General features: G+C 40.8%; 2 protein-coding genes and 2 long non-coding RNA genes across 4 annotated transcripts; 2 read left to right on the plus strand and 2 right to left on the minus strand.

The window, feature by feature from the left end:
- Positions 1–21913: 21913 nt before the first annotated feature.
- On the plus strand, positions 21914–23954 carry LOC137166862 (uncharacterized). Its single transcript, XR_010923848.1, has 3 exons — positions 21914–21981; positions 22434–22508; positions 23865–23954. It is a non-coding gene; the product is annotated as an uncharacterized lncRNA (long non-coding RNA).
- A 47115-nt stretch (positions 23955–71069) lies between these two features.
- LOC137166699 (uncharacterized) lies at positions 71070–179439 on the minus strand. The gene is made up of 3 exons (XR_010923766.1): positions 179331–179439; positions 73697–73842; positions 71070–71293 (listed from the first exon to the last, which is right to left on the minus strand). It is a non-coding gene; the product is annotated as an uncharacterized lncRNA (long non-coding RNA).
- An 8220-nt stretch (positions 179440–187659) lies between these two features.
- Positions 187660–207447, minus strand: LOC137166812 (V-type proton ATPase subunit S1-like protein). Its single transcript, XM_067568672.1, has 7 exons — positions 207342–207447; positions 199836–199876; positions 198892–198953; positions 196777–197018; positions 192379–192429; positions 189828–190071; positions 187660–188485 (listed from the first exon to the last, which is right to left on the minus strand). The coding sequence occupies exons 1-7, from the start codon at positions 207434–207436 to the stop codon at positions 188183–188185; spliced, it is 1038 nt and encodes a 345-aa protein (XP_067424773.1). The 5' UTR covers positions 207437–207447; the 3' UTR covers positions 187660–188182.
- A 7878-nt stretch (positions 207448–215325) lies between these two features.
- LOC137166878 (small ribosomal subunit protein uS12) lies at positions 215326–218654 on the plus strand. Its single transcript, XM_067568769.1, has 4 exons — positions 215326–215481; positions 215920–216079; positions 218018–218138; positions 218461–218654. Exons 1-4 carry the CDS (start codon positions 215478–215480, stop codon positions 218605–218607), a joined length of 432 nt encoding a protein of 143 aa, XP_067424870.1. The 5' UTR covers positions 215326–215477; the 3' UTR covers positions 218608–218654.
- Positions 218655–227950: the final 9296 nt, after the last annotated feature.

The raw sequence follows: 227950 nt of genomic DNA on the forward strand, positions 1-227950 counted from the left end.
GTCCCAAAAGTTAAAACGTTCTGCTGCTTTTGGTTTTTTGGAACAGATTCACTTCCTCACCAACCTTGACATGAAACTGAGCTGGAAACTTTATAAAATATTTAAGCCTTCGCTGCTTGGCAAGTTCCTTTGCTCTTCTAAAGGCTGATCTCTATTCAACCACAGCTTTTGCACAATCTTGAAAAATCATCATCTTATTTTGTGGCATCCTGAAAACACTTCCTTTTTTCCATGAGCTAGTTGCATTATATTTTCTTTTACAGTAAATCTTAGAAATCTGACCATCAGTATACAAGGTTTGGCATTTGAGGCTGGCTTAGCAGCCAGGGACCTATGTGTTCTCTCTAAATCAATTTTAAAATTATCCAACATGCTAAGCACTTCTGAAGGGGTTGGAGGGGAAATTCTAGGCGGTTGCACTTCTTTGCTCCTGCAGGTACTCCTATAATTCTCAAAATCATTGACCTCGAGGTCTGCTCTGTTCGATTTAAGCACATTTAGTCTGTGAGGCTTCTCTGCATCTGAATAGACAGCCCTTGTACCTGATCTTCCACCGATGACGTTCTCTCTTCTGCTTCATTCAGCCATCCTGTCAGTGCTTGCAGAGAGGAATGGATCCGAGGTAACAGTCTGGTATTGTGGCCATTGTGGCCTTGATATCTACTGCGTCTGCAGCAGCTTTTTCCAGCAAGGGCCATCATACCCGCAGTGCCCTCAGCAGATGCCATCTTGTTCAGGTGGTGGAGGGCCTCTGTTCTCCTTGTTTTTCAGCTACTCATTAAGCTCCCAGTAAACAAATATTTGCCTGCTGACATTCCAGAGTTTGGGGATACCTGTTCCTTTATTGGGGAGAAGGGTTGGTCAGGGGCCCTGGACTCTAGATAGAAAAGGATATTAGCTGATGCTTCTGGAGCTCAAGGGACCTGCTCCTCCAGTCCCTGGGACACAGTGCCCCCTGGAGTCTTTGTCTAACTTGACCTTTTAAACTGCTACCCTTTTGCCAAACTAGCTCACTTAATAGGTGAGATTCTCACCTCCACTGCAGCCTCTTGATGCCAGGGAGCTGGAGCAGCATAAGGGTCATAAGCCAGAATAGCATTAAATCCTGGTTCTGGCTGGGGGAGAATTGCTCCAGTGCAAGAATTGTGGAAGACAGTCATAAGTCTTCCTTCTGAGGACCCCTCACATGCGCTAGCATAGGCAGTATGCTGGGAGACACCTAGATAGACTGAATGTAAATTATGCTTTATTCACTGACCATTGAGAACTATATTTAACTCTCTGCCTGCTTGTGCATGATGTAAGTGGAAGACACTTGACATGGTCTTACTCCCACTTGGTATCTGGCTCCACCGACAACAATAATCATCCATAGCCACAATATCTGCATTCAGAACGGTATGACTGAGTGTTGAGGCTTACATCGTCTGCATAAACAAACTTGCGAGACCTGGTATGTGGTAGGCCATTCGAATATAAGTTGAATAACATTGGAGCTGATACTGATCCCTGTGGGAGGCCATTCTTCTGGTGTCTCCAAGCACTTGTTCTATCACCAATATGCACATGGAAATGACAATGTCTCAAAAGATAGAGCCATCACATATACTAACCAACTTGACATAGTTCTAGACAATTTCACCAAAAGGCCCATGTGCCAAACCGCATCATATACTGCAGTCAGGTCTAGGAAAACTGAACCTGTCTTCAGCTTATGTTGGAATCCATTTTTGATGAAAGATGTAAATGCCAAGACTTGATCACATGTCCTATGATTGTGACAAAAACCAGCTTGCTCTGGTGCCAGCATGTCTTCTACAGATGGTGAAATTCTTTGCAAAATCAGACACTCAAGCGCCTTAAAGTAGATGCTTAGAAGTGAAATTGGTCTGTAGCTCGAAGACAAGTGTGGATCTTTCCCAGGTTTCAACAAGGCAATGATCTTTGCTAGGCAATCTGGATTCCCACAGAACTCTGTTGAAAAACCCAACAAGCCATTCCTGAGCACGTGGATCCAGATGTTTTATGAATTCAGGTGCAATTCTATAATATCTGGGAGCTGTACCCATTTTTAAATCCTTCAGCACTTTATCCAGTTCCAAACTAGTGAATGATTCCAAGTTACTATTGGCTGGATTACTGCTTAGAAAACACCGCCACTCATCATGTACCAGTCATTTGACAACTCTGTCAACAGGAGCTTTGGTGACCTTCAACAGATGACTGGCAATCTGATTTGGGGTAACTGCCAGCCTGCTTTGTTCACATCAACATGGAGCCGCATCAATGATGTCATTGATATAAGGAGGAGCTTAATGCTGCAAAAAGTCCGATTACAGAAAGTGTTAATATGAAGTGAATGAAAAAAAGGATTTGAAAAACTTCAATAAAAGGGTTTTTTTCAACCTTGCAATTCTAAAACTTTTTAAATGTTACAAAACAGATATGTGAACAACTATAAAATATGCATCAAATCATATTTTGCAAACAATATGACATTTGTTCTTTCACCTGCTCTTAACTGTCTTTCATAGAAATTAGTGAGGATGAAATCTACCAAAAAAAGAGTGTATGTGGATAGGCAGAATATAGTGCAGGTGTTTAAATTAACATCTTGAAAAATACAAAAGCTTCTTTTCAGCTTGGTCAATTGTTCTTGGTGCAGTGGTCACACTTACTAGTATCTCACATCTGGATAGCTTTATTCTGATGACAGCTGTAATTAACTCTGCCATCTCATTTCCATGTAGGTAGTAGATTCAGTCCGTTTCCTCTGAAACTAATTGGTTCTGAAGATGTGGGAAGCTGTTTGAAGAGAAATAAATAAACCAATAGACACTTACATTTACCAAACCTTGAACTTTTTATGCCTGTGGACATGCCCCTGGAACCGGGGAGCAGCGTCCGGGGTTTCCCCTCTCTGGGTCCTCCTCAGAGGGGGACCACCCCTCCTGGCTACCTCCCACCGGGAGCAGTCTTGTGCCCTTTTCAGGGCAAGCAGTCTACGGCCAGACCCTCAGGCAGGGCTGGCCAGACAAACAGTTTATGGCCAGGCCCTCAAGCAGGGCTGGCAGGTGAGCAAGCCGCTCTCGGGAACGGCATGGCGGGGAAGGCTTCCTCACGGAGGATAGGGAAGGGGGGAGGGGGACGCAGGCCCGCCCGTCTCCACTGCATCCCAGCCCAGGGCCCTGGCAGTGGCAACAGCGTTTGCCACTGGGTCGGCGGGGCTCCGGCCGCAACACGCCGCCCGGGTTGCCCCTGACTCAGCCACTAACGTGTGGCGATCCCTGGGCTTCTTCCTCCCCGAAACCCCCGGTACCTGCCTCCTCTGGGTTGCTGAGGTTCAGTAGACCTGCTAGGCCCTCCTCGTCCATGGGTGGCAGCTCCGGGAGCTCCATGGGCTCATCCTCGAAGGATAGCTCCTCCAGGTCCTGTGGTCCCCAGGCCTCGGGCAGGGCTGGTAGGTCCTCGGGGTCCCAGGCTCGGCACTGTTCTGGCAGATCCGCCTCCGGCTCCCAGGCCCCGGGTGTTTCCGGGGGGTTCTCCTCAGGCTCGTAGTCCTTGGGGAGCCCTGACGGGCCTTCTTCATGCTCCCAGGCCGTGGGGGTCTCTGGTGGTCCCTCCAACTCCCCGGCCGTAGGGTACCTGGGGGAAGCCTCGGTCGATCCCCAGGCTGGGTTTAAGGCTGGCCACTCCCTCTCAGCCCGGCTCCCCAGCCCGGCCTTGGCTAGGAGCTCCAGAGGAGACGCGTCCTTCCCCTTCGGCCGCCTCTCCCCAACTGAGCTCGCCAGCCTGATTCTTAAAGGCCTAGCTCCGCCCCCCTGCTTCCGGTCAGGTGGGGCCACTGGGGCCTTTAAAGGCCTAGTCCCACCCCCTGTCTTCCGGTCAGGTGTTTCCCTGGGGCAGGCTTCTGTCATCCAGGGTGGGTCTGGCTCCCTCTCTGGGTCCTCCACAGAGGGGGACCACCCCTCCTGGCTACAATGCCATATGTCCACATCTAAAAGTCCTGTATTCTAGCTGTGAGAAATGACACGAAGATGAAGCTTACACCCAAATTTTCTCCCTCAGCAGAACTATACAGGCTTAAAAATAAGACAATAGAAAAATGTATAGACTCCTAAGATGACGATTGTATGAGCCTGGAAGGCTCCTCCAGTGAGGGTATTTCTGAAATAGGAGCTGAAAGGTGTAGGAAGTCCATTCTAAGAACAATAAACTCCATTCAAGAATCCTTCTCCAACAGTAAATGAGGTCTGCACCTATCTAATTGTGTGCAGCTAATACAGTGCATTGGCACACAGCACGCTCTGCCTCTGCCTGAGAGCACAATTAGAATCATAGACGATTAAGGTTGGAAGGAACATCAAGAGGTCATCTGGTCCAACCCCCTGATCAAAGCAGGACCAACCGCAACTAAATCATCCCAGCCAGGGCTTTGTCAAGCCACACCTTAAAAATCTCAAGGATGGAGATTCCACCACCTCCCTAGATAACTCATTCCAGTGCTTCACCACAATTGAGAGAAAGTAATGAATTTTTGGCACTTTACAGATCTCAGCAGAAATTCTGTGGGGCTCCTGCACTACTCCCGGAAGAAAGACAGGGCAATCTTGGGCTGCTTCATGGGATGTGTTCATATTTCATAAAAAGTCCTGTTGCTGAGGGCCTTCCACCCCATCCCTGACTTTGGTTGGAGAGTTTCTGAACCAGTTGCCAAAGCATATTGATTGTGAGGTCTAGAGTTTCTAGGCAACAACTGTTCCTCGCCATGGGTAAATCCTGGCCACATTGAAGTCAATGGGTGTTTTGCCCAGTGTGTTTGTATGGTTTGTAGCACAGTCTTGGTTGAGAGCTCTAAAAACCTACTGTAATACAAATAATAAGTTCAATTTTCGAAAGCAGCTAAGTGACTTAGAAGCCTACATTCTGTTTTCAAAATTAAAAGCCTAAATCCGGGTGGAATTCACAAAGTTATTTAGATACCTAACTCCCAATGGGTCGCCATTAGGCATCTAAAAACCTTTGTGAATCCCACCCTTAGGCACTTCGGAACCCCACTCACTTTTTAAATGGTCCTAAATTGCTTAGGCAATTATGAATGTTTTACCAAGTAGAACTAATTGAACAATTTCAACAGAATTTCTTCTTGAAATCTTTGTAATGTCTATTTCCAAATAGTCTTTTCAAACAGCAAAGGTTAGTTTTAAACTAATATTTTAGAAGTTGCACATCAAGCAAATATACTGTAGTGAATAAGAGGTGCTGATACAATTTACACGTGTAATGATGATAATACTGCACTTCTATAGTGCTTTTCATCCAAAGATCTCAAACCAGCAATGAGTTAAACTTCAGGATTGTATTACTACCTTCCAACACGCTGTGAAAAATGTATTATTTTCATTATCATTTTGCAGACAGAGACACTAAAGCACAGAGAGGTTGAGTGACTTGTACAAAATCACATAAGGAGCCTGTGAAGGAGCTGGGAATGATGAATTAAATACAGCTGACGTATGACTTGAGATTTAAGGTCTCTTATTCGCTACAGGTCCAAGTTGTACCAAAAATTTCTTATGGCACTCATGTGACCATACAGCTGGTCATGGTATCCAATGGCACACCTTGTTCCATACTTGTAATACTGGGGTCACAAAAATGAAATGAAGCAAAGTTGTGTGATTTTGTACAGTTTCATAGTTTTCTACATTTTGTAATTGTTTGCAAAGATTTATGTTTGTAGCAAGCATTTATCAACAAAAATTCAACTGGTATTTTTCTTAGATCTAGAGCTTAAGTCTACAGTGTGCCATTTTTAATAAAGGCACCCAAGGCCTGATGAAAAACCCACTGAAGTCAAGGGAAGGAATCTCAATTATTTCAGTGGTCTTTAGATTAGACCCTCAACCAGTGGCAGGTTGTATAAAAAAATCTATAGGTGCATTTTCATGTAATTTTTTCCTATTAGTTACTTATTGTTTAAAACAATTGGCAAAATAACTCAAGAACAATTTCAAAAGGAATATTTAATGAAAACGCAAAACATTATTAAATCCTAGATTAGCTGTCAACCTCATGTGCAGTGCTTAAGATCATTTATTTATACAACCATGTATTGTTTCTAGAGACAAGAGTCTGTATTCAAACTTAGGAACAGCACCAAGAATATTATTTGGTTTTACTAAGTGGAAAAGTTCATGAAATATAACACATTTAATGATAACAAGTTATTCACTACAAATATTATTCAAAGAGCATCTTTTTAATTAAAAGGATTAAATACATCTACTGTGCATTCAACATGAGGACCCCAAACCTGCTTTCATTGAAGTTAGTGTCAAATTCCCCACTGACTTCTGGGAGGAGAATCAGTCCCAAAAGGAGGATCTTGTTGGCTCAGGAAAGTCTAATGAAACCTGCTTCTATAAGACTTTTGATGAGTTCTATGGCAAAACAAACAGCAACCAGACTCTGAATAACAAAGACGATAGGTGTCCTCAGTTTTAAATTGCACGTTAGTGTTATGTGATGAGAGATGTTTCTTCACACAGACTAATTGTACGCAACCTGAGAAATGATATCAGGAAATTGTAAACTATGTACATATAACATTACCAAGAGGTTTGTACTACACAACCATTCACCCATTTATGGATTTATTGCCATATTGTACCTTTTTCTAATACAATGACAATATTGGTTAAATATTTTAAATATGTGAAAAGTTTAATTTAGTGAAACCTTTAGATTCAATTATATTATGTGACCATTTCTAGGTTTAGACAATGAATCTAAAGAGTAAGTCAACAAACATGATTTTAAATACATTGGGCCAAATTCATTTCTTGTATAATTACATTGATTCCAATGTTGTCAGTGGATTTAGACCAAGGTTGAATTTGACTCACGCTGTAGAATACAATAACACACATACCAAAGTGTGTTAACCATTTTCTACTTTTCTAATAATCTATGTAGAACACACCACGGTACATTTGTATAATAAATAGAAAAATTATGCCACAAAACAGTGCCTTACTTTTTTTTAAGTTCCGTTTCTGGTATGTCAGCTATTTGCTCATGGCAAATTGAAATATAAATAAATATACAAGGTACATTTGTGTATTTGTATACATATAAATGTATAATATACAATAAAAACAACATATAATTCCTTGCTCATTCAATGTAAGTCTGGGCTTGTAGGCTGTTTTGGTATTACACAGAGGCATTTCTATAATGCAGGTAAATTAGTCTTCAGTAAGCACATGCTTGAATCTCATTGATCCATGGGACTTAAACACATGCTTAAGTACTATGTTGGATTTGAACCATTAATAGGCATAGATCCTTTTAAAACAATTGAGTGAATGTAGGCTCATCACAATGAATTAAGGAATAATTGTGGCATCCTGGCACACTGCAAGCTTCACCACATCTGCCAGTACACACTGATCCTGACCTCAATAACCTTTCTAGCCCTGTGCTGGTATGTTTAAGAAATGACTTGAAATGACTGAAATGTATGGTGTTTTTGAGGTGGATTAGAATATGAATCAGGACAATAAAACCAAACTCATTTTCAGGCTAACCTTTGGACCCTGTCAAGTCTGCCCCTTTAGGTCCCCCATTGCTATGACCCTCTAATATCAAAAATTAATTCCCATTCAGAAACCCTTTTAATGTAAACCAGAATCATTCATCCACAGATTCAAATCATTCTGTGCAGTTTTATATGATACTAATAAGAGTGTCATCTTTACTGAATGAAACAAAACACAAAACAAAATGTGTGCTGTCTTATAAACAAATACAATCATTCAGATGAGTTATGTTTATTTACATTTTGGGGAACTACCACAAGTGTACCATAAAAACCACAAGGCAGCTGGCTGACAAGGCTCTTCTTTCTACTGTTCCCTTCAACCATGTAACAGAGTGAAAAAAGAAACGTATCCCTCTCATTTTAATTCATTTTATTCCCAAATCATGGATGTGTGGCACACTAAGACTTGGCAGATGTCATTCATCAGTGCTGAAAGGATATTGCATTGATGTATTTGGGGCCTAAGCCAAAGTCAGTGGGAGCCTTTACATTGACTCTAAAGGATTTGGATCATGACATGAATTCATTATGTGCTGTTACCTCCTCACTTCCATTTTCAGGGAGTGTGGGGGAGGTTCTGCAGCCCTGAGAGCTGTCATGTCTTAGAAGAAGGAGGAAGGGCTTGACCCTCTCCCCAACCATAAGTCATCAAAGGAGACCACACCTCCATGCAGGAGTCTTGGGGGAGGAACTACATCCTCCCATCACTCTCCAGATGCTCACTGCCAAAATAGTAGTGTGATAGCAGAATCACAAACACTATCTATGAGGGCCAGGGTGGGAAGCCATGAAATGGCTCTACAGCTATTGATAAGGGAGATCACTCCAGTTTGGATTTGACTAGGGCTGCTCAGGTGCAAATACAGTTGAGCCACATAGCTGTAGGCAGATTCTAGACCTGCTCACCCTCCAGCTCAGGACATTACCCTATAAGACTACCATGTGATTTTCAAAGGGCTCCGTGTTGGCCTAACTGAGCTCCCATTGAAGTCAATAGTAAAGCTCTCAGTGACTTCAATGAGAGCAGAGTCAGCTAAGTGCTGAGTTCTTTTGAAAATTCCACCCACTCTGCCTATTCAGACTGGGCCAAATCCCAAGGCGCTTACTGAATTTTTACTCAAGCTTTAGGCAAACTCCGATTGGTTTTAGGACCCCAGAATCTGGTCGTCAGAACAAAAACATAGAAATCACCATTCAAGAATAGACAAACGTAAGGGTAGCAAATGACAATTGTGGCTGAAGAAGGCATCTGCCCTTAAAAGGCACCTCAAGCCATTTTGTCCTCATCAGCAACAACAAGGGAAGGGGCCAGGAATTATCAACGTGGTATGATTAAGAACAATGAAAGGAAATTATGTAAAGGAAAATGCAAGGTATTTATCAAGGAAAATGCTCAATTACTAGGCTATACTGATCGAAGATCATATTGATCTTACTTCAGGGATAAATTTGGCCTCAAATGTTGTGAACTGTGGAAGGAACACCTAAGAGAAAGGCAGGAGCACCATCCCTTCTGTTCTCTGAAACTGGACCGGGAAAAGCACTGGGAGGTACATCGTGAAGAACAATTCTGCGTTAGACAGAGAGACAAAATGACAAGATCTCTTCTGTCTCTAATGCTTGTGGCTTTCTTTGCATGCACATAAAATGTTTTTGCAATATATTTCATTTACAAGCTTACTGTTGCCAAGATTATTTGGGCTAGGGGCAGTGTTATGTGTGTGATTTGTTGTTTGGTTTGACTCCGGTGGGATAAATGGAACCAGGGGAAAGCACAATGAGATTTGAAGGAGGAGCTAGAATACTACACTTATCCATTAAATCTACCACTCTGTGCCTGATATGTGATCTCCAGTTTCGCAGCTAATTTATTCATGTCAGTATTGCATCTATTTCAATGGCTCTGTGCCATCAGTCCAGCCTGTTTTACCCTGACCAGCCCAGGGTCTCTGAATAACTTCACAATCATTAAATCACTACAGAAGAGAAAGTAATCAAATCATGCAGTCAAGAATGACAAAGTGATCTGTTAGTACAATTACAGTTCTGTAGTATTAAAATATTACTTACAATTTTTTACTGTGGTGGAAACTAATGTAGGGCTCAGTTCTTCATGTCTACTCTGTATAAGAACTTGCACTACATAAGAGCTAGGTATTATTAATTATGATGATGATGATGATGATGATTACTTATGATGAGTGTTGATTCTGGACACTTTGTGATCAGTGTGGATACCAGTGAGGCATGGTACGCCCAATTTGCAGATCAATAAGGTTTAATGTGCAAGGTTTTTTATAAATATACTAGTTAGATACAAAGCCTAAAATTAACTACAATATATCATACTCACTAAGCCTGGAGAGCTAAGCAGTCACTCAAAAGGCTGTATACAGGAACGGCTTTCTTCAGGGGCCCCACCAGGGAGTCAGTGGATCCTCTGGTCCTACCGGCAGCACCTCCTGCTGATTCAGGTGTTGATGGAGCACCCCCCTTTGTCTAAGTGGTGTCTACTTATACCCTTCCATAAACAACCTTCACCTAATTATCTCTCTCATTATCATATATGCTAATTACCTACATTGGGTTTCCACCCTTAACTACATTCCATTCTCACCATAATAATTGGGGTCGTCAAAACAACATCTGGTGATAGGAGGGGTGGAGTAAAATTATGCCCCTTGGCAATAAAACAGCATACCCCCAGATGTTCAAGGATAACTTGTTGTTCCCATCATTGTTATCTATGTGCAGCTGCAAGCATACAGTATCTGTGTTTTGTCTTATTATGTGCCATGGTGTGCAGAAACTGAGACATCTATAAGGTTATTCAGTATCTGCCAACTGGAAGATGTCATGCTACAGAGGTCAGAATAGCCAAAGCAAGCAACTGAAGCTATGCTAAGCCTGTAGGACAGTGGTCAAACAACTTGAATTGTACTGGGCCTCCAACAGTGAGCAGTGCTTACTTGCCCAAGTGGTGCCAAGGAGCTTTATGGGACTACTCTGCATGAGTCAGGGTTGCAGAATCTGGCTTTTATCAGTAAAGAATTCATTAGACTTACTCGAGCAGCCACTTTGGAAAACAAAATGTCTATATTTATTGCTCATTAATGTAGGGACTTGGCATTTACATGGGCGCACGGAGCTGGGTGGGAAATGGTTTACCAATCCCATCGATATTTTTGAGAGATTTGACATTTTATCCCATTTCAAATCAGGATGAAATGTTAAAAGTTTGAAAATATTTACAATCCAAAAAACCTATTTTTTTTTCATGTCAGGTCGCTGTAGACATTCCATTTTGATAACGTAAAGCTCTGTCATTTCTATTTCAACCCTTTTTGACCATTTTTCATTCTAATTGGCTTAAATAGCCAAACTAAAAGTCATTTTGCACTGGAAAACCAGAATTTTTTATTTTGAAAATATCGAAGTGAAATATTCTGACAATATTAAAACTTTTTTCTCAACATATTTGGAATCAGGAAGTTCATCAAGCCTGACCCTGTTCTGTGAAGCTTTGCTTTTGACGAGTTGGCATTTTTCAACCAAAAAACAATTCAGCGAGACATTTTAGAATAGCTCTTGTTCCCTGCGGTGAGGATGGCCCAAGGGGCAATCTGTTGCACTGGCACATGTAAGAGTCAGGCACAATTTCAGCACCTGACCTCAGGGGAGCACAGAGCCTGCTTTCTGCATGACCTCCAGGGATGCACACCACCTCAAAGAGTTCAGGATACTTAGCAAGTAAGTAGGGCCAGAGCCCAACCTCATCATCTACTGGCCAACAGAGTGGGTCTAGTAGCAGGGGGACTGTGCTGTTCCTTATAAAAAGGTATCAAGTGGACATGATCCCCCTCTATTCCTGGGAACCCTGGCAAAATAATGGGATTGCAAAGCATGCCTGTGGGTGATCCCTCAGGGGTACTAGGGCTTTGTACTGTCCCCAGAAACACAAGGAAGTACCTCAAAGGCGCAAATAAGCCTTATTTATTGTTAGTTTTTTGTTGGTTGCACAACCAATTATCACTTATGCTTTTGTTTTAATACCCTCCAATGAAAACATTATGAAGTATTTCTCATTAAGTGGCCTAATTCCTATCAAGAACTTTTGACGCATTTGAGGTTTTCTCACTTTCTAATTACATTTCTAGTGAAATCTTATATCAAACATAATTTATTTTGCTCCTCATTAGAAAAAAATCTAGTCAAGGTTAGCCTGCCCTCTAGTGCTTTCTGAAGTCTCAGATTTAGCTTATGAATGAAACACTTAGAGGAAGTCTTAGAGTGCCAGCAGCTATGTTACGATAGCAGTGATTTTCTAAGGTAGTATGAATGGCACTCTGCCATACACCATAATCGGCTATTAAAGACATACTTTTTATTAAGCACTAAATGCTTCTGCAGTGTTAGTGTATTGTTTGAAATTGAGATAAGGTAGAAAATGTTTGTCAGATGCCATTAAGAGCACTGTATGTGTATTCAGCTGAATTGCACAGTAAGGGCCAGATTTTCATTGTAAGGCACACACATATTTGTGCATGTCTTGATTATGTATACAAATACCAGATGTGTTCCCAACCAGTTGAGTACATGTGCAAATACTTAATTTGTTCCCTGTGATGTGGTATATACCCCATTCAGGCTTTAAAAGGGTTAATGTGGACTTCAGCAGCCAATTAACCCATTTGGCTGCACCTGCAGGGTGTACTAGACCCAATTAAAGATGAGTCCCAACTGGGAGACCAGCTGGGTGCTTGCTGTAGGGAGAAAGTGTACAGGCACTCTGGGATTAGAGAGACAAGGAGGGTCAGGATGAAGGGGATCCTCTCCTGAGGATTTTCTATGAGAAGGGATAAGGATGAACTCACAAATACCGTGGTGTTGGGTGATCTTGAAAATCCAGAGAGACGAAATGCACATATTACCCTATGTTTTACTTTAGAATTATGTAGCTTTGGTCCCAAAAGAACTGGCCTTTTTTCAAAAATGGTTTAATTGCATTTTTTGGGAGAGTTTTGCAAAAAACTCTCGCCATTGTTGCAATGGAGGTGGAAGACTCCTGTTCAAATCTTTCTCCCCATCAGGCAGAGGCGGGAATTGAATCTGGGTTTCCCACATCCCAGGTGAGTGCACTTAACCACTGGGCTAAAAGTTATACAGTGGCAGCACCGCCACCACCTCTTCCAGCCAGATTTAGAATGGCACAGGCTCCAGTAGGCAGCCTCTGAGCATGCCTACCAAACTGGGTCCTACATGGTCAAATAGGCAAGTGAATGCTGATCTTCCCTGGTTTATGGATCCCTCTGGGGCTTAGGCAGGCAATAACTGTCTGGATGCCTGGAATAAGGCAGAAGTGCACATGCTCAGAGGCAGAAATTTAGGTGCCTAGGAAACTTTTACCCTGAGACCTTAGGTGCCAAATGAGTTTCGGTGTCTACAGGACTCACTGAGAGTTTTTGGATCACAATGGCGCCTACTTCCCAGACTTAGGGTAGGAGTCACAAAGGCGCTTGGATGCCTAAATCCCAGACTAAGTTTAGAGCATGCCTACGTAGCTTTATGAATCCCACTCTATGTAGGTAACTCTATATTTAGAGTGTTTTCCTATTAGACTGTAGTTGTCACACATTTATTAAAGAAAATTAGTAATCTATGACAGTGAGTCAAGTAGAGGAGGCTTTAGTGGAAAAAAATTAATGTTTCTGAGCACTTAAGTAGTGGTAGCTCATGAAAAGGAAACATACAAGTGCCTCATTCATTTAAAGTACATTTCAATTTACAGTAGCTGAGACATAATAGCCCATTGAATGTGGTTCCCATTGTGTTCAAACAGCTACAGCATAACACTTTCTTCTTTCCTTTAGACATTTTCTCCTCTACGTAAGCAGCACAAGCAGAACTCAGACTCTCACTCAGCCGGGGGTTATTTGTACATTGTGATATACTTAAGTAGCCCTTGCTCTGTGTGCATGCACACCCATTGATCACGTCATCAGTAATCAGTCCCTTGTGGAGGAGCACAAAGTCACAAGCAGTTAATAACAGAGCTGTGCAAAATGTTACAGACAGCTGGCAACTCTGAACACAACCCCATTCTTTTACCTGTAAATTCCCCTCTCTTGGAACTGACATCTGGGGTTCCACAGAACCTTACTATTTCTTCAGAATTTTACATGCTTCTCCAGTCATGAAGTGTTGTGTATTTTTTCCCCCAGGAAATTGCTAGCTCTCTAAAATAGACATATGTATCACTAATTACTTCCAAAGACTGGGAACGTTAAAATACTGACCGGATGGCAGTGATGAAAATATGAAGGGCCAGGTTCTCAGCTGACTTCAGTGGAGTTTACCCCAGCAGAAAATCTGTTCCTAACTATTTGACTTCCACTGAATCAATGATATGCTGGAAGGGCCTCTTGTTGTGTCCTTGTAGCCCCATGTTAAAATCTGGGCACGATTTTCAAGGGAAATATGATTTACCTGCCTCTGATGGAATTCCCCATTACCTGCTAAATTATGAGTTCTGGGGGCTCATAAAAGAATTTGAGGAGCAAATTTGTTCTTGCTGTTGGATGGGTTAGATTGTTCCTTGGAAAATTGGTGAATTGGTCTGAATTCAACAAGATGAAATTCAATAAAGTACTTCTTAACTACAAAATGGGGAATAACTTGCTAGGTGGTACTACTTCTGAAAAGGATCTGGGGCTTATAGTGGATCACAAATTGAATATGAGTAAAAATATGATGCAATTGTGAAAAAGGCTAATATCATTCTGGAGCATATTAAGAGGAGTGTTTGGTATAAGACAAGGAAGGTAATTGTCTTGCACTGCTCGATACTGGCAAGGCTACAGAATTAAGGGGACCCAGCTGTTCAACAATCCAGCTTGTACTATGGGTAATGTCACAGTGGCACAGCGCGTCGCAGGATATATGCACAGCTTGTTGTTCTGAATGAAGTTTGCACTTTGAGCACTGGTGTAGTGATTTTAAGTGAGGCTTAAATGTGGTGGCTGGAAACAATCAAGGAAAAGTTACAGTTTTGTTGTTTTCTGTTTGCTTATTTCGGGAAAGGGAAACAGGAACAGTAAAGCATAAAACGAGCAACAATGAAACAAAATTAGAGTTGATCAGATTGAAGGCAGAAAAATAAAAAAGAGAAAGATCGCCAGCATCACTTTAAAAAAAAACAGATGAAACTGAAAATAAAGGAGTTGGAGCTGAAAAGGAAAGAGATGGCTACTCAACTGGAGTCAGAAGTTCCTGAGAGAGAAGAAGCAACCCATAGAAGAACCATGGAGCTGAAAGACAAAGAGACTAGGAGAAGGAAAAGGAGCAAAAATATAATCTGGAACTGTTAGAAAAACAGTCCCCAGGGTCACCAACAATACCCTGCACTCCACAAATCCATAACTGGGACCAGCTAGGCCCTGCATACAAAGAGACAGACTGCATCGAGGAGTACTTCACTACTTTTGAAAAGCTGTGTGAAGTTCATGAAATTCCTGAGGACAAGAGAATTCCCACCCTGACTGCAAAATTGTCTGGTAAAGCTCAAAACGTATTTAATGAAATGCTAACTCAGTAAGCTTTGGTATCTTCTCGGTTTAAATGAACTGTTTTGAAAAGGTTCCAAATTACTCCTGAAGTGGATAGAGCAAAATTTAGGGGTCTTAAAAAGAGTGCTGGCGTGAGTAATAGTGAATATGTTTACAAGATGAATGACCTGAATAAGAAATGGGTAAAGTGAAAGAGTATTGAAAATTTTGTACGATTGCGGTCCTTTTATTGAAGTATGGTAATGATAAAAAAATGATACATTACTACTAAACTTCCTGTATGTCTCTTTCAAATCATATCATCTTTTACTTTTCAAGACCTTTTTGTTTACCTTATTCCTATTCACTACTTTCATCTTAGTGCTATCCTCAGATAACAAACAGAGCTGAAGTCAATTTAAAAGAAAGACGACCAAACTAAAATATCAATATCCATCTCAGATATTGCATTGCAAGCATTTATGGGCCAAAAGGAATTTTGTAAATGTGTTTATAAAAAAGCTAAATGACAAAAGAGACAAGAGAGAAAGAGAGAGTTTAAACTGTGCACTTTTATGGATTTTTGGCTGTAATCAGTTAAGTCTGTGGAGATATAATTAGTAATGTGTATCTTTAATTTAAGATAAATGAATTAATGATTCAGCAAGTAAGAATACACGTTGATATCTTCATTTGTGTAAAATATAGCAATAGATTAACATTACCCACTTAGTTTCTTATTTGAAAGTGAGAAGTATTTGTAAGTAATACAGTGATTGTGGTTTCTCATTCTATAGGAGTGTTTGAAAATGCTCATGTAATTACTTCTGTGCCATGCTGGGATAATACTAAATATATTAAGGGTCCTGATTCAATAAAATATGAAGTAAATAGACATTATGTTGACAAAATGTCATGTTTGTTCATTTATATCAATGTAGAGAAATACTAAGAAGGCATAGGCTCATTCATAGGCTCCAGGCACCCTTGATATTACATAAAAATATGTCCTAAGTGCAGCAATTCAGGATACTCCACTGCAAATTCCTTTACCTCTTGAACAATTCTCCATCCCTACAATTCCAATTTCACACAATCCCACCCAAACCCATTTTGAAATGCATAGGAAAAAAAGATGAGCCTTGCAACGAGAATGTATACTTTTGTATACCCTTTTTTCTATTTAAAAATCTTTACTTAGGATGCATTGACCTTTATTCTGGTTTGCTAGTATGTTGAACCCCTAGTAGGATTATATTTTGACATCTATATTCCAGTACCTTGGGCCAAATAGCTTTGAGGATCTAGGCCTTAGTTTCCGGTACATGTCTAACACAAAAGGATTAATAAACTAAAGAATGCATGCACGTAGGCTAGTCTGGAGTCCTTATGGGTATGTCTACACTGCAATTAGACCCCCACGGCTGGCCTGTGCCAGCTGACTTGTGCTTGCAGGGCTCAGGCTCAGACCGCAGCCCAAGATCTGGGACCCTATCACCTCACTTGGTCCTAGAGCCCCGGTGCCAGCCCAACACCGCTTATCCCAAGTTCCAGCCGCTGGTTTTCAATTGCAGTGTAGATATACCCTACGAGTTTCTGTCTGTCATATGATAGTATAAGTTAACATTGTTTCAACTAAAGTTCTTGTTTGCATCTCTGTTTAACTAACCCAGAGATTCATTATATATAGAAAAGATTTTGCTAGTGACAAAAGTGTTGACTTCTAAGTTAGTTATAAATGTTATATTGATCTCCTCGCTCCTGGGAATCTTCTTTCTGTGATTACAAATAAAAGGGAAACATTTATTAAGAAAATTCAAAAGGCTGTTTTGTGATTCTTCAGCATACAAAACTTTACATTACAACTAGATAGTAACTATTCATATATCGGGTTGTGTTCTATTCCATTGTGTTTGGCTGATGGTAAAGGCAAAGGGATTTTTGTTTGTTTTTCTGGCTAAATCAGTTGAGACAGGAGAGAATGCAAAGTTAGAAAGTTCAAACTCAAAGTTTTAAAGAACAGAAAGATCTTGTTTAATTTAATTCTCTCATGCTTTTAAAGTTGACAGCATCATTAGAAAAGTGTTGGATGCAAAAAAGCACGATCTATTAAAGAAAACTAAGGAAATGTTTGTGCCAATATGATATGCTAAAATTAAAGATCTGTGTTCCATCAAACCACAAACATGGAATCTAAAGGTCATGGAAACTCATTGAAATATAGAGATCCAAATCCTCTTGTGCTGCAATAAGTATAGCCCATTGATTTAATCCACTCTGCTTCACAATGATAAGGCTTCATTTATTTAATGGAGAATTGATTATTAACAGTAAGAAAGAGGATAGAAAAGGGAAGGCAACTGCATGAACTAATGCATACTACAGAACTTTTAATGCATGCCATGAGGGTCTGCATGGGACAGTTAGTGCACAACACCCCCATGGGCAGTAGAATTTACACCCCTCTTGTGTGAACTAAAACACAGTGTAGACATGCCCTAAGTGACTTAGGAACACAAGTCCCATTGTATGTTTACGGCATAGGCATTTTTGAAAATCCCACCTTAAATATGTTTTAATCTTTTATTATTATTATCATTAGCCAAACTTAACCAGTGAGTGTTTTACATATTGTGAGAGAAAGCATGACCATCACCTGGGGGTAAGGGATATTTAAAGTATTTCTTCCAGCAATTAAAAGCTTGTTATGAGGGACAACTGAAGATACTAGAGTTATTTATCTTAGGGGCAATGAAACACTGCATGCCCCTAGAACTGGATCAAAACATAACACGCTGAATAAAATCTTTGAGTGATTGAGTTCATTACCATGTACCCAAAACTGAGTCATTTTTCCTCCTTCATCATAAAAGCTATTTAAAAATTTCCCTTTATCGTAACTTTACTAATAATATTACATTATTTTAATATTTTAATGGCTGGTTTTCACAGGAGCTGCTAGCACCACAAATTAAGAATCTTGTGGAAGAGAATATAGTATCACAACAGGTAGTGTTAGTGAAAACAGACTACACAGTTGCTGTACATCGGAAATTCTGAACAAAGCATAGCATGCACAGTTCACAGTTAACAAAATGGGGACCACATGTGTATCTGCTTAAAATATCAGCAAACAGTTCAGATTCAGATGATGAACTTCCTCTTTAAAATCCTTTCAAGCAAGCTTAAAACCTCAACGATGCACCTAGCTGTCTTGTTCAGAAAGGAAGTATATCTTTATACTGAGAATAACGCAGGATGAAATTCACCCAGTACAGAGAAACTCCACTATTCCACTGCATCACTTCCAATGCTTGTTATGCAGGAATGGTCAGTTTGTTTTAAAGAAACTCAGTGTTATTCAGTGGGATTCACCCTACAGCACAGGTAAAATTTTAAAAGTCTTGGACTCTAGACCTCACTTAAGTACTATATTAAGGACCTGAAACAAATGACAATTTTCCCTGTTGATTTTATGGGAACAGGAACAGGCCCGAAAGGTAAGTAAGAGATGAACAGGGCCGTATATGTACCATTTGCAAAGAGGTCAATTTCAGCCTTTGTGAGTTAGGCAACCTGTGCAAAAGAAGATGTAATAAACTCTTTCTCATAGTAAATGCAACCTTCCAGTACCCCATCTGGCATTGCTGATCCAAATAGCAATCCATAGTAGCCAACCAAAATATTTTCACTTCCGTGTGAAATAAAACTGCATACAGCCATATATCGTGTGAATTGTATTAGCGTTTAATCCAAAGGCAATGTAAAAACAAGACACTGAGTAGCACATAAAGCTGCTGAGTGAGTCCCATTTCAAACAGTTTCCATCCAGCCACTGAGCAAAAGCTTATTAAATAATTGTTTTACATGACTCCAAGCTCTAGAGAGATGTGGCTCTCTCAGATAGGCTCTCCTTCCTCAACAGATGAGTAACTGTTATTTACAACATGACACTGAATTTAAGGATGGGAGCACTCTAATGTGAATAATTTCATAAAACGGACGTAAGGGGAGGGAGCTTTTTAATTCCATCATTTTGAGAAACTCAGAGTTTGGAAAAGATACATCCTGATCATTCTTCATCTTTGCAATGATGTCACCAGCCAAATTAGAGTGTTCATATACTCCCTGTTAAATCTCCTGCCTCTGCCAATAGAAGTGAGCCCTATTGAATAGCCTTGCTCTGAATCACATTAACTGTACACAGGATACTTTTCTCCTGTCTAACCAAAAGGAGCTAACCAAATCAGCCAGCAAGATCCCAGCTCTGCAGAAGAACACATGGAGGCTCCTTGAATGTGTATACTGGGGTTTCCTTAACATTCTGTCTTGCTAAATGCCATATAAGGAAACAGAAGCAGCAACCAGATTTGCATTGGTGGATGGGCAATTCAGAAAGCCTGATGTAGTATTTTGCAGCAACCAAACATTTAGAGGTTGGCATCATGAGCTGTATTCAGGCAGAGCAAATATAGAGCCATCAGGCCACAGAACTTCCACTGCATTGGTGAGTGACATAATTACATATTCTAATGATGTCATTTCACATAATAACAGTATTTATAGAAATAAAATGATCAGCTAAAATTTATTAAAAGGAAATAAATGCTCATACCAAGCATCATTACTGTATCATTCAGTGCATGATCTGAGACAAAGCCATACAAGCATAAAAATTCACTTATAATCGTGAAAGCACATCACAAATTCCTAGAATACCATCTGGCTCTTCTTTATTAATATTGCATTGTTTGGTGGCTCAAATTTAATTTTTAATTGTGAATTTCCTTGTCCTCTCAATTTGTCTCAGACACTTGTTTTTATTTAATGCTAATTGAACTAATTTGGCCTGTTCTCCAAGGCACTTACTTATTGGCTTGAACACCAATGGCTTGAGAAAAATCCAACCATTCTGTAAAGTCTTGGATTTACAATCTAGTTTCACTAAAAACATAACAGCCAACCTAACAAAAAAAACACATGTAAAATGGAGCAAATCAAAGAGCCAGCAGCAAGTGCAAATGTGCCCTCTAATAGAAAGGAGATTTTGAAGACTCCAAAAAAAACCCAGCCTGTTGTTTGTCCGAAGTGTATATATCGTAATAAATTGGCTGACTGATATTTCCAGAGTCTTATGAGATGGTGTTCAGCATCATAGTTTGTAAGTTTCTGGTGTAGCCATTTGGTGACAGCTTTAGTGCCCAGCCTTCTCTACCTAGGTATTTTGTGACTATCTCTGAAAGACTGGCCAATTTAAATATAAATAGGTTGTAGAGTACAAACTATTAAGCCCAGATTCATTATCTTAAGGATAAAGATGTCTTTGTGTATGTCTGGGCAAAGTAGAGTCTAGGCTTTGGGTAATCCTGGATTCTATTCTGGACATATTTGAGTTATTTGCTTCATTTGGTGTGACAACAGATAGGAGTCATTGATGTCTGGGTGACAATGGGGCGGTGCAGAATGACTCTTGAGTTAGTAAAAAAGTGTTTGAATCGTTGAGATGTTGTACAGGGTCTGTAGCAGTCCAGAGAAAGGTATTCAGTGTTAAACCTAAGACAGGTCTTTAGTATTCTAGCTACTGACATTTGGATGGTCTGCTATTTTGGAGTCGGTAAGTGACATTGGAATGACCTAGATTCTGATGTGAGTTTAGTTTCATATTTTAGATTACTTGGGGTTCACAGATTTGGTGACCTAATTCTATTCCCCTCACCATGTCAGTCTGAAGCTAGCACAGCTATATGAAGCTGTAAATTCCTACTGGAGGAGTTCATGCAGTTTCTTTTGTTTCTATTTGCCCTTGGTTCACATCTTCCAATATTTGCTTCAAGTTTTGGGTTCAGAAAAAATGTAAATGTCAGCCTGCAACTCAGTTGAAACCACTGACTTTTTCACTTGTTTTACAAGAAAGCCATGCGTAAACTAAGACTTTCTCATTATTTTGATACAGAAACATAAGTCAACTCAGGGTTTTTCAGAATTGGTCTCAGGTTTGCTCCAAGTTTCATGTACCTTAGTAAATGTTTTGATTAAGCTGGTCTGAGGTTTGAGCTTGTAACAAAACCCAAAACTAGACTAGTTTGTGCAATTTCAGATCCCATTGCAAACATTTCAGGCAACTCTTTATTTTCAGTGTTATTTCCCTTCACTTTTGTGGGAAACAATTTATGTCATGTTCTAAAATGATCATTAAAAATGAGTTGATTTGTGCAAATGTATGAGCAGATGCATGCACAAACATTTGATTTACATGTCCACAGCAGGCATTTGCATGCATATATGTATGCATGCAATCTTTGTCTAACTTTGAAAATCTGGCCAGTCTCTTCTTTGTCATTTCCTTTCTCATTACTTTTCTTTCCTCTTGTGACTCCATCTTATTTTTTTTCCAGAAACTTAACACAAAGGGTAGAAAATTTAGGAAAAGATGTGTTCTTTTGTTTCTGTGGTTGGTACAAGAGGGGCTTGGAGCATTCTACTGTGATAGTGTTAGACACAAATTTATTTGATCATATTTTATTTATGTTTGATGTTTATATGATGTTGCACTGCAGGAGAATGTATTTATCACACAGTATTTATTAGAGAGGAGAAAACTCAACAAATAGCAATGGTTTGCAGGCACAGGCTTTCACAGAATAGCAGTAAATTATAACTGGAGTTGATTAAGAGGTAATTTGCTAAACCTGTTTACCTTAACCTTTGCTGCTACAGTTGTTTTGAATAGAAGCAGATAGTCATTAGATTGTGCCTGAGACACAAATTATGGAGTACAGGCCACTTCTCACTGTCCACTTTTCATCTATTATTCAAGAAAAAGCTAGAAAGGTCAGGATCAAACTGCTATTGTATAATTCTCCTGAGATGGGAGCAGAGCTTTTTTTTGACGAAGACAAAATAAGCCATAAAGTACAGTAGTTTATTTTTCAGTAAGATGGTGGGGGAGTCAAAAGAACACATGTCCACAACCCTGGAAGGGTTTTTGCAATAATTCTACTGCCTACCAATAGATCTGAGGTTCATTTGGATTCATCAGGCATTTCAGGGAGATGGGAAGACTAATCACTGCATGTTGATGAAATAGAGGAATTTGCATTGGAAGCAGAGCTGGGCAAATACCGGTAATATGTGGGGGCGGGGAGGAAGCAAACCACAACAACCCTCTAAAAGGCCAATTTAAAATTTTTGTTTGCCATTGTATAGTTGGCCATTGTAGATATTTTTGTTAAAATAAGTGTTCAAAATCAGGTTTTAATGCTGGGTTTGTTGATAACATTCAGCCAAATCATAATTGCAGTTGAGACCTGGTTTCTGTTTCTCGTGTGAGGCAGCTTCAATTTTCTAATGGAAGACAGGTAAGTGGGTGCGCAGGTAAATATGGTTTGTTGAAGGATAAGAGATAAGCCAGCATTACAGTTTATGGCTAGATGTGTGGAGATTTATGTATTTATTTATTTTTGATTGATAGAAATGCTAAACAAAAAGTGCCCATCCACATACTCTAGGTACCCTTTGCATAAGCTAAAATACAAGTGCAGCAATGGAAGATAACCCGGCACAGATTCCCCCACCCCTCAGAACAATTCCACATCTCCCCACTCACACTTTCTCCTCACCACCTCTTGTGTATGCCTGGGGGGGGGAAAGGTGAGCTTTGCAACATGCCCTAAAGGTCATCAGATTTGGGCTCTGTCTGAACAAGGAGGAGATCAAATTTCATCACAATGGGGCCCTCACAGAGAAGGCCTCCCCAGCAGCCCCGCATTGTTTATGCCAACAGGCTCAAGCTCCAGGACCTTTGGTCATCTCAGGATTGGCAATGTGGCACAGGGAGAGAAGCACTCTCTCAGTCAGGTAGCCAATTAGGTAATCAAAGGATGTTTGTACAATATGCAGGAGGGTACAGACACAAACTATAGCCTATGTGGGTTCAATAATAGTGTCAGCAGCCTTATCCTCCCTGAAAGCTAGATGTTACTTATTCATCCCTGACTGACTTTTCCAGTTTGGCATGAAATAGGATTCATATGATGCAGCAGGACCCAAATTCAAGGGACTGTCAATCCATTTAACCGTGTGAGAGTTGATGTGGAACCTGTTCTAGTTTGCTCTCAGTGTGGTAGCCTGAAATATATGATTAACATCAAGAAGAAAACTCCTTGAAATACAGTAGCATTTTCTAAAATGAAGCTTTGGCTTATTAGTCCATGAAAGAGCCATGTTATCCCAAAGCTGAATGGATTGGAGAGAAACAGCAAGATTCCTCGTGTCTTAAGGGTTGTGCAGTTAGTGATTATCCCTAAGAACTAAATAGGCAAAGGCTTCTATCAACTGATGATACGTGCAGCCCAGTTTATGTTTCCACTGGACTATCATGTTAACTGGCTAAAGCTGACCTTCAGCATAAATATAGAAACGTAAAATACATCAGCCTAAAGCAAGAGGTTTATAGGCTAACAAAATGGCCTATTAATAGTATATTGATTCTCCTGACTAAAATATTCAGAAGTTGCTGTTTGCCCAGGTATTTTCTATAGATTCTCAGGTTCTGGAATGGCAACATAAGCAAAAGGCTTTCTATATTTTACTGTAATGCACACACACATACACACACACTGTAAATTGGAGTAGTGCAATGGATGCCTTATCTGTTCTGATCTTGGATTTCTTTGCCATTAGAATTAATCATATTCATTCTTTCTCAAATCCAGATAACTCTGTCTTCAAACACTGGGGCTGCTGTCCAGTGGTGGTGAGGTACTTTCTGACTTTTTAATTGGCAAGCTGGTGTTGTAAATCAGAATAAGAATAAAAATGTATGATATATCTTCTGCATAGACAGTACCTTGATTTCCTTTCCAGTCTGGACATGGTCAAACTGAAAATTAGATTGACTGGATGTTAGTGTTTGGAATTATTAGAAGGTCCCTGGGCACACATGGGCATTTTCATTCTCATTTATTTTTCTCCCTTGCACTATTTTGCTAGGAATTTCTTAACACATTACATCCAACCCTTTTCCCTTCCTCCCACACCCCCACCGGTTTAATTTTCCGTGGAATTTCTTATTCCCAGCCTTCAAAATAAGCCAGAATTGCATGTAGTGTTGTTCCACTAGGTGCAAGTAGGGTTCTGGGGAGGTGAAGTACCAGAGTGTAGTGTGTTGGTAGCACAACGTTCAGTGAAGGAAAATGTTCCTAACATGTCAACAAAAAATTGTAATAAGATGTGTTTTGGGTAATAATAGATGAGGTTTGCATTTGAAACAGTAAGGCATTTCACACTGCTGTCAATTTACACAACTCTTTAGTCTGTTTTTTGTCTTACAGGATTTTAGTGGTTTTGGTTGGTCCCATGTTAGGGCAACATTCACACAGGATGTATAAGTGTCTCAGCTGTTGTACACTTCCTTAGTATTTGTGTCCTTACATACTGAGGTTGTACGTAGTTCACATTTTCCTTTGCATCAGCTATTTTGGTTACAAAATCCCTTGAATCTTCTCATTAGATTTTGTTTTTATTTGTAACTCAGTCTCAGATCTTTCAGATAAGATTAGTCAGAGGATTCATGTGGTGCCACTGGTTTCAGTTACTGGATCCTGCGTCTGTCTGGTGCCAGATTTTACTTTCTCTTTTGTTTGCACTGGCCGGTTCTCTTCCACATGAGAATAGGTTGGTCCTGATTCTTCTTTCTCTTGCAGATACATGATGCATGTATCTCAACAAAAGTGGGCCTTAATTTAGAATTGTGTCAACTCAGAATATTAAGCAGAGTGATACCTGTTTGGCCATTGTTTGTGGTAAATCTTGAACAAATTCACTCTCATGTCAGAGATGAGTCAGGTGGCGTATTTGCAGTATTTGTCCCAATCATGTCTATCAAGACAGATGTCTTCTGCATCTGCAGCATTGGGATTTAAAGAAATAACAACACAACTTTCACAATGGAGCAAACTTGGAACAAAAGCATTTATGCTTGAGCTCGCTTCAAATGGATTTTGTCAAAATATGACCCTATTTAAAATAATATTTTGCACAAAATATGTCAACACTGCCAAATTTTGTTTTTTACAAAACACATTATGATGCTTAAAGAAATTTTGTATCAGAAACATTCTGACAATAGCTACTGACATTTTTCATCTATAAAAATCTGGATTGTTGGTAAATGAAAATCTCCAATAGCCATTTTGATAATGTTTATAGTGTTCTGTACTAAAATGGGGGGGGGGGGGGAATAAAAAATAAAAAATGAACTCTTTAAAAACAATTTTGAAATTTTCCATTAAACTAGTTGTAGATTGTTTGAGGGAGGGAGGTTCTTTAACCAGCTCTAACTTACAACATATTAGCTTGAAAATGTTATCACTTTATTGGAAGAAGGATTTGGCCCTTGGATATTATTCTGAGGGGTCTTATATTACTTTTATTTCATTTGTTTTCTCTCCCACAGCCAGAGCTAGTCAGTGCCCCCAAATTATATATGCCCAGTTAGGAAGACAACACAAAAAAGTTACTTGTTTTACTCAGTACTTGCCTTTATATTTTGTGCATGTTTGTAGAGGGGAACATTTAATGCTGCTGCATATTTAATTAAAGATCATTGGAAAATTTCTACAACATGGAATTTTTTATGAAAATTGGAAACAAAAATTTGATTTCTTCCCTTATTTCTGACCAGCTCTACTTTTGATATTGTAAATGTTGTTGTTAAAGATGGGAAAGGTTAAGTTATTACACAGATGTTGTAATGGGTGTTGCTGGAAGTTGAGAGGAGAAGAATAGCTGACAGACAGATTCAACAGCAAATCAGAGAATGGCTAAACATGAATGACAACAGCTGAAAAAAAAATCCTGCAACAAGTGTTAGAGCTGGTTTTGCCCACTAAGTCTGACTACATCTAGGAGATTATAGAAAAGGAATCAGTGTTGAGGGGTATTTTCCTCTTCTTTGTGTCTCATTTCAGGCCTTGGTTGTCTCTTACAAATACTGGCCCATGACAGGCCTCAGCCCACTTGTACTCTTTGCAGCCTAAATTTTCAAAGTAACTAGGCAGTTTGGGCAACTCAGCTTTTGGGTGCCAACTTCAGACATCGAGGTGGGGCTAATGTTCAGAAAGTGCCTTCTGAAAAAATCTTGGTCCTTTAGGATGTCTCAAGTTAGGCATCCTAAAATCAAGGAAAACCAACATTTTCCCTTTTGAAAATTGAAGCCAGCATACTTTTGAGAGAGAGACAGTGGCTTCAGAATTTTCACATGCCCTGACCATGACAGACATTTTAATTTTCCAGTATTACTCATTGCCTTGTTTTCCTTTCAGCCTGATTCTCCAATTAACCCATAGTTTTATATTCATGGAGTCACAATGCATAACTTTGCAACTAATTGTAACATCACACAATCTGTGTCATGGGACCAGATCATCCCTTAGACACAGTAGAGAAATATCTACTGAAAGCAGCCTCCTATTTAAAGTCGGTGACAGTTGTGCCCATGTCTCCGATGGATGAATTGGTCGCTATGACTTGCACATATACTGCAGGACAAGAAGATGGACTGCAAGTGAACCAGCCCTTGTCTGAACACAAATTGTGCTTGGTAATTAGCAAGAGTGGTAAGAAAAATTCTGATTAAGCCTGTGAACTATAAACGGATTTCATTTTAGCCTGATAGTGTTGATATTTTTCATTGTGCTTAAATAATAAATCACAATAATTTGGAAAAGCTGAACCAACTCTCTGGTTTTGGCAATGGAGGTGGTTCTAATGGACTGGAAATGGAGAGCTATGGTGAGCCAGTCGCACAAGCAGGCACAGGGAGATGTAATTTATGGGTACCACAAGCAGCTGACATGCCTGTGCCCCAGGAGTGATATACCCAAAGAAATGTCAAGTGGTGGTATTCCCACCTGTCCTTATTATTATTTATTTGCATTACCATAGCACATACTCCATTGTGCTATGCACAGTACAAAGACAGAACAAACTATGGACCTACCTCAAAGCGTACATCCCCCCATCACCCATATATTCCCTTTCTGCCACTGCTGCCCACTTCCTGGGCTATATTAACTGCATTTTGGCGCCTTCCACGGCAGCAGGGAGGTCTCCGATGTTTTGTGCAGCCACAGACTTCTCCCTGGGGCACCCTGTACATCAGGATCCTGTGTCTGGGTTTCCAGGAGATATGTGCCTGTTGCCAGGAACCCAGGCGGAATCTATTCCTCCCCTGTCTCGCTGAAGCTATTTGTCCCTTTCTGATGTTGATTAATGTAGACCAGACAGTAGGTTCCCATATTATGCAGGAGTTTCTTTTGCCATATACAATATACTGCTTCAACTTAGAAAAGCTTACTCGGTGAGTAGCGAGCCCTTAAAAATAATCCCCATTTGCTATCATAGGGAGAATGTAATTAACTCAGGGATTTGTCAGATTGAAGAGTTGCTTTGGGTTTGGCTTGAAGACAGTTTCTTCACCCACTAACATTTCTAGGCTTCTTTAAACAAATACGATTTGCAGAGAATTCCACAGTCTTTCCTAGATGGAGAATTCAGGAAGAAAGATATATTTGAATTAGTCTGACCCACAAAGATTGGCTCAAGATCAAAACTTCACCACAGTTTACAGTGTTCAGATCCAGGATTTTGGTTCAGCCCCACAATGCAAATAGGGCCAGCGGTAAAGTTTAGTTCTAGATATTAAAGTCACTAAATCTCAAAGATGGTGGAGCCAGGTTCCAGCTCTAATTTAATTAAATCACTATGGAGAATTCTTCAGGGTGGGAGGGAAACAGCCATTTAAAGTACTATTTTCTTCTGTGTTTGCCAAGCTATTCCCTCTCACTCCCTGGTTTCATATTAAGATAAAACCACCAGATCTCTGAGTACGAATATTTGTCAACTTTCAGGATTCCTTGCTTTTCATGTCCAACCTAACAGGAGTGAAAGCTGAGCAGTGAATTTGCAAAATGTTTCAAATCATCTTAGAGATCACTTGTCTACATTTCCTGCAAGCAGCTCCCTGTAGCTAATGTTTCTGAAAACCAGAGCTGGCACAGTAATTCAAAAAGTTATTCCTCATTCCAAGAACAGGCAGCACAGCTCCATGACCCCCAGTTCCCTAACCCCAGTGCATATCCCTCCCAGTTCACTGCCTCTTTTTTCATTCACCTTTCAGACTATGGACACTTCACTTTTCCCCTCACTTCCAGTTCCTCCCTGCCAGTGGTGGTTTCAGTCTCATGAGAATGTTCTTTGCTGCCAACAATTTATGGAGGCATTGAGCCACCACAATGGTTCTTATGCTATCCCCTTATTCTAGCCAGGTATGCCCGAAAGAAAGCAGCATGTAATAAGTTAGAGCAACTCTGAGAATGCTTTAACTTGCATCAGAGACCCAGGGGATCATCAAGGTGATTTGAAGCACAGCTCAGCTGTACTCAGGCCTCGGGGCCACTGATTTCATACAGGCTTCTTGTGGAATAAGTTAGCAATTAATTTGACCCAGTAAAGCTACAGACTAAATCTGCAGTTTCCATTCTGCTGAAGCTATTCTGCATGTATCCAGACCAAACATGAATAACGGATTTAACTTCCTACCCATCAATTAGAAACAATCTGTCCAGCTGTAATGCACACATCCATCCCTGCGAAGGGAATGAGTTTCATGGAATGCCTGTTAAATGTATTCATTCTCTTGCTACTCTGCAGGTTTTAGAGAAAACTGCTTCCAGTCATTTAAATAAAATAAAGAGTGCATTTAGATTCTTTCTGTAACATATTAGCTCCACTAGCATAGTCAGGTTATTAAATATTTTGATTTAAACTTGGGCTGCAGCATGTTTCTTACAATAGCTATCTGTTAACAATAATTTATAGTGAATAAAAGCAGTTTTGTTCCAATAGCAACACAAACAGAACAGAACCATTTTTCTCTCAGTGAGACTCAGATCAGGAAAAACTAGTCTGGGCTCTTCTGACCCATCAAGTTTATGAAATACTTTGCCTATTTATTTCCATACACTCCAGATATACAGTAAAGGTTAAAGTATAGCAACAACCATTTTATATTATTATTTATGTTAGTGCAAAACAAATACAATACTTAAAAGCCAGACAAACTCCTTCAATTCCATCCTTCACCCTCTCCCATCCAGCTTCCTCCCTCTCCACTTAATTGAAAATGGTCTCACTAAGGTCCCCAATGAACTTTTTCAGGCCAGGGCATCTATCCTCATCCTCCTTGTTCTTTCCTTGTCCATTGACCCTATTAGCTACTCCCTATTTTCTTAAAGTCCTGTCCTTCATTGACTTCTGCGACTCTGTCCTCTCATGGTTTTCCTCTGACCTCTCCAACTGCATCTCCTGGTGGATGTCCAGCCAGCAAATTAAGCTCAACATGGCCAAAACGGAGCTTTGATTTTGCCTCTCAAACCTTCTCATTTGCCTGATTGCTTAGACGTAGTGGATAACTCCATCATGTTCCCAGTCGCCCAGACCTACGATCTAAGCATCATCTTCAATTTATTCCTCTCTCTAGATCCACATGTCCAGGTCATGTCCTAATCTTGCCACTTCTACCTTCACAACATTTCTAAGATTCATCCATTCCTGCCTCTACAGACTGCAAGATTCTTGCTCAAGCCCTCATCATCTCATGTCTTGACCAATATAATATCCCCTTCTTTGGTATCTTCATTAGCCATATTGACCTCTTTAAGTGCATGCAAAATGCTGCTGCTATGATAATCCTTCTGACTTGATACTCCAGCCACATCATCCCCTCCCTCCAGTGGCTTGCCCTCCTCTACTCCATCAAATATGAACTTCTTGTCTGCCTTTAAGACCCTTCACCATTTAGCTTCACCCTGTCTGTCCGATCTACTTGTTTATTACAATATTGCCTGACCCAAGCACTTAGAAATCATGAATAAGATCCCAAAAATATGAAATTGACTTAAAAACCATGAAATCAAAATAATAATAAATCACATCATTTTTTACCTGCATTGTGACCCTCTTACCCCAACCATGCGCAATTCAAACTGATTAACTAAACTGTATCAGGCAACTGAGCTCTCAGTTAGCTACAGTTCTAGGATACATTCAAACGAGAACTTTTATTTTTTGGGGGATAAGGGAAATCAATAATTTATTATTAGCTATAAAACAACAGCAATGAGAACATTCTATAGTAGCAGCAGGTTCTTCCAGGCTAATTAGAAATGGTACCACTCAAACATGTTTATTTTAAAGAATGAGATTTGGAGAACAGAAATGTATTCAACAATTTAAAAAAGTCTATTCAGAAAGGCTAGACAGCTGAGCTAGATTTTGAGCTACATTTGGGATAAATCCAGAGTAACTGCATTGAGATAAATGGAATTACTCTGGATTTGCACTGGATTTATTTAATCTGGTCCAATCTCTAATTTCTCACTTCTGCATAAAGCAATTTAGAACATTCAGCACACCTATTAACAGCATTTTTATGGCATAGATTTTCAACCAGCAATGAAACCAAAGGCAACAGGATGTTTCAATAGCATCTAGTTTTTATTTTAAGAGTATTAATGAGAGCTACCTCATTTGCTTAAAAAGAGCTGCCATGTCTGCTCTGAAGATTTTTAAGAAGGATATCGCTTCTGTTCTCTAAACTTAACTAAGGCATATTCTCTCTCTCTTCCCCTTTCTTACACACACACACATGCTTGCATAGTGACAAGCCATCACAGAATCTACATTGATGGTATTAGGTTGCCGTAAATTTGCAGTTTGGCTGCAAGTTTATGCTGGAACCAGATGACTCGCATCACTGTAGCTTCTCATGACATCCCAGTAATTAATGTCCTAGATCTCACTTTGCCTCCTCTCTGAGGAGAGCAGCTCTTATTTAATTGCCTCATAATGTATACTCAAAATGAATACTTGCCTAATTGTCCCTAGACAGATGCTTGGATGAGAGCCTGTGAGAAAGAGCAACACAGAGTACAGGCCACAGAGCACCATAAAAGTGAAAACTTATAACTCTTCTTTACTCGCCAAAAAACCAATCCTACCAAAACTACTAACTTGAAATTTTAACATTCACTAGAGCAAAACAATATTTTGCCATATACTATGCTTCCTTATTGCTTTGGCTGTAGAGCATAAGATCGTGAGACAGACCTCTTTTGTGCAATAACTTCAATAGTAAAGTATACATTTTCAAAGCACATTGGGGTGTTTTAGCTGTGTTACTGCTTGTGATGAAACAGCATGGCGAAACCCCTGAATTACTCTGAAAATGGAAACTTTCGAAAGCACATTGATATAAATATTAATATCCAACACCAATAGGAAATTCCTGTGCCTTTCCAGTTCTATGCAAAGCTGATTGAATAATGAAAAAAGTGATACACCACTATTCATAAATAAATGGGCTTAGTTAACTCTGTTTCAGTCATATCATGCATTATTGCTGAGTTTGCAAATGACTGTAGGGCGTACAGGGAAATGACTGTGAATCCTAAAAGCTTTGAATCTTTTAGTAAAACAGTGCATTATACATTATCTACTGGTTGAAACTTTAAACAGGTGAATGATGAATAGCAGTCATCCAACTGGGGAGCAGAAACAATACCAGGTGCCTTAGGTTACTAATCACATACCACAAATACTGAATAGCAAATAATCAATGAGAACACTTTACCAGCAACCCACAGATTGAACATTATTTAGTCCAAACACTTTGGCCAATGCCTATAAATAAGACTTGTTTGTGAACAACTCATGAACTGAGATAAAGAGTTTCAATTAGTATTAATCGAAACAAATAAATTGACCTGCTCTAGATCTAGGCATTACTTTTATCTAGTTCCAAGCTCAAAATATTCTACTGCTTTTTTCATTCTTCCCAGTCCTGCAATACTTTTAAATTTTAAACTTTATCTAGTCCATTTCAAGTGATAATCTTGATTAAGTCTCACAAGACCCTTCTGAGATACAGTGTTGTTATTATTTAATGTGTTTACTAGGGTAGTGCCTAAGAGCCAGCCAAGAATGGGGCTTCATTGTGCTAGGCACTGGACAAACTCAGAGTGGTAGATGGTCCCTGCCCGCAAAGAGCATACAGTCTACATAGAAAGTAGGCAAGAATTATATATTGCCCCATTTTGCAGATAAAATAAGATTTTTCAGCTGTCTAGGTAGCTCACTTGAAAAACTCTGCCCCTTCCTACTGAACAAGGACTTGGCCACAATGATCTATACATCTGTTACCTCCAGTCTGGATTATTGTATTTTACTGTACAGGAAGTTGAAAGTGAAAGCATTCCAAGGGCTCGAACCACTGCAACCTCCTCCACTGTTTAAGCAGCCATGAGCAGATAAGTCCTGTGCTCCACTCCTTCCAAAGGCTCCTGTCTGCTTCCCTGTTGCCCATTTAAGGATTTGATTATAGTCTTCAAAAGGATCAGGGGATCTGGCTACAGAATGAACTTCCAGAGTGTAGGAAGCCACTGTGGCCTCCCACGGAGCCAGAGCCTGGGGAAGGGCCCGAGAGCTCTGATTGGCCCAATTCCCACCCTGCCCCAGAGTCTTCCCGGCAAAAGGGGACCCAGGCCGTGATAGGGCCACCCGGCCAGGCCAATTGGCAGCCCCGGGGCGGAGCCCCAACAAGAAGGGGAAATACAAAAGCCTGGCCCCTGAGCTCAGTAGGGCCCAGACTGCCGGCAGAGGCAGACGTGCTGCCCCGCCAACAGAGGCCTAGGCCGGAGCCTAGCCGCCGCCGACGAACCCCGGCCCCACCTGGGCCCGGGGATTGGATAGGGCCCTCGAGGAGCTGGACAAGGCAACCCGGCCAGCACGACTGGGCCGAGTTACCCCGACCCCGAGCCCGGGGCCGTGCTCTGGGACCACCAGACTGGGCCGAGACCCCAGAGCAGCCCGAGTGGCGGACACCCCCGGAGGCCGGGCCAGATTTGGAGGAACTGCCGGCCGCCGAGCCCCTCCCTGCAGCGGGGCAGGACTTGGAGGAGCTGCCTGAGGCCGACCCGCTCCCCTCCTACAACGACCTGGAGGAGCTGCCCCCTGAGGAGGAGTTTCCTGCCTTACCCCCGGTCGACGAGGAAGGACTAACAACGCTACCCCAGGTGGACTACCCTTGGGACATGGACGCAGCAGGTACTAGGGTCAGGGGGAGGAAGTAGCCCAGGGACAGCCACGGCCTGTGGCTGAGTCCGCCGTATTGCCAGTCTGTTGCGGCGGGAGCCCCACCGGCACAGTGGCAGCCACTTCTGCCACTGCTAGGGCCCTGGGCTGGGACGCAGTGGAGACGGGTGGGCCTGCGTCCCCCTCCCCTTCCCCTTTGCCCTAGCCAACCCAGGAGAATTGCTCTCCTGACTCCGCCGAAAGCTGTTGCCTCCTCCGCTCACCCTGCCTAGGGGTTGGAGCGATAGACTCCTTGCTCGCTCGCCCTGCCTGAGGGCCTAAGCGATCCGCCTCTGCTCACCCTGCCTAGGGGTTGGAGCAATAGACTCCTTGCTCGCTCGCCCTGCCTGAAGGCCTGAGCGATCCACCTGCTCACCCTGCCTAGGGGTTGGAGCGATAGGCTCCTTGCTCGCTCGCCCTGCCTGAGGGCCTGAGCGATCCGCCTCTGCTCACCCTGCCTAGGGGTGGGAGCGATAGACTCCTTGCTCGCTCGCCCTGCCTGAGGGCCTAAGCGATCCGCCTCTGCTCACCCTGCCTAGGGGTTGGAGCGATAGACTCCTTGCTCGCTCGCCCTGCCTGAAGGCCTGAGCGATCCACCTGCTCACCCTGCCTAGGGGTTGGAGCGATAGGCTCCTTGCTCACTCGCCCTGTCGGAGGGCGAATTGCCTAGACTGATCTCTCGCCAAGAGCGAGTTATTCCCCTGAAGGAAGCCACTGTGGCCTCCCACGGAGCCCGAAACGCTTACACAGAGGAAAACAGATGAATCCCAAATCTTATCACATTTAGGAAATGCTGCAAGACTTTCTTATTTAATAATACTTTTCCACCATAATCAGAACGTTATTCACAATATCAACCATTCCCTCCCTCATGACATAAAAGCAAAGTACCCAGGCAGAGATTTCTGCAACCCAGAAAGGGAAAAGAGCCAAAAATGCTTTGAGGACCACTAGAGACTCTGTTATTGCCAATCTGGTTTCCATGGAAGATGGTTGGATACTATGGTGACGGGTAGCAGTACAAAACCATAGAGAGAGAGAGCAAGCCATCTAGGCACAAACCTGAAATGGCGACAGCGCACAACTGAACCATACCAGTGGATGCATCAGAATCATTCTGCCTCACAGAAGCACAGTGCCTCTCAAAGCTCCCCAATGCCCATAGGAAGCATGCACACTGCTCCACCTCTTCACTGGCCAGAGTTGGACAAGGGAGACAGAGCTAAGGCAATGGACAGCAATTCCTACATGGACTGTGCAGGGGCGGAGAAGATCCTTACTCCTTTTCCCCACCAAATACCCCCAAACTGTGCACTTTCATAAGGGCGTAGCAAAATCTAGCCCTAAATGATTTTCCCAGAGTCATATATCACATCTGTCAGTACCAGGCACACATAGAATTATAAGATGGCTCTAACTGGTCCCTCTCAGATCGCTACAAAGATGGCCTGGTTCAGCTCAGCAAATGCTGAATTAGTAGTTGTGGACAAAGATTAAACACACTGCTACATTTCTGCAATACCAGAGAACTATAGGTAACATTGAGGGCCACATTCAGCAAAAGATATAGTATGTGGCCCAGATTCAGATCTCAGCTATGTATATCCTTGTAACTGTGGAATAATTCTACTGAAGTCAATAGAGCTTACACTGATTGAGATCAGAATGTGACGTTGTCCAAGTTGCAAGCAGAACTCCAGTTTGGGTGTTTCCCTGGGTATATACATGCTTAGGCAGGGCAAAAGTCAGACACTTTTTAATTTAATTTTTTATTAAATGTCATATAATCCTCTAAAGGTTTTTGTCACTCTTTCAGTTTAAGCTGCATGAAATTCGTACAAACTCCCATATCGTATAGATAAAAGAAATCCATTAAAAACAGAGGTTTTTTAATGTAACCTTGGAAAAGTTTCAGGGAATAAAATATCTCTGAGTAATACTTAATGAGAAAACAAAACTACTTGGCAAACAACGGTCTTTTTTAAAAACAGATTAAAGCTAATAAATTAAGACTCGTCTGTAAGTGAAATGACAGATTCCAGCCAGGATAAGATTTCTGCCAAGATATATTTAGTTTGTTGTATTAGTAGTTAAAATAATAGCTTAAAGAGTATATTATATGTACTTTCATTTATTTTCTTCAAAACTCAATTACATACAGTACACAAAGCATTATGCATTTGTATAATAAATGACTTGGTGATTATAAAAGTTAAAAATGTTGCTACAATATTAAAAATACAATAAATGCAATTAACATTAAAAACCAGGTAAAATGGATTTTGGAAGGCAATATTTGAAGTGCATTTCTCTTATTTAAATATAGCGGGAGTTCAGTTTAGAACTCCTAAACCTCTCAGTTTGGAATTTAGGGGAAAAATACATATTAGTACCTCTAGTCCCTATTATTATCAGTTTTTTTTTATTTGTATTGCTATATCACCTTGAAGCACTAATCATGGACCAGGAACCCATTGTGCTAGGTGCTATACAAACACAGAACAAAAAATACAGTCCCTGTCCCAGAAAGCTTACAATCTAAGTATAAGACAAGAGACGACAGATGGATACAGAGAGGAGAGTACAAGGAAACAATGAGACAATACTGATCAGTAGGGAAGGCAGTGGTCTTGGCGAACCAGTAACCTACAATCCTGATATAGCTGAACAGATTCTTAGCAGTAGAAGGAAGAGAAGCCAGGTATTTTTATAAGTATGATAGATTCATTCAAAAGGCCAAACTCTGATTTCAGTTATACCATTGTAAGTACTGAGTGATTGCACTGACCTTAACAAGCCAATTTCTCCTCTCACTTATACCATTTTAACCCCACCTTTGAACTTTGAGGACCTGGTTCTCATTTACACTAAGGTTACTTTACACTCTAGCAGTGAACATAAATTAAGTGGGTGATAATGTAATTTAAGGCTCCTTTACACTGACAGCCAGAGTGTAAAGGGGCCAAAAAATATGAATTCCCCGTAACTGGAAAGTTTTTGTCTGAAAGCTGAAAATTTTCAGCCAAAACTCAAAATTTTTTGATTCACAAATTCTGCTGAAATGTATCATGGAAGCTGTAGTTCAGGTGATTTATGCCCACATTTTCCTCTAATGATCAGGTCCCAGGCAAAGTACATCTCACATGATGCACCACAGCTAGGGATTCCCATGGTCCACTGCAGCAGTGCAGCAAGAGGGGAGACCATGGTGTGTCATGGAAGATATAATCCAGCCAGAGAGCCCAGCCCAAAGAGGAGTATTGGGGCATGAGGCACCTGAACTACAAATCCCATGATGCTCTGCAGTGACATTTCCTAATTGAACTATTTCAGTTTTCAGCTGAATTTCTTTCTTTCTTTCTTTTGCTTTTTATGGATGAAATTTTTCAGTTTCTGACTTTTTGCAGAAAAGTCTAATTTTTCTTCAGGGAAAAATGATAATAATTTTCCAGTCAGTTCTACTAGCCCCGTCAAGTTGTAGGGCAGTTTGAATTTGAAGCTAGATACTAATTTGGCAATTTGGTCCCGTCTGTACTAACAGATATTACAATGTCACTGCATGAAAACCTTGGCTATCAAGAAAAAAATTGCTACACTGCATTATTTGAGAATAATTAGATCCTGCATTGGCATAAGCAAGTAGGAGAAAGGCAATGGCAAGCAGTGCTTACATTCTGTCTTTAATACTGTAGATAATGAGTGGGGGAAAGCTGAGGGTTTCATGTAACCAAACCTTGACTTCAACCTTTTGTCCACAGATTTGAATATGTAAAATGTAAAAGGAAATACTCTTCAACAGAAGAAATAGTTTGGGTATTTTCACCTAATAAATCAAATCTTTAAGCATTTTTCTGAGATTGTAGTAGTGTTGGCCTCGCATATTCTTCAGTTATCTGAATGGAATCCAAAATCTGTAACTGAAGCCATGGAATTGTTGTTATTCAACTTGCTAATAATTCTGCTACCCATTGGAAAAAAAACCTGATCCAGTCAACCAGGTTAGGTGGAGTAAACTAAAGTATTAAGGGCTGGATGGCAGTCTTGGTTACCTGCCCATGAAGGGGCATAAGAGTGATTCCCCAGCCTCACTTTAACCTCTGTGTGGGATCCCTGGACCTTGGGTACTAAACAGTGCTTGTTAAAACTTTCTGAGCAAGTGGATGGGGAGAAATGAAAAGTAGGCAGAACCCTTCATCTTTTTGCCACCAACAGGCTGGTTTTGGCATTAGTATGTGTCAGTAGATTAATCCCCTGGGCTGCTCTGGAATGGAGCACTTAGACACCATCCCCTAGTCAGGGCTAGAAGCAAAGGGACAATAAAACCCTCACTAAAAAGGGACCCATTCCTATTTAGAAATAGCAGCATGACTTTTAAAAACCAAGCCCCATGTTCCCCACAACCTAGAGTTCCGAAAAAATTGTTGGCACTGAAAATCTGTCCATGAAAGAGGAACTAGAAAACCTGACTCCCAACCCAGCCATTTCATTGTAAGTATTATTAGATTTTGTACAAATCATTTCTTGGGCATCATTTTTAGCTCTGATAAGCTTTAAGCTATGTGCTTTATCATGAGACCACAGATTTCAGATGCACTTGCTCTTCATGCTTTTAAAGAAACATTATCTCATCTCTAATCTTTAGTCCTTTTGAACAATAAACAAAACTTTTTGTTATAGAAACTGAATTGCAAAAGGCAAAGATAGGCTGAGACTAAAAGACTTTAACTGAATCTTGTATTCAGATCTAGTGTTGGATCTATGTTCATAACTTGAGCCTGTTTGCATCAATGACTTTGGGAAAGTTTGTATTTAGATTCTGAATCCTAGTTTCAGAAATTTTCAAATCTGGGATTGTGGAGTGTGCCCGTCATCATCCATTAGCATTTCAGAATCTCTCATGGGCAAGTAGTCATGGCTGGACAATAGCTGTTAGAAGTTATGCCAGTTCCCCAGCTGGTGTTTCCAGGTGTGGATTCCATTTCATCTGGTTTGGTTGATGTGGCCTAATTGATGGAATCATATTAAGAGAATAGCCTAAATTGCTGGATGAAACTAATACAGTACAGCTACTATTTTCATAAATATTTTTATTTGCTACAATCTATCCACTGAAAATCTGAGGGGGGAGGTGGTTACCAGCATTCTTTGCTGCAGTTACCTATAAGCTAGAAAGCCTCCAGGTACTATTATTTTAATTGAGTAGAAGTCATGTGAGCAAAGTCATTTTAAAAAGAGAGAGAGATTAAAAACTAAGGATGAAATGGGAGCTTTGCAATTGACTTCAACAGAGCCAGGGCTTCACTTTAGATCATGGAAGAATGCTAATTTATGTTTTAGCTATAGTTTCCTAAACAATAATCTTGCTTTTTGTTTGTTTTGATTTTATAAACATCTCACAACAGATACAAAACCTTCAGACATATCTCTATCGCAACAATGATCTATAGCCCCTGTTGGAGGGAGTGTTCAGATCTGATTCCAACAGCACTGCCTGGCAGTGGTACTCTGGGTTATGTTGCCTAGTGGCTAGAGTCCAGTGGCACTATCACCTAATGACGAGTGTCAATGGCTGCCTCATCTAGAAGCTAGAGTCAATGGTTGTATCTCCCAATGGTGAGAGTCAACAGTTGTATTATCCAGTGGCAAAGTCAATGGCTGCCCTGCCTACTGGTTAGAGTCCATGGCTATCGTGCCCAGTGTTAAGAGTCAGTAGTTGTTGGTCCCGGCCACTTGGTGCCTCGGTGGCTTCTCTACAGGAAGCTGAAACACCCACCTGCTCTCCTGATCTGTCTGCCTTGACGGAGCTGAGCTACTCCCTTTTGAACTCTGCCTCCACTGTGAGCATGCCCAGCAGGGGCAGTGGGTCATGGCCTTCTGTGTCCAGAGCAACTCTTTAACCCTCACTTCACCAGTGTGGGGTTTGCACACCCTCTCAAATCCCCACAACACACCTTTCAAGATCCATGGGTCTTACACCTGCTTAACACAGCATGTGGTATACCAGTGCACTAAATGGCCCAGTAACAACTATGTGGGTGAAACCACAATCATTATGCTCTCAAATGAACTCACACGTAAAAATGATAAAACACAAAAACACCGTATCACCTGTGGGCAAACACTTTTCACAAAACTTTCACTTTTCATTCCATGTCTAACCTCTCAGTCCTTGTCCTCAAAGGAAACCTGCACAACACCTTCAAAAGACAAGCCTAGAAGCTTAAATTCATAACTTTGCTAGACACTGAAAATCATTATCTTAATAAAGACACTAGAATTCTGGCTTATAATAACCATCTTTAACCCACTAACCCCACTTTTTTGTCCTTTCACAGCAGGGTGCTAAACAATCTTTTCCACCTTGTATTTAGCTGTGACACTCTGAATGCCTTTTCTGCACCTGAAGAGCTCTGTGCATCTTGAAAGCTTGTCTCTTTCACCAACAGAAGTTGAATCAGTAAAACATATTACCTCACCCACCTTGTCTCTCTGTTTTCTTAGGCTGCTGCCTGAAATGGGCAGATGGAAGATGTTCTAGAGTTAAAATAATCTCAGCGTTCTGGGTCTTCCAGCTCTTAGATAGGACAAAGATGTGTTTGAATGGGGGGACTTAATAAAACCAGGGACTTCCAAATACAAGGCTATTTTCTAGTTGTCTCCTGAAGCACATAGTGTCCATGTTGATTCTCCCTCTGCTCCTCGCAACACGAGAAATCTCTTCTTTCTTTTTGATGTATGTTATGAATTCTGATCTTAAATCTGCTAGTACAAATCAGGATCAATTCCACTGACCTTGATTGAGTTACACTAGTGTAAAAACTAGGGTAAGGGAGATGAGAACTCTTAGGGTCTATGTACAACAACAAGCACAAAAAGGGATAAATAAATAAAAAAGAATATGGCTAAAGCACAACATGATTGGAGCTCAGCAAGGGGGGGGGAGGGAGTTGAAGATATACCCTAGGTTCAAATTCTGGCAGTAGCTTCTCTGCTAAATTAAACTGGGTAGCTTAATGTTTGCAGTAGTATGCTGGAAATGCTAGAGGTTCCCAAAGCCTTCTATTAAAATAAAACTGCATAACAAATAGAGGTTGTTATTTCACAATGCACATGTTCCATTGTAATTCATATTTAATCTATCATCATTGCTTCATACTCTATCTAACATACATGGATAATTGGGTAATTCTCGTATTCATACCCTATTTTCTTCCCTACTCTCTCTCTTGTTTCCATGCATCTATGGTTCTAAAGAATCCCATGCTTTGCCAATAGCTGATATGCTCTGCCAAGAGCTAGAACTGTCTGTACCTAGTATGCAATGGGTTGATTACCTTTCATTAATCCAATTAGTATCCTGAGAGCCAGTAGCTCACCACACAAGCAAAGATGTACATTGATCCTATTGCAGTGAAGATGGGATTTCACCTCTATACAATATATAAAATAACAGTTTAAAGACTAGCTGAGACAATGTGGAAAGTTAATATCTTTTAATGTAGAATTCAGAGGCTTCTTTCTCCTGCCTTCTGGAAAACTATTATGCTACTCTGTGCACCACATGGCCCTGTGGGGTTCCTATGTATACAGAATCCAAAAATGGAGATAAAACATTATCCTTAGCTTTCTGTTTCATGTATATTTAACAAGCCACCAGATACAGATCTGGGCTGTCAGATAGCACAAGGCCAGGTCAAGGACTTATTTTAAGTTAAATAGATTTTACACTGAAAATACATTGCATTTGTCAGTAAAGGTCTTAACAAGAATAACTCCAAAGGAGAACTGCAAGGATAGGGTGACCATACGTCACATTTGGGCTGGGACAATCCCTCTTTTAAATCCTGTCCTAGCCATCCCACCTTTTCCGGCAAATGGGACAAATACACACATTTTATAAAAAAGAAGTGGGGTGCGGAGGAACATGTGGGATGGAGGGTGAGCGGTGATACCAGCCCCACAACCTAAGCTCTGTGGGAGGCAGAGCTTAGATGGGGGGAGGGCAGGCAGGGCTTGGGTGAGCAGTGACACTAGCCTCAACCTCATATGGTGAGGGAAGCAGGGTTCAAGCAAACGACGATACCAGCCCCAAGCTGCAGGAAGGCAGACATTGCTTGAGTAAGCAATAACACCAGCCCTGAGTGGGGGGGAGGCAGGGCTGAGGTGAGTGCCTTGGGCCAGTCCCACATGATGGGGAGAGGGCTTGGGCTAGCCCCATGCCATGTCCCATTTTGCCTTTGGGAAATATGGTCACCTTATGCAAGGATGCCCAAAAGGATACACCCTTCTGGGGATCCCAGCTATATATACTGCAGTATAATGTGCCAATGTATTCAGTCATAGCTGGGATCTCCGCCAATCCATCAAAACTGCAACCTGGAATGTTGCAGCTCTATCTTGGCACATCAATCAAAGGCCTAACAGAAGCAAAGCTGATAGAGCACAGATGCCACAAGGTGGAAGATTCATCTCTTTTGTATTCCGGCGACCCCAACCACTTACATGAGGTAACCCAAGGGTCGACAGCCTGTGGCACGCATGTTGATTTTGAGTGGCATGCTGTGCTGCTCCCGGCCCCAAGCAGGGCTGCGTGGCGACCGCTCTCCCCTTCCAGCCCTGCCCCTCTCCCAAGTGGGCTGGGGCCCAGCAGTGCCCTGCTGGCTGGAGCCGCACTGCTTCTGGCCCCAAGCAGGGCCGCATAGCGGCCGCTCCCCCCTTCCAGGGACCCCAGGCATACAGGGGCCAGGCAGCCTTCCCCTCTCATTCCCACTCTCCGCCACCCCTGCAGCGGGGGCCAGGGGAAGGAAGAGAGCAGGAAATAGGTGTGCAGACACCCCCCTCCCCACATCCACCACTGCCGCCGAACACCCGGAAAGTCACTGACCAGGGCGTTGAGCCCATAGCACATGGGAGAGAGGCGGGGAGAAGACTTGGCTTGCCCCTTCCCAAAGGTTGCTGACCCCTGTAGCATTACTACTGCAAGGCAAGGCCAAATTCTCCTTGATAATCTGGACACTCGTGTCTTCTCAATTACTTATTACACATCTTAAACATCAACACAGTCACCTCACTGTCATAGTAGTCTATGCCCAGACAAAGGAATCCATTGATTTAGTCAAAGATCATTTCTATGATCAACTGGAATCTCTAGTATGCACTGTCCCTCCACCTGATAATCTCATGATCCTGGATGACCTAAATGCAGTTACTGGTTCTCTGCACACTAGGCTTAAACAGGTCAATGACCATTATGGTTCAGGTATGATAACTCTTGCTGCTTGCTCACATTCTGTGCTCTCAGAGTCTTTCCATTCTCGGGTTATGGTTCAAGTGGCAACACATACACCGGATGTGATGGATCTCTCACAATGGCATCACTCAGAAAGAGTTGGACCACATCATCACATGTGACAGACGTCTCTTCACCTCCTGCAGCATATTTCATAGTGCAGAATATGCCTCGAACACAGATCACCACCTAGTGGTTGCCCACAGGGCATTGATGCTCCGATGAGCAAGTAAGCCCTCTGAGATGATGAAAAAGTTTGACATTGACGCACTTCTCCGCATGCCCGGTTTAGTCAACAAGTTTTGTATTGATGTCAACAATACATTCTCGGCTCTAGCCAATCGGCCAGATGACGTTGAGGTTGCCAGATCTCCGTTCACCTCCATCCTCCACCAATCTGCCAAACAATCAACTATAGGCACCAAGCATGCTGACCGTGGCTATCAGACAAGGCCTTCCAGACAATTAAAATGAAGGCCAAAGCCTACTATAGTGGCGATAAGCACACTTGTAATCAGCTGAACTGAAAGTTCAACACCCTGGTACTCTGTGATCGTGAGGCATATTATAACCAAGTGGTGGATGATGTTGAATTTGGCTTAGCCAGGGGAAAATTAAAGCTGGCATTCTGCACAATCCGCAACCTCAGTCATCAAGAGGTAGCCACTATAAGCAGCATCCTGAATGATAGCCAAGGCCGTCCATGTAAATCAAATGATGACATCCTCTCATGCTGGGTGGAACAGTATTGCAGCCCCCTGAACCACCCTCCAGCTGCCACTTGTTCAGAGCTGGATGATTTGGCAACCACTGTGGTTTTGGACCCAGACACTTGTAGTGATGCACCAACATTGGATAAAGTGAAGCACACCATCTGCAAACTGAAAAATGGATGTGCAGCCAGCGCTGATGGAATCCCCCCAGAGCTGCTAAAATGTGCTATTGACTCTGTAGTGAAATCACTTCTGGCCATCTTTCATCTGGTGTGGAGAACTAGAACCTTGCCAACTGCCTGGACAGACAGTATATTGATCTCACTTTATAAGGGCAAGGGACTGCACAGTGAACGTAACTGCTACAGGCCGATCACCTTGTTGTCCATGCCAGGGAGGGTGTTTGCACACGTTTGGCTGGTGCGTTTGGAGCACCTGCTATATCGGAAGCATTGCCCCAACAGTCAGGCTTTACAAGGAACTGTTCCACATTAGATGCCATTTTGGCCTTCTGCTTGTTGTCAGAGATACACTGTGAATTCAAGAAGCTTCTGCATGTAGCATATGTCATTCTTAAGGCTGCAGTTGAGTCAGTTGACCGAGTCGTACTATGGAGGTTCTTAAAGGGCGTAGGTGTCCTAACCACTGTGCTGGAGTTGATTAATGAGCTGCGTAATGGAACCATTACCCATGTACTTCTGGGGAATGGGATGTCGGCACTTTTAAATCAGTACCTGGTGCCAGGCAGGGCTGTGTCTTGGCCCCTGCACTCTTTCGTCAGGCAATGGATTTCATAATACAGCATTCCGTCAGGTCCATAGGTATTAAGATCGGTTATCCCTCGCTCTCAGACCTTGATTATACTGATGACATTAGTACAGAGCTCTGACAGGTTTCACGAGGCACTTCAGGAAATGGACAAGGAGTGAGCTAAGGTTGGCCTCCATGTTTCGTGGTCAAAGACAAAGCTGTAAAATCTAGAACCAGGCCAGCCATGACTCCAATGTCTTTGAATAATGAAACTGTCGAAGCAGTCTCCAGCTTTTGCTATTTGGGTTTTATACTCACCAGTTCCTTCTCTATACTCACCAGTTCTCACACGGAGATCTTCCACCAGATTAGCATTGCAGCATCTGCAATTGGTTGTTTACAATCAATATGGAATCAACATCATCTTGGCATTACAATCAAGTTCAGGATCTGGTCACGCTGTATCCTCTCTGTATTGTTGTACAGTTGTGAAACATGGACACTATGCCACTCAGACTGGGCAAAGCTGGAGGCTTTCCACACAAAATGCCATTATCATATATTGGGCAGAAAGTGGAATGACTTCATTTGTAATGCAGAAGTTTATGGTCACTCTGGTCTACAGACAACTGTGACCATTGTCCACAGACGGTGTTGTGTATTTTGTGTCCTGCCTAGTTGCCTAGGCTGCCGTAGCAACAGAGCTTAGCATGTTGCCATAGCAACAGAGTTAGAATATTAGGGCATAGCTCAGCCAGTTCTGGCTGGTTTCACTTGTAGTTCAATAAAGACTTTCCATGGGTTTACATTTCTCTGTGTTCCGTGCTGATTTCTCTCTGAATACATGTAATTTCCAACGATTTAACATAACAGATGGTGTCTTACACTTTTCAGACATGTCATGAGAATGCCACAAGACGTTCCGGTGAATGTTGTTCTCTGGGTGGCTTGTAATAGCCGGGATAAAATTGCACCAACTGAGGGGTGGAGGCAGCCCAGAAGTAGATCCCCTATTACATGGGTTCATCAAATCTGTTCCGATGTTGGAGTCTCAAACTATCAAGCCCTTGTGGCTGCATAGGAACAGACCAAATGGCGAATGATCACTATGGCTAACTGTTTGGCTAAGCGTTGTAGAAGAACTATAGGGTTAACAAACTTTTCATCTGGTAAGAAAGATAGGGCAAAATTAATATGATCCAAATGGGCATATTTCCTAGCATTCTCTAGCTAAGACCCTTTGATCCAGCCAAGCTGTGCTCAACATAACTCAGGGAGGGGGTGGGTGCAACTCTGATTGTTAGCCACCTTTGATGCTCCCCTGATCGTGGGATCTTCCAGATGCCTGGATTGTTTCCAGAGTGAGTCAGAGCAGCCTCTGAGACACAGTTTGGTCCCTATTTCTCCCCTGCTCTGAGATGAAAGAAAACTGTTCCACCCCTAAAACTGGAATAATTTATTTGCTCTTCAAAACTGGCTAATCTATACTGCCTAGCTCATAGGGGAGTGGAGAGCAGAGGCTTGAGTCTCTCCACTCACTGCTTGTGCTTGCTCATTCACCCCTGACCTATGCAGGAGAGAAGTGGCCTTGTGGCAGTTGCTCTCTTCCCCCAACACAATCTGGATATTCAGGTACCCCAGTCAGGTTAGCAAGGAGCACCTTTCTTTTCCTTATTTCCCTGCACACTCCTCTGAAAGTCCTTGCCCCAAGAATTAACAACTCTAGCACACACAGCACAGAAGCCCACAGTAGCCAGTCACACCCATCTCCACCTCCAAAATAAGAGGGGTGGAGCTTTTTAAAGTATTGTAATTCTGTGTCCCTACTCCTGAAGCTAAAGATTATGATTCCAAGTCAGCAAGGTATTTAAGCATAACCCTAACTTAAAGCATGTGTGTAGTCCATTGACTTCTTACTTACTCAAAAATTAGGCATATACTTAAGTACATTACTGAGTCAGGACCCATTTCATTATCATTTTCAAGGGAGATATTGCATAAGTGCAACAAGTTAAAACAAATATTTATTTAATATTATGTCCTGATGACATCATATTTAAGATTCTTTATGTAGATATTCTGTATTAAATAGAGCCAAGTGAATAATCTATAGTAGGTAATATTTTGATCAAGTTAGCTTCATTTTGTGTTAATGAATTAGAAGCTGAGAATATTTTTGAATATGTGTCATGTATCATATTTATTCACCAGATAACTTCTTCAAATATTATTGGTCTGAATGTTGTTTGCTAGCAATCTATTATTAGTATTAGAAAAATCAGTCACTGAAATTTGCACTGCATTTGTACTGGACACATACATCATCTGCTTACTTATTCTCTGATTGGATAAAATGTAACTTATAAATCAGGTTTCTGGGGACAATACAAATACTCTTTACAAATTGCAAAATTTACCTTATATGCATATTTTCTAAAACAGACTTAAAATTCACTCTTTCAATAACTACCCCTGCCTGTAAATTCATTCATTAGAATATTCACACCAAGGGGTGCAAACACACTCCAAGCATATTCAGTTTTCTGGTTGAGTAAATGTTCAGGGGAAAGTGTTGAGGCAGTCACCTAGCTGTTATTAAGCTGTCACCAAGAACTATGCAACTGTACTAAGTCTTGTAATAGTAACCTCCCATTGGGAAATGCTTCCTTTACATACTAATGAAGTCCAACAAAGAGTGTAACTTTGTCATTTGCATGTTAATGGAACTTTATGCAGGAAGATTGTTTATTCAGCATGCCAGAAATCCTAAAAGGAAGGTGTTAACAGAAACTTTTAGCCAGAGTAGGAGAGGGTTAACTAGGACACATGGAAAAGGATTTGAGTAGCAAGGGATATTAAAAGTAACTCTTTCTATTTAGCTGTACCAGGACAAAGGCAAGGATCATTCCTTAGAGCCATACAAGGGTCTTTTCTGCAGTAGGATTTGGGGACAAAAATTTCCCACTGCTGTTAACAATGGCACAGCTCCAGCAGTGGTTGCAGCAACCGGAACTTTAGTGTTGATAGGGCATCATGAAGCCATCAGCATTTTTAACATTCTAATTCTTCCCAGAAACTAAACAACACAATGTTAAAAAGCACAGGCAGACTCCTAAGTTTTGCTTCCCCTAGGGCTCACACGATTGCCAATACTGATGGAGCTCGACCTGTGTTCGCAGCAGCCGAAGAAATGTTTGGCAAAACCCTAATGTTGGCAATTCCAAATATATCAACGTAGGCCCTGATTCTGCAAATTTTACTCACATGTTTAACTTTAAACATGTAACTAGTCCCATTGACTTCAGTGGGACTAGTCAAATGCATAAAATTAAGCACATGCATGTTTGCAGAATCAGAACTCTGCATTTGGAAAGATATTAATTCTAACCAAATGCCAGCAGATGTTTGGTAATAGGAAAACAAGGAAAATGTCTGTTTTGTTTCAAAAAGAGGGGAAGTTTGCACCTAGCATTAGTGTGTATAGTACTTCGTATCACGTTTGCATTCAATCCTATAACTTGATTGGTATTTGTCGTTGTCCAAGGATAGAAAGACACACTGAGGGAGCAGCTGTTAAGCAGTAGCTTTTTTTTTAAATCTATTCTCCTATGTAACTAAAAATATCCCATTGACTTCAGTGGGGCCCGGATTTCAGCCTAAGTTTGCCACTAGATTGATGTTTTTCTAGTTTCTGTGTCAATACATTTAGATGGAGATTTACAGATATGTGTCCAACTCCCATTGAAAGTTACTGGAATTAGGGTGCCTAACCTGCCTTTTGTGCTTTTGAACATATCTTTCTTTAGTTTTAACAAAATGTTATCTTCTTTTCTCTTTATTCTGAGAAATGCCAATAAATACTGGTTTTATTTAGTCTAAGCTGAATTGGATGGGACTGTTTGATTTGAGCCTGGGGCTTTGTGTACTAGTACTTCCAGAGACAATGCATCTGTCACCACGCAGGAGGTAAAGAAAGGTGAAAGTGACAGTCTGAGAGTGGGATAATGGCATTGAGAAGCCTGCTGGCTTCCTGCAGAACGGAGCCACAAAAGGTGATGAGTGTAACAGTGTAGGAACAGGAGGATCAAAGAGCTTAAGAGCAGAACACACCATCGCAACCGGCTCTGCAGTAGTTTCCAGTGCATAAGTTGCTATATCATCTGAGCAGCCTTTTCAGAAAATTAGAAGAGTTTGCAGTGCCAAAATGAGCTGCTGTTATGAATGGATTGAGCACTCTAACTCAAGGTTCCTCACACTAAACCACTCAGTTCCATTTCTCAGTAGCACTGGTTTGTATTACTGTGTGGAATGTATTATGGGCCAGATTCTTTGGGACCACAATTATTATGGACAGATTCTGATCTCATTAGCATTGGTGTAAATCCAATAAACCCGATAGTGTGGTACATCTCACCATTGTACCCAGAGCACAGAAAATCCATGGCTACACAGTGGAAAAGAAAATCTGTCCACTGCTGAAAATTGTCTCTGTTGTAACATGAAAGAGACAGAACCAGGAATACCCTAATGGTATGAAGCTTAAATCCCATTCCCACATACACTTTACCACCTGTGCAAAAACTACATCCTGGACTGACTGGCAAATATATTAGTATCTACTACTTTTTATTTACATGACCTAACTACTTCACAAAAACCAAAAGTACCAAGCTTTTCAGAATACCTTCTGTTGTGATTTGAGTGAAAGATGTTGTCATGTGCTTCTTATGATCATGGATGCCTCAGCATATTACAGACAGCAGTACAAAGGAAGCATTTGTCCTGAGAAGGAAGCAATGCTAAACTTGCTGCTGTTCTTCCCTCGCTAAGGGCACACATTTCTTTTTTATGTAAGAACATAACACCAACAGGAGTGAACCTTGTTCAAAGCTCCTGCAAGACTGAAACATGTGATTACTTGAACATCAAGAATTATGGCAGCATTTGTGGAAAGTTCATAACTTTAGGACTATATGATTTATTGACACAAAGGTTGCTTGCCATGATACAGGCCAGTTGTGTTCATGATAGATGGAGGTCAATGGAAGGGAGTGGAATGGGGCCTGTCATATATCCTTCATCAAGTTTTCATTTGTCTGTAACTTGGGACTATGGTAACCAGTGGGGGAAAGGGTCTCATCTGAATGTTTATTTTCCCAGCCTGAAGGGTTCTATTAATTAAACATGTGCATTTGATACATGAAAAGGAGAAATTGCATGCTAGAAATTGGTGACTCAAATAATTGGCCTTTATTGCAAGTCAAGTTTCCTAATTAAAACTAAGACCCATGTAAGTTAAAAAAGACTCAAATATTAGTCAGAGACTTTTGTAACTCTTTGAATATCCACAAAAAAATTCTTTGAAAACAGAATATACATGGCAAATAGCATCCAGAGTACAGTATCTCTTTAATACTGCTTCATCCATGCAAAAAAATCCATCCTTGTTCATCCATGCAAAAACAATTATACGGAAGCGGGATCCGCATTAGTCTGAATGGGAAAGTCAGTGGAACTACTGAGGGTAGTAAGAGCCTTGCAGGTTTGGGCCCATAAACTGCATCCACACACGATAGTTACTACCTGAGATTAACTAATCTATTTGCTCCGCAATCCCACTGTAACAAATCTGCAGCCACCATGGTCACTGCCGCTAAATGACGTGAGACCAGAACTCAGGATACCCTTTTCAAAAAACACAGTTCTCGCTCACTGGCGCTAAAAGAAATTTTCTTTCGCAGTTATTTGCCTGGAATGCACTAACAAAAATCTTATCAAACATAAACCACCATCTCCCCTCTCCCTAATGAATAAGGCATTAAATTAAACAATCTTACAAAGCCAAAATTTCCCCTTCTAATGAATATTAATCATGAATGGACTGTAGGCAATTAAAACCTATGGTAAGAATCTCCATATGTTCTTAAAATTCTTAGGAGAGCCAGCCTCTTACTCTATAAGCAGCCTTTTCATGTGCTTAACCACAACAAGGGCACGAATCTATTCAGCTATTGATAGAATCGATCTTTTCTCCCAGGCACGTATAATACAATTCCTAGCTATGGATAAAGTGATTTCAGTATATTTAACTTGAAGTTGCCTAAGCCAATCTTAGAAAGACCATGAATAATGCAAACCTGCAGATGAAGAAAACCTTGCATATCCACAACTGGTTCAGCCACTGCAGTCCTGTACTTTGGAACAATCATTAGTTCCAAACAACCTTCATGTAGTTGCCAACCTCAGTTTTATATTTAACAGATTTATCGCCAGTTTTTGTAATGAACTTTCAGCACTAAAAGCACAACTCCTCCCACTTGTGCTAAAGGAGAGATTCTGTTAGCTATCAATAACTAGCAGGTTCTTATCCTAGCTGCAGCCAGAGGAAGACAAGAAGAATACAAGATCATGCGCACTCAGTCAATTACATTTGCATCAGTTATATGCATCCTTTCTGGGAACAAATATACCCTGTGAGTACGCCTAGTATTTATTGATATGGCCTTTTGTTTGATCATGTATTTTAGTCCAAAATATTGATGAGGACTCATTCAAAGAGGTACCTTCTCCCCAGCAGAACCCTCCAGTACAGAGCGGAGTTACTCACAGCCCAAATATGTTTCACAGTTCATTGAGAGGAGAACTTCTTATCTTTTTGTACTCTCAGATACCTGGGTTGAGCAATATAGCTAGTGTTTTCCTTTACGGGTTCAAATGAAACCCATACATAATAATAATCATTATTACTTCTACTGCATTTGTGTCTAAGGAACCTCTAGGTCCTGACCTAGAGATCAGAGCCCCACTGTACAAAGACAGCCCAAGCCCCAGCAAGCTCACACTCCAAAAACAAAGCTATTCAGAGTAAAAGATAATATTCCACTTACTCCACTTCACTTGTATGTAAATAGAATGTAATTCAGTTATCCTCATCAATAAAATTGAATCAATAGTAATGTGAAAAAGCACTTAACACCCATAACAATTATTACAATATTGCAAGCACTGTACAACTACACATACTGGACTCTACAGCAGCTTAATGGAAAGTGCCATGAGAATTAATTCCAAAAACTGCTGAAAATCACAGCAAGTTTTGTATTTAAAAAAAACAATATTAAAACTCCATGTGTCATCCTGATGCTTTCTGAAATGCACTGGGTCTGATCCTTCTCCCACTTAAATTGGTATAAATCTAGAGTAGGTCATTGAAATCGCACTGGTATAAAATGGTGTGAGAGGAGAATTGTTCCAGCTGTATTTTAACTTCATGGTTTCACTTCACTTTTCACTGTGTAATTAGATAAACAACTGTTGCAGAATTAAAGCAGAAACTCATATGTATAAATAAGAACTTCTTAACTGTTACTGCACCACAATAGGGCCTGATCCTTATCTAACAGACATCAAGAAAAAATAAGTCACAGCTCTGACATATGCTTCCAATTTTCTCAGAACTATTAACCAGAAAATATTGCTCTATCTTTAACCATTTCATATTTACTCTATTGTATTCAGGGTTACAGTTAGGTCATGTAAGATATTTATATGGTGACTTTTGTGGAAATAAGAACCCTTTGTGCTATAATCTTGTGTTAATTATAATTCATAGAGAAACAAGAAATGCTACTTAAATGCACAGTATATTTCAGACTCAGTCTATGGGTAAACTGTGGCCCACACAATAACTAATTCTCAGCTAAGCAGTCACCAAAACCTGGTTACCTTTACTAACTTTCCTACTAAATGTGAATTACCATATTACCTTAACTAAAGGCTCATTTGTATTACATGCAATTAACTTCTAAACCATGCTGTACTAGACAGATAATTTCAGCTTTGATATGCAGTAGATTTGGAGATATGCTGGTACTGGTATATTTACAAATCCATCCTCATTTATATTATGAAAATATTGTGAAAAGTGAAAAGTTCTTCAGTCCTTCTGGAGAATCCACCCTTGTTTCTCTGTGATAGCTTTTTCTTTGTTTGAACAACTCAGAAGAGTGTGTTATCCATGTAAAATCACTAGAGTTTTGCTCAAATCACTAATGTTTAAAGGTTCATGATCCTGTTGGCCTGATTTTCAGAGAAGCTGCCTGCCAAATCTTGCACTGATTTCCATGGAAACTGGGAATGCTCATCTTCACCTCTGAAAATCAGACCATGTACAACTTCACTCTTGAAATCAAGGTTGGATAAATATCGTGGAACAAATTTGCCCTGATGTAACTCCACTGACATCCATGGACATCAGTGCCATCATTGGAACTACATCAGGGATGGATTTGGCTCTTTCTCAACCAATTTACTGGCTACAGGTCTTCCCACTTCATCTTCTGATTGCTGATTTTGAATTTTTCTAGAATATTTTTCAGTGATAGTAAAATATTTTCTAACATTTTTATTTAGTTTATTTAGCACACCTGTTTCCTCTGCCAATTCAGAGTGTCAGTATTACTACCTGAACCATGTATCTCAGAAATTTAGTGTATATAATATATTTAGCAGGCAGGAGCTTTCATATTTAAGAAACTGTTCACATTCTGCTAGCCACCAAAAGTGCAAAACCTTCTATGCGACTCCCCATTTCATTCCATACTGTGACTTGCTTCTATGTGAACTGAAAAGCATGTTATACACTAGCTCTCTGGGGATTTTCATGCCTCCTCAGTGGCATATTTCAGTCAAAATTCAACTCATAACCCTTTCACTTCACTCACTTTATATGGGAAATTGCAGCTATGTGCACGCAAACAGAGAGAAAATTTGCAGAAGTGCACACATACTTCTGTTTGCACATAGTTGAAGATTTAGCCCATGATATCTCCATGCTAAGGAATCATTTATATGCCTAATTGGTCATCTGTGCACACAAATGCCTGATTTTCATGCACAGTTCTGGTAATCACTGATGCAAATTATGAGAAAGATACTATCACACTTGCTCCCTGCAATCAATGGGATTACATGTGTAGTCAGATAATGCTCAACATGTGTAAGGGTGGCAATATCTGACTCAGTTACTCACCTTTTTGGGTACAGATTTCTGAATATCAGACCCTATTGTCTTTCATATTTATATTAAGCTGTACTGATTAAAACCTCTAGTTTTATCTACAATAGTTTAGTTTTCATGTAATGATAATCATAGGTATTATGTAGGTTTAGATTATGCTGGATAAATCTGTTTTTAGGATGTCTGCTCTGGATTGGGTCAATCAGAACAAGGCAAATAGTTGCCACAAATATGCTTGAGCAGATAACCATATCCCATAAATGTATAGGTAAAGGTTCAACGCTGATCAGGTCTGTCAGAGGTGTGACTCTTATAACCCTCTTCATACCAGATTTTCACACAGATTTGTGAAAATCAAAGGGCAGAATATAGTAAATGCTTCAGGGTCATGATGGCAGCAGTGATCTGCCAAATTTTTCAACATCAATGCCCTTATCTACAAAAAAGCAGTTTGGAGTGTAATCTGGAAATGATTTTGTCTTAGATCTGCCCTTCCATTTCTTATTTTCTTTTGAAAAGTTCCTGCAGGATTTAAGATCACTTTCACATGTTCTTGAGTGGCAAATTGATAGTGATGTAACTAAAGAGAAATCACAGCAGCAGCTGGAGATTAGGTGTAAAATTTCTATCCACTTTGCAACATAGGACCTTCTTTAGGCAGCTAGTGGCTATGTGTGGTTGCTTTCACCATCAAATATTTCACAAGGTTCTTGTTTCCTAAAGTAAGTGATCGTTGGGTCTCAATAGTTTGTTGTGACCTCATCAGATGGAAAACTAGGTGATACTTCTGGCATGCTTAGCTACCTACAGTTTAGTCCTAAAAGTTTTGCAAGAAAAGGATATTCATTTCCACTCAAAAGCTTTGTGGAATATATGCTGAGGATAGTAACAGCTGCTCTTTATTAACAAGAAGGCCTCCTACCATGTGCACTGCTAACCCACTGAGTTAAGGTCAAGCTAAGTAGCAGGTTTTTTCTTCATTGTTTAAGAGCTTTTAAATGAAACCATATTCAAAATGCAGTCAACCCTGGTAACATTGTGATTTTCACAAACAAAGGTAAAAGAGATTCATGGGTTTTAAAGCCTTTCTTTGTTTGTGATTTACCAGGTCTTTTCTTTTTTATGTTGCAACATTAGAGTCCTCTTCATTTCTGTGACTACTGTAGCCTTTTTGGACCAGTTCTTGCCACTCTTATTCACCCAGAGCTGAATCTTACTCACAAGAGTAGTCTCAGAGACTGGATTTACAGTCATTCTGAAATCTCCAGAAATTCTTATGGCTGGCTTCTTTTTTTTTATAGTTAACACAATAAAAGTTGCTCATTCAATATGCTTATATTAGATAGGTGTCATGTCATCAGTTTAAATCAGTTTAAACTTCCAGATCTGCTTCTATCACAGCACAACTTGCTGCATCAGCTATTTCAGCGGCAGCTAGTGACGTCTTCCCTGCTGCCAAAACACTACCGGGGTCCTTCTTTTCGGCGGCAGCTCGCATCTTATTTTGGTTCTGTCAAGCCCTGCCTATGACAACTTTGGTACATTTCAGGAGAAGAAAACGGATTTTGCTAGCACAGGCTACATTCAAGGCACTGTCTTTTCTTACTCTTCTCTTTTCTGTTTATAATGGGACTCTTCCTCTGTGCGATGCCCCCAAATGTCATAGTAATGAGTCCATCATAAACTACTCAAATAAAATATATACAAATAAATCAGGAGGGTATGCAAAGGTGGAAGCTGGGAGTCGACCTCGTCGCTTGGATTGCTTCCAGCCACTCTGCACTGGGTGAAATAGACAATTACACAGCCAGCCCAAGTTCTGAAGGGATGAGTCTGTTAACCTGACAGTAGCCACAAAAAGAGAGGACAAGCCCCGTAGTCAGCAGGAGTAAAGAAGAGAGACAGGCAAAATGAAGAGAGAGAGAATGAGGGTAGCGTTGTTGTCCTCTTCTCCCCTATGGTCTCTCTTCCAGAATTATTGGGGGATAAGCTTTATCTCCCCTCAGTCACCTGATCAGCACTACTCTGGCGTGTGATCATGAGTTGAAAGACCCTATAGTAAGACATCCAGGGCGGATGGGACTTACACTTGCTGTGAGAACCATATCCAAATCCAAATCCATATCCAAATCTTACACAGCTCACACAGTGCTTCTGATAAAAGTATTTTCTAGTTTGAAAAATACCATCAGCAGCTTTCTCACAGTGTACAAGATCTAATTGATTTACTGATCACTCCATGGCAGCTGGTGCTATGTATTAGTCCCAGCCAGCTAACATCTGTCTTGTGCTGAGTGGTTGTAGCATCTTGACATAATCAAAACTGAAAAAGCAATACACAACTGGAGAAGATCCTTATTACACTGCTGTGTTTTCAAATCAATTTGAGCTCCAATAACTAGTCAGGACTTTTATGCTATTAGCAGTATGTTTCTTATGTGGATCCAAGTTGTTCTAAATACAGCTCCAAATGTTTGAGTTCACCCAGCCATGACTAGGCTGGAAAATTATTGTAATAGCCTGGATACTGAACAAAGAAAATAGCATCAATGAAGTACAATAATGTGCACCACCAAAACAAATGAATTTTTAATGGAACTTAAAAAGAAAACCTGCCATGTTAGAACAAATCTTCTGAAGGGTGAACTTGAAAGAAATACAGTCAACAGAAAGAAGAGATGGCTTAAAATATCCATGATTTGGTTTGATTTTTAACCCTATGAAACAGTTTTTTTATCACAAATTAACTCTCATGCTAATGAAAAAGGGTGTAATGTCCCATGTTAATGACAGAATGTCAGTCTTTCTTTAAAATTCTCTGGTGCTGGTTGGTTAGTTGTCATCATAATAAATCTTCATACATGCGCTATGTCATTAAGTGTAACAAAAAAAAAGCACCACAGAGGTAAAAATGTACCAAAAACCTGACCTTGTTAGTACTGAAAATAACAACAGGACTCCCATTGACTCCAGGCTTCAGAGCAGGATATGATATGAAGAGGCCTCTTTCAGGACTGGTAAATGACCTCACTATATTACTTGGCCTCTCTGCAGCCTTTGACACAGTTGATCTCAAGGTGCTGTCAACCTGCTTGGTAGACCTCACCAAAATAGATGGCGCACACTACAAATGACTTCAATCATTCTCATGGCACTCAATCGACAGCAGGGGAGGAACAATTTAAACATCAAAATGTGGATGATAATTGGGAATTGTTCAAGACTGATTTATTAGATGTCCTAAAAACACAATTCCACAATCACGAGAGATGGCTTCTCCAGTTAAAAAATCATCTTGGTTAAGAGGGGAAGTGATACTAGCAACAAATATATAACAAATGGAAAAATAGGGACATTTGATAGCAATGAGTATAAATCAGCAGTTAGAAAATGCAGACCATTGATAACAGAAGCTAAAGGTATCAATGAGAAATCTATGGCCAGTAAGTTTAAGGAAGGAATTATGTTAATATATCATGAACAAACAAAATCCTAACATTGCTATAGATCTGATACTAGATAAGGATGATAAAATTGTCAACCATGAAGCTGAAAAGGCAGAATTATTCAATAAATATTAGTATTTTGTTTTTTAAATGAGCGGTGATACAGTTATAAGGAAATACTTCTGTGCCATCAGTAACTAGGAAGATATTAAACAGCAACAATTAAAGTTAAACACTTAAAAATTCTAAAGCATGTATTTAATCTCATCTCCAAAGGTAAATACATATGTATTATCTGAATCTAATTAGGTGTTAATTTAGTGTTATACAATTAATTGCATGTTATGTAGTATGTCATCATATAATGAGGAATTATGGGCTACATTCTCTCCTCCCCTGGAAAAACCCAAAGGATGGTAGAAAGTACTTGAAAGTAATAATGAATACGATATTTCTCTTCCCTCTTCCTTGAGGAGTGGGAAGCCTGCAGCTCGGGCTCCAGCCTACTGTGTTGTCACCATTTCTCTCTATTCCTCCAAATTCAGAATCTGAAATTTCTGATGATAAAAGCCAATTTATTTTTAAAATGTTCAGAGGAAATCATGGGCTAGTAAAATTCTCCATATCTACACTGGTGTAACTGATGGTGCCAGGAGTAATTTGCACCCGCCCTAACTCCCACATACACTGTCAGAGTGGTGTAAAGGGGCCTTAGTATATATGATAACCAGACCTATTAATTTTATTTTTCACTACAGTTCACCTTTAATATTTCCCAAGATCAAAATGAAAGAAAACCTCAAGGTTATTCCCCTAATACCACGAGCAGCATTTTTCACAAATAAGCTAATACAGCAAAGTGCTCTGTACTGTTCCACCTTTCCTACATTAGTTATTTTTAGCTTGACCATCATCACTACCTATCAGGAAAAAACAAACAAACGTGTAGCAGGTTGCTTCAGAAGTAATTAATAACTGCCATTTTTCATTCAGTTTTGATTGGAAGAATCATCTAGTAAATATCTTCCATCTCTTAGAGGGGCTGTTTGAAAGTAGTTTAGGCAATATCTACAACAAGCAAAACACCAAAAGAAAATGTCACAAGAAGTGGCATAAGCCACACAGTGATTTATGGGAAATTCTTGGTATCTGAATTCTTGCCTCTACCTCTCACAAATTGAAAATAGTTTCTTTAGACCTGCACATTAGAGTTGGTCAAGAAGTTTCACATTTTGAAATTTTTTGATGAAAAACAGACATTTTGGTGACAATTTTCAACAAAAATAATCCCACTTCTTGACCAACAAGATACAAATATTTCTGGCAAAAAATGCTGAGGATAGGCTTTTGCTACCAAAAGATTAAGTTTGGTTATGGGCAATCTCTAGCTAGGTTGGAGAATTACTGATGGCTGATTGCATGTTTGTAGAGGACAATTTGACAATCAAGCCTTGGATATATAAATATTGCAGTATTAATAAATATGATGCAGTGATGTCACTTGGAACCTCTTCAACATTCCTTTGACTCCACAGTCTTGTGTCCTTCCTCATATTGAATAGCACCTTATACCATGACTAGTCCTGCTGACTACAATGGGACAACTCACAGGATAAGAAATTTACCAGCATAACAGGAAGGTGGAACTCAGAGTCAGAAACAATCTCATGCTCTTACTTCATTGTGCCATGCATTGCCCTTCTCTACTCCTGCCCCAGGATAAAGAACCACATTTCATGTTCTGAAATCACAAAGGGCCACTAACAACAGAATGAAGCATCAAAATGCACTGAAGTCCAAGCTGCAAACTGCAGTCTCATTCAATAGTAAGTGTACCATCAAAGTAGTATTTAATCTGAGAGAATGGTTTGTGTTTCTCCATGTTTATAATCGCATTTCCCTTTTCCCTGGTGAGAGCACATAAATATAAAGGGTTCTTTGGAAATTATTAGTCACAAACTTGGAAGAATCAATAGAATCCTGATCAATTGAGATGCCACAAATATATATTAGTACACTGTTATTCACAAATATAATTTAGAAAGGCTTGATTTCTTTCTCATCATTCCACACACGCACAAAAATGGTCACTGTTATATTCTGGGAATATCGAAGGGTTTGTAACCATGTTAACTTATTAATATTGTTGTAGGAAGATGCAGTGGCCTTCCTCAGAGCCTGGGCCCGAGGAAGGGTCGCAACGCCCCGGCTGGGCAGACCCGGGCCCAACAGGCCAAACTGCCTGGCAACAGGAGGGTGGAGCTACCGCAGGAAGGGGAAGTACAAAAGGCTGGCATAGCAGGTCAGTAAGGGGGAAGCTGCTGCCGGAGGCAGACATGCCCTCTCGCAGGCTTTGGCCTAGGCCTGACCCCGATAGAGAAGCCTATCAGAGCAACCGCGCCTCGGAGTGGAGCCTCCAAAACTTGCCCTGCTTACCAGGCCCAGGTGACTGGATAGGGCCACCAGGCCCCAGTGACTGGACCAGGCCACCAAGCCCTAGCAGCTGGACCGAGCCACCCGAGGCTCCTGGGTGGGAAATACCCCTCAAGGCCGGCGCTGACCTGGAGGAGCTGCCTGTCGCTGAGGAGCCCTGGGAGCTGAGTGAGCACTGTGAACCGGGGGAACCACTGGAACCCTGCGAGCTGGAGGAGCTACCCTCTACTGAGGAGCTCCCAGACCTGCCACCGATTGACAAGGAGGGACTGGTAGGCCTGCCACTTTCTGAGTACCCCAGCGACCCAGAGGAAACTGCGAAGCACTCAGGTACCCAGGGACCAGGGGAAGGAAGTGGCCCAGGGACAGCCAGCTCGATAGTGGCTGAGCCCGGGGATAATCCCAATCAGTGTGTTGTGGCTGGAGCCCTGCTGATTCAATGGCAACGGCAGTGCCACTGACAGGGCCCTGGGCTGGGACGCAGTGGAGACAGGTGGGCCTGTGTCCCCCTCCCCTCTTCCCTACTCACCCCAGGAAGAAGTGCTATCCTCTGAGGTAATAGAGTGCTTACCTGCCTCACCCTGCCTGAGGGTCGGAGGCTATAGACTGCTTACTTGCCTCGCCCTGTCTGAGGACCGGAGGAAATAGACAGCTTTTATGCCCCGCCCTACCGGCAAAAAATTTCAAAAAAGGGTTCACTTAAATCAGAAGTCCCCAAACTGTGTGGCAGACCCCCCCCCCAGGGGGGCATGGAAGAATGTTCGGGGGGGCATGGCAGGGGTATGGCAACCCCCATGTAGGGCAGGGAAGGGAGCGCCAGCCTGCCCTGCTCTGCCCAAGCTCTGCTCTGGCCCCCTCCCCCAGCTGCAGCCCCTGACCAGGCCGCAGCCCCAGCCCCCAACCAGGCTCCTGGCCCCACTCCCAGCCACAGCCTTGGTTCCCGGTGCCTGACTGCTTTTCCCCCCTCATCCCCTGGCACCTGGACCCCGGCCTCTGTTCCCTGCTCAGCACCTGGTACCCCATGGCTGCTGCAGCCCAGCTACCAGCCTGACCCACACTCAGAGGTATGTACACACACACACACCCTTAAACAGGAACAAGAACACAAACACTGATTTCAGGGATTAGGAGACAAAACTGGAACAAAGAGCAGGAAGCAGGAAGGCAACACACATACCAGTCATCACAATTTCCTTCACTTCTCCCCAAAAGTTACCTGGCCAGAGGCACCAGGTAATCCCAAGGCCAAAGGTTATACCTCTGATTCAGCTCAGGGGCTGGATGGTGTTGCTGTGGAGCAACTTCCCCAACTGGCCAGATGATATCATCATACACAAAATGAGTGTCCTCTTCCCTATCTGTTCCCCTTTCAGAAGGCAGTATATCTCATTGATTAACAACACATTCTCTGTGTGGTAAATGGACTCACCACATTCCATAACTGCAGTCTCCAAGATCATGCCACAAGTATCAAAAACATTTCCAGAGCCTCACCTAACACACACTGCTTGTGCAGGGTAGCACACATGGAGTCTTGCATAGATAAACTTTTTGAAATTCATGTTTCCTAGTCACATCAGTTGGCTTCAAGGCTGGCAAAGGGATGAATGTTTTCCATCAGCATAGACAACTTGGTCCTTATAGGTTGGCTGAAGAGTCAATAAAATGGGGTTTCTTCAGTACTTTCATGAGGTGCACTCCAAATATCATATAAAGCATGGCTTAGTGCAATAGGGAAGGGTGTATCTTGACATTCCTCCAGTATGCGGATTACATGCTCCTTCAGAGTCCCATGCAGCCTCTCCACTATCCCATTTCCTTGGGTAGTGTGTTAACCAGGGTTTTCAGAACCCAAAGCAGTGGTAATTTAACTATTTCTCTCCAGGCGGTGTCAGGAATAAGTTAATGGGAACACAGCACTTCCAGCTGATAAATAATTGATACAAACGAGCGCTCTTATCTAAAACTACTATTTTTTAGATTTAAGCACACACAGGCATAGGCAATAGATTTAGAACATCCCAAATAATTACCAAATAATTATCTGACCTTTACTACCATGTTGGAAATAGTGAGGAGCTGGCAGCTTTCACTGCCATGGTCATGGAGACAGATAGGTAGTGTCGCATGACTCTGGGTGATGGAAGCAGGAGGAGCAGCTGATTGGTTAAGTGTAGATGTAAAGGTAGCAGCAGTCTGAGACATGGCACCTCTTTCAGCCGGAGTGCCCTCAGATGCCTCACTTTTAACAAGCATGACATCAAAAGTTAGCATTCTAGCATATTCAGCCAGTAATCGTTTGCCCAGGCGGTCATTGGCTATGTCAATCACAAAAATATCCCTGAGCAGAATCATAACATCCCCAGATTCACAGTCCTGGACCAACTGCTGCAAAAGACATGCAAACTTACATTTGATTTTGTTTGGTTGCTGCAGAGTTTCAAAAAGAATCTTCAGTGCTGAAATACTTATTGAGGTGCTGCACAACCACATCAAAAGAGGAGTTGGGTTCTGGGAATCCATCAGAAATATCAATGCCGTCATGGCCTAAGCAGTTCTGCAGCAAGGATAACGTAGCAGCATTGGAGAGTTGCATGATCTGCACATAGTTCGGAAAATCCCGAATAAAGTAATGCCAGTCAGCAGCCAAAGGATAACCATGCAGCATGGGTTACAGAATAGAAGCACTCTTCTCCGTAATGTTATGCTCTGATGCCCCAGAATAGCAACCCAAAAACACTGAAAAACAAAGCAAGACACACAGGTAGGTTGTCAATCAAAACATGTAATAACTATGAAGTGGTCAGGTCAGCAAGTCTGAACATAAACATAATAATCGGAAAGTAGACATATAGCAGACTCTGACTAGTTGCACACACGCAACGCTATGCATGTGCACACACACATGCGCACACACCCCGAGTTCAGGAAGCAGGAAACAAAACAAGAACAGGAAGCAGGAACAAGAACAGAAAAAAGGAAGGCAACACACACACCAGTCATTACCAGGAAATGGACATTCATCGTACTGCAATTCAGTGCATGGAGTGAATGAAGCTCCTGCCATAACTGTATAAAAAAACCCAAGACTCCAACAGCCAGTCTGGGAACACACCTGCCAAAGTCCTGTTCTACAAGGAACTCGACTGTACTCTTTCAAAGGCCCCCAGTATTGTGCCTAATGAGGTTCACAATGTGCTGCTGAATCCTGCCAGGCTTATTGTCCAACAGGACATTGTCAAAGATGGTAATGCAGCTGGGAACATCAAAGACACCCTGGAAGACCTGAAAAGCCAGGAAGAAGTTATTCTGCAGTTGTACCTGATTACAGAAACCCTTGAGGAAGATCTGGAAGATGGACCAGTTCATTAGATAATATGCCGTGCATTGTCTGTGGGTTACTGTGTGTGAGGTATAGTGCTCAAGTCATACCATTATCATGCCTCATTCCCATACAGTCCTTCTTCATCTTTTCCCCTGACAGAAAGCCTCTGCTGTTCCCAACCCCAATGGACATCCAGGAGAAAATAAATCTCTTAAACGTTAAGTTTACTCTTTTCCAAAGAACTACAACTACAAGGAGTGTGGCTTGCAATGCAGACCACATTCTGTAAAAACTTGGGGGGAAAAAACCATTGTGCCTCTTTGTCTATCCATTTCACAGCCATCTGGAGGCAGGAATGTCCTGGGGAAGTGCAGAGCAGGGATGTGAGCAGTCCAGTCTTGGGGGCAGGAGAGGAACTAATGTTGCAGTGTTTATCTCTCCATCACCTTTTCACAGCCATCAGACAGACACAGAGGCTGGACTTTCAGCGATGGTCAGGAATGATTCAAATCTCCTTTTGAATCAAAGCTTTCTATCCCCCTAGCTCAGGATTTTGTCAATTTGAATTATTTTCTCCCATCCTGGAATCTTATTCTAAGAGACCTGTCATGCAGCATGAACTCCAGATGACCCTTCAGGGTCATTGGTAGTGCAAATCTGGTAGAGCCACCATGGTAGAGCCCTCCATGCATTGATATGTTGTGACATGACCATACTGATAAAAATCTCCCTGGCATAGACTGAAGGATGCCCACTACTGCACTGCAAAGACACCTTTTTTTCCCCATTCAAGTACTTGAACTGCTATATCCTCACTTAGGCCTGGTCTTCACTGACAATGGTGGTTGACATAACGTGGCTTATGTCAACCATCTAAAGTATGCATCTCCACTGGCATGTCACTTCCACCGACCTAAATCGTGGTAAAATTCGACTTAATAAAAGCGCCTCCGTAAATGACGTAGTGCTGAAGTCGAATTCTATGGGTTGAATGAGTGTCAGTGTAGGCAAAGCACAACATAAATCGATGTCATTGGCCTCCGGGAGGTATCCCATAATGCTCTGTTGTGACTGCTCTGGACATTGGCACTTTGCTCCGCCATAGTCATGTAAACAGGAAATAGCTTCTCCCTTCATGCCCTGGGAAATTTTGAATTCCTATTTCCTGTTTGGTCAGCATGAAGAGAGCTTTGTAGCTGAACTGCTCTTGGTGACTGCACGTCCCAAACGCGCTCCAGCCTGGAGTCGACCTGAGATCTTGGATCTCATCAGCCTGTGGGGTGAAGAGTCTGTTCTGGCTCAGCTTTGAGTCAGCAAAATAAATTTAGATATCTATGAGAAGATATCGCATGGTATGGTGGAGAAGGACCACACCAGAGCTGAGGCAGGCATATCAGAAAACTAGAGAGGTGAACAGTCATTCTGGCTCGTCACTGAAGACGAGCCACTTTTATAAGGAGCTGCATGCGATTCTTGGCGGTGACCCCATCACTGTGCCACTGCACAGCATTGATACCGCCAAAGAATCCCAGTCCAGGATGAATGAGGAGGACTCTGTGGAGGAGGAGGAGAACAGGAGGCAGGAGAGTGGAGTATCCATTCGCCCAGAGAGCCAGGACCCATTTGTTACCCAAAGCAACACAGCCAGGAACATGACAGCATTACAGACTGAGTTGCCAGGAAAGGCACATCTGGTGAGTGTGTATAGCAAATCACATTTCTGTGGTTATATCCCCAGTCCAGTTTCTTATTTTTGGGGGAAAAGGAGTTTGTGTTTTTGTGGTGATGGACTTCCTGGGGGTTAGTAACCTTCAGCAGAGGGTTACCTCCTGAACAAACTATTTATGTGCACAGGGATGCTCCGAGAATCCTCTGTGGATATCTCCAGGAAACTTTCATGTAGGTACTCAGCAATACTTTGCAGAAGATTTATGGGGAGGGCAGCCTTATTTCTTCCGCCACAGTAGGACACTTTTCCCTGCCACTCTGCTATTAAATGAGCAGGCATCATATTCAGAATACAGCATAGCAGCATAAGGGCCAGGCCTATATACCGAGGCTTTCAGGAAATCTTCCTTTCCGCCTGTGTTACCCTCAGGAGACTGATATCACACATGGTCACGTAGGGAAGATGGCACAAGTTTACAATACCCGACCAATATAGTCACTGCGTGTTATTCCCCTACCATGGACAGTATCCCTGGGCCCCTACACAGACAATTCCTAGCCATGATATTGTTGGCATGGGTGTTATGGGTCCAGGAACTGGTGCCCCCTTTTTTTCCTCCAGCGACACTTCACCTACACCCTCCTCCAATCCCTTTTGAGCAACTCCTCCCAAACCAGTCTTTGGGATGGTAAAGGGGAGACCAATGATCCTTCTTCTTGATTATGTGTGGATTGGGTAAATTCGTGCTATACAGACTTCCCTGTAAAGAATGCAAGGCCCCTTACTTACCATGTCTGAATGGCACTCTGACCCGTGCGATAGCGGGTCTCGCTTTGCCTTGTGATTATGTAAGGGAGTTATTTTTACATTGTAACATTTCTTTTACTCCATGGGGTCAACTAACAATGGCAACTTTGTGCTTTGCTTGTCTTACAGTGGACACCTTGGCCTTCACCCCATCTTCCACTCCTGCAGAGCGGCTTTTCCAGATTAAGAAGCGGAAAAAAAAACTTGGGATGACATGTTCAATGAGCTAATGAATGCCTCCACAGCTGCTGACGCAGAGCTCAGTGCCTGGAGGATGTCCTTGTCAGAAATACTAAACATGGACATGGAACACAGAAAATCAGCACAGGAGCAGGAACGTGCAATGCAACAGAAGATGTTACGTATTATGAGGGATCAATCTGACATGCTCACACGTCTGGTAGAGCTCCAGGAAGAGCAGTGGCAGGACAGACTCCCTCTGCAGCCACTGAAAAATGCTTAGCCAACAAGCTGTTTCCTAGCTCCCACCCACAAGCGCTCTAGGAGGAGGTTGAGCAGGGTGCAGTATGTGTGACACTCCATGCCAGTGGAGGCAAGCAGAAAGAGATGATGACCCCTTTGAGAACTAGGAATGTGTGTGATTCGCTGTTTGCACAGTTACACTTTGCTTTGGCTTCCCAAGCAGCTTCATGAGAAAGTTAAATTATCTTCCTTCCCTCCACCCCCCGTAACTGATCACCAATAAAACTTTATTGCTTTAAAAAAAAATTCTCTTTATTCATGGAGAGCTTGGGGATTGCTGGCAGGGAAAGAAGGGGAGGGGGCCAATGGGTGAGGTTGGGGAATCAAAACGGAAGGCACAGCACTGACAGAGACATACATTACTGCGGTTCATTCCATAAACAGGTTTTCAATGCTTCCCTGAGGTACAGCACTCCATGGTTGGCTCTTAGCGTAGCACTGGAATCTGGCTGCTCAAAATTAGCGGCCAGCCTATCAGCCTCCACAACCAACCCAGAGGGAACTTTTCCCCATTTGTTTCACAAACATTATGGAGCACACAGCAGGCAGAGATAACAGTTGGGATGTTGCATTCACTGAGATCTAACCTAGTGAGCAAGCAGCGCCATCTTGCCTTTAAGCAGTCAAATGCACATTCCACCACCATTCTGCACTTACTGAGCCTATTATTGAAATGCTCCTGCTCACTGTCCAGGTGCCCAGTGAATGGCTTCATTAGCCAGGGGAGCAAGGGGTAGGCAAGATCATCCAGGATCACTACTGGCATTTCAACATCGCCAACATTTATTTTTTGGTCAGGAAAGAAAGTGCCTGCCTGCATCTTTTTTAACAGACCTGAGTTCCTAAAGATGCGATGACATGCACCTTTCCAGGCCACCGCACACTGATGTCTGTGAAACGTCCCCTGTATCCACAAGGCCTGCAACACTGTTGAGAAGTATCTCTCCGGTTTATGTACTCTGTGGCAAGGTTCTGTGATGCTAAGATAGGGATATGCATGCCATCTATCACCCCCCACAGTTTGGGAACCCCATTGCGGCAAACCCATCCACTATGTCCTGCTCGTTTCCCAAAGTCACTACCCTTCTTAGCAGAAGTCTATTAATGGCCCAGCACACTTGCATCATAGCAGTTCCCACAGTGGATTGGCTCCAGCAATCTCTGTTCTCAACAAACCCCTGCTTTCCCCTATCCCCCAAGGCTGAACAAACCATGCTGCCACTTTGTTTCCCCTTCCCCGACTGAGGAGAAGACATGTTTAAAGACAGTAAACTCTGGGTGCACTAATAATAGTTGGTACTGTTGTTGGAAAAGTGTTCTGTGGTTTGGTTTTCAATATCTATTCTCACACGTTACTGCCTCTTTTACTATTATTATTATGTAGCATTGAAATATATGTTACAGCCAGTGGGACATCAGGAATATTGTGTGTTTATGTGGTACTATGATGTCCGACTCAAGTTGTCATGGAATTATACTTTTAATTTCATGTGCTCATTCCTTTTATCATTTTTTGAACAGTGAATATAAAATGTTAATATTACTCCACTGTATGTCTCTTTTTTCCTACAGTGAATGGCACTTTCCTGTGATTTTAGATATACCAATATATTTCCTTATTATTGCCATTGCAGGAATTAAGCCCCTCCAGTAACAGACTCAGACCATTTCACCATGTTGGTATTTCCTTTTATTTTTCTTTTGCATATGGAAAATACTAGCAATCATATAGTTTTTGCTACTTCCCTGCAGCAACCCCACACCACGCATTAAATACATTCCAGCATACCTGCAAAAAGGGGTTTCTAACAGCTGTGAAGCACAGGAGGCACTTAAATAGTTAAAACACTGACACAATGTCTGCATTTTTCCCCCACAGCAAACCAACCCCACATCTTTCAGGATACCTGTTAACAGGGGGGTCCAAACAGGTGGGCACTTAAAACAATGAATAGAGATGCAGTCACACAATGGCTGCATTTGTCCCCAAGACCAGACCAGACCAGACCAGACCCCCCCCCCCCCCACTGTAAACCCATTCCAGGAAAGCTGTAAGGAAGGGTTCCGTGTAGCTGTAAATCGGAGTATTCAGTAGGGGCATTCAAACCCAATCAGTCACAACAACACGGAAACCATCCCCTGCAGCAGCCACAAACTGAACCATGAAACCATGGGGAAATCCTGCTGTGAGAGACTCCTCATACAGTTGCAAATTGGGATAAGCACATACAAACTGAAAAGAAATGCAGTGAAATAATGGCTGTAAGTGTTGCTAGAAACAGCCCAATCCCAAGACATAAATGTAATGCAACAAAGCTGTTAAGATGGGTTACCTACTACATGAACAATGAAAAGCACATACACATTGAAAAATAAATGCATCACACCACAACCGTAACTGTCCCCAATATAAACCACACCCCAAGCTGTGAACAGTTTAGAGGCAACCTGTAAGGCTGGTTTTCATAAAGGTGGGCAATGATACAAGCACAAACAAATTAAAACCTTCAGCAAGTACAAATGAGATAAAAACTAAACCCTTAAGAAGCACTTTTGCCCCATTCCAATGTTGGCATGTGCCATCAGGAAAGGGCAAAGCAGTGTCCACAGAAATGCTGTAAAGGTGGCCCCCCAGAAGCAGCTTACAGTCCATGTCACCTTCTGTCTCCTCATGTTGCCAGGATATGTGCACATATGCCATCTGTAATTTCCTGAGCCTGCCTGGACCCAGCACCAGTATGCACTGCCTGTGGAATCCAGCTGCCTGTACAGGGTTGGCAACCCAAAAGTGTCTTGAGTCCATCACATGCAGAAATATTGCCTTTAGCCTCACACGAGTTGTACAGTGCACAGCAGTCCATGATCCTACAAACAGCATTAGCCACACTGGCATCCAGATGGGTTCATAAGCATCAACTTACTAAACAGCACTTCATGACCAACCTGCAGCTACAGAGTTTGAAACTGAACTTTTTTCCAGGACCCCTGACGTCAAGGTACAGTTTCATAAGCCATGGCAGGAGTGGATATGTGGGGTCCCCCAAAATAATAGTTGGCATAGATACACCATTTATAACAATATTGTGTCTGGGGAATAAAGTCCCTGCTTCCCCCTTCAAGTACAAGCTGGTTCTCCTCAGCACGGTGGTGTCATGAAACTTTCCCATGCTTCCTACTTAAGTATTCGTGAACCTATCTCTGTGGTCCGCCATGCCTTGCATAATATGGAAATAGTATCCTTTGCAGTTCATATACTCACTTACCCCTTGTGGCAGCAAATTATGGACACAGTGCAGTTTGGGAATCTCATCCTCTGAAAACCAGCTATTTCAGATGCCAGCCACCTATGGGTAAACCACGGTGTTAATCAGCTCACAAATCTCCACTCTCTTGACCCCTAACAGTAGCCTTTGTGACTCCAAAGTGGTTTGCAATGGACCTGTAGCTGTCTGGGGTAGCCAGCTTTCACAAACAGTATTTCTGGCTTCCCTCAGTCAAATGTTCAACTTATTTCTGGCTTCTCTCAGTCAAGTGTTCTGGTGCTGGAGTATTGGTGCAAGCTCTTCACATAGCTCCATGAATGTCTGTTTCCCCATGAAGAAGTTCTGGAGCCACTGCGGGTCATCCCAAGTCTGGAAGATGATATGATCCCACCACACCATGCTATTTTTCCTGCATCAGTAAACTAAAGGGGATTCTGTAGCAATAACGGCATTCAACATATCTGTCCACTGTGTCAAAAATGAATTGTCATCATCCCTCAAGGTCTCCTGCCTTCGACTTCTGAGAAACTGCTGCCAAAATGTTATCCAACAACTTGCTGAGTGCCAACTCTACTGGATAAACATTTGTCCCATTAAAGAAGGGCAGGAGCAGGACCAATTCATCCAATGAATCCATGACTTTGACCCAATTTTGCAGGGATAGAAGTGAGGGAGACATGATCTGGCAGTGCCATCGGCGTATGTGAAAAGGTGGGACACAAATACATTCCACACATGAGTCCAGGAAAGACTGCAACATAGTATCAACAACACACCACAAACTGGTTCCTAGAGCATCTCCGGGTGATGTAAAGGAACCTGGGATATGACCCCTGAAATGGTAGTGCTAAACTCATGTACCCAGAGCAATAATGTGGATGTGGGTAGACACAAGTATACAGTGTTCTGTGCATGTCCAGCAGAGCAAATGTGGATGCTCCGGGTGGGTTTGGCTGGCTCGCACCCGCATGAACACAACCCAGTACTTGGATATGTGTACTAGTGCAGATGGAGCCAAAGAGAACACAAAGTATTGTATTTTCTTAGCCTTACAGTTGTATGACAACACATAGAACATAGTGAATAACTGTTTGCATATAAATTACTGATTTAAAATCTAAATGCTATTTTCCATTGCTCAGAACCACTTGCAGGTAGGCATCCAGTTTTGACAAAAGCTATGTCATAATGAAGCTCTTCTGGTCTGCAGCTGAATAGACCAAATGGGCCATATCAAAGCCAAGTAAGCAGTATACTTCCAAAAGGAAACCGCACTACTGATGAAAAGAGACAGATAGAAGTGGAAGGAAAATTAGAAAGTACTGCTTCACTGAAATATAGTCTGCCACCAAGAATAAATGTACTGTGAATTCTGAAATATATGATGAAGCAGTCATGGATGAGCAGCTGATCACAGTGCTTGGCTGAACATTCCAAGCCATAGCTCTGCATGCTAGGTGTCTTGTAAAAAGAAAACATGAGCATCCCATGTTGCAGCTGGGGAGGTGTTAAGCAGATGTTCACAGCCTGGAGATCATGAACAGGTGTCAGAGGATAGTGACCATTCTCCCCTTCCCCTATTAATAAATGGGAAGGGGGATCTTGGCTGGATCCTGACTAGATGGGAGAGAGGATATCGTATGGAAAATTTTGAGAACCACTGAATTAAACAACCACATTTCAATGCTTAAAAATGTATCTTCCTCATAAAATTGCTTTATAACATAATTATAGCATGGTGGGTATTTACAATGGAATTAGTGAATGATTTCTTCTCTGGAGAAATCTTAGAATATACTTGGAAATCCCCTCTCAGAACCAATTTACAATAAGGGCTAAGTCCTGAAGTCATCACTCAGTTTAACTGACTTTACTCAGGCAAAACTGCCAGTGAAATCAAATTTCAGAAAGAGAAATTAAACTGTAGGTGCATGATGCCAGAATGCATAAGAATGTAAAACCAGCTGTATGGTACCTACAGTCTTGGCCAGAAGAAGACTCCTTTTTTTGGATCCCCTGACAGAGCCAGTATCCTCAGATCCGGGGGAATCCAGTTCAAATCTTAGCTCAAATAATATTCAGAACATGCAGAGACAAGTCCATCCACCAGTGGAGGACACTGGTAACAAGCTAGATCTCTACTAACGAGTTAGGATTTAGAGTGTGGCACACTGTCCTAGCAAGTGATCAGGAGGCACTGGATCTGATTTTGTTCAGCTGCATCTCCCAGAGCTATGAGGAGAGGATGGGGAGCACAGACATTGTGCCCCTTTCTGCACCAAAGCCCCCATTCCACAAAGAGGTAGCTTCACTTTCTGGTTAGCACTAGCCCACTCTCCCTGGGTGAACCTTGTTGGGACGGGGATCAATTCAGCTCAATTCATGTGCCCACAGCTGGGCACCCAGTAACCACACCAGTGAAGGCCAGAATATCTTCAATGCAGAGCTATCGTTTATTGAAAAACAGGTATTACAGACAAATAGAAAGGCCTATACAATGCCTCTCCTTAGTAAGCCTCAATTTCCCAAGCATAAACCCTCAGTAACTCTGCTGGTATCCTAATTGGTAAGCAAAGCGGGATAGCTACCACTCCTAGGTGAAGACTGTCTCTTCATTCTTCAGGTTCCCTCAGTTCCTTCTTCAGGTTCCCTCAGGTCCTTGGTCTATTTTCTGAGTCCCTCGTAGTGGGGTTTTGGCTACCCCGAGGCCCTCTGGTCTTAATCCTTCTTCTGTCCGACAGTATCACCGGGCCTCTTGGATATATGAGATATAGATAGAAAAGTTAGCTACCATGTGATCTTCCTAATATATATACCCTCTTTCCAGAGAAGTCAAGTCTCCAAAATATGCAAAATATGCTTTGCCAGTGAATTATCTGACATATCCCAATGAATTCATAATTTGGGAGGGGGCTGCAAAGATTCACTGATATTCACTTATTGTGGACTACTCCCCTCCAGGCACCTGATGTCACATCATTCTATAGGGTCAGTAGACCCAAGTCAGCTAGCCCCAGATTCTCCATTACACGCCAGGTGAACTGGCCTTTGGCTGACCGTGACCATTGGTCTTCCACATCAGCATAGCTGCTTACACAGGATCTGGACAAACATTTGTGACACATGTTGATGCCAAGTGCAAGTGTGGCCTTTTCAGTGATTTTCTACAGTCTAGGGCTACGAGGCCCTGCTTCCAGGATCTTCTAGGACTCAGGGTCACCAAACTTGTCCATTGTGACTGATTCAGCACCGTCCCAACAAACTTCAGCCCTATGCATAAGGCCTTTGTTTACAGGTGTCCAATTTAATCTCTATTTAAGAATGGAAGTGGGTTTGTAGTGGGGAAGAGTTCTCACGCTGGTTCTCTGCACAGGGGTGAATTTACCTCCAGAGTGCAAGGATACTGATTGTGCCCGATCTATTTAGGAGCACTGGTGGGCTTGTAGGGAGAAGGTTCTTTGCAACCTCTGTCTCCCTCCACATAACTGGCACAATTGTCCTTAAAATCCCCTTTAGGGTATGACCCTCAGTTGATAGACACAACAGTACCTACCACTTCCATCAGAGAAATAAAAAGTGACACAAACACTACTTGATATGAATATTTGAGGACAGAAACACCAAAACACTCTCCACTTTCAGAACTGATAACTACATCAACCAATTTTGCAATTGTTGGTTTTCTGGAAACAGATAAGACTAAGTCTCAGTATTGTTAACCCTCTGGTTTTCCAGTCATTACTACTAATTTCCTAACACAAGGGCCCAAAGGTCATGATTAAAAGTAGGGATGGAAGAACCTTGTGAACCTCTCAAATTATTGTTTGGGTCTGCAAAATTAGTATGAGTTCATAGAACTTTATTCCTGTAACTTAAATCATTCATTTCATGCCACACAGAAATTATCCAATTTAAAACAAAGAGGTTTTTCTAGCTAAGAAGAAGCCTGTATGTATTAAGAATAGAACAACTCCTCATCCTACCAAATGGTTAGGCTCACAAAAATGTGAATCCTAACATATACCTACTTGCTTTTTGGTTTGATTTGGTTTTAATGCTTGTTTGGTTTGGTTTTTTAAATTTTTTTTATTTTCCCGCTCTGCCTGCTCTCTGATCCACTTTTTTCTTATTTGTCAGTTTGGTTTTCCCCTCAACTCTTTCTGCTTCTTTTTACTGAATCTCTTCTAAACAGAATATAAACCTAAGAAAGTTAAGAGTTCTTGTTGAACTTTCAAGCTCACTATATTCAGGTGGGTTAGCTATTAGGCAAACTGAATTCATCAGTTTCTAATTAAAAGTTTCTGAGTGCATTTCATTTTTTTTAAACTGAAGGCAGCTGTTAAAAACACTATTACAATGAAAGCCAGAAATCTAGAGGCACAACAGAAGACAGAGTTTAACCACATGAATATAGTAACCAGCAATTCTCAGTATCTGGTGGTGCAGTGTTAACACTAGCGCTTATGTGAAGAACAGAAGATACAAACTTAGAAAAGATTTTGAAAAAATATTGTTAAAAAAAGTTGGCGGTAGGGGTGGCTTAATAAAACACATGAGATATTTTAAATGTAACACAGAGACACAAAGCTATGATCAAATATAAAAAAGATTTACTTTCACCTTCCTTAAAAGTTTTAACAAAAATCAGTAGATTCCCTATTGCCAAACCATTCTTAGCTTAGTATGATACAAACAGGATGTTCCCAGAGCGTGAACTGATTGTTCTTATATGGTACACAGTAGAAGTTGGCTCCTTTAGGAAATATCTACACATAGGATTCCACTGCCAGAACACTAGCATTTCATTTACATCACAAAGGCCCACAAGTGAATTCTGATCCAACAAATAAACCTCCGTAAACCGCACGAAAACTTCAAGACAAAAGTTTCAAAAGAGCCAATGTCTGGGCAGCATTTTGTGGAAAAGCCACAGAGATTAAATGATTTCAACTCACTGAAAGAGAGTCTGTTTCCAGAGCTCATCTCCTCGGCTACATTTTCAAACACAGCATGTATGTATTATTCTTTATTTCAGGGATTCACTTATACTAAATTTAAGCAGATTAAAGCTTTATGTAAAAATCTGAAATGTGATAGAATAAGGTACATTAGGGCTCTTATCATGAAATCTGAAGAATAATGGGATTTTTTCCATACCTGATGAAGCTCACAGGATCCTTCCACTTTTTCCCTTCATTCAGCATTAAGTCCTCGACTCCATGCAAAGGGTGGTTGCTAAGGGACATGAAGCACTGTCCTCCCTGAATGCATTTTTTTTCCAAACTGGTCACAGTATCGGTGCACTGAAAAGTAAGAGACCAGGATTAGTAGCCAAACATGGCCCTTGTGCATGGCAGTGCAGAATGCTAATACTGGGTTACTAGTCCAAAACAAATTTATGACCTTTGAGTCAGCCACATTTTCAGGAATAAGTGTCATATCCCTACCTGGTGTTGGGGGCACTGGCAGAGAATCCATACAGGCAGTCCTCTGCACATAGGAGAGATGGACTCAGTGTCAGCTCCCAGTATGCCAGTGCAGATATGAGGCTTGGGGCCAGGGCAGGAGCAAGCTGAGGTAGGAGTCACTGAATCCACTCTTACCTAGATCCAGTAGGGTTACAAAGGGACCCGTCGCCTGCACCCTGGTTGGGATTCTATTTTCCCAAACCCTGCCTTATTTCTCTAGACAAAGGATGTTTACTCAGGCTTTATGTGAAGTATATAAGTGGATTTAATCAATTAATGAATATTTTGCATGTGCAAATCAGGAGAATTTCTATTCTAAACAAACAAAAGAAATAAATAATGATATCTTCTATTTTTGTTTCCTCTATGTCTTCACAAACCAAGTCCAACAGTTCTGCCATGATATTTTAATTAGGTAACCTTTTCTCCTGAAAGCTGCTACTGCTATGCCTAGATAGGAAGAAGAAAATTTAGCATGAGTAGTTATTCTCTTAGCACTCTCTAGTAAAATCCAATCACTCAGACACAGTGAACATTAGCTCTGTGTTGTAGTGATGCCATGCAATAATCCTACAATTATGATTAATCCATGCCTGGGATTCCCAGATTAGACTGGGACAAATTAGACAGATTAAAATGGATTTTTAAAGACACTGGGGTTATTGTCATACTTTTTCTCATGGTGTCACTACGGGACAGAGTTAAGGTTGTTCTGGTGCCTTGAATGTGTGTTTCCATAATTTAGCATGCTTGGGTTTCTTTTAACTTGAACCTTAGCTCTGAATTTCCTGAATTTGTAATGCTTGGTTTGAGAATAATTACAACATTACTAAAATGCTTTTCATCCTTAATAACTGATATGTACTCTCAATCTTAATTCCAGTTTAACATGGTTTTTTGCCTGGGAATAATAGCTAAAACTGGGGACTTTGGAGTCAGGAAACCTTGGCTTTTTTCCTGACTCTACCACTGACTCACTGTGCGATCCTGAGCATGTCATTCAGTAACCTCGGGATAATAACAGTAATAATAGATCAGTGGTAATTTTACTGTATCATGAGAAATTCCCTGTGATTAACTATGAAAAATGGGTATTTTTAAAAGAACTTTTTATTGAAGCTCTAAAAACTTAATGTTATAAAAAGACCACAGTTTACCCATTAGACAAAAAATACTGCAATATGAAGTTGGTTTTAGTATAATAATATACTGTTGAACATGTACTGTTCATAAATTTTATTAACAATGTATTTGCTGACTAATTTTATAGTTTATATAATTTTATAATAGAATATAACTTTATAATTTATATAGTGAAAAGCTATATTTCATGCTACGAATGATCTATGTTCCTTATGTTAACTAATGCTGGCATTCTTCAGAGCAAAGCCTGTATAAGTTAAATATACAATTTTATAAATGCTAAATTAATATACCATAATAATTCAAATTATAAGCTTACACAATTCACACAGTGGAAACTATTTTCTCAGGGCCTGATCCTGCAGTCACTGGGAACTGAGAGTGATCAGCACTTCCTATGACCAAGCTAAAGGGCCTGTGGTGATATGATTGGAATCCCTGACTAATCTCTGACTTCCTAATTTGTAGTTTATTATTAGTTTTCAACAAATGTGAGGCCAATGCATGGGGCTGCCGTGAAGTACTTACTGACCATTACAGCAAATAAACTGCCATTCAGCATGCTATTCACTCTTTATTGTAAATCTGAATACCTCCATCAGACCCATAATGAACAATGAGTTTAGTAGAATATACTAAAGTATGGCACTACCCCAGAGAGTGTGTAAATTCAAGAGCAAAGGAGTTACTGGAGTCAAGGATGGTGTTTGTGCATCACAATCTCACTCTTAAATGGGCACCTGGGGGTATTCTTGGTGTGTGTATAAGCAAATGCATGAAAAACGAGATTGATTGGGTCAGGAGATAGCAGAAAAGTGAACTGACCCCCAAACAGCACTTTTAAGTTCTTTTATATTTGAAAAAATAACGAGTAAATGGGTTTAATAAAAACGGATACTTTTTTCCCTTTAATTTAGTTTGGGACTATTATAACAGCAAAGGAAATAAAAAATATTTATCAAGATAAACCAAGAGGAGAACACTCTTAATAGCTTCTGTTCCTCTGAAATGTATTTGATATAGAAATATTAGGGACCAATCAATGAAACAAGAATTAAAATACATTTAATACTTTAATAATTGTTGGTAATCGAAAGCTCAGTGACTCAACACTCAAACATAAATAAGGAAGGGAGGGGACTGTCACAACAAAGAGAGTTGATCACCGTTGCCAATATTGAGCTCCCAGTTTCATATACTCAAAGCCCAAAAGGGTCCATTATAATCATCTAGACTGACCGCATGCATAACACAGGCCATAGATCTTCCACAAAATAATTGCTTTTTGAACTAGAACGTATCTTTTAGAAAATCTTGATTTAAAAATTGTCATTGATGGACAATCCACCATGACCCTTGGTAAATTGTTCCAGTAGTTAATTACCCTCACTTAAAAATGTACACCTCATTTCCAGTCTGAATTTCTCTAGCTTCAACTTCCAATCACTAGATCCTGTTAATTCTTGTCTGCCAGATTGAAGAGTCCACTCTCAAATATTGTTTCTCCAGATAGGTACTTATAGACTGTGATCGAGTCAACATTTAACTTTCTCTTTGTCAAGCTAAATAGATTGAGCTCCTGGAGTTTCTCATTGTAAGACATTTTCACAGGGAGGTTGGCCTTTGTGACTAGGACAGAAAAATCCTTACACTGCTACAGGCTGGGGACTGACTGGCTAGTTCTGCAGAAAAGAACCTGGAGGTTACAGTGGACAAGAAGCTGGATATGGGTCAACAGTGTGCCCTTGTTGCCAAGAAGGCTAACGGCATATTGGGCTGCATTAGTAGGAGCATTGCCAGCAGATCGAGGGAAGTGATTATTCCCTCTATTCGGTACTGGTAAGGCCACATCTGGAGTACTATGTCCAGTTTTGGACCTCCCACTACAGAAAGAATGTGGACAAATTGGAGACACTCCAGTGGAGGACAACAAAAATGATTAGGGGGCTGGGGCACATGATTTATGAGAAGAAGCTGAGGGAACTGGGTTTGCTTAGTCTGCAGAAGAGAAGAGTGCGTGGGGATTTGATAGTAGCCTTCAACTACCTGAAGGGTGGTTCCAAAGAGGATGGAGGTAGGTTGTTCTCAGTGGTAGCAGATGACAGAACAAGGAGCAATGGTCTCAAATTGCAGTGGGGGAGGTCTAGGTTGGATATTAGGAAAAACTTTTTCATTAGGAGGGTGGTGAAGCACTGGAATGGGTTACTTTTTCACTAGGGAGGTGATGGAATCTCCATCATTAGAGGTTCTTAAGGCCCGACTTGACAAACCCCTGGCTAGGATGATTTAGTTGGGGTTGGGCCTGCTTTGAGCAGGGGGTTGGACTAGATGACCTCCTGAGGTTCCTTCCAACCCTAAACTTCTATGATTCTATAATTAAAAGAGGTCCTGCTCCCCGTGCCAGAACACGAGCTTCCAGTTGATCCAATTAAGGAGTGGGGTTGCTCTGGGGCTAGAAAGGGTCAGAGGGCATTTCAATGAAGGCAGAACTGGAAGGGAAGCTACAGAGTGATGCTGAAGGGACAGAGGATCTCCTGCAGGGGTGCCTGAGGAAGGGAGTTCAAGCTGGGAAAGAAGGCCTAGCTGAAAGTTTTGTGTTTTACCTTTGAGAGAAGGAGTCTTGCATCTATACTGACTATTAAGAGAGCAGGAAGGAATTAATACCTCAGGGTCGTGTCCAGTTCAAGGCTGGGTAGAAGATATTTTATGTATATTTGGTTTTTTTAGAACTTTGTTAATTTAATAAAAAGACCCCATAAAGGGCTGTGATTGGATGAGAGACTGTGTGCAGTTTGTTTAAGGATCTCTGGTAAAAGGGAAAACAGACAAGACACTGTCCTCTCAGGAGGCATCTGATCTTGTTGTTTTCCAATCCTTTAACCATTTTGGTAGCTCTTCTCTGAACTGTCTCCAATTATCAACATCCTTCTTGGACTGTGGATTCTAAAAGTTGACATTGTATTCCAACAGCAATCAGACCAATGCCACCTATAGAGGTAATATAACTTTTCCACTACTACTTGAGATTCTCCTGTTTATGCATCCAAGGACTGCATGAGCTCTTTTGGCAACAGTGTTGAACTGGGTGGCCATGTTCAGTTGATTATCCAGCATGCATCACAAGTCTTTTTCAGGCTTCTTGTTTCCCAGGATCGAATCCTTCATACCGTAAATATTCTTTGTTCCTATATGTATACAGTATTAAAATGCATATTGTTAGCTTGGTAAGCTGTGTACAAGCAATCTAGCTTGTTCTGTATTAGTGACCAGTCTTCTTCATTATTTACCACTACTCCAGTATTTGTCATCTGAAAATTTTATCAGTTATGTTTTCCTTGTAGGTCACTGATAAAAATGTTATATAGAATAAAGCCAAGAACTGATCCCTGTTGAAAACTCAATAGAATCATATCCATTCAATGATGACTCTTCAGTTATGTTGTGAGAACTATCAGTTAGCCAGTCTGTAATCAATTTAATGTGCACCATCTTTAGTTGACACCACTAAAGCGTGCATAAGAAAAGCATGTGATGTTCCATCACTGTTACACCTATATTGGTCTCACTAAAGGACCAATGACAAATACACTTTCTGAATTGTAACCAACGCTTCTGAAAGATTATTTGCGCCCAATGGAAAGATCCACTCAGCATCTGATGTGTGAAACACTTTTAAATGTTGACATGGTTTAGACAGATACTGCAATAAAACAAATGTTAAGTCTGTCAGGCAAGAACATATATTTCTTTCTCCAGAGTAGTGACTGCAGTGAATACAAGTCTTTAGAAGATGAAGTGCTGAGCCTCCAGATGGAAGAAGTGTCACATTTCCCATCAACAACCTTAGCTTCAAGAGCAATGTTGAAAGAATGTAGGTACAAAGCTGGTAGAATGAGCAAGCGGGCATGATGGTGATTAAAAAATAATAAAGCATCACAGTTAAACATTGAACACCACAGTACATATGACATGTCTGGGATCTTCATGGGCCAAACACTGAAGCCGTTACTCAAGGAAATCTCTCACTACCCCATATTCTAGAATTGATTACACCAACCCAACCTGGAAGGGTGGTGCTGAGGTAACTGAGAATAATTTGGTCCCAAGGCAAGTTGTGATTGAGTAAGAATTTTTGCCCTTTGTATAAAAAATACATAAAACAGAAGTCAGATGATTCAAAAGAAGAGGGCACAAATAGAATTAAGTAAGTTAATTAAATCACAAGCTGAAGAACTGTCAAAACATTTTGAAATATCCAAATGTTCAGATAAAAATTGTCTCCAAAATCTAATATATTTGTTTCTCATTTTCAGCTCAGTTAGTCTGATTACATTTTTTAAAGATATTATTGCTTAAACACACATACTTTTATCCCAGTGGAGCCATTTTGGCCTCTGGTTGTCTTTTATACCAATTAAGATTTACCATGTGACTCTTAGTGTTTTCAAGAACCCAGTTATTGTCCTAATGCTCCAGAGACTGCAGCTGGCCACACCAACATAATACAACAGCTGAAACAGTTCTCTCAGACTCAATAATTAGAGATTATTTCAGGGTCTACAAACAAATTAAAGTACCATTTTCAGTGCTGTGAAAATGGATATCAGCTACAGATTTTAAATGTGGACACCCAGTTGGACACTACCAAATTACATAGGACCCATTGGGCCTAAAAAAGTTCAAAGCCCCATCTGAAAGAAATGTATAAAATACACCTGAGACCTCTCAAATGAGAACATATGATATAAAATTGCTTTTCTTTTCAAAGGGGCTTATTCCTTTGTGAGCTATTACTTTAAAAGGGGTTAATTATATCTGCAGGTAGCTTTCAAAAATGAATGCCTATGGCTGACATTCATTCTCACTGGATATTATGTGGGAGTTGTATATAATGGATTTATTCTGTGTTTGGTGTTCATTTCAAAGTGTTTCACTAAAATGGCATTGTCTGTAGAAACGGATGTGTGGTATACGTAGTCTTCTGAACTATTATGTTAAGCATTTATAATTCTTTGCCTCACTGTATGTACTAAACCTTTCTCTGGCATATGTCTTTACGACTGACCTTAAAAGTATATTTGATTCTAGTTTCAGCTAATTAAGCACAAATATCCATGCAATAAAGTTAATTTAAGAGTCAAAGCCTCTGCCAGCAAATATATGAATTACATCTCACTGAAGCAGCTTTTTTCCTTTCCCTTTAGGCTTCCAACACAGATAAGTACTGTATCTTTTAAATGAAATTCTGCTTCCCCTCACAAAATCTATTACACTTTCCCAAAAAATAATTTTCTGTAGATCTTGGACCAGATCCTTAGCTGGTGTAAAAGTGATATAAATCTATTTAAGTCAATGGAGCTAATCTGTCTTACCACAACTGGGGATCTAGTTCATCTATGCTTCTGGGATAATATCCACTATTAGCAGTTAGGCCTCCCATGTTTCACTGCCAAACAGTAATATTGAGATTAAACTTTCATTGCATAAAGCACTACATGTTGTGGAGTTTCCTGTGTTATTCTCCAAACCTGGATTCAAGCCCTGGCACTTAAATTTAGATTAGCTGTCTCACATTTTATTTATTTACTATTTCCTGAGTTATTAATATAGTCAGCCTTCTCCAGCTATATTGATCCCTTCCCCCCGCCACTGCCCAAGCACAACAAAGACCTTTTAAATGTCCCATTTCCTGTTTCTGCAACTGCACCTTCCCTGTGTGATTTCCTCAGTTCACATAAAATGATTGATTATGTATGTGCACACATCATATAAAAGGTACATGCAAGTGGCTTTTACTCTAACTCACTAATTTGTCATTTGTACTGTAGATGTAAACTACCATAAAGTAAACATATTAACATGAAGCACTAGAAGCAGGATCGCCTCAGGACCGACAAACACTTACAGTGATGCTCCTTGACTGACTAGATAGAGCATAGACAGTATTGAGGTGGTATTGTTCTCACTTTCAGTCCTAATGCAACTTTCATCCAAAATTTTCTAAGCAGTTTGCAAACATAACCGGTTAGCTCATGCTGTACTCCAGAGGTAAATTTTGTCATTCACTTTTTATAGCTGGATAATGGGAAGCCTGGTCTTCCTCTCTTCCAGAACAGCCCAGCTTTAATAGTTTCCTACCTTTAAAGAATATGACCAGTCCATTCGTATTTGACCAATAAAGACTGGTTTCTGACATCTCTGACTCAGAACATTAGTACACTCAACAAGTTTCCTTGGTAGATATCTGCTAAACACAAACCATTGTTGATGTAATGCAGTTGTTGATTTTCATAGTCTCATTAATCTAGAAGCTTTATAGCATGTACAGCGTTTACTTCTTCAGTCAGGAGGAATCAAATTTACTTCCAGGGGAAAGCTTAAAAAGTCAAATGGTCTTTGCAAAATCGATCTTAAACTGCATGTAAAGGTTGTTAAGTCTTTTAAATGTCTGCCACTTGCTTACCTCTTGAGCACCTAATTCATAAGCTGTCACAAAAGGTCCAGCAAACCTATGGCTGGCACAATGGCTGTGAACAGATGTTCAGTATGGCTTAGCTGTAAATGTAGACAAGGTCAAGCCATGTTCAATAATGGTTCAGCTAGCTGTCATTAAGCCCATTGTCAACATCATTTCATTTTGTATTCTAGACAAGATTGAACAGGCTGTAAGTGCCATTTACATTCCCTTTATTCACAGAACAACTTTATCTCTGATTTGAAAAATAGAACTTTCCTGAAATAAAGAGCTCTGTGGCCTGTGTTATGAAGGAGTTCAGGTTAGATGATCACAGTGGTCTTTTCTGGCCTAAGAATCTATGAATCTACAGTGTTTACACTTCAAAATTTGCTAGTTTTCCCTTAAACAATAGTTGTACAAATAGTGAGGTAAAATTATTTCATTATCTAAGTTTTTAAGGGTGACCCCTGTGAGTTCCAGAGAAAGGAAATCCATGTCCAGTATTGGTTATTTTAGGTTTACTGGGATATGCTATAAAACATTACGGTTAACCCAAAAATTTGCATTTCAGCTATTGGAAAATTAACTAATTTTCTAGCACAGGTGCTCCAATTTATTTTTCAACAGCTGTTGTGGAAATAAACAGTTATACTGCAATGGCTATTGAATAAAAATATTCCACCCAATTCCATCAAAACAATTCCTTCCTAATTTGTCAAATTAAAACAGGCCTAGTGTCAGTTTAACTTCAGGGATGTAAAAGAAAATCCATACAAAACATGTAGAATCCTCCTGGCTTGTCTCAAAAGTGTTTCCAGGAGCTTGCTATCCATTTCTGGTAAAATATACGTCAAACTAACTGACTTTTTGTATTGAAAAGAAATCACTTATTGCCAATATGAAAACAGGTATTCTTGTCGATTATCAGTTACTACAGAGCAAAAGATAGATCAAAACATATCTCTTTGACCCTGAATTAATAACTTATATATGTTAGATTCAGGTTACAGGAATCTGATCAAATTCTGCTTTCTGTTACACCTGCATAATCCTATGGATTCCAATGTAAGTTCAAGTGGTACTAGTGATATACTGCGCCTGACTCCCTTTTCTTTTACACCAATGTAACTCCACTGACGTTGATAAGCCGGGATCAATTTGCATGCCCATAGCTGGGGTACAATATACAGTTATCCATGCCAGTGAAAACTTAGATTAAGTTTCTCCAATGCAAAGTTATTTATTTGAAGACAGGCATCACAGACAGACAGCAAAGGTTACAGTCCCTCTCCTTAACAAGTCTCAATCCCCCAAGCATAAAACCTCAGTAACTATGCTGGCCCCCCCATAGTATCCTGGTTAGCAAACAAAGCAGGCATAACTACCTGTTCTAGGTGGAGATTGTTTCTCTTCTTCTTTTGAGTACTGCTTAATAGTCCCTCATAGCAGGGTGTTGGCTACCCCAAGACCCTCTGGTTCTTCTTCTTCTTGAGTTCTTGATCTGTGGCTACCCTGAGACCTTCTGGTTCCAAAGTCCCTCTTCAGATATTAATTGGGGCATGCGTGGCTTGTGATATTCCCCAGTACTTACACATTTTTCAAAGGAATCACGTCCCCAGAATATGCTCTGCTAGCTCTTATTTAGCATATCATGATTATTTATAACTTGTGTTTCTAATTAATTTTGGGAGGGACAACAAGGATTGGCTGACATGTACATATTGTCATATATTCACCCGAGCACCTGATGTCATGCTGTTCTACAGGGTCAATTGACCCAGCTCAGTTAGTCCCAGATTCACCATTACCCACCTCCACATGTACACACAAGGTGAACTGACCATTGGCTGTCCATGACCATTGGTCTCTCACATCAGCACAGCTACACACACAGGGCCCCTGGATAAATATTCATGGCTTATGTCAGTGCCAAATGCAAGCTGGGTTTTCTCAGTGATTTTCCATTTAATGCTATGAGACCCTGCTCCCAGAATCCTTTAGCATTCAGACTTGCCAAGCTTTATCAGACCACAAGGGCTTCAGTCAGCCACAGCGACTGAGAGTAATTCAGCACCATCCCAATAGTTGTCAGTGGAGTTTCTCTTCTTGCTGCATTATATATAGCTATTATTCTTTAAATGTATTAGCATAAAAATTCAGTATATTTATCTCATATATGCAGAATATATTCCTTAGTAAAGATGAAAGCCAAAGCCTGTCCTTTTTAACTGAGTCTTTCAATACTTCTTAACCCCTTTTCCCATTATAAGATCCTGGTTCAGTTTTACTATATCACACATCTTTCCACAGTGACTAATATTAAAAATGAAGCTTGGGTCAAATCAAGATGCTACAGTGATAAGCCCCTTACAAATGCCTGGAATAATAAAGGTAGCAATCTTCAGGATCTGTGAAATGTAAAGTCTCTGTTGATTTTAAACACTGTGAAAAGAGAATCATTTGTATATACTTCTATATCCTTTGAGATTCAGCTTAAGTTGCCTTCAGATATCTGACACAAATAATATGTATATGGTTTAATTTTTTCAAAGTAATGTACAAATGTTAACTAACCAGTCCTCACAACACTGCGGTAAGAGATGTACTATGACACCCATTTTATATGTGGAAAAACTGAGGCAGTGAGACTTATCCAAGGCTACGGAAACAAAACAGCCAGTGACAGAGTTAAGATTAAAAGTCAAGTGTTCTTGCCGCCCAGCCCTATATTTGATCCACTAGACTCTGTTGCTTTACATACAGGAGTTCAGATGTTTGAAAGATTTTGAAAAGACAAAGTTTCTGTTCTGCTTTAGAGGTCTAGGGCAAAACTTTCAAAAGCATCTTATGGATTTAGAAGCCTAAGGAGCTCTTGAGTAGAGCTGAACAAATAAATGTTTTTTTTGATTTGGAAGCCAAACCGAAAAATCTGGAGGGGTAAGGGGAAGGAGAGTTTTGAACTGAAACTGATTTTTTTTTTTCTTTTTTTCTTTTTCTCACCAAAGCACAAAAAAAATTACTTTTTTTGTTTAGGTCAAAGAACACATTTCAAAGGTCAATTCTAAAAGAAATGTCAAAATGTTTCCCTTAAAAAATGTTGAAATGAACCGTTTTGATATTTATGGGGAAAAAAAATTTGTTGGCTGAAACTATTCACCAAATTTAACCCAAATTGGTGAATAATTTCAGAACCCCCCAAAAATGCATTTTTCAGCTAATTTACTATTTGCTGGGAAAAAAAACTTGCCTAGCTTTATTTTGTAGTTTTGAAAATGGGACTCAAGTTCTTAACTCTTTTAGGCATTTTTTGAAATTTTTACATCTAATTTACATTTTAGTACAGCATTACTTTTTTACAATGCCTGATTTGATCTCCAACCTACACGACATTGCTCAGTATTATATTCAAATTGAAATTCAAGTGTGGTACCTATATTAAACATGGCCTATGGCTGATTCACTTTTCAAAGTACTCATACAAGCTTCTCCATCCACTCTTTTCTTACAGTATCCCTGTGCAAGGCTGCTCCTTCACATGTTGCCGCTGGTCAGCTGTGCTCTGTGCCAGCTGTGACTAAGCTAGCACTAAGGGGTGGTGTGGTGAATGGTCACTGAGTCCCTACTTGAGAAGCATGGAAGGCAATGAATTGTCCTTGCAACACTCATACACTACTGTATGTACAGCATTACACATATATCCAGCCAAGAACAGAGTCTAAATTACTGATAAAGTAACACATCATCCCTGTGGAAACCCCAAGTAGACAATCTTTATGCAAGGTTCTCAATGGGTGCCAGAATAAAATCTTTATCCTTAAAGCCATGAAGCATACTAGGCTCAAGCTTTAGACACCAGATCGTTATAAATGGAAATGAGTTTCTTTCTGTAGATTTTAAATTAACAATAAAAATTAAGTATAAATCTTTAATAATTGTAAGGAAATGCCTAAATGACATAGGAACCTCAGTTTCACAAGTGACTTAGTCATTATATAGTCTCAAGTTATGATCTATAAGAATTTGGGCAAATTTCACTCCAGAATAATAGACAGTAATTTTCTATGATCTATTTCAGATTTGAACTCTACAATTTATACTTCTACAGCATAAATTGATCAGTCACACACAAAGGTTTGTTACTAAAATGTATGAATTTTAAGAAGCCATTAGACCTTGGTTTGGAGTAAAATGCCTCACATTTATGACTGCATAAGCATTAGCTAATGACAGGTGCTCTATATAGAGCCTGTCATTTGATAAATTGATGTTTCCTGACACTTTAATTGATGTTTTTTTAAGTAGTACTCCTGACCTACGAAGTTCTCTGTCTAAATACTTCTGCAAATTTGACTGGTTCCAGGTCAGCAGATCTTTTTCACTGCTTCCAGTGCACTTCTGCTTCTCATCATCCTACCTTGAAACAAATGTAATTGCAAAGATTTCCAAAAGGCTGAACTGCAAAACAAAGGCATAGAGAAGTGCTTTCATTTACATTCTTTGATGCACTAGTTCTAAACAGATGAACTTTGATTTTAAGAAGCAAGTCTGTTTGAGAAGGCAATATTTTTCTCCTTTGCGCCATCAGTAAGAGCTATGGGGAGATGTACATGGGTGTCTGCGGGTAAAATTTGGGCCTAAAGTTTTATTTATTCAAAACAGCAACATCAGATTCCATAAACACATATTTTAAGGTCAGCACCAACCTGACAATACCATAAAGATCAAGAAAATGTTTCATTAGATATTTGAAGAAAGAAGCAAAGAATTTTCACTCTCTTTTAAACTTATTCTAATCTGACTCTGAAAAATTCCATGAATCAGAGGATAACTAGTGTAGAACAACAAACATTCCTGAACTTCTATAGTAAGCAAGTAGATTTCAAGTTTGCTTTCAGATAGGAAGTTAGAGCAGGGCTTTCCAGTGCAGTGGTTGGTACAGATATGAACACTTTCACCAAATTAAAAGGGACTATTTATCTGGTTCCTTATTGCATTGTTTTTACACCAAACAATTCCTGCACAGTCACCTATCTTTCTCATGAGCAGGGTGTAGCAGAATGAAGCTTTCTCCTCTTCTCAGTATGACATGAGACTTCTAGATGGTGGTATTCTTTTATCATCAACTAAAATGTTATACACAGTGAAAAGCATAACCTCACCAGACACATGTCATATTCCATTTATATGCTGCAGACATTTGGCAGAAATATTCCCTGGTTTACATCTACGTTTCTCTGGCTTGACATTTTACACTCTGTGCAGTTACTCTCATTTTAAAATCTGTCAGCCTATGGAAGCAGCTCCTCATAGACAAGCAGGATAGAGAGATCCCGCCTGTCCTGTGGTAGGGATAAAACCATTGAGAAGTGGGGAAATGGGAAACCCCTCAAGAATTTAAGAATCTGATAGGAAGTTAGGGAAGAACACTCTTCTCCTAAATTAGTGAGGGCATTTTCCTCCTCCTGTTGCTGAATGAGTCCTGTTCAGGCCACTGACACAATGAACCTGCCCTGCAATGCAGACTAGACCGCTGAGTATAGCATGAGGAGGTAGGGTGAACAGATGTCCCGATTTTATACGGACAGTCCCGATATTCAGAGCTTTTTCTTATAGAGGCGCCTATTATCCCCCACCCACTTTTCACACTTGCTATCTGGTCACCCTATGAGGAGGTGAGGAAAAAACATGCAACAAATTAGAAGGGAGGGATTTCCTCTTGTTTGCCTTTCATTGGGAAACAGTTATTTGGGACATTTGGTTCCTCTTTCTTCTAACCTCCTGTCTTTTTTCTTTTTCTTTTTGCCACCACTGCTGACCCAAATCCAGACTTGACTCCCGGAGTCTCATCCTTCTTCAGCAAGGTCAATTGCTTGATCATGTACACATCTCTCAAGCTTTTGTAAGTGGAAAAACTGGCATAAATTTACATTTTTTATATTTATCACTGAGGTGTGGATACTGAGTCTCCTTTTGCTTAGGCTAGTGTAAACAAGAGTAACTCTGCTGAAGTAAGTGAAGTTACAACAGGGTAAAATCAGTGTGAAAGAGGAAGCAAAAGAAAGTGGAAGGTAGGGTCATTTTTCTCCAAACTAAAAAGTGAATTCTCTCCATCTAAAGCTGTAAGCACTTTCCTTGGATTAGCAGTAGATCTAGTGATTCTAGAATCTGTTCCTGAGAGTCCCAACTTGGTTTCCATCTGCATGCACCCTTTTATGAAATACTTATACACATGAAATGGAAATATCTTGAAAATTAGATGAAAGAGCTTTACTATTTTGTTATCATATCTCAGGCAACACAGCAAAAATGAATTTTTCCCAATAAGGTATAGCCAATGAAACAGGGAGAACAAAGTTTTGCAGTTTTTAACTCCATGATGGGACAAAGGTTACTTGCTCTTGAAGTGGCATCATTCTTGCATATTTCTGGTAAAAAATCTGAACACAAAGGGCCACATTTTGTCCTTGGATATGCATGCAGAGCCCTCAGATTTAATCCTTTTAGCACATTTATTGACTCTCCTCTCCCAGTGGCTGCCAATGAGGGCCTCTTTAGGCATACACTGGATAGGTGACTCTGTGACATCACATTTCAGCAAGGCACAATGGCTCTGAGGGGAGTTTCACTGCAAGAAAACCCCTTCTGGCTAGAATGGAAGCTTTGCTGACATGTGGTTTACCAAAATAATTTCATCTAGAGTGCTGGTAAACCTTGAGGTTGAATATAACAGTTTTCTACCTCAGTAAATGAAATTTCTGGAAAAAAGATTATGACCATGTATAAAGAATATGTATAAAGGCAAATATTTACTGGCCTCCTCCCAGTACTACCCTATAACTCCCCTGAACATTAAATTGAAATAGTGCATGTACATGAAAGGAAGAGTAATGAGCAAAGCACAGAAGTTTCAAAGAATCTGTTTAGGTAAGAACCCCAAAGTTTGCATGTTTATCCAAACATTATCTAAGCTATTTGTATTTCAGGGTTCTACAAAAGTGGACAGGAAACCCCTCAAGAACAGTTTTTTACAAACAGTTACTAGTATTTTTCGAGTCTGGTTGGATTGGGGTTATCTATAGAATGGCTTCCTTCCAGCAGTGTTTTGCCATTTCCATTTCCATTGCTGGTAGAGGGCATGGAAATGAAAAATAAACCAAACATTTCTGACCTCTCCCCCTCCCCCCGCCCAAAAAAAAAAAAAAAAAAGGTCTGGTTTGGATTTCACAAGGTGGTTTCAATTGTCAAAGAGTTCCAACCCATACAGACATAATCATATCCTGACTGATCATCAGATTCTTCAGTCTCTTTTGCCTGTTTTAGTAAAGTCTGCCTCTTTTTATTTCCAGCAGCATTTCTGTATCCCATGCTGGCACACCAGTACATAACAATATCCTGGCCAAGATTATCTACTTTTGCGAGAAATGTCTCAACCCCTGAAGTTTCTTAAATTGTCCACAGTATGTTTTGATGATTTAGTTTTCACTTAAGGATATTCTATCTCACCGTTCTATTCCAAAGATTGACACTTGAAACAAGCGGAGTCTTTAAAGCCGGTGCTGATACATATCATTGTGTTAAATGAATATAACCTTTTAGTCACATTATACTTCCATATCACCTTGGTTATTCCACGAACAGTGACATAAGCTCACAGTAAGTACTTTGATTTTCTATATTTCTAACACTCCTTCCTTCAAGGTCTTAAAGTGATTTGCAAACTTCAGTGAAATAATCCTCACAACCCCAGTTTGAAGCAGGAACAATACAGTTTCTGACAGTAAGGGGATACTTTATTGGTCATGTCCAATTAAAATAAAATCCTCTTATTACCATTCATAAAACAAAGCTAGAAATATAACACTTTTTATAATGCAGGGAGAAAGAGAGAGAGAGAGAGAGAGAGTGTAGTCTGTTGTTGACATCTCCACTTTTTGTTGAAACCTTTACTGAGCAAGCTGCTGGGACTAGATGGTGTTCCTTCTAATACAGCACAGATGGACAGCATAACATGGAAAGACATGTATAGGAAGCAGAATTTCACCACCGCAAAGGTCACACCAGAAATAAGTTGGTCTTGCTAAATTGAAACCAAATGAAAATATGAATTATCTTGTAATCAGCTCTTTTATTTTCTCTTTTCTTTCATTCCCAATTCTATTTACACATTTGGGGTGGAATTACTGTGTGGTTACCTACCACGGCCCCTTTTATTCAGAATCTGGCAAGATCTGTTATTTGCTGTATAAAAGACGCAATTGCCACCATCACTGCCACAGTTTAACTCACTGATATCCATTAAAACCCATTTACAACTTCCTAGCTTCATTGTGCTCTGTCTTCATGGGGCCTTCTTCAAACTAAATGTAAGTACGAACAGCTAAGAAAGCATCAGATTACAACATAGGTTGTGGGGGCAGGGTTTGAGATAAAGGATTTGTTCTTGCTCCAATTGAAGTCAACAGGAGATTTGCCATTGACATCAGTTGGGGGCAGGATTGGGACCAAAGACAACAAATCAACCCCTTTCTTTTGCCTGGGACAGGGTTTAGCCATATCAAGGCCTTATGTCCTTCCTAGCTCTCTGGCAGGAACTATAGCTATTTCAGTAATGTGAGAACTAAATGTAGCCTTTATATTTAATTGACATTGTCATGAATTCAAGTCTAAATATTGAGTAACTCAAGAAAAATATTAACGTTCATACTGATTAACTTTTAATGACTGTTTAACAAAGTCTAAGTATTTATTCTTGTGACTCACTGATGCTCAAATTTTAATAAATATGACACATTGGCATCAGTCTTGTGCAGTGCAGGGCCAAGCTTGGTGGATCTGGCCAAATGTAGGGAGCATTCTAAGGGTACGTCTACACTGCCGAAAAAAAAGAGAAAACCTGTGGCAGTGACTCTCAGAGCCCAGTCACTGACTGGCTCACAAGGCTTGCACTGCAGGGCTAAAAATAGCAGTGTAGATGTTCCTGCTCGGGCTGGAGCCTGCAAGGGGTTAGGTCTCAGAGCCTGGGCTCCAGAATGAGTGGGAACAGCTACACTGCTATTTTTAGCCCTGTAGCATGAACCCTACTTGGTTGACCCAAGCTCTGAGATTCGCTGCTATGGGTTAGTTGTTTTTTTTGTTTTGGGGGGAGGGTTTGTTTGGTATTATACACATACCTAAAAAGGTGCAGGGATCCACATTACAAAACTGGTCACCTAACTTCACTTTGGGGCACCTAAATGTAACTATAAATGCCCCCCAAACAGGCATTTGTTTACCAAAACCAGGTTTTTAGGTGCCTACATTGTAACAACAGATTTAAGATTTAGAGAATAAAGATTCTCATACCAAAATAAGAAGCTAGCCAATGCATCTGAAAAGCAATCAATTTATAACTGTGTCACTCAGGGGTGGGTATTTTCCATACGCCTGACTAAGTTTGTAGTGTAGACCAGGTCTTTGAGCTGAGACACATTCAAAAAAGATATGCAAGTGTGGATGTTCTGGTTACACAAGATACGATCAGTTTTCATAAGTGGTATAAAGTCTCATGCCTCATGTATAAACAAATTACTAAGTGTTTGAGGTTAGGAAGAAACTTCCCCAATGGGCAGGTTATTACAGAATGGTCCACCATGAGGTATCTTTCATGCTTCTTTGAAGAATCTGGTATCTGCCATTGTCAGAGAGGCCCCAGTTTAGGAAGGCATTCTAGGAACACTTGTGCTTAACTTTAAGAATGTGCTTAAAAACTATTGATTATATTAAGGGCTGTCCTTAAGGGCTTTCCTGGTTAGTGTTACTTTCCTGAATGAAGGCCTAACAAGGGATACTGAATCACAAGAATCACTGGGTCTGATCTTATATGGTAATTCTATGTTCCTAAATGTTTCACTTTCAGCATCCAGCTTTAACAATTTGACCATGAGCACTTCTCAAGATGTGCTGAGCACACCTTACAGGATCAGACTCTTAATCGTCGATAAATAAAAGAAAGATAGAGAAATTCAATACAATATTATACCCCTGGTATTTTTCACCTTGCATGACCTAGGAGAGGTACAACTTCACACGTGGTTATATTTTCTGATGACACAAACACTGGAGAAAATGAGCTGCAAATACACAGAATGGAGCAGACTTTGCAAATCCAAAATGTTTTGAGTGGCTTAAGGTCCTGGGCAAGAAAGCCCCTATAATAAACAAAATGTGCTAAAGTGTACAGTTAGGACAGACAGTAAGGACCACAAATTCATTGTGATTATTATATGAAAGGAAACTGGTTTTCAGCCAATGGTGAACACAACCTGCTTGTGGTGTGCACATATGGAAAATTAGTCTGGCACGCTATAAAGCACAGGTGAAAAATAATTTGGAATATTGCATGAGATGGTAGTCACTCATTTAATATGGACATTGCAAAGTGTAAAAGGGCAACTGTAAAAATGTAGGATAGGTGTCTGTGTTGTTTGAAATCATTAGCTGGGCTTGGCTTATACATTGTTGTTAGAAAAAAATGACATTGAAAGAATATCTTAGAGGCCTATACGATCCTGGAAGGAAAGGAAGAGACTTTTGCCAGTCAAGCTGTTTGGAATATTAGCTAATTTAAAAATAGGATGCTGTGGATTGAAGTTAAGGAGGAGGAAAACAATTTGGACAGAACTGTTTAAAGAAAAGGGGTGGTTAAAATGCAGCAAAACCAGAAACAGGAGCATAATCACAATGCTGACTGTTCATAGGTTTCTCAGGTTAATGTGGTAAAATATAGCTTGATTTTGAGTTCCAAGGCCTATAAGGACTAGTCTTGATACAATTCCTTTCTTTTAAATGTTCCTATTGTCACATGTTTCTATTTCAAAAGGGCTCTCGTCAGTTTACTTTCCATGTGGAATTTCTACTTCTTTGGTAAGACATTTCAGTCACAGAAAAATACTGATTTATTCCCACACAATGAAATAATCTCTGTTTAAAAGAAAAATATATATCTACTACATTTCTGCAGTACAGTGAAATTGACTCATTGTAAGGACAGTAGTTTGCATCACATTCCTTTTTATGCTGACATGGTGCAACAATTCCCTCATTATTAAAAAGATACAAATACATTTTTTCTTCACTCTCTCTCAACTAACTCTGATCTTTCTACACCTATCTGTTTCCCTGTCTTGACTCTGCAGGCTCCTGGCTATTTTATGAATCTCCATAATCAAATGCTTTAAAGAATAAATGTCTCTACTGTGGTTATTTGCTTTATCCTATGTCCCTTGATCAGAATGTCACATCCTTCTTATATGAAACCATTACTTTAATCCAAGGAACAAATTTTTTTTGAGTCATCCTTGTTCCCGAAATGTTCTCCTCTTCCTAAATCTCTTGCATTTTCCTTATCTGTAAATTTACCTATCACCATCTCCAGACCAATGTCAGAATATGCCCTCATCTTGACCATGCCTTCATCAAAATCCAACCCACTTCAGCTTAGTCATCCAGTTACTCCAAACTGCAGTGCTTGATTTTTATCAGCCAGAGAGACAATCAGACTTTGGAAATATTGGGGGTTTTATTCGTTCTGGTCTGGGCTGGTCTTTTTGTTTGTGTAAGCAGGGTCTGATCGAGCTCTCCCCTGCCGAGCTGGCTGGGGGGAAAGGAACAGGTCAGGGCCAGACTATATATGCATGAACACACCCACCTTGCTTAGGTGTTCAGCCTCATGGGACTCCTTTGCCCAAATGATCTCTTTGGCTGGTGTTGGGTTATAGATCACTTTAGTGTTAAATTCAGGGATAATGAAATGTTGTTCCCCTTATTATATGAGCAAAGAGCAGGAGAACTGTACTTAGCCTGGTCTAATTGAAGGGTCACTATCATCTGAACAGAACTGGCTAAGCAAGGGACTCAGATGCCAGCGCCTTATGGTTGTTGATGGGAGTTGGGGACAGGTATTCCTGCTTGGAAGTGTGGGGTCTATCTAAGAGGCATAGTTGAACCTCCTTTGCCCACTGTTCAAAGATAGAACTAATTAAGATTCTATTAGGAGTCTTTCATTTTGTTAAGTGCTTGCTAAAGCTGAACTCATTTACTGTGAAACAGTGCTCCTGCCCAGCTTCAGCACTGAGGTTCACCCACTAGGAGCTGACAATCACTAAGAGCTGAGAATCAGAAAGCTGGCTGGAATCTCAAGAGACCAACCTGCAGAGGTCACAGTGGAGAAGCAGGTGGCAGCAGAAGGTGATGGTATGGGGCAATGAGCAACCAGCAGGGCAGCTTGCGGAGCGGCTGGCAGAGTAGGCAGCAAGATGACTGGAACATAGCGGCCAGACAGCAGCATAAGCAAGGTACCTTCTTTCCCTGTTCCCCAACCAGGGTCATGATGAACCACTAGACTCTGGATCTGCCCTGACTAAGGACAACAACTATGAGCGGGATGCTGTGGAGGGAGGGGTACATTAAAAGATTTTCTTTTTGCTAAACTTAAAACCCTGAGGCAAAAGGAAACTGCCCAATGTACTCTAGGGTGTGTGTTTTGCTCACGGTTTTATGCACATGAATTCTGCTTGCAGCATTTTCCCAAGTTAGTGCTGGGTTACTTTTCCCCTTTTTATTAAAAGTTTCTATTCTACACTCAGTCTTTGTACTTGTGAGAAGGGAAGTATTGCCTCTAGAGGTGCCCAACGGGTGGTGTGTAATTGTCCCAAATTACTGGGTGGGGGTTAGAGCTGGTTTTGTGTTGTATTGTTGAAAGGTGCCTGGCCCTTGTTGCTGCCAACTCCAACTGGCAGAAGGGTTACATTTGTAATCAAATTATTCTCTTTCAACCTGCTTCTAAAGTGCCAAGATGTCGACTTTGACATTCTCATGCTTAATGTGGATTACAAGCCAATAAACAGTTCAAGGCTGAATGTTCCATTTGACCTGTAAATTCCACCAGCAGTCTGCCAAAATCAGTGGAGCTACTCCAGTTTAACTGAGGGCAAAGTCTGATCCAGTGTCTTCAGCATAAATGCTGAGAATCAAGAGCTACCACCATTAAAATAGGTAGTATTACTTTGAGGCCCTCCAGCTATGCTGAAAGCAATTTGGACCTGTTTATAAAATGTCTTGTAATTTACATTTTTGTATCTTGGTTCCTGTTGGTGTGAGGTATAGCAATTACCAATAACACTTCTACATCTTGCACATCTTGCACAGATGAGAATGGCCTGGCAAATTTTTGCATTCCTGGCTGTGGTCTATTTCATATCAGATTTATGCCAAAAAGATATATTCAGTAGGTAAACAACCTTTCTCCTTGGGGACCAAATTCTTCCCTCAGATGTACGTATATGACTCCAGTAGTCTTTGATGTGAATCCCATCCAAGGCAAAATTTGGCCCTCAGTGTGTGCACTGTTTTCTACTTTTGCAAATATTTTTCTTGTAGGAACAGCAACAATAATAATAATAATGAATAATAAGTCTGAAGAATATTTTCCCAGTCTGCAGTATTGGGGTTCCAATCTTAGTTGGATCACAATACACAAACAGCTTGTATTTCAGTATATGACCACATTGTGAACATGAGTCACATGTGAGAAAAAGTTTTTTAAAATAACCTTTTTTTTTCTACTAGAGGATTTGTTGCACTGTTTTTGTGAGATATTTCTGTTGTCTTCATCCTCCTTGTAACTCTCCTGATTGCTATTTGCTCTTACACATATTCTATTCAGATATAAAAGGAGCAGAAAGATTCAGACACATCTTCATCTTCTGAGTCTCACAAATATGAGACAGTATTCTCTGAGGTAACCTGGAAGAAAAAGCTTCTGAGACAAAAGCTAGAGATTGTTCTTCAAAATGGAGCTGAGGAGAGACAAAAGACGTATGGGACTGGCTGCGGTTCCACTATTTTCATACTGGAAATTCTTTGTGAATTTGTTGGAGGCTGCCTAGGGTATGTCCACACAGCAATTGGAAGGGTGCTTCTCAGCATGGATAGACACACACTAGCACTGTTTGAGCTTGCATGCTAAAAATAGCGGTGGGAATACAGTAGTACGGGTGGCAGCTCAGGCTAGCTACCCGAGTATGTACCCAGGGTGTTGGGCTGGACCCATTTGTGTAGCTAGCCTGAGATACTGCCCATACCTCCACAGCCACACTGCTATTTTTCACACACTAGATATTGTCTGTTTATGCTCTGTGAAGAACCCTCTCTGCTGCTGTCTAGACATACACATAGATTAATTTGTCCATTTTCTTTGTAAAAGTCTATGAGACTTCTTGGGAAGGCAGAGGAACCATCTGATAGGATTTGTACAAGGAAGAGGTGACTACCAAGTGGCCATGACTGAGGGACTTACTGGTAGGCACTGAAATATATTGTGTTGGATAGTTGTGTTTTCAAAGAGACATTTCATAGATTATAAAACCAGAAGGGACCATCACGATCTAATCTGACCTCCTGCATAACATGGGCCACACAATCTTGCCCAATAAATTCTATGTTGGCAAATACAGTGTGGGTTGTAGTTGCCATGGTGATCAACAGGTTGATGATTAGTTGTGTGCCTGGAAGAGAGAGACCTTGTTTGAGCCTTACTATGCAATAATCCCAAAGTTGAGAGATTTTTGTTGCTCCTCTCCCTGGTTTATTACTAGGTTTTTAAATAATGTAGCTTATGTTATAAATGAAGTACAAGAATATGCAGTGTTTTCAGATCAGTCCCAGTCTAAAACATTGTTGAAAGATACTCCGCTTGATGAATAATTTGTTCATATTTTGTAAAATTGCCAGCCCAGTTTTAATATCTAAAAAACCAAAATCATTCGAGTTGTATGTTCAATATGTTGCATAATATATCATATATAACAGCTAATATCACCACATAGTGATATAAAACCGCAGGCTTAATTTTAAACAGAACCATGGACTATAGTTCATCCACCATTTGCATGGGTGTAGAGAAAATTGCAAATGTCAAGTGAAGATAGCTCATTCTCTTATTGATGTCTTTTGCTTCAGGCCTATAAACCAACTATGATGTCAGTTCAGTCACTAAATTACTAGGTGGGGGAAAACTTCAAAACTCAGCAAAATGCTTTTTGGACAAGGATATATAATTGTCAGATTAAAGCCTCCCCTCCCATTCTCTTAACCACAAAGAAAGCAGGAAGCTTTAACCCACTAGTCAAAATCCCTCTAAAAAAAGAAGTACACAGAGAGCAGTAAACGTATGTTAACATTAGGTAAGTGGGAGAGCTTCTGATATCTATTCCCACCTATAGTCAAAAGTAGCTTATGTTCTTATTTCCCTATGAAGGATTATTTTAATTACACTATTCTTCAGTCACAATAGAATAACATCTTTCTAGTATTAAAATAATCTAAGATTATGACTAGTCCAGCAGAAAATAATCTTCTGAGAGTATTGAAATGCAGGAAAAATGTTTAGTTCTGGTGCTGAAGCTAATGCTGGAGTGTCAACACTGCTTCTGGAACATTATCACATATGGTCTGGGAGTATGATAGAATCAGTCTTTTGGGGGAAGGAACCATCATCAGCACTACTGGATTCATTTAGTGCTGAGTTTCATTCTCCAGTATGATCCCCCTTTATACACTCCACTTATTTTTCCACTCCTGAGTAATGTGAGCTGTAATAAAAGGCTGGCTCTGAAGACCTATATTGACTGCCAAAAGGTTAACTCTTCAGAAAATGGAAAGCTCCAACTGTTCCTATGTTAATAGATCAGGCCAAAGAAATTAATGTTTTGGCAGTGTCGGGATGAAAGGGCCACATTCATGCTATAGTGTATTTCAGTGGAGTAACCAATCCATCAGGAATTAGTGTGACCCATTATCATTTCAGAAAAAAAATGAGTATGGTATGTTTAGTATGACAGTCTCATTTCACGGATATCTTCAATTGATTTTTCAATATTTCAGATACTAGGCTGTTTTAAATAAGTAAGACATCTCACATCTGATTTCGCTAAGGTATATGTCACTTCAATTGAAACTGAGTGCAATAATGTTTTCTATTTTGTAGATGCATTTTAGTTTCTATATTTATTACTAGATGTAAGCCCAAATCAAAATCCTGTATCTCATCATACTCAATCTTTGAGAAAGTTCAGATCTGAACTTCACAGCAACTTACTTCTCCAAAAGAGATTAAAATTCCATTCCTACTTGTCCCCCTCACAAAATCAGATATTACGGGAGGCAACCAGATGCTACAGTGAAGAATGTGTTATAAATGCTAAGACAGAGAGGCAGATATTTACTTCGGGAAAGTTTGGATCTGCATGCAGACTCAAACTTTTTAACTCAGGGATATCTACATTTGTGCTGAATTTTTGTTCTTTTCAAGACTTTCTAATACAGAATTAAAACTGAATAAATATGAAACAAATCAGAGCACTATGGAGATCTTAGCAGCAACATATCTGATCAGCTTGCAGAATCTTGCTGCCCATTCGAGGGTTAATCAAACATATATAATACAGTTCCCTGGCACTTTTGGAAAGCTGCTTAAGTGATGATTCCAACAATATGAAAGGTTTCATTTCTGCAAAGTTTATATTGGCCAAACTGTGCTGGATTTTATTTATCACACCCTGTGGGCCACATTCACTCAAAGTTTTTTGAAGACAGCTTAGAGCTGAAATCATAACCTTTTCTTCCTCTCATCTGTGAAAACTGAAACAAAGATTAATAGAGAATTAAGTAATAATAAAATAAATATTTTTACTGTTTATTTTAAACATTCAGATTCTAAATTTTCATTTACATTTCATTTCACACACATTTTGTGTGGAACATTATGATCACATGATTAGCTAGCCAGAAAGCACTGTTAATTCTAAGCAATAAAGTTTGTGCTGAGACAATCAGTATATAGATTGCCTTAGGAAATCCAAATAGAACATACAGCTACTGAGGTCTATAACTAAAATCATTCAGTTGCTGAAGCACAAGGGACCCAGTGGAGTAACATACAGGCACTCTGAGGTCTGGTCTGCACTAGAAAATTAAATCGACATAACTACATTGCTATGGGGTAGTCCACACCCTAAGCGGCATTGTTAAGCCAACATAAAGCCCTGTGTAGACAGCGTTAAAAATTCTTCCGTTGACCTAGTTACCACCTCCCAGGGAGGTGGATTATCTTTTCCCACAGAAGAATCCCTTCTATCAGTGTAGGTAAGAGCTGAAATGCTTCAGCAGCACAGCTGTGCCACTGTAACATGTGAAGACAAACCCTTAGAAGTAAAAGATTAAAGAAGTATGACACTCCACACTCAACCCATAATGTCTCAAGAGTCACACTCAATATATGTTAGTACAGTGGCCCAGCAGGGAAGTGCAAATTGATATCCACCTGAATGAGCCTGTGGACAATGAATGGGTGAGGTGATACATTAATACTTCAGCAAAGAGAAAAAACGGTCCTACTCTTTTCTCTACAATTAAAATAAACATCTAAACTCACCAAACTGAGGCTGTAGCCTCCTTTTTTCTAACACTTCATTGAAACTGTTGCCTCTGGAGCCATAGCAGGCACAGAGAAAAGAAAACAGGGGAATATCATATTCTGGGGAACAAAACAAACCAGGAAACTAAAGCTATGGGGCCTGATTCTCATTTACACAAAGGTCACTTTATAGTGCTCCAACAATATAAAGGACCCTTAAAGTGGAGTAAATTACATTTACACTCATGTTAAGGCCATTTTACCCTATTAAAGTAACATAAAATGCATTAGTGTAAATAAGAACAAGGACTCTTCATCTTCTTATTTCTATACTCTACACTTTCACACTTAAAGTTTTGAACTGAAGTTACAAATCCACGTATATAAATAGGAACTGGTTCCCAATCTAATCCACCACAGGGCTCTCTGATCTTCTTGGTGGGACTCCATCTATCAGTCACTACATTTATTTAAAAGAATAATTAGCTCTTTTGTAGTACTTCATGAGCTATATTTTCAAAGGTGCTAGTTATTTTGGCCCAGCCTCTTTCAAGCTATCTTTCAAGGACCTGATGTTCAGAAAACGCTATCTATTTCAGGTATTTATATGGCTCCCATCACTGTAGTGTCTGGACACCTCACAATCATCAGTGTATTTAACCTTACACACCCCTGTGAGAGGTAAGGCAGTACTATTAACCTCATTTTTAAAAATGGAGAACTGATGCAACTTTGGGCAAGTCACTTAATCTCTGTGTGCAAGTAAAGACTGATAGAAAAAAAGGAATGGAACCCCCAGTCTCTCTAATCCTAACGTAGACCCTAAACACTGGACTATCCTGTCTGTCTCAAAGCAGCTGCCTTCTCAATCAGGACCCTTTTTAATATGTTTCAACTTGGCTATCTGAAAATTGAGGCACCCAAAATCAAAAGTCATTTTAAAACATATGCCTCCACCTTCAAAGTACTCTGCACACACTAAACAGTTAATCCTAACTACACCAGTGAATTAGATAAATAAGAAAACTAAGAAATAAGAAAGATTCCCATTTTATAGACAGAAATTAGCTCAGAGATACTCAGAGATTGACTCAGGATACAGCATTCCTAGGTATTCAATTTATAAATGTATAATTTCATAGAAATCTATTAAAAACAATAAACATTTTTTGTGTGTAAAATTTAGTAACACAAAATTATTTCTTAATTTACTGAACCAGTTGATTTGGCAATTTAGTCAGTGCTTTTATTAGATTACATAAGGTGTAAAGCATAGCATGATATGAATTATTACTGTGGCGAGGTGGGTCTGTATGGCCCCGTGGGTCTGCACTCCCTACAGCTATGCCAGTGGTGTGACTGGGTGGGAGCAGGGGGGGGAGAGGGGGCTGGTCCCACCCTCTACCCCGGGCCCCAACCCAGGGACCCTGCAAGGAGTAGCCTCAAACAGCTTAGTCTAGGGGCTACCACCTTCCCTGGGTCGCTCATCTGTAGCCCCCCTGGCTTGTAGTCCTCCTTCAGTCTCTTTGGGGCCAGCATCCTCTGGTCTTGCCTGGACAGGCTCCTTCTTAACTCCCGTGGCTGGGTGCTCTCGCCACACCCACACTAGCTCCTCCACCAGCTCCACACCTTGCAGCAGTTCCACTCCACTCCACACCTTGTAGCTTAGCACTCTACTCTACTCTACTCTACTCTACTCTACTCTACTCTACTCTACTCTACTCTACTACTCTCAGCTGCCCCCATCTGCCTGACTGGGAGGCTTTTAACTGCTGGGGCAAGCTCCTTGATTGGCCTGATGGCCTAATTGGCCTAATTACCCTGGAGTAGCCCCAGATGGATTACCCAGGGAACAGGGATTTGCTAAGCCTGGGGCTGATATATATGCCTTCCAGCACCCTCCTATAGCCGTCAGGGCTGGCCCCATCACATTATATAATAATCCTTGTAAAGACCCAGATACACTCTGGTCTCTTTGTGTTGCAGTACTGGTTGATTTTAGCTGTAAAGCCAGCATAGCCAGCCACCTGAAGATCACACCAGAGTAGAAGAGTGCTAGGGTGTCATAGAGCTAGCAGAATGATTTCTTTGTCACTCTCTCCCTGATGCCAGCGTAGAGGACATGGCTGGGAAGAAGGGGGGTGTCCAGGGCTCCTCTACATTCCAGTGATGCCTAGCTATTATATTGGCAATTCAGGATTATTGGTAGCTGAAGTAACTTACAGTAGCTTCCAGGGTGCTCTAAATTATATCAGGGGACTGTCCCACCACACAGTAAAGGTCGCCTATCCTGATCTGGGTCATGCACTGACCAGGCATAGCAGAGGAACTGAGCACTGGTGTTGTTAAGCATGAAGAAAACAGTATAAATAATAGTGCTTTATGAAGAATATTCATTTATGCCCTGTTCAATGCTTTTTAAACTCTAGCCCTGCAATTCACAACAAAACATGTGGGAATAACATAGCCTGCATTAATTCCTCCTGCAGCAGATGATCCATAAAGATGTGACCCATACAACATCCTTTCAGAGCCCAATTCTGTATAATAATACCTGGCCTTTGTTATAAATGTTCTGCATTTTCTCACCCTATCCCACCTCTGCTATTTCTCCTAGCAAAAAACAAATCCCAATATAACAAAAGCACTACGCATACACTCACGGATATGGCTATTGAATTGTCTTATGATGTTTAAGGGCCGTGAGGAGAACTTCATTCCTGGATGTGCTAAGTATTCTTGAATTTTAATATAAAGCATATTTATGGTTTGACTTTTTGACCAACTGGCTGCTTTGCAGATTTTTCTCTGCAGGGATTGTGCTGTACAGATGGAATGGGCAAAGTTTTACCATGTAACTGTGTCTTTCAGGAGAGAGATTACACTGTCAAGACCCAAAGTTTGGATCCAAAAACGAGTGCAGGTTCAAATTCCTATTGTCAGCCAGATGGAGGGGAATCATTAACACCAACGACAGCAGTTTTGTACTGTGAAGGAGACCTGTGCTGTTACAGATGTCGAGAGAACAGTCTACAGGGGGTCAGAGGAGAAAGCTGTTTACTGTTCAGTTCTATCAACCTTCCCTAGCAACTGATCTCTGAATCAGCAAAGTTCCACATTCAGCTACCAAGGGAATCACACAGATACCTAAGGAGAGACAGTGGCCTCAAGCCATCAACCATATAGGAGGAGCAAGAACTAGAGAAGAAAGAAACACAAAACCAAGTATTAAGTGTAAACTAAACTGAGGTCCAATTTAATGTTATACTTCCCAGGAGGGCAACACAGAATGCCCAGCCCAGGGAAGGGGGGGCCAAAGATGACCTTAAACCAACCTATTAGTGCCTTTATAGCCACTGTCTGCCACTGTAATAGTGTACAGGGTTTGGAGCAGAGGAAAGTGGGCCACTGGACAATCAAGATGCTAAAGGAGCTCTCAAGGAAGATAAGGCTATTGCAGAGAAACTAAATGAATTATTTGCATCCATCTTCATGGCTGAGGAGATGAGGGAGATTCCCAAACCTGAGTCATTCTTTTTAGGTGGCAAATCTGAGGAACTGTCCCAGATTGAGGTGTCATTAGAGAAGGTGTTGGAACAAATTGATAAATTAAACAGTAATAAGTCACCAGAACCAGATGGTATCCACCTAAGAGTTCTGCAGGAACTCAAATGTGAAATTGCAGGACTACTAACTGTGGTATGTAATCTATAATTTAAATTAGCTTCTGTGGAAGATGACTGGAGGATAGCTAATGTGATGCCAATTTTTTTAAAAGGCTCCAGAGGCAATCTTGGCAATTACAGGCCGGTAAGCTGAACTTCAGTACCAGGCAGATTGGTTGATACTATAGTAAAAAACAGAATTATCAGACATGTAGATGAATAAGATTTGTTCCGGTAGAGTCAATGTGGGTTTTGTAAAGGGAAATCATGCCTCACCAATCTACTAGAATTCTTTGAGGGGGTCAACAAGCATGTGGACAAGGGTGATCCAGTGGACAAAGCATACTTAGATTTCAAAAAGCATTTAACAAGGTCCCTCATCGAAGACTCTTAAGCAAAGTAAGCATCATGGGATAAGAAGGAAGATCCTCTCCTGGATCAGTAACTGGTTAAAAGGTAGGAAACAAAGGGTAGAAATAAATGGTCAGTTTTCAAAATGGAGAGAGGGGTAAATAGTGGTGTCCCCCAGGGGTCTGTACTGGGACCAGTACTGTTCAACATAAATGATCTGGAAAAAGGGATAAACAGTGAGGTGGGAAAATTTGCAGATGATACAAAACTACTCAAGATAGTTAAGTCCAAAGCAGACTGCAAAGAGTTACAAAGGGATCTCACAAAACTGAATGATTGGGCAACAAAATGGCAGATGAAATTCAATGTTGATAATGCAAAGTAATGTACATTGGAAAACATAATCCCAACTATACATATAAAATGATGGGGTCTTAATTAGCTGTTACCATTCAAGAAAGAGATCTTGAAGTCATTGTGGATAGTTCTCTGCAAACATCCACTCAGTGTGCAATGGCTGTCAAAAAAGCTAAAAGAATGTTGGAAATCATTAGGAAAGGGATAGATAATAAGACAGAAAATATCGTATTGCCTCTTTAAAAATCCATGGTACGACCATATCTTGAATACTGTGTGCAGATCTGGTCATCCCATCTCAAAAAAGATATATTGGAATTGGAAAAGATACAGAAAAGGTCAACTAAAATGATTAGGGACATGGAAAAAATTCCATATGTGGGGAGATTAATAAGACTGGGATTTTTCAGCTTGGAAAAAAAACGACTAAGGAGAAACACTATAGAGGTCTATAAAATGATGACTAGTGTGCAGAAAGTAAATAAACCCTAAAAACTAGGGGTCACCAAATGAAATTAATAGGCAACAAGTTTAAAACGAACAAAAGGAAGTATTTCTTCACATAACACACAGTCAACCTGTGGAACGCCTTACCAGAGGATGTTGTGAAGGCCCAGATGTAACGGGGTTTAAAAATGAACTAGATAAATTCATGGAGGATTGGTCCATCAATGGCTATTAGCCAGGATAGGCAGGAATTGCTGTTTGCCAGAAGCTGAGAATGGGCAACGGGATAGATCACTTGATGATTACCTGTTCTATTCATTCCCTCTAAAGCACTTGGCATTGGCCACTGCCGGAAGACAGGATACTGGGCTAGATGGACCATTGGTCTGACCCACTATGGCCAGTCTTATATTCTTATGACAATAAGAAACCTCAGTTTTCTCTGACTAAAATTTCAAACCATTTATTCTTCATGCTTTGCTTTCTCCAACTCATCTCCAAACTTACTGAATGCATGGATATCCCCTTCTGTAACTGGAATCTTGGATACTGTTTACACAGTGATAGACTAGAAAAAGAAACTGTCACCACATCTATAAGCCGCGGAAGATGTTTGTAACGCGTTGGATAGAGATAGGGGCTTGACGGGTCTGGTCAGAACCGGTGTGATAAGAGGTACTGCTCAGTCCGGTAAACAGGCTGTGCAAGGCTGTGTGAATTTGTCTGTGGTGCCAAAAGAGGAGGAAAGTGAGGAAGCAAGGTCAGCTGCTGTAAATTAGCCAATGCTTGCTGTTCCCTAGAGAATGCTGTATAAAAGCTTGAAATACAAATTGCGCAATGAGACTCAGCCATGAATCCGCTTGGATTGCAAGGCAAAATCCCCCGGCAGCCTGCTTCGCAGCTCACACTAGAGTATCCCGTGGCTGTTTGGAGCATAAGCCGTGATTAAAGATAAATGCACCTAACTGGTGTGGGTGTGTTTTTATTCCTCACCTGGTATCAAGAACCTTCAGGCAGCTGTGAGCAGCAGTGCCTGGCATAACACATCTACTTACCAAACATAAATGAATGATGATGGGCCAAATTCTGTTAGTCTTATTCATGTGAGTAGTCCCACTGTAGTCACAGTGAGTGAAATTCTTTCCCATGCCAAGGGGCAGCATGAGACTAATGCAACACTCAAGTACCACTTGAAACCCATAAAGCCCTTTGGCCTTAATATCTAGGAAACAATATGTTTTTCAATTTATAAAAACAAATGGTACGTATCTCAGTCTCCAAATGCCCATCCATTAACACTGTTGCCATTGATTACATGTACAGTGTGTTCAAAGGAGAAACCATGTTTTCATCTTTTGAGATACCTGTAAAATACCTTGTGAAAAAATGTTTGTTGATTCTAAATCTAGGGGTCACCTCACTGAAGGATAAACCTGGAATACTCAAGATGTTAGTCACAGACAACTTTAATAATGAAGTTCTTCTGCTGCTTCTTTTGCAGCACTGAAAAATGCTGTTCATAAAACATCTTATTCTGCTAGTCTTCTTGCATTAGTCCTGGAATATTTTAAGGCCCCTGTAGATTCCTAAGTAGTCCATGGAGACATATGTTCTGCTTCAAAAGTGAATATAAAATTAATATAAAGATATGAATATAAAAATGAATATAAAGATAAAATAATTATTTTGCAGATTACTCATTCCAGATTTGTAAATCATTTTTGCTTAAATTTTTTTCTGCATCAGGCAGCTCAAGTTCAGTAAGGAAGAAATCACCTTCATTGCAACATAACAATCCAGGAGTGATCAAGGATAGTCAGAAGAGACTGAGGTTAATCAGTCACTCCACATCCTGGCCTTTACAACAGCTGTGATAGAAACCCAGGTGCAAAGTGACAGGCATCTGCAGATTACTTTGGAACCAGATGAAGGAGAAACTCAATCAGGAATAAGAAAACTTTTTTTATTCTGAACCTTTCCTTTTCTTGAACACACCTGTGTTCTCCCAAATGCAGACCATATTTCTCCTAAACAAGAGCCAGATGAGAATGGTGAGTGGAGCAAGAAGTTCCTCTGGAGGAGGGGGGTAAAACATCGCTGCTCTTTGCTATACTCATTACATCTGCTAAATCTGTGATTCTTATCCTGGATCTTTGAATTTATTTATTATTATCAATTATGTTGTTCAGGAAAGGTCTCTGTTTTTTTGGGCTAGATAGTGACTTTCAGCATAATCCTGAATGAGAGGTGATACATAAACTGCACCACCTTAAGAGCCACTGTCGCTTGGAGACACACTTAGGATTCACAGTGACTCCCTCTTCTTGTGAAAAGGTGTAGTAATATGCTTCTGGCCTATATCAATAGCAAATTACATCATGCCCCATTCAGCTGCACTGGCCAATGAGTGAGGGACAGGTTCTGCCCATTTCTCACCCATACCACCAACCTGCTTCAGGGATAGAGTAAGTAAATGCACATCACCCACTTAGTCCTACACACCCTGACAGGCCTGTAAACAGAGTTCTTACTTCCCCTTCCTCATTTGCACAGCATGTAATCCAAGTCACAGCTTAGTCCAGTGTATTTACTTGAGTCCTGCTTGTATTTTCCTTTGTGAGCAGTATTGCTGATTGGGGAGATCACTAGTGCTGAGGGAAAAGGAGTAAAAATAAGTCAACAGACATGATTGGTTGCTGAATTAGAAAGGTGGCTAAGTGGCTTATGGAGCAAGGAGTTAAAAGTTTTATTACAGTGAATGTTTAACAAATAAAAAAGTAACCCATAAAGTTAAAGAAACAAAGTTATAAAACATCCAGGGATAGTATGCAGGTTATCGGGGGCCACGGGGTGTGATTGGGAGTCAGGGGAGAACAACAAGGGATAAGCTGGGGTATCCTGGATGGGGGATGATGGTATGGGCGCTAAGAGATACAAGGGGATATAAGGGAATGGGGGAACATTACTAAGTATGTGGGTTACATTGGGGGTGTTTTAACAGAGTAAATAAGTCAATACAGAGTGGTGTGTCCCTCATTGAGTCCGTTGGTTTATCACTCGCCGCGTCCGTTGGTATACTACATTTTAGTAGAATCCTCAATAAGGTGTTAAATTAAATTTTACTTAGTTTCATCAGAATTAAAAATGGAAAAATAATGCAGGTTATTCTATACAATACATCTGCAAGGATTTTATCCTCTCTAGTTTTACGTTGCTCTAGTTTTAAATTATGGGGCTTCCAGCACTTCCCTTAGGAAAAGTGAAAGGCCATGGACTGGATAAAACCATGCAATATGAGGACAATATTGGATACCGTTCATCATTGATTTTGGGTGAGGGAATGTGCAGGACACTTTTTCAGAGTTAGTAGTGTTAAACAGCTTCAGAAATCACATGAAAAATTAGGTAGCCAATCACAAACAAATTTGCAAATGATTCCAAATTTGCTGTAAACACAGAGGAGACTATAGTGAAACCATAACAGGACCTGGAGATGGGATAGGATTCCTCACAAACACAAAGAGAGTGAATAGAAATGAGAGAACATCATGAGGAAAGCAACAAAATGAAAAAGGAGGAATTATTCAGTTGTCCAAGGAAAAAAACTCAATGAGGTCACCTTAGTCAAAGAGGCAGAATGACTTAACAACAGTTTAAAATCAGGAAAATGTCTTGGTTCAGATTTTAACCTTCAAAGATGCAACAGCCAGAGTCACCCAGCTTCAAAAGGAGGTGGAAAACTGTGAATGGACCGACTTCCTTTCACCCAGTCTCACTCCTTGACACTGAACAGCAAATGGTGAGGTAAAGAAAGTTCAAACCAGGTTAATTACTGGAAAGCAACCTTTGGATAAGCTAAAATGCCCTTTGAATTGTATGGACACAGCAAGGTCAGAACAGGAAATGGGGTAATTATCACAATATGTACAGTGTTGACTTGGTCCTTTGCCCCCCTAGTCTTACCCTTAATTATGCCAGTGGTAGTTGTATTCTTTCATATTCATATCATTTTTTAAAAATGTCTAGGCTTTCCTGATAAAGGGTTTTTTTAAGATACCCATCATATAATAAAAAGCCTAGCGAATGCCTCACTCTTAAATTAGACTACCATGCAGAACTGTAAACAATCAACACTACTTGGAAATTTGATATGTTTCAAATGGAATTCTCCAGCCGGCAAAATCTTTAGTGAGGCATGTCAGCTGCAGAGGATCAGAGTTACAGAACAATCTGCCTGAAGACCTCTCTCTTCAAAGGCTTTTCAAGCTAAAGCCAAATTAACTGAATGCAATACTTACTCAGTAACCATTAAACATATAATCAAACATAGTCATACAGAATAAAGTATTACCAGTCTTATAAAACAAATTGCCTTAATTCTAAGGGAGCAAGAGTGGAAGAGTTTCGAAATCACTCTATTGAAAAGGGAGCCTGTGAATTAATCATGTAAGCATACAAAAACATTAATAGTTTTGAACACTGAAGGTGAAAGAACATTTGTTCACAAAGTTCACTCTTCCAACTCAAGGGGGAATTTTAAAGAACACATGTTGGAAAATTTGCCTCAGTATTTTTGTTATTTCACCCTTGGGCATCATTTGCCTATGAAAATAGATTGCAATGTAAAGCAATTAGCCTGGTAGCCAATGTGCATGATGGTGCTGAAACCCTTCAGCAAAGAGTCAGTGTTTCTTAAAGTAACAGTACCTCAGTGCTGGATTTAGTTCTGATGAATAAGTACTTACTTTTTTTTTTTAAAGTCTGCCTCAAGCTGGGATTGGAATGAGCCAGCTCCTAATACAAAATCTACAACTCTAGTGCCAGCATTACAATGGTGTCTATAACCCTGTCCTCCCAAGAAATCTAATATGGAAGGACAGGAGATGCTAATGGGGACATTAGTTTAATGGGTGGAGACATGTGAGGGCATGTTTGTGGAGACAGGAGCACATGGGCCAGACTCTGTGAGACAAACACATCTGTGCATGTGGGGTTCTTTGAAATCAGTACTGATCTTGTGGGGATTCCTGTAAAGATGATCATGCGTGTGTGAGGGGTGGGGGCAGATGATGTCGGTGAAGGGGGGTTAAAACAGAACAAAAGTAACTGGGGAAGCAGCTGCAAAGAAGTTCAGTCATGAGCCCTTTTCTGACCACATTTATGCACTGCATTTCCTGAACTGTCAGTTTGAAGGAAAAGGTGATGTAAAGTAGCTTTTTCTTATTTAAACTATATATTTGCCTTCCTGGAATTTTTGTTGCCTCTCTTTCAGTATTTTGCCAGGTTAGTCACACAGCTGTCTACATATACCGATGCATAACATGAAGCACATTAAACCACATTATTCTGTTGTCAAAAGATACCATCTATTGTATAGAAAGGGAGTTCAACAGTTGTGTGGTACCATTTTTAACTAAAAACAATAAGAAATAGTTTCCTCTTATTTCACAGTAAGTAATTAATTTATAACTAAAGGTTTTAATTTAAATTACAGTAAGGTATAGTCTATGAAAAGTATATGTTAACAACACTAAGGTTTTCAGTGTAAATGCACAAAAAAGCCTCAATTAAAAAGTTACACTCATTAAAGTTGCCTGCATCACACACACACACTATATAATATTGTGGGCTCCATCTTCTGGGCCAATGAAGCTGCTTTGTGCCACTGCAGTGGCATAAAACAGCCTTAAAGGTGTCCTAAGTGGCCAGCTGGGGATTCTCCTTATGTAGATGAATCCCAGAGCAGCACAGAGCTGGCATAGCCAGGCCTAACCCAGCCCCCCGGTCAGCCTTCATCATAGCATGCTGGAGGTGCATCCACTGGGGAGGGTGTCTGGGGTCTGGAGCACATTGCCTTCTGGCAACACCTAACTTCTGGAACAGCTCCTTGGGAGCTGTTGCAGGTGACTGAAAGTTAGAGCAACATTAGGACTTCTCTAACTTACTTGGGACCAAACTGACCCTTAGAAACCCAATGATATAATGCAGTGCAGAGTAACAAAAGGACTAACACAGAAATGAAATCCAGTCAAGATAGTTCCACAGCTATTATTATTTATTAACTACATCACTATCAGCACACACAGTGCTGCACAGCAGCTCAACTATGCAAAACAAATAATAAGGCTTTCTTTCCCAAAGAGATAATTGTCTATATTAAGAGCATGTTATGACTAGACTGCTTCATAAAACTTGCAGATTGTTAAAGGGTAACAATGAGGATTTTCTCCTTCTGATCTTTCCTAAATCAATTTAAAAAGAAGTCTTACACTGTATCACCAGATTCATTATAAGATAGTGTGATGACTGTGATCTTTAACCTATCACGGAGTCCATGAAGCTTAGCTTAACACTTCGAAAGTGCATTTGAATGGCCAACCCTCTTTTACTAACCCACATTTTCAAAAGCAGCGAAAACAAAACCATGAAAAGACTTTTTTTTTTTAAATATATAAGGTGCAATCAGTATTGCAAAAGATAATGGGGAAAGCATAAGCAGAATAGCTGGAAATTATGTTCACAATGCTTTAGAGAGATAGAAGGAACAAAGAAGGGGAATAATGCTCCCTTTAAAAGGAAAGTGCAGAGACAATTTGATGCGTAAGACCCATTAGCCTCCTATCTCTAGCCTACAAATTGTTAACCTTGGCAGTGAGCAAGTGACTTACTGCAAATTGGATTCCAACCAAGTAAAGGAATGAGCAGGCTTTCAATCAAACCCTGCACTCTAATAATGCTGAATGAAATACTGAGAAAGATGCACAAATATAATCTATCACCATACAGGCCATTTTTTCTTGTTTCTTCTTTTTAAAGAAAATTTAGTGCTCACGAAATGTGCCAGAGTGATAGCCCAAAAGACTGAAGTATTTTGTTTTTACATAGACTAGGCAGAGGCAAAGCTTCCACATGCAACCTAGCCAATAAGTCAAATCCCAGCTCTGGCTGGAGCACCTTTGGAAGGGGTAGGAAGAGGATTCAGTGAAGAATTTCTCTGCTGGAGCTGCCAAAAAGTTAATTCATGCCAACATAGTGATGGTGTTTTTTCTAATATGATTTCGGAACTTAAGAACTGGACTGAAACCACTAATACAGTGGTCACCAAACAGTAAGTATATGGTAGAGATTTCCACACACTGTCAACTTGTGTCAGTGTTGAACCAAAGCCCCAAAGGTGTCCTAAGTTCTGTCCTCCCCACACCTTATCATTTGGTTACCTGAGCCATCCTGCTCTCCCTGTGTAGGCCACTTATTGACAACAGAAAAAGCTTGTGACCTGTTAGTGGAAAAGAACCCTCCCCCCTTCATTTACAGTTCTTCGGAGCTGAAGTACAGATATGGCCAATACATTTAGTGTCTGCCAAAACATAACTTGATCTTCACTGTATATGCAGTAAGAAGAGCTGAAACGAGAGAGACAAGCAAGATACATCACCCACACTTCTGCTTGCAAAGAGAGAACTAGAGGAGAAAGCACTGACCACCAGCTGGAAGGAACTAACTGAACCAATTCACATTACAAGATGGTCTTGTCTTCATAGCTAACATCCCGTGACCTATAAGAGTTAATACAGAAGCTCAATTCAGCCATGAAAAGGAAAAGATCACCATAGATAATAGCGTCATTGATCAAGAAAAATATGTCTCAGCTGTTCATATCTGAAAGAAACCAGATGGAAGAAATGGAGAAAAGAACTAAGCCAGGCCAGAGATCCATCAAGAAGATGAAAAACAACATAAGGAATAATGTTCAAAAAGGAGGTGCATAATCAGCCATGCTTCTGCTGATGGCATATGGCTCAGAGGCATAACTTGCCACCAAAACAAATGGAACAGGAAAATTGTCACCTGCCAGAGAAGCACGAGAGAATGAATTATGGGTATTATTGCTATGACATAATAAAATGAATCAGTAGATACAACAATAAACATAAGTAATATTCATTACTGTGAGAAAATAAATGAAACAACACCATCATGCACAGTGCAGGGTGTGCTGGAAGAAGGTTCAGTAAAATATGGGAAATAATAAAATCTATTAAACCACCATGGACACAGAGAACTCTTACTATAAAAATAATATGGAGATTTTCTTGACACAGGTGATTGTATAGAGGGTGATGATAAATTTAACACAGCGACAAAGGATTATTTAGGAAGGAAAGGAAAAGCATTGACTGAGGTATTCAAAATTATGAATCACGTGGTCAAAGAATTTCAATCATTCCTTTTACCTTATACAATGACTTGGGAGGAGGACATTTCATAAAATTACAGAGCACTAAATGTAAAACCAAAAAATATTCAGTGTATTTGCATGGTATACAGCATAGTCACCCTATAGGATATATTGGTGCAGAAGATCTTGAGACAGGTTAGATTTTTAAAGTTGCTGGATCATTTCTAAAACCTATTTGTAGCCATGCTAGGTAAGATAATTAAAAGGGTAATCAAATCTTTCTTCAGGACGAAAATTGATTTCCCTTGGGTCAGGAGAGGAATTTTTCCCTTAACGTACAGCATTACAACTATTTGGCTAGATCATGGTTTTGAATTATCATGTGCTGTCAGAGGCAGTATACATGACTAGCTAAAGCAGTGATCAAATCTAGTATGTCAAATCTACATTCCTGTTACATCTATAATTTTCCATTTTGTTCTCTGCTGTAGGCAATCATTGCATATAATGTAACAATTCACTTACTGTAGAACTTGAAAATTGCAGCAACAGAATCATTATGATATTAAAAAGAGTGTTGTATCTTCAAGAATTTGCAGTGAGCTTTCTCACAGTTCAGTAAAAATGATGCTTTATATGTTGTTAGAGAGGGAAAGCAAACCAACTCTCCTAAATCCAAATTTTTCTAATTCGGGTTTCTAAATTAGACACCTAAATCCATGCTTAGGCATCCAAATAAAAATGGCTGATTTTCAGAGATGTTACCTCCCAGAAATCCCTATTTAAATGCAAATCTCAACTGCAACTGCAACTTTTAACGCATCCATAATCCAGGCACAGCTAAGTTTTCCTCTAGGAGTTCCATGACATTCATTTATACTGGGGAAATAAGCAAGAAAACAACAATGATGTCATGGTTTCTGGATTAAGCATACTTTGGAAAGAATTCTGGTATTTTCAGTGAGTATGAAGCTGCAAGTAGTAAAGCAGAGACTCAGCCAATGTCTATTATGTGGAACAGAAGCAATTCTAGTGATGCTGCTTTAAATCCAAGTCTTTACAAGCAACAACAACAACAAAAAGATAACCATAAATACAAAAAGCATGTAGATAAATCCTCTATTATATAGAGATGAGAAATGCTTATCTGGAAAGTCACAGGATTTAGGATGCCAGTGATAAACAACTCTGATAGGACAAATTATGTGTCACCAGATTGCATCTAATGAACAAATAGTATCAGATAAATTGAAAAGCACAAATGTGGCTCTTTCTCTTCTCTAAATTCATTGATAGAATTCTCTTTGGGGCCTTTATTGAGGTTCCATTTGCTTTGCTTTTACGAAGCTTGATCATATCTTTACTTCTCTGTCAACTTGTTTATCTCAATATTGACTTCCATTGTAATGTACCTGCTGCCTCGCTACTGGGCACTGCATTAACCCCTCTCACACACACACACACACTCAGTTCATCTTCCATCAAGTAGAGAGCTCCATAATCCATAGTATAGGGCAGGGCAGTAAAATCAGAAGCCTGATCTGGAGGGAGCCAGAGACTGCAGGTGAGCAGGAGCAGCGGGCTGGAGGCAGCACCCTGACAGCTGGCTGCAGAGGCTAGGCTGGGCAGCCCACAACCAGGGAGTCAGACAGAAGGCTGAGAATTGAACATAGATGCTCGCGGTTACTGGCAGGGAGCCAGCAGTAGCTTCAGCAGGAGAGCAGAAGGCTGCAATCTGCATGCAAGAGGACACTGCAGGGGGTTACACCAGGGCTCTGTTACAGTCTGAACTGCCTCTAGGGCTGGGTTGTGAAGCATTGCGTTTATCTTTTGTTTGTTGTAACTGTCAAAGCAAGTATGCCTAAGGTATTTACACCTTCTATTTCTGGCAGCCCTAGTGTAAGAATCCTCGTATTTTTTCAAAGTGTGCAAATGTTCTGGGGAACCCATCAAGGGCTTGAGCCTAGTGCTTGGAGCACCTACAGAGCTTGCCTCCAATCTCATTGCTTACCCATCATGAGACCAAACATCCAAGGGACTGGTGTACCACAGCATTCCCAAAACAACACCTAGTGCTGGAGTTAGGCACAATAGTTACTTCCTTCATTCCACTATCTCCCTTTTTGTCTCATTCCTGATTTCTGCCCTTTGGAAGCATAACAGCTGCTATATTGCCCAGTGGGGCAATTATGACAGGGTGGCTGGCTGCATCAGGAATGCTCGGTCCTGTACATGGCCCACTCCTCACAGATGCTATTCATTCTGTGGAGGGCACTTTATTTGGATCTTCTTACTCCTTGGATCATAAATTCCCACTTGCACTCTGCTCTCAGCCCTATTGTATAGGATGCACTGATGCTGGATGTGAGTTATGATTCCTTTCACACAAGCAGTGCTTGCGCAGGAAGAATTACTACACCTCAGCTCATTGCTTGCTACTACAAATGCTCTTACACAGAAGCCTGGCCCGATACACAGTCTAGCCCTTTTACTTTATGAATCTGGCCTGTAGACGCAGTCTGGATTTCAAAACTTTAAACTGAACAGATGATTGTTGTTGATAGGCAAACAGACTGTATACGTGTGTGTCTACACTTATGCCACAATGTGGTAGTAATACTCATGTGATAAATTGCAGATTGTATGTAAATATTACATTGAATTTATCATGCACCGTTGACCACCTCATCTGCCCTCTTCTCACCAACCCAAGTCCCTACAAGATTTATTCTATCATTCCAAATCTCTGAACAGCTTCTAAGAGCTGCACATTTTTGGTCCTAACCACATCATTCACACCATAAGAGGCTCATTCACCTGCACATCTAGTAATGTTATATATGCCATCATGTGCCAGCAATCCACTCTGCCATGTACATTGGCCAAACTGGACTGTCACTACACAAAAGGATAAATGGACACAAACCAGACATAAAAATAATAACATCCATAAACCAGTCGGAGAACACTTCAATCTCCCAGGTCATTCTGTCACTGACTTGAAAGTTGCTAGTTTATTCCAAAAAGCTTGAAAAACAGACTTCAAAGAGAAACTGCTGAGCTAGAAACCATCTGCAAACTTGACACAATCAAACTGGGTCTGAATCGAGACTTAGAATGGTTATCTCATTACAAGAAATAATTGCCTCCGATCACCCATTATCACCTCCTACTCAATGGTTGTAACTAGGCCTCAAGTACCCTGCTTTCATTGACCCCACCCCACCCCCACATTGTTGTCATTTCCCTTGGATATGTATATGTTGCCTCCAGTATATCTCTATCACTTGCATGTGAGGAAGTGGGCTGGAGCCCACGAAAGCTTATGCCTGCAGAAATTAAATTCGTTAATCTTTAAAGTGCTACAGAACTCTCGACATTTTTAAACTTTACTTTGGTCTGTAGTGCAGGACAAACAGTGCCAGGTTTAAGATCATATATACAGGGATGTCAATCAGCACAATATTTGAATAGTACGGTCTCTTAATTTTGTTTTAATCACATAAAATTTTATTTCAGCTTCTGCTATGCCAAACTAAACTCTTTCAATGACCCTACGAAGTATTATTGTTCTCCTTAAGATTCTCCAGTCTATTTTCTTTCTGGTGTATTTGGAGCACATTTGTTAATTAAAATGTATTTTTGCTTTTCTTCATATACTTTTATCCTTTATTACTAAATTTTTTACCCCTGCTCCTTTCATTCTCTTCCTGTCTCTTTCTGTACTTTTTGTGATAAGTATATAATCATATCACTATAATACAGAGTTCTTTTTAAACTACATTTGATAGGGTTTCATTATTTTCTTAAAACTTTTCATCATTTGTTTCTTAGCTTTCTTTCCTATTTCTTTTTCCTTTTCTCCTTTATTATTATTTTGTGTGCAGTGAATTTCTCAATTTTTTACAATAACTTCATTTTGTTTTTAAAAAATGACTGAGTTTCTTTTCCAGTCCAGCATTCATGGTGAATGAAACTGACTCAGCCTACATTCATCTACTGGAATTAAATTTTCTTGCATGACATTTCTGAAACCAGAAAGATCAACAGATTAGATAGTGAAAGGTTAGAGCCAGAACACTTGTTAAGCTACTCCTCCTGACATCTCAATGAACCTGTTACTCAACTTCTCTTGAGGTAACAATTGGAATTTTATCTTACTTAGCCATGGACCAGAGAATGAAAAGGGCAAAGCATAATTATGGATGGTGGTTCTTTCTAAATGGCATCACGATAATGTTATCTCGTGTTAATGCTCTGATTCATTCTTGAGCCAATTGGACTGAAGAGGCACTGACCTTCCCCATGGAGGCCAATGGTAGTCAGACAGTTACACAGGAAGACATCGTTTACTTTGGAATGGAAAACTTACCTAATCATCCCTCTTAATGAAAAACAAAAACATCCAAATGACGAAGTTTTAAAACGCTGGGACTGGAATTTTCAAAGAGCCAGAGGGACTAGGTGCCCAACCCCATTGACTTTCCCTTTGAAAATTCCAGCCTGCTAAAAAACATGACTTAGTGGTCACCATTAAAATCTTTACAATCACCATTTGCAAGTAATTCATGTGACTGCAATATGCATACTATTCTGCTTCCCAGGGTAAACTCTACTATTATTGGAACAATATTAATATGAAACATAGGTGACAAAAAAAAGTACTGAACAGGACAGTGGGAAATTTGAAAGAGAAAGGAGTGAATGAATGAATGTTGGAATGAAGTTGATGCAGGACTGAAAATACCATGGTAATATAAATTAACTGGAAAACAATCATTTCAATGACAAGGTGCAAATTATTACGATTATTATTTACTATTGTATTTTGCATCATTCACATGCCTCGTGAGAAATATCTAATTATATTTTCATTTAAACAAAGGATATTCTATATTATTCAGTGCTATTCACATTGGGCCCACTTGTGCCTTTAAGCTCAGCCCTGAGTAAAGTACATAACTGCTCCAGCCCAGGAGCAGGCCAGAGAAGGAACTGAGACTCAAGGGGTCACACTTCCTCCCTTTCTCCCCTCTTGTTTTCTGGGGTAGGAGGTGAAGTAAGTTACTGAAGCCTTTGAATGTTTGCAGCTTATTTCCCTTGACCTTGTGCTACTGTGACCATTGAATAGGCGGGTTGAGGAAACAATAGAGTCAAGGCTCCATGCCCTCCCAGTCCACCTGCCGACACAAGGATTATCTGGAGAGCAGTGGCTACCCTCAGCAAGGATCGTACCCAAGATGCAGGTAGGCAGAGCAATAAGGTAGCACGCAGGCAGGGCTCTCTCTCCCTTTGCTGAGTAAGATAAGGGCAAATCTACCCAATTAATAAGCTAAAATAGTTTTGAATGTCCCTCCCGAAACATTATTGAATAGACTATTATTTAGTAATAGTAGTATTTACTTAGTAAGGTTCCCCCATTCCCATATATCCCCTTGTATCTCTTAGCACCCACACCATCACCCCCCCATCCAGGATCCCGCAGCTTATCCCTTGTTGTTCTCCCCTGACTTCCAATCACACCCCGTGCCCCCCGATAACCTGCATATTGTCTCTGGATGTTTTATAACTTTGCCCCTTTAACTTTATGGGTTACCTGTTTGTTATTTTTTTAAACATTCACTCAATAAAAAACTTTAAATCTTAAAATATTCGAGTAGGGAAATAAAACAAGGATAAAGGGAAACAACCCTGCTGGCATTCTACAGATTTGAGAGCGGAAAGCCTTAAAGACCTTAGCCACATTTGCTGCAGTTTTCTGCGGTCTATAGGAAACAAGACTTCACTATTGAGCCCTGTCTTGAGCAACAGTTTCGAAGTGTTAAAAGAGTCGTACAAATGCCACAAATCTATGGTTGATATATGCAGTTTGATTCAAGAGAATAGAGTTTTTAATAAACATTCCACCCAAAGGGTTACCATCTATATTAATGGATGATATAAGATTGGAAGTGGAGCTCTGCTTAGGATTTTTTTTTTTTGTAATTTGCCACTGATACCAGTGAAATCACTGCTGGTCATAGGGCATCATTTTTAAAATGTGATGTTAAAGACTTGCTTTTGGAATGAAGGTAGAATACCAGTAATTTTGACAATGAAATTATAGTGTTGAGAAAGTGTATGATCCAGAAGTCTTGACTATTTTGATATTGGTGATGAAGACTGATGAGGCAAATTTCAGATCTGGTGTAATGTGAGTGCAACTCCACTAACTGAAATTGGCCCTGATGAGTTTAGACTCTAGATCATTTGCTTCTTGTCCTGTAGGTTCAGGGAGGATTGATCTAATGAAAGAATCCTTTAATGTTGTTGGGATCTTGGGCAAAGTTCTTATTAGGGTTGACCTCTGCTCTGCCCCTAAAGTGGGACTTTGCCTTAAAAATTACAATATCCCTTAAATTCTACATTTGTTTAAACCCATCACAAAACATAACATTAAAAAGAAAATGTGATTTAAATGTAGCCAGTTACCAACATCAAATTCTCACTTCCTGATTTCCCATTATCAACCCTGTTCTAATTCAAATCACTCATGTACACTGCAAACCTATCATTTCATCAGAGAACACTCTTGGTTATAAATAACTTCCTACTTCAAAGACTAACAAATTACTTTGATGCATTTTGAACATCAGTGTTTTCAATTCTCTAACATTTTTGCCTTGATCGCATGATAGGAAATCATTAAATAGTAGAGAACACCTTGTTTGCATTTGCTATTGTTATCTTTATGAGAAGGCATTAACCTCTCTGCCCTATTAGATATTGGTATCAGTAATACCCAGATCAAACAAGTTCAAAGAAAAGCATCAGCCCAAACTGGGATACTGAAAATTATTTTTAGGAAGCGTTTTGATTCCCGAATGGTCCTGTCTTCTGCCCATCCAGTTGTACTGCCCACCAAATGGGTTCAAAATATTTTTATGTGTTCTTTAGTAATCAACAAAACAAAAGTGTCAAAAAGTAAAGCAACTGGCTATTAATCACATCTCTTTGATAACCCTGACCCTAATAAAGCATAACATCTGTCTTGTGTTTTTTATGGCTGAAAGCCAAAGCTGGAATCAGGAAACAACTATTTCACTGGTCAGATGTTAACGTAGCACAGCATGTTGACTTTATAACCACCCCACAAGCTCAGAGAATTTAATGGGACTGTCTTTTATTTGGCTCAGTCCCATCTACTAATATTACTGGAGTGAGTAACCCATGTGATCAGACAGGCGCTTAACAAAGACGTCTAGACAGACCCAAAAGTGCCCACTCCCTTTTCCAGAATTATGTAAAATCTGAAGATTGTGAATGGAATAGATAAAGTAGTTGCCCAAGTTCACACTAACAACATTGCCATTGATTACGGTCAATGCAGACACTTGAAACAGTAATTATACATCAGTATTACCGGAAGGACTATATTCCATGGACTGAGTATTTAAACACACCAGACATATGTATAATCTTAACATTAACCTTCGACTCCACACCTGGAAGGAAAGAGTGTCAGAGAAACAATGAAGATCTCAAAAGGAAAAGGAAAAGTACCAAGCCAACAATATATTTGGAATTAGAAGTTCAGTATCAATAGACTTTGGCATCATCTAGTAACTCAGCCCAGTACTTGGTCCAATCAAGAAGAATGGTTGGTCCATTAAGCTGGTACAATGTTACACTACCTAAACATCTGATTTTAGCGGTAAGTCTTTCCAGCGTCTTTCAGAGATATGAAGAATCTTTAGAGAATTAGAATGATAATCCCAGGTATTTTGTATAGATGTTAGCAGTGCTATATATAGATGCACTTCTCCTCAAATCCTGTTCCCAGTACCCAGCCTGAGATACTACTGGGTGGTTGATGAGTATCACTAAAGAAAGTCAATGGCCTGGCATCCGAGATCATATACAGATGCTGTTGGCTTCCTAGATCTAGTCTACATGCTCTGCGGGGAGCACTGGCCAGTGGATCCATCAGCTCCTCCCTCTTGCCCTGTCCTTGTCTCAACCCTGTCCTCAATCCCACCTCCACAACAGTAGACATGGAACCCTGCCTGGAGCATCCCCTCCACGTGCTCCTGAACTCCTCCCCTACACCCATGCTGTGGATTGGTTCTATGACCCTTTACACCGGCGGGCCCCCAATTTACCAAATTTGGAGAATTTAATCCACTTAATGTTAAAAATAACTTCACTGTAATCAGTGCTAGGTTTGGATTTAAAATTGCATTAACTCTGTGGACTCTGTTCTCTAAAATAAATTGAGTTGTATTAATTATGACCATAATGGGGCCAAATATTCCTCTTGATATAGTAAATTATTGTTTATTTTTACATAGATCATTAATGACAAACTAAATCTTCTCATTTATCATATGAGTTTGTTCTACTTCTTTTTGACAGCCCTAGCAGAATGAACTACTCATACTAATCAGAAAAAAAAAGCAAGAGAAAAATATCACTTATCAGTTCCTGGCATCACTAAATGCTTTTGCAGAATCATCAGCAGGTTTTGCATTTGGCATTGTGTAAATGTAATATGTGCAAACAATTCTACTTATTAAGCAATCAGGCATTTAGAATACATCAAAGCTATACTGCAGAGCTCTCGCTATTATAGTTTTTACTAAGTATTTGAATTACAGTTGTAACAAGAGGCTTCAGCCAAGATCAGCGTCCCATTGCGCTAGGTGCTGTACAAACATGTCATGAGAGATGGTATCTGCCCTGAAGTATTTACAATCTAAATGGATAAGACAAAGAATGGTAGAGAAAACTGAGGCATAGAAAAGTGAAATCACCAGCCCAAAATCACACAGCAGGTTAGTTGTACAGCAAGGAATAGAACCAAGGTTTCCTAACACATCATCCATTTCCTATTCACTGAATACCACTGCTTGATTAGATGAATTCTTCTACAGTGTAAGCTATGGATTTACTGTGTGAGTCTTCACTAGAGAAAGCACAAGTCTTCAGGCATGTCTTCACTAGCTTGCAGTTCAGACTACAAGGGTGAGAACAGCAATCCCACTAAACTGCTGCACTGTAACTCCCCCATGTGGATACTGTGGGCATGAACTATAGTCCTTCAGACAGAACTACAGTATATTAATGTGAACTAGAAACCATTTAGTTTGTTTCCGCAACATACCCATGGGGGAGATAGAGCGCATCACTTTGAGGCATACTGCTGTTCACAGCCACGTGGTGGGAATGGTGTAAAAAAGGTACACAAATGCACCATACAATGTGTTTTGAGCATTTCAGTTCCTAGGATCCCCCAATATCATGGGATTTAGTTGTTCATGCTCAACATAATATGCCCACTAGAGATACTGAGATGATTGATGAATATCGCCAAAGAGAGACAATGGCAATTAACTGGCCACTGAGAGAAAACAAACACATCTTGCAACTCTTCAAATACTCCCAGCTGCTTTAGTCATATAGCCTGACTAATGCACTCTGCTTTAACTCCACTGAGTGCACCTTGCTGGCAATTTACCTCCATGTGGTGTTAGATAGTTCTCAGGTCAGAATGACCATGTAAAACTATTTTGCCCCATTTTCAAAATACTCCTTTTTATAAATGGGGAGGGAAGGGAAGAAACACACTTTCTGAGCCCTGGTCTACACTTACCTGGAGATTCAGTGGCAGTCGACGGGAGTTACGCAAACTACACAGTGTAGCTTGCGTAACTCCCATCGACGGCTGTGTTTCCCTTCTGCGCACTGTCTTCACTGCACTGCGCTGATGGGAACTGTGTTCCCATTGACGCAGCGCTACACTACTTGAGGGGGTGGTTTTACTCAGTCAACTTCCTGATCGATTGAGTGGGTCTACACTGACCGCTCAATCGATCCAGAAAGATCGATCTGGAGGCGGCGACTTTGCCGCCGTCAGTATAGACATACCCTGAGATTCTTTGGTCCTGATCCAGCAAAGCACTTAAGCATGTGCTCAATTTTAAGAACATGGGACTACTGAAAGTGAAGCATTTGTATATGTCTCTTCTAGATCATAGCTTTAACGAGCCAAACAAGAAAAGGTTTCCAGCAGCTCTGCAACCTAATTATTTGAGGCCCAATCCTTCCCTCTGATATATGGGACAAATCCCACATGATGTTTGGAGAATTATTTATTTTAAAAAAAATCGTAATAAAGGCCACATCTCCTAATGGGGCTACTTTTAAATGTGGAAGTCTCTCACACTCAGGCCAAATGCATGGCAAAGCAGGCATTGGCTAATACCTCATACTCAGCAGGAAAGAAAGCAGTTGCCAGATGAAGCATCTGTATTAATAGCATCAAGTCAATGGGACTTTTGACACTGACTTTAATGAGAGCAGGACCAGTCCTTAGATTACTAATTGGTAACTTGTGATATGTATGTACTTTAACAGCATCTGTACATAAAAGACCAAGAAGGGTTATGTGAAGGCATGAGGGGATAAATATTTTACAATGTAAATAAATAGGGTAAGAGCATGTCTCTTTTTTATTCTAATTATATACAGTTCACTGTATGGTTTCTACAAAGGGAGATGTTGGCATGGCATGACTCTGAGGAAAAACACATATCAAAAGTGGATAAATTGAAACCTGAATAGTGGCCACTGGTGTAGGACTGCTATCCATGTAGTCTGCCAATATCCAGCCTAACAGCACTAACATATAATACGCAGGTGAATACCTTACCAGTCACCTCTCCAACTACTAACCCTGTCTGCTCACAGCTCTGATGTGATAGTGGAAGTAGAAAGGCAGCTGGGATAGATAATGTTTTCATTTCTAAAGGGGTTGTAATTATCCAAAAGCACATAGCTGAAATTCTTTCTGGTCTTATGGAGAAAGTATTTACCACAACTTGCTGGAGAAACTTTAATGTACCCATATTCAGTCAGAATTCGTGGTTTTCTCAAAATGGAAACACTGTGAAACTGTCAATTTTCCCAGAATTTCATTTAGGAAAAAAAAAAGTTACAAAACATTGAAATATCCTATCTTAACATTTTCAGAGCAAAAACATTTCAGTTTTCTGTTCTGAAATGACTTTTCATTTCAAATTTTTAAAATTTTGTATTCTTAGATATTAACGTACACATTTTTTTGAAAAGATTAAATTGAAACAAAACATTTTGAATGCCAACAACAATTCTTTTTTAATTTCCCTTCATGCAATATTTCAAAATTTTTGAGTTTTGCTCCAATGGGAAACAAAGCCAAATTTCTAAATCTTTGGGAAGCAGAATTTCCATCCTCCACACAGCTCTAGTAGTTGTGAGTTTTTTGGAAAGGTAAGGGAGAGTAGTGGATCTGGACTGTTAGTGTATCTGCTCATTGCAAAAAACTGGAAAGGCCTTAATGTGCTTGTAAAATCATGAAACATAAAAAATGATCTTGCATAATTAGTCCTTAGAGAAAATACATTTTGACAAGTGCAGATCTTGAACGGAAACTGTGTTTACAATGATTCTGTGAATTTTCCCTCCCCCAGTTATATGCAGTCATTGCTGAAAGTTTTCTTACTTTTTTCCCCTCACACTCCCTATCAGTAATCATTGGTAAGTATGCATGAACCAAAGCCAGAAATATTGTTTTCTTATCCTGCATTTTAGCCTGGAAAACCCTGTATAGCCCTCTTGTTTCTACGCACAATACTGGAAGAGCTACCAAAACACTGAGGAGGGGACTGATTATCTTCTCCTGCCAGTTTGACTCTTGATGTGACATCATTAATTCCAGTGGAGTTATGTCTGATTTACACCAGTATACACCAGTATAAGCAAAGGAGAATCAGGCCATAGTTATTTGAGATTCCTCTGTACGTCTCAATGTTGAAAGAAATGTGTTTTTGTGATATTCAGAATAGCCAAAGCTTCATAAATGAAGAGCTTCTTTAGCATAATATCTGTTCAGAATTATTTTGCCAGAAAATTGATGGGTCCACTTTTTAAAGCACTGCTTTAAAAATGAACTTGTGACACCTTAAGCTTGCTTTCCACAGTATGTAGTCATGTGCCTGATATTTCTCTTCAGTACACATTTTTTTAAGCTAACGGTGAACAAAATGAATAGAAAGTCTTCAAACTCCTAGATCCCTGACTCGCATCTAGTTCGCTAAACTCAGCCCCCTCAGCCATCAACAAAACATATACAAATACAGACACAGTTGAGTTTGGGGTATCTCCATATTTACATAGCTTGCCACCCACTGTTTCAGCCACACAGCTGTTTCCAGCTGATAACTGTTTGCTTCCGAGCATGGCTGTGCAGTTTTATTTCATGGGAGATATATGTAATCATAAACATAATATGACTCTCCTGTCTAGTATATTAGTCTGTATGTCTCCAGAAACCATTTGATGTTCCACATAAACTGTGTTAAAGCAATGTCTCTAGGACTGCTAGATTCCATAGCCCTTCTACAATAATTTTTAACATTATTTTCCCAGTACCAGTATCATTAAAACGAAGTGGTCATAATGCCTTGTAAGTGGAGAGACAGGGTCAACCTATAGAGGTGATAGAAGCTATGCTTTCTCTAGATGCCTGAGTATTCAGAAACACCGAAGCAAACATAGACCTGATGTTAGTGGGTGCAGCTCCACTCAAGTCAATGTGACAGATATGGCAATATCCTTGAAAACCTAATAGAATTAAGTTTAAGAATCCATTGTATTAAAAATACAAAGTTTATATATCATTGGGGGATTGTATGTAACTTTTCTAGAGGGAGGATATGGCCAGTATAAACCTTGGGAAGTGCCCTGAGCTTTAAAGACAATACTGAATGATGGGACAAAGAGAGTTAAGTGGGAATTTCTAGAGGGAGGTATATAAAAATTTATGCTCCTGTAGTTATACAAAACCCAGCCATTTGAAGTTCCGCCCTGAGGAAAGGATCTTTGTCTGCTGATCACCTGTTACAGGAAAACAAGAACAAAGGCCCAAGCTATATAAAGGAAAGAATGAACTATTCATGGTTGTTCTTGTTCTGAGCAAGAGATGTTATGAACTTGTAACCCACAGAATAACCCCTTTGCAGAATTTGAAGAACTGACACCTACCAGAGTTTTTATTGGAGTTAGTGGGGTGGGGGTGATCTCTGGTAAGCTGATTAGCATGAGTGGATGTTCTTTTATTGTTTTTATGTTTCTTCTGTGATGCTTTCTCCCTAGGAATATATGTGTTTCCTTAGAAAGAGCTATGTGATAACTTATAACTTGTGGGCAATTATGCTGTCCAGCTCTGAGGAGAAAGAAAAGAACAAACACAGGCCTACTAAGGCAGATGTTGACTTGCTGGGAAACTCACAGTGTAGACAGGGAACTGTGCAGCCTGTAAAAACCTCAGTCAGGAGGGAGAGAGACATGAGTCTCTACCCAGGAGATGTGACAGCTGAGGAGTCAGGAGCCCAGAGTGTGTGCCCTTAAAGGGCTATGGAGGGGGAATACAGGTGCAATTGCTCTGAAACTGTGACAACACCCCCTTACACCAAAGGCCAAAATAAGCAGGTATCCATAGAAGTCAATGAACTCACCCTGTATTTACATCAGTGTGAGATCAGAATCCGGACCCATATCTGAATTTCACTCAGCGACTTCAATTCCTTGACAGTGCTCAATGGCAAATTAGTTTTTTTTCCCTGCTTTAAGCAACTTGGGACAGGATGCAATTCAAATGCTTTTTATCTGAAAGCTTTTCAAGGACAAACCAATACCATTTGATTAGTATGCCACCTACCAGGAGTCCATCCTCACAAATCTTTATCTACATAGATAGTCCCACAGACTTATTGTCTGAGCATAGACTACTCACATGGATGGTAAGTGTTTTCAGGACTAAACCCTAGAATTATACTAACCCTTCCTCTCTCTTTGAGAATGGAGAGCAAAAGATGACATCCAGGATTACTTGAAATGTTACTTTGTTGAAAAAGCTCTACTTTAAAAATATTGCATGGGAATTCCTTTATGCAAGAATCCCCAATCATAGAATCACAGAAGATTAGGGATGGAAGGGATCTCAAGATGCCATCTAGTCCAACCCCCTGCTCAAAGCAGGACCAACCCCAACTAAATCATCCCAGCCAGGTCTTTGTCAAGCCGCACCTTAAAAACCTCTAAGGATGGAGATTCCATCACCTCTCTAGGTAACCCATTCCAGTGCTTCACGATCCTTCTAGTGAAAAAGATTTTCCTAATATCTAACCTAGACCTCCCTCACTGCAACATCAGACCATTGCTCCTTGTTCTGTCATCTGCCACCACTGAGAACAGCCTCGCTCCATCCTCTTTGGAATCCCTCTTCAGGAAGTTGAAGGCCACTATCAAATCCCCCCTCACTCTTCTCTTCTGCAGACTAAACAAGCCCAGTTTCCTAAGCCCCTCCTCATAAGCCATGTGCTCCAGCCCCCTAATCATTTCTGTTGTCCTCTGCTGGACTCTCTCCAATTTGTCCACATCCTTCCTATAGTGGAGGACCAAAACCGGACACAATACTCTAAATGTGACCTCATCAATGCTGAATACAGGGGAATAATCACTTCCTTCAATCTGCTGGCAATGCTCCTCTTAATGCAGCACAATATTCCATTAGCATTCTTGGCAACAAGGGTACACTGTTGACTCATATCCAACTTTTTGTCCACTGTAACCCCCAGGTCCTTTTCTGCAGAATTGCTGCCTAGCCAGTCAGTCCCCAGTCTGTAGCAGTGCATGGGATTCTTTCATCCTAAGTGCAGGACTCTGCACTTGTCCTTGTTGAACCTCATCAGATTCCTTTTGGCCCAATCTCCCAATTTGTCTAGGTCACTCTCTATCCTATCCCTACCCTACAGTATATCTACCACTCCCCACAGTGTCATCAGCAAACTTGCTGAGGTGCAATCAACCCCACCATCCAGATCATTAATGAAGATGTTGAATAAAACCAGCCCCAGGACCAACGCCTGGGGCACTCCACTTGATACTGACGGCCAACTAGACATCGAGCCGTTGATCACTACCCGTTGAGCCCGATGATCTGGCCAGCTTTCTATCCACCTTATTGTCCATTCATACAACCCACACTTCTGTAACTTGCTGGCAAGAATATAGTGGGAGAGCATATCAAAAGCTTTGCTAAAGTCAAGGTATAATACAGCAGGACATGTTGATTTGTACATTTTATCTGTTTTCTCAGACACCAGTATTTTAATTTTTTTTTAAATCTTTATTTTCTAAACCAAATTCACGATTTTCTTTCAAGTACTAGAATTTACAATGCTATGTGTCAACACAACTGAATTGTAAAAACTGTCAATCCAGTTTTATTTCCAGACCTCCATCCCATCAACAGTGTTTGACTGTAGAAATTTCAGTCTGAAAATAGTTTTTTATTGAACAAACCTTTTTGCAAACCTACAAAGAAATTAAAAAATAACGACCCTTGTTGTTCCCCTACAACTAATCCATTTTTTCTCTTACAGAGCTGAACAGTCACTGCTGAAAGCATTACCACTTTAGCAGCCAAATGAGGATGTAGACCAGAATAACCAAAAGGAGATTGCAACAAATGATTTGGTTCTGGTCCACAAAGGTTGGCAAGTTTGGGGGCATCCACACAGGGCTTCGTTCTCTCTGAGAGTATGGGTACAACTCTACAGGGACTCCCTCTGCACTGTTATACTTTACTGGAGGCAAGAGCCAGAATACACACCACTGCATAGATCCTTTGGCACAACCCCATGCAATAGGTAAATACAAGAACTTTTAGCCATCAGGTTGGAGTAGTATCCATGAGTGGTTCTCTTGTTGATCCACAATGCTACAAAGATAAAAACTAGGACTACCAAAGTTCAGAAATTAGCAGGTACAATCTGGGATGCATTGGCATCAGTGTTACAAACTTCTGCAATGGCACTTGTATATTTGGTAGCTGAATATTGAGAACCAGTATGGAGCAGATGCAGGCATACACAACTTGTTGACACCCAGCTGAATACAGTGATGCTCTGCATCACTTGAACGCTTAAGTCGACTCCAACACCAGGGCTACCTGTTCTGTCTAACATTGCTCCCCCGCCAATACGCTGAATTGCTGTGACACTCTGCAAAGTTCAGTGAATCCAGGAAAACAGATGTCTTCCTATCCACCAAGACCTCAGCAATGTCCCTCCCCAACACCTTAAGTCACACAAGCCTTTCTGGGAATATTCACTTAGCCTCATGCAATCAGGCTATGATCAGAAGGAGGTTTGGAAAGCAGATTGGACTAAACAAGACTTGAAAACTAAGCATCTCATGCCAGATTCCACGCAGAAGATTCCTGGGTTTGACCTCCCACGGACATCTTGGTCAACTCTGAACCAAATCCAAATCAACTATGGCAGATACAGACATTTAACACACAAATGGAAAATCAAGGGTTCCCCAGCATGCAAGCGTGGCTCCCCATGACAGACCATCAAACATATCACCACCTATTGCCCAGTTTATAATATGCAGTGCAATATGCAATGCATCACTGCATCAGTGCAATTCTGCCACTCCTGATGTAGCCATCTGGCTCCAACAACTTCAGATGGAATTGTAATTGCTGCTCTACACCGACCATTCCAAAGAAGAAGAAGTTGATCCACAGCCTATGGAGAAGGATACCCCATCCACTTCACTTCTCAGAGTTGGTCAGCACCCAAGCATGCAGAGTTCACACTGTCAGTATTATAGGCTTGAAAGGTTTTTCAAAACTTTTTTTTTCAAAACTGAAACAAAAAGTCTTGAAAAAATAAGTTTAAAAAACTAATAACATTGAGGAATTGGGCATCCTTTAATGACTCTGAGTACTCAGCTGCATCCAATACCCTCAGTTCCATCACACGTAAACATCAAGACTGGCTTGATTAAAACAATACTGACAAAGGGAGACTATTGAATGAGAAACATCAGCTCTATACGGCCTGTTTAGAAGGCAGCACTTTAACATCTAAGAACGCAGTCTTCAATAACATTAAGAGACTGCACAACGCAAACTTAGAGAGATGCAAAACTCATGGCTGAGTAACAAAGCAGATGAGATGAGATTGTCCTGTTCTCTGAGGACAATCTATAGGCCACAGTCATCAGGAACATCTCCAATACTCAATGCTGATGGCACCACACTGCTCACTGACAAAGAAAAGATATTGCAAAGATGGACAGAACACTTTAATAGCATCCTCAATCAACAATCATCTGTTAGTGAAGAGGCAACTGATTGACTGCCCCAGACTGATATCAACATATCTCTTGCCAATCCCCCAACACTGACTGAAACCGCAGAAGCAATTGACCTGCTGTCAAATGGTAAAGCACCTGGAGCAGATGCTATATGAGCAGAAATCAAAGCCAGAGGCTCGCATATGCCTCTGAAACTGACAGAATTTTTCCAGTCAACGTGGACTCAAGAAACTGTACTCCAGGAATACGGATGAATCCATCGCCCACTTGTACAAGCAAAAAGACAACAGACAATCCTGTCACAACTATTGGGGCATCTCTTTGTTGTCAAAAGCCAGCAAAATTCTCGCCAGAATTCTGCTGAATCGCCTTGTGCAACACATTGAACAAGGGCTTCTGCCTGAGAGTCAGTGTGGCTTCAGAACAGGATGTGGGACTATAGACATGGTGTTTGCAGCTCAACAACTCACCAGAATTGCCAAAGCAAGTGTGGCCTTTGGCAGACTGTGGAAATGTATGAGACCATAGAGGCATCAGTCAACAAACAAAACTGATTGGCTACAAAGCCATCGTGTTGCCAACTCTGACGTATGCATGCAAAACCTGGATGGTGTGCAGATGCTATGTTGTGAAGCTGAATCACTTTCACATGGGCTGCCTGAGGAAACCGATTTGGATAAGATGGCAAGACAAGGTTCCAGATACTGAGGATCTCCTATGGGCAGGTATTCCAAGCATCTATGCTCTTTTGATGAAATCACAGATGAGATGGGTAGGCCAAGTCACCAGAATGTCAGATGAGCAACTGCCAGAGAAGATCTTTTACAGCAAACTACAGGAAGGAAAGCGCTCTCAGGGAGACCAGAAGAAACATTTCAAGGACTCCCTTGAGTTATCGTTGGGGCATTTCAACACTGACCCAGAGTTTTGGGAAGATCTCGCTCATGATCGTTCCACCTGGCGAAGTCTCATCCATGCTGGAGCTACAGTCTATGAGCAGAGAAGAACTGCTGAAACAGCAGAAGTGCCAGCAGCGTAAATCTTACAACAGCAGCGTGCCCATTGTTAATTAAGCAACCCATACTGGCATCTCTCGTTCAGAGTACCACAGAGCTCAGTGATGTCATGGTCATCTTCAAACCTGAAGGACGAACAACAACATTACAGGCTCATATCAGCCTGCCATTACTTAAAAGGTGGGCCTCATCCTGTACACCGAACTTTTACCAAAAACTTTCAATAAATACTGGCCCTTTGAACACTGCTATCTGCCTGTCTAACTGCCATATTAATTCTTGGTAGGGTGGATAATTTAAAATATCTGCAGCATCTGGAGGGCTAACTCTGGCTTTCATGAAATTGTGTATATTGGCAGTTTATGTGTAAATGAAACTTATTTCTAGAGCTGGTCAAATTATTTTCAACAAAACTTTTTTTTTGTTAGAAAATAGTATTTTTCAAAAACAAATATTTTCATAATATAATATTATGTGTTCATCATATGATGATGATGAAACATCTTCCAGGCCAATAATTACTCATGAGGAATTAAACAGCAGCTACTAAAGTTAGACATTTTTAAATCAGCAAGTCTGGATAACTTCTATTCAAGGGTTTTAAAACAGCCAGTCAAGGAGCTCCTTAGACACTTCATGTTGATTTTTCAATAAGTCTTAGAACACTGGGGAAGTTCCTGAAGCCTGGAAAAAAATTAATGTTGTATCAATATTTTAAAAGGATAAATGGGACTACCAGATAATTGTAGACCTGTCAACCTGACATTGATCCTGAACAACATAATGGAGTGACTGACACAGGACTCGATTAATAAACAATTAAAGGAGGGTAATGCAATTAATGCCAATCAACATGGGTTTATAGAAAATAGATCCTGTTGCACTAACTTGATATCTTTTTTTGATAAGATTGCACATTTCATTGGTAAAGTTAGTAGGGTTGATTAATATATTTAGACTTCCGTAAATATTTGACTTGGTATGGCATAACATTTTAATTAAAAAACGTGAATGATACAAAATTAGCATAGAATGCATTAAATGGATTAAAAACTGGCAAAATGACTAGTGTCAAAATGGAATTGTAAATGGACAATCATCATCAGATGTGTTTCTAGTGGGGATCAGTTCTTGGCCCTACACGATTTAACACTGATAACAATGCCCTGGAAGAAAACATAAAACCATTACTGATAAATTTTACAGATGACACAAAGATTAGGAGAGTGGTAAATAATGAAGAGGACAGGTCACTGAAACAGAACAATCTGGGTCACTTGTTAAGCTGGGCACAAGCAAACAATACATGTTTCAATATAGCCATCTATACTGAATACCTAAGCTTGTGTATCCCCACTCCAACAATTTATTTTTTTTTTTTTTGTATTCTATAGAAAACTGAATGTCTTTTCTTTTCTTCCTCACTGGTCGTATAAGTTTTTCTGCTAAGCTGATTTATGGAAATTTAGGGACTCTGCCTATTACCTGATCTGAGCCCTAATATTTCCCCTCTTTTAGGTTGGTGATTTGGTTCCATTAAAATTCCTACAGAACATTTGCTATCAGTACAACTACAGATCAATGAATGCTGACCTTTTTCCCCAAAGTAAAAAAGGGAAAATTGATCAAACATCAGGGAAATAAAAACACATTAAACAGGAAATGTTTGTCCATTTAAAGATAATTTTTTTGGTGGGTAAAGTCATTTTGGAAAAGACTATCCATTTACATACTTGTACATACACTTTCTCCCACATCCTCTCTGTTTTCATTAAAATCAGATGCTGCTTTGGTTGCCTCTCTCAGCCCTCCTGGTGCCAGTTCTCTCTATCCCTCAAATGCAGGATCACAGACTCAAGCCTGAGTGAATTATCTGAACTGCCATTTCTCTAACTTGAAGATGAAAAGCTTGATTCACCCCTGCTGGGGACTGCTTGTTTGAAGGTCTCTCTGCCAGTGAGGACAGCTGTGTCCCTAGGGATTCCCCTGTGCTCTGGCCACACCCCCAAGGCAGCTAGTCCCACTCACTTCTGAGACTGCATTAGCCTGGATCAGGCCTCCCAGTGGAAAATAGGAGTATAGGTGGCTTTGGTTGCTACAACCCTATTTGTATGCAGACTTTCTGCTGATTATTTAGAAACTTTGGGCCAAATTCTGGCCCTTGCTCCATGACCTTTCTGTGGCTCTGGCTACCCTCAGTTGGCAGATATCTCCCAGGGACCTGTTACCTGACAGCTCAGTTAAAAGCAGCCTCCTTAAGATCAAAGCTGGGGCTGGCATAAAACCAGGATCAAGTGTCAGAACCATATCTCTGACAGTCTGCACCTTTGTTAGGCCCAACGGAGATGGGCAAGCTGGGCCCCTAATTTGCAGTGTCCCAAAATTTTATATCATTGTAATTTCCAACACCATTTCTTTTTTCTTCAACAAATACTTAAAAATTTCTAAGTTATAGATTCAGTACAGCTACGAAAACAAAATGCTGACAAGAAAAGCATTATTTCAGCACTAAAATAGATGTATAACCACAGTGAGGGATTTTCCCATGAAAACTGGAGCAGGAAATAAATCTGGACAAGGACTTGGAAGAAAATTCATATGATTCTTCTTTTCCTTTTCAGATTACAATAAATTTCCACAGTATTCAATCCAGTGAAAATGTTTCAAGACAGACTTCACAACTAGAGTAAACCCTGAAGCTTTGAAGAAACCGATGGGTTTCTTATGATTAAGCTTTGATTAGGTTTTACTTTTTAGATTCACCTTAAACAGCCAAATCAAACTCTGACACACAAAAAATTGCCGATCACTTCTGCAGCCTGAACGTAGCAATGCCCAGCTATCCCTTGCTCCTTGAACTGAGACCAGCCCTTAGATCACATCTTTTTAGTAACCTTCATTTTTTAAGAGAGAAATAAAACCCACACTTCATCTACTTGGTTAAGTAAATGTGTGCCTGATCCAGCAGAATAACAAGGGTTGCTCCTAGTTTGCTTCTGTTGCCAATTCAAAGCCTCGGTCTTGAGCTTCAAAGCCATCAGTAGATCAGGACCCATCCTGATCCCAGAGTGTGAGTGCAGCTCAAGTAGATTTACCTGAGCTAGCTTTAATTTGGCTAGCCAGTAGTGAAGCTACAGCAGTGCATCCTTCAGCACAGGCTAGCCCCACAAGGTGTTACCTAGGGTTCTAGGTAGGCTTGTACAGCCTGCTCTAAAGCATACACTGCTGTGGCTTCACTACTCGGGGACTCAAGCTAGATAGATTAAAGCTAGCTTGTGTATGTCTACTCAAGCTACAATCACACCCCAGGATTGCAGTCTACACATACCGTATTGGCCGTGACTATGAACGACTCAGCAAGATTGCTGAGCCTCTCTGGCACAATACCCTATTTGGGGGTTTAAGTGAAGCATTGGCCTTGCACTGGTCCGTGTAGAGGAGGCGGCCTGTCCCTCCCTGTCAGTCCCAGAGGGAGGCCACGCTCCCTCTCAGCTGTGCCTGTGTGAACAGGTTTTAGGCAGGGGATTAGCTCTCCACAGTCTAGTCTCAAGCCCTCAAGTGGGGTAAGGCACGTAAGCAGTCTGTCACCCCAGGCTCCTCAGGCTGGGCATGGCAGCAGAGCAGTCTAGTGCCCTCGGCCCTAGGCAGCAAGAAAATAGCCTATGCCCTGGCCCTCAGGCAAGGTGGGGTGAGCCAGCAGCCTATAGCCCAGGGAGGCATCACAGACCAGGGTGAGACCATCACCAAGGGTCCGGGTGGCAAGGGGGAAGAGGGACGCAGGCCCTTCCAACTCCGCCATGTCCCAGCCCAGGGCCCTAACAGAGGCAAAGTGTTCCACCACTGGGTCAGCAAGGCTTCCACCGAAATCCACTGACAGATTCGCAAGCTCGAGCCCAACTGGACCGAGACTGGCTACCCTGGGCTACTTCCTCCATCCCTGTGCCATGTACTTGTGGCCAGGGTCATCATCCACCTCCTCGGGGTACATTGCCAGCAGCAGACCAAGCAAGCCCTGGCCATCGGGATTATCCAACTGCTCAGGCGGTTCAGGTGAGTCCTCAAAGCAGCTGGAGTCCTCACCAACTTCGCCCTCCAGCAGCGGGCAGGAGATGTCCTTCTCCTCCAGCAGCTGGGCCCTGACTGAGCTGTAGGGCCTGTCCTTTATACTTTCTGTTTCTGTTCTGACTCTGCCCCATTACTTCTGGTGTGGTGGGTGTGGTTTCCCTGGCTCCGCCCTCCATGGGTTGAATGGCAGTCCCTCCTTGTCAGTATCAGAGGGAGGCCACATCCTCTCACTACAGCTCTTTGCATAGGAGTCATTTTACCCTAGTCCATCACCCTGACAGTGCCGGGTTATCCCCTATTGTACTTTTCCTGGTTGTCACATTCTGGGGTGCAATCCAAACAGTGAGGGGTTGTATGACTGCCTGCCCCACAAGCTTGGGTGCCTCACAATGCTTTGCTGTTGTAGCTCATAACCCGGGGCTGCTCACAACAGCCTATCAGCATTCAAGACACACTTTGAATGTCTGTGTATAGCTGTAGCCCTGGTCAAGCAGCTCTGACCCCCAGCAGCCTCTCAGCAATACTCCAGTCACACTCGGGCTTCCAGAATCCTTGGTTACTATTTGCAGGATGACCCCAGTGCATTTCCAGTCCTCAGTTTTCCCAAAAACATGTGTTCTGCACTGTTCAGCCCTTTCCTGTTAGTTCAGATATTTAAGGTCCGTTGTCCCTGTAAGGGGTAAATATTCAATTATTTGCTACTGTAACTGGCATTACCAAACAGTTCAATTTAAACACAACACTGGATTGGTTTAGATTAACATTAAAACAAGTTTCTTTAACTACAAGGAGATAGATTTTAAGTGAGCACAAGTATAAGGTATTAAAGGCAGAAATGGTTACAAGAAAAATAAAGATAGAACACTTTCTACTAGCTAAAACTTAACAAGCTAGACTTAGTTCGAGGTAAAATCCTTACCGCAGGTTCCCAGCAACATGGCTGACCAAATAGTAGGTAAGGATATCCCCCCAAAGTCCAAGGGCTGGTTCCTTTGTCTTCTTAAATGAAAGAGAGAAAGAGACATAACCTGCTGTGTTTTTGCCCCTCACTCTTATAATCCAGTCATCCTTTGAAATGCATTTTTCTGAAAGTAAACTCTAGATAAAGTTCATTCCACCAGCTGTGGAGTCTAGATGGAGTCTACATGGTGGTGAAAGAGGTTCCATGTTGTTGTTTGCTAAAATGCAGATCGATCTGTGTCTGCCCTCCTTCATTATGGCCACCTCACAGGTGGTTGTAAATCAACTTTGATGACAGGTGGATATAGGCATAAGCTTGTCCTTTGTCTTTGAGAAACTGATTTATCCCCTCCCCAGATTTGTCTGGTAAACACTGCGTAGTCATAATTTCATCTGTTGTTCGTAACTCTTAATATACATTTCATACATACATTAAACAAGAATATTGACTATCAGTGTGTTATTAGTTTTTAAATGATACCTCACAAGGCATATTTTGCATAAAGATTATTACAACAATGTGTCAGGTGTGAGTACGGGGGTACTTTTGGTCACGCTAGTATTGTGTCAAGTCTATATATCCCAAGTGACAGAGCTTTCACCACTTTCCTTGTGAGTCCAGTCCACAGCCTAATACTCAGGATTTTTTCCTGGTATTCACCTTACACTTTCACATTCTTAATGTCATCCCATTCCTCTTACATACATCCCCATGCATGATCATAAAGAACAGAACAGGACTTGAAGCTCTCTCCATTACCATGAGAGCTGAGGGAAAAGAGCAGCCAGCCACCATCAGCCTGTAGTAAGTAGACATAAGCTATTTTTGATGTCAGTTAGGTTTACTTCATCAGCAAATAACGCTCCACATAAGAAAAGATTGTCATCTTCTTTTATTAATTTCTTTTTACTGCTTTTGCATGAAATTCAATGGCAAATGAAAATGTTTAGATATGTTATTCAAGAAACCCCCTTTAATATCCCTACCCACCAAAGAAAAATATAGGGCCTCATTCAGTCTCACATCCATTTTACATCTATATGATGCTATTGACTTCAATGTCATTACTTCTAATTTACACTGGAATAAAGAGGGATAAGAACCAAAACTATAAAACCTTAAAATACAAAGGATTGAAAGAATCCAGATAATCAGGCTTTTTAGTCCTGAAATGTAATCATTTTGATCCAACTCTTCAGAAAGCAGAGCTACAGACCTCTGAAGAATATAGGCTTATTCATATATCTGATTTTCTGTAAAACTATTCCCCACGCCTGAGTCTTTGAATTTTTTTTCTACAAAAATGTTTCTTTTTGCCAAAGATAATCCTAATTGTAACTCTAACACTGACTCCTCCTGTAGCCTAAACAGCAATACTAATATTTATCTAATTCACAGGGGAGTTATGAGTATTGGAATTAGTTAATGTTTCTAATACACTTTGATTATAGAGGGTGAAATTCTGATGTCAGTTACACTGGTGTCAATCTGAAGTCAGTGAAGTTACTCTGGTTCAACTCCACTGTAATTAAGAGCAGATATTGCCCCCCAGATAGCAAAGTATGTTAAGTGTTATATTCCTGTGATTTTTTTTATTATGCCTCCAACTTTGACCTTTGCTGGGATTAACTCAGACTCACAATTTAAAAGACTGGGCCAGAAACTAAGCAATTACTAGAAGTTGTCTAACACTGCAAAAGCAGTGATTGTGGGCATTTGTTTAGATTCCAATGACTGTTTTATTTGATCATCTTCTTATTTGTGATATTTTTCACACGAATGACTGTTCTTCATACAAATACCCACAGTCACATGCAACAAAGGCATTTGTTCATAAACATAAGTATTTATGTGTTCACTATTTTCTCTTTGTTATTCATTATTCTATTGTTTGAAAAAGTGTCAGTGCCCCAAATAGGGAGCAGAAACAAAACCATGTGATTTAGGCCTGTCTGAAAAAGTAAGGTGTGCCAATTTTACTATATCATTTCAGAAACGGATGTAGTTAAATGAGTTCATCTCCCTTGTGTGAACAGTCTTAAATTATTATTTGCATTATGGTGGCACCTACAGACCAGGGTGCCATTATGGTGGGCACTGTGAAAGCATATAACAAAGGCAGACCCTGTCCCAAAGAGCCTTATGTTAATTTAGATTTCTTATTGACTTACGCTGCTTTGATATAAGGCACTCTTAAACAAACTGAAATGTGTCCATACAAGGCGGTTGCACTGGTTTAACCACTTCACCCCTAAACTCATTTAATTAAATCAGTACTACCTGTGTGTCAACAAGGCCTTAGAGGCCCAATGGTATCCAACACAGTTTTCAAACACCTCACAGGCAGAAATGCATTTGTTGCACCTATTCAGTAAAGACATACAAATAACAAACACATTCACAGAAGGGGGATCAATTCTGAACAACTCACAAATAGAAATAAGAGCAACATTTCTCAGATCATTGTTCACACGGAAGGAGTCAGTCAGCTCTACAAGCGACCAGTTTTTCTGAATGACAAAAAATCAAAGTTGCTATATCGTTTTTTATTTATTACAGATTTTGAAAAAGTTTCTGATATCAACTTCAACACAATCACTGGCTCCTTTTGGCACAGCCATGCCAATGGCTCCCATAAATCTCATGCTCTGCATTAAAACCCACCATCCTTATTTTTGTTTTTGCCTGTCTTGTATGGAAAGCCATTGCTGTTATGTACAGATTTCCCCAGGGGCTCTGCTTGTTTATTGACACATCCCCCAAACTAACGATTTCACTTTAAATTAAAAAAATCCCTGCAGCTGATTCAATTTACTTTGAATTAGTCATGTCACTTTTTTTAACAATGGCAAACCACTTCCTGAGCAAAACAATGAGATGTCAGGGAATCCACTATATTTCAAAATCATGTACTAATCCATTGGCATCCACAGAGTTGTTTCTGGGAATATTAGTAGGTCAGCACAATGCCAGGCTACAGCACCTATTTCTCTGGCTTTATTTTTCTTTATAGTTTTCCTCTTTATAAAAGAATATATTCCAGGGCTCACTTGGGTTCAATCCTGATCATTCAAGAAGACTCCCATTATCCATCAGCATGAGAGGTCAGATTAAATAAAAGAACCCCAGTAGTTCAAAACTAAGTCACTGTATCTCTTCTGTTAAGAAGTGGGGCCTGCCTGGCACAGAGAACTGATAATTGGATCCAAGGTTTGTTCCCTTCTAAATCAGCTTTTTCTAGTCCAACCCAAGGTGGCAGTGAACAAGAGTTGTTACCATTTGATGAATGCTTTGCAGTCTAAATCCAGTTTCAAGAAACAGGTCTGTATATCACAAAAGCCATGATGGCAACTGACACCAATTGGCACTTTTGTGGGCATTCTTAGCAGAGAGACCAACAAATGAATGGGCTGTGGAGACTGAACTACCTTCTCCAGCTATGGGTTGAGGCACACTGACAGTGCTGTGGTGGCCTGTGCTCTGCCTGCTCTTTGGATTTCAGTTTCATTGCCTGTGAATCCCAGCACCTCTCAAAAGCACTACATTAAAAGAGAGAAAAACAAAAGTGCAGCCCTCCTAGTGCTGGCACCTAAATTCCAGTATAGCAATGAAGTGACTTTGAGGACATAATCCCTATTCACGCCCCGGCATGCGGCACATGATTTTGCTTGACTTCTACTTTTATTAGCCTTAGTCAAAGCTGGTTTCCTCTTGTCCACCACTTACTGTAGAGCAGAAGGAATAAAATCAGACTAACATAACTACTGTAAAAATTAACTTGGGAGCTAGCTAGAAGTAGCTACGGAAAGTCTCTTTTTTAGATTTTAGAGTTCCACCTGGAGGTCCTTTTAAAGGTGTTTTCAAAGAGAAAGCCTTTTGGGGGAAGCTAATGACAAAGAAAAGGAGGGACAGGGCAGCTATGATAAAAGAAGCCACAGAACACATCCAAAGAGTTATTAATAAGCATTTGTTTTGTTTTAAAAAAAAAAACTTAAGATAAACTTAGCTTGTTGGGAAAGTGTTTAAATTTAGCCACATCCATCTTAGTGGTACTTCATTTGCCAGCCCAGATAAAAGGTAGAGACTGATGTGAACTGCCGCAAATCTTTTTGCTTAACCACACCTTTGGAAAATATGCCAGGCTTTATTTCCTGTCCGTGATTCAAAGAGGCCCATGCTTTCAAACTGTCCCATGCATTTGGAAAATGAATATATCCGTGCACATATGACAAGTTGTCAAGTACAGCACAAGGCTTTGACCTTTTTGCAATGGATATATAGAGTGGGTTAATATTGTGACTACAGACGGTTTACTGGAACCTAGACAGAAACAAATCTCAGCATAATATCTCTCCCTTTCATCTGTTTATTATGCATGTGCCTTTTGTCTTTCGCTGAGGCAATATGCAAGTATCAGTGTATAACAAGGTACTGAAGTCCTTGGACACGTGCATGTATCCCAGAGCCCTGTTTCCAGGCTCTGCCCTGAGGTTGAATCAGGTGACCAAGGGTCACATCCTGGAAGCTCAGAGATGGCACTTCAAAAGGCAGCCTGTTCAGATACAGAGGGGACCCAGGGTCAGGGGAAGGACCTGGGAGAGGGTTCTCTGCCCTTGCCAAGTGGGAGACAGGGAACAGGACAGAAAGCCGCTGATGGAAAAGAAACAATTTCAGAAATGAACTGTACGCCTGAGCTGCAAAGTTTGTATTTGAGTCCACATTGAACTGCTCTATTTTGTTAACAAACCAGACCCCAAGTAGGGAATGTTTATTTGTGTCACATCAGTTGTTCATTTATTGAGGAGACCAAGAATGGGGGAAATTGAAGCAGCAGACACAAGACAGGGCAAGGTAAACTGACCTCCTCACACAGTTGCGCCTTTAATCTCCTTTGCCTCCTAGATCTGACCCCAGACTTCTTGAGAAGAAGTCCAGCACCAGGCTAAAGGGGGAAATCAATTTGTGACTGAGTGAGAAAACAAGAGGGAAAATAAGAAAACAAGAGGGAAATCTATGTGTGTCTGAGCAAAGTCCTCTGGGACTCTGAAGATACTTAGTATTTGTGGGCCCATTTTTTTTACTTGCCCTTTTTTACTTGCCTTCATTCATCCACCTTCATTGACCATTACCCTTGAATTCAAAATGTTACATTCTGGCAGATGGGTGATGAGTGCAAGGGTGGGCAAGGGGTACTGCTACCTCTAGAAAGTTAAGAAATATAGCCTCTTAGCTGGGGGTCACTATTTTAGCAAACGCATACTTTCCCTCTTCTCCCTGCCTCCCTGAAATCCAAGAGAAAGAAGAAAAACTAACCATAATCCATCAGTAAAAGTACAGTAAATCTATCACAACCAAGGCCCAAGGTCATTGCTTTCAAAGAGAATTTCATTGCCTTTCAAATACAAGCCAAGGCTCTTATTCTTTCTAGCGATGACAAGACCTGCCCTCAGGCTGCAGGGCCATTGCAATTGCACTGGGGAAATATTGCTGGGATTCTGAAATGGTTCTTTAGTCTACTTCAGAGGATACGAAAAGCAAGAAAAGGAGCTCATGTCAAAAGTAAGGACTAGCCGGGGGGGGGTTTATTTCCCCCTCCCCTCCAAACACTTTATCCAGATCTGGGAAGAGGGTTTTAGAGGAGATCAGGGAGCAGCTCACATTGCAGTCAGTTTAGAATCCTCCATTTCTAACAGGATTCTGTAAAGTAAATGGCAATGGCCACAGTGTGAGAAGTGCCTGGCACAATCCAGTTTTGTGAAGCCTACTAGTCTTGGAAGCTTCCCAAAAATCTGAATTCAATTTCCAGGGCAATAAATGTTGCTTGCCTGATTACAATGTACCAGAAGCTCCATAAGCTTTTTGTTTTCCATTCAGAAACCAATTGAGTTAAATTTTTAATGAAAATTAAAACATCCCAGATATCTTATTATCGTTTGTTCATTGTTCATAGGCTGTTCTACATTTGCCCTGTTCAGTGAGCTATTGCTCCATTGGGGCACTACAATTCTAAGAGAGTACAAACTCGAACCACATTGTAAATAGTAGATGGCTTAATTTAAACCAGTGTGTATCCATGGGCATCAGAAAGAGCCCCAGCCTAGAATAGCAGCAGGCAACCTGCAAAAATGATCTCAATCACAGTCATTAGATATTGTCTGCTGTATTCTAGTGCCGGGTCATTGTTTTCTTTTTATATATATATTTTTAAATTGCATTCTAAATGGCTTCCCCACACTAAATTGTCACTGTTATATAGATGCTTTAAGAGTCTCCATGTGCTAGTTAAAAGCTGCCACTCATGAGTTGGCCTATTAAACTCTGATAGGAAATTTACTGATGTGTTCCTCCATTATAACCATTTTGAAACGTAGGCTGCTGACGCCCTCTGCTGATTCTTTGAAGTTTTCTCTTTCTGCAGAGAGAGAGAGAAAGAAGATGAGATACTGAGCTAGTTGGTATCATTTTCACTCCTAATAAACATGTGTGCCTTGTCCACAAGCTACTGTAAATAGCCTTCCATCAAAAAGTCTGTTACAAACATACAAAACAGCACACTGTTCATTGCAGTGTCCTCGTTTTCATTCTAGATTACAACCTCTTTCTTTTTCTATTTAAATCTTACTATGTCAATATTGATTACATTCAGATGGTGTCACTGTACAAGACAGAAGGAAATTATAAATAAAGTGACAGGCATTAAATCTTGTAATCCCACTGTACCCTAAAGAAACCTGGTTTTTGTTGGATAATTGCCTTGAATACACATAATATACATTTCATCAAGAATTTATTTGAAAATTCACTGAGGCAAATATATGGCAAAAACCTTATATATACTACCCAGCGCCTGATCCTGTTCCCATTGCCTTTAATGGGAGCAGGAGCAAGTCCAAGCTGTTCTCTTTAGGCCAGATTTTCTCTTTGTTTATTCGATCTTCTGCTGTCTATGTCACAGTACAGGTCATTCATTGGAAGAAAGTCCAGCAGAGTCGATTGTCACAGCCCAAGGCAGCTGTAACGTCTCTTTCACCAAAGGACTAGCAGACCCTGAAACATGAAGGACACTGGGCAGGAAAGGGGTATGGCCAGGGGTCCAGGGGTACCTAGCTTTATGGGATTACATTGTAGTATGTATTTTAGTAGTGCCTAACCTGGAACCACTGAAGGAGAATTTCAAGTGCTCCACCCCTGCAGTACAAATTTCCTCTTGCTAAGAGATGATAAAGTCCAGGCAGAGAAACCAGCTTAAGAATGAGTTTCAGGGGTGTTTCTATCCTAGTAGCATTCCCTCAGAAAACTTAAATCAAAGTAAAACAGATGTACCTTCCCCTAGTTTTGCACACTATTCACCACTGTTAATTCACTGGGCTCATAAGCCTTCTGAAGACAATTAGGGGGTCTCCTCTAGCTGGTCACCCCGCCCCCTCCCCAGGGGGTAGCGATAAGGAGGAAGTATGTTTGATGGACAAGGGCCATCATGGGTGAAAACAATTTGACAGCACAAAAGGTGAAAGTGGAGAGTGACCAGAGCAATTCAGACATACACCCTTTGAGTACCTATCATGATAGGTCAGACTAAAGAAACAGGCCCACCTTCTTCTGCCAACTACATTTGAACAATGAAAGATCCTTGAAGAAATGCCGCTGACAAGGACTGACATAAACAGTGCACAACCCAGCTCACAAGTGGAAAACAGGAGAGGGAGGGCAGATCAGGCACCACTTGTGGTTAAGTGCCAATGTAAGAAGGAAGCCTGCAGTTAAAGAGATATCATTTTTTTAAAGCTTTGAGATAAGCTAAGGGGTTAGACGCAGACTTAGAGGGGACTTGGCTGAGGTATTTAAGATACGAAGGACAAAGTAAAAACTCATCAACCCCTCTTTTTTTTGCCCTGGACCATCATGTAAGAAAAGGGGTATCTTAAGAGATGATGTAAAGAGCTGCACAGAGGACTCTATTTGCAGGGCACAGCAAGTGTTATTACTGGTCCTACAAAAGCTAGGAACTATGCTACATGCTCTTGACATCCATCTATTGTCACCTTGTCCATTAACTAACTACTTAGCTATATACAGACATAGAGGTCTCTTGTAACATCTCTTCCTATAAAGGCAACTGAGTCATTTCAATTCACTCTATAGTCTGAAACTATTTGGCATCTTCAGAACTCTTCCACTTCACATGTCCCACTTTGAGTCCCTTCCTTCTCTTGCTCTATGCCCTCAGAAAATTTCTGTGCAGCTAGATTTTCCGGCATCACCTCTGCCAACTCCAAAGGGTGAACCCCATAGGTGAACTCCATACACAGTCATTGCCATTTTCCCCTGCATCCTCATACATGTGGGTCAGTCACGACGTCATCTTTCCAAAAAACTGATTTCTGGATGCTTTTAGGAAATGACAGTTGTGGCAATAGAGTTAGCCTTATAATTTTACCATGTATAACCCTAATGGTACCGTTTACATACATGTTCCTGCACTCCATCTCTTGACTCTATCATTATGTGCCGCCACAGACCTACTGATGGTTGTATCTGGAGTTCAGCGGCTCTTTAGTACCTCCCTCACAGTAGTATTTGTCTTGCTCTAGCCACTGTTTAATTTGTTTATGGCACCTTCCTTCACTACTGCTGGCTTTAAAAGGCTATTTGTTGTAGACAGTGGCATCTGTGTGCAGTGTGATATAAAATTGTGTACTGGATTTCTTTTGGTGTGTTTCTTCAGTCCAGTAACACTGCCCATGAATCTTTATTATACCAGCATGCCATTTTTAATAGTTTCTTGGCAATCTTGACAGCTGCTTCTGATTTGCCATTAAATTGACTGGATGCACCAAGGCTGTAACATATCTAAGTTGTACTCATGCTGCAAACTGGGTAAATTCCTAACAGGAAAATTGAGGTTCATTATCAGTAATAACAGTCTCTTGAATACCATGTCAGGCAAACTGAGCTTTTCAGCGTTCAGTAATAAAGGCTGCTGTTGTAGGTAAGGGATCTATTTTCTCAATAATCCCAATAGTAAGCAATCATCACAAGGTATATTTGATTTCCTAATACACATAAATCCATGTCTACCTTCCTCCAGGAATGATCAGGTATTATGAGTGGCTCCTTTGTTAAAGACGCCTTGTCTGGAATTCTGCATTACATTGCATATCATTACATCACCTGCAACTTAGAGAAGCCCCATCTTTTCATCTGATTCTGTTGATTCTTGTGGCATTGCATTTACTTCAAAGTCTAATTTGTGATGCTTGCCCTTGTATGGATATGCCAGTATTCATTATCCCTAATGTGCCATTGTAGAATTTTAGCTTGGAGTTGCTTTCCAGCAATTTGGAGGATTTATCTGGTACAATTTTGCAGTGATTGTTGAAGCTCTTTATGTTGCAGGTAGAGTAACTGTCAGTTTGACATTTGAATATCTGATTTGGGTACCTTGGTGACGCTTGAAGTTTTAGCTATGAAACAATTTTTTTCTTTGTTCTTCACAGCTCCAACACAGTGCGTGGCAGTGAAAACAAATCATCTGAAGAGGTGTCATTGTCAGTCCACACTTGGTGTACATTAAAGGACTGTTTCTGTCGCTGTGTGCATACTTTTGCAAAATAGTTTCTTTTCTTGCAATAAAAATGTGTGGCAACACATGCTGGACACTTGTCTTTCTCATGTTTTCTCCCATAATACATGCATTATTTGTCCTTATTTACAGACCGCTGCTCAGTTTGTAGTGCCAACATGGCCCATCCAGCCCCAGCCCTGGGCCCCTGCAGCACCGACACAGTTCAGCCATCCCCGGGTCCCCGCAGTGCCAACACAGCCTGGCCCTGAGCTCCCACAGCATCACTCGGCCCTGCCAGCCCCAGCAGCACAGGCCTGCACCATACCCCATCCCAGCCCACCTGGCCCACCCCCACTGCCGGCAGCCTGCACTCCAGCTCCCACCTGCCCGCTTCAGCAGAGAGGGCCTCCGTTGCCAGGCCCATGTGAGCGGGATGCAGCAGGAGGGGCCGGAGCCACATATGGCTGTCAGGGATGGTTAAACCTTCCCGGACCTTACACACCCAGCACCCATGCCTCCTGTGTATCACCACCCCACATACTAAACCCAAAAACTGAAATTAGACCAAAGCATTACAGCCCACATGAGACGAGGCTATTATGTACCATGGGAAGAGAATAGGAAGGACCAAAGTGCACCAGTGCCCAAGGCCTCCGCAATGACAGGGAAATGATTAAATGAGATATACCCAGATAATCCCGGCGAGCGACCCACACCCATATGCTGCAGAGGAAGGCAAAAAACCCCAAGGGCACTGCCAATGTGACTTGGGGGAAAATTCCTTCCTAACTCCAAATATGGCAATCAGTTAGACCCTGAGCAAGTGAGCAAGAACTAGCTAGCCAAGCACCTAAGAGAAAGAATGCTCAGTGACACCTCAGAACTCTGGCCCCCTCATCCAATGTCACATCTCCAGCCATGGCCATCCCTGATGCTTCAGAGGAATGAGACTGAAAAAAACCCACTAGAATACTTTGGGAAAGCGGGGAAATCCCTACCTAACCCCTGCACATAGCTGGCTGAAAACCTGATGCATGCACTTTTAGAACATAAAACATAAACTGGAAGTGAGCCCCAGGGCTGCTGAGCCCTGCCCCTCCTACTGTCACAATCAACATTATCATACAATTGCACTCACAAATTTGTCCAGCTCTCTCTTAAACTCATTAAGTTGTTTACCCCCAGAACTCCTATTGGGAAGCTGTTCCAGAATCTCACCCCTCTGATGGTTAGTCTTATTCACAGCCACATCACACTGATGGCTCATAGTCATCCTGTGATCAATTCACATACCCAGGTGTCTCTCCTCCTCTGTCACTTCCAACTGATGAGATCCCAGCTTGCAGCAGAAATTCTTGTTATTAGATCTAAGAGCATGATATTGCATTTTGTACGATTGAATTTCATCCCATTTCTGTCATTCCAGTCTTCAAAGTCATCCAGATCTTCCTATATAATATTAAGACCCTCCTCTGTGTTGACAATGTCTCCCAACTTTGTATAATCAGTAAATTTCTTTAGAACACTCCTACTTTTTGTGCCACGGACATTAATAAAAATATTGAATAAGATTGATCCCAAGACCAATACTTGAGGAACTCCACTAGTAACCTCCCTCTAGAGTGATAATTTGCCTTTGCACAACCCATTGCCTTCTGCCCATTAGCCAGCTCTTTATCTACCTTACAATTCTTGTACTGATCCTCATATTTCCTAATTTAACTAATAACTTGATTAAATGGAAGACAGGTAATTTAAAACAAATATAAAGAAATATTCTTCACACACAATCTGTACGCAGTCTGTTGAATTCGCTGTTGTAGGGGAGCATGGAATTAAATCACTGGAGCTGGATTATAAAAGGGGCTGGGAAATTTTATGACCCACTGTGCTTTAATTATGCAAATCTGATGATTCAAGGTGCAACGCTTTCAAGCACAGTTTCAGAAGACATTATTACTTCATATAAAGTATTACACAATTGGCCAGGTGCATCATGAATTTTTGTTTTCTGCTTTCCCCTGGAAGCATTAAGTTTTCCCAACTCCTAGAGGCAAGATGCTGGGCATTAGAAGGCCCCACGGGTTTAGAACCCAGGCCCACAGAGCAGGTAAGCAGCTGGCATTTCCATGCTTCCACCCATTGGCTGCTGTATGCATATTGTGCTCCACTGCCCATGACCCACTGTGGACACAGACTCTGGGCAGTCCTGCTTCAAGGGGTCTGAGACCAGCCTCGTAGCTCCTGATTGGCTCCCCACCCTTTGTAAAACTATAGGGTATTTCTGGAAGTTTCCAGTCAACTGTGTGGTTCTCCTGTAGCCATTATGATAATTCTGGATCCTTGTTCCTGAACACCTGGCTTTGACCTTGGCTTGAGTTGGATTTTTTCTCCTAACATGGACTCTGACCCTTGGTATCAATCCTGGCCTGGAACCTGACTGTGAACGCCTCTACTACTCTGAGCCTCAGGTTTGCCCCTGCTCTGACCCTTAGTCCTGACTCCCCTAGTTGGGCTCCTGACAGACATAATAAACCAATGGGAAATCTTATGTTCCTAAGCAAACCAAATATAGGAATGGTAGAATTAAAGCCCTGAACACATGGCAATAGGAGTAAGGAAGAGTAGATTAATATTGGAGAGGAGAAGGGGAACAGGACCCCAAAGAGAGGTAAGCTGAGGAGAAGACAAGACAGGAGACGTAGGAGATCAACGTTGAATTTCCTGCTCTGCTCTATACTTCCTGTGTCACCTTGGGCAAGTCACTTAATCTCTCTGTGCCTGGCTTCCCCATCTGTAAAATGGGGTTATTAATATCTCCTTAACTCACAGGGATGTTGTGAGGATAAATACATTAAATGATTGTCTACAGTACTGTGGACACTATGATAATGGTGGCTGTATAAGTAATTTGTGTGTGTGTAGAATCATGATCATGAATGCGAAAAATAAGATAGACAATAGGAAAGGTTTCTGACACTGTAGTCATCCCATCATATCAAGTTTTGAAGGAGGTATCTTTTTCCTTTATTCCATTTTATTCCACCCTCAACTGGGAGCTACCAGTCATTTTTTTATGCCTAAATGCACCCATGTTCTTCATGTAATACATAACTGTCAACCTATCTCATTAACTGTGTTCATGCAGAGCTATTTTTCAGATTAAGTTTGACAGGCATTTCAGTCAAGCACCCTCTCCTTATCACTGAGAATAGCTCCTTATCACTGAGAAGAATGAGACTTCAAGAAGGTGTTGACACTTCTTTTGTCAAACAAGTGTCTCAGGATGAATGATATTGACTGAGAGCCTTTCAGGTGCTTTCCTAGCATCAGCTGTTACTGGGCAACATCTATTACTTATTAACATTACTTATTAGTATTATTTAGTGTTTCCATTGTTAAAGAATAATGGATGAATTGTTGGCCTGTCTGGAGTTAGCAACAGCAGCTTCAGTATAGTACATCTCAGTCTACACTAGGATTTTGACTAGGACTCTGAAAGAGAACTAAGAGTTAGGTTATGCCCTTTGGTTTCTTTGGACGTGAGAAGGGTGCCAAAGGTCCCTTTGAAAATCCCAGTCTTGTTTAGAATTCATTGTTCCAGTCTTAATGGATCAGAAAATGATTGCACAACTCACAAGTAAGCCACAAAGAGGACCACTGTCAGAGACCAGGTTACGAGAAGCAACATTGTATGCTGGGCCCAGAGGTGACATGTGGGGTGGGGAGCGAGTGGGATCATGTACGCAGAGTTGCTGATTTGCTTGTACTGAGCATGCTCACTAACATCTGCTGAAGCCGCTGCCCTCACTCTGCCTCTTCTCCCTTCCCCCCACTATTGGTAGGTATAGGTCATCTTTGGCTGGAATCTCTTGTTTCCATGGGCTGCACCTCCATATTTACAAAGAGGATGGCCCACAGCAAATGGTTGGCCTCATTTGCTTGCGGGCTGAACTTTGGCCACCCTGATCTAGCCCTGAGAAATCAGATGGGAATTATTTTGTTGCCACTAGGAAGATTTATTTTCAAGCACAGCAGTTTTGCAAGCACTTATGTGTTTCACTGGGATTAGCTAAACAATACCAAAAAAATGGACTTTCTGATAGTAAAACAAGCAATTAAATATGAGGGCTTAATTTATTTAAAAAACAATCACTACCATGCTTGCTTTGTTGGAAAACTTAGCTCCCTCAACTTTGCCGTGCGCTTTCTATCTGGAAACTATTGGCTGATAAATTAAACAGAATAACAGCTTTTTTAAACTGCAGCTCTTGTCCACTGCTGTTGTTCATGAATTTATTCACTCAAATCCATGCAGCTGCAGAGGAACCCCCAGTGCAGAGAACTGCTGTAGTCCTTCTACACATGGGATTGTGGGCTGTGGAGTAGCCAAGCTGGGCATTCCCAATCTGCTATGTTCAGCGGAACTGAGCTCCTTGTTTTAGAGCCATAGGCACAGCCATGGAACAAAAGATTGTCTTTTAAATAATATTTAAGGGACACATGACCACCTTCCACAGAGTTTTCCCCAGATTGCTCCATAGGGGAGGCAGGTTTGTGCTTCTTTTTTACAAAATTAGCAGGAAGGTTTCAGCCCACGAAAAATCTTGGATCCCCCAAAATTCATGTGAATTTTTGTGGATTTGCTAATAACACAGGACCATCTTTATGGCGTTCTAGTTGTATGTTTGTGAAAAACGTGTTTGTTCTAGTTTAGTCTACTTACTCCAAAGAAGCACACTGGGGTTGCCTGAGCTGTGCTTGAAAATTATTCATTAAAGATTTGATCCTACAGCCCTTAAACACGCAACAGTCCCATCTATTTATTAGGAGGATCAGGCCCTTACAAAGGTCAGCAAAGTATTTCTCAACTCACTTGTAAGGGATAAAGGCCTAACTAAAAGCCTACTGATGTTAGTAGGAGTCTTTCCATTGATTTCAATGGGCTTTGAATCAGGTCCCTAATCAGGAGTGGTCAATGGGCAGCCTAAAAAGCTAAATGTGGCTCCAGAGTTCCAGAGTGTGTTAAGCATTAAGTCAGAGCAGCCTGTGGAGAGCACAGATACTAGCTTTTTTTTTTAAGTGTGATAAGAATTAGGTGCCCTTAAATTTTTTTATATTTGAATGAACCCACTTAAATATCCAATAAAGAAACAAGCACAATTAATATATACACATCTACTGTATCCCTACTTACAGTTAACATGATCTTAAAGATATTTGACTTTTTAAAAGATATTAAATATTGTGTCACATCAATGATGCAGCTGTATCCTGTGAAATTAATGTGTAGGGGCTGGTGAACTATCTTACTTTCTTTCAAACCATTTCTGGTTTTAATTATTAGTTATTCTAGGTGTTGTCTGATTTAGAAGTTAGCAGGTTATAGGCTTGCCAATTGATCTGACCAGAAGATAAAGTTCTTGTCCCACAATCAGGCTACACCGAATTAAATATAGTTAGTTCAGTATCTTGTAAGAATTCTCGGGGTGTATGGCAAAGATAGAGTGAGGACAAAACACAGCCTTAAAGACTTTTTTAAAATAAGTGAAAAAGATACAAAAGTTCCAAGCCACAGAACCAAAAGGAAATAATACGAGACTTGGGGGTACCAGTGGTATCATTCTTTACAAAAGCTCCTAGATTAGCATACTCACACCCTTCCTTGGGGACCTGGTGGTAAGAGAAAAGGACCAGCATCTCTGCAAAATGAGTCTGATGGTCCAGGTTCCTCAATGCCTGAGACTGATGGTGGATAATAGAGCTGAAGGGTCGAATGCCGAGTAGCTAACCTAACAATAGGCAGCTAAGAGACTTAAAAGCCAAAGGAAAAGATTAAAACTCAAAAGAAGAAGTAGCAGAATAGTGCTAATGCCACATGGTGGTTTGCCCTTTTATAGGGCCTGAGAACTATCATGAATAGTCATGGGATTTTTGTATGTGTAACAACTGTAGGATCAGATCCATTCTTGTATATTTTATAATTCAATGCCAATTTTGATTTTTTTGTAAATATTTTCATTAGACGTTTCAAGCCCAACTTTCATGATTAAGTACATGCAATTACACATGCTAAGGTATGTAAGCAGTTGCTGTGATTGCTCACACACCTCTGGTAATTGCACATCTAAATGGCCAGTTAGCTGTGGAACATACTCTTTGCTCAGGGAACAACCTGATTTGCTTTCACAAGAGTATAACTGTAATCTTGCATATGTAATGAAATACAACTAATTTTGAAAATCGGACCCTTAGTTTCAAATAAATTAATATGAAAGAGAAATCATCTAGAAGAATGCTGAGAACATATGCACTTAGGGTGAAATTCACCCCAGAACATAGGAATAGGTCCTATTCCTTCACAAAAATATTCAGTAGTACTTCCTGGTGGAAACTGAGCAGGATTTGCCCCAGAAACATTTTTTAAATGAACAAAGTGCAGGTATCACTATTTTAGCCAGACAGAAGTATTAATAAAACTGAAAGGATTATTTGTAAAGCTAAGCAATGGTTATTTCCAAATAACCTGTGTTCCAAAATGTCTGGTGTATTAAAAAAATCAGCATACTTATATTTTAAGTGTTGTGGCCAGGGGCATCTATTCTATTCAGCAATGCAAATACAAGGCTCCTAACAAGGGTATTTTTTAAATGTTTACATGTCATCATAGGCACCAGCTTTAGGGGTGCCCAGGAGCCCCAGTCCCACAGAAAAAAAAAGAGTGGGTGCTCAGCACCCACTGGGACAGTCAGGGTGATTAGCTATTGGTGTAGTCTGCCAATCAGCTATTTCACCCACTTTGTAGGAAAAATATCAGCAGGAGAGCAAAATATGTAAATAACTCTCCACAGGTTGAGTGTAATTGCACTGGCTGGATGTAACAGTGTAATAGGCTAGTGGTTGCAAAGCCAGTTACAGTAAAAAAATATAGCTGAAATTTAGTCAAACTTTTTTGTGATAAATAAAATGTTCTTTCCATTGCAAGTAGAAACAGGATACACAAGAGGACAGATTCCAACAAAAGAGGATTTCTTACTGTTCTCAGCAATTAGAACCAAAAGCCTGCATATTAGCTGAGTTAGCGCTGTCTTTTATTTTTCAAATGTAGGTAAACTGAATCCCAATTTGTTTAGGTAGTGTGTCATTCAGATGACACCTTAAGCTGAAATCTTGTCGTCTTTTCACGAAGTGTTTGACCACTGTTGTAGATCAGCATTTTTTTTTGTGTAATCTGTCTGCCTCAAATGCCCTCCTAGCCCAAAGGTAGCTGTATCTTGTGTGTTCCGCTGAGGCGGACGGTTCGTATTTTAAGATCTCGGTGACGAAGAGAAACAACCGGACAAGGCAATACCCAAGCAAAGATTTATTTGAGGTTGAGTAAAAGGATTACAAATCCTCACAAGTTTCCCACAAAAGCCAAAGCACTATTGCCCAAGCTACTAAGAGTCCAAAGAGAGCACTTGCCATGAGAAGGATGGTACAGTCCATCCTAGACCAGAGGAAAGTGTCCACAATTATTGGTGTTATTTGAGCCTGAACAGCAGAAGCACTTAGCAATTAAAAGAGCAAAGAGCATGCCCACCAGGAGGACGCTTACTGAGATAATTACCTGGGGACCCATTAGTGTTAGAGAAGCAGACCGGGGGGGTCTTACACTTATGTCCCAACCTATTCATGCAGGAAAGAAGGCGCTTACCAATACGAAGGCGAGGAGACCCATTCTTCGCCTTATGAAGCAAGTGGCAACCAGGGAACTGACCTGCCAGTGGCATCTGCTAGCGCCTTCATGGATCCACGGAGAGTCTCAGGCAGGGAGGGGTCCCGGGGTCCCTATATATCCCCATTCCCTTAGGTCTTATCGTAGGCTTTACCTAGTAATGGGTGACGTGTATCTCAATCCACGTGTGGATTGGGCCTTAACACTTGTTTTTCATTAGTCTATTGGTTGTTAGCTAGGGGCTTTTTGCAATAAGATAACGTTAGTTGTTTATCCCAAAATTGCTGATTTTATCACTAAGGCTGCTAATTTTCTGCTGACTTTAAGGTCAGCTGGCTTCTATATTTCCAGACCTGGAGATAGTTCCTCTTATCCTTAGGGGCTTTCCAGAGGACAGTTTCAAGTCTGGACCTCGAGAGGCCTAGCTCTTGCTCATAAGCCTGCTTGTTATTTCTAGGGCCTAGCTCCTGCCATATTAAACTGACCTCGTGTTACAATATTCTTGTGCACCCTACATCTTGTTTGTAAAACTGTTTGTGCAGTTTAAAGACAATCAAAATATTTCAAAACTTGAAATATTTCAATAAAGGACTATTTTTTGTGAATTTTTTTGCAAAAAAAAGGCCCTAGTTTTCAACTTGCTCCAGAACAGTACAGTATTTTAGGGCCTTATTCTTCTCTCCTGACAAAGGAAAAGCTCACAATGGGGCCAATAAGGATCTTATGTGGGTCAAAACTCCAGGATTAGGCCCATATATTATAAATCACTTTGGGATGGAAAGCACTATTATCATTACATTATCTGTCTTAAAAACAAAGACTTGGGTTTTTAGATCTATCAAGCTTTTCCCTGGCCAATTCAGTCAGAAAAACCACATTCCAATAACGTAAAGAGCCTAATATCTTTAAAAGCAAGGTATTCAGAATTAAAGCTGAAAATCTGATCCTAAATTTCCCTGTTGTGCCCAGATTTTTGCTAGCCATTTGCTACCATAGCGCATTCTATGTGTGTGCAAAATTAACAGTTAGACAGTCAAGCTCTAGCCATTAATTTTTCAATAACCAGAGACCCTTAGCTTACCTGAGCTAGCTAAGTAAGAGAGACTGTTTAAAGTTAGATACTAACTAAACTTTCAAAAAGTTATCCATGGTCCTGGGACCATTAATGTCAACATGAATCACATGACTGAAACCTCACAACTCTTTGAAAGCTCATCGTATTGCTGCAATAGGTTTTTTGTGGATTAACATTATCTTTTTGCCTTATTAATAAAAACACCAAGAAGAAAACAGCCCTTGATTACGTGGATGGGAACTGACCAGGTACAGCACCTGCTTAGTTTCTAATCCACTCAAATAGAATGGGTTTGAAAGCTTGCTTTGAACTCAAACAAGATCAGGCTGGCATTCTGTTTAGCAAAGACCATGTGGCAGGAAAGGAGCAGAATGTGCAAAGAAAAAACATTGAAATGAAACAATAGGATTGAAAAGCAGATAGAGGGCAACAAGAAAATCAAATATACAGCAGTGATGGCCCTAGGAGGCACCATTGCTGCTGCTACTGAGCTTTTATTTTTAATTGTCATCGGTAAATACAATAGGGAAATAATGGGATACTCATGGGTAGAGTCAAGGAAAGTACATAAAGGACACAGCAGCCAATCCAATCTCTGTCATAGTACTCTGGTTGTAAAGCAGAGGCCACCTACTCCCACCCTTGACCGGTCTGATCTGCTGCCCTCTTTGCCCTTCTCCAAGCTTGCGTGTTGTCCTGAGCCACAGAAATAAGGACACATCAGATCTGGTTGGACTCAGCTGCACTGGCAGCCCTGAAAATCCCTGTACTCCCCAGATCAGGGATGAGACCAACAGCAGTTATCTGTGGACTTGTTTATAGTCACGTAGACTCCTAAATTCCTGGCTGCACCCACAAACCAGGACATCCAAATAACAACTGTGAGGAAACGCAAATAATCGCAGGTGTAAATATGCACCAATAGTTTGTGTGTGCAATAAAAGAGGCTCACAGCTAGAGATCTGATCTTAACCAATCAAGTTTAAACAGAGGAATGCCTCCATAGTTTGAAATGTTATTAGGAGGTTGTAGAATCTCCATTTCAGCCTAAAGAATTCCAAGTTAAGGGAAGTCATGATCAAAGAAAGAAAAAAAGACCCATTTCTATAATGATGGCTTTAGGTTATCTTAGATTAGATGGCGGAGAATAAGTAACTGCCATTATCACAATCTCTTTAAGATGTTTAAAGCTGTACATCAGAGGTATGACATGCTACAATATCAGCATAATACAAAGACGGATCTTTTTCTACTTGACTACACAGGTTCAGTCATAACCCAGAAGTCAAAGTTACACATATCATCAAGATAGCAGGATGGGTGATGAATATCCCAAAGGTTACAAAGCAAATAAAGGTAATGCTGGCAGTCTCTTTTACTCTGGAGTCTTGTTGCATAGTAGAGACATAAAATAATAGATTTTATGCTGTTCACCAAAGGAATTTTATTGAATATAAAACTGAATTACATTTTCCTGTTTATTCACATAGTTGGGGGCGGGTTTCAGAAACACTGCATGGGCTTAACCTTGCTACCACTGAAATCAATGAGAGTTTTACCATTGACATCAGTGGAAGTGGAAATTAGACTTACACTGTGAGTTTTTGAAAATCCAACCCATACCACAAAGCATGAAGAAGGAACCTACAAGCAGAGAAAACAACTCTGAGTCAGGATGTGTGTGTGTGTTTGTGTGTGTGTGAAGGGAAAAGAGGAGAAAATGCTCTAGGCCTGCCCTCAGAAACACTAGCTTGCAAATTTTTTGTTGTCCAGATTTCTGCAGTAGTCAACTGCAAATGCTTATACCACTGGTCCGAACACTGCAGTGTTGAAATATCTGCTATCAGCACTGGAGAGATGAAAAATATTCAGATACCTATTAGTTGAAATCTAATAATGTCTGGAAGAGATGTAACCAAGAGACTCCCCATCTTGGAGTGGCTGACAATGGAAGCACTGAAGAAGCAGTGCCTTAAGCCTCAGGGAACAGAATCTGGAAAGAATCACTCCTGAGATTCAGCTGTGTTAAGCTGAACTGAGGCTGTCTGTCCGTTCTGCAGTACAGCTGTGCTATGACACTGATATTGGGAGAGGGGAAATACTGAGATTTAAGAAGGTCAAGAGGAGAGCTGAGAAATATATGGCCCTGTGAGAATATGTCTGATGCTCCCTAAGTTACTGCCTTGGGTATGGTTGGGGTCATGTGAGTGGTGGATGGGTCTACCCACAGCTGTTGGTGGCTCACCACAGAACTAGCTACAACTGCATGTCTGACAAAAAAGGTGTTTCTCTGATTTAAACTTTTCACTGCTACTGGAAGCCACAGGACTCTGAATATAGACACCTCACATACAAATGTGCATGGCCTAAAGGATTCTTATCTTCTTCAGATAATGGGTTGCTCAAGTAGTCAAGTTTTTGCCCACTAATTCATTTTGGCCACCCTTTTCCATGCTTTTAAAAAGTTATTCTTTGCATTTTGTTTCTACTGACGGCTAGGAGTCTCCTGCCCCATGGAGACTGAGGGAGACAGCTCTGCTACCCAGTTTCTGCATGAATCCAAAAATCATATCTAAACCCAGACTTCCTCTATGGGAATCTATTGCACTACCAGACTTCACAGCCTTTATCAGCCTGATAGCCTAGCAGATATCACCAACTGATATTCTATCTCTTTTTGTTTTTTCCTTATCTATGACGCGGGGTTTAGATTTTTACTATTATGACCTGACTCTGAAGTTTGCTGTTCTAATAAATTCAAATGGCTTTTCTCCAACTATTATAGTAACAACATTTCCTTATCTCGAGTCCCTTTGCCTGACAGTCTGACTTCCCTAATGTTCATGTGGTGCTTACTCAGCCGCAGATTTTCCTATCTTAGCCACAAAGTGGATCTCTTATCTAGATCATGACTGCATATTTTTCATTCATTCATGCACTGAACTTTTGTCAATCTCTATGGGAGTTTTGTGAGTGGATGAAGTGCAGAATATGCAACAGAGATAACAGATCCACAGACTGGATGAGAGAGAATTTTACCCTACAGGATTTTCTCTACATTTTCTAATTCCCTTTCCACCTTCTGGTGTTCAACAAATACAGGAAAAGTCTTCTTAGGCTATAAATAGCTGAATCCCAAGTAAGTTTTGTTAATCCTTCCTGGCTTTAAAACAATTATATAATACTTCAGTTACAGAACACAGATACATTGTATTAGCAAGACTGTAGGGTGGCTTTAAGCCAAGTCAACTATTATCCTTACCTGAACTAGTGCTCTGCCTTTATCCCCTGTTATGTTCACAGCTTTCAAAGGGAACTCAGGTCCTCTTGACGTCAAGCATGTGCACAGTGGAACTTTCAGTACCTGCAAGTGTATAGGAGTGCTGTCTATTGTTACCAGGCTTTGTACTGACACAAGTCTGTTATTAATCTAACCTCTAAGTCTACCGTAGAGTGGAATGCACCAGTTGGGGAGGAGAGAATCAGATGAGGTTGATAGAAGGAAGAGACGTATTACTTTAAGATCATATTTTTAATCCAGATTTGTGAGTTTTAAAATCCACTTTGCAGTGGCATACACAGTTATTTAAAGTAAGTGAATATTTTCACACATTACAGCAGTGCCCAGAGGCCCTATTCAAGGCTGGAGTCCACTGTGCTAAGCACCGTACAAACACAGAGACACGGTCCCTGCCCCAGAGACCTTATCACCTAAAAAGACAAGCGAGCTGTGGGGAGACATGATAGGGTGTGTATCTCACACAGCCTCTGAAAGGGTTAATATGAGCCTGAGAGGCCAGTTAGGCACCTGGCTGCAGTTGGAGGATGCACCCAGCTTAATTAAAGATGAGTCCCAGCTGGAAGAGAAGCTGGGTGGCTAGTTAAACAGAGGAAGTTTGGAAGGGAAGGGGGATGTAGGGAGGAACAAGCTGTGTAGTTATTCTCTGACACTAGACAGTTTGTGAGGAGAAAGCCCAGAGGGAGACTTGGAACAGGCTCTGGTGGTGATCCCTGATAAAAGGGCAGCATCTGGGCTTCCAGGGAGAGAGCGCTGAGAGGTGTTCAGTTGACAGACAGAACAGTAGAGAGGGTAAAAGGTCAAGCCCAAGGAGGGCAGAAGGTACGTTCACATCTGTACTTTTAGTTGGACACTTTGTTAGGTGATTCCACAGGGAGGGCCCTGTCCTAAAAAAGGTGTGAACCAAAAGAGGCTGCAGGGGACAAGATCTAAGAAAGGCAGCAGCAAGAAGCTGGATGAAGCAGATCCTGGCTGCTGGTTAAAGGGTCCCTGGGTGGGAACCTGGAGGGCTCAGTCTCCCCAAACAGGTGAGGTGAGGTGGTGTGAGGCCAGAGAAGGGGACAAGGATGATGGTGTGCCCTGTAGGAGGACCCCTGGGCCCAGTTTTTGCATGGACATTTGGACTGGTTGGGCTTTGTTGCCCCAGAAGGAGTGGTCCTAAAACATGATGTGGTGAGAGGGCCGGTGAGTCATGAGAAGAGACACCATCGCAAGACTGGAGTGACCATTAGCAGGAGGCACTGGGGGGAAAGAGCCTCCTACACCACAATCAGCCATGAGGGGCACTCCAGTGATAAGTCTAGCCTTGAAAAGGAGGCATACAATAAAATATAATTAATGCACGCATACAGAATTATTACTTTTGTCGTCTTCTTCTTATAAGTGCCAAGTATCCTGAGCTTCCTCTCAATTGAGCCATTATAAATTGTCTGATTTCTCCTTGGCTTCCTGATGGAGGTGAGTCTTTTAGAAATGTCCAAAAGAGGTGAGAGCCGTGACCTTATGGCTCAGTACAGGAAGGGCACTCCATGCATATGGAGCAGTGTGGCAGAAGACACAGAGAAGTTTATGCAAGAAGCAGCTCTCTCGTGATATGAGTGCACAGATTCATGGTGTGTCTTGGTGTTCTATGGGTTAGATGAGGGCTCCCAATGTTTTCCTTAGTGCGTCCTACTTAATACTCTCTATTCAGAGTAGCTCCTGGATCACCTTCTGACCTATTCATGATCACATAACAATCCCCTGGCAACTGCAACAGTTGTTTACATGATATTACCTATAAAGGTAGAAAATCTGTATGTTTTATCTTCTTTTAAAGTGATAACTGTTTTATCCTTTTCTGAACAAAGATGACTGAACGCTGACTACTTCTGCTCTTCATTTTATGTCACCCTCCTGCTCATTCTACTCCTCTCTCTCTCTCCTTGCTCCCTTTTAAGTGTTTCTTTTATATCTCACCATCCTCTTCTCCCACCATTCCCCTGAACATACAGTGGCCAATTGCTTTAGGAAACAAGATAACTTTATCTCAGTATGTTTTGGTATTCATCTTATCTTCCTTAGTAAATATAAGGAAGCACAAGATAATACTGGTTCCTCTTCCTTGTTAACAGCTGCTTTTGCCACCCTCTGTTGTCTTTTTTTGCAGAAAAGATGCTGGACACCTATCTAAAAGAGGATAGCCAGAATCATGTCACTAGCCAGCTCGCTGTGGACCGCCAACAAACAACTTGAGGATCACCAGTGGCCCCCAGACCATAATCTAGGAATCACTGATTTAGATAAGTGCTTGGCATGTGAAAATCTCTCCTTATAGTCCCAAAAAGGTCCCAAAAATGAGAAGGTAATGGGAAGACAGTGAGGAAGACAAAAGAAAGTAACTTGAATGCTCTAAAGAGAGGTTCCCACGCACTTCCTGTTGCAGCAGTTGGGAGTCTAATCTGTGAACAGCACCCCTGTTATGTTTGACTTGGATAACTGAGAAACAGATTCCTCTAGCACTGTAGGGACAGAGAATTCCATATACAAAAAGAGGAGCAAGGGACAATCAGGTAATCACACATATATATTGGGATTCATCTCCGAAACAGCTTTCCACTCAGTTTCCCAAGAACTCAGTTTGACTCCAGCCTTTGCAGCGCAGGTATCTTTATTTGGCATACAACAGTGCTATGCTAGTTGATCAGATTCAAACACAGAGGGAATGGGAGCAGGGTATATCACAGCTCCAAAGTTACACAGAAGCCTTCTCCCTTTATATACATTATACAGCTCATTGTATTTACTATACATTGCCTCACACATTTTTGGGTGGCTTGGTTACTTTGCAGGAACCAACCCCTGTGCAGCATGCACTGCCCACACACTGTCCCTGGTTTGGTTTCCTCGTTACCTCTTCTTTACATTCCTAACTTACTTTGTCCTTTGTTATTTGGTTCATAGTTCCCTGAGTGTTCTCCCTCTTATCTTAGCTGACTCAAACATTCTTTCTTTTTAGCCTACTGACCTATTTACTGATCTTACAGCACAAATGTTCTATTTTCACCTGATGACAATTACATCCCTTATTCCGTCTTCCAAAAAATAAGGCAGATTTTTTTAACAAGTTATTTAGTTTACTGAAGTTGTGTGGCTAAGTTTTCTAACTAAGAAACCCCTAAATTGCTATTTTTTTGTTATAAAGTTTGATCAAACTATTTTTACCAAGTGTCTGATATTAAGGAAACTTCTGCATGCAGAATAGAACATCTGCCTCCTAGCTACTAACATGATATGGAAATAAGCTTGCAGTCTTCATTAAGTTGTTCTGATAAATGCTTTTTATATGTAAGCAGACGGATATTAATCTGTATTAAATTACTGTTTCTATTTAAAGATGACCTGACGGTGTGATGCTCTCAGTTAGCCTTTGAGAGCCTTCTCTTACATGGACGACAACTGGGCTCTCTCTGTACAAGCCCCATTGAGTTAACAAAAAAAAATCCTTTGTAAGCCTTATTCCATATAGGTGAATGGCCAGTTCTACACACAAACTGCACCAGTTTTACTAAAATGACTTCCTTTAGATTAAAGAATGTTAGAAGGACAAAAATAAAGTTTTCTTGAGAGCACAGCGTGTGTCTCTTCTAACACTTTGAAGCAATTTTGGCTTTGTAATTAGACAAAGTTGATTTGTATAGTTAAACAGATTTCATTCAACCAGTTTGGTTAAACTGGTGCAAACCTTTGTGGGGACTCTTATTTCAGAGTGACTTATTTAGGTTGAAATTAAAACTTCTTCTTTAGGCCTGGTCTACACATATAAATTATACCACTTTAACTATCAGTATTGTTATGCTGGAAGATGCTAATGGCTTCCATCAAGCAGATTTTTTTTACCATTAAACATAGACCTAACTAACAGTGGGTGAGCTAGGCACCCTTCATTAAGGTTAAATGGAAATGCAATTAAGACCCTTTACATAATGATAGCTGGAAACAATAGAAGCCACTACCCAAAATGCTGATCCACATGACAAAGCCTGAGCAAGAACTAAGCCAGAGAGAACAAGAGAAGTTTCCTGGGCTGGCTGAAAACACAGGAGCAAAGGGATTGTTTGGCAGGCTGTGCGAGGGTGAGGCAGAAAACAAGCAGACAGCAAGAAAAGCAGTTGTGAGGATCATCATGACTGGAACTTTATACTAGTTTTATTACTCAAAGAGGGTAAATTAGAGGGAAAGGCCAGTCTAGAAGTTATGGCACTGGACTAGGATATAGGAGATTCAGTTCCCTGCTCTGCCATGATATCCTGGGTGATCTGCAAGTCACTCAGTCTCTCTGTGCCTCAGTTCTTCATCTGTAAAATGGGAATAATAGTCCTTTCTCCACTTCACAGGAGTGTTGTGAGTATAGATCAGTGGTTCCCAACATTAAAGTGGCCCGCAAGGTCTTTCAAAGTGGCCCGCCACTCCTCTCCCCCTGTCTGTAGCAGGGAGCATGGCAAAGTGCTCCTCTTGGGTCCATAGCCACTGGGGTCCCTGCTGGAGCCAGAGGGAGGGGAGATCAGTGCTCCCCTCCCCTGGATGGAGCAGAGAACAAAGCATTCTGCCTGGATCCCTAGGCGCTGGGTCCCTGCTGGAGCCAGAGGGAGGGGAGCACTGATCTCCCATCTCCCTGGCTACAGAAGGGAACAGCTGCCTAGGGACCCAAGTGGAGCTCATGGGGCTACAGGACGCCTGCAGTTTCCCTGCTGCAGCCAGGGGGACGGGAGATCAGCAAGGAGGTAGTCTCCTCACTGAACTCCTTTTGTCTGGCTGCAGTAGCAGGAGTTAGGGGGGCTGCTGGCAGAGCAATCAGGACCCATCAGGCTTGAGGAGGGGCAGGTCTCTACAAATCAGTGTCTTCTGTTTTGGCCTGCACTTAGCAGACCACCCACCTTGACTTAGCTGCCAGGCCATGTGCTTCAGTGTGTAGTGACATTCACTCCTCTACACTAGTGCTTTGTCTGTGAGTAATTTGTAGGTGTAAAATAGTGAATGTAAAATGAGCACAGTGGCATCAAAATGTTTACTTTAAATATGTAGTGATTTGTAGTCCTTAATGGTGTGTAGTCAATGCATTTTTTGAGTTGATAGACTGGTGGCTCTTCAGGGATGTAACAATGATATTTGTGGCTCTCGAGCCAAAAAGGTTGGGAACCACTGGAATAGATACATTAGCTTGTAAAGCACTTTGAGCTCTACTGATGAAAAGCCCTATATAAGAAATAGGCATTATTATTAACTATGCCAGTATAAGGCACCTTTTATACTGACAGAACTGTAACTACACTAGGATACTGTATGGATTTAACTATTTGTTTAAAAAACAACCCCGTGATTGAAATAGTTAAACCAGTATTAAAAACTGTGTATGGACAAGGCCTACTCTAGAGAAGTCTATTTTGTCTTCAATCTTTATTTCTCTGACGAAAAAAAAAACTCTTTAGGAGTCACTGCTTTCTCCAGCTTATACCCATACAATTAAACGAAAACGTAACATGGAGCTAAAAACTTTATACCTTTGCAGCTTTTGTTCTATACATCACAGGGCAGAAGAGGCTATAAAATAAACTCTAACGGTTTTGTGTGCGTTCGTGCGCACTACAAGGTGTTAAACAGAGAAATCCAGCCAGGCTGGGACTCTCAGTGGTTCTATTTAAATCTTGTTTCTCTAAGATTATACGAGGCACTATAATTAACAGTGCTTGACATGACCCTGAGATTGGGAAAAGGAACTGACATTTAACGATATTATGAGATCTTTCTTCTTTCCTTTGCTACCTTGCTCCCTTATTGTGCAAAACATACGAGGACTGTGTCAGGAGCTCAGACTTTCTCTAGATCAATCTTTTATACTTTTTTTCAAATTTATGCATTTTGGCATATTTCATGTCCCTTTAAACTTTTGATAAATGGCCATGATTGATATCTACTCTAAATGCTAGAATGACAGACCTCTTTGTTACTGAGATGATGAGGTGTGGCTCTGGCAAATTTTCTGTCCAACAAAGCCAACATAAAGTTTATGGGCTCATTACCTCTTTTCCCTCCAGTGCCTCAGGAACAAACACCAGCACAAGTGAGATCCAAGAAGGAACATGTCTTGTCAGCTAAAATGCGCCGCTGACTTATTATTTCAAGAGCTGGCACCAGAACCTCAAAAGGAAACAGCCATGACCTCAGTCTGCAGAATTCTGCTAGTTAGCACCAGTTCTCCTTCTTACACACTTGGATGAAAACTATCAGAACTTTCACTGACTAGAGGGCTCCCCTTAAAATAAGGATGATTCATATTATAGCTGAGGGAAAAGGCTTAAAGTAAATATATGCTGAAAAGACACATTATTCAATCTTTTGACTACAAGGAATGATCTGTAAGGGGAATAGAGAGAAGGTGGGAAAGGTAATAACTTTTATTGGACCAACTTCTGTTGGTGAGAGAGACAAACTTTCAGAAGAGCTCTGTGTAAGCTCAAAAGCTTATCCCTTTCACCAACAGAGGTTGGGATCATAAGATATGACCTTGCCCATCTTGTCTCTCTAAAATCCTGGGGCCAACATGGCTACAACCACACTGCCTGTAAGGGGAATAGTCAGGTTGTTGGGATCCCTCTGTTTCAGAGATGTGTAGGAGGGACTAAAGGGGACCCCTTAAAAGAATTTCCCTTTGGATTCCCAACTTGGTCTGCAACTAGAAGAGCGATTTAGCCATTACAAATGTTTCCCTGCCATTTCTTGATCCTGCTAAATCACCCACCCTAGAGATAGGACCTGATGTTTCTGTTAAGAACTCAAGTTTATGTAATTGTCTGAATTAATTTGCTCTGGCCTGAGCTTGGCATTCACATTTGCAGCCAAGAAAAGTTTGTGGTTTAAAAAATATAAAATAAATCCACAATGGCCTAATTATATATATAAAAAATCTAGGTCATTGATCAACTTTAAAAACCACAAACAATGAATTAACTAGAATTAACTCTTATAGTGTGTTTTTTAGGTTCTCTTTGAACCAAATTAAGTTAAAAAACTTACCTAATATTTTGCAGGCAGCAGGCACTAAGTGAACTGCCCACTATTGCCCAATGATTGTAAATTGCTAAGTATGTTAATCTATTCAAAGCCACTTCTGTGCATGCTTTTTCATAATGATGTTTAGGATCACCACAGTCAGTGCTGAGTTGTTTGACACACTTCCATTGAGATACTGGAGCCATTAAGAAGTCAGTGAATATTGTTTCACTACAAAAGCTTTGAACTTGATGCAGTATCAATATCATAATTTTTCCTGTTCTAGTAGCTTCATTCTGAGCTTGCTTTACCTAGTTCCTGTGCCTCCACATGGGGTAGAAAACTTGGGGGTATCTAATTTCACCAGTGGTGTTAACACTCCATTTTTTGCCCGCATGAATATATAGCACAAACATTAGGATTCTTGTTGCTCCTTTGAAACAAGTTTTAAATAAGCCACTTGTTTTTTGACTTTGCCTGAGGGACGAGACTTCATCAGTAGGCCAATTCTGTCACACGTGACATGGGCAGCTGGTGTTATATGAATTAAGCATGATGTCATCAGAGTGCTTACCTGTTCTGAGTGTGATGAAGTGCACCATATGTTACATAAAAACATGGAAATTCATTCCATGCAGATAAAATAATCATCCTCAATAAACAAAATTATCATGATGGATTTTTCTTGATACTCCCAAAACAACACACTAAATCAAAGATTATGGACTCTCCACCTGCGTGTGATGAACAGAACCACTTACTCTTCCAATATCGCTAAATGGGAGAAGGGTGTCAGCCAGATCATGGTTAGACAGGAGTGGTGTCCAGCATAGAAAAGGTTGAGAACCATTGTTGTTGTAAACGATTGGAAGTGTTACTTCATCATAGCCACTCCTCCATCTACTGTAGCAACAATTTAAGTCTTGTCTAGAATATTTGAAGAGGGAATAGTCAAACTCTAATGCAAGAAGTGACAATCCTGTATTGAGCCAACAGATGAACTGGATAACCAAGTAAGTTGTATTGAAGAGTTACTGTCTTTATTTGTTACACCAAGGATAGAGAAAATCTATGCATGTGGGGAAAGACTATTTTTGGGTATGACTAATGCTGGTCAAATAAGTGTTTTGCAAATTATTTGTTTTGTTATTTGCCATTTGATAATGTATTTGGTGAATATTATGAACATAAATAGACCTGATAAAGTTATGAAAACATTTGTTCATAGATAATTATAGGACATCTGGGCACAGCAATTCTGCTGGGAGAGGTGGCCACAGCCTTCTTTCCACTTCTTTATAGAAGTGTCTATAATGTAGAAGACTGGAAGTGTTACTGCAACAGTAGTTCTCAGTGTTCTATGAGGGGACGAGAGGGGAGGAATCAGCAGAGATTTCTGGAAGGGGGAATGGCTAGAATAATAGGGCATGCAGCAAATCAGGGCAACTTTCTGCATTCTCTGGTTTATTTCTCCTTGCACAAATCCCTAGAGAAGACCTGTTTTCCATTTGGTAAATTCCTGTGAGGTGCAGCAGAACAGGATGGTGCAGGGAGGCATAATTTTCACCTTCCTGGGGTAGCAAGAGTAAAGTTGCTCCACAGTTGTAAGAAAAAATGAGGCTAATGAGTACCACTCTACAGACCAATCCATCTATTAAAATCATTTGCAGATTTCCCACTGACTTCAATGAGAACAAAATCAGGCCCACAATCTATGGACATATTAATAAATGATACTGTAGTTCAAGATGTGGTTACTGCATAGCAACAGTTCCAATAATAAGGGACAAGGGTTACTTTCTGATTGTTGTGAGATGAAAAATGAGACAGTGCCACAAGGGGTATCACTAGCACTTTTAAAAATTGTTTGATTTACACTTCTTAGTCTGCTCATCTGCTTCCCATAAAGATGGAAAACTGCCAAATGCATTTTCCTCCTATCATGAAGCATTGTGCAATTTTATACAATGTAATTCAGCCTGAATCAGTTTTGGAGCTCAAAGATTGGTGTAATAACTTGTAAGTCATATAGTTTACAGATGCTCCCTTTCATATCATAAGAACAGCCATACTGGGCCGTACCAATTGTCCATCTAGCCCACTATCTGTCTTCCGACAGTGATCAGTGCCAGATGTTTCAGAGGGAATGAACACAACAGGGCTGTTATCACTTGATCCATTCCTTGTCATCCAGTCCCAGCATCTGGCAGTCAGAGGCTTACGGACACCCAGAGTATGGGGTTACATCCCTGACCATCCTGGCTAATAGCCACTGATGGGCCTATCCTAATTCATTTTTTAACCGAGTTATACTCTTGGCCTTCACAACATCCCGGGGCAATGAGTTCCACATGCTGACTGTGCATTGTGTAAGGAAGTACTTCCTTTTCTTTGTTTTTTAAACCTGATGCCTATTAATTTCATTGGGTGACTCCTGGTTCTTGTGTTATTTGAAGGGGTAAATAACTCTTCCTTATTAATATTGTACAGACCTCTATCATAAACCCCCTTAGTTGTCTCCTTTTCAAGCTGAACAGTCCCAGTCTTCTTAATCTCCTGATATGGAAGCTGTTGCATACTCCTCATCATTTTTGTTGCCCTTCTCTGTACCTTTCCCAATTCTAATATCTTTTTTTTTAGATGAGGCAACCATAACTGCATGCAGTATTCAAGGTGTGGGTGTACCATGGATTTATATATTGGTATCATGATATTTATTGTCTTATTATCTATCAGGTTTTTTGACTGCCATTGCACACTGAGTGGATGTTTTCAGAGAATAACCACAATGACTCCAGGGTCTCTTTCTTCAGTGGTACCAACTAATTTAGATCCCATCATTTTGTATGTATAGTTGTGATTATTTTCCAGTGTGCATTATTTTGCATTTATCAACATTGAATTTCATCTGCCATTTTGTTGCCCAGTCACCCAGTTTTGTCAGATCCCTTTGTAACTCTTCAGTCTGCTTTAGACTTAACTATCTTGAGTAGCTTTTTGTCATCTGCAAACTTTGCCACCTCACCCCTCTTTCCATACTATTTATGAATATATTGAACAGCACCGGTCCCAGTACAGATCCCTGAGCGACCCTGTTATTTATTTCTCTCCACTGTAAAAATTGACCATTTATTCCTACTTTTTGTTTCTTGTCTCTTAACCAGTTACTGATCCATGAGAAGACCTTCCCTCTTATCCCATGACTACTTACTTTGCTTAAGAGCCTTGGGTGAGGGACCTTGTCAAAGGCTTTCTAAAAGTCCAAGTACACTAAATCCATATGTTTGACCCCCCCCCCTTAAGAATTTTAATTGATTGGTGAGGCATGGTTTTCCCTTTTCAAAAGCCTTTTTGACTCTTCCCCAACAAATCATGTTCATCTGTGTCTGATCATTCTGTTCTTTACTATCATTTCAACAAATTTGCTTGGTGTTGAAGTTAGGCTTAGAGGCCTGTAACTGCCAGGATTGCCTCTGGAGCCTTTTTTTAAAAAATTGGCATTACATTAGCTCCTTCAGTCATCTGGTACAGAAGCTGATTTAAATGATAGGTTTCATATCACAGTTAGTAGGTCTTCAAGTTCAGTTCCTTCAGAACTCTTGGGTGAATGCTGTCTGATCCTGGTGAGTTATTACTGTTAATAATAGGGAGGTTGTGCTTCTCCAGGCCAGATTAATGAATCCCCCTTTTGAACAAAGCGCATACCCCATAGAGCCCACTTGAAGATCATGAGTAGCTGTTTCCTGACTCTGAACCTTGCTGCTTGGCTGCATCCCCTCTTAAAGCCTCTCTGAACAGCTGGTCTCATCAAGAGACAGACAGTGTTTGGTGAAACTGTGGTAAGGTTCACTCAATAAACCAGACATGGGAAGCATTTCAAAACATCTTGGGACTGGCACATAGAAATTGCTGCTCCTTCAGGGCAAGATTGTCTTTTTACAATCTTCCCTGAGTAAAAAGGTGATGGGATATTTTACTGGTCCAGGAACAGACCAACGGTCACATGTTGGTCCCTTATTCCCTTTTTGCTGCAGGGATGAAGTCATTTGCATCACCCCGGGCCAGGCACATATTACTTCCCCCTCCATGTCAATGCACCTGCACTGGCTGGCAAACTGGAGGGAAAAGGTGACAATGCTCTGCCTACTCCAGACCCCTGCCCACCTACTCCTAACCCACTCCCACAGGACTGGAAGAAGTGGCTCTACACAATGGAACTACTAGTTTCAAATCATTAGAATGGATCTCAGTTTTCAGCAGAGGAGATCTCATAAAACCTCTGCAGCTGTAAAAAGAACCTTGGTAACCAGAGCAAGATCCATGGTGCCAGATTAAATAGCCTGCACCATTAAACCAGCATCTCCCAGTCTTAATTTAATGTTTTCAGAATATGATGGTTTCTTGGAGCTTGTTGAAAGCATTAGTTTCATTCATGTGGGTGATAAAGTGGCATGTGAAATGTTCATTCTATGACACAGACATTCATCATAATGTAGGAATCTATCAAAACACACAGGGAAGAATTCCTTTTCAGAACTGCGGTTGCATTGTTAAACTTAAACGAAATAAGAAATCTTCACTTGAAGAGGCAGCAGAGGCCTCCAGGTTCCTACCTAGGGTGAGTTCAATAGGTCTCCCTTTTGGATCTTTGACCCACATCTATTCAGACAATGGGTCTGCTTGCTGTAAAACTGCTTTAGAAAAGCCAACAGCTTCACTCTGTCAAAAAGCTGTCAAATCTGCCCATTTGATGTTGCTATCCTGGAATTCACCAGCAACTCAGTCCCAGTGTTTCCTATACTCCAAAGTTCAGAGGAAGTAACATAACACCATATTACACCTGGACTGCTAGGCCATGAGGGGGGAAACAGTTCCTTCTGCCCCTAACTAGTGAACAGCTTATGCCATGAAATATGATTGAGAACCCTGGTAATTTAGCCTACCTCATATAACAGCAGTTGCTATTATTTAAATGTCTATACACTTTTTGTAATCTTAATAAACTGTTTGCACCAGTGATATCCTGTGCCAGTAAGTTGATTTCAATGTGTTGCCTTTAAATGTTGTGATCCTTTGTTCTGAGATCAAGAGCAAAAAAGGATAAGGTTGCTTGATTGACTTTGATAGCACTACATATATTAATGGTCAATCATATTTCCTCTTTTCTTCTTTCTATACTAAATAGTTCCAGTCTTCTTAAAGTTCTCCTCCTGTGGATTCCCCTATCCAGGCATTGAACTATTTCCATTGCTTTATTCTGTATGGCTTTTCTTGTACTATATCCTTCTTTCATCTCTTCTAAGGTGACAATTAGTCATCTGCCATAAGCTTTTCAGGATATAAGGAGGGAAAAGATTTGTCATGCCTCTAATGGTATCAGACTGGAATTGTTCTTTCTATCTATCTGCATCCCCTTATTAAGCAATATGCCTTCATTGAACTAGTGAGCTTCACCACAGCCAACCCTGACCTACCCTCTTCTGAAGAAGAAATGCACCTGAGGTTAGCCAAGCATTTCCCTGCCTAGCTATGTCTCTTTAAGCGATCATGGGAAATCACATCTGACAACAAGGAATGAACAGGGGAAGAGCTAACCCTAAAGAAAGAAGCTACAGGAGTGCATATGTCAATGGCATTCACGCCTCTTGAGTCTAAGATCTCTTAGATGCAAAAGGAAGGAAAGGAGGGAAGGATTAGAAAAGGCAGTCGGTTTTGGTTTTGTCTCCCTGCTGCATCTGCTTCAGAGTTCTGTTCAATGAATCATCAAAGGATGAGTTAGTCCTTTGGGATGCTCGAATAGAACTGCTGAGAGGGCAAAAAATGACAAGAAGGAATTGTCTGACAAAGGCACAAGTAGAAATCAATAGAAGAAAGATTCTCACGGATGATCTGAGGGGCATGATGCAGAAAGAGAAAAGACCATAAGCTGGATGCTCATGGGGGTAATTAAGGAAATAGCAGAGCTTTCCTTGTACAGATTGTCTGTTTGCTTGATTGTCTCCCCCTGGCTGCCAGTCAAAATGTGAGATGTGAAGCTGAACTGGGAAACAGAGGAGGAGAGAGAGAACTCAACAAATGTTATGCTGAACAAGTAGCTCTTGCTGCAGGATATGTAGACTGTTTACCTGTGGGAGGTCAAGAAGGATTTTCCCGACATGTACAATATAGCATGGATAGCGAGGTTCACTGAAGGCTCCTTCTAATCCCCGAAGCATGTGATACTGACAACTGCTGGAGCCAGGATAACAGACTAGCAGAGTGACTTGCGAGTGCCTGATCCAATGCACGTTGACTTCATTGGGTTTTAGACCAAACCCCTATTTTCCAAATGAGTGCTTATAAGGTATTGCTTAGAGAGATTAGGCAGTCAACATACCTGTCATCTAAAACTCGTTACATTTATCTGACTCACCATACAAGTGCTATACAAAGACAGATAAAGAACCATGAAAATGACCACTGCTTTCTTAGCTGTCAGATCTTTATATTGTAGTTTGTCTGATTGTGTACTACCATGCTAGAAGATTTTTTTTTTTTTTTGTATGTAGACCAACAAGGACTGTCACAAACATGAGCAGTACCAGAGTAGGCATGAAATCCTATTGCTGCAGGGAAAGGTGCACAGTCTTATGGCAAGATAGAAATGTGGTGACAATGGGAAGTGCCTGAGCATTCATATATATGAATGTGAGTTTTCAGACTTGCAGTCACTTTTGTTGCTCTCCTCGGTATTTCTTCTCATTTGTCAGTATTTTTCTGGTAGCAAGAGACCTAGAAACTGAACACAATATTTCAGGTGTGATCTCATCAGTTCTATATAGAGTGACTATTACCTCCTTAACACCTTCGTGTATGCAGCCCATAATTACATGGGAGGAACAAACCCCACCCCCACAACCAAATTACATTTTAAATGTATGTCTAATTTCTTGTCCAATAAGCGAAGTGCATATATGTCCTATTAATTTCCATAGGAACTTTATGCACCTTTACAGAGTAAAATAGACCTTTAGGTCTACAGAGCCTGCTTAGACAGGCCTAAATGACTGTTAGCATAGGGCATCTATCTGCTAACATTTCATCTGGTGTATCTTAGACAGTGAAGAGGTTGATATGCTAAAACTAACGAGAAGGTTTAAATCCTGTTGGCTGTAAGAATCAACAATGAGAGCTCTAAGCACTATTTATCAGTGATCAGGTTATTGATAAAAATGTTAAAGTTTGCAGGCAACCCAAAAATTGGGGGAGTGATAAATAATGAAGAAGACAGGTCACTGATAGAAGTGTGACCTGGATGACTTGGTAAATTGGGCACAAGCAAACTGTGTTTAAGTACAGCTAAATGTAAATGTATACGTCTAGGAACACAGAATGTAGGCTATTGTTACATGAGGGGCACTCTAGCCTGGGAAGCAGTGATTATGAAAAAGATGTGGTGGTAGTGGATAATCAGCGGAGCATGAGCTCCCCTGGTGACTCTGATCAAAAGAGCAAATGCAATCTTGGAATGCATAAACAGGGGAATCTCGGATAGGAGTAGAAAGATTATTTTATGTTTGTATTTGGCACTGGTGCAACCACTGCTGGAGTACTGTGTCCAGTTCTGGTATCTGCAGTTCAAGAAGGTTGTTGATAAATTGGAGATGGTTCAGAAAAGAGCCACAAGAATGATGAAAGGATTAGAAAACGTGCGCTAGTGATAGACTCAAAGAGCTCAAGCTATTTAGCTTAACAAAGAGAAGGTGATTTGATTATAGTCTAAAAATACTTACATGGAGGACAAATATTTAATAAGAGGTTCTTCAATCTACTAGAGAGAGGTCCAATAGCTGGAAGGTGAAGCTAGACAAATTCAGATTGGATATAAGATGTACATTTTTAATGGTGAGAATAAGTCACTATTGGAACAATTTACCAGGGGTTGTGGTGGACTCTCCATCAGTGACAATTTTAAAATCAAGATAGGCTCTAAGAATTATAGTTCTGTACAACACAACCATAGGAGGTCAGACTAGATGGTCACAATGGGCATTTTGGGTCTTGGAATCTATAAATCTATGAAAAAATAGTAGTAGCAATGTAGGCTACAGGTACAATTATTTATTCAACTACCATTTAAACTTCTGAGAAAAAGTTTACAAGGGAGCTGCATTTAAAAGGATGGATTGGAAATAGTTGATTCAAAATTCCGACGTGTTCACATAGTCAAATACTGAATAATTTCCCGCTATCCCTAGCTGCGTAAGCCCTAATAGCACACAAACAGAGTTTGACAGGGTAGAGTTTGCATGTATTATATTGCCAATGGACCAGATGCATCCCCTGCAAACACAGAGAGAGAGAAACTTCATCCCCTCTGTGCCTGAGGGAGAATTCACCAGTTTGGAGAGTGGGTTGAAGAACTACTTGCACCCTCTCCAAGTGGTTCTGCAGAGGGAAGGAGTTTTAAAATCTGTCAGAAATTAACCAGAAGATGTGCTGGAGCAGCACAACCTTCAGTTGACCAGGCCGTGCCGCCTCTCCAAACAGCACTGCCCACTTTGGTGCCGGTATCAGCGGGTTCAAATCCTTCCTTGGTGGGGAGAGGGTTGCAGGCACCTTGTAGCACTCTGCTCCCATTCTAGGTGGAGTTTCCTCCCATGGTCCTGCAATCTGGACCACCAAAAGCGAATGTGAATCTTACCTCCCTCTAATCATCGATTGTGGGTGAGAACAAACTAGTTAATGTGAGCTCCTCAAGGCAGGGACCAGAGATTCATAGATTATAATACCAGAAGGGACGATTATGATGATCAAATCTGACCTGCATAACACAGGCCATCTTTCCTTTGCGTTCGCACAATGGGGACACTAAATACTACTGGAAGGCAAACTACTAATACCAAATCTCAGTTCTTGCAAACATCAGGTCCATTTCTTGTTCCTGCCTCAGATTTTACTAATCAAAAGAGGGAACCTTTCAACTAAACAGTTTCATTTCTAGGGCATAGAGTTTTTTTTTGTTTGTTTGTTTAGTTTTTAAATTCAAAGTGAAATCAGTCTTTAAAATAACAAAATGCAAGTCTTTAGAGAGTAGTCTGTAGCACAGTTCCATGTGTTTACATTTCCAGTGCTGATGCAATAGTTTCATGAGCATGCACCTAACAAAATAATGTTATGAAGAAAAATTGTTGGTGGGGCTGAGATAGGAACTAGCTTATTTTATCAGACAAATTTTCTACAAGATCAACTGAGGACTTTTAGAAAACTTTAAGAACACACTAATAAATCTGTTATCATTCTGTATACCATTTTATATCCATTTTTTTGTTTTTTCCATGTTTCCTCGTCCCACTCACATAAAAGACAATGGAAAAACTTTAGTACAATAAGATCCACTCCATAATCCTCAGTTAGTGACATAGTAACAACTTCCTCATCCACAAATTCTGTTTTTGATGTCAAATATGGAATAAGCAGCCACAGTATATGAGAGCTGAAGGAATAAAAACTCTAATTTAATTAAAATACCCCTAAATAATGAAAAAAAATGAAGAGAATCACAGATTGCTTTCTTTGCAAGATGTTTCTAAACGTTTTCCATAAAATGTCAACCTCTCTTTAAGGGACAACTAATTATATGGAGCATGAGACCTCAGGCCTTGGCAAGGGAAGAGAAACAATGAATTACATAGGTACAAATTCCAGGAGACCCCTTCTGTGTTCATACATAGCCCATACATTCAATTAAGATGCTGGCTTCTTGAGTACTGAATCAGCTCAGACGCCTGCAGAATGAATGAATGAATCTATCCTGGTTTCCACTAATTTCTTTCCTTTGTTTTGAGAGCAGTCTTGTGGGCAACAGGAAATCTGGGCTCAGGACCCACTCATGACTTCTGTTAATTAATGACTATCGTATGTATTTTTATGAGAAAAACATGTCATGGCCTAACTGGAATGAAAAATATAAAAATAATAAATTCAGCTTTGGATGGGTGTTCTTATACACCAAAATAAATAACTGTGGCTTGCCATTTATTTATCCATTTCCTTATCTGAAAGAAGAAACTGGACTTTGCTGGAAATTGCCTGGTCTTCCGGAGACCACTAAAGGATTATTACTACAATCAAACTCTTGGATCCTTTGACAAGCTTTTCTTGATAACAAGCTATTGTATGTACTTGACCAAGACCATATAGTCTTAGACTTGAACTCTGTTATGCTAGGATGGAAGGAGAACAGCTGAACAGATTTTTAAAAACTGGAGACACAACAGCAGCAAATTAATACAGGATCCCACTCTTTGTAAATGATTTAAACTTTTGACAAGGAAATGTATGGTAGCTTGGTAGCTTTCCCCCTTTTCCTCCTCTGTAACAATTAGTTTCTATGAGCTCAACATATAGACACAAACGGTAGATCTATTATTACTAATACATTATTAAATACTACTTGGCACTTGTATAGTTCTGTACATGTTCAACACTGTGTATAAATATTGATATTGCAATATATGTATTGATTATATGCAAATAGATATTGTAATTCCTCCATTAACTGGGTTGCAGGTGAGTTTGAGAGAGCAGCTGGGAAAATAGGATTGAAACAAAAGTATTTATTATGGTGGATGGGGCTGCCTGTCACCAGCTCCAGAGAAGGCAGGTGCTGCTGTGTGAGGGCTCTGGCTGAATACAGTTTGTTGGATTTTATTTCACTTTTCAAAGACATAGTAGTTAGCCCTATCACAAGGTTGTCCCACTGGGTATAAGAGTTCCTAGGTGAAGTGGCTCAAACTTCTTTTATATGTAAATTCTTTTATATAGTTCTTTTATATGGCCCCATTTGCTGTAGTATCAGAGCACCTCATTATCTTCAGTGTATTTATCCTCACATACCCCAATTCAGAGTTAGGGCAGTACTATTATCCTCATTTTAAAGATGGGGGCCCTAAAGCTCAGAGAGGTCAAGTGACTTGCTCAAGGTCACACAGGAAGTCTGTGATACAGTAGGGAATTTGAACCCAAGTATCCCAGTCTGTAAGCTAACATCCAAACCATTGGACCACCCTTCTCCAGGTGAACTCAACCCAGCCAAGACTAGGGTGATACTGGTGATGTATGTTGAGAGGGATTCGCCACCATATGATAGATGAAACCTCGGAAGGAGGCCTGGATGAATTGGTGTTGGAATAGTAGTCCAAATACTAGTGGCCTTGAGCATGGGATTGATTTTTCTCTCTTCCCCTCACTTCCACCCCTATACACTACTGGAGCCTTTTGGCCAGTATGTAAATATAGAGCTAATTTGCATTAATATACATGTTTTATCTGCAGATTTTTAGTTCAATAAATGGAGGCCACCTTTCCAAGTTATTAGATGGATAGTAAGATCATTTCTTTGTTTGAAATTAGCCTACTAGAATTAATTTCAGATTGTTATTGGTCATAGTCATAGAAGAAAACCTCTGTTGGGTATAGAGGCAGATGCACAATTATATCTCTTGTGTTTTTATTTTAGCTATTGGATGCTCAGGGTGACCAATAATAATATTTAATCCAAAAAGAAATTTCAAATCCATTTTGTTTAATTTAAGCAATGTGGTACGGTTGAACCATGAGAAGTTTAGGGAGATTAAATAGAACTAATCAGACTTTGTACTGATTAACTCTAAATCTCTCACTCGTTGAATAGAGATAGGAAAAGGAAAACGTTCATCTCCCAAGAGGCCAGAGTAGGAAGCAAGAGAACTGCTTAAGAGGTAGTATGTCTAGAGGTTAGAAAAGGAGACGGGATTCCATTTGCTGCTCTCTCACTGAATCATGGGATGTTGGCTAGGTCACCAAACTTCTGTACTCATTTATCTGCCAATGGGTGTGCTAAAATGGGTGTGCTAACTACCACATAGTATTGTGAGACTTGCTGTGTAAGTCATTGTGAGCGGCTCAGGTGAAATTTGCTATAGACATGCACAGTACTGTATTGTCATGCAGTTTTGCATACTCTCACAATCAAATCCAAGAATACTCTGGATTGCATCTGCAAATTCCAGCTCTCTCTCCGCCGTATGTCCTCCCTGCCCAGCAAACTTTGCTATATGAAAGCAAATCAAACAATAGGCTGAAGGAGTGGGACTGACAACAGGCTGTCCAACATTCAGTGATTATAACTTGTTTCTCAAGGTGCACATTTAGAGAGATTTAGTTTATAAAGAAATTTTAGGGAAGAAAACCTAGGTTAGTCATACCCTCAAGTCCCAATCCTGCACACATTTTACGCATGTGAATAGTCCCATTGAAGTCAGACATCACTGAAGCCATCACCACAGTCACCTACATGAAATTAAGCATCTGCATAACTGTTTGCAATACCAGGGATCTGCAACTTTCTCACTTCAGTGGGGCTCTGCAGGGGTGCTGGAGTCTGTCTGCATGGAGCAGCTTGAAAGATTGGGGCCTGGGTTAGCAGTTCACTACTGTGTGGAGTGTGCCCTGAAGTGGTACATTTTCTACCTAGCGCACACACCTGTCAAAAATTGTACCTGCAGACATAGGTGCTGGAACTAGGAGCACTGCGGTTGTGTTGCCACATCCCCGGGCTTGAAGTTGTTTCCATCATATACAGGGTTTACAGTTTGGTTCCATGACTTTCAGCACCCCCACTGTACAAACTGTTCCCACACCCCTGCCTGCAGCTTGTGGGCACATGTTTGTGTACATTCAATTTTGAATGGACACAACTGGAGGCTGCAAAACTCAAATGTACCCCATACATCACAGTGTTTCCTCTATTAGAGAGACAAGTGGATGAGGCAATATTTTTATTGGAACTTCTGTTGGTGAAATAGACAAGCTTTCAATCTAACAGAAATCTTCTTCTTCAAGTCAGTGTTTTGCTAGAAAATAAGTAAGCAAGTATAACAAACAATACAAATACAAAATGGTACAAAAAAGTATAACAGACAATGCAAATATATAATGGTACAAGACTGCTGTGATGTTTAATGTGGCCTAATTATCCAAGCAGTAAAAATTCAGCGTAACTGTTTCTGGGAATGTATGGGAGGCTTCATATATGCTGAAAATTAGTCCTGCATTCTATAAAAATAAATGATTGCATGTAAAACCATTTTAATTTCTAGACGCAACTTTCAAAGTTGGCCACTAGGGGGCTTTCATGTTCTGAATGAACAAAATAATTCTATTACAGTACAGACATAATTTCACTGTTAGATACCTACAAACTCAGTATTTGTTTCTTGTATAGAATTCGCATAACACTGCTAAAAAATTATCTTTCTAATGGCTGACAAAAGACAGACAGACAAACGTACACAAACGTTACGTCACTATATAAACAAATATGATTCTACAATTACTTCCACATAAATTCCTACAGGAATGTTAAATAACTCACTAAGCAGATTTCCAGCAGAACAGGAGTTTGCCTAGTCCCTTTTATTACAGGAAAAGTCTGCCTTCTATAAGTTTTACATTATCACTTCACCATTCACGGTGACCCTCTCTAATAGAGAGGCAAGATTGTACTTACTAATGTAAGTATCACTTTAATTGTCACTGTAAAACTTATGCAGAATTTAAGAAGGAAGCACGGATCATTCTGAGACCAGAGTTATCAATCTGGATCTCAAGTGACACTTGCAGCGCATCCATTTTTGTGTAATTATGTACATAAAGTATTTCATCTGTTCAACACTTTCTCACTCTGTGCTACAGGCACCAGCAGGGTGTTGGAACCATTTGCATAGTGGGGGTGCTGAGAGCCATTGAACCAAACTGTAAACCCTGTATATGACAGAAACCACTTCAAGCCAGGAGGTACAGTAGCACCCCTTGTTTCAGCACTTCTGGGTACCAGCCATTCATGCCAAAAGGCCCTATGAACCGAATGGCTATATTGAAGTTTTCTCTCCTTTTGTTTGTAGTCAGACTAATTCAGAATGGATATGCGTTATAGGGGTTGTGCCTCTTAGGAAATGTCAAAGGAGTATTACCCCAGGAACACTACAGGTTGAGAGAAACACGATCTAGAATTGAGTGGCTCAGGAGCTCATAACAAAGAAGACAAGTCTAATAATCAGTAGATAGGACACTTGACTATGATTCAGGAGACGACCTCTGCCAATGACTTGCTGTATGCGCTTGGACTTCACCTCTGACTCTGTTTTCTCTCCCACCTTCCGTCTGATCTATTTAGATTGTAAGCACTTTGGGGCAGGGACTGTCTCCTACTCTGTTTATATTGCACCTAACATAAGGGAGCCACAATATTAGTTGGAGCCTCTAGGTGCAACTTATTACCAACAGCAATGTAATAAAATAATGCTGCCCGGAAATAATTTTTGCAAGTAATTTGAGATAGGTGTTTATTTGAATTATTATTCATTATTTATATTATACTAGCACCTAAAAGTCCCAATCGGGATTGGTCTGCATTGTGCTAGGTGCTGTACAAACACCTAGTAAAGGATGATCTTTGCTCCAAAGAGCTTAGCATTTAAAATTTAAAAATAATTCATAGATTTTCAAGGCCACAAGGGGCCAATTCATCATCTAGTCTGACCTCCGGTGTAGCACAGGCTGTAGAATTTCACCCAGTTACACCTGTACTGAAACCAATGACTTGTGTTTGGCTAAAGCATATCTTCCACAAAGCATATCTTCCACAAAGAGATCTCGTCTTTACTTGAAGACAGCAAGAGATGGAGCATAGACTACTTCCATTGGTAGTTTGTTCCAATGGTTAACCACTCTCACTGTTAAAAATTTTCTAATTTGAATTTGTATGGCTTTGGCATCCAGTCAATGATGCTTGTTATGCTTTCTTCTACTAGACTGAAGAGCTCTTGAGTACCAGGTGTGTTCTCCCTAGGAAAGTATTTATACGTCATAATCAAGTCACCACTCAATATGTGCAACAAATGGACAGAGTCTGTATTTTGCTTCACATATTTTACAATATGAGGTGGCTGTTGGAAGTGTTTATAGGAGAACAACCCAACAGGTGGAACACACAACCCTGTGAAGAGCCCCTTTGCAATGGGCTTCATGAGAAAAGCACTCTGAGCAAATGAGTGCCCGATATTGTAGGGGCTGGCTGCCTCCTTCATGGTGCTGACCTCCCTCATTTCCCATTGACATCAGTTAGGGTTGTCACCTTTGTGATGCTGAGAAACTGGCCCCTGTGCCCCTTCTACCTCAACAAAAAGGATCCTAGTGCCCATTATAGCTAACTTTCCCTCATGAGCCTCTGCTCACAGCCACCCTCTCAGGAGCGTTCTCCATTGAGAGAGTCCTCTGCCCCCTGCATTGTCTCCTCCCAGGAGCCCAGGTTTTTCCACCTCTCTCCTTACCTCTGCCAGCAAGCCTTGAGTCCGTCTCACTTCCCAGTCCTCCTCCGCACCAAGAGAAACCACCATGGTATCAGAAAGTTGAGGGTCCAGGTGCCCCAGCTGTGCTCTAAGCCATGTGATGTGTACAGTAGTAACAAGATCACTGTGTAGCCATGTGTGTGCACAGCTTACACGGAACATTGGTCTCTAGTAGGGGAAAAAAAATCTTTTTACCAGCAAGGCAGAACAAAAAGGTGGCAACTACTGTGAGAGTGTTCAGAGCCTCATAGGAGGCACTCAGCATCTTGAAGGATTGAGCTCTGAGTGCATCAAACTTCTGGGGAATCTTGAATGCTGACTAGCTCTTGAAAAGGTAATGCTGATTTAGATGCCGATAGCATCCGAGACCCCTACAAGTTCTGTTTCTACACTTAATTCTCAACTATGCCATGAATTTCCATCCTAAAATCCTATCCCAGTATTGTCCCCCATGAATGGATGGGTCCTACCTTGCCCTGTACTGTCTCCTGGCAATAACTTCTTTAATGCTGATATCACCTGGATGCTGGCAATGATGAATCGCTATAATATCTCTTCTGCTGTTTAAGCTGTTATTGGCCTGCAGGCAGGCTTCCTCAAGCTGTTGTTTTTGTGAGATTTTGCAGACACAGGGATGAGTCAGTATTGAGCAGTGAGACTTCCAGAGCACTCTCTGATGTCACAAAATGATGCTGATAGTGAACTTTTTCCCCCTCCGAGTCAGTATTGCACCAAAGTCTCAGCATGGGTTTAGTGCTGCGGGAGAAGTTGGTTTACAGATAAGATGTAAAACCAGAGTCCTGACCAGTTGCCGATATTGGGATCAAATGGTACTTTTACAAGACTAGGAGGATTAAGCTGAGCATCTTGGCCAATTTCTACTTACAAATTACATTCTGCTACCTGAAATTCCCTTTCTATTCTACAGGACAATGATATTCTTCACTGATTATTGCGTTGCTTTGCGCTATTGAATAGCTGCTACATTCCAAGGCAGAGGTGACTACTTTTTTACTGGTGGATGAAGTGACCCCTGTTCATCCTTAATTACTACAACAATGGGTTCTGTACAAAACCTTGACAAAGATAGACAGACAGAGATTGGAATTGCTGCTGTGTATGAAAAAAGAATAAAAGTCGGCAAGTAAACTAGCAAATAAACCATGGTGTTAATTAAGAGAGGTGAACTGAAACTCCATCTTGATTTGGTGGTTTGATCAGTGCTTCCCATGAACTCCACGCACCCCACTCTCTTGTAGGCTACTGAATGATAATATCCTGTCAATGAAACAGACAAACTAAAGAAAGTGATGAGATTCAAAGTGACATGTTTTTAAGAAGCCACAGGCACCTTTCCAAAGAGTGTAGAGTCACTTTAAAGGTACTTGGGAAATTTGCCATTTTATATCTCCTGAAGATCTGGTCCCTTGTTTCTGCACAGAAGGACAGCTTTGTGAAATTAGACAGAGCTTTCAGCAGAGTATGCCAAGCCTACACTAATACTGTTGAAATTAGGGTTGCTAACCCTCGGATTGTCCTGGTGTCTTCAGGAATTAAAGATTAATCTTTAACTAAAGATTGTCATGTGATGAAACCTCCAGGAATACGTCCAACCAAAATTGGCAGCCTTAACTGAAATGTGTGTCTTTTAAAAACCAAACCAACTATGATAATTAGCTTTTTAAACATGATTTCTTTAAGGGACTGCATTCCAGAGTGCAGGCAATTATGGTAGGTTACCTAAACCCTGAGAGAGAGCCTACAGATAAAACAATAGCAAAAATCAAAAGATGCCTTACAGCTCTGATAAGGCTTATGAAGGAAAAAGAAGGATCTGAAGCAGCTGTCAGCACTTCAAGTGTGATACCCTCTTGTACAGGACAAACCCTGCCCATGTAAGGCAGAGGAATTGTTCTTATAGAGATACGTTCAAGGCAAACGGTATCTAGGAGACATGCACACCATGGTATCAGCCTTTTGAATCCAAATTACCTAGGGTCTCCACCACTCGCCCACCCGTCTCTCCCTAAGGCCTAGATCTCTTGCTCTTCCCTCCTCATAGTTCTCAATTTCATTATCCTCAGAAATGGCCATATCCTGGTACTAATCTTCCTGTGCAAGGTAAATTGAAACAAATCAGGAATGGCCACAGAGTGTATCTTTCCCCATCACACAAAAGACCTATCCTGCCCAGGATCTTTTAGAAATAGGAACTGAGTCAGGGCCCACCTAAGCATAATTTTTTCAGGCCCTGTACAAACTTGTAACATGGGTCCCCTCCCACACACATACCACAATCCCTCATCCCATACATACAATCTCATGAGCCATGAAAATTTTTTCCTCGTGGTAATGGGGGTTGCAGCCTGGGCTGGGCCCCCCAAGGCCTCCGGGCCCTGGTAAAGTGTACCCTTTCTCCCCACTCCTCCCCTCCGCTCCCCATGTGGGGGCCCTGAACAGAGTTATGTTTACTGAGCAGCCCCACTTTAAAATGGACCAGTGAATCTCTACTCCACAACCGGCAGATAAGAGGCAGAATTTGTAGTGATTCCATGCACAGTTGCAATGGATCATTGTTTCAAAATGTCTGACTTTGTGATCTTCCGTTGAAGTGAAGCAGAGCAGTGTTAAAAAGGCCATTCCTTTTAGGTTTTAAATTTTTCTGAGATATGGTTTGAAAAGTTCTGCTCCAATTATATCACTTTAGAGCTGTGATTACTTTTGGTTCACAGAAAATTGCAGTTGGGAGTGAAAAACCTGCTGTAAAAGTGCTGTAACATCAAGGTTAAGTGCTCATGGAGTTCTAGAATGCTGAAATCTACCATTCAAAGGGGGGGCAGTAGTGTCACCCAGCCTGCCACGGATGGCACTAAGGCCACTTCATGCTCCTTCCCAGGTGGATGGCTGTAGCCAAGCCTGCATCTTTTCTGAGCAGTCAATGTGACCTCTGGCCTTAGTGAGGGGCAGTCCAAGAGGCCGAGAGGTAACTTGATCTAGAAGGTGATGCATGGTGCTGACCAAAAGGTGCTCCTGTTCCTTCTGTGGCTTTGATCAAGTCACTTAATCAAACAGAGTTATTTTCCCATCTGTAAAATGAGGCTAAAAGCATTGGCTCATTTGGGCAGAGGGAAGAAAATAGTTGAAATGATTAAATAGCTAGTGTTAGGAAAGTGCTGTGTGTGTGCTAAAATTCACTATAATGCAGAGAAAACCCTAGCTGACCTCAACATCCCTCTCTGCCTCCTCCCCACCCTTTATTTGGAAAACTATTATTTGCACACACACACAGAAAAAGCCTAAACAAAGTGTCAGGGTCAGTTGCTATAGACTATAAATTGCATCACCAGTCTGTATGCTGAGATTACTGAGGTGTGCTGGTTTTGGAGTCAACTGCTATAGTCAAAGATCCCCTGGTGATCAGTGTGCAATGAACGCCTAGAAATATAGGTTCCAATTATGCACAAAATATTTTTTTGTCTTTCTTTCAGGCTGGAGTCACGATGGGTTTCATAATTCTAAAGGTAAATCACTAAAGCACTTTGAACTGATAATGTCCATTGATAAATTTATTTCAGGAACATAGATTGGCCAATTAATGGAGGAGGATGAAGAAGGATTATTCATATGCAGATGGAGTGATGATATAGCAGGTGGATTTGCAAAGAAAATTGCTATCGGTAGAAGCTTATCTACCCTAAATCAATATCTCCTTCATATTCCTAGCAGCAGTACTAACTTGGGGACAGGCTAAGTTAGCCTCAGTAACCAAGTCAGAGTTCCAGTAGCCATCCCAGATGAAATAGACTAATCCGCTGAAATCATATACATTTGCAACAATATCTTTTGGTGTGCTTAGGGAGCTCAGCAAATGAAAATGCTGTTTTAAATTAAAGAAAATAAGTACTTCAGTTTCACTGTAGTGAGTATGCAGCCGGAATTAGGGAGGTGTAGTCAGCAGCAACTTAATTAAGGTTGCATTGAGATATGGAAGGATTAAAAATAATATGAATCATTATCGTATTTATGAGTCAACAGTGTGCCCTTATTGCCAAGAAGGGTAACGGCATATTGAGCTGCATTAATAGGAGCATTGCCAGCAGATTGAGGGAAGTGATTATTCCCTCTGTTCAGCACTGGTGAGACCACATTTCGAATACAGTGTCCAGTTTTGGGCCCCCCATGACTAAAAGTATGTGGACAAATTAGAGAGAGTCCAGAGGAGGGCAACAAAAATGATTTGGGGATTGGAGCACATGATTTATGAGGAGAGGCTGAGGGAACTAGGCTTGTTTAGTCTGCAGAAGAGAAGAATGAGGGGGGATTTGATAGCGACCTTCAACTACCTGAAAGGGGGTTCCAGAGAGGATGGAACTAGGCTGTTCTCAGTGGAGGCACATGACAGAACAAGAAGCAAGGATCTCAAGTTGCAGTGGGGGAGGTCTAGGTTGGATATTAGGAAAACATTTTTCACTAGGAGCATGATGAAGCACTCAAATGGGTTACATAGGGAGGTGGTGGAATCTCCATCCTTAGAGGTTTTTAAAGTATGTCTTGACAAAGCTCTGGCTGGGATGATTTATTTGAGGTTGGCCCTGCTGTGATCAGGGGGTTGGACTAGATGACCTCCTGAGGTCCCTTCCAACCTAATCTTCTATGGTTCAATTTACTCATCAGGAACAGATTAGATTTTCTAGTAAATTACTACTGTTCAGTAGCATAGGGATTAGAAGGAATTAAAAATAATTTCTCCAGTAACTGGTACCCAAATAGGAGCGCTAATGGATTTTGAAGGAAAGCTGAGTTCTGCATTGATTATTTGTTTCAATAAACAACATAAGTTCCAGAACCTTTGTGGGCCTGGGGTGGAGGATATGAAGCAGTCGTCCTAAAGCCTGACCAGTTCCCCATAAGAAGTCTATACTCCACACACTGCATATGATGCTAAATCTAAATGAAGCAAGATAGTCACCTGGAACCCAATATATAAGAACTAAGCCTGACCTTGTTAATGATCATCAGTTCACTTTTTTACCAGTGACCCTCTTTTAATACAGTACAGGGCACTGAGACCAAAATGATCCTTCCCTGTGATGTGTACTTGAACACAGTTCCACAAAACACTTTTATTAATATAAGCCCCAAACCATTTAGGAATTTTGTCCATTTGAGAGATTGCCTTTTCCCTGGGCAGCGTTTCCACAGCTGTGGCTTATGTAATCTAGCTGGAGCCCCGGTGGTTTTAAGAGTGAAGGTGATGCTAGCTAGGGCATTTTCCTTGATAAGTCCTCAATTTTCAAACTTCCTGCCCACCTTAGTTCCAAATCAGTCCTAATCTGTTAAACTCCAAGGCATGCTTCTATTTACCAATCTTTTTGTAGCAAGAGGCTTGATAAGAATTGGCATTTGTGGGACCAGGGGCATTAGCTGGATATGATTTCATCTATGGCTGGTATTGTCTGGTTTTGTGGTTAGAAGAAATTGCTTTATCTGGTGGTGGCTTGGTTTTTTTTAGTTGGCCTAAGGTGCTTGAGATATGTGCTTCTCAAATATTCTCTGTCAACCTGAATAAATATGTTGGGTTTATCACTAAAACCACTCTTTACAAAATCAGGCATGGAACCGAGTTGGTTTCAGATGTGAAGGGCCAACACGTTCCAATAAATACTGATGTCTAGTACTTTCTTGAGTACAAAGCTTCTCATCTGATCATTGTGCATGGAATCTAAAAAGTGAATGCTACAGGTCAAAACTTTGAAGTCTACAACCTTTGGGTGCCACTGTCTAATTAATGTAGCCCTACTTAGATATCTGTGACCTTGATTATCTCCTCTGTGATTATTCCCTTAGATAGCTATGTAAAATTCCAGTGACAATAGGTGATGAATTTTCTACAAATAACAATAGCTGACACATCACCTGAACTCCCTTAGACTCCTGAATAAGGGAATCTTTCTAGGTTTGTGGATGTGACTATGTAAAGGTTAAACTAAATCAGATTTAACATATGACTGATATTTATTTGCTGATCCATTTAATTCAGTGTAACCATTATGACTCAGATAGTGACACCTGAATGTACTATCAGCTTTATCCCATATCCGCTGAAGACAATGAAAGTCTTTCCATTAACTTAAAAGAGAGATGGATCAGGTTCTACATTTGAACCTTTCTTCTGCTGAAGTTATGAAATAAACTTACAGTCCTTTCATCTCACAGTTTTGAAAATAATTTATTAGTCACTTATTTATGACTACTTTGCCAAACTGATTTTGACTAAGTGATTAACTTACTATGATTAACTTACTATTTAAGTAAGTGATTAACTTACTATTAATGCTTCATTAATTGCATTAGTATGTTTAAAAAATTATATTGGCATCAGTTGTTCAAAATTGGTTCCTGAGTCACTTGACTTTAAAGAGGAATCCAGGTGTACTGCATTATGTTGTGTGCTGTCTAGCTTGCCTTTTATTCCAGCTGTCAGTGTAATTGTGGGAAATGGTTTGAATGACAGAAGGTTTCTCTAATTGAGATGTGAAAGACTACAAATGCAATTTCCATCACCCTCACTAGACAAAGAAGTAGAAGGTAAGGTTCAAACAAATTACATTTACAGAATATCTAAAAACCATTACATGACAATTGATTATCTTGTTAAAATGTGGCCCATTACAATTAAATAACTGCTTAACCATCTTCTCAATGCAGATGGTATTACACCCAGTGGTGTCATCAGATGCTGATGGTTAACTAAGATCCTGAAGGTGCTCTCCCTGTGAAGGGAAATGTTATGTTTGTGTCAGAGAAGACATTAACTGCAGTGAATTTTGCTACACTATATGCTAACTTGTTCAGCTCTACAGTGTTGAAATTCTAAGGCAGTAGATGACTGAGATTTATAAGGAATTGGTTTTGAAAAGCCAGACTGTCACCTGATGGTGGCAGCTGCCTATGGTTTGACAATTTAGCCAGTGAATCACAGAAGTTGTATATGATTATTAGAATTTCCAGTCCACCTCCTTGCCAATTCATGAGTGTTCTCCAAAATTTGTGCACATTTCAGACAGATGTTTGGCACTGTCATTTTGGACTTGTGAGTTGTCATCAAATTAGGATGACCATTCTTATATCTCAGTGGAAGTTACCATAAAGATCAGTTTTTAGATGTTCCATGTAGTGCTTTTAATTTGTTTCTCCTTACTTACCAACTTTTCACTTTCAAGTTCTCAGCCATTCTTTGTCTGCTTCTCTTGGCCTTTGCCCATTTCCTTATTGTAAGTGAGAGTGTGTTCTGGCAGTCACTGCCCAGAGGGCAACTTTATTGTGTGCCCTGCAGTTTGCCTCTCAGTCCAGCCTATTGTTTAACAAGGATCTTTTTGAAGAACTTCACCCAGTGAACCAATTGCTCCAGAATGCCTGTACCAGCATGTCTGTGTGTTGTTGGGTCTGATGAATCATCTGACTCTGCAATGCATTCCCAACGGGAATTTAGGACACGTCTCCATGAGTTCAAGGAACCCTGGAATAGCTCCATCTATAAATACAGTTTGGAAGAACATATTCTATTGATTAGCTTCTTTTATCTAAAAATAAAAAAGAGGGTTGATTACTAAATCTTGATTTGCAAAAGATTTGCCAAAATATTCTTTCAGTATTGGCTTTGGCCCAATAACAACATGAATAGTTCATTACCACCTTCCTACTTGCTGGGAGCAAGAACCGAATAAAAGACTAATTTTGGGTCCTCTAACCCTGCCTCTGTCAATTGATAAGATTGTTGAGAAGATGAAAGCTTAAGTTCCCACAGGAGGAAGAAGTGAAAATTGTGTCTCATTTCTAAATACCCCTTGCACTGCTGGGTGTCTTCCAGCCAACATAATTTATATGTATTTTCAGCTGTAGAACCACCTTGTAGCTGTGACTTCCCTGTTTTGTATAGGAGACTTGATTTAGTTGGAAAGAAATTAGCCTAGAACTAAAGTGTATAAAACCCATAATCTCTCTTTTGGCATAAAGCTCAGCAGGGTGAGGTATGGGAAAGCCTATGGCCAGATATTTACAGCCCCACCACCACTTCAATAAAGTAAGCCTCATGCCAAAACATAGAAAACCATTTGAGATGCTACAGTTCCAAAGATGAAGAAATGTGGTGAGAGTCTGCCCACATACCTAAAAACCAATGATGGGAGATGATATTACAATGTTTTTTAGGTGTGTGGAGAGTATAAACAAGGACAAGGAGAAGGATTTTTATGATGGTGCAAAGGGGGACAAAACTAGGAATAATTGAATACAATTAATACAAGGAAAATTTAAGCTGAGAATCAGCATAGACTTTTAATGGTGGAATCTATTTATACTGTTGCATACACTTTCTAAGAAAAAGACGGAAACTGTTTTGCCAGGTACACTTAATATATATTGGATAGACAAACAGAAAATACAGTGTAGGGAAAAATCTTGCCCTTTGAGGGGATGAGCTAGGAGATGTTGTTAATCTTTATTTAACCCCTTAGCGTCTATTACCAATTCTTCGTCTCAGGGGTATCCAAGGTGGCTGTAATGATTTGGTTTTGTAATATGAGAGCAGACTCTCACCACATTCATTCCCCTTCTCCCAAGGGAGATTTTTCTTTTGTTCTGATTTCCAAGACATCTTTTGGCGGGGTCTCAAGAAATAAAGCCAGAGAATGGCTAAACAAGCAGTCTGATACATATATTTTTTCTTTGATCAAATAAATCATTTCATGAAAACTTTTAGCTACTGTACAACTAAACAGAACAGAACAACAGAAAGAAAATGCCAATAGCTTGAATGAGACAAACACACACTTCTAAATATAGACTTTACAGAACTGTTGACTTCTAAGTTCATACGACTCATTTCCATTGCTTCTCAGTGGTTCTTTTTCATCTGCCATGTCACTGTCTTTCATTTGTGCAAAATAGGCAGGAGAGGCTTTGCATTCATAATGCCCATCAAGAGACTTCAGGTGGATCAACATATGGAGAGCGTAGGCCAGGACTAGAAGCAGAATCAGTGACATAACCAAGCCCATCAGAATTGCTGGTGAGAAAAAGGATGCACAATCTTTGGCATAAGCAAACTGTCCTCCTTCAATGTTAAAGCCTTGAATCTGTTAAGAGAATAGAAGGATTTATGTTAAAAATCCTCTCTTTCCTGCTTATGGAGCACTTCATGATTTTGCTCCTACTACTAAGAAAGAATTTTTAAGTCAATGTTTGCATATAAAAAAAATTGTATCTAGCAGCGCTGGCTGGATTTGAGTCACACAAAATTTATTCATGTCAGTGTTCTAGAAAGAGTCTGTTATTCTAATCCTCTTGGCTTTGGGGCCCAAAGGATTTGCAGTTTTATTTTAAACAAAATCTCCTGTGATCATTTTTGATAGCCAAGTCAAATGTAACTGTAAGCTTGATAACTCTGGTTTACAAAGTGTTCCCAGCATTGTTTAGTAGGAGTCAATAGTTTCCCTGTTTCTGATCATACAAACATGGACACAGGTATGCAGAAAATGATCAAGAAAATGCCGACAGTTGCCTACCTCCGATACTTAGTTGTGGGACCAGATTCAGTCCTTGTGTTATACGTGGATGCAACTCAACTGAAATAAGCAATTTTGCACTCACATCTGGTCTGAATTTGGCCCCCAGAATACAAATTCTACCTGTGGCTGCAAACAAGTGAGAGTTACTTTAACTCTAGGATGAAGTAAGTCTACTGTGCAGTCATTCATAGAGAAGACAGATGGGATTGGCTCCCTGTCTCAGATTGCTCTGGGGTTTTAAAGGCCTTCCCATCTTTTTCAGATAGCCTACCACTCCCTCATCTTCCCCCTCTCACTTCATCTATTTATTTATTTTCCTCCTCCCTAGCTGAAAGGTCCATCCTTGGGTGAACAGTTAGTCTTTGCCCCTGTCTATCATAATTCTGATAAGGAGATGGGTCAATGACTGTTGTAAAAGATGCTCCTTGACTGACTTCAGAAACAGATCCAAGTGTGAGCTATTCACAGAACTTTGGGCTATGGAATACTTAGCTTTCTTTCCCAGCTGATTGACAGTCATCTGGAGCAGCAAGTCCTATGCAAGGACAGCTGGAGACTTGCTGACAGTGCTCAACGAAGGCTCTACAGAAGTTGATCTTAAAAGCCCAATTGGCAAATACACTAAGAACCATTTTTTAACAAAGGTACAGACACAGAGCAGAAAGTGGCACTCCTATATGTTGTGCTGAAGTATATCCCTAAGAAGAAATTAGGTATCAGCCCTTCATCTCACTTAACATGAAGTTAAGTATGAGACTTTAAATCTTTTCTGTTCAATTTCTACTCCTTGATCCATCTCTGGAGAGCCTTTAAGCTACTTATAGTATGTCATTGTTTTCTTGGCCTCAAGGCCTAGAGATGCCAGTCAGCACACCTGTGCCATTTTCTTGGCTTAACTTCATTTTATTACCTGGAAATTGATAAAAGTGACTTCCCAGAACCTGGACACATCATTTGTGGAGCTGGGCATCAGGAGTGCATCATACCTTTGCAAGCTGCTCACATGTTCACAGTGATAGGAATAACTTGCTGGAGCATATATTCTGGTTGCGTTAAATGTCGCTTGTACAGAATGATTGTAAAGTAGCTGTATTCTATATAAACTAAACCAGTTCTGAACGGATAGCTTATAATAACTGTTTGTCAATAAGAACCTGAAAATAATTTAAATAAAGAGAGAGTTAGTAAAGTTGCAAAAGTGAGAGCATATATTGTTGAATACAGCATGTAAAACAGTCAGACAGGACTCATTGAAGTTAGCAGATCTATGCCAATTTTCATTAGAGAAGGATCTTGCTCTTTCTGCTGCTATATGGGAGACCAGTCTGGGAGATAATTTTGATTCCTTATTGCTGCAGCTGAAGAAGATCATTGCTCAAACAGGATTGGTCCCAGGCCGAGCAAGGGAGTCACAAAAATCCTGAGCATCTTCTGACTGCCTAACTATGGAACAGCATTAGAAGAATATCATCCATTCTGCCTCCCTCCCTGCTGTTAATTTGGTGCCCAGGTAGCTGACTCATGAGAGGCAAACCGATGGAGGAAAACAAAATAAATATAGATGGAAGAAATCCCACTGACTGAAAACCTTAACTCAGCCAAGCAATGGGTAAATAAGAAAACATCATATTGCCACTAGCTTGTGCTCCCATGTAAATATAGTTTTCCATCCAAACAACAGTTTAAGGGGAGACGTAATTGATGTACACAGCTATGTAAAGCTTCCTCAAGACCCAGTCCTGAAAGGCTCTGAGAGTCCCTTACCTCCCCTCCTCCAAGCATGAGCCAAAGGCCATTAAGTCAATAGAAGGAATCCCACTGACTTTTGATAGGCATTGGCTCAGGCCCTTAGACAGTAAACTTGTGAAATCTGGTCTCCATGTCAAGTTTATCTACATTCACAAGTAATTGAAAGATTAAATTGTTTACATGTATAGTGTAAATTGATCCTGTGTTATATACATGTATAGGTAACATGTATTGCTCCATACACATTAGTATTTTATAATGCCCCACTGCGCACTAGATGCTTCACAGAAGACATAACACACACAGCCTATGTCCCAAAGAGCTTATGGCCTAAATTTTAGACATGATGCAACAAATGAGCGAGCAGTGTACAGTGGATGTAGTGTGGACAGATGGGGGTTATAGCAGTATGATTACATCAATATTCAGTTTATGCCAGTGCACTTCTTGGTTATGCACATGTCATGTATATAGCATGCACAATTATTTATCAGGCAGTGCCTACTTCTTGGATCAGTGAGGAAAAAGAGAGAAAGAAGGCATAAGTCTAATGTCTGAGGGCCCTGTCCCATTGATTCTGAAGTGGAATTCCCCATTACAAACAATGTAAAGTTCTACTTAAAAGAGAGGGCCTGATCCAAGAAGGAAAAATCAATCCTTAAACATAAGTGTCACAGGCCAGCTGGCCCTTTAAGGAGAGTCAGGCTGAGCCTTGCCTGGGAGTATCAGCTCTCCTCCCCAGTTGATTTGGGTAATGGACTTGGGTAATGATTGGACCCAGCTGAGAGAGTGAGAGGGTTTGCACAAAAGGCTGGGTGTGCTCAGGTAGCAGGAGGAGTTTTAGGTGGGAGTTTGCATCCTGCAATTGGTCCTGATAAGAGAAGGTAGGAGGGGGTGACAGAGGCTCCATAAATAGGCCTCAGGGAAGGCCACTGCACAGCCAGATAGCCTTGAGGGTAGACTGGAGTTGAGGATCAAGGCTAAGGGAAAAGAACAAGGAGGGTAAAGTCTACAAGAGAAGGGGTTGGGGTTCTCTGTTGCTATAAAAAAGGAACCGTGGAGAAACTCATGGAGGGAGCCAGACCTGTGGTGGGTTCTGAAATAGGGCAAGGCATCAGGGAGGTATCTATGGTATCAGTGGTTTGGAAAGGAATAGGGAGCTGGGGAGAACCCAGCTGGATGAAAAGCTCAAGCCCAGGGTGGGCAGCAGTAAATTAAGGTGTTTGGTTTTGTCTCAGGATATTTGAGTTCTGCTATGTAACTGGGGAGAAACCTGGAAATCTCCCACTCTGAAAGAAGAATGGGATTGCAGAGGAGTCCAGGAGGGGCTGAAGATATTGTCTGAATGACTAAGTGTGTTGAACACTGTCTATTTGGGGACACTGATACCCTGGAAGGGGTGACCTGGCTAGAGGGCTGAGTCACAAGATGCAGTGGACACCAGGAGGCCTAGCTAAATGAGGAGAGAACATAGGGGGGAAAAATCAAATCAAAAGGAAATGTATTTAAATAGGAAAATTCCATTAAATATAATTGTCTGCTATGTACTTCACTATATAATTTACAAATCTGACAGACACCCGTTGCTGATACACACCCGTTGCTGTGATCCTTCTCACAGTTAATTTCCCAGACAATCTGCATTTCAAGTCATTCTGTAGATATTATCATTTGATCATCTAAGTGTCTTTATCCTTATCTTGTAAACCTACCTAAGAACAAGCCCCTTGAGATTGTCGATGTCACCAAACTTAAGTGAAAGCCTAGATCAAACAGAAAACAATGTCAAGTTGGACTAAAAATGCAAATCTAAAGGAAAAAAAACAAACTGATATTCATCAAAAGATCAAAACATGGTTACAACAGACAGTACTTTGAGGCTTGATTCAAATCCCACTGAAGTCAATGGAAAAACTCCAGGGGTAAAATCAATGGTGAAATCAGTGGCCCCAAAAGTCAATGGGGATTTTGCTGTTGCCTTGAATGGGATCAGGATTTCATGCCAGGAAAGCACTTAACTACATGTTTAACATTAAGTGTGTAGTTAAATCCCATTGATTCCAACATCAGTGTACCTAGACTAGAGCATAATCAAGGCCATGTGATATATATGTTCCTTCACAGATCTATCTCTATTTACAATATTTATAAGACTCCTATCACCTTGATGTGCCACTGTCATTTATAATATTACTGATATCAATATTGCGAAATTAAAATGAATCTTATAAAATATGTCAGGTATCATTGGAAAGTTCACAATTTGATAAATATAATAATATTGTTTATATATTATAAGCTCTAAATATGTATGGTTATTTGTATTTCAAACTTGTGCTGTGTTTCTAGGTGACACCCCTAAATAGGATGGTGGCAACACTAAGCCTGATTAATGGCCCATCAAGTGAACTCAAATGTATAGTGAATCCAGTGAAAAAAGCCAGGGCTACACCTTATGAGTCACCAGGGTCTATGGACAGGGAACTCTGAGGCTTTTCCATGCCATGTGCTGTGTGGCTGGATGTTTGAGACAAAGAATGCACAAGTCTCATAGAAGAAACAATCAAATGTAGCTGCACCATTTCCATCTGGTTTTCATTCCTGCTTCTTACCTCTGGATCAACTCATCTACAACTGAAGCTGTGAAACAAAGCACTGAGGCCCATCTAGGTATTAGATGTACACCAAAAGAACTGTACAAACCTGCAAACTTCATAATTCTGCTCAGAATCTGATCTATATGGACTTTAAAGTCATTTGTATGTATCTGATTGCTTTAATCATTTAACATCTCTCTTCTCATTTGTTCCTTTCCTTTTATAATAAACCTTTAGTTTTAGTTACTAAAGGATTGGCTGGCAGTGTGGTATTTTGGGTAAGATCCAAACTCATATTGATCTGGTACTGTGGCTGACCCTTTGGGGATCAGAAGAACATTTTTGGTAAAGGGAATAAACTTTTAATAACTTATCTCTTTACTGGACCCTGTGGCTGATTGGGAGTCAGAATCTGAAATGCAATAAGGGGGCTGTGTATTTCTTGTAGCTTTTTGATAACTAGTGTGGGAGATCAGAAGCACTGTTTGTGACTGGTTGGTGAATCTAACTGCAGTGTTATCCACCTGTTCTAGGAGAATCTCCTCTCCTTTTGCAGCCAGCCCTGACCTTGGCATTTTCAGGTGGGCTACCCTAGGCACTGATGGGTCACACTTTGTATCTCAGATAAAAGTATTTCATTAATGCAATAATATAACCTATTCTTCAGCTCATAGACCCCGCTAGAGTGTTACAAATCCATATGATATCTGAGTTCAGATTGTTGCATTTATACAACATCACTGAATCACCTTAAAGATGTTGATTGTAGCAAAACTCTACCCAAGTTATTGTCCAATCAGTGAGGACAGCAGTGGCTTACCACAGTAAGAAGTATTGTTAGGTCAGTTCTAAAATAGCACCTTAAAATCAGTATGATTATGTAAATATTGCTCAAAGTACCATATTTCTACTGTATCACAAACTAATAGATGCAACGTTTTATTACTCTGTGGCATACAGATTTTTGATGTAATTATATCACTTTGCATCTTAGAAACCATCTGTGTAATTGACTTTCATTGTTGACATAACATTGTGCCTTTCTTTATCTAAGATTAGGTACTGTTACACAATGAATCATCATGCATACATCTACGCCACTTTAGAACTTAAGGTGGAGGGAAATTAAAATCATGATTAGTCAGACAATTTAAAACTGGCTAAAGACTGGACAGGTTTCAAGTGCAGAACTGAGTTCTTCAAAGGTCACTTATAATTCACTTGCCTGAATTTGGATCCAATGAGCAAGGAGGATAATTTCAGATCCTCACTTGTTTAAATTACACCAAAATCAGATGTAAATTGTGCAGATCTGATTATACCACACAGGCAAACCTCACACTAAATTCAGTGCCTGCGTCAGGACTCTGTGCATGCAATAATCTACCTCTGTGTTTGTATTACACATATAGTAAATCCAGACAAATAAGAAGCCAAATCCTTGGTCTTAGGTCCTGCTGCTTTGTGCTGATTGAAAGACACATCAGAGGATTCCCTAAACAAAGGGTGGGGATGTAAGGGCCTTGCCAGGAGTGGGAGAGGATGAGGTGAAGTACATAGCACTCTGCCTTATCTGCTGCCTGCATAATTTAGAATAGACCTTAGGCCCAAGATCGAAGGAGCAAAAAGGGAGCTTCCACCCTTTCCCCTGCTTTCCTCAGATGTACCATGTGGAACACAGTGAAGATCTGTGGATCTCAGGATCTGGCCCGAGGTTTCTATTTGGCAATTCCTTTGAGTGTAATCCTGATCCAGGAGCCCAGATTATCTATTTTCCTATCTGCACAGCACGGATTCCACACGCAGGGAACTGGGTTAATACTTAAAGGCTGACAGAAGCATACGGACCAAAAAGATGTTCTGTTAATATATAGCAGGACTCTAGCAGAGATTCCAAGGATTTGGTCAGAAAGGCCACATAATGCTCTGAAATACATCTCCTAACAGTGGTTAAGAATAAGGTGATATTTTTCCTGATCAAGACAATAGCCACGCTAACAGGATAAACTCTACAAGATGTATATTTCCTGGGCATTTCCAGCAGATTTTTCCATGGGATCTGAGGCGGAATGCTCAATATTCTAGTTAGTCTATTGATAAGTTATTTGTTGTCTAGTGAGTTTTCCAAATTTTTTTATTTTATAACCAATTACTTTAAACTGCACTTACAGTCCTGGTTTGTTGTGAGAATAAATAACTAAAAATTGTGCAGCATCCAGGTACTATGTCAAGAGGAGCCATATAAGTACCTAAGATTGATATTTTCAAACTAAGATCCTGTAACTTTCTATCTATCTCCTTATTCACTTTAAAGTGAGACCAGCTATTTTGGTTCCATTTGAACATGCTGAACACATAAAATATTTTAAATCACTATGATTTTTTAAAGTATTAAGTAAAAACTGTGCATTGCCTTTCAAACCATTTCACATTTGTGCAGTTTTCCAGTGGAATACGGTCTTCACTGAAATGTTCCATGTATGTTTATGAGATTGTTAGCTCTGCAATGGTAGACAGACTTATTTTCTTTAAAATTTATCACTTTTTTATTTTGAAAACTATTTCTTCCTCATTTCCCTCTCCCTGCTTCTGCCCCCCACAATGCAGCTCATTCACAAGTCAGATTCTGATTATTTAGAACAGAAACTGGATTTCAGCACAGTTACCCTTCCTCTACTTGATAGCATACATGGATTTCACTGTATTAATTTGGCATTTGTTGAAAACTCAATTATTTTAGCTACTCTGGAAACGTGAGTTCAATTCCTTACTCTGCCACTGGCCTGCTCGGCGACTTCACATCACCTCTCTGTGCCTCATTTTCCGATTTATAAAATGGGGACAACGACACCTTCTTTGTAAAGTGCTTTGAGCTCTACAAATGGAAAGTGCTATATAGCAGCTAAGTTATTATTACGGCCGGGGCATCATATAGCCAAATATGCCTTTATGCACCTTTGCTTATTAAGGGTATGATTTTTTCACCCTTATGATGAATAGCATCTTACTCAAGGGAGCAATCCCATGGATTTCATTAGGACTATGTGTAGAGTAAGGGACTACTCCATGGGAGTAAATGTCACAGATTAAGGTCTGAATTATGGCCAGACTTTACATAATCACACTTTACCACCGTTGCATAGCCAGTATAAAGGCTGCTGAGAATCACAGTCCCTGCAGTCAGGGCAGCACAAAGGCTGCTACCCAGCTGTTCTCCACCCTGGCTAGCCATTTGCCAAAATGGGCATGGTGAGAGCGGAGAGAGCGTGGTGTGAAGAATCCACCCCCACGAGCAAAGCTAGCCGGGCCACACAGGAAAGAGGATGCAGCCACACCCTTAAAGAGTTAAAGAAAATAAGAATTCCCCATTACACTGGGGGAAAGACTAAGAAGGCATTGTGCCTCTGGAGCACCGTAGCTCCACCCCACATTACAATGGGCTGTGCCCCAAAGATTAACTACTAGCATCACCCCCAGTGCCTGATGTCACCAGGGAGTAGGATGCAGTCTTACGTTGCACTGTCTTCACTGCAGTTGGAATCTCCAACATCCACTGTTGCATGAACACCAAATGTCTTCTCTGTCAAGTCCAGCTGCGTGTGATTTTTAAATTTAATCATTATCCTCTTGGCCCAGAAAAGAATGCAGGGACTTCCATTAACTGTGACATTCACAGGGCTGTAGTGGCTGTGCGTCAACATCCTCCAAGATTCTCTTTCTGATTGTCCTTTTCTGCTCAGGTTGTAGCTGACCACCTAATAAACCACATAAAAGATTGTTATTGCCGGAATTACTCTCCACGTTACATAATGATCAATAGCATTTGGATAGCATCCAGTGAGGCCAGTCCTCAGCTGCAATGAGCTCATGCTCAGTGCTACTGCGTTGGGGAGACAAAGATAGTTCTAGCCAATCTTCCCATCTCCTCCAATTCTGGGGATGGCAGGGATCCACACCAGTCTCTGGCATACACAAGAAGAGCCAGAGAGCTGATGTAACTTGCATTGACTGTAATAGCCTCTTAGAGACTGGACCACGACCACTGAGGCCCAGCACACTTGGACTCAGACCCTTCTATCTATCTCCAGCACCCCATATGAAAGTGTGTGGCAAATCTGGCATAAGCAGTTGTATACCGAAAGGGGATTCCCGTACAACAGGAGACTCCTCAGGTGCACCTTTAGGGCAGTTTTAAGCCCCTTTTGTGCCACTGGAAAACTGCAAAAGGGATTTAGTTTGGGCCAAGGAACAGTCTCTCCATGCTGAAAGACTGTACAAACATTAGCCAGTTTAGCAAGTGAAGCAAATGAAATTGCATGTGTGTAACTGGGAGCAGAATTTGGCCCAATATTGTTTTTTAAACAAATGCAAGTTTTTAGATGGCTTCCACATAAGAGCAAGGTGAAAGTAAGGGCACCTTTGTAAAATTATTAATTTATATATTTAAAAACAGGGTGTGTTGTGTTTTGTCTCAAAGTCAAGACATTTACTACAGCTACTAGAACGATACTAAATCCTCATGGTCAACTTCCATGGTCAAGCAAAGCTCCCATGGAAATGCCTATAAATAGAAAGATGTCAGCAAGTAAAGATTTCAGTATTTAGATCTGACTCTCTTAGTTTTTGCTCAAGATTTCAGACGATGATAATTTTTTCCAGTTTGCAGATCTGCCGTAACTGAATTTGATAATATAGCTGTAATTTCCATGGAGCTGCATGTGTGCCACTGAGTCTTGTTCCTATGAGACAAGTATTCTGCATCCCAATCACACATACCATTTTATCAGACCACTGGACAGCCACAGGTAAGCAATAAAGCCTTGTCTTGGCTACTAAGTTTAGTGTACCAACTCTCCTAGCTCAAGCCTAAAAGACGCCTGTGCTACTTGGTCTGATGTATAGCACAAGAAGACTGCCTGAGTGTTGTGATTTAAAACAAGTTGATGTTTGCAGGAACAACCAGAAGACAGGAGGCGAAAACTTACAAAACAAATCACCAACAAATATCATTGATTATTATTAGGACAGTATCATGAGGTAAAGAAAAACCTGTCCATCTGCCCTGTTACAGTGCAGAACATTTACATTTACCCATTAGCTCACTTAGGTTAAATTGCAACATTGTCAGGTTTCCTGACATGTAAACCTTATTTTCTTAGGTGTGTACCTTTGGGCCAAGTCCTCTGGTCCTTACTCAGGCAAAATTCCCATTGAATGTAATAAATCAACCATTTTTGCCTCAGTTAGATATTCAGCACCATGTCATACAGGCAAAATCCTGTATCCCCTGCTCAGGCAAAACTGCCATTGCAATGTAATTGAGTGAGGACCACAGGATCTGGTCCTATCAGTTTGATCCTGCAGGTTATTCAGTGCCTCTATAGGTTCTCAATACTCGGAATTCTCACTAACTTCCAGTGGATGTCGAGGTGACTCAGCACCTGCCAGTAATTAATCAGCAACTAGCAGGATCAAGTCATTAGGAGGAACATCTGATTACCGTGTAGGATATCAGTATTGTACCACAATAATTAGACAAGTTTGATTGTTATCTCACAAAAACATCATCAAAATACAACTAATTATGCCATGAAAAAACTTACAATCGCTTTCCTGATACCTCCATACCTGTGTAATTGCTACTTGTTTTAAGTTATGTTTTGGCTTCACATCACCACCATAACGTCGGTCTACAGAAGAAAGAAAATTATAAGTATAAATGAAAAATGACTGATACTTTAAGAATGCATAATGCTGCATGTTCTCTTGCAAACAAAGAGGGACCTTCAGCCAATGCACCTTTATGAAGGTTCTATTGATTTGTGAAATATATTTCAGTTTGGTGCAGAAAACACTCATACACTGAGCTTAGTCTTTGCCCACCACAAATCAATTTTCTAGCACATTTTACCATTGTTGTACATAATTTTGTTTCTTTTAAAGATAAATCCTGTAGCCCTTATTCAGGTAAAACTCCAATTGAAAAGAACTTCAGGGTTTAGCCCGTGGTGCTGTAAATTCCTCCATCTTATATCCATTTAAAAAAGTTTCCTTGCTTCTTCATGCTTTGGACCACGTTTTCAAAGGAGGATGCACTGAATTAGCATGCACGAACCTGCATCCACAAATGGGGATTTTCACACCTGTATTGGATAAAGTTACACCTGAACTGTATGTGAGTGACCAGTTATTTGATTTATTTACACAAATGCAAGGTTTTGTGTGGACATCACAATGATATTATTTTGTGTGTACACTCCCATTGCAGCATCCTTTGAACAGTTGGCCGTGTACGTTTTCAATGGATGCCAAAAATGTAATATTTTATTTCATTTTGTTTGTGTCAAGTTCACATCCATTACTCGGAAGAAATCCATAAATTTTTATTTTAACAGGGCTAATCGTTTAATTGGGAATATTAAAAGAGGATTTCACTATGAAGGTTGTATAATACCCTCGTTTCTTGGCAGAGCTCTCAATTACTTCAATGGGAATTGCGTGTGGGATTCAAGGCATACTATGTGGCTAACAGAGACAATACCAGTGCATTCAAATGCATTAAAAAGCCTTACCAATTCTTTGGGGCAGCTCTTGCTTTGAAAATGCACGTGAACTGGAACAAAGAAGACAGAGAAAAATATTTATTGTACAATGTCTGCATTTAACATTTGAATGAAGTTTGATGAGGAGAGTTCCAATTTGTAATGTTTCATTCAACCATTATGCAGTCATGCTCAAAATATATCCCTGTTCCGTGGTTGCTTTATGGCAGCCGTGCAAAGCAGCTCAAAACCCAGAGTATGCATAAATGGCAATCACCCTAATCAGAGCCTCTTTTGATGTTGTAGAGCAATCTCCTAAGCCATCCTGTCCTTACTGACAGCATAGAAGCTGTGGCCAACAGAAAGGGTAGGGCTTACCCACCTTCCTTCGCCTCAATGATGCTCACTTTCTGTATCAGCCCATAGGGGATACTGTCAGCAAAGGATTTCCCTCTTAGCCTCTTTATCTGACAGCACACATCCATGGGTTTGGGTTTTTTTCATTTTTATGAGATTTGAATCCACCACACAAGCAAGTTACAAATAAGGCATTTCTAAAGGCTACTTTCTTGAATGATATTAAAATAAGCATGATAAGCCAGTGTCTTGGTGGCAGGATGGTTGGCCAGCTGGGGGATCCAGCCCTTTGAGGATTCTTCTTATGTAAGGGGGATCCCTGGGTGTAGCAACTGTATATCACTCCTTTCCCCCATGCCTCCACCCAGTGCATGGGTGTTCCCAAGGAAAAGTTGGCATGTCTAGGGTATCCCTATGTCCTGGCATTCCCTGGCTGCCAGAACAGTCACTTGGGGCTAATGGCAGCGAGGCATAAATTAAAGCAATGTATTTTAACTTATGCTGAGCACCACCTCCAGGTATGAAGAAGCATAAAGGTGTCTTTAAGCCACCTTTGCAGCATCACCCCTCCTGCTCTTGTGCCAAGCCCAGCTCGGGCAGTCCGGAGAATCCAGCCACATTCCCAATGGTAAAACTTCTAGGATGCCTAACTATGCACCTCCGTGGAGCCAGGATTTCATCCTTAATGTGTATTAAAGAGGCTCTGTCTTTATATCCAATTCCTCCCCCTGTGTGTGTATTTTCAGGCATACTCAAAGGAATAGAACCATTGTGTTCAGTTCCAAAAGCCTCAAACCCAGAAGGCAAAATAAACAAACTAGATTGGTCCTTGTATTTCAGTTTGTCACTTCATCCCTGACTACAAGGACTGATGATCAGCTTTGGTGCAAGCCAATGTGCAGGAGTGCTCTCTGCTACAACAGGAGGCAGCAAAAAACAGCAGCCATTCTCCTCAGAAATGGTAATAAACATAGCACAAAAGCCAGCTAAGCTTCTGCTGGTTCAAACTTCTGACTCTAATTAGGCCTGGGAGAACCTTACAAGATTCTACATTCCAATACAGTTCAGTGTAAATAAGTACCATACTCCTATTTAAAATCCACCCTATGTACTTTTAATTAGATACAATGGGCCAAATTCTGCTCTTAATCACACATGACCAATCCCACTGACTTCAAAGGGTTGGACGCTTTCAAGAAAAAGCACAATTTGGCCCATTATTCTTCACTTGTTATTCTGTACTGTACATTAATATTGCTGAACGCTATTAAACAATATCCATGTTCCACACCAGAGGTCAGTGTATTTCAGTAGTTGGTGAAATTATTCTTGTCCCATATTTAACCAAAGGTTAGTCAGATCAGATCTCTTAACCGTTCTGTGCACTGTGCACGACCCCACTCTGCCCTCTCTTTTGGTTTCTTGGTCCACAGAGAGGAGCAGGAACAAGCGTCTCATTGTACTCTCCAGAGTGCAGGGACTGCTATTGTAGGAGACTCTTGCAGAGCTATTCAAAGATAGGGAAAATTTCTTGCCTTCCCTTACACAAAGGCTGGTGATGGTCTGGCCCTACTGCATTTATCAGTATCACATACCATGCTTCAGCTTTTCTAAAAGTTTGGTTTAATGAAAGAAAGTAGCTCTAAATCTCATACATTATTGATTTTCATGAGAAAAGAGACTGGGGTGGGCCAAATACTGGAATGTTTACTGTCTTTTTAGTCAGTGGTTACTCAGGTAAAACTCCCACTCAAGCCAATTCAGCAGTCGGAACATGGACTTGAGGATTTGATATATTATTTTTCTTTTCTAGCATTCTAATGTAGAACATACCTTGTGGCAAGCAACAGCAATGCAAGGATTATTGACATTTTTCATGGTAATGTATATAAAAATGAAGGGGGGGAAGCCCAAAAAATAGACATGCAAAAAAATTAAAAGGCAAATGAATCATAGAATCATAGAAGATTAGGGTTGGAAGGGACCTCAGGAGGTCATCTAGTCCAACCCCCTGCTCAAAGCAAGACCAACCCCAACTAAATAATCCCAGCCAAAGTTTTGTCAAGCCGTACCTTAAAAACCTCTAACGATGGAGATCCCTTCCCTAAGTAAACCATTCCAGTGCTTCACCACCCTCTTAGTGAAAAAGTTTTTCCTAAGATCCAACCTAGCCTTCCCTCACTGCAATGACTTAACATACAGTCATTTTACTAAACATAAAATTAAAAGTTCTAAGCCCAGTGTTTCAATTCACAAACTTACAACCTCTTCAGTGAGTGAGTTTGCAGACTAAAATGTTCATATTAGAAGAACACTTTAATGCAAGGTTGCAACATTAAATTCACTCCCTCCCATAGTGGGAGTATTTTTTTTTATGGGATAGTAAAATACCATCTGCCTCTCTAACCTCCCAGAAGCCTCCCATCCCAAAGGGGGCTAAAATGAAGACTCTGTAAAGTAAAAAAAAAAAAAACCCATCTCTAAGGAAGACTAAATGTGTAACACCAACCCTTGTGGAAGAAAACAGACAGGATAAGGGACATGTAGAACCATGCATGTATTCTGTCCCCTAATAGAATGGTCTAAAATCAGACTCCTCAAGGCCCATGATTTTAGGCTGGAAGCTTGTGACAGGTATAATTTGACTCCCATATGTCTCACGCAAAATCACAGGGAAATGTACCAATGCTCCTCATGCAGACATGTCAAGATTCACCGTTCAGCAGGAAGACACTAAAAATAGATGAATCTGCATAGCCAATGAAACAGTCATACCCCAGTGAGGAATTCATTGAAGAGAGTGATCTGTGAGTCCTTGCTGAATACCATACTATGATAAATACCATCAGTGACATGACCATTCCTTAGCACATATGGGAGGTAGGTGGCAGGCATGTCAGCAAAGTGACCACCGATATGTACTACAGTGTGTGCATCTTAGGCATTTATAGAGTGCCAGTCACGATAGTAACAAAAAGTCTGAGATTTCTTCCTTATCTATTGCTCATCATTACTCTTACATGATGTAAAGTGCTATGTAAATTTCTCTCTTTTTCCAAGAAACATACTTGAGAAGATAGTAGTGGAGAAGCTATGGCAATACCGGCAGTCTTCAGTTTCCCTTGACCCTGGTCAGTTTGGTTTTAGGCCTGTGTATGGGATAGAAAGTGCATTGGTGACATTGGTTGATGATCTCCTCCTAGCTATGAACAAGCATGTTTATGCTGATTTTATTAGATCTGTCATCTGCCTTTGATGCAGTTGACCATGAGGTGTTGTTGGTATGTATAAGGTCCCTGCCAGGAGGCTGTGGAACCATTTGGAAATGGCATTGCTTCTTCTTATACAGGAAGACGTAGAGGGTAATTATGGGCAATTATTCCTCCACCACAGGGACTCTCTTGCACAAGACATCACAGTATTCTGCTCTGTCTGTCCTCTTGCTGAGTGTATATGATGAGGCTTCTGGGAGAATTAGTAAAGAGACACAGGCTGCGGTGTTTGAGTGCGCTGATGATACCCAACTGGGTATCTCCATTATATCAGATAATGCCGTGTCTTCAGCAGATTGAGACTTGGATGGAGGCTAGCTGGTGAGGCTCAGTCTGGACAAGGACGTTCATAGGTTGGGGAGACCATTCAGAAGCAGAAACTAGTTTCAAAGGTTTATTCAGCACAGACTCACATTGGGAGCACTGTCTGTCTTTGTGAACTGCACTGGCTGCCTGTGGCTTCTAGGTAAAATTCAAAGTGCTGGTTTTGCCCTACTAACCCCTAAATGCTTTGGGCCTGAGTTACCTCAGATCTCTCCTCATGCTACATTTCACTGTGCTTGTGCTCAGTGGAGGCTGCAGAGTTGGAGCCACCTCAATGTAAAAGAAAGGGAGCTGCTGGCAGGGTTTCCCCAGGGTTTCCCAGAGCCCAGTTTGTTAACCTTCCAAAGCTCATCTTTTTTCACAGACATCTGAGGAAGGAGCAGGGAGGATGCAAGTTGTAAGAGAGGGTATTGATTGATTTATAGCAAGATTACTTTTATGGAAGGATTTACTCTGACTGTAAATGTAAGGGGATATAAGCAATTCTACTAGTGATTGTAAATGAATATTTTGTAAAGGCACTCACAGCTTGGGATGGGCACTATATGAATGCTGTCTGTGAGCAGGGGATGTGAGGCTCTCCAAAACCCTACCGCCATCAGATCAGCAGCATTCAAATTCAAAGGACAAGCTGGGGAACTTGAAGGAGATCTGCTGGAGCAAAGTCATAATCATCATATTGATGGGTAGATCTCAATGTTTGAAGGATTTTGTCCATGATGGACTGCTTGGAGCACATTTCATGGCTCTTCTGCTGCTTTTTAAGGTTGTTGTAAAACTGTAGGTCAGAAATATCATGGGAAAATATGTGGAAACACAAATGAATGAAAATGCATTTAATCATTCTCAGGGCTCATACTAGACTTGTGCATAACAACATTCTGAGTAATAACATTGTAAATGTGAATATGACAGACAGAAACTAGCTGAGACTATTACTGCTAGAGCTCTACTATTGGCTGAAAAGATCACATGAGCTTAGAAATTAAATTCTAAAACACTCAGCAAAGAATGACTGGACCCACAACACTTTTTGGGCAATTTTAAAAAATGTAATGAAATAACCCCTGGCTTTATGGTCACTTTTTTATCTATATTAAACTAAAAACTTCAACTTCAGTATAAAATATAGTTCCTGTGTTAAAAGCGTTGGCCTTTCTTTAGAACTGCAAATCTGAAAATAACTGCTCCATGTCCACGGTATATGTCTGTCTCTGTATTGTATGTTGAAATTATCATTCTAAATTTATCAGGAGCCCCATTGAAATTGGCTTAGCCCTAATACAAAGCACTGGAATGACTAATCACTATGTAATACCCAACTAAATAAGATTACATGTAGAAAGAAGTGCAAATTCCTACTTATCAGATGACATTATCAGTCTATAAGGTAATGAAGTCTTTTTATTTTTCATCTGACAAAGCTCACATAAAAGTATAGAGCCTGCTCCTAAAAACCTTTCTGTGAGTAGCCCTTATTCACAAGCCTATTGATTGCAAGGAGAGTGAGAAGTGATCAAATGAGGAAGAATTTGCCTGTTGTAGTTTTCATTTCAGCAGATAAGGCAGTTAAAGGGAGTTATATTATTAACACAAAATATGATCTATAGTATTATTACTGAATATTATCATTTTGAAGTGCAGATTATATCAGATAACACAATGTTCAAAATAAAATAGATGCCTGTAATATCTTGATTATGCTTTAAAATATATCAAAGAGCAATGCAGCCCTCTATCACTAATGTTATCCAACTTCAAACTGTCTCACTATTGCTGGCCTAGTATACTAGTTTCAATTACTAACACAATATTTTACTAGAAAATAATGTTTGAGCCGCATGTAAATCAAACAAATTACGCATAAAAGAAACAACAGTTTACTAGTGGACCGTAGAGCTATGTATCTGATTCTAGTGGTAGAATACAAATATACCACAAATTGAGATGTGATAGTAGAGTGGCAGACATATTTTTCCTAGTTTTAATCCAGATAGTATAGGTAAAAATAATAATGAAGATGGACTTTAACCCAGGCTAGCAACCCATGTATGTACCCAGGGTCCCAGGCGTACTCACACTAGAATCACACCTTCATTTGCAGTGTAGATGTACCTTAGTTACACCAACCACAAGTAATTTGACTGAAGTTAGTGCAGTTACACTGGTGTAAAACCAGTGTGAGATCAGAATCAGGCCCAAAATGTAGGTTTCTTTAATGGAACACTCCTAATGAAATATTTTATTAGAGTTTATTTTTAATTTCTTATCATTAACAAACTAACCCCTACAAAGACACAGTTTTACAGAGAGAAGCAATCATGCCATTCCAATTATACTGTATTATTTTTATAGTAATTTCACAGGAGGAAACATACCCTTCAGAGATCCAACTTTAAATAATTATTTTATATTTTATTGACATTTCATCATTAAGGACTTGATTCTGCAGTTCCAACTCAGCTGAAACTCCCACTAACTTTAATGGAATATTCCTGAATAATGACTGGAGGACTAAAGCCTAAGAAATGACAAAATTGTAAAGCTTTGTTTTTTAAAAAGAAAAGAAACTGAGTTCAGTATTACTCCTGGTGACTTAATATATGAAGGGTAGGATCTTGCTTCCATTGTAGTCAAAGACAAAACTTACATTGACTTCAATGGAAACAGGATTGGGCCTTACTACATTAATCTTCTTTATAAAGTTTGTGTGAAAACTCAGTTAGTTCCATTCTGTTACTGATCAAAGAAAACTGAAACTGCTAGGGAGGTGCTAACTGATTTGGAATAGCCAGATGAGAATAATAAATAAATTATTTGAATGAAAACATATTGTATTATTTATATATAATAGAGCTCTTAATACAAGCTTAAGTAAATCACCACATGTCCAAGTTCCCTAAGCATTCAGACTTTATTGTCAGTTGCGAACATCAGCATATTTGATCTGCATGATGCAAATATGTGAGGCATAATGCAAATAATTAAATTTGGCTATCTTCGCTTTTATAATGCTTGGCTTTAGAAAGCATTCTCTCTTTCGTGTCATTTTCTGTGCCCTCTATTTATACTATGTAAAAAAATAGGATGCATTCAAAGACAATTGCTAATACAAATACTTAGGAACAATTTTGTCCATTTAATACTTCTTTCAATGTTGAACCTACGTTTTAACAGAAACTTTACAGAATGGAATATTTACAGAAATGGAATATTTTAGCACCTGTGTATCCGGGCACCTCTGCTGCTATTTTATTTATAATTCTGTTTTAACAAATGGGCAGGAATGAAAAAGTGAGAAAAGCATTATAATATAAATGAGTCTGAGAGAGAGCATATGCCTTTTTAAGACCATTTTAGATTTATTTCTAAAATAATTTGAAATATACACTTTATATCTTAGAGTTGAAAAAGCTCATTTCTTCATGAGTCCTAATGTTTTAAAACTAAAATATTCTAATCCTGTCATGCCATGCTGATCAAATCTATTTGCAAAAGACACAAAATAAAATTACAAAACTACATTTAAAACATGCATTCAGCTTCACCAAAGTAATTTATTCAAATGTATCAAATGACTGACCTTCCATCCGTTCCGACAACCATTTGGTCCACAGAGACTGAAAATCCTACACATAAAAAGAGGAATAAAATACAAAAAGCAATGTTTTTTTCCATTGAGAAATGAATCTGTCTCTCCTGACCAAGCACATCTGTTCTAGCAAAGAGATCAGAGCCTGTAGTCTCATAGGCCATGTGATGGATAGCACCTCCAACCAATAGGAAGCAACATTTGCTACTGCATCAGTTGGCATGTACTATGTAAACATAAAAAGCCTTTTCTAAGCCACTCTCCACGACATACTCTATTATTCACATTAATGAATGATTAGAAAAGAACTGAGTGCTTGGGTTCTAGTGAGCTAGGATGTGAGCTATCTTTTAAGAAAAAAATTATTTTTTTTTTAAAAGAAAAAAAGACTCTCCAAGCTCCAAAAGCTCAATGGAGCCTATCACAGGTGCTGATTGTTGTAGTTGACCCCTCCCTTGAAAATGCAGTGAAAGGTGGGATTTTAAATAACAATGTGACTTTGCCTTCTATAATCATATTCAACAGAGGTGGTCACATATTTTAATGAATTAAACTTCATAGTATCTCCTGAGAAAAGTTACATATCCCAAATGTAATGATGCTGAAAGCAAGATACAGACAGGATAAAGATGTCTTTTTGGGGGATTTGCATCAATTTTCTTACTAGGTTTTATAATCAAAATTAATGTTATAATTTGCAGAAGTGTCAATTGATTTTTGGGAGCCTCATTTTGGGGTTTGCCAACTTGAGATGCCTGGGTCCATTTGGATCCTGGGGATTTGCCAGGGTTTATAGCGGGTCCTCTGGCCTTATCCATGGAGATTCAAGCCTTGCCATCTTTTGGGATGATGCTGGGGATGATCTGGGGCAAGCAAAGCAAGTGGTCAATTGGCAACCCACTCTTTTACATATTCTGCATCCTATACAACTTCTGCAATGCATGGAAGGACCCAGTCTTCCTTTACAATTGTAGGACCAGACAGAGAGGCACTCAGATGGCCTAGTCCCTCTCTAAACTTCTTTTTCCATCAATTGACGAGTCCCACTGTTATCTGGAACCCCCTAAATCCTAAGGTTGGTCCCAATTCTTTATCACTTTCATATTTTTTCCAGTTCTTATTTTCCACCCCTGTTGCTCTCTCACTTTCAATATTGTTTCTCCCTCTCTTGATCCTCTTCTCTGCTCTCTTCTCTATTCAATATTCTCTTTCCACTCCTCCATTTATTCATCTCTGACCCTGGAGTCCCCACCTTTTTCTGTTCTTCTCTCCCCTCCCACCTCCTTGGGACACTCGCTCCTTTTCTCCAGAAATTTTTGCTTTCCTTTCCCCCTCTGAGTTGACCCCCCCACAATCCCTCTTAGCAAAGTGCCTCCACTCTCTTTTCCTCAAAGGGTTTCCCCTTTCCCTCCTCAAAATATCTCCCTTTTCATCCCAAAGAGGCTACTGCTGTTGCTGATGCCTGAGGAAAGTCCAGGCTCCTCCTTGCTCAATACCCTGTCTCTCTTCTCCCATTTGGGAAGCCGATGCCTCTGGGATGTTAGGTTTCCCATTCCTCTATCCTCCATGTTCCAGGACAGAAACTGCAATCAAAGGTAGAGACTCTTGTGGCCCTCCTCACTTATGTAAGCAAGGTCTGAGTGGCCCTCCTCACTTATGTAAGCAAGGTCTGAGTATGTAAGCAAGGTCTGAGTGGCCCTTCCCTGCTCAGCCAGCTGAAGGGGGGAGGGGCGGGCACTCTATGTGCATGGGCCCTGTATTTGCATGAGTACAACTCAGTGCTCAGCTTGATTACACTGTATCTGCATAAGCACACTGAGGTACTCAGCATGATGGGAAATGGTCAGTTTGAGTGATATTGGGTTAGAAGTCACTTTACTGTTGACTGCAGGGATAATTAAATGTTGCCCCCTTATTGTATGAACAAATAGTAGCAGAACTGTGCTTAGCCTGTTCTGATAGACGATTTGCTCTCATCCAAACAGAACTCAATACATTTGGATGCCAGAGCCCTGTGAAGGCAGCAGGGAGAGGATAGGGTCTTCCTGCCTGGGCTGCACCAGCTCTGATTAAGAGCTGCCCTCAAGCATGGATTGACTATCCCTTCGCACTGTTAAAAGATAGAATTAATGGGATTCCTCTTGGAGTCTTCGGTTGTGTAGGGACAGGGACAATGCTCCTGTCAGCAGAGGGTTTCCCCATGAACTGAGAATTAAAATCACTGAAAGCTGAACTCACTAGAGCTGAAATCACTAAAGGAACTCCGGCAACCTCAAGAGGCTGACAGCCAGCAGAGGAGCTAGTTGAGCCCCACAACTGGAGGGAGCCATCAGAGGGGGTGTGACGCTGGCTGAAACAGGGGGACCATTTATGATATTATTTAACATCTATATGTCAAAATTACAATAATTTATAAAAGATAAGCCATGTTAGGTACTGTTTAAAAGGTTATAATTTGCTAAGTATGATATTGTTTATGTCTATGTGTCATATTTGTATAGGAAGTTATGGATATGTTTAATGTATGTATTTCAATTTGTGCTGTGTTTCTGGGCAACACCCCAGACAGGATGGCAGCAGCAATAGCTTGCTTAATGGTCCATGAAGGAAACTCAAAGGTACAATGGGTCCAGGGGGAGAAGCCAGGGCTACACCTGATGAGTCACCAGGACTTACTCATGTGACCCTGGACTCCATCCTTTTTCTGTAAATTTCCACAAACAGCATGGCAAGGGCAAAGGGATATAAAAGGCAGCTGCACCACATCCATATTGTTGTCTTTAGTTTTCACCTACCTCGGGATCAACTCATCTACAACTAAAGCTGTGAAACAAAGCACTGAGACCCATCCAGGTACTGAATGTACACCAGAGGGACTATACAAGCCTGCAAACTCCACAATTCTAATGAAAACCTGACATATATTGATTTTCAAATAATTTTTATGTATCCGATTGCTTTAATCGTTTAACATTTCACTTATAGTTTGTTTCTTTCCTTTTATAATAAATCTTTAGTTTTAGTTACTAAAGGATTGGCTGGCAGTGTGGTATTTTGGATAAGATCCAAACTAATAATAATTTGGTAATGTGGTTGACCCTTTGGGGTCAAGAGAACTTTTTGGTAAAGAGCACAGACTTTGAAATAACTTATCCCTTTACTGGACCTAGTGGCTGATTGGGAGCCAGAGACTGAAATGCAGTAAAGGGTGTGTGTGTCTTTTGTTCTAGCTTCTTGATAACCACTGTGGGGAATCAGAAGCATTGTTTGTGGCTGGTTGGGGAGTCTGACTTCAGTGTCACCCATCAGTGCTGGGAGAACCTACTCTCCTTTTGCAGCCTGCTCTGTCCTTGGCATTTTCAGGTGGCTACCCTAGGCACAGACAGGTCACAGGGAACTAGTCAAGCCCCATGACCAGTGGGAGCCAGCACAGGGGGCTAGTTGAGCCCCGTGACTGGCAGGCGGCAGGAGCTAGCAGAAGGGGCTAATCAAGCCAAGTGAGTGGAGGGAGCCAGCAAAGGGGGCTAGCCAAGCCCCGCGACCGAGAGGTGGAGAGTACAGCTACGACAGGCAGTACGGCAGGGGAAGCAAGAAGGAAGAGGTGAAGGACATGGCCCCATAAACTCTTGGGTGGGGCAGGTTCTCCTCATGGTTTTTGGTTTATGAATTCTGTTTGCACTGTTTTCCCAAACCAGTGCTGAAGTTACTTCCTTCTTTTTATTAAAGGATTTACTTTCTACACTCAGACTCTGTGCTTGCAAGAGGGGAAGTATTGCCTTTTGGGGGTGCCCAGGGGAGTGTGTGATTTCCCAGGTGACTGGGTGGGGGCTTGAGCTGGTTTGGTGTTGCATCATTGACAGGAACCCCTAGCTATAGAGCCCAGCCCTTGTTGCTGCCAACTCCATCTGGCAGAAGGGTTACACTTACACACCCATACTGGAAGTCAATCACAAGCCACCTCAGAGGAGGCTTCAATCTGCTAAATATATATACTGTCCCATATTATTCGGCAGCTAATGTCAGATACCTCCTGATGTGATCACAGAAGAAAACCCTATTTGACTGATTAAGGGTTCCAGTCTATTGCATTCTAGATACAAGATTAAGCCAGGGGCTTTAGCATCTGCAACCATTAAGCTCAAGGATTTACCGTCTTTAATTAATTTTTCCTTGAGTGATACAAAGTGTATACACTAATCTTAAAATCCCTTGCCAGCTTGTGTTCAGTACTGCTATTACTACCAATTAAGGAGAAACCCCGAATACTTTTCATATGAGAATCCCAGCATGAAAAAAAGAGAAGGATGCGCAGATATAAGTGATATGTCAGGTGTGGCTGAAAACAATATTTGTTTTTGTTGAAGTACACAGTCAGATGTTTGTGGCCACAAATATAAAAAAAAATGCAGCAGAGGAATGCAGGGCCTGATTCTGGTGTTAAATCACATTGGGGGAACAAGGAGGGGCCACATATGCATTTAAAAATTAATAAGAACAACCATGAAAGTTATAGCTGTATCAGACTTTCCAGTACCTATAATTTTTATACCGTGGCAATGAAATTCTCTCTCCGCCTTCTTTACAAGACTATTTCAAAAGCAAAAAATAAGACACTGCCAGGTTTCACACTTGTACCTTTTACAGACTTCACACATGGGCTGCTATTTTCTAACTGCTCTTCAACATATGGCCTGGGGGGGGGGGGGGGGGGGGGGGGGGGGGGGGGCCTGTGAAAGAAAAATGCTAAACTGAGTATGATATAAGTCACCAGATTGGGTGTCCCATCACAGCAGTTTGTCTTTTGTATAAAGAGAAGACTTTGGAGAAGCATTTGGTGTGGGAGAATGATTCATGCTCTACACAACAGTAGATAGGCCAGTGCTAATTCAGTATTCGCTGAACCAGTATCTCATCTTCTGGCCCATTCAGTTTCTACAAAATATAAGACTTTTTTTTTATTTTCAAAAATTACTCTTTTAGTCCTTATATTTCCCGAGTAATATGCTGCCAAAATCTTAAACAGATTCCCACCAAAAATGGCCTTCTTAGTATATGATAAACCCTGTGTTACACGGGTGTATGTACTTGTTGAGAAAGTGAGAGCTTTGTATTCATTGGCTTGATAAAAATGCTTTTCCAAAACCACAACCAAGAAGAAAGGCTTATATTAACTTTTACTTTGTTCCTGAAAACAATACAGTACTGACTTTTACACTGGCTATACATGTAAGACATACAATGATAGTATAGCACAGTGTTCAATATATGTAATCTGAAGTATGCGTCGTGGTTAATACCTGCAAGGGCAAATACTGGGCATTTCCTCCTCCCCTGGGAATCTTTTTTGATAATATCTGGCCTTCAATGCAAATTGCACAATTTACAAAAAGAAAAAAAATGCTGTCAGGAGTATTTTTATGAGCTTCAGGAATAAGTAATTTCTGAAAGAACTGAATGAACAATAGCAGAGTGATGAACTCCACTGGAAGAAGAGCATCCCTGGCAGGTGTTTGTTCATCCCATTCTTAAAAACTTTTAATGATGGGGATTCCGCAACCCACCTGGGAAGCCTATTCCAGAGCTTTACTACCCTAGTTTTTGCTAATATCTAATCTATATCTCCTTTGCTGCAGATTAAGCCCATTACTTCTTGTCCTGCCTTCAGTGGACATAGAGAACAATTGATCACCTTCCTCATTATAACAAGTCTCATTCTAACAGCTCTTAACATATTCTCCCTGTTCATATAAGCCTATCACTGTCAAATGCCTAGCATCAGTACAGGCTGCAGACTTCTGCAGTGATTATTTATGACCTGACACACAGTTCAGAAGATTACAAACCAGGGACTAGTTCAGTGGGAGCTGAACAATTTATAAAACAGGATGCTACAACCAACATTTATGACAGACTACTGTAAAAGGTGCATGTCCTTAATTTATTTATATTTTATTATTAAGTATTTATACTCAGCGGTCAGCCAAGGAGGTCTGGTTATGCTACATATAACAAACCGGCCCCAGAAATGCTACAGAAAAACATGTAAGAACTGTCCCAACATATGGTAGCAAAAATTAATACAAATTCTAGGGAAAGCCTCCTTCTGACAAACATTCTACCCACATGCTGCCTAATTCTCACTCCCACCATAGATTGGGATTCTGTGTCAATTCACCCCTCTGCAAATCAGCTTCATTCCCGCAGTAGCCTGCTTCCCACACACTTAAGACATCCCTCTGCCAGCACCCTTCTCAATACTCCCAAAGACCACTCCCCACCCTTAGTATTCTCCACACAGACTGACCCCTATTCCTTGCTAACAGGCCTCCACAGGATGGGGACCGTCAAGCCTGTAGATAATGAAGGAGTGATTTCTGAATCAGAAATAGACCAAAGGCAACCTAGGTTTCATACTGAAACCACAACTACAAAAAAAGGTCCCTGAATTTGCACCTCACCACTGCTCCCTCAAATTCACACAACTGGAGGTAATGCAGATATGTGGTTCTATTTCCTATCCATCAATACTTTGAAAAGGAGAAGCATCCCATACCAGGAGCTAGCACAAGAGAAGGGCCCATTACCCACTTTTAATTCAAATGGAAACCCAAACAATGGAGTGTTGTCATTAACCTTATTTTCTTTCGTCAAACCTACAGCAGACCCAAGGAACAGGAAGAAAATAATTCTACAAGCAATTATCATGTGACCTTGAGCAAGTGTGTCCTTTGCCAGCATAGTAAAAAAATCTGATGGAAGGCGCAGGAGTTACAAGAACTCACAGATGGATTATAATGCATCCATATGGGAAGGAGCTTGTCTGCAGCCCAAATCCAATCCCTAAAAAGAAGCAAATTAAGTATAAACCTTCCTTAAATGGCAACTCAACCAAAAAAGGATCTAGTGTGGGAGTCACAAGGATCCCAGAGATGGCAAGCTAATGAGAACTCTCTTCCTATGAAGGTCATGGTGAGGAGGCTGACGAACAGCTTGCCCTCCCAAGTGGAATGATTGCTTGTACTAGAGAGGATCTTTGGCCTCCTTTTTAAAAAAAAACTGATCCCCAGACTGAAGTTTAAACAATCCAGCAGTGTTAATTTGCATCCTCCACTGAGAACAGACAAACATTGGACATTAACTTGATGATTGTGTCTAGTTGCAGTGCAAATATGAACTCATTGCCCAGTTTGAAGATGCAGAGAAGATGAATGAATAAAATATGCAGAGCAAAACAAATTCGCTCAGCTATAACAGGCAGAGATGGCTTGGGCTGTTTTTCTTTCACCATCCTTCATGGGCTGAGTATCGCCAACTCTTGTGATGTTATTGCAAGTCTTGTAACATTGGTGTTTTTCTGGCAGACTCAGTTCCTGGACTTGTTATGTGATAATCTCAGCTTCACTTTCAGAAAGTCCTTTTCTTTCCCTTGTGGTTGTGGAGAAAATGTGGAAAACGTGATCCCTAGACTAGAAGCACAGAGCGTGAACAGACACGTCAGTGCCGTTATCGGGTGACCATGCGATGTAAAGCCAGCCTGGTGATGAGCTTCCTGAACGCTGGTGGTTGGCGCTGCCCAGGGGGCGACCAAAGCCCGCGCCTCGCCGCCTCCCGCTGACGCCAACGGGCGCAGAACAGCGGCGGGTGCGGGGCGGGCACCAGGCCTCGGGAGGGCGGGTGCCACGAGGACACACAGTCGCCCGCAGAAATGGAGCAGGCTCCTTGCCCGCAGCGCCCCGTCCAGCTGGGGGCAGCCCCCTCGGGGGTGGGGAGGCTGCAGGCGGGGCAGAGACGCTCGGGGGCAGCCGGGGCACTGGGGGAGCAGAGCGCACAGCCAAGGGCCGCGGCGCGGTATTGTCACAAGCGAGGGCAAGAACGTCATAGCGCCTGGCCGAGGCCGCTGCGCGATGCATTCTGGGAGTTGTGGTTTCCCTGACAACAGAACAGCTCCCATTTCCGCGTGTGCCGCTTACTTCCCCCCTTCTCCGGGCCACGTGCGTTTTCTGTCAGGCGCGGCCTGGACGCCTCGCACGGGGTCCTGGGCCCTGGCGGCAGGCGGCGTGGAGGCGCCGCCGTGCATGCTGGGTCTTTCTCTCTGCGGCTCGGGCCAGCAGCAGCGCGACCAGCGCCATGGGTGAGCGGGGCTGAGCCGGGGCCGCGGCCCCGAGTGATGCCGGGGTTCCTCCCGCCTCTCCTCCGAGCACGGGGCGGCCCAGGCACCCCCGCCGGGCACGGCGTCGTTTCCGGGGGGCCGGGGCCCAGAGGCGTCCTCCGCCCGCCCCTGGCCGGGGATAGCGGCGTTGGCGCGGGGCTGGGGGTCACGAAACCACCGTTAACGTGCGGCGTCTCGCGCCCGGCGGGCCCGTCTCGCGCCGTGGGGGGACTCGTAGCGCGGCGGGGTGTCGCCGGCGGTAACAGCTACGCGCGTTACGACATTTTGAGCGATTTGCGGCTGGGCCCCTTGAGCCAGACACTTAGATTCTGCCTCAGGCTTCGCTGCGCGTGTCTCGTGTTTGCCTTGCGTGGAACTGACCGAATGTTTTTCTGTGTCCTGCCAAATTCTGTTGCTCAGGTAAGTGCCGTGGGCTTCGTACCGCGAGAAAGCTTCGCAGCCACCGTCGTGATCAGAAGTGGCATGACAAGCAATACAAGAAGGCCCACTTGGGTACTGCCCTGAAAGCCAACCCCTTTGGAGGAGCTTCCCATGCCAAGGGAATCGTTCTGGAAAAAGTGTAAGTGAAATCCAAGTTCATATTGATGAGACCAGCTGTGAACTTTTACTGTTTCTCAGCCTTAGCATGTGGTAAGGTTGTTTTGCTCCATCTAATAACATATGACCATTATATATTTGCAGCCTTTCTTAATTTAGCCCTAACTTTTTTTTATGCAAAAAGTAACCCTGATTTCTGCACCATCAGTTGCCTTTTTTGAAGTCATTAAGGGCAGAGTTTCAGGCTTTCTCTTCCTTTTTATAGTTGGTGAACATAACAATTAAGTGTGGGTCATCAAATACCTTATCTAATTTAAACAGCACAGTTTCAACATTATGGTACATAAACACCTGAAAGACCAGTGGTTCTTAGATAGCTGTATTTGGAATTTAGAGGATTATGTTTGTAAAATCTTGTTAGTGTTCCTTTATGCTTAACAAACATGAACTATGCCTGCAGTTGCTGATACCTCTTTTTCCCTAATTTATTTCTTCCCAAGAATAAGAATCAATAAATCTGTGCTTGGTCTGGGGAGTTTTGTAACAAACATGCCATGGGCATCTGCTCTCCGGAAAGCAAATATAAACTTTTTAGGCTACTAGGAGGGGAAAAAAATTAGTGTTCCTTTATGCTTAACAAACATGAACTATGCCTGCAGTTGCTGATACCTCTTTTTCCCTAATTTATTTCTTCCCAAGAATAAGAATCAATAAATCTGTGCTTGGTCTGGGGAGTTTTGTATGTGATCCTTCAAAAAGGGGATGCCATGGGCATCTGCTCTCCGGAAAGCAAATATAAACTTTTTAGGCTACTAGGAGGGGAAAAAAATCCTGTTAAAGGAAATCTTTAATGACAAGTGAATTTCAAAGGAGCTGTTTCTGTCAGTTTGAGTCCATTGAAAAGTTGTGTATTTTGGTTGTGACTGCCATTTTAATAGAAACATAGAAATGTAAGTGTGGAAAGTATTGAGAGATCATCTAGTCCAGTCCCGTGCTTGAGACAAGACCAAATATATGTACACCAGCCCTGACAGGTGTTTGTCTAAGCTGTTCTTAAGAAACCTCCAATGACTGAGATTCCACAACCTATCTTGAAAGTCTATTCCTGTGTATAATTATCCTTATAGTTAGTTCCCCCTAAATATCTAACCTAAAGCTCTTTTGATTAAGCCCATTACTGCTAGTCCCACCTTCAGTGGTCATGGAGAGCAATTGATCATTTGTCCTCTTTATATCTGAAGACTGTTACTGGGTTCCTCTTGCATCCCTTTTCTCAATACTAAACATGCCCAGTTTTTTCACTTGCCCTCATAAGTCAGGTTTTCTAAACCTTTATCATTTTTGTTGTTGTTCTCGGCAATTTGTCCAACAAATGGGAAGGCTTAATCCGGCTCCTTGGACCATTTGGTCATGCTATTAGTTAATGATGCAGTGTTTTTTTACTTTGCAGAAGGATGTTTGGTTTTATGAGATGTATTAAAACAAATCAGGTCCCACAAGAAACAGAATTCAGAAGATGAAAAATTGTTTCTAGATAAATTGTATTTTTAACAGTGTTGGTTAAATAAGTGTCAACTTTATTTTACCAAACAAAACACTTTAAAAATTAGAAGTGGCAGTTTTCTTTATGAGTATTCCTGAATGTGGAGACTGAATCAGAATTGGGTGAGTAGTATGGACATAGAGGGAAAAGAGGTGGAAGGCTTCTGCAACTGTACTTGAGGAGAAGAGTTGATACACCGTAAGCGCTGCAGCTTTTAATTTGAAGAGCCAGCTCTTGGTTACAGCTCTGTTGCATTTATTAAAGAAACTGCTTCTTTTGTGCCACTCTACTCTAATTACAAACACTGCAAGGAGGTTTAGAGATTTATTCTTAAATTAGCTTAGTGATAACTATATACATTATGTAATTGATACCAGCAGATGGCTACTTTTAGTTATATTACTTTTTTCATTTCAGTGGTGTAGAGGCTAAACAGCCCAATTCTGCCATCAGGAAATGTGTCAGAGTTCAGCTGATCAAGAATGGCAAGAAAATAACAGCCTTTGTTCCTAATGACGGTTGCTTGAACTTCATTGAGGTGAATAATGAATCCCTAAAATTTTTTGTTGTGAATTGGCTCCATGTAATACAGCTCAAAGTTACACTATTGGCCCTATCTGTCCAGGGGCACTTGGTCATCTGTAGAAAATTATTATTACTGTCTGCTTAGTTATATTATTTTTAAATTTCAAACAAGCTAATCAAAACATGTGCAGTTACAGTACATTACATGTAAAGGGTTTGTTCAACCGGTGCAACTTGCTTTTCTAAATATTCTTAAACTTTTTTTATTTGGATTCTTGTTTGACTGAAAATTGTTTAACTGTATTTAGTAACAATCTTCTTTTCTTTCGTTCTAGGAAAACGATGAAGTTCTAGTCGCTGGCTTTGGTCGGAAAGGTCACGCTGTTGGTGACATTCCTGGTGTTCGCTTCAAAGTTGTCAAAGTAGCCAATGTTTCCCTCTTAGCTTTGTACAAAGGCAAGAAAGAGAGACCGCGATCATAAATTCCTGCTATGCCATCTAGGGTACTAATAAACTTCAGTTTGATAAATGTGGTTTTTCATGTTCTTCATGGAATGAAATATTGGGGCACATGTTCTGGTGAACAGTTTTTGAGTGCACTGTTAAGCAAATTTGAGTTATGAGATTTGTCTGCAAACTCAGCATTTGGAGTCTGAATCAGACAAGCAGAATTATATTTCAGAGGATTTTTAGAATCATTTAAAAAGATTAATACTATTGAATATTAAGTTTCATGAAGTCTTCAACTTTTAAGACAAAGGGCACTCTCAAGTCAAATCACTTGCTAGAAAACATAATTAACTAGAACTGAAAGATGAGTATCTCTGAAGTCTCTCAAAAGCTTATGCCTACAAATATTAAATTTGTTAGTCTTTAAAGTGCCACAGAACTCTCGTTATTTTTCAGCTTGTTTACTTTGTGTGTTGAAAGCAATTAAGGAATATTCATTTTCGCTGTTTAACTCTATATTCTCCTGCTTGGGTCTTTTCACAACCCAATAGAGAAGGAAAGAACAGGACCGCAAATTGTCAGGGGGCTTCTGGAATAGGCATATTTTGAACTACTTCAACTCCATTTTTTAAAAACTGAATGAATTTCAAATGGAGATTTCCTGTTTTAAAGAAACTTGCTTTTTGAAGCACTTAAAATATTGTGCTAGTGCTTGAAAACATGAAACTATTTTTAACTGAAAATTACTTTTACTCTCTCAACTAAATTAAAAATATCCCTGTATAAATGCAGAAAAGTGGATGTTCACAATTTAACATGTGGTTAGATCTAATATCTTTACTAAAGCCACATCTACACTATAAAATTATGTTGACCTAACTCCAATCTGCATATAACCACCTGTTACCAGATTTGCCCTTCACCTTGGGGTATGCTCATTTATTAGGGTTATTACCTTCCTGGAAGGGGGTGTGATTATGGTTATTTTCCTGGAAGGGGGTGTGATTCTATTAATGTACTGCTTATGTTACTTGTGTGTTCATATGGCTACAAGCTCCCTCCCAATGGAGCTATCCTGCAGGACCTAAGTTTTTCAGAGCTGGGTTCCTCTAGCCCCAGATTCAAATAAACCCCCCACAGATACACACATACATTTCAGATTAACTGAGTGCATCTGAGCAGACCGGGCTATCAGCACTGTCAGCTGACCCCTTATGCGTCCCTGAACTCAGCAGGCTGGGTGACACCACACTTTCAGTGGCCACCCTTATATGCCCCTTTGCAACGCACCAGAATAAAGCAGGCTGGGTGCAAACAGCACTGTTTTGGCTACTCCCCTTAATTGCCCCTGGACTCAATCAGGCTGGGTCAAACAGCACCTTAAGCCGCACCCTTATTTTCCCCTGGACTCTGTAGGCTAGGCAGAGTAGCACTTCTCAGCTGTCCTCTTCAGATGCCCCTTTACACCACAATTGTTCTAACAGTAACCCCCTTGATGAGCAAACCATAGGATTTTTGGGCACTCCAGAGATCTTTGGCTTAGGTAAGAGAAGCGTTACTACAGAGCAAGATAGGGACCAAGAACACAAAGGAGTAAAATAAAGTTTGGAGAGTGAGAGAAAGTGACAACCAGCTTGATTATAACAGTTATTTTATTGCTAGGTATATAAAACTTATGATACTAATAGTAATACCATACAAGGAGAGAAAAACAATCAAATGCTTACAATACTACACAATTACAGTTGGGGTATTGGAGAAAGCTAGTCCAGGTTTGATTACAAAAGTAAAAAGTTATACCTGGACTAAGAGAGAGAGAGAGATAAAAGGTATGCTCGGGGAAGAAGGGGATTGATCTCACCACTCCATGCAGCTTAGAGGTTCCCAGGAACAGGCTGGTCAACTTAGGGTCTGGAGCACTTTGAGTCTGGCAGAGTTCCCAGCAAGATCAGTCAGGAAGAGAGAAGGTTACAGTGGAACTGACGGAGAATTTGGATCCAAGCATCAGAACAGAGGTTTGAGCTTTGATAGGGGATTTGTAGATGCCAGGTATGTTTATGGATAAACAATGTCGACAAAAAGAGCTGATCCTTCCTGGAAGGGCGCTTTTCCTTGAGAGGGAGCTCATAATGCAACCAGGTTTCAGTGTTTTGCATGTCAATAACTAGAATGGTCTGATAACTGCAGAGCTGGATGTGTACAGGTGTTAGTTCATTTACATCAAGAGCAGGGATTTCCCAACATGTAGTGCTTCCCTGCTTTACCGATCCCAGAGTTCCATGCATGTTCCATCTTCGATGTAGATGAGGCTTCTGTTCTCCATTCATGTGCTAACTGAGATGTTTATGAGGCATGGGGAGTTGTCTCACCCTTGATGGGAGGGTTTTAGTTGTGTCTCCTGCCTTTTCATATTGAGAATGCCTTTGGTTTTGGGGGGAGAGGGGTAATTGGGTAATTCAGGTGAGCCAGGGAGTTGGGGTTTTGTGCTCTGGTTCCCCAAGAACACAGAGCTGCCAGGTAACAAGTCCCCCTGTTGATGTGGTGCTAGCATCGAGCAAGTATCCCCATCACATTCTTACTCCATGGTACTAGGTCTGATCTTCAATCCATTGCAGCCGCTGCATCAGTCGCTGGATCCAGCAAACCAGCATAATCAGACCCATTGCTAATATAATTTGGAAACCAATGATCACCACAATGGGGTGAAGCATGATATTCAAAGTACCTGTTGCACTGGGGCTCCATCCAAGCAAAGACTCCCACCAGGAGTGATAGCCTGTGTTTTTAACTCTGGCTGCTAGGCTAGAAATCTCCTGGTTATGGTGTTGAATTTCAAGCTTGCCATTCTCTCCCAAAGTTTTTAGCCTTTGCAGCTCAGCTTGTAAAGAGGGATGAGTTAATAGTTTCTTAATGGCAGGGAGACCTATTCCCAGTGAGATGGGGGAAACCTCCTTGTATAGCTCTGGGTAGGCATTTAAATGTTGTACAGTCCATATAGGCACAATAAACTTAATATCACAACTAACAATGTTGGTTACATTACAGAAACAGCGATTAACAAAAGGTACCATGGGTTGAATCCAATGTCCATTGATCAATACAATATCACATCTTGTTCTCACACACACACATGCTTTACCAATATAGATAACAGATTTTCTCTCCTGGATAACATCAAAGGAACAGTGAGACTTATTCCCAGGTTGGGGAAAGAAGCATTCATCATGTTCCTCCCATGCTTGGTCTTCACAGATGTAACCCAAACCTTCTTTTCTCTTACATCCTTTTACATACACTGTGTTCCATACCTTATCCTTCTGCGAAGCCCAAGTGTACCAATTATTAAAGAAAAACTGGATTTGGGAATGGAGACCAGACCAACAGATTGCCCTGGCCACCTTGAAACAAGATTTGGCTAATGCTTCTGCCCTGGTTTATCCTGACTCTGCCCTCCCATTTGTGATTCAGTTGGCTTCCTCAGAGACAAGCATCGGAGCCACCCTAAATCAAAGGCAATGTAACAAGCTCAGTATTGGGCACTCCTCAGCCGCAGGTATAGATGAGGATCAGCACATTTAGGAAACAAATCATAAAATACTTTTTCCTACTTCAGGAAAAAGCAAACATAACCCACCATATATATGGCTGTACAAAGGAACAACCATGGAAGGTGCCAAACATCCTCAACTCCCACTGAAGTCAATAGGCAAGTTGCTTGTTAGGAAAAGCTCAAGAAAACAGGGAGTGACTGCCTGCATAACCCATTGTCAGTCTCCTTAAATGTACAGCTTGTCATTAGCCTCCTAAAACATTTAGGTCCAGATCTTCAGCAGGTGTCAATGAGTGCAGCTTCACTGTAGTCAGTGGATCTGTGCCAGTTTACACCAGCTGAATATCTGGCCTGTAGAATCAAATCTTTTACAGTGGCCAAAGCCCATGCAAACAGGCTTTATGCAGCTTTGCTTCACAGAGTATGGAATGGAATCATTCCTCGCAATTCCATGGACAGAAGTGTAGCTATTGCTACATCCTCAGTGCTATGGTAGCCTCCTCAGGAATTGTGCCTCCCTGTGTTGGATTCATTGGTTGATCTGCTTAGATGCTGAGGCCCACTGTAAAAACATTGCTCTGCAGGTGGAACCAAAAGGTGTACAGCTCCACTGCATGCAGGGGATGAAAAATCCCCTTGCATAGGCTCTCCACAGCCTGTCCTTCTGGTTTCCTGTGATGTGAAATCACCTCAATTCACTCCACATGTGACTGGGGAGGGGCAGAGCAAAGGATTCCCCCCCTAGCCACTTTATCTGAGAGCATATGGATATATTTTATTTTTATTAAATGTAAATCCACCGCACATGTAAGTTACAAATAAGACATTTATAAATGGTAGTTTCTTGAATGAAATTAAAATAAGCATGGTAGGCCAGTGTCTTGGCTGCATGATGGCTTGCCACCTGGTAGAGTCTGAGCTTTCTTCCTTATCACTTGTTATTACTGCTTACATCCTGTAAAGTGCTATGTAAATTTCTCTCTTTTTCTGAGAAACATACTTGAGATCATAGTAGTGAAAAAGCTATGGCAATACCTGTAGTCTTCAGTTTCCCTTGACCTTGGTCAGTCTGGTTTTAGGCCTGTCCATGGGACAGAAAGTGCATTGGTGACATTGGTTGATGATCTCCTTCCAGCACATGTTTATGCTGATTTTATTAGCTCTGTCAGCTGTCTTTGATGCAGTTGACCATTAGGTGGTGTTGGCATGTATGAGATACCTGCCAGGAAGGGGTGGAACCACTTGGAAGTGGTACTGCTTCTTCTTAGACAGGACGGCCTAGAGGGTAATTATGGACAATTATTCTTCCACCCTGTTGAGTTGTGAAGTATTTAGGGTGTTTGTGAGGAAGCAAACACCATATTGCTTGGCAGAGTACCAGTGCCTCCATATTGCTGTCCCTTCTTGGGCATTTTCCTGTCTTTTGGGGCTGGGAGACGAAAAACTAAATTGATACATGAAAATCTGTCAAAAGACAGAACTGTATATAATGCAGAAGAAAACCAACAGGCAGTGCTGTCTTCATGCACCATCAAGAGGAAAGGAACTGAAGAAGAAGAGAAGAGAGAGCTGAGGAGCACTCGAAGCTGAGCTGAATCACTTGCTGAAATCACTTGGAGCTGATAAAATCACTTGGACATTTCTGCCCTGTTCAGGGCTGCACCGCCTCCTGTCATCTGAAGAAGACTGAGACCCGCCATCTGCCTATCCACCTACCTTCCGTCGCTCGCCACTTCCTGCTGATCCACCTACCTTCTGTTGTTTGCTGGTTCCTATCATCCTCCGATTTCCGAGCTCCTTACCTGAACCTGATCCATCTTCGCCAGTCATATTATAGCCAATACCCTGTGTAGGTATTCACCCAATGGCGAAACATAAAGGGTGGCATACTCTTATTTTATATATTGAATTATTCTCCCCTGCTTGTATTCCATGTGATGTTATGTAAAATACATAACATATCACAATAAAATTTATTAAGAACTTTGAGATTTTAAATACCATTAGGTAGTTATGTGAAGAATGTTTTCCTTTTGTATCATTCCAAAAGCAATAGTCTTTCATTTTTGTTTATGTGGTCTCGAGATAAACGTTGTTTCCTCCTACGTGATACTGCAGTGAAGTTGTGCCACTGTGTAATGTGCTTGTGTAACAGATAAATTTCAAAATGTCAGATGGAAGACAGAGATTGTCAGGGCGGAGTACAGAAAAAGAAGCTTTCATTTAGAGTCAGAAAGGATCTTTTTTCAAATTTGTATATGACTCGCAACCACAGACTGCCTCATCATAGCATTGCGGAGACAGAAAAATCAGGAGAAAATTCAGCTAATGATGTGGCAAATGAAAAACCAGGACAGAATTCAGCTTCATCTCAGATTGACTCAAGTATGGAAGCAGAAAATAAAGAAATAACTGAAGAAGATGCTGTGAATAATTTTGTGGGAGAAAGCCCAACACAAAGTTATAGCTCAGATGCATCTGTTTTAAATGATCCTGCAGAATGGCCTAAAGTTGACTCTAGACTTAGAAAAATTTTAATACAAAAGGGACCTGAACAAGTGAAAGGATTTAGTTTTCCTAAAGACAGTAATAGCAGAAGATTCACTGCTAATCATTACACAAGAGTGTTGGCAAAAGGAGAAAAAGTAGGGAGGCCACGGCTGGTTTACTCAATGAGTAAAAATGCAGCATTTTGCTTTTGCTCCAAAATTTTCCTGTCTAATGCCAAAATTGCACTTGCATCAGATGGTACCCAAGACTGGAAAAATCTGTCTTCGGTTTCAAGCAAACACAAAAAAACACCCAATCACCTGGAATCATTCAAAAAATGGAAAGAACTGGAGACCAGGTTAAACATCAACACTGCTACTGATGATGAAAATCAACACATTAAAGCAGAAACACAGCACTGGCAAAACGTGTTGGAAAAACTGATTGTGATAGTACAAGTCCTGGGCATTCAAAACATAGCACTACGTGGGAGTTCAGATAAAGTGTTCGAGCCTAATAATGGAAATTTTCTCAAATTTGTGGAAGTGATGGGAATGTTTGATAGTGTAATGAAAAAGCATCTCAGAAAAATCACATCACTCGAGATCCATGACCATTATTTAGATAAAAATATTCAAAACAAGATTATCCAGTTACTGGGAACGCAGATCAAGGAAACGGTGCTGTCAATGCTCAAACAAGCAAGCTACTACTCGGTGATTTTGCATTGCACATCTGACATAAGTAAAATTGAGCCAATGACTCTTATACTTAGATTTGTGTCAGTCAGTAAAACCTGTGGTAATGTAGTAGGCAGTGTGAAAATTTGAGAGCATTTTGTGGCGTTCCTGGAATTAAGAGATTCAAGTGGAACTGGAATGACCAAATTACTTCTTCAGAAAGTTTCCGAGCTGGGGCTTGACATCGCAGAGATGAGAGGACAGGGCTATGACAAGAGGGCCAACATGAAAGGTAAAAACAATGGAGTACAAAAAAGGATTCAAGATCTGAATCCATGAGCTTTTTTCCTCCCGTGCAGGTCTCATTCACTTAACTTAGTACTAAATGATGCTTCTAATTGCTGTACAGAGGCTGTGGAGTTTTTCAATCTGATTCAAAACATATACGCATTTTTCTCAGCTTTCACACACTGATGGAATGTTCTTAAAGCAGTGAAAGCAGTCCAGTATCAGCATGAAGAAGTGTGCAATGCCCTTCTCTCAGTTGCAGAGGACACTAACCTCACTGGAAGCAACGGTGTGAAATCACAAACAAATGCAAAGTCCATTGCAGGTAAAATTCTGAACTTCAAATTTTTGTGCAGCCTAGTAATTTGACATGAGATACTGTACGAAATTAATATAACAAGTAAAAATCTTCAGGCAGCTAACTTCGATATTTCACAAGCAATTACGCAGCTGGACACTACAAAAACTAACCTGAATTATCGGACAGACAAGAGCTTTGCAGAGGCACTGACACATGTAAAGGAATTGGCAGAACAACTAAACATTGATGCTTGCTTTCCACCTGAATTGCATGTTTGATCTCGTCAGAAAAGGAAACAGTTTGACTATAGGGCAGAAGACAAGCCCATCAATGACCCCAAACAGAAATTCAAAGTCAGGTTTTTTTTACCAAAGACTTGACTCTGCCATACAGTCGGTTGAGGAATGATTTACACAACTACAGGAACACAGCAATTCTTTCAGAATTCTGTACAATATCCCGAGTATCTGAAATGGGGATAAACGAAGTATATCAGCAATGTAACATCTTGAAATGGCTCTCTCACATGGAGATTCTAAAGACATTGATGCTCTGGAATTATACAATTAACTAAAAGCACTGTCCAGAAGAATGTATTTGGAATGCACACACCTAAGGATGTGTTGGAATACATTTGCAAAAACAACATATCTCCCATGTTTCTAAATGCCTTCATTTCTCTGAGGATACTACTGACACTGCCTGTCACAACTGTGAGTGGTGAGCGCAGTTTCTCTAAACTGAAACTAATAAAAAAAATATTTGCGTTCCACCATACAGTTCCTCTGGTGTACATCAAGTACCTGGATGGGTCTCCATCGTTTGTTTCACAGCTTCAGTTGTAGATTAATTGATTCAGAGTTAGGAAGCAGGAACGAACGCAAGATGGGGCAGCTGCCTTTTATGTTCTTTTGCCATGTGGCCTGTTTCAAACACAACCCCGTAGCACGTCATGTACATAGAAAAGCACTTGGGCTATGTCTACACTGCAGTGCTAATTCGAATTAGCTTAATTCGACTTTCAGAAACCGATTTGTTGGGGGTGTAACCCAGTCGCACAGCACAAGTTTTAGATACAGAAATATCATACATATTCATAGCTTACAATACAAATATGATACACACATATATATGAGCTTATCGTATTCAGTAAACCATAACTTTTCCCGTGATACCTTACATGACATATTTTGCAAGGTTTGTTGTGATTTTGCAATATGGATACAAAAATATTATAAATGGACACCTCTACTCTAGACAGTGTCACATTCCCCTTCTTCTCTGTTCTCCTCTCAATAGTGCCTCTCCAGTCCGCCATTTCATCATCTCTGACCTTGGAGTCCTCACCTTTCTCTGTTCTTCTCTCCCTATCGCACCTGCTTGGGACACACTCTCTCCTTTCCCCCAGAAATTTTTGCCTTCCTCTCCCCCTTGAGTTGATTCCTCCCCACAATCCCTCTCAGAAAAGTGCCTCCACTCTCTTCTCCTCACAGGGTTTCTCCTTTCCCTCCTCAAAGTTTCTCCCTTTTCATCCCAAGGAGGCTACTGCTGTTGCTGATGCCTGAGGGAAGTCCAGGCTCTCCCTTGCTCGATACCCCTGTCTCTCTCTTCTCCCACTTGGGGAGCTGATGCCACTGGGATGTTAGGTTTCCCATTCCTCTATCCTCCATGTTCCAGGACAGAAACTGCAATCCCTCCCTGGGGAGGGAACCAAAGGTAGAGACTCTTTGTGGCTCTCCTCACTCACATACCCACACTGGGGGACCAGTCAAAAGCCATGTCAGAGGAGGCCCCAATCTGCTGAATGTATGTACCATCCCATATTACTGATGTGCTGATGTGATCATAGAAGTAAGCCCTGTTTGACTGATTAACGGCTCCAGTCTGTTGCATTCTAGATATAAAATTAAGCCAGGAGCTTTAGCATCTGCAACCATTAAGCTCAAGGATTTACCTTCTTTAATTAATTTTTCCTTGAGTGATACAAAGTGTGTTCACTAAACTTAAAATCTCTTGCTAGCTTGTATTCAGTACTTACTACTACCAATTAAAGGGAACCCCCGAGA

The sequence above is a fragment of the Emydura macquarii genome, unplaced genomic scaffold (genome assembly GCF_026122565.2).
Source record: "Emydura macquarii macquarii isolate MOO-44397 ecotype Brisbane River unplaced genomic scaffold, CSIRO-AGI_Emac_v2 contig_2897, whole genome shotgun sequence".
In the NCBI taxonomy this organism is placed as follows: Eukaryota; Metazoa; Chordata; order Testudines; family Chelidae; genus Emydura; species Emydura macquarii.

Bases quoted from the DNA above. Each gene is read 5' to 3' on its own strand.
- LOC137166812 (XM_067568672.1), bottom strand. From the start codon at position 207,436: ATGGAAAAAAACATTGCTTTTTGTATTTTATTCCTCTTTTTATGTGTA. The intron at 199,877-207,341 runs GTCAGTCATTTG...TCTTTGTTCCAG, and splicing joins GTTGTCGGAACGGATGGAAG to TTCACGTGCATTTTCAAAGC. The intron at 197,019-198,891 runs GTATGGAGGTAT...GTGGTTTATTAG, and splicing joins AACAAGTAGCAATTACACAG to GTGGTCAGCTACAACCTGAG.
- LOC137166878 (XM_067568769.1), top strand. The intron at 216,080-218,017 runs GTAAGTGAAATC...TTTTCATTTCAG, and splicing joins GGAATCGTTCTGGAAAAAGT to TGGTGTAGAGGCTAAACAGC. The intron at 218,139-218,460 runs GTGAATAATGAA...CTTTCGTTCTAG, and splicing joins GTTGCTTGAACTTCATTGAG to GAAAACGATGAAGTTCTAGT.